This window comes from Meriones unguiculatus, chromosome 8, assembly GCF_030254825.1.
Source record: "Meriones unguiculatus strain TT.TT164.6M chromosome 8, Bangor_MerUng_6.1, whole genome shotgun sequence".
In the NCBI taxonomy this organism is placed as follows: Eukaryota; Metazoa; Chordata; class Mammalia; order Rodentia; family Muridae; genus Meriones; species Meriones unguiculatus.
In genome coordinates this window covers 4,483,375-4,765,338 of record NC_083356.1, presented here as the reverse complement: position 1 = coordinate 4,765,338, position 281,964 = coordinate 4,483,375, and the positions used below count along the sequence as shown (strand labels likewise).

The 281,964-nt window shown below is 47.7% G+C and overlaps 14 protein-coding genes, 2 long non-coding RNA genes, 2 other non-coding genes and 1 pseudogene across 34 annotated transcripts; 8 read left to right on the top strand and 11 right to left on the bottom strand.

Moving 5' to 3' along the window:
* Positions 1–11,303: 11,303 nt before the first annotated feature.
* LOC110562087 (olfactory receptor 8S1-like) lies at positions 11,304–14,373 on the bottom strand. Its single transcript, XM_021658761.2, has one exon. It carries the CDS (start codon positions 14,371–14,373, stop codon positions 13,447–13,449), a length of 927 nt encoding a protein of 308 aa, XP_021514436.1. The 3' UTR covers positions 11,304–13,446.
* A 139-nt stretch (positions 14,374–14,512) lies between these two features.
* LOC132655754 (uncharacterized) lies at positions 14,513–16,953 on the top strand. 2 transcript variants are annotated; one of them, XR_009593561.1, is made up of 3 exons: positions 14,513–14,984; positions 15,454–16,151; positions 16,301–16,953. XR_009593561.1 is itself a non-coding variant. In XM_060388692.1 (2 exons), exons 1-2 carry the CDS (start codon positions 14,513–14,515, stop codon positions 15,843–15,845), a joined length of 864 nt encoding a protein of 287 aa, XP_060244675.1. In that variant the 3' UTR covers positions 15,846–16,953. The 2 variants fall into 2 exon arrangements, 1 of the variants encoding a protein (XP_060244675.1); XM_060388692.1 differs by having other exon boundaries at positions 15,454–16,953.
* Positions 16,954–18,397: 1,444 nt separating this feature from the next.
* LOC110562073 (peptidyl-prolyl cis-trans isomerase A-like) lies at positions 18,398–18,880 on the bottom strand (annotated as a pseudogene).
* A 32,592-nt stretch (positions 18,881–51,472) lies between these two features.
* On the top strand, positions 51,473–52,400 carry LOC110562090 (olfactory receptor 8S1-like). Its single transcript, XM_021658763.1, has one exon. It carries the CDS (start codon positions 51,474–51,476, stop codon positions 52,398–52,400), a length of 927 nt encoding a protein of 308 aa, XP_021514438.1. The 5' UTR covers position 51,473.
* An 11,958-nt stretch (positions 52,401–64,358) lies between these two features.
* Positions 64,359–65,391, top strand: LOC110562088 (olfactory receptor 8S1-like). Its single transcript, XM_021658762.2, has one exon. It carries the CDS (start codon positions 64,366–64,368, stop codon positions 65,299–65,301), a length of 936 nt encoding a protein of 311 aa, XP_021514437.1. The 5' UTR covers positions 64,359–64,365; the 3' UTR covers positions 65,302–65,391.
* Positions 65,392–77,436: 12,045 nt separating this feature from the next.
* On the top strand, positions 77,437–82,687 carry LOC110562080 (olfactory receptor 8S1). The gene is made up of 2 exons (XM_021658752.2): positions 77,437–78,448; positions 80,634–82,687. The coding sequence occupies exons 1-2, from the start codon at positions 77,685–77,687 to the stop codon at positions 80,794–80,796; spliced, it is 927 nt and encodes a 308-aa protein (XP_021514427.1). The 5' UTR covers positions 77,437–77,684; the 3' UTR covers positions 80,797–82,687.
* Positions 82,688–86,442: 3,755 nt separating this feature from the next.
* Lalba (lactalbumin alpha) lies at positions 86,443–88,653 on the bottom strand. The gene is made up of 4 exons (XM_021658748.2): positions 88,491–88,653; positions 88,002–88,160; positions 87,517–87,592; positions 86,443–86,807 (listed from the first exon to the last, which is right to left on the bottom strand). The coding sequence occupies exons 1-4, from the start codon at positions 88,621–88,623 to the stop codon at positions 86,747–86,749; spliced, it is 429 nt and encodes a 142-aa protein (XP_021514423.1). The 5' UTR covers positions 88,624–88,653; the 3' UTR covers positions 86,443–86,746.
* A 15,193-nt stretch (positions 88,654–103,846) lies between these two features.
* On the top strand, positions 103,847–104,779 carry LOC110562076 (olfactory receptor 11A1-like). Its single transcript, XM_021658746.1, has one exon. The coding sequence runs from the start codon at positions 103,847–103,849 to the stop codon at positions 104,777–104,779; it is 933 nt and encodes a 310-aa protein (XP_021514421.1).
* An 8,298-nt stretch (positions 104,780–113,077) lies between these two features.
* Positions 113,078–126,940, top strand: LOC132655753 (uncharacterized). Its single transcript, XR_009593560.1, has 4 exons — positions 113,078–113,399; positions 114,138–114,414; positions 114,725–114,800; positions 126,814–126,940. It is a non-coding gene; the product is annotated as an uncharacterized LOC132655753 (long non-coding RNA).
* Positions 115,206–133,826, bottom strand: Kansl2 (KAT8 regulatory NSL complex subunit 2). 3 transcript variants are annotated; one of them, XM_060388689.1, is made up of 10 exons: positions 133,728–133,825; positions 133,036–133,294; positions 130,670–130,848; positions 130,234–130,348; positions 127,985–128,152; positions 127,600–127,762; positions 125,571–125,667; positions 123,419–123,672; positions 118,256–118,363; positions 115,206–117,147 (listed from the first exon to the last, which is right to left on the bottom strand). In XM_060388689.1, the coding sequence occupies exons 2-10, from the start codon at positions 133,284–133,286 to the stop codon at positions 117,016–117,018; spliced, it is 1,467 nt and encodes a 488-aa protein (XP_060244672.1). In that variant the 5' UTR covers positions 133,287–133,294; positions 133,728–133,825; the 3' UTR covers positions 115,206–117,015. The 3 variants fall into 3 exon arrangements, with proteins under 3 accessions (XP_060244672.1, XP_060244674.1, XP_060244673.1); XM_060388690.1 differs by lacking the exon at positions 115,206–117,147 and adding an exon at positions 117,176–117,420 and having other exon boundaries at positions 133,728–133,826; XM_060388691.1 differs by lacking the exons at positions 130,234–130,348; positions 133,036–133,294; positions 133,728–133,825 and having other exon boundaries at positions 130,670–130,810.
* On the bottom strand, positions 117,336–117,472 carry LOC132656104 (small nucleolar RNA SNORA2/SNORA34 family). Its single transcript, XR_009594045.1, has one exon. It is a non-coding gene; the product is annotated as a small nucleolar RNA SNORA2/SNORA34 family (small nucleolar RNA).
* Positions 125,340–125,476, bottom strand: LOC132656103 (small nucleolar RNA SNORA2/SNORA34 family). The gene has a single exon (XR_009594044.1). It is a non-coding gene; the product is annotated as a small nucleolar RNA SNORA2/SNORA34 family (small nucleolar RNA).
* A 2,376-nt stretch (positions 133,827–136,202) lies between the features above and the next one.
* Ccnt1 (cyclin T1) lies at positions 136,203–162,255 on the bottom strand. Of its 3 annotated transcripts, XM_060388687.1 has the most exons (9): positions 161,970–162,244; positions 159,506–159,587; positions 153,899–154,027; positions 150,239–150,299; positions 148,854–148,916; positions 146,396–146,441; positions 144,555–144,718; positions 144,336–144,406; positions 136,203–142,156 (listed from the first exon to the last, which is right to left on the bottom strand). In XM_060388687.1, the coding sequence occupies exons 1-9, from the start codon at positions 162,128–162,130 to the stop codon at positions 140,762–140,764; spliced, it is 2,172 nt and encodes a 723-aa protein (XP_060244670.1). In that variant the 5' UTR covers positions 162,131–162,244; the 3' UTR covers positions 136,203–140,761. The 3 variants fall into 3 exon arrangements, 2 of the variants coding, with proteins under 2 accessions (XP_060244670.1, XP_060244671.1); XR_009593559.1 differs by lacking the exon at positions 144,555–144,718 and having other exon boundaries at positions 142,018–142,156; positions 161,970–162,255; XM_060388688.1 differs by lacking the exons at positions 144,555–144,718; positions 148,854–148,916; positions 150,239–150,299; ... (1 more) ...; positions 159,506–159,587; positions 161,970–162,244 and having other exon boundaries at positions 146,396–146,437.
* Positions 162,256–162,309: 54 nt separating this feature from the next.
* Positions 162,310–184,553, top strand: Spmip11 (sperm microtubule inner protein 11). The gene is made up of 6 exons (XM_060390497.1): positions 162,310–162,395; positions 162,510–162,630; positions 176,665–176,740; positions 180,060–180,182; positions 183,525–183,669; positions 184,382–184,553. The coding sequence occupies exons 1-6, from the start codon at positions 162,310–162,312 to the stop codon at positions 184,428–184,430; spliced, it is 600 nt and encodes a 199-aa protein (XP_060246480.1). The 3' UTR covers positions 184,431–184,553.
* A 379-nt stretch (positions 184,554–184,932) lies between these two features.
* On the bottom strand, positions 184,933–204,884 carry Adcy6 (adenylate cyclase 6). 10 transcript variants are annotated; one of them, XM_060388680.1, is made up of 22 exons: positions 204,731–204,884; positions 198,739–199,597; positions 195,820–195,969; positions 195,369–195,490; positions 195,160–195,271; positions 194,860–194,987; positions 193,774–193,932; positions 193,556–193,697; positions 193,304–193,432; positions 193,075–193,100; positions 192,713–192,860; positions 192,368–192,465; positions 192,134–192,221; positions 191,888–192,004; positions 191,504–191,662; positions 191,036–191,214; positions 190,051–190,086; positions 189,838–189,967; positions 189,222–189,518; positions 188,439–188,643; positions 187,604–187,728; positions 184,933–187,395 (listed from the first exon to the last, which is right to left on the bottom strand). In XM_060388680.1, exons 2-22 carry the CDS (start codon positions 199,594–199,596, stop codon positions 187,270–187,272), a joined length of 3,534 nt encoding a protein of 1,177 aa, XP_060244663.1. In that variant the 5' UTR covers position 199,597; positions 204,731–204,884; the 3' UTR covers positions 184,933–187,269. The 10 variants fall into 10 exon arrangements, with proteins under 10 accessions (XP_060244663.1, XP_021510542.1, XP_060244664.1 ...); XM_021654867.2 differs by having other exon boundaries at positions 189,255–189,518; positions 204,731–204,883; XM_060388681.1 differs by having other exon boundaries at positions 189,255–189,518; positions 198,739–199,600; positions 204,731–204,856.
* Positions 204,885–223,567: 18,683 nt separating this feature from the next.
* On the top strand, positions 223,568–235,295 carry Cacnb3 (calcium voltage-gated channel auxiliary subunit beta 3). 3 transcript variants are annotated; one of them, XM_060388678.1, is made up of 13 exons: positions 223,568–223,722; positions 230,352–230,474; positions 230,610–230,732; positions 231,166–231,281; positions 231,511–231,575; positions 231,770–231,789; positions 231,974–232,054; positions 232,219–232,277; positions 232,422–232,531; positions 232,779–232,930; positions 233,184–233,279; positions 233,389–233,538; positions 234,017–235,295. In XM_060388678.1, exons 1-13 carry the CDS (start codon positions 223,681–223,683, stop codon positions 234,329–234,331), a joined length of 1,452 nt encoding a protein of 483 aa, XP_060244661.1. In that variant the 5' UTR covers positions 223,568–223,680; the 3' UTR covers positions 234,332–235,295. The 3 variants fall into 3 exon arrangements, with proteins under 3 accessions (XP_060244661.1, XP_060244660.1, XP_060244662.1); XM_060388677.1 differs by lacking the exon at positions 223,568–223,722 and adding an exon at positions 225,921–226,361; XM_060388679.1 differs by lacking the exon at positions 223,568–223,722 and adding an exon at positions 225,952–226,361 and having other exon boundaries at positions 231,169–231,281.
* Positions 235,296–235,998: 703 nt separating this feature from the next.
* Ddx23 (DEAD-box helicase 23) lies at positions 235,999–254,355 on the bottom strand. The gene is made up of 17 exons (XM_021634900.2): positions 254,220–254,355; positions 249,138–249,343; positions 247,515–247,625; positions 243,796–243,889; positions 243,274–243,339; positions 242,689–242,827; positions 242,225–242,358; positions 242,011–242,123; positions 241,645–241,788; positions 241,325–241,550; positions 240,888–241,033; positions 240,491–240,668; positions 239,617–239,859; positions 238,343–238,494; positions 238,018–238,126; positions 237,156–237,330; positions 235,999–236,824 (listed from the first exon to the last, which is right to left on the bottom strand). The coding sequence occupies exons 2-17, from the start codon at positions 249,341–249,343 to the stop codon at positions 236,601–236,603; spliced, it is 2,460 nt and encodes an 819-aa protein (XP_021490575.1). The 5' UTR covers positions 254,220–254,355; the 3' UTR covers positions 235,999–236,600.
* A 4,979-nt stretch (positions 254,356–259,334) lies between these two features.
* Rnd1 (Rho family GTPase 1) lies at positions 259,335–266,502 on the bottom strand. The gene is made up of 5 exons (XM_021634905.2): positions 266,262–266,502; positions 265,561–265,648; positions 263,009–263,118; positions 261,722–261,856; positions 259,335–260,404 (listed from the first exon to the last, which is right to left on the bottom strand). The coding sequence occupies exons 1-5, from the start codon at positions 266,379–266,381 to the stop codon at positions 260,159–260,161; spliced, it is 699 nt and encodes a 232-aa protein (XP_021490580.1). The 5' UTR covers positions 266,382–266,502; the 3' UTR covers positions 259,335–260,158.
* A 10,002-nt stretch (positions 266,503–276,504) lies between these two features.
* Positions 276,505–281,398, bottom strand: LOC132655981 (uncharacterized). The gene is made up of 3 exons (XR_009593935.1): positions 280,631–281,398; positions 279,350–279,418; positions 276,505–277,411 (listed from the first exon to the last, which is right to left on the bottom strand). It is a non-coding gene; the product is annotated as an uncharacterized LOC132655981 (long non-coding RNA).
* Between the last annotated feature and the right edge of the window lie 566 nt (positions 281,399–281,964).

Here is a 281,964-nt window from a genome sequence, read left to right as displayed (position 1 = left end):
GAAAAGTTAAAGGAGATCTGCCACAGGGCCCAGCTGTTCCACTCCTGGGTATGAGAACCCCACGTCAGCACATCACGACAATACTTCACACCAAAGCTTGCCATGGAGCCAACCGAGGTGTCCATCAACAGAGGCCTATGAATATACAGCGAAATTTTTCAGCCATAAAGAAAAAAAAGTGGAAGCCAGTAGTAAGAATCATGTCATGCAAATTAAGGCAGTGTAGGACAATTATCATACATTTTCTCTCACACGTGGTTCCTGGATTTTATGTCAATAAGTCATGTGACTATGTATGTGATACAAAAGCAGACGCAAAGCTGTCTGGAGGAACAAAGAGGATGAGGAAGAGGAGGAAGGCTGGGATGAGCTCAAAGAGTGTAACATGGGTGTACATAGCCCAGTGCCATGCACACTGATTATACACTAATGACCAAAAGTAGACAGCTTCCTTCTCTTCTATTTTCTACAATGAAGTGTGTACAGCATGCATCATTCTCTCTTCAAGGACCAACAGAATTCACCAACAAGACCACCCGGGCCTTAAATGTTTTTGTTAGATTCATTTTATGAAAGATGTTTCAATAAAAAAGATTTGGTGTTTTTCTTTATTGGATGCTTTGGCTCTTTCAAGGAATGTGGCTGCTTCCTCTAAGCTAAGACATTAATAAGCACAGAGTTGTACATAGCACCTGGCTTTTTACCCCTGAAGGTCTGAAGTTCATTTTAGATTTGCTGCTTTGTTATAAGTTTAAGAACATGGCATATCTCAACAGATAATCTGCACTGAGAAACATGTCTTCCTCTGGTGTTGAATCAGGCCTTCTGCATCAATGGTTAGACAGATGGCCTGCACTGCTGCTGACATTCTCCTCGACCGACCGTCTGCAGATGTCTGTCTAGTCATGACAGTGCTTCCGGGTGCACCTACAGCTGTGACTTTTCATGCCTGTGGGGTTTGTCCCACTTAATTTTGAAGCTGCAGCTTTAGGTCATCCACATTTAGATATTTATACACGCTGGAGACAAGATCACCTTATCATCGTGTAATGACCCTCCTTCCCGAAAGCCTTTATTCTGAAGAACACTTTGAAAGTTCTCCCAGATGACACACCTTTCTTTATTCTCCCATGACACACCTTTCTGTATCACTTTCCTTTAATGCATAATAGTCTTAAATTTTTCTTTTTTTTATAGGAAGTATACAGTGGGGTTTTCTTTTTAGTTCACCTTGATCACAGTGACTTTATTCTGTGCTGAGCAGTTGTCTAGAGAGCTGCCATATGCATTTTAAAAATATTCTGATGTCATTTTGATAAGTATACCATAAGTTGCATAAAATCTTTTACCCGTTTTCCACATGTGGTGCAGCTCTTCTCCCTGTCCTCGTGTGCATTTTTGTCACTCGTTGTCTTTATATGTTAGTATTTAGACATACATAATTTCCTTTAATCAGGCTTTGAGGTCCAAACGTCCAAAGGTTTCCTTTACCTGCACTTCCTTCATCTTTGTATTCTTCATTCATTTACATGTGTCCAAGGCTCAAGGCTATATTATATTCTATCTAAGTATGGAGCTTGGGCCCACTGTGTTGGCAGAGCTGGTCTTATGGTGATAGGTTTGCTGTGTTTTGATTGCTGAGAGAATCTGGAGGTTGTTTTATGAGCGCCATTTTTCAGCCATTTGTCGAAGCATTGTAAAGATCCCTCTATTGTCTTCTTGTTTCCACTGTTCTGATGAGATTTGTGTCCACAGGGAAACTTTCTCAGCCTCAGAGGAGAAGAAAAACTGGCGGCAGGCTAAGAGACTCCTCTGTCTACAGTCCCAAGGGCTTTGCATTCTCTCCTTCATCCACATTCAGTCTTTAGGAATTAATCTTTTTTTAATGTGCTTATTTTTCCCATCAATTTAGGTGGTTTGGGGTGGTGTCTGTCTTAGTTAGGCCATCCCTGATGGCTCTGTCTAGATTTTCAGTTAATTATTTGCATTTTAACCTGAGTTATCTTGCTTGCTTAGAGTGTGAATTCGTTTGCTATGTATCTAGCCAGATTCCACTGCAGTGATGGGCGTGAAAACCTTTCCATTTTCAAAACTTCTGGCTGACTTTGAATGCTCCCTTGTCATCATTTCTTTATGATTTCTTCATATCTAAAATAAACTTTACTATTTATTTTATATGCTTAAGAAGTCATGCCTTTGTGATCTTATAAAAATATTATAAGAATTATTTCTTAAGCAGTTACATCTTCAGATTATTTTTTCTTGAGTCTTGTATTATATTCTTCTGTTAGAAGAATGTTAGGGCTTCTGAGAATTAACTCACCTCTATTATAATCCTGCTCCACATGATTTATTATTCCTGGGTTTCTCAGTAAGAGTTTCCTCTTTGGCAACACAATGTAGTCCAACGATTAATATGGTCTGGAGTTCATACCATATAGTCATGTTCATTTCAATGGCCATGATCTTGTTTTTGCTTTTTTTAATTAATTAATTAATCACTTCACATCCTGATCGCAGCTTCCTTCCTCCTCTCCCCAAGTCACACTCTCTTTGTCCCTCTCTCCCCTAATCCCCATCCCCTACTCCTCAGATAAGGGGAGTCCTTCCACCAACCCACACCAGACCATCAAGTCACATCAGGATTGAGGATATCCTCCTCCTCAGCGGCCTGGCGAGGCAGCCAGTCCTACCAGGGGGAAGTGATCAAAAAGCAGGCAACAGAATCCATGTCAGTGACAGCCTCCTCTGCCCTTTCTAGGAGACCCACAGGAAGACCAGGCTACCCATCCACTATGCATGTGTAGGAGGCTAGGTCAAGTCCATTCATGGTCCTTGGTGGTACATCAGTCTTAATAAGCCTGGTTAGTTGGCTCTGGTGTCTTCTGTGGAGCTCCTGCACCACCACCACCCCCAGGTCCACTGTAGAAATGAGCCCTGAAAGCACAGTCTTGAACAATTCCTTTTTTATGTCCCTGTTTCCTGGGTTCATCTCTGTCTGGAAACTTTTTTTTTTTAGATTTATTTTATTATTTTCTATGTGTGAGTTTTGCCTGCCTTATGTATGTGTACCATGTGTGTGCCTGGTGCCCACAGAGGTCAGAACTAGAGTTATGGATGATGGTTGTGAGCCACCACATGGGTGCCAGGAATCAAACCTGGGTCCTCTGTAAGAGCAAGTGCTCTTATCCACTGTGACAACTCTCTATTCCCTCTGTCTGGCAATTTTTTTTTTTCTCTTGTGGATTTCAATTCTCTTTCTTTGTTCTGTATGTTTTGTGTTTTAACTATGATATCCCCTGGGGATTTTCTTTCTGGTCTTGTCTAGTTGGTGTTCTGTGTGCTTCTTACATTTGTACGGACATGTCTTCTTTAGTTTGGGGAAGTTTTCTTCGGTCATCTGGCTGAGGATCTGGCCTCTGCCATCGGCCTGGGATTCTTCTCATCTGGGTTTATAACTGGAAGGTCTGGTCCTTCGATGGCGTCCCGTGTTCTTCGCATGCTCCCCTCCTTTGGTTTAAAAAGTTTTTCCATGCCTTTGCTTATTTGGTCTAGTTCTCTGCTTTTAGTCCTGATGGTCTATCTTCTTCTTGATTCATTCTACCCTTTAGACTTTCCACTAAGTTTTCTAGTTGGGATATTGAGTTTTCTATGTTCTTTTCAGCTTGTGTTCTCTTCAGGGTTTCTATATCACACTGAATTCAGTTTCCATTTCTGACCTATTTGCATCATTCTATTCATCCATGTCTATGTTTTTTCTTGGACATTACTTACATTTATTGTCAACCTTTTAAAATTCAATGGAGTATTTTCCTGTGTCTTCTTTAAATGCCTTGAGTTCTTTTATAAAGTTTATGATTGTTCTTTTAAATTCTGTATCCCGAGTTAATCTAGGTAATTCTTGTTAGCTACAACTTGAGGATTTGATGAGAGACGATCTGTAGCTTATAACCTTAAAATGCACAAGTGGTTTTTAATAGGTTCACAGAGTGGCACAGTAATCTCCACCTTCACCATGAGCCGTTAGCAATCATTACCAGGTTCTCTTCTTTCTCACCCTGTACCTTCTTCCCATCCCGAAGCTCAACAAAGTAATTTATCTACTTCCTACCTGTCTGTATTTGTCTACTCTGGGCTTCTAACATCTGTTACCATCCTATCTGACAGTAATCACATACACTTTGAGCAATAGCTCCTGACCTGACTCAAAGGTTACCTGACCGTTGGTAACCTCCTCCTACTTTGTTCTTCTATGAGAAGTGAATGTACCTGTGTGTGCATGCGTGCGTGCGTGCGTGCGTGTGCGTGTGCGTGTGTGTGTGTGTGTGTGTGTGTGTATACCACATTTTCCTTATCTGTTAATATACTGTTAAATATCTAGATTGATTCCACATCTTACCCATTATGAATAGCACTCCAGTAAATGTAAGGACATCATAGAATATGGTCTGGCCTCCAAAGAGAAGGAAATCCTGTCATTTGTGACAAAACTCAATGAGCTCACAGAATAGTGTGCAGAGATAAAACTGGATACAGAAAAATAGAATAGGCGAAACCTAACAGTCTGATGTCATAAGCGTTTTCACAATGAATGCCCGAGATAACACTACAGAGGTAAATGTTTATTTTAACTCGTGGTTTTAGATGGCTCAGTACCTGAGTGATATGACCCGTTGTTTGGGGTCTGTTGGGAGGCAGCACGTTGTGCTGGAAGCATGCGGTAGAGCAAATCCAGACAACTCATGGCCAGGAGGAAACGAGAAACAAGATGGAGTGAGCGCCGCCTCTCCTTCAAAGGCCTGTCCCTGCAGATGGACTGGAGGACCCCTCATCCAGGCCAACGGGTCTACCGTCTCCAGCAGCAGCGCTCTAGAAAGCAGGAATTCAGGATGTGGACCTGGGAGGACCTTTAGGATTCAAACCACAGGGCTGGAAGTGGTGGAGATTTTACCTAGCGTGCAACAAGGCTTTGGTCCAGGGCTTTAAGAAAACCAACATCCAACAGACAGAGACATTCAGGAAGTAGAAAGGGAGCCGCCAGGGGCAAGGTGATCAGAGGGTGGAGAGGGCTGAAGATGCTGGTCACGGGCTACATGACTGTAGATAAATAAGCTATTGTGGTGCAGCACCGCCTATGCTTAGTTGGGGTAGGTGGTCTTACTTGTCAACTTGACGACAAGGACACAAGGAATTAGCCTGGTCTCGCTGGCTTGAAAGGTGTGTGTCATGCCTTTGAGGTTTGAGTCTTTGTGTTCCTTTAGGTTCATAAGAACCTGAGGCACTCCCTTGGGCAGTGAAGCACACAGGCCACACGTGTGTGTGTGTGTGTGTGTGTGTGTGTGTATGTGTGTGTGTGTGTGTATGTGTGTGTGTGTATCTGGGTTCTGTGAAAGTTGACAAAGCATGCAGAACTTGGCTGAACGATTACTGTTAGGTATTAATCGTACATGCCCTGACTATCTTGCAAACTGCCATTATATCCTGTTTGATAAGTGTATAAAAAGTCTGGTTGCTTGAAATAAACCTGCCTCAGTCTGAGATCCCTCCGACCCACCTGATTCTTTCCCACCACCCATATCAGGAGACCCTGCTTTGGTAGGTAAACACTGGAGCTTACGGCAGGGCACCTGGGAGGTATTTTTCTTAAGTCAACCATTTGACATGGGAAGATCCACCCTAAAACCAGACCTTTTTAAGCAGAAAGACCCATCTTTAATTGGGGACACACCTCCTGGTGGCAGCCCTATGAAAAACAGGGAAGAAGGAAGGTTTTGCTCTTTGCCTGTTTGCTCTCTCTGGAAAGTCCATTCCTTTTATGGCATTTGAGCCTACTTCTTCCAGACCCTGGCATACACTGAAGACCAGCTCAGACATTCAGTCCCATGCACTGAACAACTACCGGATTTTTGGACTCTTCCGTTGGTAGTCAGCCATTGTTGGAATAGCTGGACCACAGCCTGTAAGCCACTCCAATATATTCCATTATGCACACGCTTGTTTTATCTGTTTCGTTCCTCTAGGGAACACTGACTCGTGATGAATTGCTATTTTAAAAAGCAGAGAGTGAATATTAAAGTAGAACTGTGGCCCCTTCCTTGCCACAAAAATAACTATACTTAAGGTCATGCATGTCAATTAATTAGATTTAACTCTTCTCCAATGTGTATATGATACAGATTATCAGGTTGCATGTGATACATAGCATTTCATATTTTAATTTAAAATTTAATTTTAAAGGTCACATGCATGAAAATGATATACATAGGACTTCTTTGGGGGTGACGAAAATCGCAGACTAAGCTGCAGTGATGCTTGCAAAACTTCATGAATATTCTAGAAACCATTGATTTGTTGTTTTGAATGAGAGAATTTTGTACAGTGTAAATTATGGTTTCTTTCTTAAGACAATAGATTTTTATTAAGATGTATAATTAACAAGTTCAGTATGACGTTTTCACACATACACTGATTGCAACCAACCAAACTTTCTTTCCTACTCTATTTGTTATACCTCTAGTTTCCACAGATGAGGGAATGACAGTAGATTTCATGGGGATCCCAAACAGCATGGGGTATGCTGGCTCCTTTTAAAACACCTGCCTCCGTGCTGCAATGTGAATAAAAATCAGGTCTGGAAACCACAGTGTTTTTGCTCTAACTACCTACATGGATGATGAAGATACAATGGCTAGCAGGTAACCATAAAGATCATGGGGGCATCTCTTGATTAGGATAGACAAAGAATTCAAAATGGGGAATGCACAATACTGTCTTGTGATTGATAAATGAATTTCAACAGTCATTGAAAAGAAAATCAAATGAAAAATTATACTAACCCAATTATAGACATAATAAGTAATTTCCAAGTTAAATGTTGATAGAAGTTGCTTAAGTTTGTAATACTTTACAAAAGATGCCAGTGATGTCTGGAGAATTGTTTAAAATTTTGTATTTTAAATAGCTGGAAAATATAGAAGAAATGGAAAAAATTCTAAAGACTCTATAAACAGCTTAAATGGACAACCAAAGAGACAGAGCAGTTTAAGTTTCCACACAAGCAAAGCTCAGACAGAATCACTGCTGGATTCTACAGAACCTTTAAAGAAGAACTAGCATATACACGTCTCAAACTCTATTTCAAAATAAAAAGAAGAAATACTACTAAATTCATTCTATAATACCAGGATGACCCTGGTGCAAAAACTAAATAAAGGAACAACCAAAAAAATTATTGACTAATTCCCCAATGAAAATAGATGACAAAGTTCTCAACAAAATATCTTTAAATGAAATTCAAGAAGAAATTTAAAAGATTATGTGTCAGTACCAAGTTGGTATCATCCCAAGGGTGACAATTTGGTTCAATATATGTAAATCTATAAATATATAAATGGATATAAGAACAGAAATCACATGATCATCTTAATAGACCAAAGAGGCCTTTGAAATGGTTCAGCATTCCTTCACACTAACTTTTTTTTTGAGAATGAAATTTTTATTTTTATTATTTACAGATTATTCACTTTGTATCCCACCTGTAGCTCTCTCCCTCATCCCCTCCCAATCTCGCCCTCCCTCCCTACCTCTTCTCCACCCATGCCCCTCCCCCAGTCCACTGATAGGGGAGGTCTTCCTCCCCTTCCTTCTGACCCTAGTCTATAGGGTCTCACCAGGAGTGGCTGCATTGTATTCCTCTGTGGCCTGGTAAGGCTGCACCCCCTTCAGGGGGAGGTGATCAAAGAGCAGGCCAATCAGTTCATGTCAGAGACAGTCCCTGTTCCCATTACTATGGAACCCACTTGGACACTGAGATGCCATGGGCCACATCTGTGCAGGAGTTCTAGGTAATCTCCATGAATGGTCCTTGGTTGGAGTATCAGTCCCAGGAAAGACCCCTGTGCTCAGACTTTTTAGTTCTGTTGCTCTCCTTGTGGAGCTCTTGTCCTCTCCAGGTCTTACTATTTTCCACTCCTTTCATAAGATTCCCTGCACTCTTCCCAAAGTTTGGCTATGAGTCTCAGCATCTGCTTTGAGACCCTGAAGGGTAGAGTCTTTCAGAGGTCCTCTGTGGTAGGCTCCTGTCCTGTTCCCTCCCTCTTCTGATGTCCATCATCTTTGTCTTTCTGAATGGGGATTGAGCATCTTACCCAGTGTCCTCCTTGATTAGTTTCTTTAGGTGTACAGATTTTAGTATGTTTATCCTATATTCTATGTCTAATATCTACATATGAGTGAGTGAGTATATACCCTGTGTGTCTTTCTGCTTCTGGGATACCTCACTCAGGATTATCTTTTCTAGTTTCCACCATGTGCCCGCAAATTTCATGATTTCCTTGTTTTTAATTGCTGAGTAGTATTCCATTGTGTAAATGTACCACAATTCCTGTATCTATTCCTCAGCTGAGGGGCATCTGGGTTGTTTCCAGTTTCTGGCTATTACTAATAAAGCTGCTACAAACATGGTTGAACAAATGTCCTTGTTGTATACTTGAGGGTCTTTTGGATATATGCCTAGGAGTGGTATAGCTGGATCTTGAGGAAGTGCTATTCCTAGTTGTCTGAAAAAGTGCCAGATTGATTTCCAAAGTGGTTGTACAAGTTCACATACCCACCAGCAGTGGAGGAGGGTTCCCTTTCTCCACATCCTCTCCAGCATGTGTTGTCACTTGAGTTCTTGATCTTAGCCATTCTGATGTGTGTAAGGTGAAATCTCAGGAAAAACTAGTTATCAACATGTAAAAGAATAAAGGTAGATCTATGTCTCAGCCTACACACACACACACACACACACACACACACACACACACACGATCAATTCAAAATCAGTCAAAGACCTTAATAGCAGACTTGAAGCTTTGAAATTGTTGAAGGAAAATAATTGACAACACTTCAAAATGTAGGCATAGACAAAGATGTTCTGAAAAGGGCTCCAACAAGCCACAAAATAATCCCAAGACCTGGTAAACGGAATTGCATGAAATTAAAAAGCTTCTTCATAGCAAAATAAACAATAGCCAGAGTAGAGAAACAGCCTCCAGGAAAGTATGCTAATTAGGCACTGGGCATTAGGTAAATACCTAGAATCTATAAAGAACTACAAAAACTGAATACTAGAAAATGAAATTTTAATTTTGTATTTTAATATACTCTAATCTCTAATCAGTAAGTTCTCAAAGAAGAAATATGAACGGCCAACCAATATTTGAGATAGTATCTCACATACTCAGCCATCAGGAAAATTCAAATTAAAACTTAATTTTCATGCTTTTGCACCCCAGTCAGATGGTTGTCATCAAGAAAATAAATGATGAGGGCAAAAAGAGTTCCTGCTCTTGTTCTTTCAGGAGATGCAAGTTCAGTTCCCAGCATTCACATCAGACCACTCACAGGCATCTTAAGTCTGGCTCCAGGGTATCTGATGCCCGCTCCTAGTTTCCACAGGCACCCGAGTGTACACACATACATACACACACACACACAAAATAAGAAATGCACCTTCTAAGAATTAAATAAGCAGCAAATTGCTGACAAAGATGTGGATACCGAGGAACCTTAAACACTGCTGATGGGATGTAAATCGGGCAGCCTCTTTGGAATTCAGTATAGAGGTTCCTTAAAATGCTCAAGCAGTATTACTCTAAGACCTAAATAGACCGTTCTTGGTATTCAGCCAAAGGACTCTAAGTCCTGACATAGAGATACTTGCACATCCATGCTTATTGCTGCTCTGGTCACAAGAACTAAGAAAAAGAACCGGCCTAGGTATCCATCAACAGGTGCATGGATAGAGAAGGAGTGGTCCATGGGCACAATGAAAGTTTGTGCATCTATAAAGAAATGAAATTATTGCATCTGCAGGAAGACGGATGGAACTGGAATGTTATGGTGAGTGAGATTAACCAGGCTCATGTTTGAATTATTTCATAAAAAAAAAAGACCTCTTAGCTATGATAAACATTTTTAATAAAGTAGCAGGACATAAAATCACCACACAAAAATCAGTAGCCTTTCTGTATACCAACAACTAACTCACCAAGAAACTGGTATGTTCTCACATACACAGAACCTGAATTTAAGTGTATGGATGGTTGTTTGGTGGGTGCAGTTGTTAGGACAAAAAGAAACTAGAAACTGGGTCATGAAAACAGAAGAAGAGATCTTAAAAGGGAGGGCAATAGAATTCAGGGGACTGGGGGAATCATGAAGTTGGCTCGGCGTTGCCGCCCGGAGAGGCACGCTCCCTAAGTGTTTAGAGGCCATGGCCCCTCGGGCTCAGTGTGCCTCCCAGGTCCCGAGAGGGCCTCAGGCGGTGGAGTAGTCAGGCCTCACTCCCTTCTCCTCTCCCTCCCTCTTTCTCTTCCTAACTTTCTCTTTAAGACTGGGTCTTGCCATGTATTCCATGCTGACCTAGACCTTGTGATCCCCCTGCCTCAGCCTCCCGAGAGCTGGAATTATAGGCAGGTACCAAGTTGTCCAGCTCTATATGCGTTTGGAGCATTATTGTCATTGTGGTAAAATACATGATTTTAAAATGTACTAATTGTGATATTTACTCAAGGAAGCATGAAGGCCTGGTAGGACAGTTGGTCTGGGAGATTAAACCTGTGTACCCTGCGTAGCCTGCAAACGTCATTGAGTCCTGGCAACTACAACTGTATTGAGCCTGGCAGTTGCTTTTATATTCTGATTCTGATTAAGGTATATAAAAAAAATCTAATTGCTCTCAATAAAATTGTGACAGCCTCAGTCTTGCTGTGGACCCTCCAACTGGCCACATCAGGTGACCTCGGCGGAATAAGGAAGCACAGGTGCTCACAGTAGAATGTGAAGGCACAGGGAGGGGCTGACCTCACCGGCTCAGACAGTGTTGGTGCTTGCTGGCAAGCCGGACAGCTTGAGTTTGGTCCCAGGAAACCCACAGGGCAGAAGGAGAAAACCAATCTCATGGGTGATCCTCTGCACATGCACACACAAATTAAATAAATAAACACATGTAAGGATTTCTTTTTAAAGAGAGAGCAGAAGGGAAACTATTGGAGGTGAGAGCAGGATCATGGAAGCAAGGGGTGGGGAAGAGCAGGGAACAGGGTGTGTGAGGAGGAACAAACAAGAAAAAAATGTAATTAAATGCCATGAAGAAACATATTACTATGTGGAGTAATTAAAAGAATATATCAAGAAAATATAAATTAAGCTTTTAATACTATAATTAGGGTAAACGCAACAACTGGACAACAGAACTCATACTATGCAATTTATTGTTCATAGGCAAAGAATTCATACTATTATTTCAGTGAATTTACTTTTATTGAATGCATACTTTACTTGCATATATCCTCTGTGATGGTTGCTACACAGCAGGAAAACAGACAAATAATCCTTGATAGAAGCAAAAAGAAAAACAAAAAACAGATAAAGGCCCCTCCCAGTTCTTAGCAAACTAAGATTAGAACAGAATTCCCTTGACGAGGTGTTCATCCAAAGCTAAAGGAAAATCACCTTCTATAACGTTGAAGCAAGAGCAGCATTCTCATCAATCCCAGTACAAGAAAACAATTTTCAAGGTTCTGGCCACTAAATTAACCTAAAAAAAATTAGGTACATAAAATTATATAAAAACTATTGCCCTTCAAGATGAAAGAATTTTAAAATTTCAATACAATCTATGAATAAGACACCAATAAACACCACAACATCAAATACACTAGAAATAACCAAGTGGTAAGAGTGCTTGACCCTTCACCACAAAAGACAGAAGACACACATCTCAGGCCAACGAAGGCCGTGTGTGCTCTTCAGGAAGATCACACGCAGAACTGCCTTGGGGACCTGCCCGGCCATGACCTCGATGCTCCTGAGCTCACGGGCTGGACGGTGACCAGGAAGAGACTGACTGTGAGAGAGACACATGTGAGGAGAACTCACCCTAAGTGAATTCTCAGCTTCTCAACCCATGACTTCCACACTTAAGACATACTTCTTGGACAATAAACAGGGTAAAACATGTTTTTAAAGTTTCCTCTATGTGTGCTGTACCTACATTGTTTCTGCCCTCTCCTCCCCCCTACTCCTCTCCCATCCACAAACTCCCTCTCAAGTTCTTTGTCTGACCACTTGGTATCGGATAGCCGTGTAGAAGCCTCATCCCTGGAGAATCTGGATTCTCCCTCTCTCGGCAGACACCATTTCAGTATTCTTTAAATGGCAGGAGAGAGACTAGATACAAGAAAATGTCCTGTGTCTTCCTCCTGCCCCTCCCTTGTCCTCCTCTCCCTCTCCCCTGCCTCCATCCCTCTCCTTCATTTTCCTCTCCCTCCCCTCTCTTTGTATGTTTTGTGTATGTGTGTTGTTTTCTTTTGTTTGGTTAGAATTTATGTTCTTTGCTGCTGAGGGCTCCAGCATGGGGGTGGGGGGGAGGGAACTGGCAGCTTATAAACAGGTCAAAACAACAACAACAAAAGGCACTCTGAGAAAGAAATCATTTTTACCACAACAACTTATTCTATACTCCTCTCTGAATTCTTATCATTAATCCCACAATTACCTTTCACAATCGAAGGCATGTTTGTTGAAATTCTGTCCTTTTCTTCCTTTTTTTTTTTTAAATGGCCAAGCCTAACCCAGACTTAAAATAATAGAAAACAGTGATGAACACTAAGAACACAATTCATTAATTGAGTCCAGGAGCACAGGAGGGTCCATTATCAATACGGTAATGAAACAGGTTTTGGTCTAAGTCTGACTGGCTCAAAATTCCAACCGTATTACTTTCCTCTCTGTGACCTTTTTTTCTCCCTTCGATGAGGGATAACAAACTTATTTACGCAATGCATTTGCTGCGGTAGCAAATGCATTAGCAAATGGTTTAGCACGATACAAGACATAGCATGAACCTCTAGTGACACGCTCCGACCATGGTTCACGCTTGCACATCTGGCCTTTAAAGAATGAAGTCTTGGCTAACTCCGTGATCTTGGCAGCAGGGGTTCTTGCACAAACTGGCAGAGCGCTGCCAAAGAAAGACTCTCGTCAGAGAGCGAAGGGTCTACGGCTGTGCTCACATCTCTACCAGCAGCAGACGGAAGGACTGAATTCCAACCAGGGCTGAGAAAGGACTTTGAGACACCGTGATGAATGAAGCCACACTGAACAAATGGAGGTCAGCTTCTGGAAGAATGATGGGAGACAGGCTGAACAGAAAGCAACTGTCCACCAGACTGCATACAGTGCCTAAACACAGCGCCTTACAAGAAAAGGCGTTAGGCCACAGGTTTAGCTGATCCTCTGAGTATGGCCAAACGAACATCATCCCAAGAAAGTAACTCTGCGCCTTTAAGAAAAGAAGGAAGATTTGTAGAGACACAGCCAGGAGGGCACCTCAGCCCCCGGGCACTGTTCAACAGAGTTCTACCCACTTCTCCATCTCTTAGTCCATTATTTGAAACACTACAAATATTTCCTCAGCATTCTTCTCAAACCTGCCTTCACCTCTTTGTTCTTCAGGCTGTAGATGAGGGGGTTCAGCATGGGGGTGAGGACACTGTACTGCAAGGAGAAGATGAGCTCTTGGATGCTACCTGAGTTTGGCATGAGATAGCGGAGCAATCCGGAGCCGTAAAAGAAGGTCACGGCCGTGAGGTGGGCAGAGCAGGTAGAAAAGGCCTTGCTCCTCCCTGAGGCGGAGCTGATGGCTAGGATGGTGAGCAAGATGCGAGCGTAGGAGAAGAGGATCAGGAGGAAGTTCCCAAAGAAGTGGATGAAGCTGGAGCAGAGGAGGGTGGTGAAGCTTGCAGACACGTCAGAGCAAGACAGAGCATAGAGAGAGGGCAGCTCGCAGCTGAAGTGGTGGATCTGCTGAGCCTCGCAGAAATCTAAGCTCAGAGCGACGAGGATGTTGATGAGGGCATCCAGAAAAGCCAGGCTCCACGAGCCCCACACCAGCCCGGCGCACACCCGTCTGTTCATCACCTGACCGTAGAGCAGCGGGGAGCTGATGGCCACGTAGCGGTCGTAGGCCATGGCGGCCAGCAGGCAGGACTCCGTGCCTCCGGTGGCGAACACGAAGAAGACCTGGGCCAGGCAGCCCTCCACCGAGATGGTCTTCTTGGCCGACAAGAGGTTCTCCAGCAGCTTGGGCACTGTGACGGAGGAGTGGCAGAGGTCTAGGAAGGACAGTTGCCCCAGAAAGAAGTACATGGGGGTGTGGAGGTGGGGGTCCATCCTGACCAGCAGCAGCAGCAGCAGGTTCCCCGCGAGGGTCAGAAGGTAAACCAGCAGGAAGAGCGCGAAGAGCAGGGCCTGGACCTGCCCGTCACCGGACAGCCCGAGGAGGATGAACTCGCTGACGCTGCGGTTCCTCGTCGCGGACGGCATTCCTTTGGAAGAGTGAGGCAGCGGTCCCTTTGTGCAACAAACATATGCCCGGCCCGCTTCCCTAGTAGAGGATGAACTGGCCTCAGTCGCTAGAGCCAGAGCCGAGCCTCGGGGCGGGGCCCTAAAGATAGCTTTAAGGATGGAAAAGGTTCTGGGAGCACTAGCTGCTCTTCAGAGGAGCCGGGTTCAATCCCCAGCACCCACAGGCACCCACAACTGTCTGCAACCCCAGTTCCAGAAGAGAAATAAATTATTCTTTTCAAAAGAAAAAGACGTAAAGGCCGGAGCGGAAATGTCACCAGGAGATTTTCAGGTGGGTCGGCTTGGAAGGTCAGGAGTCGTGCTCCTTCGGGTGGGGAGCACTGGGTTAGGGCGCCGTGGCATTCAGGGGGTTAAAGCAGTCGCTCTCCTCCGACCTGGGGCTGCGACGTCGCTGCTCCCCACGCTTCAGTTGCTCAGACCCAGTTTTCGGGGAAAGGACTCTGGGATGCCGCTGTGTGCCCGGCTGTTGTCACAGTTGGGTACGGAGAAGGACCGGCCTGGAGAGCATCTTCAGAAGGTTCTCCCAAACCGTGGCGCTCTCGGCGCTGCTCAGAGTGCCTTATCTCAAAGTAAAACCTAACGCGTGGGTGCGTGGGTGCGTGGGTGGGCGATGTGGATGTCTGGGGGAGGGGAGGAGCAGGCTGGCCTGGTGAGGGGCCAACAGGCGAAAGTCGCCGCTGGGGAGCGCTGCGCCCTGCTCCGCCCTGCCGAGGCCTCGGAGGCAGGGGAGTTAGGCGCGGGGCTGCCTTCTGCGCCCAGTGTGTGTGGGCTTCTCTGTGAGCGCGGGTTTCCCTGACCTCCACAGATGTCCCCCGTCTCCCGCACCCCGATGCTCGCGTGGCCTTCTCCGACTAGCCCCCCGCCCCCACCCCGAACTTGCCAGTCTCATCTCAGCGGCTGGAAACGGAAGGGAAGACCTACCTGCCCTGGAAGGCCCTGAGGGTGTGCTGGTTTTAACGGGTGCTAAAGAGGCAGAGGCGCCGGGGAGGCGGCCAGTCTTTTTAACTCACCCCGACCCACATTTAACTTTCTTTAAAGGAAGAAGAGAAATGATCCTGAGGGGCAAAGCAGACTTCTCAGATAACAGAAATGGTGACTTTCCAAACCAGAGCGGAAGGTGCTACTGCTCGCCCAGGAGCCAAACTGCAGGCAAGGGGCAGGGAGAGCGCCGGGCAGGAAGAGGCTGGGATGCTGGGCAGGGGGAAAGCGCTGGGGCGCAGAGGAAAAGCGTTACGGTGCTCCTGTCCTCTCGCTGCAAAGATGTGTCCCGTTTTCCTAAAGTGTTTGGCGTGTCTCTGAAGGCAGGAGAAACTCGAGAGAGACAGGGTACAGTCTCAGGGACGGACCCTGCCGTTCCTACTCAAGATCTCTCGCGCATAAAGACGTGCTCTCGACCCTCAGACGAGCCTCTCTGGACTTTGACAGCCTAAACGGCCCCTCGGCAGGTTTGACTACGAAGAAAAGGAAAACCTTAAGACTCCAAATTCCTGATGAGTTACCACAGCAAAGTTTTCACAACCCTCTGGCGCAATTTCACAGTCTTCTCGCTGTGGCTGTTCATATACTGCGAAAGGAGGCCACTGAGTTTATGGTGGCCAGTGGGACAGACAAGAAATGACCTGAAAGCCCAGGGGACAGCTGCGTCTCCCGGCTGCTGTCAAGTGCCTCCGGGACGAATGTGTGCACTTTGGCTTAAAAGGGTTACTAAGTGATTCCCCTGGGAATTCCCACTGAGGGTAAGTGATTCACGGCTTATTTTCAAACCATCTCTTTAATGCTGTTCTTCTAGATCTACTGCACAGGATGTAATAATATGTTACATAGAACATACTTATGCAGTGGGTGACAATCTGCATTTACCAACACGCTCACTTACCTTACTCAGCTGATCTGCATCCAGAGCTGGAAAGCTCAGTAGCTGAACCACGAGCTCAAGTACACCCAGCTGAAGAGGCTCTGAGGAACCAGGAGCCGGGTTAGAGGAGCAAAACCTCTGTGAACATCTCCTCAGGAGCGTCTCTTCAAGGGTCTGCTGAGGGACAGTCTCCAGCGATGTCTACCCCGTGCTTGAAGTCTCTGTATGAGTCCATCTTTACGTTTTTTTTATCATTTTATTTGTATGTGCTTATGGGTAGTCATGTAGTAATCCTGTATAGGTGATCACACGTGTACACGGTGGGTAACAGTCGGTGGACACAGAGTCCCAGTGGACCGTTGATTTTGAGGGCCAGTCTCACTGCGTGACCCTCACTGACCCGGGACTCCCTCACAGACACCCAGCTGCTTCTGGTTTTCAAGTACTGTGTGCTGCCATGTCTAGCCTAATGGACGCGCGCGCGCGAGCGCACGCGCGTGCGTGCGTGCGTGTGTGTGTGTGTGTGTGTGTGTGTGTGTCAAAAATTCTATCCTGTTATTTCCTTGATTGACTGATATTTCTCTTAAGAAGTCAGTTTGGTGGAGGAAGGTGGATGGGAAGTATGGGGAACAGACTAGAGGAGAGGATGAAGGGAAAACTTTAGTCGGAATGTAATATATGAGTGACGAATAATTTTAATAAAAATTAAAAAATAAAGAAGTCAGTTTGGTAGTTTTGTTTTGCTTTCTCTGGAGTATATATATATTCTCTCACTACCTTCTCAATATCTTCTGACTTGACTTCCAATAGTTGTATCTGACGTGATGAAGTATGGACATTTTTGGAGTTCTCTTACATCATGATTTCTCACCTGAGCGAAAGAATGAGAAATGGGTTTTATTTCTAAAAATAACGAAGGGCTGTGTGTAAACGAGGACCCAGACCCAGATCTGTCACAGCACGGTCTGGTGCTTTGATTGTACTGTTGAAGATTTTGCTCCTCGAGGTCCTGCTCGCTATAACCTTGCCTCCAAATACTCCCTCTTTGATCAATAAAATAACCACACCTGGGTGGGCAGGGCGGATGTGAGGGAGGTGTGGCCAAGGTTCAAGGGCTTGGAGGACAGAGGGATCATGGGAAGAGGAGAGAAAGAGAGCAGGAGGGCAGCAAGAAGAGCCCTGTGGCCGGCAGGGGTTTACTCTGAGGATCAGCGTGGCCGGAGAGAAGCAGTCCAGATGGAAAGCACGTGCTCGTGTTTATATTATTGTAGGTGAGAGGTAGCCCAGATGGGAATGATGAGAGCAAATGGCGTGGGGTGAAGGACCGAAGGTAATGAGGTAGTTCAGGGGGTTAATATCTGCACAGCCCCAGGTGACATAAGGCTTATTAAAACCCTATCAGGCGCCTGTGTCTTTTACAGTAATGCTAGTGGGTTAATACAACAACTGCAATAATTATATGGTTTACTAATAACATTAATGGACAATTTTCTACAGCACAGACCTAAGGAGCATGTTAGACACCTTTACCTAGAGAAATGGGTTCAGACAGAGGTCTTTCATCTTTTCTTTTTTTTTCATCTGTGAGTGCTTGTCTTTGGTCAAAAAGAGCCCTCCCCCCCCAAAAAAAAGGATGTCAATAAGATTTTCCATTTTATAAAAGGAACAACAGACATAACTCAAAATGGCAAGATGGACAGAATGCGAGCTTCAGAACACAGTGTGAAGAATGGACTGATAAGAACACCGTGTTCTTCACAGTACCTATTCTGGCAATTAATTAACTTCTACGTCAAACTGAGAACTTTAGAGAGTGACCTTTCTATGGTTTGTGGCATTGTAAAGATATTTTTCAATGTGGCTTGTTATCACAGATCTTAAGATCTCAAGGGAGCCTTCAAAGGGCTTTCTCTCTCTCTTTTTTTTTTCTTACTTACTTCTTATCCATAATCACAAACTTAACTCTACAATCCAGCTAGACTTGCAGGGGAATGAGGAAAATATGGAACTGAGAGAACTTCAGTGAGAGTAGAGATCACAGGGTACTTTGAGAAGATGGCATGGAGGTGCTCTCCTGAGCTACAGAAGGAATGGTCTGGTGGGTAAGATGCCCGAAAGCCAAAAGGATTAGAGTTGTCCACAGTCAGAAATTGTGATCTTCTTGCTGGACTTGCCATTCCTAGACCAAAATGCTCCATGGCTTCCATGATGTTCGTCCCTTCTTTCACCTTCCGGAAGGCCACATGCTCGCCGTCCAGCCCCTCGGTCTTGACAGTGTAGATAAAAACGAAACCATTTGTGTTTGGCCCAGCATTTGCCATGGACAAGATGCCAGGACCTGTGTGCTTCAGGATGAAGTTCTCATCCTCAAATTTCTCCCGTAGATGGACCTGCACCAGTGCCATTATGGCGTGTGAAGTCACCACCCTGGCACAGGAATCCTGGAATAATTCTGAGAAAGGAGGAACCCTTATATCCAAATCCTTTCTCTCCAGTGCTCAGAGCATGAAAGTTTTCTGCTGTCTTTAGAACTTTGTCTGCAAACAGCTTGAAGGAGATGCAGCCCAAAGGCTGGCCATCAGCCTTGATGTTGACCATGGGGTTGACCATGGCTGCAGCAAAAGGCTAAAGGGGACAGAGACATCTGCCTCAAAGGGCTTTCTAACAGGCAACCCCTCCCCCAACTTTCCTCTCTCTTGCTAAATCATTAGTTTCCATTCCTAAAGCTAGTCCCCTATGTCTGTTTCCTTCTTTGGCCACTGACTCATTTCTGAGACTGATAAAAATTCATTATTTGGCTACACTGGCTAACCTGTCCAACAGGAGTTATCAAGCACAGACGTCCCCCTTTTCTCATTAAAAACCACTTTTGCAGAGACGTCTTCTGCTGTGTTTGTCCAATCCATAGGCAGCACCCTCCCTCCCCACCAAATTGCTTGTCCCTCTGGGGTAACACATCTTGAGTTGAGAACTTGGTGTCTGGATGTGTTCTATAGCTACTCTGAAGGGTGCCCCTACATATCTTGTGTGGATTTGTCACAGTAATGCCTGAGGATAGAAATCTCTGAAAGTGGTTCATACCATGTATTCCTTATGTCCCTGTTGCTGTGATAAACAACAAAAGCAAAAGAAATTTATAGAAGGGAGAGTTTATTTGGGCTTCTGGTTCCTACAAGATAAGAGTCCATTGTGGTCTGGTGTTGCAGAATATTGGTAACTCTGTGAACCCCAAGATTATGTTGCTTAGTGGGAAAACCTGCTTATAGTTGTGGTGTGGCTCAGCCCTTGCATACACCTTTAATCCAAGACCTGTCTGCTCGAATATTGTAAACAGGATTAAATAAAGTCAACCTTAGGTCACAAGGTAAAGCAAGCAACCAGTTGACAGAAAGTGAACATAGGAAAAAAACAAAACAAAAAACAAACAAAAAACAGAAAGAGTAAGAGGAAGTCAGGAGGACGGATAGAGAGACCCACAGGAAGTAGAAGGGAGGGACATTCAGTTTGAGGGTTTTTTGAGACCATGGGGAAGGAGTGTTTCTTCTTTTGGGGACTTGAGCTGAGGAAGAAGGTCAGCTGGGTGCTGTTATCAGCTGCAGTGCCCGCAGGCATCGGTGTCCTTGTTCTGTTACCTTAAGTCTATGACATTGTTCCAACCTCCCTCCCCCCCCCTCCACCGCCAATCAAGAGGAAGACTGTGAAGGTTCAGCCACCATCAGCATTGGGAAGAGTCAGGATTACATTTGATAATAAAAATGATATTGTATTTGTTGCCAGGATAAAACGCCATGACGCAAAGTGAGTTTCGGAAGAGTTTGATTTGGCTTGAGTTCCAGAAGGGTGAGAGGCCATCCCGGTGGAGCAGCATGGCAGCAGGTGGCAGGGCAGCTGGAGCAGGAGGCTAAGGGCACACACTTTTAAAAGCAAGCTCAAAGCGGGGGAAGGAGAGAGAGAGTGGTTGAACGTGAAGTGGCCTGAAGCTTTTGCTCTCAAAGCCCACCCCCAGCGACAAACTTCCTCCATCAAGACTTCCCTTCCTAAGCCTCCTCAACAGCAGCACCAACTTGTGACCAAGTGCTCAGATGCCCAGACTATGGGGCATCCTATTCAAACCACCCCGGATGGAAATGTTGGTGAAACCAACACAGCTGAAGACAAAACATCAGCAGCAGAACAAAGCACAGCCTTGGCACAGACGAGGGAAGTGTTGATGTCTGACTAGCTCATACCCATATGTATATGAAATGTACCTGTGTGTACATACATGTTCTGAGGTTCACAGAAACTAAGTCATTTATCCAAAGTCTTAGATTTACAGACAGTGAAGAGTTAGGGTTCATCCTCAAGTTTATTAACATCTAAAATATGTCTCATGGTACCTGCGTCACACACACATTTTATGTGGGAAAGGTAAGTCCTGTGTTATATGTCTTTATCTATCGACAAATGTGTCTATATGCCAGTACATATATGTATACAGAGAACCATTTGCATATGAGAAAACAAATGAGAATATTTGAGATATTTCTAATAGGAGAAAAACACAGAGCTGTTTTACAGGTGGGCTGAATTCTTTTGATTTGCAGAAGACAGGCTTAGAGGCAGTGAGGTCAGGGACAGGCAATGAACTCCTGTCATTGTTGAGGGGTAGAGCATAGTTCTATGCTACATGACATCTCAGTGAGATGGGAGCCCACTGTGCCTGCCGTGGAGACAGGGTGGCAACTGTCACACTATAGCCAGATCAGGAAGGTTTGGATTGCTGAGGTTCGGCTAAGAAAGTCTGACAGCTGAACCGTTCAGGCTCCCTCTCTCCTCTTCCTTATCCCTTGTTAATGTTAGGTAGGATGAGAGGTACTTAGAACAAGTTCAGGATTAAGAAAAATACAAGTGGTCTCTTGATTTCCTGTTTAGCATTTAAATCATCTCTTTTAACATCAAGTCTGAGCCAGAAGACGAAGGAATTTACTGTGAATGTGTCTCCTAGTACTGTCAGAGGCTATACCCAGACAGTCTCGCCAACATGACTGCCCAATCGTGAGCCGAGTAACGGCACCAACAATAGATTTGAGGGTGGTGGAAATCACACAAAGAACTTCCAGCAGAAGTGGTCTTCCCCAGGGAAGAGCTCGACAGCTGGTTATCTAGTACCGAATGGTCAACCCTGAAAACACACACACAAGTAACATACACGTATATGCATGTAATAACAACAACTGAATTAAGCCATGAATTTGAAAGAGAGCAAGGAGGGGTATAAGGAAGGGATGGGGGGAGGAAAGGGACGGGGAAATGTAACCATATTTTCAAAACTTAAATACAGTGTTGTGTAGCCATTGTCACTGGTTAAAATGTGGCACAACAGGAGAGTAAACGGGCCAGCTAGCTCCCCACTGTCCCCTGGTGGCACATCCTTAGAATGACAACTTCCTTCTTCAAATCAATTTTGACAGGCAGTGAGTGTCCCAGAATCCAGGGCTTAGCACACAGGAAAAACTGTCAAAGATCTTAGAGAGGCATAGAGATGACAGCCAGCACACGGCAGAATATTTTGTTTCAGGTCCCCCAGATCTGTGCACGCAGAAAATAAGGAAGTCACTTAATGAGTGAGGGAAGGTGGGGCTGAGAAGCCCCCAGAAGAATGGTGAGGAGCTCACACTGACGAACATTTGCATCAAGTCTGGACAACAGGCTCTGCTCTTCACGTGCTATAGAAGATTCAGAGAGAGAGAGAGAGAGAGAGAGAGAGTGATTGTCTAGCTGTGTGTAGGTTACTAGACCTTTTATCACTCATCTTCCTTATTTACAGAATAGTCACAATCATAGTGACTCACTGAATTTTACATTTAAATAACATTTTCAGTTCTTTCCCATGTACCACATTCCCAGTGCTTTTTGCTTAGTCTTATTTCAGCCCATAACTGTAAGCACACAGAGCTCTCTGGCACTACTGTTAGAAGCTCATACTCATTAAGTCATCATTTTTGTTTGTTTGTTTGTTTGACTGATTTTTGAGACCTAAATTTTATATGGGCAAGAACTGAAAATATCAGAGGCCGGAGAGATGGCTCAGAGGTTAAGAGCACTGGCTGCTCTTCCAGGGGTCCTGAGTTCCATTCCCAGCAACCACATGGTGGCTCACAACCATCTATAGTGAGATCTGGCGCCCTCTTCTGGTGCGCAGGCACACATGCAGGCAGAACACTGTACTTACTTAATTAATTAATTAATCTTTTTTTAAGAATTGAAAATATCTACATATCTGACAAAGGGCTTATGTGGAGATTATGCAGAGAATTCTCAAAGCACACAAAAAGCAATCCAACTGAAAATGACCCAAAGTCAAGTAAGTACATGAAATGCTCACCACCACCATCACTAGTCACCAAGAAAATGCCAACCAACCCTACAAGGCGGCAACCACTGCACACCTGAAAAGGCAGTCATGCTGGAAAAGGGATGAGAGGGGGCAGAGGAATTGGGCCTCAAGTGCACGGGAATGCAAGGTGATGTTTTTTTTAAAAATGCCCTTGTCCAGCTCACAGTTAGGCAGTCATGCTGGTGAGACTGTGGATGTGGCTGAAGACACGCTCACAGCAAACTCCCTGATCCTCTGGCTCTTACACTCTTTCTCTCCCCTCTTCCTCAGTGTCCCCTGAGCCTTAGGTATGGAAGTGTTTTCCAGATGCATTCCCTGGAACTGGGGTCCACAACTCTGCATTTCGATTGGCTGTGGTTTTCTGTAGTGATCCTCATCTGTTTCAAAGAGAAGTTTCTTTGTTGGAGGGTAAAGATCACACTCTTCTGTGGGCATAAGGGAGAAGGTTTTCGGGGAGAAAAGGGAAGAGAAATTTGTAATTATAATTTCCCAAAATATAATAAAATAAATTATACTCTACACATATTAAATGTGCTGTGTGTGGTGGTGCACACCCTTGATCCCAGTAGTCAGGAGGCAGAAGCAGAGACAGATGGGACACTGTAAGCTCGAGAACAGTATTTTATACACAGTAAGTTCTTATCACTATATATATTCAATATTATACTTAGTGACAAATATAATATTTGACATATATCATATATATATATATATATAAAGATGTTTTCCAACATGATCGGACTAACGTGCAGTAGCCATCGCCCCCTGGTGTCAACCTGAACCTTCCCATTGTAAGTCATGGTTTCTAAGTCCATGAAGTTCTCTCTATATCTCCGTCTAAGGAGGACAAGCACTTAAGCATGCCAGGCCACACACTTGAGCTATAAACGTGAGAGATAAGCTCTGCTTCTAATACATCCGCCCCACTGTGACCAGGGCAAATGCGCTGACAGCTAGGAGGCGGGGTGAGGAGTTGTTCTACACCCGTGTGACAAGACAGCCATCCTTGTCTAAAGCATGGCTCCTACTACTCCACGCCACAGGTCAGTTGTGAAGACGGAGGGACACACAGTTAGCGTACTGGCTGATCTGTGCTATTCTTTCCCTCTAAGTTGCCGACAACGGAAAAAAGTAAACTGTGGGAATGGTTGGTATTTGATCTCTTTTGGGAAGCGGGAATAAATCATGTTCAAAGGACACATCAGTCGTTAGCTACATCTGAATCTCAGACACATGGAACTGAAAAAAATTGTGCATCTTAGGGCCCATGGAAGGATGCTGGTCATTAAGGGGACCAGTCTGCAAAGAGTCGTTAATGGCTGGCTAATGTCTTGATTGTGTTTTTAGATCATGTGCTCATTTGTTTGTAGCAATGTTTATCATGTCCCGGGCACACAATGAACATTCCGCAGACTGACGTTAAATGGAATCTGATCAGCCTCAGAGGCACACGAGAGGTGATGAGTAGGGCCACACAGAACTCAGAGAAATGAGCCTTGAGCTCCGTGCTAACATGGTGCCAAAGAAAAGTCTCTGCCTGGGTCCAGATGCTCCTGCCTCACCCCATACTTGCACTTGGCAATACAAAAACAAAAGAAAATATAGCATCAGAATGATCAGTACTGTCTAATAAGTCATCAGAAAGGCAAATTCTCAGGTCACCCCTGACCTACTAAGCCAAGATTTCCAGGGCTGGAGCTCAGCAATCAGGACTTGACCACGTAATCCAAGACCCGGGCTGGCCTGGGAACCACTGTCAGAAGCATTGAGCTACAGAAGCCGAACTTCCCCGCTGTCAGCCAGGTATGTGAGTCTCTGGTGAAACAGGCAAGTCTGCCTTGGAGCTCTGAGATTATGACCCTTGCTGGCCCTGTGTCTTCTGGCATGAGGCCATCTTTCTGTTTGGCCCTCTCTCCGGCCACAGTGGCACTAACATTCTGTCCTGGTGAGAAACAACTGAGGTCCCACTGAGCATTATTAAGTACGGGGCAGGATGAATCAGGGGTACGGTTCTGTGCCTGCGTCTTGGGGTCTTTTTCCTGCCTCAGCAGCTTCTGCCTTTGCTGGTAGGCCTCAGGGAGGGTAGTTTAAGAGAGAATGTGGACGCTCCTCCCCAGGTCTCAGCCCAGGAACACCCGCCAGGGACAAGGAGGTCCTGAGCATTCCCTCCTTCGTCTACTGGAAAGAGAAGTTGGCCAGATGCCCATGTCCTCTTGAGAGTCTGCCGCTCATCAGAAGTTGCAGGAATGCAGAGAAGTGGAAGATGCCCCAGGGGCTGTGAGTGAGCCTCCACCTGGAAGGACACATCCAATTACCTGCGCAAAAGACCGTTAGCCTCACTCTGAAATTATCCACGCTAACTGGGAGAACAGGCTGGGTTTAGAGAATATTTCCTGGCTGATATGGGAGAGACACACAAACATCAAAATATCTGAGTTAAACATACACAGGACTTTATCGGTAGGGTGATAGAGAGGACTGGCTCTTCTTTTGTGTAAATACTCTCCCACCTTTGTTCTCTTGTAGGCAGCTCAACTCCGTCGCTGCCTCATGCAGGCGCCCACAGCACGACTCATGCAAACATCACTGATGACCACAAAGCAGCTGGTCGTGGTGGGCGCCTTCTCTTCCTGTTACCATTGTCTCAATCAGTGTTATACAGCTGGAGCTCACTAAAGCAGCGTTAACATTAGCCTCCCGGTAGCTACCTGCTATTATCTTACCCCTGAACCTCAGCCCTCATCAAAGAAGCTTCTTGAAAAAGATGGTAATTAACACAGACACCCACATCCTGTGCAGAGCATGAGAAACCCTGGAATGGATGTCTTTATCACATCTCTCCCCTTGAGGGAGAGATACCCTTAGGTATCTACGTAACCAGGCTTTTTGGTATTGGCTACTTTATTAGGAAAAAGGTACTGACTTTCCCAATGGAAAATGAGCAGAACATGGTGAGGAGGAAAAGCCACCTGGAGCCAGCCTGGATGTGGCCAAGCTGTGTCATGAGCATGAAGCAAAAGAAACAAAAAGTCTGGAGGAGGAAGTGATATGGTCTGTATGTTCCCATTCTGACTACTTCAGAAATATAAAAATGGCCCAGTTGAGAGGCCTTGGCAGCAGCTCAGGAGATAAATATGCCTCATCTGGGGGCCATGAGAAGAGACCAGACAGATACACACTTAGAGATGCATCCAGTTAGGAAGAGCTAACGCAAGGCAGAAGAGGGAGGGGATGAGTCTGAGCTCTTGACACGAGCTGTCAGGCACACCATCTCATGTGACCAGAGGGGATGGGTCTCCAGGTGGGTGGAATTAAGGGTTTTATTATGGGTAGAGTGGAAGCATCTGTTGGTTTGCAGGATATGTCTGGCAACAAGGGATAAAAGCCTACAATGTGGGAAGATGGAGGAGGAAACAGAGGTAAATAAGGAGGGCTACTGTGAAGGGAACGGTCCTGGGGCTCTTGGTGGTGGGCTCAGTTCTTCTGGACACTGACCCTGTAAGCGGTTCGCCCTAGTGGGAACACGGTGTTCAGACAGGCCTGTGGTGGTCTCGCTAGTAACAGCAAAAGCTCTAAAAGCAACCAGGCCTCTCCCACAAATCATGTTAGCAAAAGGTGTGGGGATGATCAAATGTCCAAACTGCCGTGGGGGAAGAGGGAGGTCTGTCCTGCCCTCTTGTTGTGACTCCACTTCAGATTCCAGATACGGCATTTCACACTCCACTGAGGCATCTTTACATCTTTCCCACTGCAGCCTAGGCAGATCATGGGCTCTGGAATGTTCTTCTGCCTCAGGCCCTGCCTTCCTGAACACGTGTCAAAGTTCCTGCTTTCCTAGGAACTACACACTGACAAGGTGTGTCTGGAGGCTGCTCTCCTAAGGATTCAGTCACAGAAGCAGCAAGACCCAGGTCCTAATTTGGGTGTAGATTAGCTTTATATTCATTATCATTCACCAATTTCCAAGTAAAAAATATTTGGAAATTCAGAACAAAAATGTATATTTATTACAGAAATCTTGAAGTCATACTTTTTAGGCCCTCTTCTGAAACTCAAAACAGATGGGGCTCACTCTAAAGATTAATGGACAGTTTATAAAGTGCATAGAGGAAAATGAAGGAACCAGAGCCTCCAGATATTAGACTTAAAATTTTATATTGTCTTAATTTCACCACTATCATGTGGGGGTAAGGGAGCCTGAGGTTAGGGAGCTAGTCATGTCTATGACGTCACAGCTGAAGTCACAAACTGTTGGGAGGAAAAGGTTAGCAGGGACTGCTGTGATTTGAGGTTCAATAGGGAAGAAATCTTAGGGGAGGAAGGATGCAGAGCGTGGTCAGGTAAGCTTCTGGGAGGTTGAAGTTTGGGAGGATGAGGATGGGTGCAAGGGGAGAAAAGCAGAATGGAGCCCCGTGGAGGGAGGGATGGTTCCCCATCTGGATGTCTGCTTCAGCCTTGCAGACCCATGTGTGTAGATTGCGGGTCTTCCTCCCCCTTTCCCAAACACTTGCAGGCTGCAGCTGACTGGCCTCCACCCACATCCCCACTCTTAGTAGATACCTGACTTGGAATTCACTATGTACTCCTTTCTATTCTTCCCTTAGATCCCGCCTCAGCTCTAGCCTCTGGCCAGCCCTTCCTACAATCTTAATATGATTGATTTCTTCAGGCTACAAAAGAGAGCTTTCCTGGGGCAAATGCCTCCTTCCTCTCATCTTCATCTTTCTTTACACATACAGTCATGCACACACACACACACACACAAACACTCTGGCTCATCCAAAACAAGGACATTTCCTGAACTACATACTCCATGACACAGCTCCCTGTGCAGAGAACGAGTGCTTTCTTCTCACCGTATGTCTGAGAGCCTCCTCTTACTTATTTCAGGGCCTGAGACTGTCTCCATCTTCAGCTCCCGGGGGGGCTGGCCATACCAAAAACATAAGCAAGAATGACATCTGAGCAGCAAAGAAGGTAGATGCTGACCCAAAAGCACCTTTGATTGGCTTTATCAATGGGAGGAGAACGGCTTCCCTGTTTCCCATCTCCATCTGGCTGCGCCTAGGGCGGGGTAGTGGAGACTTTTTGTGTCCCCTTATCTTCTCGGTAGAAGGAACAACAGCCTTTGCATTCTGCCCAGGAACGTGGGCTTATTTTGCTGTGTCTGCAAAATAAGGTGTAGCTGGGTCCCTCATCCTTTGAAAACTTGACCATTCCAGAGCCAGTGTTCTCTGAAGCCTTTGTGACTCTCAGTGGGGTGAATCAAGGCCAGACGTTCAAAGCCATGCTGCCCTGAGACGAGAAGAGTAAAAACACAAGAAAACAGGCGCTTTTGTTAAATAAAAGAAACCAAACACAAGATCCGGACAATGTTAGTTAAAATGAGAAGGAAAAAAAAAAACAGTTTGGTATGAGCTTATATATCAGGAAAGCTTCTGACTCAAGTCCTTGAGGCACATGACAGAGGTTTTCAAGTAAGGTTTATATGAATTAGAAGAGAGAGGAAGAGTGAGGGGGTCGTTCATGGGTTTGGATTACTTGTCCTAAGTGATGGTTAAAGGGGCCTGAGGCCTGAGGCTGAGCAAGGAACCTAGAAGCTGGATCTCAGTAAGCAGGAAGAGCTGCCTTTCACACAAGTCCTGACCCTAGGAAGGCAATGCTGAGTTTCATGCGGTTTTATATGAACCAGCACATAAGCCACAGTCTTGAGTCCTCTGCTGAAGAACAGGTTTTTTAAAATTTTGTTTCTGTTTTGTTTTTTTTGCAGCAGATGTGGAAAGACACTGAAAAAATAACACAATATTTGGAGTGAGCTTAACCATTGCAACAGCTTTTCTATCTCTGTCTTTTTTTTTTCTTTTCTTTTCTTTTCTTTTCTTTTCTTTTCTTTTTCTAATTCTCCAACCCTCCCCTCCCCAGAACTGTTTTGTAAAGGAAAACTCATCCAGGCAAAGAGGCCTGACAAAAGGCTGGAATTCTGGCCCTAAATTCCACTCTCCCAACTGTACTGTAATCAGCTTTCCAAGAACTCAGCTACAAGATGACCGGGCTGAAGTAACTAACACCCGTTACAGCGATCAAAGCACTGGTGGAACTGAGAAGGCCTGGGTGGGAACCATGCCTTTCCCTGTTAGCAAGCCTGTGTCACAGCCCGAACCTGCTGCTCATCAGAGTAGGCCATTCGCTCCTTCCTCATGGGATGTCGGCAGGTCATGCGTCGGTGCTCGGTTCATGAAGGCTCCATCCTTTTCCCCCTTAAATCAGGGTAATTCTCCATGAGCCTGTCTCTCCTGCTCCCAGTGTCTCCTCTTCTCTTTCTCCGTTCCCATCTCTGTCACCCTAGCTTCATGTCAACACACACAGTGAGACATACACACACAAAGAGACAGACAGACATACAGAGAGTGAGCTGCCTCACTGGCCTTACCAAGTATAGTTGGTCATCATCTCTGTTTAAAAGAATTTGGATTAAAAAATCAGCATGGGATGGGGGGAAAATGGTTCAGTGGTTAAGAGTAGGAACTGTTCTTGGAGAGGACCAAGTTCAATTCCCAGCATCCTTGTCAAACAGCTCATAATCAGTTCCAAAGTAATTTTATGTCTCTGACTTCCAAGAGCCCCCATACTCATGAATACACATGCACACACACACACAGAGATTTACACACACATCTACAATAATAAAAATAAAGTATCTCTAAAAACAAAGCCCCCAGTGGATCCTAGTTTTGTTCTCTATACCCCTGGGACAGATGTAGAGAATCTCAAGGAAAAAGACAAGGGTGTCTTAGGATAAGGCTTGACCTGGAGTGAGGGACAGCTGTGCTCAGGCTCCACAGAGAAATCACACTCTAGCTAGCAGAGGTCACACGAGTCACCTGGTAGGATTCCCAGGGAGAGGTCTACCCTGCTCTATCCTGAAACATGTTCAGCAAGAGTCCTCTTTTAAGCAGAGGCCTCCTGGAGCTCAGCATCCTTTGGGAATCCTTTGCGATCCTCTGTGCTCCCAGATTTCCTGAGATTACAGACATTTATGCTTCCCCTTGGAACAGCTATTTCTGATGACAAGAACAGGTCAAGCAGGACCCCCCAACAAAGACATCAGGGTCCTTGGGTTATTAAACATGGTTTTCCTTCCATCACCTTCCCCCTCTCTTTTAAAATCCTGTCTGAGGAGCTCTATCCAGAGGGGCCTGAACCAGGTCTAGGAGCTAATGGCCTGACTTGCCTCTTTCAGATCAAGCCAATCTCTTGGTTTCCTTTGGGACATCACCCCTACACAAACGCACACATGGCCAGCAGATTCTGAGCTGAGTTTATTCAGGAGCCGATAGAACAGTAGATGACTGATTTCCCGTGTGTCACTCATCTTGGTCCCTCTTCCTTCTGTCCATTTCTTACCTGCTCCATACCGAGACACTCCCTCTCCAGAGGACCCTGGCATTCTCGTAGAACTTAAGAATAAGACCTTATTGGACCTTAGATGTGCTACTGGGTTTTTGCCTATAACTTACTTGATTTTGATACTCTGCCCCTGACTTAAAGAGGTCTCTGTACTGGAACACCCACTTTCCCTTGCATCCTCTTTCTCCGGTATCATATTTCCTAATTAATGATGCTTGGAGAAAACAGGAAAAAGACCTTCAGTTCTGCTGCCAAGGATGAACAAAGTCTTTCAAGCCCGTCCTCAGCACTCCACCATCGTGGAGGAAAAGTAGAACACATTTGTTCACTCAAAGACAGCACTGTTGTGATTGTATGCACTTCCTCTAAGGGAACCTAGAACAATTGAAAGCCAAGAGTGAGAAGTAGCCATGACGAGCAGGAGAATGGTGAAGGGCCACCTTCGCCACTGCTGCTCTGTAGAGTTCTCAAAGCTCTGTATAATAGCCAGGATACCAAGAAGATGTGAGGAAACATGAGAGTGTAGGATTGTTGGAGGACCCTGCTGTTGGGGTTGCAGTCTTCCTGGTCTGGATAGCCTTTCTGAGCTTAGCACTAGATGGAGGACTCCCCCTCCCCAGCAGGGCCTCCTGCTAGTTGCCTGACCTCATCTGGAGAGTGTCTTTAGGAACAGACGACTCTAACCATATCTGGTATATGACCTTTGGCACAGTTCCCTGCTAGCACTCCCTTCCCTGTGCCTACAGGATAATTAGGTACTGTGTTCCCCTCATTTAATAGGACCATGCTGCCAACGCAAATAAAAACATCCCTAAAATTGCTAGCCTTAACCATTTATGTACATCTATCCTGTGAACCCCCCAAGAGCTCCCCCAAGGACTGTATAGCCTTTGTTCACCTACATAAAGTTGAGCTACGGAGATGGAGTGGTTATCAGGGGTCATTCTGTCATGCTTGCAGGCCATCTAAACCCCCTTGTTCCTGAGGACCAGTGGCCAAGGGCCCCAGGAACGAGAGAGCACCGCAAAGGTTAATGACTGTCTCTAAAATTTAAGAATGCTCACTAGTACAATGGAATTAAGAGAAACCTTTGGATTATCTTCCCTGCCTCTCAACACGCTACTTTCTTTTCAGCACATCCGCTAAACAGACAATAAAACCACAGGTGGGTAAGACAGCCAGCTGCATGCTTTGGTTTGGTGAGGAGGGTCCTGGCTTCTGGGGAGAAGAGAGAAGGGGGGTCTCTAGTCAGGAGGCAGAAAGGCTGGGTGGCAAATGTTGTGTCTTGGTGGCACACAGGCTCTGTGGTTTGGGTCTTTGAGAGGCTGATGATAGGTCAACTAGTAACAAGGCCTGGTCATAGTTCCATTGCTAGTCCTATACCTGATGGTTCCAAGGCAGCCATTGGATGTTGAGTCTCTGGGATCCCTGGAAAAATAGAATACTTTTATAATTTCACCTCAGTTTCAAGAACTATCTTCTATTCCACCACTTGCGTGTTGTGTCGGGTCAGATTCTTCAAGAGTTGGGATGATGTTGCCAAGATTTGTCTGTTATTTCAACAGGAACGGGATTTGGCAATCACTGAAACCCTGTGGGACCAGGTAAGGACACAGGATTGCTTTTGACAACAGCGTGGCATGTGGGAAGAAAAGGAGAGAAGCTAATTTCCCTTCCCTTGAGCAGAGTAAGGTGAAGAGTAAGTCCCCTTGAATCCTCCTTTTTTTCTATCACTCTTTTGTCCCCAGATCCTCAAAAGCCCCCCATGACTGCATGCATTCCAACACCCACCGCCCTGCCCCCCCAAGAGTCCTGTTTGTGGTGGTTTTCACAACCTTCGAACCCCTCAGTGCTGACTGCCACAGACTGGTGAGCACAGGTTTGGCTTCTCCCACGCACCGCCCCCATCGGCAAGAATTTAAATAAAAGTGCAGGGTAAGGGAGAACACTGCAGATGAGCCCCCGTTCCGCTCTCTCCCTGCAACACCCCCTGTAATAGATGGCAGGAACACAGGGGAAAAGGATCTGCAAAGGAAGTGTCTTAGGGCAAGGGTCTGGATACAGACAATGAGAATCTTCTGTGCCCGGAACCACAAATAGAAAGCACTCCAGCGAGGAGGGTTCTGTATGACAGTGTTCCGGTACCGCTCTGTGCATGTTGATGGAAATCAACGTAGTTCATTTCCCTGACGGCTACAATTGTTGGCACTGCTTGAAGTGTTTACTGTACATCTTGTTCCTTCTTTTGAGACGTGTCTGTTCAGCTTATGAACCAACTATTGATTGGAAAATCGGGGAGGGTGGGGTGCTTATTTTTGCAGTTCTTTTCTACAGATATTAGCCACCTGTGCTGTGCAGTTGGCGAAGACTTTCTGCCATTCTGTGGCTGTCTCTTCACTCTGGAGAGCCTTTCGTTTGGTGTGCAGATTTTGACTTATGTGAGACCTCTTGTCAGTTCTTGGAGTTATTCTCTGTGTTGCTGAGTTCCTTTCATGAAGTTTTTGCCTTTGGCTATATAATTATTTTGTTTCCAGACAGGCATTGACCCAGGTGATTCTCAAACCAATAACTTCTCATTAGCAATGCTAACAGTCAGAAAATGTGGAACGATACATTTATAGTCCTGAGAGTAAAAAAACTACCAACCAAGATCACTATATATAACAATGCTGTCTTTTGAAATTAACAGAGAAATAAGAACAGATCAAGATTCTTTTTTTATAATCATATTCAACTCACTTTATATGGAAGTTGTGGGTTTTTTTTTGTTTTTGTTTTTTTGTTTTTTTCTTTTCACACAGGGTTTTTCAGTTATACAGCTCTTGATGTCCTGGAACTCTCTTTGTAGATCAGGCTGGCCTCAAACTCACAGAGATCCACCTGCCTCAGCCTCCCAAGTGCTAGGATTGAAGGCGTGTGCCACCACCAGTAGCTTATATAGAAGAATTTAATTGGAGCTATTTTACACAAGGGATAGGTTCTCCAGAGGCCATAGGTTGTTAGATTAAAAACCCAAGGGCAGGTGTGGAATAACTCCTCCCAAGTTGGTCAGAGAGATCTCAGGAGCCACCCCTAAAAAAAATAAAATAAATAAAATAAAATAAAATAATAAAATAAAAATAAAAATAAAAGTTATTGCTGTTGCTCTTGATTGCCCACCAGAACCTAAGGTAAAACCCTATTTCTTGAAGACCACATACTTTGGTCACATGACAGGGGAATATCAAGTTGGAGCTGACCAGGAAACTTCTTAGCTGGCTAGCTTCCATAGTATTGAAAAATGCTCCACAGGCTGCTAGGGGGATAGGCATGAACAATCTTAGCCAACTGTGAACCCTGTAAACTACAATACAACCAACATAGCAAGATAGGTCTACGGGTGCAGCCATGCCAAGTCCAAGCCATCTGTCCACCTGGGTACCCAGCTGGGTGTCATGTTCACACTGCTCAGCCTCTCCCCACCTGATGTTCGTGGCAGTTTGAATGAGAATGCCCCCATAGCTCATCGGTTTGAATACCGGGTCCTGGGCCCTCAGCTGGTGAAACTCTTCAGGACAGAATTAGGAGGCGTGACCTTGTTGGAGAGCTGTGTTGCTGGGGTGAGACAGGCTTTGAGGCTTCAAAAGTATCTCTCTTCTCTCTCTCTCTCTCTCTCTCTCTCTCTCTCTCTCTCCCTCTCCCTCTCTCTCTCCCTCTCTCTCTCCCTCCCTCCCCCTCTCCCTCCCCCTCTCTCTCTCCCTCTCCCTCTCCCTCTCCCTCTCCCTCTCCCTCTCCCCCTTCCTCTCCCTCTCTCCCCCTGTGTGTGTGTGTCTGTCTGTCTCTGTATTTGTCTCTCCTCTCTCTCTTTCTCTCCCCCTGTGTATGTGTCTGTCTGTCTCTATCTGTCTCTCCCTCTCTCTCTCTTTCTCTCTCTGTGTCTCTGTCTCTCTCCCTCTTCCTCTCTCTCTCTGTATCTGTCTCTCCTCTCCCTTTCTCTCTGTGTCTCTATCTCTGCATCTCTCCCTCCCTCTTCCTCCCTCTCTCCCTCTTCCTCTCTCTGTGTCTCTGTATCTCTCTCCCTCTCCCTCTCTCTCCCTCTCTCCCTCTGTGTATGTGTGTGTGTGTCTCTGTATCTGTTTTTCTCTCCCTCTTCCACTCTCTCTGCCTCTTCTCCTCTCTCTCTCTCTCTCTCTCTCTCTCTCTCTCTCTCTCAGCTATGGATCAAGATGTAAGCTCTTGGCTACTGCTCCAGAGCCATGCCTGCATGGTGGGCTCCCTATCATGGACTCTAATTCTCTGAAACCTTAAGAACCTGTACATTCTAGAAGTTGCTTTGGTCATTGTTCTGTAGACATTGCTCATGTCTGGGGATGGGAGTGTCAGATACAGCACCTTCCTGGCGCCTGGCGTGGACCTCCCATGGTGGTTTGAATGAAAACAGTCCCCGCAGGCTCATATATTTGAATGTTTGGTTCTCAGAGAACGTTCTCTTCACACCCAGGCTTCTTAAATACAGTACTACAACTCACCACGTGCCAAACAAAAAGTAGCCTAGAAATCTATATACAGTTGAAGTCTTTGGATATTTGTTGAAAGCCCCTGTTTGTTGACACTCATACTGCACACACTGGAGCAATTAGGTTATAATATAAAATAATATAATATAACCTCGGAGGTTAAGCGACTTAACTCTCTATGTAAGTTCCCTCTGTACTAAGGTTTGTGTTATTAATCTCTGTGTGTGTGTGTGTTTTCTTCTGTCAGGTGCTAACAGCCTTTAAAAGCATACAAAACGAGGTGAGTTAATTCTGATTCTCTACATACCTTCGCTTCTAACATTGTTATTTTTTTCCCACGCCCTGCTGAGATGTGAACTCTCAGCAAGATCTTTTGTTCTGGAGAATATGACTGACTTCTCCCCCATGCAGCTGAGGGAGAAGATGCCGCATATTCATGTCAATCATAGTTTTCTGAGGAACTGTGGTAAAATACCGGGGGAAAGATGGTTTTGCCAGAAATTATTTCAACGGAAATCCTTGACCTGTTTATATGAAATGCTGACCAGAAACTACACTGAAGGGAACCCTCCAGGCAGCATGATAAACTGCCTATTAATCGCAGGACGTGCAAATTATAGCCCAGGTCTAAATCCTACACTCATGTCTTCTATGCAGAACTGTTTCTTTTCTAAACACTGATCAAATAGTCAAGCATTCTGTTGAAGCAAACACCATACTGCCGGCCTTTCTTTCCCAAAAGCTTTTTCAAAATGCTGAGATGCCTCGACTCAGTGAGTCTCCTCAGATCCACCAAGTCCCCTGCTGTGCGTCTCCCTTCCCTTCTTCCCCCTTCCTCTTCCAACCCTTATTCCTACCCCTCTTCTCCCTCTGTATCTGTAACACACACACAGTTACCTATTAACAGTTTACATAGGCCATAATCAGAAGAAGAAAACACATTTGACTTTGGATGTATCATATCATAAATATCATAAAACGAGGGGAAATAAGAAACCTCCCTACACACTCCTTTTGTTCCTCTGAGGAAAGACATGATTTCCTTAAACTTAGACTTAAATGTAAGGGGAGCCCCCTGTAGTCTCAGGAACAATCAGTGGGAAAGGGAAAATGGGCAAGGGGGGGTGAGGAGGCACTAAAAACACTTCCTCTAGTTCACCATCAAAATCACTTTGGCCCTTGGATCCTGGTCCCTTTCTGTGGTCCAAGTAGCTGCCTGGAAATCACTCTCATGAAAGTCACAGTGGCTTTGCTTCTGGCTGAGGTAAAGTGGGCACTCGACAGGGATCAGAAAACTCACAGTCACACCTGTTTGCCTCTTGGGTCAGGACACCTTCTCCTAACCTAGAATTTTAGTGTCCTGAGACCACAGTCTCATGAAGACAGAGCTTTTCCATAGAAGGGAGACTTGGGTGTGTTGACTTGTAACTTCTTAGGGTGGATGTGACGTCCACAGTCCCTCACAGGAGGCCTCCTGGGTGCTTTCACTTGGACTTTCTTAGCTACAGTCTCTTCCCTGATAGATCCTTTATGTCAGTTCAGACCAGGTACCTCACGGTATGAGGGAAATTTTTGAACACAAATACTAATATAAATCGAGCAAGGTGCTGGAGAGAGGGCTCAGCAGATAAGGGCAGCGTTTGCTCTCTGAGAGGGTTCCTCGCACCCTCTAACAAAACTGTAATCCCAGTTCTAGGGGTGCAATGCCCTCTTCTGGCCTCCACAGGCAATGCATGCACGGGGCTCAGCCATACCTGCCGGCAAAACACTCCTACACATGAAATAAAAATCAACCTTTTAAAGAACTCAAGCAAAAGAATATAAAAGGTGGGGATTAGAGCATCCCTTATTTCTGATTAAACAAAGCTGAGATCCACACGAGAGCAACCATCTGGGTGACTTGCATGAGCTCAATAGGACCAAAATAAGTCAGCAACAGCTGTATACTCTGCAGTAAATAGAAAGGCCTTGCAAAAGGCCTTGCCCAAGTCTGCAGAGGACCACTGGGGGAAGAAAAGTCAAAGCAGAAAAGCTACAAGATAGTAATAATAATACTAAAGCTCATTCCATGTGCTGTTAAGTGCTAAGCTGTGTCTCCAATCTCCACTTAATATTTAGCTCCTATTGGCCACGTGTTGCATGTAAGGCATTATTTTAAGCAGTTAGCTTTGAGAGGTACAGAAACAATATACGCTCTGCTTTTAGGGAACGTGGAGGTTCATTCCGATACAACCCAAGTAGACCCCTTTCCACCTGACCAATCTGTAGACAGAAAGCTGAAGATCCAGGGTACCAACTTTCTAAGTCTCTGACCACTGAATCTTTGTTCTCTTTCAGCTTCAGGAAGATGCACGGATTCGAGGTAAATAATAATAATAATACATGAATAGGGGTGGGATTTGAAAGTAAATGGTTTGACCCAAAGTCTCATCTGAAGATATGCTATCTGGATTACAACTGGATTCTGGATTCCTGTCAAATCATGTCGGGAATTTGGTTTCAATATATGATTGCCAAGGGTCCATGGCATTCTGTCTACAGCTAGAGTTAGAAATGGCTGTGAGCCACCCACTGTGGGTACTGGAAACCCAACTCTGGTCCTCTGAAAGAGCAGCAATTGCTTCTAACTGCTGATCTATCTCTCCAGTCCAAAATTTAGTTCCCAAAATATACAAGGGTCTGGACTTATCATCAAAGCCACACTTGAGGTTCCTTCTTCTGCTTATTCAAGAAGAGAAGCCATCAGTCATGGTTCGCTCATTCTTTGTGCTTATTCCAATAATGCAGGCCTCTTGCTAAGAAGCACGATTTTATGCAGGGCTTGAGTTCTGTGGATTCAGATCTGTGTCTCACATGGTGCCAAAGCTGCTGATCGGTCAGGACAAGACGAGATTAATTCAGGGACCTCTGCATGCCAGTAAAGGGTTGAAGAGTCTTTGTTTGTGGGCTCAGGAAGCAAAAGGGCAGCATTCTGAACATTTGGGGGGGTTGTCTCTCCACAAAACAGAACTCATAGAAGTACAAATCTCGGGAAAAAATAAATACAGTTCAGGAAAGACATCCTCTGGTCTTTCGTCAAACCCAATCTATCTCACCCACTCCAACACCAGGAAATATGTTCTGGTAGAATCAATCCATTGTAAGACATTGTCACTGAGGAATGCTTTTCTCAGGTCAAAGGCCAAGGGGCAACACTTACTCCTACTTGAAGGATCTTCTTTATCTCAACAAACCTGCTTTCCAAAGAAGTCAGTATGAACCTTGGGAATCCCCCATAAATGCCCACACTGTAAAAATGCAGATTTGGGGTCTAACCGCTGCTATTGCTGCTCTGTTTCCTAAAAGAGAGTGGGTAATAAATTTGGAGTAATGAAAATATATCTGGATTTGTCACAGCTGGGGTGTAGCTCAGTCACCTATAATCCAAACACTCAAGGGGCAGAGGCAGGAGGGTTGGGGGTCCAAGGCCATCCTGGTTACATCATAACCTGCCCCAAATATAAAATCCACAAGCTTGGGAGAATCCTGTCAGTAAAATATTGCCATGTAAGCATGAGGACCTGAGTTCAATTCTGGAACCACAGAGTGTGGCTGTATGAGTTTGTAACTCCAGCAGGGGGTAGGCAGAGACCAGTAGATCCTTGGGGCTTGCTGATCTAGCCTTACTTGGTGAGTTCTGGGCCAGGAAGAGATCCTGTGTCAAAAAGCAAGATAGACAGTGCCTGAAGAACAACATGTCAGGTTGACATCTAGTGTAGACACACACACACACACACACCCCACTTTCCCATACCAAAACAAACAAACAAAAAAAGGCTACAGGAAGTATGGGACTCCAAAATGTCTCCTCCGTGTGAAACTAAGGCAGCTGACTGTCCAGCACTGGTTGAGCTGAGATTTCCAGTGCCACAACTGACTGTGCTTGGCAGCTATCTGGTGCACATCCTACAGTCCTCTGACAGGATCTTTGTTACCATGAGTCTGGCCCCTCCCACTCTGGCTGGCTAGACCCTTAACTAGAAAGGTGAGTCTGGCAACTGGGGAGACATTTCCAGATCCCTGTAACAGGATGTGTCCTTCTTCAGGCATGAGCAGCTGTTCTGGGACATCCATGGCCCCTGTATCCCCCAGGACTGGGTAAGCGTTCCTGTTCTGATGGTCTGGGAAAGGCATAACATCTGTCTAGATATGGGTGCGGTGGCCAGAAAAGACTCCAGCTCTGACGCTGCCTACGGGATCCTATTGTAAGGCACGCCCTCCTGAAACAGCATGACTCTGTCCTCCCTTGCTCTCGTGAATGGCAAAACCAAGGCTTCCTTCTCCAGCCAGAGCTTCCATCAGGGATGCCTGTAATCTCACGGTCAGACCTGTTCTCCCCAGAACAGACTTTGGAAATTCTCATTGCACCAGGGAAGAGGGCTTGAGTTCTGAGGTTCTCCCTGTCTCATTTGATGCCAAAGCTAAAGATAAGGGCACATAGAAAGACAGTGAGTCAGAAAGAAAAGCCAGAAAGAATGATGGGGATTCAAGGCTTCCTTAGCAGGTTATAAAGAAAATTAATGGATACCAGAGAGTCCTGTGCCCCCAAACTGGGCATGTTTTTTCCACAGAACAGACTGGGTGGGGAGATCAGGTCACTGTGCTAGGGGTTTAATTTAAACATTTGGAATAACAGCAGTGACACCTGAAATTTTAGTGAATAGTGAGGAAAGACTAGAGCATCATAAATGCTTCAGGTAGAGACACTTGTTTAAGGTATCTATTTAACACGCTTTAGGTATGACCCTGCCTAAACCAAGAACTGGAAAAGGTGAGCTCTCTAGACCCCTGTCTGAACACACTTTGTCCCTCTCTGAGGGACCGTCCTTACAAAATAAAGCCATGCTAACTATTATTTATTCACTTTTCATAGCACTAGGTACTGAGTCGACTCTGTAAGTGCTGACCCAGGCAAGTGCTCTACCCCTGAGCTGTATCTCCTCTCTCTCTCTCTCTCTCTCTCTCTCTCTCTCTCTCTCTCTCTCTCTTCCTCTCTGTCTATCTATCTCTCTCCTTTTCATTTTGAGACTTGGCCTCGCTAAGTTTCCCAGGCTGACCTCAGACTCATTCAGCAGCCTGGACAGGCCTTGAACTTGAGATGCTCTGCCTCAGCCTCCTTCATGGCTGCAATTACAGGTCTACACAACCATGACCAGCAAAGGCATGTCTTTGAAACAGTTTGGTAATGATTCTTTTAATTCAATCAGTACTGAACATTTAAGCAGCACTGAAAAGCAGTATGTTTTTACAGAAACTTGAAATTTTATTATCATAAACCTTTGCTATGTGGAACAATTTTGATTGGCCAAAACTCCTCTAAATCTATCGTCTAATCTTAGTATTCCTCTGAAACAAACCAGAGGCATTTTCCTGATGAACATTTGGCTCTGATGACTCTTAATCCTAAAGCCCAACAGGGCTTTTTTATCATGGAATTAGAATCCCAGAGTCAGTGATGCCCGTCTCTGCTGGTATAGATATCCACAGGCAGTAGAGAATGAGAAGGGTCCACAGAGGGTGGGGTCTCTCCTTGATGACCTACCATCCCTCCTGTTTGGTACACATGCTTCAAGCCTCCAGGTTTCTTTACAGCCCCAAGTAAGGATCACAGCTCAAGTCTGGAGAGCAGCCACCAAAAGCCCGAGGATGTGAGCCTGTCGCCAGACACTCTTCACCAAGGAAGGGCCCCTGTGCCCCTTTCAGGTACTCGCTCAAACACCTTCCACTGTCCCTGCCCACCCTTTCAGTGACCCAGACTTCCTTGGTGCTCTTGACAACTTGGCGGAGGAATCCTTAGCAAGCAGGTGTAGTCCAGAGAAAAGGGGTGATGAGGATGAAAGAGCAGACACGGACGGCGGTTCGAGAATCAGAGAAAAATGGCAGATAGAGATGGAATGGTGAAAAGGTTAAAACACTGACAAACACAAAGCCCATAGTTTCTTTTTAGAAATGCATCGTTTGGGGACTTAATTCAGTATCAAGGGTCAAGCTAGATCAACATGTGCCATGGGCTTCATTTTAATGTTTATTAAACTCACTCTTTGACAATTTCACACAACATGTAACTACCCCCTCTCTACTCTTCCTCTCTGAAGTCCCCCTTCCCACATTCACAGCTTTCTGTGGTTGCTGTTGCTGTTGTTTTGTTGAGACCCAGTGAGTTTAAGCGCAATCGTCTGTGTGATGGTAGGTTTGGAATTATCCGGGGGAACCTTGGTAGGCTCTTCAGGGGGTACACAACTGAAGACAATGACTGCCTCTCCCCAAAACCCATCAGTAGTTGGTAGTTCAGTAGGGCGGGCCCCCATCCTCCCAGTCTATGACTGACTGTTAATACAGTCAGTCAGCCCTACAATCAACCTACAGTCCAGTGGAGGTTCACAGCAGGCAGCCACAACTGCCCGTGGACAGACTGGCTGTGTCAAATGGACCCATAAGACGGTGTTTCCCAGTCTTTCTCCCTGTCTTCCAGCCCCTACATTCCTCCCTTTCCTTTTCTGCCATGTGCTGTAAGCCTTAGGAAAGGGAGGCTGAGCACTCAACTGTCACATTCTCTTGGAGCACCTTGAGTGGCCCTGTGTCTCTGTACTCATCACCATTCACTGCAGTGAGGCTTCTCTGATGGCAGTGATAGTAGTTTTGTCTGCGGCACTCATTCGGCTGCCTTCAGATTCTTTTTAATAATACAGTCGGGCGTGGTCCCTCCCACACTGACACTGTCTAGCCAATAATCTGTGTCCTCACCATTCTTAAGGCTCCTTCACCTTAGGCTCATCCTAACCCCAATGCAGAAGAATTCCTCAGATGCTTGCCCTCTCCGTAGCCTCCTCTGGGGGCTCACAGAGAATCTCTCTCAAGACACAGCCTGAGTTACAGGTGATGAAAGAAACTGGCCTCATCTGCCTGAGTCTTAGCGCAGTGACTATACATTTTCTTAAGAGCCCCCGTTCAAATACTTTATCCTGTTTCTCTATAATCAAAATATACTAAGATTCTAATATCCAAAACTAAGATTACATCTTTCTTTAAAAAAAAAAAAAAAAAAAAAAACTTTAATCAGAAAGCTTTTGTTGTCTCTCAAAACCCCACTTCTGATTCGAATACTGAAGCAGAAAGTTCTCCTGTCTGTGCAGCAGGTACATAGCAGCAAGGTGCCGGGGTGGCTCTGCCCAGGCGCTCAGTCTTTTAGAGTAAGAGCTCTCTTCCCTTGGTTCATGCTGAGTGCCCAGATGGAAGCCTGAAGCCAGTCACGTCACTGCGAGCATGCCTGCCAATCACTTTGACCAGTAAATTGTCTTTCAGGGCTCAGCTGCCTAATACACAAAGGCTACGAGGCACACATCACCATTGCCAGAGTCTACCATCAGCGACTGTGAACTTGGAAATCAACTGAGAGCCAGGCACATCCCAACTCCCAAGCAAAGAATCCAGCACATAAGCAATGGGGAAATAAATGTGTTGTAAAACAAACGTCTTCCTGGTTCTCCCTGGGTTGTGGAATGTGATGACAGAGCTGGTAAGTCACAGCCCTGGGCAGCGGGAGAATGCCTGAGTCGCAGCTTATAAACTCAGTCATTGTCTCTTCTTCTTCTTTGTGGGGTTCAGTGACCTTTCGTGTGAAGTAAAAAGGAAAACCTTACAGCCAGTAGCAGAAATAACATCCCCGAATACAATCAGATTGAAGGGTTTATTAGTAAGAGCCATGTGCACTGATACCAAGGTACCCCATGATGATGGCCTAAGTGCCAGCAATCCAGCATCCGTCACCTGTGCCACTGTCTGGGGAAGGCACATCAGCCCTAAGACAAGGAAACCCTCCTTTGCTAGTTCTATGCTGAGCCTCTCTGTGATCTTTTCCAGTTTATCAGGTAGTTTGGGGGCTGATCTTAACACCTGTGTCTCTCACAACTGGTACAATAAACAGCACATTCACACACCATCAAGAAGCGAAGGCTTTGACTTCATGCATGCTCATGCCATTGCTATACCAGATACCTTCCTTGTAGGGCGCACAGCGCTGGCTGTGCTGGACTGCCATAATCTCCGAGGAAGCTTTACCAGAAGGCTGGGGAAGGAGAGGGGAAGTACACAGTTGCAGGTCTTGATGCCACACATCTGGGGTCGCTTCTGCTCCTTGCTCTCCTGGGTCTTCATGACCTCTGCTAGTTTGTCTTCCATGATGCTTGGCACCATGGCAGAAGCGGCATCCACCATGTTTAAGAAGTTGGGGTTCTCTTCATGGCCAGTTGCAGCCTTGCTATAGTGTGGCAGGGCAGTGCCTGCGGGCATTGGATGTTTGGTGGCGCCAGCTATGATCTGTCCATGGGTTCTGCCTATCACCATTGCTTACTCCACCACCTCAGAGGCCCAGAAGGCCCAGAAGGCAGTGTGCGTGGTACAGAGTGGATGCCCAGGAAGAGCGCACACTTAGAGGCCAGAAAAGAGACAGAGCTAGGCAGGAGGCTTAAACATGTTTTATTAACCCTTTTGAGAGTTTCATACAATGTATTTTGATCATTCTCACCCCTAACTACTCCCTTCAAACTCTCCTAGATCTATCCCTGTACACTGACCCCCGATTTTGTGTCCTTTAAATAAACAACCCATCTGGTTATGATGCCCACATACTCCTAGGACATCCACTGGAATTTGTGTGCCAGAAGCCACACATCTTCCTAAGAACTGACTCTTTCCCAGAAGCCATCAGTCGTTCATAGGTCCCAGCTATTGGCGGGGACATGTGAGCCCCCTCCCTTCCATGTTAGAATATCGGCAGGCTTGTTCCTGAGCAGGCCTTGTGCAGGCAGCCACAGCTGCCGAGAATCATGAGAGTACGGGGAGCCCATCACGTCCAGAAAACAGTTCTTCTCCAGTCCTGCTCACTCTCTCCTCTGGCCCTTACAATCTTTCTGTCCCCTCTTTAGAGATGGCGCCTGAGCCTCGGGAAGGGCTGTGATGAGGTCCCGTTTACTGCTTAGTCCTCCACGGTTAATTTATTCTCTGTGCTTTAACCAGTTGTGAGTCTGTGTTCACCACCATACCCTGCACAGAGGAACTTCTCTGATGAGGTCTAAGGGCTGCATGAATCTATAGCTGAAGAGATATGAATTTAGAGAGAAGTTTCTCAAATTATAATATATATATAACTAATCTAGATAGTGGGAGAAATTATAGCATGTATCAGAAAAGAATGTCCCTCATCATATTATCGTTCAACCACAAACATACATAAGAGAGTATGTCACATACAAAGGATCCATTAGAACAACATTTTTCTCAACAGACACTTTAAAAACCAGATTTGATATGATGTGTTTCAAGTTCTTAAAGCAAACTACTTCCAAACCAGACAAATATAACTAGCAAAATTATCTGTCAAAATTCAGGGACAAAGAAAAGCTTCCCACAATCAAATCACAAGGACAGCAGTACCAAGAAGAAACATTATAACAGTCATTGGTCATTAATATCTTTCAATATCAATAGTCACAGTTCCCCAATAAAAAGATACAGACTAATGGAATGGATGAGAAAACAGGACCCATCCTTCTGCTGCATCTAAGAAATTCAGCTTACCATCTAGGATAAATATCACCTCGGGGTAAAATGTTGGAAAAAGATTTTCCAAAAAATGGACCTAGGAAACAAGCTGGTATAGGCATCTTAATATCTGGCAAAATAGACTTCAAACCAATACTATCAGAACAGATAGGAAAGGACACTATATACTTACCAAAGAAAAATACACAAAGAGGACATTGCAATTCTTAACATCTATGCACCAAAGGGAGTACCCAAGCTTGTAATAGAGATATTATTACCTAACACATCACATACTGATCTTCAAATACTAACCATGGGAGACTTTAATATCTACTCTTGCTAACAGGTCATTCAAACAACAATTAAACAGAGAAAAATGGGAGCTAACTGAAGCTATAAACCAAATATATCTAACAGACATTTACAGAACATTTCACCCAAACACAAAAGAATATACCTTCTTCTCAGCACCTAATAGAACTTTCTTCAAAACTGACCACTTACTCAGACACAAAGCAAGCCTCAATAGATTCAAGAATGTTGAAATAACACCCTACATCCTATCTGAACACCAGGGGTTAAAGCTAGATATCAACAACAATAGAAACAACCGAAAGCTTATGAACTCCTGGAAAATGAACAACTCTCCATTGAATGAAAAATGGGTCAAAACAGAAATTAAGAAAGAAATCAAAGACTTTCTAGAATTGAATGAAAATGCACACACAACATACCCAAATTTATGGGACATAAGGCAATCCTAAAAGCCAAGTTCATGGCACTAAGAGCCTATCAAAAAATAAATAAATTGGAGAGAACTCATACTAGCAAATTAACAGCACACCTGAAAGCTCTAACACAAAAAGAATTCATTCATACCCAAAACAAGTAGATGGCAAGAAGTAATCAAACTCAGGACTGAAATCAATAAAATTTTTTAAAAAGCAAAGAATCAGTGAATCAACAATGAAAAATGCAGTGAACCAATGAAACAAAGAGTTGAGTTGCTTCTTTGTAAAAAAATCAATGATTGACAAACCTTTATTAAAATTAACTAAAAGATAGAAAGAGAATATCCAAATTAACAAGATCAGAAATGAACAGGGAACATAACAGACACTGGGGAAATTCAAAGAATCATATGGAGATACTTTTAAAAACCTGTATGCCACCAAATTAGAAAATCTAAAATAAATGGGTAATTTTCTCCGTACATAACACTTACTGAAGTTAAATCAAGTTCAGATATGCGTTTAAAATAGACCTATAACCCCTAGTAAAAACAGATGTAGTCATTAAAGTCTCCCAACAAAAGAAAAGCCCAGGACCGGATGGTTTTAGTGAAGAATTCTATCAGACTTTCAAAATCAGTTAACACTAATACTCCTCAAATTTTTCTCCAAAATAGAAACAGAAGGAACATCGCCCAATCCGGTCTTTTGAGGCCACAGTTACCCTGATACCAAACTACAAAAAGATCCAACAAAGAAGATAATTACAGACCAATTTCCTTTATGAACATATATGCAAAAATACTCAATAAAATGCTTGCAAACTGAATTTAAGAATACATCATAAAGGTCATCCACCATGATCGATTAGGCTACATTCCAGAAACAAGGAGATGGTTCCTTTTACAAAATCCATCACTCCAAGGCTGAGTCTGACACCTTCCTCAAGTACTGTGGCCTGGACCCTGATGTGACGGAGGCTCTGGGGAGGCTTCTTTGGTGGGCCCCGCTGTGTTACACTCAAAACGTGTGGGGTGAGCATGGCTACTTCTGACGGTAGCTTTAAGGTGCTATACATTAAAGCTGATGCTGGCTATGAGCTTGCTGGAAACTGCTTTTTATTACATTGAGGTGTGTCCCTTATATTCCTAATCTCTCCAGGGCTTTTATCATGAAGGAGTGATGGATTTTGTAAAAGGGCCTTTTCTGCATCTAATGAAATGATCACGCGTTTTTGTTTTTGTTTTTGTTTTTTTCCTTTCAGTTTGTTTATATGGTAGATTACATGTATTGATTTACGTATGTTGAACCATCTCCTTGTTTCTGGAATGTAGCCTAATCGACCATGGTGGATGACCTTTATGATGTATTCTTAAATTCAGTTTGCAAGCATTTTATTGAGTATTTTTGCATATATGTTCATAAAGGAAATTGGTCTGTAATTATCTTCTTTGTTGGATCTTTTTGTAGTGTCCAAAGGAGAAAAAGCATGTCTGATACTCATATTCCTACCAACAGGCTTCATGATGAAACATAAATTCTCTAAGCCAATGGACGGGCCCTTTGCTGAGCCCTCATTTCAAATTGCCCTTCATCAGAATAGTTCTGAGCTTCTGTATTTCAGATCCTTTAAGAAAATTCAAGTCTTTTCGAGCGTGTGCTTCACAATTCTTCTGTGTTTAACCATTCAGTACTCAATTCTAATGCTACTAATATAGTTTACATTAGCACCTCTTTTTTTTTCCCCCAGACAGGGTTTCTCTGTGTAGCCTTGGCTGTCCTGCACTCGCTTTGTAGATCAAGTCGGCCTGGAACTAAGAGAAATCGGCCTGCCTCTGCTACCACACCACGGCCAGCATCCCGCTTCTAATACCAAAACTTTCTATATTATTTTCTGTAGCTGCTATAACAATTAACAACATTTTAGCCACTTAAAACAGGGGAAATGTGGTCTCTCGTGGTTCTGGAGTTCAAAAGCCAGGTGCCGGCAGTTTTCCGCGCCCACTGGGAGTTCCAGTGCCTCTTCGGCTCCTAGAAACTCAATATTCCGTAGCTGGCTGCATCCTTCTAGCCTCTGCCTTCATGGTCACATTGTCTTCTCCCCTGCCTTGTATCTTCTCTCTCAGTCTATTCCGAATGTCCCTCTGCCTTCCCTTTGAGAGGGCCCTTGACGTTTTATTTAGGGCTTCAGGGTAATACACATCACAACATCTTTGGTTTAATTTGGTAAAAATTCCCATGACTTTTTCTAATAGGATAAAATTTACAAGTTCTTGGAGTTTGGACTTGGTGTGTTGTCTGGAAGCCACAATTTACCCTCTGCATAGTGAGATATAACATAGCTATTAAAATAGAGAGGATAAAATGATGCCCCATGTTAAAGAGATAAATATGGTTTCAGTTCATCCTCTTTTTCAATAACCACAACTTGCTTTTTATATAAGCCAAACTACAGATTTATTGAAACAAAACAGGAAAGTTTTACTTTCATACAGCTTAACATGCTGCCATTTAATAAAAGTAACTGGCTAATAATGATAATAAGCAAATAACTAAGAAAAGCCTATATGATGGTTATTCATAAGACAATAGCTTAGTAATATGCCACAGCCTAGATCACTTTGAAATCCCTAAAGAGAATTTCAGCTCCCATGTGGTCATGCAGAAAATAAACTTGATTGAGAATAAATTTTCCTAAAAAGATAACTTCTTGTTCCTCCCTAATTCCATGAGTTCTCCTCTAGGCTTTAGACAGTTGTCATAATTCAGAAAGTTCAAATACCCCCATTCTTCCCATTGCGTTCCTTTGTGGGTAATGAGGGACTGTGTAATTAGTGAGTCCAGAGATTGGCTTCAGTCTGAGACTTCAGGGATATTGTCCCAGCATCCCCTGGGTGCCAAACACAGCCTATTGATACAGGAGCACAGGTAGCCTTCTGAACACAGCCTTGCTGGAGAGTTCCTTAACAGCTATTCCTAAAGTAACTGCTTTCAGAATATCACAAAGGAAATAAATACCCAGAATGGCGCAGAGAGACGGCAGCTCCCTTGATCTGAGAGCATGCGGTGGAGTCGTAATGAAATGGACGCCTGTATAAAATACCAGCTCCTTTAGAATTTTTCCTAGTGCTTTGCACTGCAGAATGACGCCCCTCTAGAGCCCACTCCAGGATTCTCTGCTCCAGGAAGGTGTTCTCAATGTTGTAGCATTTCAACGGTTTCCAGCATCATTCTAAACTCACCAATTGTTGACAGAAGGAAAAGAACTGCTTTTCCCAGAACGATGCTCTTGTGACAAGGTTCTTTCTCTCCTCTCTCTCTCTCCCCTTGCAAATCTCTACATTTGGTGCATTGAATGTTATAGCAGTGCCCAGGAGTTAAGAAGCTTTCTCCTGCAGGAGACTCCAGAAGGTGCTAATGTAAGCCAGGTAGCTGATATTCCTCCTAATTTTTCTTTCTGAAAGACAATCATTATTTTCAGCTTTGCTAACCATCTCTTCCTCTATCCCACCAGTGCTAGATACTGAATCTCCTGCTCTCTCCAGCTGACTTCCCTCAGCTAGAGATGGAAACATCCCAGGCCTTGATAGGGCCTCTCCTTCCCTGAATTAGCCCCTGTTGTCTGTTTCTGAACGCATCACAGTTCCAAATGCTGTTGACAGCTTTTTGGGAAGGTCCTCACTGCACGACAAAGGGAAGAAACATCTTAGGGCATACAGGTTCTCCATGCTTCAGGGTACCAAAGGACTGCAGAAAACCTCCGGCTAGGATACAACAAGAATACCAGAAAGCGTTAGAGCTCCTTCTTCCCTGCTTGCAAAGAGCCCGCTGGTAAGTTTTTCTATGATTAAAACTACTGTAGACATAGTAACCACTGAGAGAGTGTGGGTCGGATGGACGAGCAGAGGAGATGGTGGACAGAGCCTCATCCTAAGTAAGTCCTACATTTTGTTCCCAGATCCAAAGTGGCCCCAAGTTACCTTGTCCAGGCTGACCTTCCAAACCTATGCTTCACTCGCGTTCTTATTCCATATACCTCTCCAAACGACCGTTGTGTGCCAGGCTACCAAGGACCCTTCCAAAAGCATCTTTCCCTAATTTTAACTCTTGATCATCTCTTACTGAACACCAGACTTTTGCTCTCACCCATCTGTGTATAAATCTGGCATGAGTCTAAGTGTCACTGTAAAATTAAGCCAAAGTCTTTCACTAAAAAAAAAACTGACTGAAAGCTGAGGTGTTTAGCCAGCTTGGGCTTTATGATCTAGAATTTAGAAGACATTGTATGTTGTCATTTTGAGACCACTAGAATCTGAACTTGGCTGGTCGATCCGTTAGACAACCTGGTACCTCCCTAACAGCCAACCCAAGGTGAGCTCAGTGGTGCGTCTGGAGATGTTTTGTCTCATGCTGCTCTGCTTGGGCTTTTTTTTTTTTTTTTTTTTTTAGCATTACTGGTCTTTTAATTGTATGTTATGGTTGCTGATTATGTGTTCTTATGGGTTTGTATGAGAGTGTGTGTGTGTGTATGTACATATGTGTGTGCTTCTTGTGCATTTCTTTGTTTCTGTTTTTCTCCTTTTGTTTGTTTTATTCTGGTTTGATTATTTATTTACCTGCTTGTTTTCTAGAGAGAGTGAGAAAGAAGGCATGGGGTCTGACAGGTGGGGAGGTGGGGAGGACCTGGGAGGAGATGAGGGAGGAAAAACCATGGTCAGAATATATTGTATGGTAAAATTTATTTAAAAAATTTTGAAATCCCTAGAGTCAAGGGGCTGGGGTAACGTGCTTGATGTGTGAGCATGAGGACAGGTTTGATCCTGAGCACACATTTAAAAAGACCAGACCAGCAGTGTGTGCTGGGGAGGGGAAGACAGGAGGAGAGTGGTCTACCAGCCGCTCTGGCTGAATCAGAGGGTGCTGGGTTCAGGGAGAGGCCCTGTCTCAGAAAATAGAGAGCAGCTGAGGAACACATCCCACGGTGACCTCCGGCTGTCGCACACACACTCACATATGTGCACAAGCGCACACGCGCACACACACAAACATAGTCACAATAAAACAAAGTAACTCTGAAATCATTTTGAGGAGTCCTTGAAGATGAAGAGGAGGATGGGAGCCCTTGTTTGTGATGCTTCTAAAATCATTCGATGCTTATAAGGAAAAATACTCCAGAAAGGCTACGTTATTCGTGAGTGAGACTCCATGCTCCCCAAAGACTCTGTGTTGGCTTCTCCTTGTGACTAAAAGTGAAAGACTAGTTAATCATGAAATACTTTGAAATACTCAAATCCTGGGAAACAATGGAGCAAATTCATCACCTCACATTGCTTACATGAGCCTTCAGAACGGCATCTGCTTTCAACAATGTTCATGAACTGATCCACAGGGTGGTCAGAAGTTGTGACTGGAGAGGTCCACGAATCAGCATCCCTGGGTCCGGCTGAAGCTGCATGCACACGTGCCTCTGCTGGTCCACACTCACAGGTAAGCTTGACTGAGATCTGAGATGCTCTTTATCCTTGCCTGATGGATCTGCTCTTGGGAGCAGAACTTCCGCTACGATTTTGGAAGAAATGACAAGATATGTGTTGGGGCTGAAAGGTGTATGTGAGTTTGGATCCCTAGAATAAAAGAGGCAGGTGGATCTCTGTGAGTTCGAGGCCAGCCTGGTCTATAGAGTGATCTCCAGGACAGCCAGGGCTACACAAAGAAACCCTGACTCAGAAAAAAGAAAAAAACAAACTAACAAAAAACCTGGAAAACCTCGCCCTCTGTGCAGCCAGTCCAGAGCCACCACAAATGTCTGTCTGTCCACCTGCTTTTCAAAGTCCTGAATCCGAAAGGTATAACTTGTTCTTTTTCTCTCTCCTGGCCAGGGACTAAGCAATCTTTCTCTAATATTTGGGGTTTCTACCTGTTCTAAAATTCCTCTTCCTGGCGTGTGGCTGCTTGTCCACCAGGTGGCTGACTTCCACACCTAAGTCAAATAGCTTGTCTTCCTTCATGCCTCTCCTCCAGAGAACCATGGAGATTTGTAGCTTGCTGTCCTAAAGGGTCTTGTGGTGGTGGTAGGGGTGGTTTGTTTTTGCTTTTTTTCAATTCTAATAAATTTTTCCTCAAGCTCAAAAAAAAAAAAAAGGAATAAAAGGGGGGGGATGACTGAAAAAATCAAGCTATGGGGAGTATGGAAAATTCCAGAATATTGTGGTAGGAAAATTGGAAAAAGAAGATTATTCTGGCCCCTCTCTTTGACATCAATACCACTCACTGTGTCACGTTTCTCAGGGGTAGAATAAAAATAACTCTCCAGGACAGAAACACGTCCTAGGATTGCTGTGAGAACAAACAAGAAAAGTAAGAAAGTCCTCTGAATAGAATTTTTTTTAATGTTAATAAAATTTCTCGTGCTAGTAAGTAAGAATCTTTGGCTTCCCCTGAATGGAGGAATCAGGAGAGCGGGGAAGTTTGGGACAATCACTGTCACATGTGGTACAATGTTCTTTAGACACGTGAGAATGATGGTGTCTGAGCTTCTCTGATGTCCTATGTCACAAGAAGAGGAAACCTCACCCCCTTCCCACTTTCTTCCAAGGGAGTGATCGCAAATGGCCTGGAGCAACCACAGCGCCATCACAGAGTTCATTCTCACTGGGCTCTCTGATGACCCCCTGATCGAGGCTCTACTCTTCGCGCTCTTCCTGGGCATCTACGTCCTCACCATGACGGGAAACCTGATGCTGCTGCTGGTCATCAGGGCCGACTCCCACCTCCACACCCCCATGTACTTCTTCCTGAGCAACCTGTCCTTCCTGGATCTCTGCTTCTCGTCCGTCACGGTGCCGAAGCTGCTGAAGGACCTCCTGTCGGTGAAGAAACGCATCTCTGTGGAGGGCTGCCTGGCTCAGGTCTTCTTCGTGTTTTTTTCTTCTGGGACTGAAGCCTGCCTGCTCTCAGTCATGGCTTATGACCGCTACGCTGCCATCTGCCACCCATTGCTCTACGGCCAGGTGATGAGAAACGAGCTGTGCGTGAGGCTCGTGTTGGTCTCATGGGGCCTGGCCTCTCTCAACGCGACCATCATTGTGCTCTTGGCCGTGAGCCTGGACTTCTGTGAGGCTCAAACCATTCACCACTACACCTGTGAGCTGCCTGCCCTCTTCCCCCTGTCCTGTTCGGACATCTCCATCGCTACGGATGTCCTACTGTGCTCCAGCTTACTGCATGGCCTGGGAACTTTCATTCCAATCTTCTTCTCCTATGCCCGCATTGGCTCCACCGTCTTGAGCATCAGTTCCACCACAGGGAGGAGCAAAGCCTTCTCCACCTGCTCCTCCCACCTCGCTGCAGTGACCTTGTTCTTTGGGTCCGGCTTTCTGTGCTATCTCATGCCCCCTTCTGGCTCGTCCCTGGATCTGCTCTTGTCCCTGCAGTATAGCACAGTGACCCCCGTGTTGAATCCCCTCATCTACAGCCTGAAGAACAAGGAGGTGAAGGCAGCCGTGAGAAGGACGCTGAGGAAGTATCTGCTTTAGCTAATAAACTAAGTAAAACTGTGTAACCATAGTCTTTTATCCCACACCCTTCAAACACGCAACTCCAGATTTATTTTATTTTATTTTTTTAAGGGGGTGGAGATCGTCTGTGGCTTGCTTGAGCATCTAATCTCATCATTCCAAGGCATGGTAGGCTCTTCTTGATTTTGCACTTTGATTTGGAAAGTCTATACTCTGTCTGTTGGAAGAGAATATGAAGATAGCGTTCCAGAGAGTATAATAATATTACAACAAAATGCCCAAGGAAGACAGCCAGCCATTGGAAACCTGCGTCTGTACAGCATGCAGCGGTAGACTACTTCGCTGGTAAATAACACAGATCTACGTCCGGAGTTCCCTTGCTCCTACCAAAAAGAAAAAAGAAAGAAAGAAAGACGAAAAGGAAAGATCCAATGATCACTTCAGGATGTTCTGAATCTAGCCATGAAGACTTGGTGAAATCTCTAATGACAACTTTATTATAAAACAAAAGCATCCAAGGTCAACAAAACTCAAAACTATGCAGACTCTTGTGGACATAGGAACGTTGTGTGCTAAGGCCACGAAGACCTTCGATGAAGTCTTCAGGGAAGACAAAGTGTATCATTAAGTGGCTATTAATAAACAAAAATTAACACGCTTGCATGCTCACATTCAAACCTTAAAAGGATAACAGACCTGAGCTCAGGGAACGCTGATAGAGTACCCGCCTGACATTCATGAGGCCTTGGGTCTGATCCCCCACACCTCACATGGTGGTCATGCTGGCATACGCTCCTCATCCCCACCCTCAAGAGCTTGGTTTAGAAGGATTAGAAGCTCAGATCCAGCTCGATTTACAAAGCAAGTTCAAGGCCATTCTCAAAAAAGAAGAGGGAGATGAGATAGCTCCATCTGTAAGGTGCTTGCAAGCACAGAGACCAAATTTCAACACTCACGTAAAAAGCTGGGCATAGCGGTGCACACTTGGAATGCTAGCTCTAGGGAAATAGAGACGGTGGACTTTTGGAGCTCGGTGGCCAATCCTACCAGTCAGTGAGCCCCAATTCATACCGAGAAGACCCTGCCTAAAAAAAGGTGAATAACTCTGACAACCAAAGTCGGACTGTCAGCCCCCCACACACACACATACACAGAAGTGCACATACTGACATACAGGGAAACATTCACTTCCCAGTATACAATAAAAATAGAATAAGAGGACTAATTAAAGGTGAAGCTGATAAAGTATTAAGAAATAAATCCACTCCCCAGTCATTTTTTAAAAATTGTAAATTTTGACATATTAGTAGAGATGACATTCAAGAAAAAAAATGGGGAAACCAATTACAAAGCGCTGAGGTAAACAATAGGCATTAGCTGGGTGCAGAGGTACAAACCTGGAGGACCCCAAGTTGGGAGCTAGCCTGGACTACACAACAAGATCCTACCTTCCTATCTCAAGGTAGGGGAAATGAGATGGAGAGACATAAAGAATGAAACCGAGTCAGTAGATTGGAGTAGAGGCCAAAGAAGCTGGGTGTGGGGGCGCACACCTATAACCTCAATTCAAAGAAAGCTGAGGCAGGAGGATCATTGGGCTTCACAGAAAAGACCTTTCACAAATAAAATGAAATACTCAAAAGAGCAGACACACTGATAATTTTTCAAGTTACTGTGACTAAGTTTTAATACTATTTACATTTTTCTAGATTAGAATGATAAAGAAGATCATACATTTTCAGAGCTACAGTAATTATTGTTCAAGATCTGAAAAAAAATCAGCGTTCTCTAATGACTATATTAAACACAATTCTAAGTAATGTTTTAATGCATTGAAAGAGTACAATCTATCTGTCATCCATGACCAGCTAGAACTTATTACTGATTTGAGTCTCCAAATCTGCAGACTAAATGAAAATAATCATATATTCACCTGATATGTTCTTTCTTAAACTATTTTTCACTTTGTTTTTAATTGTGAGGATGCATATGTGTATGGGGTGGGGATGTGCACACGAATGCAGTTCCGTGGAGGCCACAGGGATCAGGATCCCCTGGAGTTGGAGTTCCGGGAGGCTGTGAGGCAGCTGAATGGTGAAATGGAATCCAGGTCCTCTACAAACACAGTGAGTGTGGGCACCTCTAACTACTGGACCATGTCTCCAGGCCTCCTCATTCTTAGCAAGCATGAAGCCAACAAATATTTTTTACCTCAACTACTCAATATAAATTCAAGTCATTCCTTCTTTCATAAAAATATTTACCTTTAGATGACAAAGTGGATAGGGAAAGACCACGAGGCCTCAACTCTACACAAACAACTACGGCCGACTAAGGAATTCTGGGAGCCAGAGAAACAGTCCTCCCTTGGGAAGAGCATCCAACTGGTTATCAATACCAAACAGTCAGCCCTGAAAATTATGTGCACGCAACATTATACAGACTGAACAGATATATTTAGGAATACATATGTGTATATATACATATGTACATACATACAGACAGACATACATACATGTAACAACAATTCATGAATAAAAGGACCATGAATTTGAAAGAAATCAAGGAAAGGTGTATATGGGATGGTTTGGATAGAGGAAAGGAAAGGGGAAAATGATGTAATTATATTATATTATAAAAAATAAAAGAAATAATTAAAATTTTTACCTGTAAACATAAAGAGCAAAAAGTTTATGATATAAAAATCACGTTGTGAGGAATGATGTGTTTTATTAAAGTCTACTGGCTTAAATCTTAAACACATTGGTGGCCATGGTGGCACACACCCACAATCCCAGCACTCAGGAGGCAGAGGCAGGTGGATCTCTAGGCTTGAAGGCACCCTGCCATACAAAACGAGTCCAGAACAACTAAGGCTCGTTATACAGAAAAACCCTGTCTTGGAAAAAGAAAAATCTTAAACACATTTATAAAGCAGGTTCAGGAAAACTGACAGTCAACAGAACAACTAAACCTTAACCAAACTGACACATAAAATAAGCCACTGTGGCATGTACTCAGTGGAAAATTACTCAGCTATTAAAAATAGAATTATGAAATTTGCTGGCATATAGCTAGACACAGAAAGATCATTCTAAGGTACCCAGATCCAAAAGGACAGATACTGTGTGTATCCTCTTGCATGTGGACATTAGTTTTTAAGCCTTGCATAGGCTTGATACCATCTGTATAACCACAGGAGTTAGGTGCAGAGAGCAGGACCAGGAAGGAGAGCTCTCCCAAGGATGGAGAAATAGAGTGTATAGTTACAAAGAGACAAGGAAGACTCAAATGAAAGAATTAAATAGAGACGGAGAGAAAAGGAGTAAGGAGTGGAATTGCAGGAAGGAAAACTAACATTAGGGGCCATTTGTGGGCTCGTATGGAAAGCTGCTACTCTAGAGGCCTCCTAAGATATGTATACATACAAAATAAATGTGAATGGCACCACCAATCAGGGAGGAGATGGTGTCCCAGCTAGGCATCTTTTGGCACCAAGCAAAACTTCCAGCACCAGGAATGGGTTACATGTAGTTGAACTGCTGGCCAGACAGGTTCATGGAACCCCCAAACAATAGAGGCAATCGCCAAGGTTATCGGTTGTCCTCCACAAATGGATGGTAATGCCCTGTTGCTGAAGACAACACTCTGTACCTCATAGAACGTGGAGAAGTCAAGTTGGTGACTCTTTGGAGCCTTCGACCCTGCTGACCAGCATTTCATAGTGCTGGAAGGTACTCTGCACGCTACCAGAGGAAAAAGGTAACCATCAACCCAGCTGCAAACCCTTTGATCCACAATGGTGAACATGAAGGTGCAATAGGGGCACAAGCATTGTGGAGGAACCAACCACTCTCTGCTTGGATTTAAGGCCCACTCCAGGAGATGGAGCCTGTGTCTGACAATGAATGGACAGACAAGAACCAGATAGGCCATGTGCCTATGAGAAAACCACATATTATTGTTCTGCTAAAGGAACATAGCAAGGAAGTGGCTCCTAATGGCACTCTGCAATACCCATAGATCAGTGCCTCCCTCAGCTACCCCAGAGACGCTTCCTCCTTCCATAGATGGAAACAAATACAGAAACCCATAAATGGACAACGTACAGAGAGTGAAAGACCTTGGGACACCTAGTTCTAAGTGGGATGTCTCCATCAGAACCCTCCCCTCAGGGCTCAGAGAACTAGGAGGAGGAGGAGGCAGAAACATTGTAACAGACAGAGGGAATAGACAACACCAAAGAAACAGTGTCTTCTTGACAGGCAGAGGCTGTGGCAGCTTGCACAGGGTCTGCACAGATCCAAACCAGATGGAGACACAGGGCTAAGAGGGGAGGTGGACACACCCTTCCATCCCAAGCCAAGAAGTTATCTCCAACTGACAACCATTTGCAAAGGCAAAATAGCTTTTCTCCAGTGGAGTCTCACTGATTATACAAACTACACTTAAAGACACGCCCCACCCCCACAGTAGATGGCCAACACACACACGTCAATGGTACTTTTGTAGATTTTTTTCAGGTTTTGCTTTTTGGGGAACTTTTTTATGTTACTGGTCTTCTTCTTGTATATTGTGGTTTCTGATTTTGCATTTGTGTGCATGTGTGTGTTTCTTGTACTTTTTATTGTGGTTGTTTGCTTTTTACCTGTTTGCTTTCTAAAAGAGAGAGAGAGAAGGTGCGGAGTTGGATGGCTGGGGAAGTGGAGTGGATCTGGAAGAGGATAGGAAAGGGGAAACCATGATCAGAATATATTATGTAACAAATTATTTTCAGTGAAAAAAATAGCAAGTGCTACCTAAAAGATAAAGAAAAGGGAGCTCTGAAACACTATTCATGAGGTTATGAATTAATGCAGACACTAATACAAAAAAAAAAAACCCACAGTGCAGAAGGCCCTTTAAAGTAAAATGTGTGGACTTAAGAAATAGCCTAGGACTTAGGACCATTGGCTGCTCTTGCAAAGAACCCAGGTTCAGTGCCCAGCACCTGCATGAAGTTCAGTCAGCTGTTACTCCAGTTCCAGGGGCTCTGACAGCCTCTTCTGGCCTCAGCAATCACTGGATGCATGGGACTCACTAACCTGCACACAGACAAAACACTCAGACACCTACCATAAAAACAAGCTTAAAATAAAAACTACAAGGATTACATAATTCAGTGCCCCCCCCACATCCGGTTACCTACTGAAAGAAATTAAAATAAGTATCTCAAAAATATATCTGTGTGTCTATGTTCATTGCAACATGGTCCACAATAGCCAAAACACAGCAACAACATAAAATGAGTGAATAAAGTGTGGGGGGGGGGAGTCGTGCATTCAGGGGCTTTGTATGGAGAGGCTATCTCCAAAAAGAAAGAAACATTAATCTTCCTTCATGCCTGTCCTCAAAGCCACGCTCATATGTTCACTGCCAGACAGAGAGAGGAGGATCAAGACGCACCATGTGACCTTAAGGAAACTGTGACAGAGTTATAGACGGGAAACTGTGCCCATGCCGCATCACGCGCAGACCGCCCTTCCTTCACTGGTTCACCATTTCACCCTGACTCCTTGCTCTGCTGACACTCACTTGCCAGTGGAGAACATCAGAGAAGACTTCCTTGAACAGCAGACATAACGATGGAGCGGTGCTTCCGGAACCATCCCTCCTTGTCTTCCAAGACTGAGCCACGGGCTCTGCTGGCGTTTTCCTTCCTCCTTACATGCTGCCTTCTGTGCTTCCTGGTGGTCACCCCCAGGCATGAAGACAAGCGCACCCCACTTCTACCATCCGTGACAGCGCTGCTGCCCCCAAAATCCTGTCCTTGGGAACCCTTGCTTTCCATGGCACACGCTTCCCCGGAATCATTCCAGTTACCGCCATGGAATCAACGACCAGCCATCTGCTGCTGAGCTCATGCTCTATAACCTGGCTGGACTGTGGTATCTCGGAGGAAACTTATGGAAAACTTCGAGTGCTTTTCATACAATCACAAAACAAATGTTGGTTAAATTACCTAACAACTGAACACGGAAAACATGTGAATCCCTTGCATCATCCCCTCGCACTCTAATCATTAACAAATTAAACTCTCGAGGTCTTCACGTTTCCACACCTAGAACAGAAGAAGCTCGCCGTGTGAAAATCACGTTGTCACCCTGTCTCATTTTAAATCACATTTGTTCCCTGACTTAGAGTCAATGAAGAATCAAAGTTGATCAAGTATTTTCTAGTGTATTTCAGCCCTGATTAGGATATATTTTTAAATCTTCCATAAGAACATCAAAGATGGAAATGGCAAAAACAGACCTGCTCTGGATTAAACTGCTCCTTTGAGAAGACATGGGCCCTGCCTGCACCCTTTTCCTGGCTGTCTCCCCACCAAGTCTACAGGGTGGCTCTAAGACTCACCGCGAAACATCAAGTCCTAACCTTCCAGAATCTCCAAAGGCGCTGGCTCTGTTTACCCTCAGGCGCTGGGCCTGATGCCAGCTGTCCTAGTCAGGATTTCTGTCGCTGAGACAAAACAGCATAACCAAAAGGCAACTCGGGGAGGAAAAGGTTTATTTCGCTCACACTTCCCACAACACTGTTCATCACTGAGGGAAGTCAGGACAGGAACTCAGACAGGGCAGGAACCTGCAGGCAGGAGCCGATGCAGGGGCCACGGAGGGGGCTGCTGACTGGCTTGCTTCGTGTGGCTTGTTACAGAACCCAGGACCACCAGCCCAGATATGGCACCACCCACAATGGGCTAGGCCCTTTTCAATAAATCACTAATTGAGGAAATGCCTCACAGCCAGATCTTATGGAAACATTTTCTCGCTTGAAATCCCCTCTTCTCAGATCACTCTAGTTTGTGCGTCAAGCTGACATAGGAGCAGCCAGCACACCAGCCAGGAGCGGCACAAAACAAATGCTGCCGGAATTGCACCGCGTGGACCTTCACTACATGCGTGCATCCTGGAACTGAGATAGTTCTCTAACACACAAACAGAAATCAGTCAAGTCTAGATTAAGTTCTCTCAAAGGTGACAGTTGAAAATAATATTGGGGCCAAAGTTGCATGTAGCTCAGTGGTAAAGTGTTTCCCCAGCAAGTGTGAGTCTGTTAACCGGATGCCCAGTACATTTTTTTAAGGAAATAAATATATAAAGCCTATTTACACTTTAAAAAGCATTAAGTTGGGGTTTAAGACCATGACTTGTTCATTCTGGAACCCTCTGTCTCTACTTATGCCCGTTCCTCACCTCTTACTGAAGAAACGATGAGCAAATGAATGTTTTATTGACTTCTGCATCACTTCAGCTCAATTCAGAATAATTCCGTCTCTGTGCTTGTTATTTATATACTAACTACATTAAAATACTACCAAGTCTTCCCTGGTCAAATAATTAAAAGTTTACTTAATGGAGAGATGGCTCAGTGGTTAAGAGCACTGGCTGCTCTTCCAGAGGACCCAGCTTCAAATCCCAGCACCCACACAGCAATTTACAGCTGTCTGTAATTCCAGTTCCAAGGGATCTGACACCCTCTCACAGACATATATAAAGGCAAAAAACAAAATGTAAAAAAAATAAAATAAAATGTTTTTTAAAAGTTTATTTGAGACAGCTTTTCACCCAAGTAAGATTTTATACCAGAATTATTTCTGTTTTGACAAACTGTTAAAAAAATATATTATATGTGAAGCTGGAGAGAAGGCTCAGTGGGTAAGAGATCAAGCTTGGGTTCAATTCCCAGGACCCACATGGCAGCTCGAAACCACCTGTAGCCTCAGGCCCAACACCATCTTTGTCCTTCCTGGGCACCAAGCAACGAAGCAGAGAACAGACATACGTGCAGGCAAAACACCATTCCCATAAACTAAAAAGGGAAAGGATTTAAAGTTTGAAAATATGTGTTCTGTGAGTGTTTCCTTTAATACATATGCTTGAAATGAAATTCAAGGCTCAAATACTTCTTCAGGGCAGAAAAATAAAAAATAAATAAATAAATAAACTTGGGACTAAGGTTCAGTTAGTCGAGTACAGTGCTTGCCCTGGAGCAACTTCAACAAAGCCCTGCGTGCCATCCCCTGCACCACAGAAAGCCAGGCATGGGGGCACATGTCAGTCAGAAGTTCAAGGCCTTCCTCAGCTACAGAGTGAGTTCAAGGCCATCCTGGGATATTTGAGACTCTAGCTCAAGGAAACAAAAATAGTAAATGGTGAAAACTCAGTGTGCACTAGAAAATGGCATGGGGTCTGTAAGATGTCACAGCTCTGCTCCCTGGACAACGACCAGTGGGCACTCTGAGCCCCATGCTGTCATGCGCATGAAGAAAATGCCCATCTTTCTGCCTGAGTCTTTGCTGTAAGTCCACTCCTTTCCTCCTCTTCTCCACCACCCGAGTCTAATAAGACTTGAGTTCTTGGCTTTAAATAATTATCTTAGACCGTAGGTTCAAATATTGTCCTTCAGGCCATCCCCTGTGCCTTCAATCGCAACTTCTCAGAAAACTGATGCCAAGCTCGGCTTCGGGCTGAGACTTCAGGGAGCCTGGCACTGGCCCAGTTTCCCTTGGGTACCTGCCTGAACACAGACAGCCTTCTCATTGGTTCTGTTAGGTGAATTTTTCTTCTCCTTAAATAGCACTTCTCCAAGGATATTCAAACTCATTGAAGAACTGGAGGAGATCAGATGCAGCGCCCAGAATTGCTGGAGGAAGCTTGGAAGTGATGAATGCCTGTTGTTCCAAATACAAGCGGCTCCGCAGAAAAGGCCGGTGTCTTTACCTCCGGGGTCCTGCATCGCAGAACGGCACTCTAGGTTGAGATGCTAAAATAACCGTGGTTCTCCAAGGCAACCAACGGTTTCCAGGTTTATGGTATTCAAGCCTCCTGTGCTCCAATAGAGAGCCTGGGTTCTGCGCAGAGGCACACTCCTAGGCTTGGGATTACTCCATGGAAAGATTTCTTTTTTCTCGTGAAATGTCTATTGGGGTGAGAAAGACAGAACACATACAGCTGCTTCCTCCAAGTGAAGTAAAGAGAATGGTAAGGTGACAGCCTCTGATCTTCCTGGGTCCCCGTGTTTGTCTGTGTGTTTTAAATCTGCTGCTAACTGCCCCCCCCCCTTTTCTGCATCCCTCTCTTACTACTTTACAACTCATTCTGTTCATTCTGCCTTTCTAAGCATCATTCATCCCTAAGCTAGAGATAGCACTTTCTCTCCCCTGGCAGACCATCTCCTCATCGTGGGAACCAAAGGTCCCTGTGTTTCCTAGAGGTCTGTTTATACCGGTTCTTAGACGCCTTTTCAGACAAGTCTTCACTCACTCACTGCTGACCACCAAGGACAGTAATTCCTTAAAGACTCTCTTAAGGACAGTAATGCAGAAGCCCTTTCCCTCCAAAGTGTGCCAAAGATTAAAGGAAGCAGACGCTGGAATGCAGTCTATGTACAGAAATGGGTGCTGTGCTGTTGGGCGTCTCACTTCCCAGTTTGCCCAGACCTCCAGCTGGGGGACTGCACTACCGTTTTGCTGTTACTGAAGCCATCCTCAAGTCCTCTCACCCCAGGCACACTGGAAACAGTGTGAGTGAGAACAGAAGAGGACAATTCGGAAAGCACCCTTTCCTGCTGCCAGCCCTGCTGTCCACCCCCGTGCCCTTCCCCACGTGCCTGCAGTCCCAGGACCCTCCCAACACCTTTCTGTGGCTCAACCCCCCCAACACCTACCCCTCACTCACTTCTTTATTTCAATATTAGCTTCAAGCAACTAGTGTGAGAAAGCCGTTTTTTGCCCCACATCCTTGTAATAACTTGAACATCAAATGAGAGAAGTGGCTTCTAAATTCTCATATGAGATGTGGCTATAGAGATGGACAGGAAAAGGTCCTCCAGAGACAGAGACACCCCAGTGTCCTTAACACAAAAGCCTGAAGCTCCTACCCTACACCAAGGCCCCTTTAAAAAGAAACAGAGCAGAAGAGCTTTTCAGGGAAGCTTATGTACAGACACCTTAAAATATCCAATCTTTGCAGAAAAAAAATGTCTCCCACTTGGCAAGCTTACGTAGATTTCAAAGTATTTGTTTTCAGCGGTGTTTACTGTTTCGTCTGTGCAGAATCCTCAGAAGTGAGTTCTCTGGCTGCGTGTGTTTCCGCATGACTGGATCTGAGCTGTCCACCTCCCCCAAAACAAAGGTCGGTGTTTATCCAGGCGGACAGGTGACCTAGACCTGGACCTGAGACTAGCTGGAGCTTGGGTGCTAGAGCTGCTAATATACCAGAATTTAAGTTTGTCTTAATGAGTTATCACCTGTTTAAAGATTCCTGGCAAGGACAGAAGGCTTGGGATCGCTGTCTGAATAAGCAAGATAAAACACTTTTTTTTTTTTTTAAATACAGAAGACTACCATAGAAGCTGACTGCAGAAACCAAGCAGAGAAGGAATATTGGTGAATTAGATTGCAAGGGGCAAGTGAACAGGATCTTTACCCAGGATGATGACTTACTACACGGCCCTAATGGGGTTTTAATTCTGTCTAGTCTCACCGTTACCATGATTATTGTGCTCTTGGACCTCTAGGACACAAAGTTTAGGTAGGAAATTTTTAAGAGAAAATAATAGGAGTATTATGGAGATGTGATGGAATTAGAGAAGAATACACTGACAACCTGAATGCAAACAGTACTCTGAGCTAATGGCTGTACTGTTTGAAGCCTCTCCAAAACGGAGGGCATCAGAGGAAGCTGCAGCGATTAAAGGCTGCTCTCTGTTGATGAGAGCATGCCTGAAATTCTGCAGCGTTGACAAGATAGGGATACTTGTGCAGGCATCAGTGCTGTCGAGGGGTTCGAGGGTGAGATGACCCTGAAACCAGACAAAGGCTCTTGTCCAAAGCATGCGCAGAGTGGGGGCTTCCACACCAGTGCAAGAGGTGTGGCCTGAGACTGACAGGGAAGGAGCAGCGATGGCACCAAAGGGAAGTGATGTTTGGGGACAGTTGTAATCGCTGTGATCCAAGCTGAGCTGACAGCCAAAGCAAAGTTGTGCCACCAATTAATTGTTCTTTTACCTGTTGCCAAGCTGACATTACAAAATAGCCCTGGCCACCAAAATCTTAACGGGAAAAGCAGGGACAAAACTCTGTATCCTAAGGATAAGAATTGCCTAGCCGTTCTGACAGAGTTCCTTTGAAACCAGCTGGGGCAGTGGTTGAGAAAGCCTTCCGTGTGAGATGCTACTCAAGCGGATTGAGGTCACTTAACTTCCAAGCACACCAGCCGCTCTGGCTTTTGAGGCTCTCTCTTTCTCTCCATAGAACTTTAAATTATATTTTATGATTACATTGTCATAAAAATACCTAAAATTAGTCTCTTTACACCCATTGTTTCCTTCTTTTTTTTTTTTTTGTACCTGATATTATTCTAGTAATGAATGCATATGTAGCCCAGGGTGGCCATGAATTCAAAGCAATCCTCCTGCCTTAGCTTCTAAAGTGCTAAGATCTAAGTCTTCACCATCACACCCAGCTTCTTCTAATCTTGTAGAAATACAGTTTCACCTGCCACCTAAAGGTTGTGACCCCAGGCACCGTGTCCACTGTACTGAATGGAGTCAGCCCTAGTAAGGAGCCATTGAATGACTCTGAACAAAAGATTGAAGGAGAGAAGGAGGGGGAGGCGCTGGTCTCTGCAAGTAAGTGCTATTCAGGTTTCAATTTCCGAACCGTGTAAAGAGTGCAACAGAATCTAAGACAATGAGTAAATGCATGATCGGGACTCACTCATTTTTCCTGTAAATGTCAATGAGGAATGGAGAGAATTCCCTTGAAGCTAACAAAACAGGATTGGAAACATTCACTGAGATACAGGGGAGGGCAGCTCTGAGGTGCCTGGGCAGAGACCAGGCAAAGCAGAGGGACATGCTAGACGGGACCCCTAAGGACACAGTCACAACCATTAGAGATGTCACCTCTTTCTACTTTCTTCCAAGGGAGTGATCGCAAATGGCCTGGAGCAACCACAGCGCCATCACAGAGTTCATTCTCACTGGGCTCTCTGATGACCCCCTGATCGAGGCTCTACTCTTCGCGCTCTTCCTGGGCATCTACGTCCTCACCATGACGGGAAACCTGACGCTGCTGCTGGTCATCAGGGCCGACTCCCACCTCCACACCCCCATGTACTTCTTCCTGAGCAACCTGTCGTTCCTGGATCTCTGCTTCTCATCCGTCACGGTGCCGAAGCTGCTGAAGGACCTCCTGTCGGTGAAGAAACGCATCTCTGTGGAGGGCTGCCTGGCTCAGGTCTTCTTCGTGTTCATCACTGCGGGGACTGAAGCCTTTCTTCTTTCAATGATGGCTTATGACCGCTACGCTGCTGTATGCCACCCACTGCTCTACGGCCAGATAATGAGCAATGAGCTCTGTCTGAAGCTCGTTCTGCTCTCATGGGGCCTGGCCTCTCTCAATTCAGTAGTCATTGTGCTCTTGGCTGTGAACCTGGACTTCTGTGAGGCCTACACCATACACCACTATATCTGTGAGCTGCCTTCTCTCTTTCCTCTGTCTTGCTCTGACATCTCCATCAATGTTGACATCTTGATCTGCTCCACCTTGTTGCATGGGCTCGGAACCTTTCTCCCAATCTTCTTTTCTTATGCCCGAATTGTATCCACCATCCTGAACATGAAATCCACCACAGGGAGGAGCAAGGCATTTAACACTTGCTCTTCTCACATCATAGCAGTGGTCCTGTTTTTTGGGTCAGGCCTGGTTCGTTATCTCATGCCCACGTCTGGTTCCTCCCTTGACATGCTCTCTTCCTTGCAGTACAGCGCAGTCACCCCCATGCTGAATCCTCTCATCTACAGCCTGAAGAACCAGGAGGTGAAGGCAGCTGTGAAAAGGACATTAGGGAAATGCCTGCAGTACTTGGAGTGAGGGCTAAGTCACAGAAGGGTGGGGAAGGAGTCAGCATTGCCAAGCACTTGAACTTCAAGTAGAGTTTTAGACCACTGACTTAAAGGGAGGCCTGTGGCACTCTTTCTGGCTGGACTGGCAATGAAAATATATATATATGACTGTATTTAGATAAAGTTTATACCTAAATGTATGACCTGCCTTAGCTTTGTTCTCTAACATTCTACAACTTTCTTCCTAAGTTACATAGTTAAGAGTCATAACCCCTGAAATGGTATCTTACTTTTTATTGATTTTTCTCTCTTGCATTCTATCCTGACCTCAGTTTCTCCTCCCTTCTCTCCTCTCAGTCCTTCACCCCCACCTCCCTTCTCCCACATTCCAACCTCCCCACCTCTGTCTCTCTTCAGAGAAGAGCGGGCTCCCATACATATCAACTGAGCATGGCTTATCAAGTCACAGGAAGACTAGGCACCTCCCATCAGATTTAGGCTGGAGAAGGCAACCCAGTAGGTGGGAAATGGTCCCAAAAGTAGGTAAAAGAGTCAGAGACAGCCCTTCTTCCCACATACAACATTTTCTGATCATATCCATCCCCTTCTCCTTGGCACTTCTTCAACACCCACACCCACCTTCCCTTCCTCTCCCCAACTTCATCTTCTTTTCTATTTAATATTTTTTCTTTTCTTTATTTATTTTTATATTAATCACAGGTTATTTACTTTGTATCCCAGCCGTAGCCCCCTCCCCCTTCCCTCCCAATCCCACCCTCCCTCCCTCATCTTCTCCCTGCCCCTTTCTAAGTCCACTAATAGGGGAGGACCTTCTCCCCTTCCATCTGACCCTAGCTTATCAGGCCTGGCTGCAATGTCCTCTTCTGTGGCCTAGCAAGGCTGCCCCTCCCTTGGGGGGAGGGGTCAAAGAGCTCACCGTTGAATTCATCTATTTAATATTTGTAAGAATTCCATGCTGAATTTATATCATTCCACCCCTCTTCTCCACCCTCCATCTTCTCACATGTTCCCCATCTAAAATTCATGACCTTATCTTCTATAGTCATGTGTGTGTGCATGCGTGTGTGTTGGGGGATGTGTGTTATAAAACATACTGGCATTTAGTGTTGTTCACGTGTTCATGTGTTTATGGATGACCACTCTTCAGAGGGTTCCTCTCTGGAGAAAACTGATTATCCCTCCTCACCAGCCACTGACTGCTTATAGCGTACCATCTAAGGCCTTGTGAAATGGCCCCATGTGCATTAGTATGTTAACTGACGCTGTCATCGCACAGATCTTGTTTAGGCGACAACGTGGTTGAGATTCCATGAGTATGTCATCTCAGTCGTGTCTAGAGGACCCTATTTCACTGCTGACATCTAGGTCCTCTGCCTCTTTTCCTCTGCCTTCCATGATGCTCCCTGAGCCTTAGGTGTAGAGTTACACTGTAGATGGATTATTTGGGGACAGATGCCCCAAGGTATTCTCCGGCCAGTGTGTGGCTCAGGGACTGACCTAACCGGGGTAACAAGGGAGCGGAGAAACCAAAGACACACAGACACCCTGTGCTGGCTAGTTTTATGTCAACTTGACCCAAGTAACAGTTGTCTGAAAGGAGGGAGCCTCAACTGAGAAATGCCTCCATTATGCACAGAGGTAAGACATTTTCTTAAATTATTGATTGATGTGAGACCTTTGTAGGTGGAGCCCCCTGCTCTGGCCGCCCTGGATGCTATACAGAAGAAGGCTGAGCAAGCCATAATGAGCAAGTGAGTAAGCAGCACCCTCATGGCCTCTGAGTCAGCTCCTGCCTCCAGGTTCCTGCCCTGTTTGTATTTCTGCCCTGACTTCCCTCAGTGATGGACTGTCACCTGGAGGTGTAAACTGAATAAACTTTCTCCCAAGTTTCTTTGGTCACAATGTTTTATCACAGTAATAGTAACCCTAACTAGGACACACAGCTACAGAGAAACATTTTCTTTTATACAGCTGAATCCGAGAGGCAGGTGAAGCTAATCTCCATCCGGTATCTCCTCATGGAGAAGTCTCAGGCTGGAAACAGCCAGGAGGAGGAGCTATGTTTGATAGTTGGTTCCCACACACACTAGTGTCAGCTAAAGGGCAGTCATCGGTAACTTCTGTACCTGAACCGGGGGAAGGCTGTGACTTTTTTCTCAGCCTCACCTGGGGAAGGTGAGTCATTCCCATGGATCTGGGGCACTGGACATGACCATGCCCCTTCATCTGGTCCTCACAGTAGATTTCTGATATTGCCTCTATCTTCTAAAGAAGTTTCTTTGATGAGGGGGGAGACCTGCATGTGTCTGGGTGCAAGGGTGAGAATCTCAAAATTATATTGGCTTAGGAAGATGGCAGGTGGAGGTTCTCCTCTAGGGCCCACGATCCCCCAGCCATGGGTACCATATCCATGTACAGTTCCGGCTCAGATCCTCCAAGTCTTCTGCCCAAAGTATTCAGTGTCGTAGCAATAAGTTCTTACCTTCAAGATCTGGGGGGCAAACAAGGCCAATGGCAGTAGCCCCCACTGCTCTGGGAGTCTCTTAAACACCCACCCCACCCACCCTGCAAGAACAAACAACTTAAAGATGGAAGGATTTCCATGTCAGCCATTGGGACTTTTGTCAGTCAATCTATGGCTCTTTTAGAAAACATTATCACCCAAGTGGCATAATTGCATTTAAACTGTGTATGTAAATGTGTGTATACACATATATGTTATATGTGTATTTCTATAGACACAGAAGAATGAACATACCTTAAATAAGCTTATACAATAGTGTTTCCCTGATGCTTTTTCAAACATCCTTAGTATCATGTATCTCTTCTTCTCTGCTCTCCTTCCATATTGGCCTCCCTTAAAATTCTTTCAGTATCAATTTGTAAACACAAAAGTACCTAGGGATCGAAAATACATATAAGGCTTGGGGTATCAACATGGTCATGACTTTAACCTATGCTACAGAGCCGTCGTAATAAATGCAGCCTGGTGCTGGCACAACCATAGATCGGTAAATAGAATAACAGACCCGTATGTGACCCCAAAGAGTGTAGCCACCTAATTTCTTACAAAGATTCCAGAAATACATACTGGAGAGAAGACAGCCCCTTCATCAAATGGTGCTGAGAGAGCTGGCTCTCCCTGTGTGGAGAATGAAACTGGGTCCCCATATCTCACCCTCCACAAGAATAAACTGCAAATGGATAAAGACCTTAGCATAGGACCTGATACAGGGCTGGGGAGGTAGCTTTGTTGGGAAAGCCTGGAGGCCAGAGTCCAATCCCCATCACCCACATGGAAGTCCTAACATGATGGCAAAGACAGGTGGATCCCTGGGGCTCACTGGACAACCAGCCTAACTTACAGAAACTCCCAGGGCCTACTGGGAAAGCCTAGATGTGGATATAAACATGTTTGTGTTTGGGTCCCAGGTGTGGGATGTGGGACTGATTCAGATGGTCCACAGCAGCAGAACATTTGCCTCATGCGGGCTCTGAGAGGGGCTCTTCACCAGCTGCAGGTAGTTTAACTCTGAGGACTCTGGAGAGAGAATAAATGCCAGAGCCCAGAGAGTGTGGAGGGCTCTGAGAAAGAACAAGGCTGCTCCTGCTTCCCCCTTGCTGCTCCTGGTTGCTGCTGTGAGACAAGAAGATGGAGATCTCCTGAATCAAGGACTGGACTGGCTCCAAGGAACCCAACCCTAACTTAGCTTCAGGAAGCAGCTAAGAGGTCTGCACCCCCTCTTCCACTAACCCTATCTCTCTCTTACCTGGTGTTGGGGTTTTGGAAGGGATTAGGGTGGAGTAGGTAAAAAAGATAAGAAATGTAAATAAAAGAGTTAAAAAAAAAACTAACATTAACAAAGCCTCTTTCAAAAAAAAAAAAACCAGGATGAATAATACACAAGGAGGAATGACATTTAAGATTGTCTGGAGAAGAGGCTTATGTGCAGACACACACATGCACACACATGCACACATAAACACATATACACAAATACACACAGATGCACACATATAAACACAAATACACACATGTACAAATTCACACACAAACATGCACACATTCATACACATACACATATACATACAAAAAAACCACATACACACATGCACATAAACCCATATACACACATACATATACAAACACATCTATGTAGATACACAAATATACACACACATGCACACACACACATACACATGATCTGAACCTTATAAAGGGAAAATTGACCTTAGGACTGTGAGATTTAAAAAAAAAAAAAAATCCAGCCAATCAATAAATATGGCCAACCATTGACAAGTAAGACCTCAGAAGATAAAAGGTTTTCTGTGCAGGAAAGAAAATGGCAAATTGAATAAATAGCCTACAAATGGGAGAGAAATCTTTGGCAGCTCTACATTTAACAGAGGATTAATATCTAAAATATATAAAGAACTCAGAAAACTAAACATCAGACAACCTAAGCAACTAATACGCTAATGAAACGAACAGTTCCAAAGGATGAAACACAAATAGCCGTCGGATAAATCAACTCAAAGCTGTGCTGGCATTCCATCTAATGTCTTCTCTCACCCAGCAGCCTGCATCTTAGCATCTTCTGGTACTAATGGATGCTTTGGAGATGAAGCTTCCAGGTGAGTATAACAGCTTGATTTCTCTAAATCCTGTGACCAAAGTGTCTTCAGCACTAGGGTCTACCCATCCAAGTCTGGTAGGCAACCAATACTCAAGAGCTGCTGAGGCTCACCAGGCTTCTTCAGGGATGAAAGTCTCTGCCCTCTCGTCACACACTGGATCTTTCTGAGCACCAGTTCTCACCCTGAAGCTGTCTAGGGGCTCTAAGCTACATTAGCATAAACTTGGGTAGAGTAGAAAAGGAATTAGCAATGAACAGTAAAAGGTACTCCTATCAGGAAATGCTTACGGTTTTTCGGGGCTCTGTGCTGTGGAGTGGAGTGCCAAAGTGTGAATCCTGCAAACTACAATAACGTGGCATGAAAAGAAATGCCCACAGATGTGACAGCGGCATGATTGTTACAGAGGTGGCTAGACACTTTCTGACTGGTGCTAAGCCCAATCACGGGAGGAAATTCATGTCTGGTACTGCAAATCTAGCCAAGAACACATAGCTGGGGAGCTCATGAGTCTTAGAAGTTAACCTGCTACTGTTATGTTGCTAATTTGGCATAGCATCAAACTGTCTTTTAAATGTGTCTTTATGCCTTCACGTCAATGCAGCACTGGTCCCCACTAGAAAAGCATCGGTAAAGCTGTTAACACAAAGACTCAAAATTTGTGTTATGGTTAAAATACAGAGAATAAGTGTCACTAGAGATTCTTTGCCATCAGGGGACATCTACATCAAATCTCCTCCTCCAAAAACCCAGGGTACACCTATGAAGAGGAAGAGAAAGATTGTAAGAGCCAGAAGTCAGTGAAGATCACGGCAAAACAGAGTCTTCTCGACATAGCAAGACTGTTGTACCCATGAATTCTCAGCAGCTGTGGTTTCCTACCGAAGATCTGTACAACATCAAGCCAGTCTGCCTTCCAGTATGGATGTAGTAAGGGTTCATGACCTTCACCCCTAGCGGAGAAGCTTGACAGCTGATAACCGCTGTGGGAGGAGAGTCAGTTTCCCTTAAAAGCGTGGTAGGCTGACCGAGCTCCAGTGGCCCCACGCCCATGCATATGTGGGTATCGCTGATTGGATTCAGCAAGTTACTTTTGAAAAGAGAATGTCAAGATGGGAGAGGGACATGGAGGAAGGGATCCTGCAGGAGTGGGAGGGGAAGAGGGAGGATAAATATGATATGTCAAAATGCTTTGTATGCACGTATAAAAGCCTCGAAGAGTAAATAAAAATATATGTTGTTAAAAAAAACTCTTGGACAGAGAGCTTCTAGGTGGGTGAACACTTTTCACAGGGGAGGCATGCCCTCCCACTGTTTTCTAGCTACTTCTTAGCATTTGATTATTCCTCTGTTGAATCTTTCACAATAAACTGGTGATGAGCGGGAATCTCTTTGAGAGCCCTGGGTCTAAGGTGAATTCCTTCCCTTCCAGGATTTTTGGTTTGGGTTGGGGTGAAGGGATTTATATTGGTTTTTATTTTGTTTTGAGACAGGATCTCCGTCCATAGCCCTGGCTGTTCTGGAACTATGTGGACGAGCCTGGTCTCAAACCCCCAGAAGTCACCTGCCTCTGCCTCCCAAGTGCTGGGACTAAAAGTGTGTCCCACCCCACCCGGCCCCTCATAGGTTCCTGAACCAAGCGCCCACATCTAGTGGCCGATTCACTGTGGTCGTTGGGCTTCTCCATTTGTGTTTCTCATTTGTAAGTGGCCACACTGAATGTCTGTGGCAGAACTGTCCATCTGGAGCTGCTGAGTAACTTGAAATTACGTTGTTGTGGCTGGAATTGCACTTGGTTGGATCTGCCATTCTTTCTAACGGCTCCCTGCCCTTTGCTTCTCATTCCTTTTAGTTTATCTAAAATCCTTTGAGTCCATAGTGATATGGTTCTGGAAAGGGTTTCAAAGGGGAGCGGATGGGAAACAGTCTTTCACTGAAATGGAACTGGGAAGCAAGTAGGTGTCGTTATTCTAATATCTGACAAAATAGATTTTATACAAAAATTAGAAAAGTCAGATGACATAGAGAAGACAGCCACATACTTCATCAGCCCATGAAACTTTCTTTAAAAATAAACCACATACTAGAAAGCATGTCTCAACAAATACAGGAAAATTTAAACACTTTCTTGTATCTGGTCTGTCCACAATGGACTAAACCAAGAAACTGTGGGGAAAAGAACTACATAAAGTGCAAAATTTCATGGAGATTTTTACGTTTACTGTTAAACAATGAGTGAGCCAATGAAGAAATAAATAAGGGAATAAAATGTTCTGGCATTGAATAGAAATGAAAATGCAACAGTATCGGTAATAATCACTGGCATAACTAGGATAATGCCTTGGCTTGGGGGATTGCTCTGTGCACTGTAAGAAGTTTATCAGTATCCACAGCCTCTACTGAGTAGAAACCAGCAACTAAAGTGTCTCTAGACACTGTCAAATGAGCCTGGGAGACAATAGCACTCAACAGAGAAACACTCTTTCTCTGTACACAGAAAGGTTCTCCAATAGCCCACCTGGCTTTAAATATCAATTTTAAATCATTTCAGTTTGGCTTAAAATTATCTTCCTCAGTGTGTAGGAGGCCTGTTTCCAGGTGCTAACAGCTTGACTATTAGCGTACATTTACGCTTCCTACGTTTTCCTCATCAGTGTTCAGTCACCATCCTCCAACAGTTCCCCTCACCAAACCATCCCATCCCAACTCTGCATCTGTTCTGTAAAACAAACTGCAGTTTTAAAAAAGGTTGAGATGAACGGGAGAGACCGATTACAGGGAGGTCCACAGCTGCAAACAAGGGGTTGACTGACAAGTATTTCATAACTCAGAGTTCTTGAAGATTGATTGATTTTTATTTCATGTGCAGGGGTATTTTGTCTGCTGGCATCTGCCTGCACTGGGGGATGGAGGAGTCATTGGATCCACGGACACTGAACTGACAGCCAGTTATGAGCTGCCATGTGGGTGCTGGGAACTGAACCAGGGTCCTCTGCGAGAGCAACAAGTGCTCTTAATCACTGAGCATCTCTCCAGCCCTCAAACTTACTTTGGAAGATATATCCGTGAGAGAAGATATTGAATTATAGCCTCCTCTTGTGTGCTAGAATTTCAGCTAAACCCCCAAAGTTTAGGACACTTAGAGGCAAGTTCCTGATATCCTAAAGAGAGCACTGCAATGCTGCCACACATAATATTCAGTGTTTAATTAAAGACAGCAAAGAGCCCCGGGTGGCCATTGCCTCAACACTCCGGTGACTTTACATATAAAGAAGGCTAGAAACCAACTGAATTGTTGGCGGAACTCTTTGGAGCATGGAGTTCATCTACAAGAGAACTGTGACGCTTCTCCATGTGGGAAGATCAGGAAGAAAGACCCATGAGAGGGACATCTGCCGAAGCCGAGTAAGAAAAAGATACAAGGCGAGCACACAAATTTGAGGGCGTAATAATGAGGAGCTGGAGAAATGGTTCATTGGTTAAGAACACTCGCCACTCTCCCAGAGGACCCAAGTCAGGTTTCTGGCTCCACGTCAGGCAATTCACAATCACCTGTAACTCCAGCTCCGGGGTATCCGACACGTCCTTCTGGTCTCTGCCACTACCTGTGCCTACATGGCAGCACTCACATAGACAAATACACATAAGGAAATATATACGTATTATTTAAACATAATAAATCAGGTTATTAAAAGAATGATATGCTGAGAATTAGAAACCTAAATAAATACTCGGATGTTTTCAACATCGACCCGAGCCCCAGAAAATACACGTAGCGGTGGACACCTGTAACCCCAAGCACTCAGGAGGCTGAAGACAATATGAATCTACACATCAAATCGCCTCCATAAGAAACATGTGACTAACTTGAATCACGCTTGGTACCTGCTGAGAATCTCGAGTCTAACTTGATTTCTGTCGATGTGGTCATTAGTTTGAGGCCAGCTTGGGCTGCAATAAAAAGAGCCTATCTCAAAAAAGGGGGAAACCTAATAGGCTAGGAAATATTAAATGATAGGAACATAGTTTAAAAATATGCTCCTCGGGCTGGAGAGATGGATCAGTGGTTAAGAGCACTGTCTGCTCTTCCAAAGGACCCGGGTTCAATTCCTAGCACCCACGTGGCAGCTCAAAACTGTCTATACCACCAATTCCAAGGGATCTGACACCTTCACACATAAAAATAAATTAAATTAAATAAATTTAAATATATATATATATGCACCTCGCTAGGTGTGCTGGTGCAGTTCTTTAATCCCAGCACTCAGGAGGCAGAGGCAGGAGGATCTCTGTGAGTTCAAGGAGAGCCTGGTGCATAGAGTGAGTTCCAGGACGGTCAGGGCTACATAGTGAGACCCCACTCAAAAACTAAAAGTTTTTTAAAAAATTATTCTCCCCACGCAAACAAATGCAGGTGCTTTGCAAAGAAAATCAACCAAAAAAATGATTGTTTTTTTATTACCCAAGGTTATTAGAAAAACTAGGAAAGAAAAACTCAGTCTCGTTTTATGACCCCAGAGTACTCCCTGAGTCCCATCTTCTGCTTCCTGAGCGCTGGGGTACGGGACTGCCATGGCCACCCAATGCTGTGCAGACTCTACCTGGGTTCTGGGGAGCCACACTCCCATGCCCACACTTGTTCAGCAAGCACTTTAGCCACTGAGCCATCTCTTCAGCTAAGTGCTGCTTTTTGTTTGCTTTGTTAAGCATTGTTAACACACAGCCTCCCCTTTACCAAAGCTAGAATGGTTTGGGCTTTTTTTCTTTTTTTAATATTTCTTGGGAATTTCATAGTGCATATAATGTGTTTTGATCAAGTCTATCCTCCATCCTCTTCTCTTTAATTCCTTCCCCTATTCCCCCACACAACTATTCCCTTCATTTTTTAAAAGGTGGGTGAGCTGAAGTGATGGCTCAATGGTTAAGAGCATGAGCTGTTCTTCCAGAGAACCTGGATTCAATTCCCAACACCCACATGGCAGCTCATATCTGTCTCTAACTCTAGCTTCAGGGGATCTGACACCCTCACACAGACATAAATGCTGGCAAAATACCAATGCACATAAAATAAAAAATAAATAGATAGATAGATAGACAGACAGACAGACAGACAGACAGACAGATAGATAGATAGATAGATGGTTTTCTGAAACAGGGTCTCTCTGTGTAGCCCTACCTGTCCTGGAACTTGCCATGTAGAGCAGACTGGCTGCCTCTGCCCCCAAGCGCTGGGATTAAAGGCGTGCACCACCAAGTCCAGTTTATTTTTGAGAATTTCATACAAGTGCTGTATTTATGTTTTCTCCATCCCTCTGCTCCCTCCAACCCCTCCCATGCACCCTCTTCATTAGTTGCAGAAATACACTAATGGTCGAAATACCCAGAACACTGGCCATGGGGTACCCAGCACCAACTGGTACTTCACCACCACAACCCCTACACCGAAGACTCAGGAGACAACACGGAAGAAGGGGTGGAGAGAGTGTAAAACCAGAAGACTGAGGCATCTGCTGCAAGAGAGTCTCCGGCATATGACAGGAAGCTGTACCCACGAAATCCCAACAATATGGCCACCTAGACAAACCCCGAAAATCTGCAACAACTGACAGGCTGATGTGGACGGTGGAAACTGAGGCCCCACCCTTAGATGAAGAACCAGAAGCAACGAGTGGCTGCTCAGAGAAGAATAGTCAGTCTGCTCCAGGGATGAGGCCCCCAGTAGGAGATCCAACCCAAACAAATACGTACGTACGAGCATACGTACGAGCAGCCTTAAATAAACCCTGCAGGCCATGTTTATAAGTGTGTGTGTGTGTGTGTGTGTGTGTGTGTGTGTGTGTGTACAAAAATTCAAGAACAAGAGGTCATGCTTTTGGGCTCTTTAAACTTCCTATTGAGTAAGTTAAGTTGCATACGTGTTCAGTGTAAGGAATGTTTAAGTTGAAAAAACTGTAGCAACTTGTCAGAGTTTTGCGTCAGTTAAACATTCAACTAGATTTGTGGAGATATGTGAACAACGCGGTGGCATTATAGTTAGTAAAAGGGCGGTTCTGGGGGAGGGGCCTAAGGGAAGAGGTGCAGCTGAAATAAAGGGAGAGCTGAGTGATCCTGGAGGGAAAAGGAATGTGTGTGGGGGTGTAGGGGTCTGTGGGTGTGTTTTCAGAATTTTGTGCATAGACAATAATATACCTATAACCTACTCATATAACAATGGAACTGAAAACAGATCACTGGCCACCTGGGGGCCCTCTTGAATGATGTAACCCTCTAAAACAAGAGCAACACAAACAAAGAATCAGCCTGGAGAACCCACTCACACTCAGAGAGAACCTGCTTAAGGCTCCCTGGGGCCTTCCTTCATCCTCTACGGTCTAAAGATAACTCAGAGTCCCTCTGGCCATTATTTGTAGAGTGGAATTTTGGGAAACTATCCTTCCCCTTGGACATAAAGGCTATGGAGATGAATCCTTACTCAGAAGTCTCTTGTGGGCTAGAGAGACACTTAGCTGTTAAAAAGGTAAAGTTCGCAGCCAAATGTGAAGAGCTCAGTTCCCAGAAGTCCCTAGCTGCAATCTCCTAGGACTGAGTCAAGGGAAGCCCACAGAAGCCTAGTCAAGCCTGTGGCCTTTGTGTGACAGCGGAAAGGATGCTCTCCATGCATCCTCCTCTAAGCGCATCTGGTTTAGGTCTTGGGATCCAGGTAAGGATAAATCTTCTCGTTCACATCCATCTTCTCCTCAAACTACCTACTCAGGGAACCCGGAAGGGTGGAAGTCATGAGCAGAGAGAGAGATCAGATCCTCATTTGTGAACCCCCTAGCTATCCTTGGAGAAGAAGAGAAGTGACCTCCTTACCTTCCTCTGGTCTCAACTAAACTTTGAAACTGTCCATTCTACCAAGGACCCTTTATCTCTCCTCCTCTGAGGGAGATGATATCTGTAATGTTCAAGAGCTGAGTGGTCTCCGATTAGTGTGGCTTCATCCGTATCAAGTTCAGAGATGCTGGGGTCTCTGTGCATGCTTGTGCTAAGTCCTGGGAGTACAGTGAAAGCCGAGGGCGTTGTAGATTCACAGGACCCTGAAACGGGAAGGCTTTGGGAAGGCTGTTTACAGTCTTCACCTCCAGTGTAAGGGCGCCCTCCATCTACCCTCCCTGAAACTGTGTGCCACGCCTGCTTGGGGCAGCCTACAGGGGGACAAGGGATTTCTATTCGAACCCCCGGTGTCATCATTCTTAGAATGTCTGAGATGGGATAACCATGGAAAGCCATCTAGTTTTCCAGATGTTTTTACACTTCTTGGGGATGGTGCATGTGGACAACTGCATGCCTGGGATCAGCCTTGGCTGCGAGCGCCTTTACTTGACAGCCCAGCTGACCTATCAGTTCGTCAGACACCCTTATGGTCTGCATCCAGATGGCCAGCCAAAAATGTTTCCTGCTGATTCACTGTGCCAGTCAGTCTGCCAGGAGGCTGAGCTTGGCTCCCTTTGCATGGGGAGCCTTCTGTATCCTAATCCTGCTTCTCCCTCCCTGCCTCTCCAGGTCTCTTCCTCTACCTGCCTCCCATCCGCCTTCTCCACTATGGCCAGGAGGCCACTACCCTGCGCTTGAAAGTATTGCGAATCCTACACAGAAGGAATGCCACTGTAGCCAGCCCCTCCTGCGTCGACCGGAAGCTGACTTCATCGTTCTGGGGGCGCATGGCACAGCTGAACCTTCTCTTCAGTTCCCGTCCCTCAGCTTGAATGCTCCATGGAAGTCAGGAACGTCACTGAGTTTGTGCTGCTGGGACTCAGCAGCAACCCTGGGGCCCGGGTGCTGCTCTTTGTGCTGTTCTTGCTGATTTACATCTTGACCCTCGTGGGGAACCTGCTGATGCTGGCGGTGATCAGCTCTGACTCCTACCTTCGCACCCCCATGTACTTCTTCCTGAGACACCTCTCCTTCATGGATGCCTTCTATTCCTCGGTCATTGTGCCTAGGTTGCTGAGGAGCCTTATTTCTGAGTGGAAGACTATATCCTCCCTGGGGTGTTTCATTCAGATCGCCCTGGTCATATTTTCTGGGGCCACTGAAGCCTGCCTCCTTTCCGCCATGGCCTACGACCGGTTCCAGGCTGTGTGCCATCCGCTGCTGTATGGGGTCACTATGAGTGGAAAGGTGTGTTCTGGGATGGTGGCCCTGTCCTGGGCCATGGGAATGAGCGTCAGCCTGACCAACACCCTCCTGCTGGCTCAGGAGCACTTCTGTGGCCCGAACCTCATCCACAGCTTTGCCTGTGAGCTTCCTCCCGTGCTCTCGTTGGTCTGCTCTGACCCCCGCGCTACTGTCGCCTCCATCCTCACCACCTTGGTGGTCTTGGGTCTCGGGACTCTTGTCCTACTGCTGGGATCCTACAGCCGCATCATCACAGCAGCCCTGAGGATCAACTCGGCCACAGGTCGGACCAAGATCTTCTCCACATGTTCTTCTCATTTCCTTGTAGTCACCATCTTTTATGGCTCAGGAGTATTCAGGTGTGTCACACAGCCATAAATGCTGTGTATTCTTCTCCTAACTGCCCTTGATCTACAGAGCAGAGCATTGCAATAGAGCAGGAAAGACTCATCCTGAAATTCCATCCTGGAATTCCCAAAGCTTGAGCTCCAGTCCAGGTCTGCTATAGACTAGCTGTGTGGTTTTCAAAAGGAAGGGATGGGGAATAGAAGGAGGGAGAAGGGGGAGGGGAGAGAGAGAGGAGAAGAATGGAGGGAGGAAGGGAGAGGGGGGAGTAAATGAGGGAAAGAAGGAAGAAAGGAGGGAGAAAGGGAGAGGGGAGAAAAGAGAGAGGGAGAGGGAGAAAGATCCTATAAGCCAGGGGCACACGCCTGTAATTCTCAGCACCAGGAGGATCAGAAGTTCCGAGCCAGCCTTCATGGCACAGTGAGACCCTTTCTCCAAAAGACAAAGAAAAGAAAGGAGTCCATTTCTTTCCAAGGCTCAATTGTCTGTTTAAAAAAAAAAAAAAAACAGAGTAAGTGTTGTTGTGCCCTATTAACCTACGATTCGAGGGTTCTCAGAAGAAAATCTTTGGTAGATTTTTACATAGTGCTAGACAGAGAAAAGGAACACGGCATCCTTGAAGGAGACGCCACCTCTCCTTCCTACTAGAAGCTGATGTCACCAAAGCGTGTTTACATTGTGGTTATTAGACACTGACGGTTCACTAGCTTCTCTGTGTGGTCAGGCCGGATATTGGTGTATGATCTCACTCCCACAGTGAGACAGCCCACTGTCAGGTGAACAGCCTAAGCTTGCAGAGTGGCCAGGTTTTTCATCAGAAACCCCAGAGCAAGGCAGCTGCGGCCCCAGCCGAGCACATTCCATGTTCTTGCCTAACCTTTCTCAAGCATAAGCTTCTCTAACCAGTGAGCTCTTCCCCACGAAGAGCCAGAATAAGTGATGTCTGAGCTTCTGCTCCTGAGCTGGGCGAGGGTTTGAACATACTGCCCATGCTGCGACTGGGAGAGAAATAACAGGGGAAAGGGGGTGCTAAAGGTTTGGGAGAGCTCTCCTGAGCCTGAGGATAAATGTCACACCTCCCTTTGTCTCAGACACCATAGAGCGACAAGAAGATTTCTCGTAGTTACTTCACAGGAATATTAGGAAAATGGATGATTAAAAATTAGTTAGGAGAAAAAAATATAGTTAGGTGAGTATCTTTTCCTTAAAGATTGTGTGTGTATGAATATGTGTGTGTGTGTGTGTACATCTGTATGTATGTGTACATGTCTGCATGTATGTCTGCATGTGTGTGTGCATGTGTATGTACATGTCTGTGTGTGTGTGTGTGTGTGTGTGTGTGTGTGTGTGTGTGTGTGCATATACCACATGAGGACATTGGATCCTCTGGAGCTAGGGCTACCTGGGTCATGTGCTGTCTGAGCTGAACTACGGTTCTTCTTCGCTAAAGCAGCAGGGTTCTTAACCACTGAGCCACCCCCACCCCTCACTCCTGGATATCTTTTTAAATCAAATCCACAGTGTCCACAGAAACAGTTCAATATGTCACATTTGTCCCGGTGAAGATAATACCGTTGACAAAGTGATGATGTTTATTTGGGAAATAACCCCGGGAATACAAAAGATATGCCCAATAATTTAATATTATGGTTTTAAAATCATATGTTCGTCCTGAGACGATCTGGGACTGATCCTCAGAGCCGTGCATGCGGGAAACAGCAGAGCTGGGACTGGACGAAACCGTCATCACTAAATGAGAACACGGTGTGTCTGAATTGTTGTGGATATAGAGAGAGGGCAGCCTTATTGTCACGGCTGTTAGCCAGGAGGCTCTGAAGAGCAGGCAGTGCTATGGAACTGCGTTAGTCCCATCCTAACCTGACCGTCTTAGCACACAGAAGGTGTTCTTGTCCGAGACTCCTTTCCGTGCGTTCACTCTTGCTTGGAGGCAAGAGTGGCCGACTTCCCGGTGAGGTTAATGCTAACTGTGAGGGCGAGATTACATACTAATGTCAAGCCTGACCTCATATAGAAGTCAGTGAACAGTTAGAGTCGGGAGAGCTCGCCTGTTGCTATGGTGACGATCCACTCGACTCCGAGGTACCCTGTGCCCTCAGCGGGAGTGGGAGGCATCATAGCCAGCGGTCTGGTGACCCTCATCCTTAGTTCACTTTGGTCCTCTGTGTCGTTCCTCCCAAGGTACATGACACCAGCGTCCGGCTCAGCCCTGGAGCAAGTGTTATCTCTGCAGTACAGTGTGGTGACCCCGCTGCTAAACCCCCTCATCTACAGCCTGAAAAACAAAGAGGTAAAGGTGGCTCTGAGGAGGATGCTGACCCGGAAGTCCAGACGGACCCTGTAGCCAGACTGCCCTGCTGTAGAGGGACGATGCTGGAGGAGGAGATCTTCCTGCTCAGCCACCTCCGTGGTTCCGCGACAGGGGTACAGTTTCTCTTCCTCCGCTGCCCTGCACCTCATCAAGGGACAGATATTAGGAAACCTCCAGAACAGAGCAGGTGACACCTGGCCCATCCACGAGATCTATTCCGTACATTAGAAAGCCCCCAGGACTTCACTGGCCATTTCCACAGCTATTAAAACCAATATGGACCTGTCAGAACACTGTCGAGGATAGTGTCACATTTGGGAAAGCAGCCTCTTGGCTGAGGAAGACTCAGCTCACCATTTGTTTCCATCACATACCACCACCCAAAAAAAAATCCATTGCAAGATCTAAATCTTCGTAAGCGAACAAGAAATGAAATGAGTGTGCTCTGGAGTCCTGTCTTCACTCATAAAAGTGGTACCCAGAGAAGGGCTTACCAAACCCACAGCAATTACCTGTGAGCGGTTTAAGGAGTGAGGGAAGAAGTGAGGCATCCACCTGAAGATGCCCTTCTCTTGCCTGCTCCTAGGAGGTGGGGAGAGTGAGGCGCGCCACCTAATTGTGTGCGTCCTGAGGGCAGAACTCCTAATAGCTTCTGGGCTACTATATACTGTTACTCAGTTACACTAGATAACGGACAGAAATTAAAGAAAGCTGGAGGAGGGGAAGGGAGGGGACATTTGAAAAGGAACACTGTCTTCACAAGAAATGTGTCAGAAAATATCCTAGAGGCCGGGGGTGGTGGCTCAGGCCTGTAATCCCAGCACTCAGGGAGGCAGAGGCAGGTGTGAGTTTGAGGCCAGCGTGGTCTACAAAGTCCAGGACAGCCAGGGCTACACAGAGAAAGCCTGTCTCCAAAAGAAGAAGGAGGAGGAGGAAGAGAAGGAGGAGGAGACGGAGACAGAGAAGAAGAAGAAAAAGAAAAGAAAGAAAATATCCTAGAGGAGAGATGAAAGAGAGAAAAAGAGATTCCATGCTGTAGCGCTTTCCTGAGGCCTCACCGTGAGCTCGGAGAATGCTCTATGACACGTCTTCCTCCAAGCCTTCCTGCCTCCTCCAGTCTGAACCGGAAGCAGTTCTACTTCCGGTTCAGACCTAGGGGAAAGGAGAGTTGGAGGAGCAGAGCGAACGTCCCGCTGCCATCCTCCTGGACATCCTGCTCACAGGAAGCCCTCCCAGACAGAGCCTCCGTTTCCTATCCTGCTTCTTCACCTACCCCAAAAGTGTGCTTTTGTCAACAGCGCTGCCACCGGGGGATGAAGGGTAGGACACGGGCCTAGGAAAGAACAGCACCCTCCTCATTCCGTGGATATAATCACGCCAGCATGTGAGGTGACAGCATGTGGCTGTCACCTGTCATTTCATAGTGTACACGTCTGCCAGAGTCCGTCTTTCACCTGTACCATCCCATGTGGGAGAAGCAAGAGGGAGAGGAAAGGAGGGCTGGCACGACCTCTGGCCGTCAGACGGGATAATCACGCTTGAATGAATCACAAAGTAGCATCTATTTTTACAAGACATCTCAGAACTCCGAGCATACCATATTAATTCTTGACTAAGGGAAGTGCATAATAAGCTGGAGAGGAAAAGAACAGACTAAGGAACGCGAGTGCCTAAGGGCTGCGAATGCTGACCTCAAATGCCCTCAGCTGCCCCTCAGACGGGAACATTACCAGCTTGCTCTACTTAATGGGTTGTTTTTCCACAGAGAAACTGACCTGAGGGAAAGCACATTTTAAAAACTGGCCTAAAGTACTGATGTGTAATAATAGCACGCTTCCGAATGCTAACCGGTAGCAATAAATGACGGGTTTGTTTTTTTTTTAACTGCCTCCTTGCTGGCTCCCTGTTCTTGCTCCTCCAATCAGCCTGCTCAAAAAAAAAAAAAAAAAAAAAAAAAAAAAATCTCTATTTTCTCTATTTGTGATTTACTGCTAGGGTGCTTCAGACTACGGAAGATACGGTTGAAGATATGGCGCCCTGATGTCCCGGATGAAGGCCAGTGCTGTACTTTGGTGTGGAAAGCCCCCTGTGGCGCTTTGAATGAGAACGGCCCCCTTCGGCTCTTATGTTTGGATACGCGGTTTATTTCCAGTCGGTGGAACTGTGCTAGGATTAAGAGGTGTGGCTTCTGGGGAGGACATATGTCACTGGGGGTGGACTTTGGGGCGTCACTCTCAGTTCTCTCCTTCCCATCCTCCAGCTTGTGTCTCAAGGCCTAAGCTCTCAGCTACTGCTCCAGCACTGCTGTTGCCGTGCTCTCCGCCATGATGGTCAGGGACTCTAACCCTCGCTGGTTCTCAACCTGTGGGTCATGACCTCTTTGGGGTCACATATCGGATATCCTGCATACCAGATAGATACTTACATTAGGTTTCATAACAGTAGCAAAATTCCAGTTATGAAGTAGCAGCAAAGCAATTTTATGGTGGGGGGGTCACCACACACGAGGAACTACGTTAAAGGGTCTCAGCATTAGGAAGGTTGAGGACCACTCACTGTTCCAGACTCTAGGCCCATGAACCCCAAATTAAATGCTTTCTTCCATAAGTTGCCTTGGTCATGATGTTTTTATCACCAAAATAGGAAAATAACCAAGATATTCCCAAAAGGCCCACACGTAAACTTCTACCTTCCTCCGCCCTGAGAGTCTAACACTACTGGACAGTGCTGTGGACCTTTAGAAGGTGGGGCTTCCTGGCAAAAGCCCACCACAGAGTGCAGAAGCGCACAGAGACTCAGCTGTCTGCAACTGGTGGCTGCTGGGAGAGAGGCCTCCGTTTCCTTCCATGACACCCACACTCCAGGGCAGACCTCCTCACGCTGAGTAGCCGGGCAAATCAGACTCCATGGTTTTTTGTGTGTTTGGGGTTTTGTTTGTTTGTTTTGAGAGAACAAACACGACATTGAATGGGTAGGGAGGTGGGGGAGGGTCTCAGAGGAGTTGAGGAATGAGTAAGCATATGCTCGAAGCATATAGTACGAAATTCTCGAAGAATCAATAAAGATTCTTCCGTCTTCCTTGCCCAGTTCCTCGGGTGATCCCACGTGCAGTTCCACTGGGGAGCACCGCCACCCACCATCCTCGCCAGAAGCCACACCAGCAGGAGCCTCAACTCTTGGACCTTGAATCTCCAAGGCTGGAGCTAACAGACTCGCCTCGAGAGCCCACCCGAGAATGCAAACAACTGTAAAAGAAAAACAGCTGTGACTATTCCCATCCTTGAATTGAAGCCAGAGGCAGATGGCTCTCCAAGGGCAGGATGAACTGCTCCGAGACAGCCTTGAATTGAAGCCAGAGGCAGATGGCTCTCCAAGGGCAGGATGAACTGCTCCGAGATAGTTTTTAAAAATATAAGGGCAGGGTGAGTTGTTTTGAGAAACTGCCTTAGCAGTCATCAGCACGGCCTGACTGTCGGAAGCCCCGGAGGGTATTAGGGTAGTGCGATCATTTCCACTGTCGACTTGACTGGACTTAGAATTGCCGTGGAACCGTGTCTCTGGGTGCCTAGGAGGGTGTCCCCGACGCGTGAAGAGGAAAGACCGTGGACGTGGGGTGGCCCCAGCCCATGAACGGGAGCCTCAGACTGACTAAAAGGAGAAAGCAAATGGATTCCAGCACTCACCTCTCGTCTTCTGACTACAGACACACTATGGTCGGCTTTCCTTTGTGGCTCTGCCACCGTGCCTGCCCTACCCTGCCCTGCCCTGGTGCGGCGCACCCTCAAACTGAGAGCCAAAATAAACCTGACCCTGAGTGTTCTCTGGAAGGCTGACACATCTATTGGAGAAGCGACTGATCCAGTGGAGACCTTTCTAAGGTGGAAAGAGGACAAGATTTCATTCCCAGGCAGTTCAGCAAGCAGTAACTCGGACTGTTTTGAAGTTTTGAAATGCAGGAAATGATCTCAGAAAACCAGCTAACCTAAGCACTCTTAAGATGAGGCAGGCCACGCAGATGGACAAGCCAGTGGCACACACTCGGACCAGCAAAGAGCAGCAAGGACAAACGGCAAGAACCTGGATCTGATTTCCCTGCCGTATATCCTATAATCAGAATAAGGAAAGATCTGCAAGCAGCCAGCTTGACAGCAAGCAAGGTTCAGGACGCACAGAAAGTCCAACTCAAAAGGGCCCGTGTGGATAAACTCTTAAGGATTAGTAAGTTTATAAAAACCCTGTACATATGCGATTTCCAGAGAAGAGCTTCTGGTCACAGCTCCTCAGTCATCTGTTGATTCATGACTGGTCTGTCCTTTGCCACCCCACTTCCTGTCAAAATCCCACCCGTGATTCTGAACCCAGATAAGTTCCACCCCCTTACCCTCTCAGTGTGGCTTCACACACCCATAATCCCAGCATTCTAGAGGATAATGGGTCGAAGGTCAGGCCTGAGCTATACAGTGAGAAACTAAGAAAAAAAAAAAATTCACCACTTTCATACGCTTGGAATTGAGCCATAGGTAATGCATGTGTTTGTGGGCAGGGGGACTCATACGTGTGAGTGTGGGGTTCACATGTGTGTGTGTTTGTGTGGGACTCACACGTGTGCATGTGAGTGTGGAAGCCAGGGGTTGACAGGGATTTCATTTCTCAGGAGCCAACTGCATTGTTTTTTGGGACAGAGTCTCTGAACTGCGACCCGGGACTCACAGACTAGGGTAAACTGACTGGCCATCAAATCCCAGGGATCCTCCTGTGTCCACCTCCCCAGAACTGAACCACAGGCACACGTCACTATGTCCAGCTTCTTCTGTAGGTGCCAAGGGTCAAACTCGGGTCCTCATACTTCTTAGGTAGCCCTTTATCCGCCGAGTTAACTCCCCTACCCCAGAACGCTTTCTTCATCTTGGTTTTGTTTTTTCCATTTCCCTTGAAGACAAATTATCTTTCCTCTTTGGAATATTCAATGCTGGAGCCGGGCGCAGTGGCACACACCTATAATCCCAGCACTCAGGGAAGCAGAGACAGGTGGATCTCTGTGAGTTCGAAACTAGCCTGATCTACAAAGCAAGTCCAGAACAGCCATGGCTACACAGAGAAACCCTGTCTCAAAAACAAACAAAAAACAAAACAAAAAACAAAGGAATATTCAGGGCTGGGCTGGAGAGATGGCTCAGTGGTTTTGAACCCTGGCTGTTCTTCCAGTGGACCTGAGTTCAATTCCCAGAACCCACAGGGCAGCTCACAAATGTCTGTAACTCAGGGCTTCTGATGCCCTCACACAGACATACACGTAAGCAAAACACCAATGCACATAAAACAAAAAATAAATGAGTCATTAAAATTTTTAAAGATTACACAGGGCATATTTCTAGCCTCTCCTGTCATTCTTGTAACAGTTCCCCTCGAATTACAACTATCTTGCGTGTCTCTCCTACTTATATTCATAGGATCCACTTCTTTGACAACTCTGGATCCCCTGTGGTTCCTTAAACATACTAAATGACCAATAAGTTGACACAGAAAATGCTCTTCACGAGCCTGAGCCTGTGATAAATTCATTCTCCTTCTTCAATAGCAGGGGCAGTGGCTGTGAATTAGAGCTTCAGCGCCCCGCCCTGCCTCCTCCCTCACCCACCCACCCCCCAAAGGAGGCAAACACAGGCAGACATATCAGGTCAGGCCCTTTATTTGGAACAACGGAGGACTCTCTTGCTTTGATGAAAAAAACACCCTCAAGACCCTCGCTGTCCCTAAGCAAGGGTCTGCGGTCCAGGGCTCCAGCCACACACCCATCGAGAAAAGTCCTCAAGAGTCCAGCAGTGTCGCTACAGGGTACCAGGCTCGGAGACAGATCATCTTCACGGTGATAGAAAGAGCCAGACTGAGGTAGCCTTCGGGAAGAGGAGTTCCAGAGCACAGGGCGGAGCGGTGGGGTCAGGCGGGAGCGGCGGGGTCAGGCGGGAGCGGCGGGGTCAGGCGCTCACACCTTCCTACAGCGCCACTGTTCCAGCTCTTGAGAGCACATGGGCTTGTGGGCCGGCCTGGTGGAGGAGAGACACACAAACCGCGCCTGCTGGCTGGGACTCTCTTTGTCACCTACTATGCCCAATAACGGGTTCCGCTCTGACATTTCCATACATGTACATCATTGTACTTTGCTCACTTGTCAAATGCTAGCACGTGTGTGAAAGATTGCAGAGAAGAAATACAGACATACTGAGAGAGATGGCAAGAAATTCTAAATGGACTTGGGCTTGCTAAAATAATAGTGAATAATAATAATAATAATAATAATAATAATAATAATATGGCCAGGCCATGGTGGTGCATGACTTTAATCCCAGGAGGCAGAGGTAGGTGGATCTGTAGCTTGAGGACTACAGAGCGAGTTCTAGGACAGCCAAGGCTACAAAAAAAAACTGTCTCAAAAAAACATGATAATAATAATAAATCAATACAAGTTCAGATCTCAAAAGATGCGGAATTATAATACCCAGGGCTTGCTTTAAGGCTAGGATTGGCTAGGGGAAGGGAGGCTTGGACGTCTGCCTTCCTACAGGAAACCTCACGCTGGGAAAGTTGTCACACAGGAATGACACAAAAGAACATTATACTATGGACCTCTGGGTCTCCAGGGGAGTTCTGTTTCCGAGACCCTATCCGAGAGTAAGCGGCCCAGAGAGACAAGGAGAGGGACGCGCTAATGTCCCGTCAGGTGGGGGGGGGGGGGTGAGACAGACAGTGACCTACCAGTTGTCGATGCCTTTCAAAGCCAGGATCTTCTTGACACACGCGATGTCATCGGTAAGGTCATCATTCAAGAACTCTAGCAGAGCGCAGGAAGGAACAAGACAGCTAGGAAGTGCGGCTCAGTGGGCTGGTTCCATTGTCCCTGCAGCCAGGGGGCCTGCCTCTAAGCTGAAGCCTAGGCCTAGGTAATCTCTATATGAAAAGGCCGAACTAGTACACCTTCCCTCGGTAGGGACTTCCTCCCTCCCTCTCCCTCTGGAGAAACCAGCAGCTTCACCACATCCTGAAAAGACTGCGAGACTCGCAGACGGCTCGGGTTACCCTTCCCTGAACCTGAGGGGACTCTCTGCACATGTGCAGGCGTTGACCAGCGCGAGAGCAAGGTTCTTAGAGATGTCACCCTGATGTGTGCTGGATGCCAAAAAGGACATTGCCTCCGAGGGAGGCTGCAGGGAGCAGAAGAGCAGGGAGAAGGAGCAACTCACTGTCGCAGGAAATGCCGCAGATGTTCTGCGACTCCGGGATCTCGCTGCTCTTGCACCAGAATTTGTTGCTGATCTGAAACAGTCCGTACTCTGTGGCGTCTTCGTTCTTGAGTACAGCTTCTGTGTCATAGCCACTGGTATGAAATAAAATGCAGATCCCTGAGGAAAAGAGAAGAGAGAAGTCTCATGGGGATGTCCAGGGGAAGCATAATCGAGGAACACGTTTCCAGGCGGGAAAAATAAATAAAGTCTTGCCAACCGATCTCCAAGAGTGGTGAGGCACAGAATAGCTTGATGAGGTGAGAAGGATCGGACAACGGCAGAGAGGACGGACGGGGGAACTAACAGAAGGAAAAAGAGCAGAACAGAAGGAAGGATGGATATAAGACTACAAGGAGATGGTTCATCCGAGGCGGAGGAGACAAAGGGGGATGAAGGAGGGAGAGGCGAGGAGCGGAAGAAAGCAAGGAGGCAGAGTGGTGAACTCACACTCGAGCAGGCTGACGCCTTGATGGCCATCGATGTCTTTGATGGCGTGGGCCACTTCGCATTTTGTGAGTTCTGTGGCTTGAATGGCAGGGAACAAAAGGCACGCCAGGAAGAAAGGAACGAGGCGCGTCATGTTGGCTGCTCCCAGATCTTGAGATGTGGCTTCTACTCCGATTCACCTGCTTTTATTTATGAAGAAAGCACCTAGATCCTGGCACCAGGCCTTCCGTCTAGGAAGATGATGATGCCAGGACAGAAATGCTGAGCCTGCCAGCTTCCTTCCTTCCCTTCACCCCCCTTCTCTCCCCTCCTCCTATAACCACTCAATACCATGTATTGTCTTCTGCCCACAGTTCCACACACAATCCTGTTCCCCACCAGGCCTTGTAAACTTCCGTTTCTTTTAGGGTTGCTTCTAGGAAGCGTGATGTCCCTAACCTACTTTAGAAACAAAGGAGGCTTCAGAGCCAATACAAGTGCCTGGAAAACACAGTTGGGGTTCATTACCAACTCTGGTCTCACCCCAAACAACTACGGAATGGGGGGGTATCACTTCCTAGGATCAAAACTGGCATTTGCCTGGCCAACCTGGCCATGGAGCAACATTCAGGCAGAGTGTCCTGCTTGATACAGAGCCTCACAGCTGAGGGCCTCGGGAAGAAAGGGGTAAAACGTGGAAACATACAGCATGAGACTCAGATACAACCTGGATCCTAAGACTTCCTATAGAGGAAGACAGTGTGAAAAGGGTTGGCTGAAAATATCTAGCTAGCCTATAACCTATAACCTATAAGCCGTCGCCAAGCTCCCTGCCCCCAGTCTCCACTACCACAGACGCTACGCTGGCATTAATGAAGACACTGTGTCAATCCCAGGCTAATTTCATAATGACATTATTCTTAGGAATGTAGCTTGTTGATGGTACCAGAGTTGGACACAGACAGGAAAATGGTGGCCTAAGTCATGAAGATATTTCTGAATCCTGGGTCAGCTGTAATGGTCTTCTCCCCTGAGCAAGCAAGGCCCGGGTACTCGTTCTGAGGCATTCCTGAACCTTGCTGTCGATGAACCCTGCACTCACGGTCAGTAATCCTTGCCTCCTTCCCACCCGTGCCCATTTTATAACCCTGATTTCTTACATCTCTCAGGGCGTCCATCCTAACCAAGCCACGGAAGACTTACAAACTGGAGGTCTTCCCACTGGGCTATGGGCTAAGTACCACAGAGTGAACTGGTGATCCACAGTCTTAGACCTCAGGAGCATCCCATACTCCTCTGTTTGCCTGTAACATGACTGTACCTCCGCCCTTCCCTGTAAGCAGCAAAAAGCAGAATAAGGTCCCGGAATCACAGCTAAGAAATCAAGTGCGCCCCAAGCAAGAGGAACCATTGTTTCCCTAGAAATGTTTGTAAAAGTGGGGCAACCTGAAGACAGACGGAAACAATTGCAAACATTGAGATGTCAGTTCCTGGAGGAGGAACAACAGACAATGGCCACGACACTGAGAGAGGAAGGAATGGAAAGCTGTGAGCCCGCCTAACGCGGAAGGTTCCCACCCAAAGCTCCTTTGGTGGGGTGAGGTTAGCAAGGATCCTTCGAGGAAAGCCGAGAGGTGAAAAGGTATTTGCCACACACTTTTCTGGATTTCTTCGATGATACCCTGGAACCATCTGTTCACTCTCTCAGAAAAACTTAGTGTTTCTAAAACCAGATGTCCTCTTTTGGGGACTTCTGGAATCCAAGCCCGGCCTCTGCCTTAGCCGTCTGAGAGTGTAGTTTGAAAGAGTCCGGGTTGCCATTTAGACTGAGCGCCGATGGCCATAGTAAATGTATCATTGCTTCTTACAGTTCCCATTTTACTCCACTTCATTTCATAATTCGGGAAAATTATGCCAGGTATAATTTGAATGAGACAAAATCTTGGACTTTGCCTTTAAGCTTTTGTTAGTTGCTTGTTTTAGTTTAGTTTTGTTTTGTTTTTGAATACAGGACCTCATATAGTCCAGGCTAGCTTGTAATGCTATCTGTAGCCCAAGCTATCCTTGATCTCACGCTCCTCCTGCCTCTACCTTCTGAGTACTGGGATTACAGATGTGTGTTACCATGCCTGTGTGTTACCATGACAGCATCAAAACTTTATATCCCAACATCAAACATTTAATTTCAAAAGACACACAGATTTCCCTTTGTCTGTATTGTAGTTTATGTATTTCAGTGATATTCTATACTGCTTTTCATATATAGATGTTTTTTATAAATCTATTAAACATGCGCCACTTTTTTACGTGTGTGGCGATGCTTTGCCTGCCTGTGTGCCTGTGCACCACCCGCATGCCTGATGCCTGAGCCAGAAGACAGCAGATCCTCTGGGGTTGAAATTGCGTTTGTTTGTGAGCTGCCATGTGGGTGCTGGGAATCAAATCCAGGTCCTCTGGACGAGCCAGCGCTCCTAACCACTGAGCCATCTTTCCAGCCCCATGTGTCACTTAAGGATAGTTCCCTTGCCACTTCCAGTCACTTATAATAGGAACTTTTTTACAAATGAACATTCTACGTGGCCACCTCAGCCACGTAAAATACTGTATATTCCACACTATATTATAAATTTCAATGTCTGGGGATTTCTATGTACATAGTCAGATTGTCACTAGAGACGATAAGTAAGTGCTTTCTGCTAATTTGGCTTCCAAAGGTGGGGGGGAGGGGAGGAGAGCAAAAAGGGTGCTTGCCATTGGATTAACTATGCATTAAGTAATTACCTATAGTAGGAAATTTTTCCAATGAGACTATACAGCCATCACATCTTGCTCCTACTCAGGTCTGAAGCTCACATTTATATGATTGTATTCCATCAAGGAAATTCCGAGCTAAGAGCATGGAATATAGGAGAAGCTTTATTTAAAAACTCCTTTCCTGGGCTGGGGGTGTAGCCGTGTAATGTAGCACTTGCCTAGCATGCACGAAGCCTGTGTGTTCAACTCCAGTGCCACAAAAATAAATAGATAGATAGATAGATAGATAGATAGATAGATAGATAGATAGATAGATAGATAGATAGATAGATAAATGTCCTCCTTGGCTGTCCTTGAAAGATCTGCAGGTTAAATTAGCAAAACATGAACCAAAAATGTTTCCCAGACACACAAATAAGCCACCGTGAGCTTAAGCAAAGGAAACTAATTTCCCTCTTTTAAAAGTAGCCACCTCAGCGGATCACACCCGCTTTCCAGGAGCAGATCACATCAAAGACCTCCTGACAGAGAAAGGCTGAGGTACAGCATTGGTGGGGGACACCGCTTCAGGGCCAGCTGGCTTGAGAGGCCCTCTCATGGCTCAGCTGAAGCCTTTGGTTTAATTGTGCTGTGACAGCAACACAATTCACCTTCTTCTGGCCAGCCCTGCTTCCGGCAATCCCCCAGCCACCAGTGCTGAGCCCGAGGTCATCTCCAGGAAACTCGCTGCATGCAAATCTCCGTTTAAGATTCCACACCCCAGGAACCTGACCTAGAACAGCTGGTGTCAGATATAAATCAAGAAAGCAGGCTTTAAAGCAGGATTCGGGTGATACCGTTGGAGAAGATTCTGCCCAAAAGGGCAGATGGCCATGACATGGAGCTATCCCAAACAAACAGAACTGGTGGGCCTGGGAACCGAGAAGGAAGTGTAAAAAACTGCCATGCTCACCAGCCCCGCTGCTGACCCCCTTTCCTAATTACTATTTCTTGTCTCTGCAGCTTTTTGTTCATTCCCAGGTCTAGAGACTGTTTAGGCGCTTAATGAAACATCTCTTCAGCTGCAGAGGCTGGAGAGATGAGTCAGTGGTTTATAGCACTTGCTTCTCTTGGAGAAAACCCTGGCTCAGTTACCCACGTGGCAGCCCACAAACCTCTGTGAACTCTAGTTTCAGGAGCTCTGAAGCCCCCTTATGGCTTTCATGGGTTCCTGACATGCAAGCAGTGCGTAGACATATGTACCGACAAAACACCCACCCATACATGTAATAAATAAATACATAATTTGAAACATTAAACTACAGGTTCAGGCCGGCAAAATGGCTCAGAGGGTAAAGATGCTTGACACCAAGACTGAGACCTGTGTTTGGTCATTAAGGCCCATGGAGAAAAGCAACTCCTCTACATTGTTCTACGACCTACACACACACATGTGCAGGCACAAAACAAATAAATATTTTTAAAAATTCAAGCCACGGCTGCTATGACGTCGTTCTATATTCCTCTTGCAAAGAGACTGGCAGACACACAGGAGTCAATGGGGGTCCAAGCCGAGGGGGTGAGAGACTGAGGTGTATCTTGGTGTTTCTTTATGTGATTTTGTGTGTAAATTGAAAACAAAGAAATCACAACTGGAGAAGGGCGAAGTGACCAGAGATTTCAAGGCCTTCATGAACGAGGGAACTCCAAACACCATGTCAACCACTTACGGCAGCGATTCTCAACCTTCCTAACTGTGACCCTTTAACACAATTCCTCATGCTGTGGGGACCCCAGCCGTAACGTTATTTTTCTTGCTACTTCATAGCTGTAAGTTTGGTACCGTTATGAATTACAGCGTAAATGTCTGTGTCTTTGATGATATTAAGTGAGCTGTGAAAGGGTCTTTCGAACTCCTCAAAGGGGTCACACGACTCACAGGGATCACTCAAGAGTGAGAAGAATCTAGAAATCACAGGAAAGAAGGACAATAATAAATGTTAGTTGCAGTCTGCAGACAAGCTTCAGCAGCGGGAGCTGTAAGTCATGCACTGGCTGTCGCTGGAGTTTACCCAGAATCCTAAAGGTGTTGTCCATCCCCAGGTGACCCAGTGGCACCACGAGGCCAGCATACACATGGGATCAGGCAGGTTCTCTCCCCCCTTTCAGGATCAGAATGCTCACTTCCCCAGAGCCAATGCTGGACACCTCTGTGTCTGAGGACCACCCTCTGGGGAAGCCTTTGCTTCAGTGGGGAACAGTCCTCCAGGGCCATCAGAGCAGCTTAGACCTCCTGTGAGGCTTCTCTCTCGGCCCGGATCACTACCTAAACCCTGCAACAGGTGTTGACTCCAACTTTAAATGAGAGTTATGGAGGCCCAGTTCCTTAACCTTCACTACATCGCACAGGCAAGATCAAATCAGGTCAGAAGGACTAGTGGTAAATGTTCCAAAACCCAGCTGAAGCTTTAAGGAAGCAGGTAGATCCCAAAACAGATTAGTTTTCTCCCAACACAAGATTGGAACTGGTCAACAGAAAGAAAGAAAAAAAAAAAAAAACTAGAATGTTAGGACTTTCAGCTTTCAACTTCCAAATGTAGAGAGGGTCCAGAGAGACTCTATGATGGTAACCGCATCCACTTTCTAGAATGGCACACCCCACCTAGGTAGGACAAAAGCTCTTGGGCTGTGAGCCTTCCATGCATCACCTGTTTGCTTACTCGCCTACCTCTGCACTTGGATTCTTTAAAATACTCCTTGTAAGCAGAAGTGATGGTGCACACCTGTAATCCCAGCACTCAGACAGAGGCAGGCGGATCTCTGTGACTTTGAGACCAGCCTGGTCTACAAAGTGAGCCCAGGATAGCCAAGGCTACACGGAGATACCCTGTCTCAAACAACAACAACAAATACACACACACACACAAGAAAAGTGGATAATTTACCTAAGGTAGGAGGATCAGAAGTTCTCAGTCACATAGCAAGTTCAAGGCCAGCCTGACCTATATAACACCTTGTCTCAAAAAAAGACAATGCATGCAAGTATGAAGCATAAAAGTGAGTACAGTGGTTACTGCTAGGCATAGAGTGGGTTGTGGTTAGAAGGGAGGATTCTAAGAACTGCAGAGATGGCTCAGCAGTTAAGGCTGCTCTTCCAGTGAGCCTGGGTTTAATTTTCTGCACCAATATGGAAGTCTGGCTGTGTTTTATTTATTGGCCTGGGAGCTTGCTGCATAGGTGTTTGATTTTTTTAATGTTTACTAAAGGACACATTAACTTTTAACGCTTAATTCTATATTCAGGTTATCTTTCATCCTTGTGCATATATTGCCTCTTCTTTATGATTAGTTTCTAGATATTCATTTGTTCCTTTGATTAGGCATGTTTCTGTCTCTGGGGCAGTTGGTTTTCGTCAGCTTGACACAAAACTAGACGTGTTTGGGAAGAGGAAATCTTACTTGAGAAAATGCTTCCGTAAGCTTGGCCTGTAGGCAAGTCTACAGGAAGTGTCCTGATTGATTACTGATGTGGGAAGGCCCAGCCCACTGCGGGCAGTGCCACCCCTCGGCGAGCGGTCCCGTAGGGCATAAGAAAGCAAACTGAACAAGCCAGGAGGAGCAAGCCAGTCCGCAGCCCTCCTCCACAGCCTCTGCTTTAGTTTTGCCTGTAGGTTCCTGCCTTGAGTTCCTGTCCTGACTTCCCCAGAGAGTGGGCTACCACGCTGTGATATAAAATAAGCCCTTCTCTTCCCTAAGGAAGACCTTGCTTTTAGGTCGAGGTGCTCTATCATGACAATAGAAAAGTAATGGAGACAGTCTCTACAGGTTACTGGGTTGTGTTAGGACCACTGTTTGAAAGACAAATACCACCCCAGTCTCGAATGCCTGGTTCCACAGAGACAGGGCTTTCTCCATGAATCCCAACCCGAGAATCTGCATTTTTTTCAACCTCTTTCTGTGGATTCGTCTTTTCCAGGTTTGTACATGTGAATCTCCTAACTTAAAAGGTTCACTGATTGCTCCTCACATCTGGGTGCGGTAGGCGGCTCCGTTTTCACTGGAGACAGCTGTGGCACGGGGGGTTAGCTCAGGAATGGAGCATTTCGCTGTAGGTAGCACTGATGGACACTGGGTTCACATCAAGCATGGTGGTCTGAATGAAAATGGCCCCCGTGGGCCCAAAGGGAGCCGCTCTACTAGGAGTGCTCTTGTTGGTGTAGGTGTGGCCTTGGTGGGGGAGGGTGTCGCTGAGGGTGGGCTTTGAGGTTTTGGATGCTCACTCTCTCTCCCTGCTGCCTTCAGAGGTAGAACTCTCAGCGGCTTCTCCAGCACCGAGTCTGCCTGCATGCCGACGCGCCTCCCTGCCATGACGACGGTGGACTGAACCTTTGAAAGGTCAACCAGCCCAGCTAAATTCTTTCCAAGAGTCGCCATGGTCCTGGTGTCCCTTCACAGCAATAAAACCCTAAGACAACAAGGGCCGGCTTGTAGTAGCGTAAATGTGATGCTGGGCCTCGGTTCCTGTGCGTGGCACACGAATAAGGGTGTGTCCTCAGCCGTTCCCACCCAGCTCCCGCTCCCGTCGGTGTTCAGGTCAGTCAGACACAAAGCAGGCTACAGCAGCACCCGTGGGTGAGAATGTTGTGTGCTTCACTCCTTTCCCTCCCCAGGAAGAAGTCGGGGTTGGAAGTTTCCTGACCGTGTCGTTCCGTTGGTCAGAGCCCGGGTAAGACGATGCTACAGGTTCCCTGCAGGACTTCAGTAGCGGCAGCTTCGACCCAATGGGAGATGCGCAAACCTCTTCTGCCTGGGTGTCTCACAGTGGAAGCTGCTCTTCGCGCTCTCACATCTTCACGGAAGCGGAGGAAGGGCTTTGTGGTAGCCCCCTCCGCCCTCCTTCTGGTGGCCTGATGTTTTTACTCTCTGGTTAAGGGTCGAATCCGTCCGCTTCTTAGCACTAATCGTTTTACAGGTGTTGTGTGTGATGGGTGTTGTATTGTTGAGAGTCCAGGCTTTGTTGAACAGAAGAGTTCTGGCATTGTGCTCATAGCTGGTAGCTAGTTAACATAACGTCTACTGAAATTTACCTTAATCATTTCAAATGCTGTTTTTAAGTTGTATGAAAACACGTGTTTGGTGGCGTATGCCTTTAATCCCAGCACTCAAGAGGGAGAATCCAGGCCAGGCCAGACAGAGGCGACAGAATGAGGTTCTGTAATTAATTCATTAGTTTACGGAATAAGAAAATCTAGACCACTTTTCTCTGAGAATGATTTATCCCTGTGGACTGTCTGAAGTATTTACCGATAAGTTTTCAGTGACGTTTCTCCACTCTTGTTGGAGAAGGCTCTCCCACTGTCCACAAGTTCCAGTGGATTGACTTACAGCTCTTACTAACAAGTTCGCTTACACAGGTTTCTAGAATTCTCTGTGTATGCCTCCTCTTCTACCCTACAAATCCAAACAGCCCCGGTCCTCCCAAACTTGGTTCTCTGCCTCTTCAGTGTGGCAAGACTGTCATGCTTCGTTCCTCCCACATCTGGAAGGTCCGCGGGCAGAAACCTGGCCTGAAGGCAGTGCTTGCCCTGGGCACTCCCTCTCTGGGGCACTGGAATCCTCTGCCATACCTCACCACGGCTGAGGGCAGATGTTTCGTATCTTTTTGTGCATTTTGTTGCCATTCATATCAGGAGGGCTGGTGTGGGCCTCTCACTTTTCCCAGGTTGAAACTTCAGGGTTGTGTGTGTGTGTGTGTGTGTGTGTGTGTGTTTTAACTTTTAAAGCCTTTATTACCCTCAAATTCTAGCTCATACTTCACATACTCTAATGAAGTCACTTTCTTCTTTTTCTGGAATCTCAGCAAACTATGTAGCTCCCTGGGGACCTATTCCATGACACTGGTACATATTGTACCACAGTGAGTCTGCAGGTAAAGCCTGTCTTAAATGTCCAGGAATGGCTAGTATGTTGTAGAACTCAAAAATATTAATTTCCTGAATAAATAAGATAGTCCAAAAGGTGTTGCCTTCTACTGAATAGAAATAGATAATAACTCATTTAGTGGAAGATTAGAATATAATAATATGGTTTAAGAGCCTTCTCAACTTACAGCTTTAATGAAAAACTATGCAAATTGTATCACATCTACCTAATGAAAGAGGAATAAAAGTGTTTATGATAAAATAATAACTGAAACACCAGGAGTCACCTTATATATATGGTAATTGTGACTATGTAGAAAGCGTGTATATGAAATCCCACAAGGATTTCAAATAATAATTGTTTTGACTTACACATGTTGGTGACATGTTTTTTTTTAATTTGGCACAGATTTTTAATTATTATTCTTATTTGTTTATTTTTTGTTTATTAATTATTCTCTCATACAACACACCCCAACCACAGTTCCCCTCCCTTCTCACCTCCCAGTTCTACACACACACACACACACACACACACACATGTACACACATGCGCGTGCCTTTCCTCTCCCCCAGATCCACTCCTCCTTCACTTTCCTTCAGAGAAGAGCGGGCCTCCCAAGGATACGAACCAAACATGGCTTATCAGATTGGAGTAAGAGTAGGAACCTCCCCTCATACTAAGGCTGGAAGGGGCAACCATTTCCAGCAGGAGAAAAGAGTCAAAGGCAGCCCTGCTCCCACTGTTATGGTCGTCAGCTTGGTGTTTTTGTAGGGCTTCTGACACATGCTTTCTCATCAAGAGCTGAGACTAATGTTGAAAGATGTTTGCCCTGGCTACCTGACTCTTCATAAGGGATAATGTAGGATCATCAATTATTCCACACTGATACTTTATTTTTATTTCATATCTTCCAACCACTTTCTGAATTTAGGTGATAGTACATGGTCTTCTGAAAGCACACTTGTGACTAGAGTGCCTGTAAGAGCTCGCCAGGAAGTTTATGCTCACGGTGACTTGTAGTAAGGGTGCTGGATTGAGACTCCTATGACTGAGACCATTGTTCAATCACATCTAGGTCACACATTTTTCCAGGATGAAATGTTGGCAATCAACCTACAGGACAAGTCGGGTTATGGTCAATGTGATTCTGCTTATGTGTGTGTGTATCCAACAATGCTTAGTAATCAGAAGGTAGCCAACATCTAAAGAGAGTTTCCATGGGCTGACTTTTCCCAGGACAACCCATCATGGCTTTGATCTTTTCCTTTATGTCTTCTGTTTACCTGTCTCTGTTATCTAAAAGCAGAAATCATACCAGAGACATCTGATTTAAGTTCTGCCTCCATCACTTGATAACATGACTCCAGACAAGGGTCTTGACCTCCTACATGTAGCTTCCTAACATATACAAAGTGACAAAAATTATAATAACCATGTCGTGGGAGTCTTGTGAAACCTCTATTAGACCGTACTGTAACAGCATCTAGTGCAAAAGAAAGACAACTCAGCAAAGGATATATTTTAGCATCATTATTTTGCTCTTTGGTTTCACTATATCTTTCTTTTTTTAATATTCTCTCCATCTTTTCCTGAGGTTTTTATCTGTGAGTTGGGGTGAGAGGTAGAAGAAGCTGAACAAACGAGATTGAACCAGATCATGCACCTGTAATCTGAGTGGAAAAGGGCATCTGATGAGAAGATCATGGTCCTGTTATTAAAGAAGAGAAAAGTATGAAGTGGTAAATACACAGTCTACCAAATCCTGTGTCGTTTTTTTGCTCTGTGCTTATAGAATTAGAAAAAAATGCCTGGTAGGTCGTAAGAATTCCATAAACATTTATTGGATTAATTAATGTTGTGATACACATTTGTATAGAAACATAATTTAATGCTTAAAGACAACATAGAGATCATTCATTTATCCTTTAAACTCCCACGTAACGTTTCAGAACAGGTGTTAAAACTAAAAATAAAAAAAACCTTTCAAACACAAGTAGGATATTTTTATCACTATTATCATAAGCTATAAGTCCCTAGCCTGTGTCTCCTTCAGGTTACTCATAATGCAAAGCCTACATCTCTACTTTCTATTCTTAGAGAAAATATGCTAGTTACTATTCCTCCCTGGTCAACTTTTTCTCATCCAGAGCTCTGAACTCTGCCCTTCTGCCAAAGCGAGATACTTGTACAATGCTTCCAGGAAGAGCCTAACCCACTATTAGGAAAACCAGCTCACAGCCCTGCTGACCTCCTTGGCTCTCGCATGGCGGGAGCTCTGTCCCGTGTTTGCAAAGCAGGGCTCACCATTCACAACTCTCATTCGGCAGCACGTTGTTGGCTCTCTGGTTCTGAAGAGAGCTGACTCGGTTTTACATTAATCTACCAAGTTAAACAGGACACGTTATCTTCAGAATTATATAGCCATTTCCTCCGCCCTCCTCCCGGATAAAAGAGCAAAGAAGGGCCAGGGTCCTAACCCATGCCAGACTGTCCACAGAGCCCCTCTGAGCACACCCATGCTGATTCATGCCAGGAATGCAAGAACAAATCATAGAACACGTCATGGTTCCTCTTAAGTTCATTCTGAGAACCAGTCACTAAATAAGTTCATGTTTGCTTTGTGAGGGATAAAGTAGTTGATAAATGCTGGCTTTACTTATAGCTTTTGAATTCACTTACTCTGTGTGTGTATACTGTGTATCTATCTATCTATCCTGTCTGTCTGTCTGTCTATGTGTGTGCCTCTGTGTGTATGTGTCTCTGTGTTTGCGCCTCTGTATCTATTTATATATTTATCTATCTATGTGTATATATCTGTGTCTGTGTGTCTGTGTGTGTATCTATGTGTGTATGTGTGTGTGGACACTCATGCCACAGCACTGGTATGGAGGCCAGAGAATAACCTGTGGGAGTCTGCTCTTCCTTCCACCCTGCAGATTCTGAGGAGTAAACTCAGATTGTCAGGTTTGGGGGCAAGTGCCTTTACCCACTGAGCCATGTCACTGGCCTCTGCATGCTGTTTGCTGGTCTTTCCCGAGCTCAGACACAGCTGACTATCGCAGTCCACAACGGTCCCTTGAGAGCTAACCCATCCCCTCGAGAACCGGGGCATAGCAGCAGCTGGTCCAGCTGCCATGAGGCTCCATGTCTTCTCCGGCCTTCACACGGGAGGGATGCTCTATAAAGGGCAGCAGTGTCTGTAGCAGCACAGAACAGACCTCAGTCTTCCGTGAGTGCACGAGGGCTGCAGGAGGCTGTGACATGGAGGCTTCCTGAGAGAGAAGCAGAGAGCTGTCTGCCGGGCACAAGGACTGAGTCCCAGGGTGAAGATGTCCAGGGAGCAGCAGTTGACTCCCAGCCTGAGAGCAGGTCAGTCCACCCGTGGCTGGGTCTGAATATGGGTTCATCTGGGCCAACACTGCCCTCTGCTCAGAGCAGCCCAGCTCTGATCCAACCTAAGCAGACAAAGTCGGGAGCCCTCTGTATGCCTTCGGGTTCCTGTGTTTTTTCTATGAGAGTCCGGTAGATAAAGCCTGTCTTCGGCTCCGAACTTCTGGGGGCCAGAGACGCCAGAGACGGAAACTTCGTTCCCTCTGCTCTGCTCCTGTGTCCTCTATGCCACACTATTTTCATATTCAAACTAAGTCTGTGAACAGCCATGCTTGCTCCCAGCACAGGTGGGTAGTCAGTCTCCTGTCCCTGCACCCTGCAGCCTCGCTGTACCATCTGAGTGTGTGTAGACTCCACTCTGTCCCGTCTTCACACGAGCTTTCGTCAGTTAAACGATTCTACGTCCGACATACGGTCTTCACCTTTCACAGTTCTCGCATTCTAAATCATGATAATCAGCAGGCAGATCCTAATCACTGTGTGTGTGTGTGTGTGTGTCCGTGTGTGTCCCTTGGAGCTGGAGTTACAGGCAATGATGAGCCACCCAGTCTGAGTGATCACGCCTTAATTCGGGTCCTCTGCAGGAGCAGTTATGCGCTCAACTCCCGAACCATCTCTCCAGCCCCAAATCCTAGTTACTCTACGAAAATCTTCCCACGTCAGATCTTACCTGATCTAGTAACCATGTAGATCTTAAATCTGCTTCTGCTCGTTTCTTTTTTTCATGTTTTGAGTTGCAAGATTCCTTTGGCTTATAATTCTGTCACTTGTGAAATCGGCCCCTCCTTTATTTCATATGACCTGAGCTTTTATGAATCATGCATCTTTATTATGTCCACTGAAGTTATTGATAAACTGTGGGGCATTTTCTATGTGGCACTGCTGAAATTAATATGTCCTTTTCCACAGCTTTCTCCTGATCTGTTTGGCTACTAACTGTCTCCGTACGTGACTTTACATACGGTTTCCCATAGTGAGCATTAAAAACCTCTTGTTGATTCTTTTGGAAGGGATCGAGACAGGGTTTCTCTGTGTAGCCCTGGCTGTTGTCCTGGAACTTGCTCTGTAGACCAGACTGACCTCAAACTCAGAGGACCTCCCCTCTGTAGCTCTCTAGTGCTGGGATCAAAGGTGTGCGCCACCATCACCAGCCTCTTGATGACTCTTTCTGGGACAACTGTTCTGTGAAATGCATATTTAAAAGCTTCACAGGGAGAGACGGGTGTGATGGCACATGCCTTTAACCCTAGCATTCAGGAGGCAAAAGCAAGTGGATCTGTGTGAGTTTCAGGCTACGCTGTGTACATAGTGAGTTTCAGGCCAGCCAGAGTTACGAAGTGAGACCCTGCCTCAAAAGATAAGAAAGGAAACTAGTTTCAGCAGGCTGAGCACTGTGACGCACAGGTGTAATCCACACAGGTGTAATCCCGGCACTTGTGAGCCTGAAACAGGAGGACATGAGTCTGAGGCTAGCCTGCAATAGAGTAAGTTCTGGGTAATCCTGAGCTACAGAACAAGTCCAGGCCTCAAAAAACAGCAACCGCAATCTGGAAAGATGGCTCAGTGGTTAAGAGCAACCATTGTCTTGCAAGAGGACCTGGCTTCAATCCCAAACACCCACATAGTGGCTCATAAGAACCTGTAACTCCAGCTCCAGGGGGCTCTACGCCCCCTTCTCACCTCCATGGGTACTAGGCATGCACAGGGCACACATACACACACGCACACAAAATAACCAGGCACATATGTGGAAAAAAAAAATAAAAAACAGCGACATTAAAAATATAATAACCTTACCAAGGACCAAAAGGACCAACATTCACTAATTGGTAAAGGAATTAGTAATTTTTTGTTTGTTTGTTTTTTGAAACAGGGTTTCTCTGTGTAGCCTTGACTGTTCTGGGCTCTCTTTGTAGACCAGGCTGGCCTCAAACTCACAGAGATCCACCTGCCTCTGCCTCCCTGGGTTCTGGGATTCAAAGCAAATGCCACCACACCTGGCTGGAATTAGGAGCTTGTTTATCTAAAGCAGCGGTTCTCAACCTTCCTAATCCTCGGACCCTTTACAGGGTTCCTCGTGTTGTGCTGACCCCCAAGCATAAAATTATCTTTGCTGCTACTTCATAACTGTAATTTTGCTGCTGTTGTGAATCGCAGTGTAAATACTTGTGTTTTCTGATGGCCTTAGGCGACTCCTGTGGAAAGGCTGTTTGCCCCAATCCCCAAAGAGAGTCCTGAGCCGCAGGTTGAGAACCACTGGTCTAAAGCATTAGTTTGGGACATAGAGCTGAGAAGCTTGAGATCAGTTGTCTGGTTGGCCAGTTTTACTAGTCTCTGGAAAATCCAGCCCCTTCCTGGATCCCTCAGAAGCCATTACTGCATAGAAGGTAAAACATGAAATATGTTCAAGTACCTACAAAAGCACCCGTGGGCTCTGTCTCTTTCCCACTGTGGGATCTGAGTGAGTCTGCACAATGCAAGCCAACAGTGCAAAGATGGGAGCAAGGCAGGCACAGGAAGGCATGTGTTCTTGCTGTGGTCTGTAGATACAGAACGTTCTACTTTTAACCCCAAAATCGTTGCCTCCAAACCAAGTTAGGTTTGCTAATTTCCTCCCCCGTCTCTGTACGTCTGTCTGCCTGCCTGTCTCTCTGTCTCTGTTTGTCTCTCGCCCATGCATACACATATCTCTCTGATCTTTGTCTCTATTCTCAATCTTAACTCCATCTCTGACTTTGAGTGGCAGACTTCCAATATTCCCACCCGTAAGGTGAGGTCCTTTAATACCCATTTAAATGCATGGAGGCTGGTGCCTGTAATCCCAGCATTTGAGAAGCTAAAACGAAAGAATCACCAGAAATCCAGCCTGAGCCACATGGTCAGTTCCGGGCCAGCCTGGGTTACAATGTGATACTTTGTCTCAAGACTGACTCCTCTCTGACCAAAGTGTTAATTGTTGCAGGCTGCCATTTGTGTGTGTGTGTGTGTGTGTGTGTGTGTGTGTGTGTGTGGCAGTTTACCAGAATCTCACTTAGCTAATTCATTTGTGTATACACTTATTATTCCTGCCCCCAGTGCTTATCAAACGTCCTCCTGTATTTAGTGTTTGCCCTGCAATAAGAGAACAAGCCTACAGTTCCTCAGAGATGGGTGAGAGAAATTTGGCACCTGACCAGCATGTGGAATTTAAAGCAGAGGAATCAAGAAAAATAGAGACTCTTGCCCTCCGGTCCTTGCTATGATGTAACAGTAAGCCGAGCCTCCAGGGTGGGCCCTGCTAGACTATTGCTCAAGAATGCCTGTCTTCCTCTCTTCTGGGCTCAGATCTCCATGAGTGGTGGCAGTGAGAACCAGACCACCTGGCTGATCCTGGTGGGCTTTGGGGAGCTGCAGGGCCTGGGCTTCCTCCCTTTCGCCCTCTTTCTAGCCATCTATGTGGTAACGGTTGGTGGCAATCTCCTCATCGTGCTTGCTGTGGCCTCCAGTCGGGCCCTCCACACACCCATGTACCTCTTCCTCTGCCACTTCTCGCTGCTAGAGATCGGCTATACATCCAACATCACGCCTCGCCTGCTGCGGGGCCTCCTGGCAGGCGGGGCCGTCGTCTCATTGGTCAGCTGCCTACTCCAGTTCTACGTGTTCGCCTCGCTGGCTGCTGCCGAGTGTCTCCTGCTCTCTGCCATGTCCTATGACCGTTACTTGGCCATCTGCCAGCCCCTTCGTTACCCTGTTCTCATGAGCACCTGGTCCTGTAGCTGCCTGGCCACCGGCGCTTGGCTGGGTGGCTTTCTCTTCTCCGCCTTCACCCTGGCCCTGGCAGCCCCTCTGTCCCTCTGTCCCGGCAGCAGGGTGATTGATCACTACTTCTGTGACTTCGCTCCCGTTGTGGGACTGTTCTGTGGGGAGGTGTGGGTCATGTGGGGAGCTGGAGTCAGCATCTCGGGCTGCCTTACGCTCGGCCCCTTCTTGTTGATTGTCACATCCTACGCGCTCATCCTGAGGGCTGTGCTGAGAATACCTGCAGGCCATGGGAGGCAGAAAGCCTTCTCCACCTGCTCCTCCCACCTCAGCGTGGTTGGAGTGTTTTATGGCACGCTCATCGTGGTCTATGTGGCCCCAACAGACCACATGCCGCCCTTGCTCCGGAAGGCCTTCTCTGTCCTTTACACTGTGCTCACCCCCTTGGTCAACCCCATCATCTACAGTCTCAAGAATCAGGAAGTAAAATGGGCTCTGCACAGGCTCTGGACTCAGCTCATCTGAGGACATTCCCCGCTGAGGTGCACAGGACAGCCATTAACTTCTCCCTCGAACTTAGCTCAGCCCCTTCCTCAAAGGCAGACGGAGAAGGTCATTGTGTTAAAAAGATGGAGATCAATGGGCCTGAAAGCAAACACCTGACAAAATGAGGTAACGCCAGCGTTCCAGTTGCGATTGAGTAGAGATTAAAATTGCCTGCCTCAAACGGGCCTAGGCACCATGGACATTTCACGAACATTCATTTTGAAAGAATACGAGAAGGAGAACTGAGAAGTAACACCAGATAGTGACAGGTTCTTTTGTTTCATTATTTTGTTCTACGTGTTGCTGTTCTGCCTGCATGTATGTCTGTGCGATCATGTGTGTGCCTCTTGCCTGGCACCGTGGAGGCCGGAAGAGGGTTCCTTGGAACTAGATTTACATGGTCTCACTGCCATTGTGAGACCATAACAGGAACTTTGCAAGTTAATGGGGGATCAAAACAGCGAACTATAGCCTGCAGGTTCTGTCTGCAGTTAAGACAGACAAAAAGTAAGTTCTTAACTGGGTGGTGGTGGCACAGGCCTGTAATCCCAGTACTCAGGAGGCAGAGGCAGGCAGATCTCATGAGTTCGAGGCCAGGCTGGTCTACAGAGTGAGTTCCAGAACTCACAGAAAAACCCTGTCTCAAAAAAGGGAGGAAAAATAATCTCCAAGTAGTAGCTGGAGAGATGGCTCGCTGGTTAGGAGCACTAACTGGTTAAACCTGAGAATCGTGAGAGAAATGCCAGCTTCACAATTCTTGAGCCAAAGTTGCAGCAAGCTTTAATGAAATGCTGGCCAGGTGGATGGGCTCTGGCAAGGACCATTCCAGGGTTTCCAGGAAATGGTGATGAGTCACATTTTGCTGAGACCTCCACTTACAGATTAATACAAGGTTGCCAGGTCTAAGGTTGGAAGCAAAGGAAAGGGGGGTTAGAGGGATTGTATTGTAAACCAGAATTAAGATAGGACTTCCTGTGGGCCTTCAGGCGCTGTCTCAGAAATGAAGGAATAAAATTCTTGGCCTTAAGGTCCCTAGGGGATGCTAGCCAGAGGGGTTGTATACAGAGCTTGCCCTGGGAAAGAAAGGTCAGGTAGGGGAGTCAGAAGCTAGAACTTCTGGAGCCTGAAGGGCCCAGGAGACCCATTAGGCCACTGCCCTGTGGGGTCCAATTAGTCCCTGTCATTGATGTTAGAACAATAAATAGTAAAGGAAAGGAAGGAGGCAATTAAATGAAAAAAAAAAAAGATAAACTAAACAGACGTTCAGAAATATCTCTGCCTCTGTCAGAGACTCTTTGAAGACTTTAAAAATGGCAAAAGCTAAGAGTAGTGACATGTGTCCTCAGCCCCAGAGGCTTGGGGAGACTGGACAACAGAGTAAAACCCCACCTCTTAAACAAAAGAAAAGAGTCTCCCAGCACTGGTGGTGCAAGCCTTTGATCCCCACACTTAGGAGGCAGAGGCAGGTGGATCTCTGAGTTCCAGGACAGCCAGGGCTACACAGAGAAAAACCCTGTCTATAAAGAAAGAAAAAAAAAAAACAAAACAAGACAGTCTGAAGTGTGTCTCATGATAGAGCAGGGCTGAACATGTATGAACCCCTCAGTTGAGCCTCCAACATGAAAACAAATTTTTAATTTTTTGCTTGAACTATATCAGTGTGTCTTTCACGGTATGATATATGATCCACCGGTGCTGGACTGATATGAAGTAATTGTTGTTTTCATGGGGTTGGGGCTATCCAGCAAGAGTTGTGCCTATAAGGCCCTGGGTTCAATCCTCAGCACCGAAAGGGTCATCATTTACAACTAAAGACTTCTGAGCAATCAGACCCACAGAATCTGGCTGACCAGAAAAAGAGCCAGGCCCAGAGGAGTGTCCGTAGTTAATACCACGATGGATTTTCGCTGCAGGAAGAGAGCTCGGTGTCCAACGGTGAGGAGGAATTCAGCAGTAAAGCCAGACGGGGAAGTGGGGAACACAGATGCCAAGGGATATAGACACGCAGAAAGGAAGGAGGAGGAGGAGGAAGAAGAAGAGAGCCGAGGAAATGTATGAGAAAGGGCAAACAAGGAAATCTGAGGGCATGGATAATCTAGGACAGACAACTTCCCTGCCAGGAGATAGATAATGGAAATCCCTCCAACTAGGTTATTGTTTGGGAAGGGGGTGAGGCCTGAGCTGTGTAGAAGTCTATAGAACACCTCTGTTAGGGCTGGAAGTGTTGTCCAATGGTAGAGCTTAGCACACATAGTGTACTGAGTTCAATCCTTAGCGGGCATGTGCGTGCGCGCACACGCACACACACACACACACACATTCTGTGGTATGTATTCTTTGCATTAAAGTCAGAAGGAAAATCCAGTTGAGCGAGTGTGGTGGCACTCACCTGCAATCCCAGCACTCAGCTGGCAGAGACAGGCCGATCTCTGTGAGTTCTGGGCCAGCCTGGTCTACAGAGTGAATTCCAGGACATCCAGGGCCACGCAGAGAAACCCCGTCTCAAAAATGGTAAAACCTGAATTGAATGTGAGTGTCCTAGACAGGAGACCAGGACGGTGTACAAGGAGCAGAGTGAGGCCAGGGGACAAAGGGCTCGGTGTCCTCCTCAGGGCACACCCCTCACTCTATGCCCGGGACTCTGGGTCTACCCCTGCAGATGCCATTGAGAGAGGCCAGGAGACTCAGGACACACAGACATGCACAGCCCGAGAAGCCTGGATCCCAGGATCCGCACAAAGGGCACAGCTGCTGTCAGCCACGTAAGAGATGCACACTTAACTCCCCCTCGCCTGCTTCGCATGGGAAGATTGTTTAGTCCTGACTTCCTCCCTCCCTCAGCCTCTTTCCAGAATACCTGAGGCTCCATCAGAGCATCACTGAGGCCGTTCCTCGAGTGCGTCCTTGTAGCAGGGGAACATGGTGAAGAGCCTTTCCCTCCCGTCACTTGGAATGAGCTGTGTTAGACGACACCAGGAGAACGACAGAGCACCAGAACCCGGACCTGACCAGAGGTCAAATCCGAGAACCAAGGAACAGAAAAGTGAAGTAAAGGTGTGAAAAGAAGGCGTAAGAGAGACAGAGAGAGAAGGAGTCTGTCCACTGCAACAGGACCCTAACTGAGCCAGAAGCAAAGGGTTTGTTTGAGCTCACAATTCCAGACCGCAGCCCTCCCCAGCAGCTTACCTCGGCACTCATGTGCCCTGCTAAAATGTTATGCCGGTGTTAGAGAGTGGATTTGGGTGGCAACTGACAGTCTGATGCAGAAATTGATGCATACCCTGAAGTGAATCGTCATCACATTCCTGTTCGTGTTTCACTGACCAAACACAAACTGTGAGACAGCTGTGACAGTGGTTTCGCGTCTCACCGCCCCCGTAGACTGTGGGGAAGGTTTTCTCACCTTTGTACCGTAGCCAGTGCAGTACAGAATCTGGTCACAAGAGGGCGTGAAAGCTGACTCTGTCCAAAGAGTCCTCTCTTCTCTGCCGCTCTCCTTGGAAGACTGATGGAAAGGTCAATTCAAACGCAAAACTTGGAACTGGAGATGTGGCTCAGCAGTCCAGGGCACTGGATGCTGTTTTGTCCTTGTGTTTTGTGTTGTTTTGTGTTGTTTTGTTTTGTTTTGTTTTGTTTCATCCAGACCGGGTTTCTCTGTGTAGCCTTGGCTCTCCTGGAACTCACTCTGTAGACCAGGCTGGCCTTGAACTCACAGAGATGCACCTGCCTCTGCCTACCAAGTGCTGGGATTAAAGGTGTGCGCTGCCATCACTACCACCACCACCCTGGATGGGGACCTGCTTTCAGTTTCCAGCACCCACAACCATTTGTGACTCCAGTTCCAGAAGCTCAGACACTCTCTTCTGGCCTCTGAGGGCAGTAGGCACATTTGCAGTACACACACACACACACACACACACACACACACCACTCACACACAAGACACTCACACCCATAAAATTTAGAAAAATATTTTCAAAAGGAAAAAAATGCAAAGCAAGTTCACAGAATCTCTCTTGTAAGTATGTACAGCCTTGCGTTTCACTTTGGAAAATGGCCTTTGTTGTCAGAGGACTCATATGAAGTGAAAATGAAAAGATTTTCCTGTTTAACCCCCTGGAACATCCTTTCAACATTTGACAAAGCACTTTCAAAACCAGATCTTGCAAGGTGTGGGGGTACACACCCACAATCCCAGGGCTCAGAGGCTGGAGCGAGAGAATGGACAATCCAAAGCCCCTTTGTCTTTTCCAGGGATGGAGCAAGTTACTATTCCTAATTCCTTACCTCCTCCCTCTGCCACGTGACCTTCCCATCACCACAGCAGGCAGTATGTTTTCTGCATTAGGTGAGGGCTCAGCTCTGGCCATGTGGCCAGTAGATATGATACCAGAAGAAACTAGAAATGTGTTTACCTCGTGTCGTCTGAGTTTCTGTGCCCGTATGATTACAGAAAAGAACAGGCCACAGAAAAAGAGGTGGGCCCCCATACACAGCCCCACACTCCGGTATTAAGCCTGGGGCACAGACCTGGCCTCAGCCCACATCCTCCTGAAACCGTGAGCAAGCTCCAATTAAGTGCTCTCCTTTATAAGAGTTGCCTTGGCGTCTCCTCAGTGCAGTAGAACACTGACTAAGACAAGGGTGTGTATGAGTCCCTTTCCTGTGGGGCTTGGTTCTAGGGCATCTATCTCTTAGGAGCCATGCCTTGTATTGTCATTTAGGTTTTATTGGTCTCAAGGCTCTTACACTTTTATTTGAAGAGGACTGTTGCCTTTCTTTGGAACACACAAACCAGACCTTTACACCTCGGAGTTTATCTGTCTCTATGACTCTCAGACTCACAATCACGGATTTCAAATAGGTGGGAGAATCGGGATAGCGTGAAGATGGATGGATAGATAGACAGACAGACAGATGACAGACAGACAGAGAGATGATAGGCAGAGATGTACAATTATATAGTTACCCAGTATAATGGTGCAAAGTGACCACTTGGGCCATTCCCAGGACTCCCAAGTCCTGCGTCCCCAAAACAGCAAAAAGTGGGGCTGCATAAATATCCCTGAGCTAACACAACACAGCACATTTTTACCGCCGATCTTTTCAAGAAAACTCATTTGCTCTGGGTGCACCGCATAACGGTAACTGACCCAAAGTCAGACGTAATTGGCCCCAGGCTGGATGACAAGAGCAGGGCGCAGACTCTCGGCAATTGAAGCCCTTTGCCGAGTGCCGCGGAGACCACACGGGGGCGCCGTCGGGCCGAGTTTTGCCCGTACTGTTACCAGTTTATCTCCCAAGTAACCAATGCTAGCACGGACAGACCACCTCTGTGGGGTCTGCAGCTCCCGTGGGAAGAGGTGTAAACACAGAAAGTTAGATGTGTCTGAGCAGCCAGCCTCAAGCGGCATCTGCACGTGCAGTGCGGCAGCGGCAGGGCTGGGGTTCGGGGCGCACCCCGCTGCTCGGCCCACAGAGCCAAGCGTTTCCAGCCCCGGCAGGCCGTCTGCGTGCTGCCCATCAGGCGTAGTCCTGGGGGAACTGTTCACGGTGGGAAGCCTGGAGCACTGTTAACTCTCAGGCTCTCCGCTCTGTACAGCTGTGTTTACTAACCGTCTCTGACGTTTCGCCAGCGTCCGCCCCTTAGCAGACCCGGCTGTTACCTGGCTCTGTGGCCCCAGGACCTGTAGGCTCTGCTCTAAAGAATAGGTTATAACGGAAGCTAATTTTTCTGCCTTCTCCGCAGTCAAGAAAACACTGCCCGTCCCAGAGGCTCGGTAACCAGGTAGGGAGCTTTTGCTTTTGCTTTGCTTTCAAGCTCTTGCAAAGCCAATACTGCAGGGACCCTAGCCGGTTTGTTCGGTGGCTGTTTCCTGCTCCAGGGCCAGACAACTTTTGCTCAGGCGGCATTTTCCCTATTTCTCTGGCCAGGAACACAGCACTGGGTGAGACTTGCCCATAGCGTAAGCTTATTGTGTAATTTGAATGCTGATCTCTGTATGCCCCGTGTCCGGCTGCAAGCCTTGTTCTGAGACTCTCCTAACCTCTGCTCCTCAATGGTCTCCTGATATGTCAATAAAGCAGCATACAGCCAATCGCTGAGCAGGACAGAGAATAAGGCTGGACTTCCTGCCAGCCAGGAAAGGAGGAGTTTGAAGAAGTAGGGGATTCAGCTGAGGGTTTCAGAAGGATGTCCAAGAGGGACCTGGAGAGAGAGTCAGCAAGAAAAGCTACAAAGTGCAAGTGTCCCTGGGATGCATGCTGGGAGGAAGCCAGATTAGTTTAGAGGGTTAAAATTGGGGTCATAACTGCTCAATTCTTATGCTGTAAAGCTTTTTATTAAACAGACCTAAAAGAATCATTTATTTATATGATAGCCGGATTAAGAGAAACGAACACAGCTTAATAAAAATAACTGTAACAGTAGTCAGTTTTATTTTTTATTGTTATTATTAAAAGGGGTCTTAATGAGATCGTTCCCTAGATCGCAGACCGAAGCTTTTCGCTTCCCTCTCGGTTCTCACTCTATGTGCTTTGGCTTCTCAGCGTGTTGTCATGAGAATGCGGATTCTGTACTTCTGTGGGTGGCTTTGCATTGCTCTACGCCAGCACTTCCTACACCCTTACCTTGTGATTATTTATCCAAATTGGGGGCTGACTCCCTGACTTTTGTTTGTTTTAAGACAGTTTTTCTCTGTGGCCCTGGCAGTCCTAGAACTCAATCTGTGGACAAGGCTGGTCTCGAACTCAGACATCTGCCTGCCTCTGCCTCCTGAGCTCTGGGATTAAAAGTGTGCACCACCACCACCCATGATGAAAGGAATTTAACGTCCACACATGGTGGAAGAATCCAACCATTAACTGATAGAACTGGATTCTTATTCAAAATTTAATCTAATTCCTTTCTTCCCCCTTGTATAAATCCCCCAGTGTTAAGTTTGGATACATAATACTGTAGGTGTTATTTCTGAATTTATAAAATGCAACTATTATGGTTGGCTTTAATGTCAACTTGCCACAAACTGGGCTCACCTGATTAAGGAGCTGCACATGAAGACTATCCCGAAAAGGCTGATCTGATTGACGTGAGGAGGCCCACCCTGACTGTCGGCCTGCTAGCAGCTCAGATAAAAACATTATTTCGGTAGGAAGTTGTCTCGCCTTTTGTTCCCGTGGCCTTCCCTCTTGCCACAGAGTTTATTTGCCCTGTTGCTGATTATTCCTTCTCTGATATCAGAGTCAGTATTTCCAAGTTGTCATCAAGACTGGGTACCAACGGCTTTCTAGGAACCTTCTGAACTTCCAGGGACAGATCAGGACGGAGCCATTCAGCTTTGGGGGACTGGGCAAACAGGAACTGTTGGGCTGCCCCTCTGTGAGAGACCTTTACGGAGGAACTGTGGAGAGGCATTCAGCCTCAAGGGCCAAACAACTCTGGGGTCTCAGCTCTCGGGTGCACTGCTGCTGTTGTTAGGATCTAAAAAGTGGAGAGGCATGTGCAAAAGTCTGAAGCACAGGGGACTTTGCCACGTTTGTGAAAAGGGAGCAGGTCAGGAGAGATGAGGCTAGGGACAGTGGTTGGCCACCATCATCCGCAGCAAAAACTCACCCTCTGCAGACTTGGCAGAAGCACAGGTGTGGCGCCCACGTGTTCTCTTCCGCTTCTTCCAGTTTTCTAAGTGTCAAAAGATGTAGACAGAAAATTTGAAGGCATAGCCAAGACAGGGAAGGCCCTTTGTGAAAGAGAAGGGAGAACCTAATTCCTCAAGAGAAAACAGAAATGCAGTTCGTGCCAGGGCTCAGGAGGCCAAGGCAAGAGGACAGACAGGCGTTCAAGGATCACCCAGGCCTTAGTCAAGCACCGGACCAGAAGGGTTACAGAGCAAGAGCTTGTCTAGAAAACAGCCAGAGCAGTGGTTCTCAACCCTCCTGATGCTGAGGCCCTTTAACAGTTCCTCATGTTGTGGTGACCCCCAACCATAAAATTACTTTGTTGCTACTTCGTAACTGTAATTTTGCTCCTGTCATGAATCCAATGGATGAGTGCGGGTGTTTCACCTTCAAGCGTGTCTGTGCAACACATGTGTGCTCGGTGATCTCAGGTCAGAGGAGGCACTGAGCTTCCTGGAACTGGAGTTGCCAACAGTTGGAAGTTGCCATGTGGGTGCTGGGAACCGAACCTAGGACCCTTTGGAAAAGCAGTTAAGTGCTTTTAACCGCTGAGCCATCTCTCCAGCTCTGGGATGGTTAATCTCAATTTTTAACCTGATTGGCTTGAGAAAAAGCTGAGAGATTGGCAAAGTGTACCTGTGGGGGTGTGACGTGAAAACATCTCCAAGATGATTAGAGCACAAGGGTTCTGACCAAAAATGGCCAAAGGAAGGGTGATGGGACCTATCTGAAGAAGTTAGGCCCCTGGGGGTGTGGCCTTAGGGCTCTGTCTTGGCTGGATCCTTCTTATATTTCCTTTTGTGTGGTTCCTGGACACCAGGAGAGAGAGGAAGCAGGAAGGAGGAGCAGAGAATCCACAGGAGAGGTCTTGGAACCATGAGGAGGGATGAACCGGACTTAAGATGACTAAAAGCAAGTATAATAGGTAAAAACTGAAAGGTAGGAAACTATGCGGGCTTGGAGGTTTAGGATGGAGTAACTATTGCCCAGCATTGTGCTCTAGGTTAATTAAATAAATCCCAGTCTCTGTGTGGTGATTTGGGTATACAGCTGGTTTAGAATTAACCGCTCTGCTTAACTAAAAGATAAATCAATAGTAAATATTAATATCAACAAGTGTGCCAACACAGATCCTTTCTCCCTGAGGCTGTTCCTGCCAAAGCAGTGTACAAGTAAGCAATACAGGCTCCTCCAGCCTTCTCTTTGCCCATCGCCCCAGAACCTAGGGAATTCACCCCAACCTACCCAACAGCTGTAATCCAAGGAGACTGGGGAGGTGTGCAGGAGCACTGCTGCAGATGGTAATTTAATTGGCCTGACTGGCAGAAGCTTGATTATCCGGGAAAATAAGACATTGCTAAAACAGAGCTAAAGGCCCAAGGCAGCCCTGAGAAAAATGGGTGTGTGGGGCGGTGCATAGCATTATTGAGGCTGGAAAAGAAAAAAGATTATGAGGAAAATGAGGACAAGAGCACCAGGGATGAAAATGAAGATAATGGCTGAGCAGAGGTGCCACAGCCCTTGAATCCCAGCACTTGGGAGGTAGAGGCAGGTGGATCTCTTAAGTGTGGGATCGCAAGCTAACTTTTGTCAAAGGTTTGTTTTATTTTGTGTTACAAGCATTTTGCCTGTATATACGTTTGTGCACCCTCTGTATGTCTAGTGCCCTCCAAGAGCAGTAGGTGTCAGATGTCCTGGAACTGAATTACAGACATACGTGAGCTGGAAACCAAACCTGGGTCCTCTGAAGAGCAGCCCGTGCTTTTGACTACTAGGCCATCTCAACAACCCCAACAAAATAACCTACTTAAGGAAGAAAAAAAAAAAGCCAGATGTGGTAACACACATCTTTCAGTAGAAGGATCTCTTGGAATTTTGAACTCTGGTCTGGTCTACAGAGTTCCAGGCTAACCAGGGCTACATGATAAAACTCAGTCAAGGTAAGGGGGAGGGATGGAAGAAAAAGATTGGTAAGACTGTGTAGGACTTACTTGTATATTTTATATGTGTGGTGGGGGGGTCTTTTCTTGCATGGCCAACTAAATATCAAACGGTGCTTAGACAGACCTGCTCTGGTGACAGCCAAAGCCACCAGCCTTGCTAATACGGAACAGCAGTTATAAATTACATGGAACATTACAGCGCTTTCTTGCCTGTGCACAGTAGGAATAAGCAGCCCCTGGGGCCAGCACGTCTCTCTCCTCCCGGTGTGAGGCAGCTTGCTGAAGTAACTGTTCTGTTGGTTCACAGCCCTCTCCAGCTACTGTGTTGGCGGTAGGAATGCCTCTAAACACTATTTACGACGAAGCAGGCTTTTGAAATGAAGGTATGTGACCAAAGTGCTTCCCTGTCTTCTAGTTTTTTATTTTGTTCTTTTTGTTTTGTTTTCTTAGTTATTTGCCTTCGCTCAGTAGGGTTTTAGGTCTGCTCTGGGCTGACCAGTCCTTTACAGTATATCCTTTATCTTGGGTTCTGTTCCCTCACTAGCCTTCCACCCTGCTTCTGGTCCATCGTTTTCTCCTCTTTCCGTCTTTCCCTTGCTTTCTCACCTGTCTCCTATTTCTCCCACTTCACCTGGTTTAGATTTCCCTAATCTTAGAGGCTGGCTGGAACTCTGTATCGAAGGTATGTGCGTGTCTCCCTTGCTCCCTCTTGTGATCAGTACTACCCACTGCAGTCATGTTGCGTTTCCTGGGGAGACCTGACCAAAGAAATTATTCCATCCAAGTAGTTCAGTCAACTGCTGTTTATTGGTTTACTCACAGGAGCATGGATGACTAAAGGCAGGCACAGCACTGAAAACAGGTACACCTTCCCCACCCCCCAAAATGGTGACAATTCACAAACATCGCATTCCTGGAGTTCCCAGCTCTGAGTTCCATGCCAGAGCTGGTTTGCAGTTCGCTGGTTCGCAGGTTTAGAGTCAACTCTCCCCCAGAAATTACTGCTTATGTATCTTTGGGATGGTGGGACTTGTGAACCTTACAGGTTTCAGGAACTTGCTGAGATCTCTAAGTTTCATTTACTTCCTGATTCCTTGGGCAGCTCAGAGGATACTAATAAAGGAATACTAGCAAGGTCCAATACAGCACAAAGACCTTGGCACTTGTATCTGGCTGTCAAAAAGGCAGCGCTGGGTACAGCCAACACCTAATCCTCTGTATCTACATGCCCCAGGAGCCATCCAACCGTGCCATCCAGGGGCACTGCTCTGGGGCCTCCGTTTGTCTCCGTGAGGTGGGATTACAGTTTGGCCTGGCTCTAACAGGTGCCCCCTAGCCTGCTATCACTGCTGTTTTCGTCAGCTCCCCTTCTAAGAATCTCTGGTCCAGTCCTGTGGTTCTGGGCTTTCCACTAGCCAAACCTAATGTGACTGAGAAATGCCCACCAGTCTCTGGCACTTGGTGCCCAGCTGGTAGCAGTTTGGGGAGTTTTAGGAGACGTAGACTTACTGACGGGGGCTGAGATTAAAACCTGTACTACTTACAGTTTGCGGTTTCACATGCTTGTACTTAAGGATGTGAGCTCCCAGCTTCCTGACCAGCAGGCCTTCCTACCCCGATGCACTGACTCTTACCCTCTGGAACCGTAAGCCTTAGCCATAATCAACAGAGAAGTAACTAAAGCACCTGAAAGGGGCCTGGGCTGTAGACATTCTTGCAGGGAAGAACGTCATGCCCAGACAGTGAAGCGACAATTGTCTACCTCAAGGACAGGCTTAAATCTTTCTCTTTAATAGGCTCCGTGCCAATCTTGAGCCCCCTACTGAACTAACTCTTCAATGAACACAAGTTTATGTGGCCCTGGAACTAAGTACTGAGTGCGGCCTCTCCAGGAATGCCTGTCCTGAGCTATAGTCTGTTCCCTTCCCATTTCCTCTTCCCATCAGATTGCACTAGAAGTCCCAGAAAATATAAACTCAAATGCAAAGAAAACACGATCAATTCAGACTACTTTACATTTCCATAACATTTTAACATTTAATAGAAACTATATACAATAATTTTACTATATTTTACATGGAGGATCCACCACAGAAATGTACATAAATTAAAAGCAAGAATAATTAAGGAGAGCCAGATCTGTGAGCTGCTTTTCTCAGTCAGGGTTTTATATTGCCCAAGTATGTGGAGCGGAGGAAAGGCTTAAACAAAGGCCTTTAGATACAGCTAGCCTGACACTAACAGCCAACACCTCAAGAACACCATTCCTGACATAGCCCCACCTACACATCCATGTGGATTTCTGTCCAGGGCTCTGGAGATCCCGTTACAAAAGTGTTTCTTTCCCAGGCAGTCTCCAATATGCAATTCATCCTGACGGCAGAAATTACCTCTCTTCCTTGCAAAGAATCCCTTAAACTTTTAAATACTAGAGATCCGTTCCGCACAAGTTTGGTTTATATTTGTCTATAGCACTCTACAGCCCCGAAGAAAACAATGTAGTCTGGGTTGTCCCTGTTCAGTGAGAGATGATCAGAGAGATGTGTCTGAAGAATGGGAAGTTCACATCCAAAGGCAAACAATTCCTAGAATGCACTGTCAACTGGTAGAACTAGGCTCTGGTTCTCCATTTGCAGCAGCCAGTCCTCGCTGAGGGAATGGTGCACAGGCTCTGTCTACATTTCGAGATCCCTGGGACCTACACCCATCTCCAGCCACCTGCACGTGTCCCTATTGAGAGAAATAAAGGCACTGTGGTTAGAGACTCCTCCAATGGGCCTGCAGCATGATTCTTGACTTAGCAATACCTACTTACAGTGGCTACAAGAACATGAGAAACACAGTAGTAGGTGGCTGCTTTCCTGTGTTCTGCTGTCCCCGAGAATCAGGAACATTATGAAGCTATCCAGAGAACAAGGGGTTGTTTCTTCCAAATGAAATAATTGTTCTCTACTGAGGTTCCAGAACAGTTGATACTCCATAGGAAGAGAGTTCTTTAGGCATCTGCTTGAAACCAACAGCTATGGTATAACTGCTAGTCTTCAGTAAGAGCCATTAGTAACCTACCCACCTTTACTCTGTAAGAACTGGAACAACGGACAGTTTACCCACCCTCTCACTCAAATAAATGTGTGCCCTACTCTTGAGGATCAGGAACCATTAAGAGTTCTACGGCTCATCTGGAAAATTAGTGCAAGACAGGTCTGCAGAAACAAAAGTAGTTGTGGCAACGCTGTGCATTAAAACCAGGGATTCACACACTGCAAGCATAAGGTCTGTGCTGGATGGCTTAACGTCAACTTGACACAGGCTAGACTTAGGAGAGAGGACTTCAATGGAGAAACTGGCCCACCAAACCAGCCTATCAACAAGCTTGTGGTGCATTTTTTTCAGTTGACGTGGGAGGGCTGGACTCATTGTGAGCAGTGATACCCCAGGCAGTAGTTCTAGGCCTTTTAAGAGAACCGGCTGAGGAAGCCAGTACACAGTGTTTCTCCACAGCCTCTGTGTGAAGCAGCTCCTGTCTCCAGGTTCCTGAGCTGACTTCCCTCGGTGATGGAATGTCACCTGAGGGGTGAAACCAGTCCTTTTCCACCCAAGCTGCTTTTGGTTGTGGTGTTTTATTGCAGCAACAGAAGTTCTAGCTACATTTCCAGCTCAAAAGGGGTCTTCATTTGATGGTATTCAGGGAGAAAACCACCAGCCTGGACCCTTTCACACACTATTTGGCACTATACCCCACTCCCTGAATTCATGCGAGCCAACAGAGAAAACCCCTGCCCGGCAGCTCACCGTATGAGGGAGCCTAGCTGAAAAATTCAACTGTCAAGATACTCACGGGGCCTCCGGCAACTTCTCTGACTGAAGGATCTTCAAGAGTTAGTGAAGGATCAAAAAGCAAGGGCGACGGAGGGCATGGCATGCCATCACCTACAACATCCAAGTCCTAGGAAAGAGAAAACTGTCTGTCAGCAATAGTTAGGAAATCAATAAGCTAAAACTGGTAATTTTCAACAAAGCTTAAAGTAATTTCAGATCCTTCCCTCTCCCCTTTCTTAGAAGGCTAGACCAAGATCCAAAAATAGTAAAAACTTTCTCTTAGCTGATAACACAATATAAACCAAAAAGCAAATTTCTAGGGGGAAAAAAAACCCACACAGAAAGCAAAACAGTGGGGGTAGAGAAATCGCTCGGAGGGTAAGAGCACTGCTTGCTCTTCCAGAAGTCATGAGTTCAATTCCCAGCAACAACATGGTGGCTATAAACATCGATAATGTCTGGTGCCCCTTTCTGGCATGTATGTGTACATGCAGGAAGAATACTGTATTGCTAAATCTTTTTTTAAAAATAAGTAAAACAGGGACTACCATGAAAGGAGGGAAAGAGAGCGGTTTAACAGGTACAGACTTTGTTTGAACCCATGGAAGAATTCAAGAAAAAGATACTAGTAACAACTGCAAAACACAATGAATGTCAATACCAATGAACTGTAAATTTCAAAGTGGTTATAATGATAATCATTACACACGTTCTATTATAATAAAAAGCATTTAAGAAAAAAAGAAAGGAAAAAAAAACTCCCCAGGGCAAAAAAGATGTCTCAATGGGCAACAGCATTTGCTAAGTGTGATAAACTGAGTCTGACCCTGAATCCGCATGGTGGAAGAGAACAGACCTCTACAACTGTCCTCTTATACACACAGACATAATTATAGGATAGCAAGACGGCTAGTTACCAAGACTAATGACTTATTTAGTCCACCAGCACGCATGCACACACACGCAAACCCACACACACAAAGTAAGTGCAATGAATGACATTCCCTCAGGCTAATACGTTCAACATCTTAAGCTCCTCACTGAAGCATCTAATAAGAACAATCAGCAACAATATGGGCAAAACAACATGACATCCTGCTGGAAACATTGGGCAGTACAAGACAGACCAACATTCACAAAGCAAACAACTAAAGACAGGAAAGGAAGGTTGGGAGAGAAAGGACCACAAACTCAAATGTCTCTGAATGGCAAAGATATGACATTTTGATTAATTCCCTATCCCTAGCATAAGGAACACTGAGAACTGAAGTCAGGGACTCTCTCACAGCAGGTAAACAGTCTACACTGAACTATATTCCCAGCCCTCTCTTCTTCACTTTCCACTTTGAGATGGATCTTATTAAATTGACCAGGCTAGCCTTGAACTCACCCTGAAGCCCAGGCAAGACTTGAACTTATGATGCTCCTGCTTCAGCCTCCCAATAGCTGGGATTATGGGCCTGTGCCACCTTGCCCAGCTAAGCCTCTGAGTCTTAAACTTAACATAGTTCAAGTATTCTGTTTAAAAAAAAAAAAAAAAAAAAGACATGTTCTAGATTATATTTTTTCCATAGCAATTAGCCATTCCCAGAGATACTTAGTAGTAGCAGGCCAGTGGCATCATTCTTGGCTCCTCTCTAGAACCTACACTGATTTAGGGCACCCACTCACTACAATGATTCAAATACTATGGCAACCCCTGCACAGATGTTGCCCATGGCAACTCAGTGTCCAAATGGGTTCCCTAGTAAGGGAACAGGGACTGTCTCTGACATGAACTCAGTGGCCTGCTCTTTGACCACCTCCTCCTAATTGGGGAACAGCTTTACCAGGCCACAGAGGAGGACAATGCAGCCAGTTCTGATGAGATCGGATAAGCTAGGTCAGATGGAAGGGGAGGAGGACCCCCCTTTCTGTAGACTTGGAGAGGGGCATGGGAGGAGATGAGGGAGGGAGGAAAGGTAGGATTGGGACGGGAGGAGGGGGCTACAGCTGGGATATGAAAGGAATAAACTAATTAATATAAAAAATAAAAATTTAATTAAAAAAAACCTTAAGTCTAAAAGTTGATACTGGTGTGGTAGTTCACAACTTTAATCCCAGCACTAAGGAAGCAAAGGTAGGTGGATCTGTAGTTTGAAATCAGCCTGGTCTACAGGGCAAGACCTGATCTAAAATAAGTAAAACAAACAAAAAGCTGATAATTTTAACTTGGAGACAGGCTGCTCTTCCAGAGGACCCAGATTCAGTACCTAACATCCACACAGAACTCTAACTCCAGCTCCAGGGTATCTGACTCTTCTTTTGCCCTCTCAGGGGACCAGGCACAAACATGGTGAACATACACACAAACACCCAAACACATAAAACAAAAGTAAATAGATCTTAAAAAGAAAAATCCCTGAAGTCTAAAGCCAAGCATGGGGACACATACCTTTAATCCCAGCACATGTGGGAGGTAGGTAGAGGCAGGCAGATCTCTGTGAGAAATCAAGATCAGCCTGGGATATACATAATGCATCCTTTTTTAAAAAATGCCTTAGCTGGGTGGTGACCCATGAGCTTGGGAGGCATAGGCAGGCAGATCTCGGAGTTCGAGGCCGGGCTGGTCTACAGATAGAGTTCCAGAACAGCCAGAGCTACACAGAGAAAGCCTGTCTCAAAACAAAAAAATAAAAAATAAAGTAATGCCTTGAAAACAGCAGCAATTGGGCTGGAGAGATGATTCAAAGTTCTTCCAAAGGTCCTGAGTTCAATTCCCAGCAACCACATGGTGGCTCGCAACCATCTATAGTGAGATCTGGTGCCCTCTTCTGGTGTGGAGGCACACATGCGGGCAGAACACTGTCTACATAATAATAAATTGAAACCAATGCTCTCTCCCACCACTGTGACTGTGGACACCTTGTTTCCACGTTTTTTAAAAAAGCTTCAGATCATTTGCAGCTCTTTCCACCCAAGTCTGTCTGAGAACAGTTATTTCCCTGAGAATGCCAGGTCAAGAGATTCTTCTCCATCAGGCAACTAGAAGAAAACATCTCTTTGCAGTGGGCAGGAAAAGCAGAGGCAAACTCAAGGAGGAAGCCCGCTCTGGACACTACACCATAAACTGGAAAAGGAATCCCTAATCCCCAGCGATACTCTATGAAGGGAAAAGAGGACCTTCAACTCTTAAGTTTCCCCGTCACTGAGTATTTTAATTCACTAATTCTGGAACCTGAGGGAATTAGACATCTGTTGGGTCTCTAGATCACAGTAGCAGCAAAAGTGAAAGATTTATTTATGACAGGGACAAGCACTCCCAAGGACTTCATTTCCTAAGAGCTTTACAGGGAGGTGCTTAAAATGTAACCCCATTTTCCCCTTAAAATAAGTACAGACTATATCCTAAACTGCCAAACTTGGAGAGCAAAAAGGAACTGACATCATCTCTCTCCAAACCACAGAGGAAAAGAGAACGCAACCCTTCCCGGGAACCTCATCCCCTGGAACCCCTGAAGACTCAAGGCTTTAAAATTGCAAGGCCACTTCTCAAGAAGGGTTTTCTATTACACCAGTTGCTCATCAAGTACCTCCCAAAAACTGTGAGAGTAGAAGAAACAAGCAGGTGCAGTGGTTAGGAACACTGAAGAGCTCTTGAAGGGCATGCAGGCTCAATTCCCAGCATCCACACTGTGGCTCACAATCAGCTTTGACTTCAGCCCCAGGGGATCTAACCTTTTCTGGCCTCTGGTGCCAAGCATGAACAAGGTATACACACACACACATACATACACACATACATACATACAGGCAAAACACACACATAAAATCTTTTTGAAAAGAAAAACAGTATCACTTGTCAGCCTAAGTCGTGGTACAAAGCTGGATTTAAACTGGCAACATGGTAAAAATGTTCAAACCGCATTAGAATTGCACCTCTGTACAGTGAATAAACTTTGTAACAAAATCTGTCAATTAAAAATCAAACTGTTGAAGCCAGGTGTGGTGGCCCACGCCTATATCTCAGCACTCAGGAGGCAGAAGTGTGTGCATCCCTGTGAACTATAGGCCACCCTGGTCTAAAAAGCGAGTTCCAGGACAGCCACGGCTACGCAGAGAAGCCGGTCTTGAACAGAGACCCTGACTTTAAAAACAGTTGCTTTCTCATCTCTCCAGCCCTTACTTTTTTAGAGGATCTCACTGTTAACCCAGGCTGGCCTCAAACTCAGAGATCTGCATGCCTCTGCCTCCAGAGCTACAAGGTGACAAAACCTCTGAGTTTCAGGCCAGTCAGGTGATGCACAGTGAGACTCTGACCCCTGGCCTACCTGCCCCCCCAAGCTCCAGATCATGCTAAGCTCAAAAACTGTAAGCCTGCAGGTCAGTGGTGGTACAGGCCTTTGATCCCAGCACTAGGAAGGCAAAAGTAGGCTGATCTCTAAGTTCAAGGACAGCCTGGAATGAGCTCCAGGAGAGCCAGAAAGAGCTACACAAAGAAATCCTGTCTTCAGAAATCAGAAATGTCCAGAAGTGGCAAATCCATGAGCAGAAAGAACACTTAGGAGTCAGGCCCATACCTATAGTTCTTGCACTTGAGGCTAATACAGAGTAGTTCAAGGTCATTGTGAGACAATGCCTCAATTAAAGGAGAAAAAAAGTTCTTTTGTTGGCAGGCCTTTTAGGGAGTAAGGGCTTAGGAAGGTAAGAAAAAGTGACATTAATAGGTATTGTGTTTCCTTTTAAGGTGCTACAAACATCTTCAGATAGCTGTCTGTCTGCACATAAATACCTTTAAAAAATAAAATCACTGAATCACATACTTCCAAAGGGTAAAATTTATGCTATATAAATCGCATCCCAAAGTAATAAAGGAAGCCAGGCATACATAGGTGGTACATGCCTCAATACCAACACTTAGGAGACAGACATAAGGGTCATGAATTCGAGATCAGCTCAGGCTATGTAGAGTTTTAAGCTACATAGTGAGGCCCTATCTCAAACATTAAAAAAATATCTGGGGAGAAGAAAAGGTAGAGCAGAAAAGTATCTAATAAATACATTAACAACCATATTCAACCACATTTGTACCATGTCAAAAACTCTATCCTTTCTCTTGGTGAAAAACCACTAACTATTCTCGCCACTAGTAACCAGGGGCCTTCTCTCAAGGGCCAATCAGAGCAGAGCTTCTCTAACTTACATCACTGAACTCCAGAGGTAAACTCTCAGTGGGCTGAAGCTCAGCAGCACTCAAGTACAGATCCATGGGGCCGGCTTCCAGACCGTCTGGCACAGACAGTACCTGCTCGGGCTTATACATCTGAGGAGGCAACTGGAAATGCAGTGGGCAGCAGGGGTCCTCAGAAAGGCTTACAGGAACTGCTTTGTTGCAAGGTACCTCTTCAGACCCCTGGCAGCATTTGAAGAGAACCTGGTTTGTATCCTGACAGATATCTGCAGGAACAGTTAAGGAAAACGAACCCAGAAGAACACAATACAGGAGTCTGCTGGGCCAAACACAAGTCTGACTACACGGGGAACTACTAAATTTTTACTGAAAGCCAAATGCAATGAGTAATTTTTAGTTACTTTTCTAAATACGCCATTTTGTGTGCATAATTTTAGCACTTCCAATAATTTATAATTCATCTTCTTTTCCAGGATTCCAGCCATCTACACAAAACATAAGGGCAGTGCCACATAGTGAAAGCTTGCCAAGGAATATACACAAAGACGACACATATGGCAACAAATGCAGGCAGCTTGTTACAGAAACAAGTACCAGCCTCTTCCAAGAGTCAAGAGATAATCTTGACTCTTATTTCTGCTCTTAATGTCTGCAGAAACTTTGTTCCTCATAACATAAGCTCACTAGAAACCCAAGAACTATGCAGCTAAGTGTAATTTTTAACACCTGATCATCCTGTTACCTCTGAAGTGTTGTTTTTCTAATTAGCTTAGAAAACAATACGTTTCCTTATGTATCCTTTATACCCCTCAGGCACTCTCTCCACTTCAGTAGCTCATGTCCTATTAGTATCCATCTCACTCCAGTATTATTTCCACATTAGTATTTTCTGTGTCTACAGTCTCCTCTTAAAGTCCCTTCTCCCTCCATGCCACATCAGGGCCCTTTGTAGTTCCCTGGCCTTTATGTAGCTCAATTATGTTTTTAAGCATTCATCTTTAGATCACATTACTTGACATAAACATTTATATATTAAAAGCAGTAATTCTACACAAGGCATGGTAGTGTACATCTATAATCCCAGTACTAAGAAACTAAAAAGGCAAGCCGTTCAGGCATTAGTTTAAAACTTAACTTCCAATATTTCAATAAATGGGAGTAAACAAAAACAACCCTTTCCTTTCCTATTAAAGGCCAAAGGAGTCTTTCCTCTGCTTCCTTTTGGGGAGCAGGGGGAGCTGGGAGGGAAGGCTATCTTCACTACATTATCCAGACAGGCCTAGAACTTCTGAACTCAAGTAATCCTCCTGCCTCAATACCCCAATTGCCTAGGACTACATTAATAAAATACCACACTAAACTAAAAAAAATATTTTATAAATATCTGGCAAATAAAATACAAAATCCATACATGTCATATAAGAACTCAATAAACATTACAAGTTTTGTAGCCCATCAGTAAATGTAGTTCTATACCAGAAAGGAAATTGTTTAAATTCACAAATTAGAAAGAATGGGAAAAATACCTTTTTCCCCCCTCAAAGTTTCTACTTTGAGTAAGTTTAAAGCATGTAAGTTAAGGTCCTAACCATACAAAAGGACACTACTGCACAGAAATTCACAGCACAGAATCCTGTTCTGGGTGGAAAACCCACATTAATCTTTTCCTTGATAACAGACTTAACATACAACTGAATGAACAGCAGCTAAACCACTAAGGTATCAACACCATACGTCAGCTGTGGAATGTCATGTCATTGCGACTATCAGTCCTACGTCTGTCACCAATGGCTCCGCTGCTTCTTTGGCTCCCTGCCCCCACTTCACCTGCCCCAGACAGGATTTTGCTGTGGCCTAGGCAGGCCTCGAACTCTCAACTTCTTGCCTTAGCCTCCCAAGTGCCTCAACTACAGAGAGGGGACCATATTCAGGTAGATGTTTCTTTCTAATGAACTGACCATTACATTTTTAAATTTCTGAAATGGCCAACAGACCATAGAAAGACATTTATTTAGGCACCTGCTTGAAACCAACAGTTTCAGCAAACTGCTGGCCTTGATTCAGGGCCAAAGTAATCAAAACCTTCAATGAAACTGACGGAGATCACCACTAGCCTCTGTATTAACTAGACAATCAGAACCTAAACAAGCAGTTTTAAAGATACGGGTAAGGCAGTGCCTGGTCATTGGAAGAGACTGATTGGAGCAGCGAACATCATCCACAAAGGCTAAGCACCTCTGACTGGAACGAGTGGTGTGAGCCTAAAATTGAGAAAACAAACACAAGTAAACCCCACAAAAAACATACAACTAGATCGTTCAGTTATAAAACATAAGTCAATTCATTCAATTAAAAAACCCACTCAGAAACTCTAACAGTGAAACCTCATGTATAAATGGAGTTAATCCTAAAACAACACACCTCCCCACAATGTAGAAATAATGGAGTCTGTCCCCCCTTAACTAGGTTAACCTGCAGTCAACCTAGGCCTAAAAATATTAAATACAAATTACAGAATTAATTCCTAAGTTTTAAGTAGTTTATGTTACCTTTATATTGCCATAATTGGCCTAGTTTGTGATTAACTAATCTTAAGTTTCAGCACAGGTCCAGGTAGGAAATAACACGGTACACCTGCTCCACCAGGGAACATAGAAACTTTCCTCAAAGGTAAAGAAGACCTGTACCCTAAACACTCATGCCTTAGCCTGGCACAATGGTCAATGTCTCAGTCCCAGCATGGCAGAGGCACATCTGTGAGAGGCCAACCAGGAATTACATAGTGGGACCCTGATGCAAACACCAAGTTTTTTGGTAATATTAGGGAATAAACGCAGAATCATACACATAGGCTCTAAAACCAAGCTAAATCCCCAATCCAATTAACTTATCTTTTAATAAAACGTTTTTGGGGTGGTGGGGGCCTCAAGCATGCTAGGCAAATAAAATAAGAAGGCCCTGAGCTTATGATCCTCCTACCTCAGTGGCCACAGCTGTGATTAGACCTGTACCACACCCAGCAAACAAAATCTCTTTAAAAAATGGTCTGCACCATCACACAGACTAAAAAGGAATCAAGAGAAAGTTAGCTAGACAAAATAAAAACCTTTATGTTCTTAGCCACCAAAATGGGAACTCCTCTGTTCTGTCACGTTCTCAGCCATGTTGGGCTAAAGCTCTAACAAAATTCAACCCTTCAGCCCTTAGGCTGTTCACATTGGCCATTCTTTCTCAGCCACACAAACTAACATGTAAACATATGTGAGGCCTCAACAAATACAACAAAAAGAACAGTCAAATTATTCTTTGTCAACCGTACTTTCTTGACATTTAACTGCTATTCCTTCAATTTTTTTTTTTTTAACCTTTACTTAATCTTTTTTCCTTCTTCTTTTTTTGTTTTTCAGGACAAGATTTCTGTGTAAGAGCCAAGGCTGACCTGAACTCACTATCTAGAGCAGGCTAGCCTTGAACTCAGAGATCCTCCTGTGTCTGCCTCCAGAGTGCTGGAATTAAAGGTGTGCTTCCATGCCCAACTATATTTAATTTCATGTGTGAGTGTTTTGCCTGAATGTTGACTACAATGTGTGCAGTACTGAGAAGCCACAGAGGGCTCTGGGTTCCTGGAATTGTAGTCACAGCTATTTGGAGTGGTTGGTATTGATTAAGAGTGTGGGTGCAGGAACTCAAACCTGAGTCCTCTGGAGAAGATATGACTCTTAACCACTGAGCCATCTTCTCAGCCCATAACTATTCTTTTAAAATGATAAACTAGGGCAGGCTGGGTTCAAGCTTGTTGATTCTTTGCCTCATCCTCCCAGAAACGGATAAGATTACAGACACGCCTACAGCACCACAACTAGCTTTTTTTTTTTTAATATTCCCAAACTGCTTGACAATTTTCTGACCTAAGGACTTCCTGAACCAAAGAACTTGGGAATTAGCCCCTAAATCTGACTACTGAGTTCCAAGAAGCTAAGCTATCTGGGCAGGCACAGGGCTGACTGACAGAGACATCAGGTAAATGCTTTCAGCAGAAGTCAGGCTTCAAAGCCAGGCCTGGATGCATATTTTGATGGTGATTCTATCAATACAGTGAACATACACAGCCAGAGTACACAGCACTGCCTGCTGTGTTCACACCAGCATGTCTGGAATACAACAGTAAATTCAGCTAGTTATCAGGAAATTACCTGTTGAGCAGCCCCATCCGTGACCAACATTCTGCGTTCCTTCAGCTGCCTGTGTAGTAAGGCTTCTACACCATAGCGTTGACGGTATCGCCTAAGACATTTCAGTCGCTTTAAATTTTCTCTTTCTTTGGCCAAAAGTCCCTCTGGGCCAGTCAGGAGACTACTACCTAGAGAATCACAAAAAAATTACCTTTTCTGAAACAGAGCCTCCATCTACCTGGCCTTGAACCCACAGCAAACTCTCTACCCTCAGCTTACTGAGGATACTATACATTCACCACTAAAAGGGCTACAAAAGTCAAGGTGAAACTTGTAATCAGATGCTTTTGCAGTTTCAGTAAACAGGGAATCATCAGTTACAAGATGGACAGCTTCAACTACAAACTCGCCTAAAGTTTCATGCTCCACTTTCCGATTATGTAAATAGCGGCGCTTCTTCTCTTTGAGCAGGTGCTGTAGTCGTTTAAACTGATCGATGTACAAAGACTGCAAACGAATCAGCTTTTCTCTCATAATAAGAGCCACTTCTTCAGCTGTGTAGACACCAGCATGTCTGGAATAAAAGGATCAATTCAACAAAGCTTGCAAAGCGAGTAATAAAGATAAGCATGGTGATGTGTGCCTGCGATCCCAGCATTTACAAGTCCACGGCCTGCCTGGACTAGAGCAAACTCAAGGTACGCCTCGACATGAATCTCAAAAACAACTGAAAACCAACAGTGAAAGCCTGAAAATACACTCAATTTGTATTTAACCAAGTCAACCCTAACTGACACATTTTCTTACTAAACAGGAATATTTTCAGGTAGTATTTCACTAAGGTATCATAAAAACAAAGGACTTGAATTATAGCAGAGCTCACTACTAGCATGTATAAGCCCCTTGGTTCCATCTTTAGCACTAACAAAAAAACAACCAGCAAAAACCCCACAGTGATCAGTCTTTTCCCCCCAATTCTGTGTATGGTGTCTGCCTGTGAGTGCAGATGAGGCTGTCAGACAGCCTGCAGCTGCCATTTCAAGGGATTGTGAGTGTTCCCAAGTGGGTGCTGAGAACTGACAGATTCTTTTTAAGAGAGGAGGGAGGGATGAAGGGAAGGAGGGACGAAGGGGAGGACAATCTCTCTACAAAATACCAATTTACTATCTCACAAAATGGAATGGGAAGGGAGATCTCTCATTTATATATTTAAAGTGAGTAAAAATGTGCAATATGAAAGTTTTACTAATTAATTTACATTCTACTTTTATATAGTAATTTAAGAGAATCTTAGTGTTTTTAACTACAAACTTTATCAGGGCTGGTGAGAATGGCTCAGCAGTGAAGAACAGAAGATTGGGTCTGATTCCCGGCACTCACTGCTCACAACTCTTAACTCCATTTCCAGGGGTTCTAGCACCCTCTCTGGGCCTGCACGTGCACAGACATACATTCAGGCAAACACACACACACACAAAATTATCAAATGACTATGACTTCTAATTCCCTGAAACTACAACCTCACATTGAGACTTTTGGCCTTCAAAGGCTAACCATGGTCCAGGGTATATCGCTCAAAGGCAGCGATGGTACAGTGGGCACACACAGCTCATACAAGGTCCTGGTTCTGACCACTACCATCACCAAAACCAACCTACACACACACACACACACACTCACTCACAAATAGGCCCATTTTCTTCACAATATTCTCAAAATTCAGTGCTCTGTATTAACCCTTTAGTGCAAAAATGTTAGTTTTGCTGCTCATTACAAACTTTAAAGAAATTCTGGAATTTAATATAAAGATTGTTTCCTGCTTTTAAGATTAACTTTGGGCAGAGGCAGGTGGATCTCTGAGTTCAAGGCTAGCTGGCACTACAGAGTGAGTTCCATAAAAGCCAGAGTACATAGAAAAACCATGTCTAAAAAAAAAAGTGTATAATGTGTGTGATATACATACTGTTCTATAATATATAAATGAAGACAAAGGCTGTCTAACTGCTAAGATGATTCAAAAATTAGTAACAGAGACACTAAAGGCTGAATTTGACCAGCCTGACCTACACACCAAGTTTCAGGCCAGTCAGGGCTACATAATGAGACACTGCCTCAAAAAGTATTAAGGGATTTCGGAGAGGTATATATTTTGTTTTTTTCTAAACTCTTAAGATGACCAAGGGTTAGAGTACACCTTAAAATGTAATTAAAATTTGGGTTTCTCATCATTTTTCCTTTCCTTTGGACATGGAACCAAAGTCAACTACTGAACACTTTTATTTCCCATTTTAAAAGTTAGAACCAGAGAATTTTACAGCAAGTGTCCAAGTATAATTGGCTCATTATTTCTGAGATTTGGGACAAGAACCTATTTAAATTCATTTTCTCTCCTCAAGCTAGCTAGCACTTTTCTGCTTCCTTCCCATTCTTATGTCAAGAAATCTCTGTTCTTCCCCTAGAACATCTCAAGGGCACAAATAACTCAGTTCCAAGTTACTTCTGTAAAAGAAATAAGAAATCTTGCCTTGAAGCAAGGCAGCGCTGAACCATGCCACTTAAACCCACCTATGTGCATTAATGAACCACATGCCAAACTACATTCTACATACTAACTACATAAAATACATAAAAGCCTTATGTGGAGTTACAACTTACTTTAGGGGATCTTCTTGATCACTGTCTATGCTATCAGCTTCACTGTCAGGGTCACCTCTCCATGTCTGATCCACAGTAATGGGTTCCTGGTCCCCATCACTCCAGCTGTCTTCATCTGAGGCAAGGAAGGGAGAGCAGCCATTAAGACTTCCCACCTCTGTAACTCCACACATGAAGCTACATTACTTAAGAGATCAACCTGAAACCTTAAAATTCAAAGTTTTTAACTTTTTAAAAATTTAACAAAAAGAAAAAAAAAAGGTCACCAGGTTGGGAGAGTATATCTGAACAAACTCTAAATGTAAAACAAACTAGCAACCAGCAAGAGCAGTCTCACCAAATTCCCAGTCACTAGCCAACAGTGGTCAAAGCGCTGAGGTTAAGCCAAGGTCACTCAAGCCTTTTCATTTTTCATTCCAGCAGAGAAGACCCTTACCCAGTATCCGGCTTGCTTCACTGCGGCTGCTCTCTGGGGTCTGAGAGCCTAGCTCCGTTTTAGCATATGAGCTCAACTGGCACAAGAGGGCTTCACCCACAGGGCCTGGGCTGCTCTTCTTCATTTGGGCATGAAGTGCCAGGGCATTCCTTCGGGCATGTTCAGCACAAAAAGACACCCTAAGGAGGCAAAAAGTAAATATTTAATAGGTTCTCTTCTCAAAGAATCCAGCAATACACTCCGTCACCAGTCTTTAGGACATGTCAGCCGACTTTTATACTCAAACTCTGAAGACCAGTGTGAAAGCCAGACGTAGCAGCCCACACCTTCAGACGCAGAGGTACAGAGGGGCAGTGAGGCAGAGGCAGATGGGTCTGTGATTTCAAGGTCAGCCTGGTCTACAAAAGTTCCAGGACAGCCAGGCCTAAATAGTAAAACCCTGTTTCAAAAGAGAGAGAGAGAGAGAGAGAGAGAACGAGCAATGTGATTCAGAAACCTAACTGTCCTCAAGATAAGCCATTTTGGGTTTTTGTGTGGTCTGGTCTGGTATGTGTGCAGCTCAAATTCAAATGCAGAACTCCATGCATGGAAGGGCCCTAACATGCTACCTGGCCCACACTAGCTGTTACTAGAGGCAAGCACATAGCTTAGCCAGGGTTCGAGTCACCAAGCAAAACATTCTCACCATAAAAATGCCAGCAGTATCTCACAGAAAACCAGAGATGTTTGTATTTTTCAAAATAAATTCTGGAAACACATCTTACTATCAATCCACTGTAGACAGACCTAGCTCAATTCTAAAATTAGAAGATGCATACAAAATTACCTAGTAAAGTCACATTCTTGCACAGATAAATACATGCATGATAAAAACTATGACATTCCTTCCCAAACCGCACATACACTGTGCCTATTACTTGAAAAGAAACAAAGCTGGGCAAGTGAGTCAGCATTAAGAATTACTCAAGGGCCAGTTCGGCAAACAAAAGCACCTAACTGCCAAGGCCCAACCTGACCACCCACATGGCAGAAGGAAAACCAACTCCTCAGGCCACACGTGTGCACTAGCACGTGAATGCAAGTAGTCAATGTTTAGAAAGAATTTACAGCTGAGAATGGCAGTAACTGCAGAACTCCAGAGGCTGAGGCAGAATCAGGGGTTGAAAAATTAGTCTCACCATGGTCAGAACTCAAAAATAAATAAGGAGGGGGGGCTGAATTTACAAGTTAAGTAATTAAATGACCCTGCTTCAGGTGTCCTTCCAGTTCTCATCATCAGGGAGGGGGTTTAAGACAGGGTTTGTCTGTGTGGCCAAAACTCAGACATGGGCCTGCCTCTGCCTCCCACGTGGCAGGATTATAGGTGTGCACCATCACCGCCCTGCATTCTGATCATTTTGGTATTTTGATACCCCTCCCAATTAATATATTCTTAATGGCAATTTCACAAACACACGACCTGAAACTCCACAGATATGACCAAGCCTACATATTATGTTCCTCTTTTCACTTTAAAATTGAAGGTAGGGGACAGGCATGATGGTGCGCCCTAACATTCTGGAGACAGATCTCGAGCCCAAAGACGTCCTCGTGAGACCTATGTCAGCCAGGGCTATGAACACTGACTCCGACAAAACAACAGAAAAACAACTGAAGGCAGGGGAGCAGGGCTTAGCCCACACCTGTAACACCAGCACTCTTAGGAAAGGTGCCAAAATGGAGCCAGAGAAGGTTCAGCGTTAAGAGCAACGGCTGCTCGTCCTAGAGGACCCAGATTTGATTCCCAACAACCAAACGGAGGCTCACAGTAAACACTAACTCCAGTTCCAGGGGACCAAACGGCCCTCTGGCCATCAAGCATGAACGTGGCGCACAAACATACATGCATGCAAAACACCTACACACAGAAATTAAGAAAGAAAAAAAAAAGGTTGCCAAAAGTGTTCCAAGGTCACTCTTGTCCTAACAGGGAATAGAGTTCGAGACAGTCTCCAGAAAAATGAAAAAAAAAAAAAATCACCAATAAAGGGAACGGCCCAGTGGCTCTACGGGCCGAGCCCAATGTCTTCTATCCTCGGTACCCACGCGGTATTAGCATCGTCTTCAGCACACTGGCCTCTGACCTCCACACATTCGCTGAAACACGAGCGGGCGCCCCACCCCACACACAAAACAGTACAAAATGGAAAGAAATGCCTCAACACGTGGTAAAAACGAAACCCTGAAGGCAGGAGGCTTCGGCGTTTAACTCGGCAGGGCGATACAAGCTACGTTTCGCGTGCTCGAGGCCCGGGGTTCGAGCCTCGGCATCGAGAAGGACGGACTCCCGAAGACCGAGGGCACCATCCACGCGCATGTACACGTACCCATCTTTCTTCTCGGGCTTTGGGGCAGCGCTGGGGCACCTCTTCCCGTTCTTGGTGGATATGTAACTACACTGTTTGAAGGGCGCATTCTTGTCTTCCAGAATATGCTTGATGCAGAACTCCTGGCCCTCCAGGCGCGGCTGGGAGCATGGGCGGTGAGCGAACGAACAGGAAAGGGGCTCCTGGGACCTGGGCACTGGGGTGAGCCTCCCCCGATTCGTTGGCAAGACGTGAATCCGAATCCTGTTCATACCAAAACCTGCGGGGGAGGGGGCCCGGAGAGGTCACAGGGAAAGATCAAAACGGCCTCGCCCCGCCAGAGCCCTCGCCCACGCCCGCCCGCGGGCCGGGGTCGCGCCGCCACGCCCGCCGCCCGGCGGCTCCCAACCCGGCCACCGCCCCTCGCCCGTCCGCGCCCGCCGAGCCTCCGCCCCCACGGCCCGCCACGCCGCCTTTGTCCCCCGCCGCCTCGGCGCTCACGGCCCCGGCCCGCAGCGCCCAGGCCGTCGTCCCGCCAGCGCCATCTTGTCCCAGGGCTGCCGGCGCCAGAGACCCCGCTTGCTCCCTGAAAGCCTAGCGATCAGAGCGCTCGCCGGCGCCGCAGGGGACGAGGGACGGCGCCGGGCGGACGGAAAGGGCGAGCGGCAGCCTTTAACAGCAAAGGCGAAGCCACGGGCGCACCGCCATCTTACCTCCCCGCCGCGCTGCGCCGCGCAGCAAGCCCTCTGGCCGCTCCGGCCGCTCGGAACGCGGCCCCGCGGCTCCTCAACGCCGATTGGTCGCTGACCTGACGGTCCTGTGCCGCTATTGGTCAAAGCCACTACGTCAGCCCGAGGAGGCGGGACAGTGGGAAACTACGCAGCGGGAATGGCCGAGGTGAACTGTCTGTCGGAGGCTCGGCCCGTGAGTGGGCCGCCGGAAAGGCGGGCCACAGGGATAGTGTTCCGTCTCGGTGTGGTCGCGTTTCCGAGGGCCTTGGACGCCAGTCGTGCCAGGCCGCTCGCTCTTTCCGGCCCCTGCACAGCAGAAAATTGGACCGAGGCCGACCCTGCTTACTGTTTACACGTGGAAAGGTTTCATTAGTTTTCCGCTGTGAACGGTTCAGCTCACTTTTCGAAGGTTTTTGGTTTTGGGGGGATCTGTCACGAGGACCATACGTGCTCATTATTTTCTGTAGAGCAGCCCTAAGCGGGAGACGTTCTACGGATACGGTGACGGAAAGTCAAATTGAGATCTGGCGCAGGCCATGCTTCCCCCAAATCCTCTGTGACTGCCTGAGTCACAGTGCGTTCTCGACTTCCAGCAGTGGGTTATGAGAACGCAATAGGTCGTCGGGCCTGGCTGCAAGAGCCCTCTATCCACTGAGCAGTTTTGCCCGTTTCTGTTTGTTGTTTCAGGCTATGCCGGTGGCTAGCCAGCTCCCTTCTCCTGCCACCCCCGCCCCCCCCCCCCACACACACAGTGTTGGAGGTACAGGCACAGGTAACCACGCCTGGCCTTTTTCACAAGCGCTGATTAGAACTCAGCTCCCAACTTGCTCTGTTACACAGCAAACTATCTCCACAGCTCCCTACATCGAAATTCTGAGCATTGAGCATCCCAAGCTCTTTCCACCAACTCTAGCCTACTTCTTGGTGCTTTTTGCCGCCCTAGGCTGCTACCTCCCAGATGTGGGCTGCAAGCCTGGTCCCTTCCTTTGAACTTTTATTAGCTCTTACCATGTTCACTCAAGAGCTGCAGTTGAGTCTTTTTTTTTTTTCTCAGACCACTGTGATTTAACTGTTTTTGGTCCCGTTGGATGCAAAATCCTCCATTTGTGCACTCAGTTCCGCTGTCATCTACTCAAGGACATCACTCCACTGTTTTCTGAATCTTCCAAAAGCATATTGTGGTGGTTAGAATAGGGATGGCCCCCACAGACTCGTGTGTGAACGCTTGGCCCATAGGGAGTGGCACTATTAGGAGGTGTGGCCTTGTAGGACACTTCGGAGGTCTCAAGTTCGAGTTAGGCCCAGTGTGTCTCAGCCTCCTGACATGCTTTTAAGGCGCAGGCAGAAGCCCAGGCTTGGTTAGTTACTGGCCAGTCTGCTACAGTGACACTGTCCTCTCCTGCCCCTCCTCCACCCCAAAATAAGGGAAACAGAAGGGATGACCAGAACACACTGAATTTTTTCAGTAAGTGTCTTTTCCCCATAGGGCTAGAGAGGTGGCTTAGCCACTAAGAGCACTGGCTGCTCTTCCAGAGGACCTGGGTTAGAGTCCCAGCACTCATATGGCAGCTCACAACTGTGTGTAACTCTTTTCAGGGAGTCTGACACCCTTACAGAGACACACATGCAGGTAAAACAGCAATGCACATGAAACAAAAATAAATCCTTTTTTTAAAGGTCTCTTTTTTTTATTGTATTTTCCTGGGCATGGGGAAGCATAAGTGCAGAGATTAAAGGGTTAGCCAGTGGGAGTCAGTCCTCTCCAACTGACCATGTGAATCCCGGGGATTGTGAGGGTTGGCATTGAAGACCTTTACCCACTGAGCTATCTCACCAGCCCTCCTTTGAAAGTACTACTGTAGCCAAGTTTGAAGCCCTTGTGCACGGAGGCTCTTTTCCTGTGTGTAATCTGTAAGGTCTACCTTATGTAGTATTCAGTTTTCCCATGTTATCCAGAAATGTAACTTTTCTTCAAAACATACTTCTGCCAGGCATGGCAGTAGTACATGGCAGCAATCTATCTCGTCACTGAAGAGCTTGGATGTAGCAAGAGGATGCAATCTGAGGCCAGCTGGACTACATAGTGCAACAGTCTTGAAGAAAAACATACTGTCCACCAAAGAATGGGATGGCTGTCCTAAAGCTTTTCAAAGATTATAGCTTGTATCTTGGTGCTTGCTAAGAGTGGTTAAGTACTGCTGTCACAGTAAAGCTGTATCTCTTTACTCTTCCAGGTACTCATGTGAGGGTATAGCGCGAAAACTTCCCCTCTGCCTACAACAAACTTTGTACTACCAAGTTCACTGTTAGAGTTAAATCCTAACTCGTCCCAATGGACTCAATATCCACAGGACATTGTGATAGGAACACAATACTATTAAAATTAAAGCAAAGTGGTAATGATTCAACGAAATAATAAAGACTAAGGACATGGCACAGAGAAACAACAATCAGGTGTTTATCGTTTAACGTTTATTGATGGGATGGATAAATACAGATTGAGAAACATACTTGACAGCAAGGTATCAAACTGATAGCCAGACTATAAAATGTATACAACATCCTTCTTTAAAATTTTTTTTTGAGTTTTTGAAGTTTTTTACAAAGAGCCCTTATGATAACGGTCACTTACATCCTGTCGTCATTCACCTAACAGCAGTAGAGATCCCAGGAGTAGCAGCACCCAGAACTGAGGTGCCCCGCGGAGAACAGAGGCAACAGCAGAACAATATGCTGAGCAGTACAAAAAATCAGACGAAAACAAAGAAGAGAAACAACTCACCACAAAATTGTACCTGAGTGACAAAAACCGGTAAAGTGTAACTTCGCTTTTTCATTTTTTCTTTTTGCTCTTTGGTCTGATAAGAAAATGGACAGTTTTATGTGTGGAAAGTCAGGTAATACAGGTCAGTTTCCAGTTCAGATCCCTAAATACATCTACATGAGCCTGCTGCACTGTTTTCTTCAGGTTCACAGGCCAGACAGCCCTTCTGGCTTTACAAGTGATTTCAGTAAGGTCATCAGCTAATCACCTCTCTGCACTGTCCACTAGCATTTCCAGATTACCTGATGGCAGACACACTTGCTCTGGCTTCAGTGAACATGCTGTCAAGCATCCCTCTCCACAGCTCACATGGCAACACAAAGCCCAGGAGTTTCTCCTCACACAAACAGGAATCCACACTCGAAGGAACAGCGCAGACACTGATCTTTATTAAACATTCATTGCCCTCCTCTTTCCATTGCCAAGTTCATATTAAAAACTTTAGAAATACTAAAACGGAGAGCTCACCCACTTGGAAAACAATTCTGAATTAGACCACTCCATCAACTAAGAGTACAGTACCATTAATCTTTCAAACTTACACCCACTGAGGGATGAGAAATAAATGACAGTGTGGTACAACAAGAGTGTTTCCTAAACCATCAAGGCCAAGACCCTTGGGGAGGTGTGCAAGTGGCTGAACACTCAGTGGGATGGTGGAGAGCTATTTCTCACTGCCTGGTGGCTTGCATAGACTGCTTCAATTCTCCCAAACTGAGAGAATAAAATAGGCATTCCAATCTCAAGATGTTTCTCCCTTTCCTAGCATGAGTATCAAAATAACTCACCAACAAAAGAAAAAAATCTTTAAAAAAATAAATCAGTTCCCAAAATAATGGAAACGCACATATTTAGATTCCAACCATACTAGGATAGATAGGACCCTCCAATTGCCTTTATCTAGAAGCAAGTGTGAAAGGTTATAAGGAATTAGGCTGCAAAGGCTTCAGGAAACCCAGCAGTGATCTTACCATGATTGTTTCAATACTCAAATCTACTGCTGTTTGCAATTGGAGATTTTTTCATTTTTCTATCACCACTGGTGAACCTAATAATATAGAAATATGTGGGATACACTAAACGAAAACACTAGAGTCATTTACAAGAAAGAAAAGATGCTGAGTCTCAGATACAAAAACACAATGATTCATGAATAAGAAAAGTAGACTAATACTTAGGTATTTTCTAAACCCAAAAGGCCTAACTGGATACTTCAGAAGCCACAGTGGCTTTAGGTTAATGATTCACCAGAGTTTAGCCAACAACACAGGTATATGATTAAAAGCCCTAAAGACAATCCACAGGTATTTATTTCTGCCAACACAAAAGTCAAACAATTTTAGGAATGAGATTTACAGAAGTTTAGGCTCCAAGCCTGCTTACCACTGTCATTTATTCTTGACAGTTTAGAGTAAAAGTAAAAGACAAAAAGCCATGTTTACAAGGCTGATTTTAAATATACAAATACTACTTCTCACCCTTTGAAGGTATGAAGGTAGGAGAGACAGACATGGCTTAGAAGCCTTATTTATACAGAAATTGGACAAGATGCATGCTAGCCAGCAGGTGTATCTGCTAACCCAAAAATAATGTAGCAGTTCATGCAGAGCCCATAAGGAAGGCCCAGGGCCTATGCACAGACCTAAAAGCAGACGCAGCAGATAGCTATAGACAGTACCAGAAGGAACTAATATAGCAAAGTCTCTAAACTAACCAAATTCACTGTTGATCTACGTACAAAGACCAGACTACAGCACGGAGGAGCTCTTTAGGCTCTAGGAAGCAGTTTTTTTCTAGTCTACTACTGACAGTTCTGAGAAACTTAACTACAGTATTACTATGAAGAACTGCTATGAGAGCAAATAAGACAGCCTTTGTAGTAAGGGAGTGCATGTGATTAGAAAATATGTGACATTAATGAGAGTAATTAAAAGAACAGCCATTTTCCCAAATCAAATCGCCAATTCCACACACAGACACAGATGCAAACTAAATGGCACATTCCCTTTTGGGAAGGTCAGGATGGAAAACAAAATCTCAACAAATACTAAGCCTAAATTTAGTAATCGTGATGACACATCTATCTTGCACACACAGGAAATACCAAGGAGAAATAAAATGTCACTTTAAAAGTTGCATACCAAGAAAAATCACTGGTTTATAGATCAGCAAGGAGCTCCTTTTTTTGCACAGCAACACAGGCACTCCAGACAGTTCAAACATGCAGATTAAGAACCACAAAGTCACCCAAAGATAAATTCCTTCCTCTACAGTCTTTCCTCTATTGCCAGTACATCAATAGTAACTGCCTCAGTGTTTTGCTTAGTCTTGTTCTTGGCAAGCAGCACCCATACAACTTCTGTTTCCCTATGACTTTTCAATGAAAAGAACCTGACTTCTCCCTAAAGACTACTTGGCATGACAGAAGCTTCATTAAAACGAGACTAATTCTTTTTATAGCACCATGTTTTCCATAGCAAAAACAAAAAACAAAACAAACAAACAAACAAAACCCACACACACGTGTGTGCATATATATACATATGCATATGTATATTTTTTTTCACGCAATGAACCAAAGAATAGCAATGATCTGTGGCTAGGTAGCATTCTTAGTTTACACAGCCTGGCATAGAATTTTCATCTGGCCAGTATTTCTTCAAAGATCTCCTTCATCAAAACTCTTCATTCCTTGTATCTAGAATAATCAAGCCATAACAGGAGATCCCTGATCCACTTTTTTAAAAGGACTATGAAGAATCTCTGCCTAGAATCAAAAGCCACCCAAAAGAAACCATCTAAACACAACAGCGTCTGTTGGCTAGGCCTGCTCACTCATTACACCAATGCTGTTAAATTCAAACTCATCTCTGAAGTCATAGAGGCTGCAGGTGCAAGTATGCAGTTGTTTCCCATTAGATATACAGATAAAAAGCAAAGTCTTACATTCATAATGTAACTTAAATACAAAAGCTTCAGAACCCCAAATCACAATTTCATTGTCTTTAGTATCATTAACTCCCTGGCTTCTCCCAAACCTATTCTCACATATGGTCTGGTCTTTGTCAAACAGCAGGCAAAGCACAGCCTTCCTCCCTTCAGAGACCTGGGTCTTCCCAAAGTCCAACCTGAAAAGGCCCAATTCTGCAGGGCAGAAGCTGGCCTTGCTCTACAGCTTCCTCCTCCATCCACCTCCATTCTGCATAGAAAACACAAAAAAGAGTTTAAAATGAAGTTTCCAAAATGGTGCTAGAGTCAGGTCATTGGCTACACTTGTCCAAACTAAAACCTAGAAGGCTACTACTCAGCTACAACATAAACGTGATGCGGGATGGGGATGATTTACGACGTCAATACACGCCTCTGTGTTTTCAAGGCCGACTGCTCTCTAGTAGAATGCCGAGATGTGAAAATGGCTAAGAGTGGGAGAAAAGAAGATAACATGATTTTAAACACACACACACACACACACACACACACACACACACACGCACACACACGCACGCACGCACACGCACACACACGCGCGGTCTCAATACTTCAAGTGGCCTGAGCCTATTTCACTCTTGGCCAAAAGCCTCCCTCCCACCCTCCCTGCACACACTCCCACCCTCCAACCCCTACCCTCATCGGTCATTGCTGTGCTCCTCATAAACACAGCAAATACCTTTCCCTTCCCGATTATATAAAAAAACTAAACAGATAACTTACTTTCTTTAAATTATTTTTAAAAGTCTCTTAAAGATTTGACGTTTAAATACTTCCTCTCTTCTGATATGTTAAACACCAAAAGACTCCACAACTGCTTAATTATACCCTCCACATTTCAGTTCTGGCAAGAAGAGGGAAGATAGCTACTCCAACCAACCTACTCAGGATGAGGAGAGGCCGAGAACAGACAAAGTGTTCTTAATCCTTCACAGCTTCAACATTAATCTTACCTCTGACACCAGTACAAGCTATAATAAAATAGATGTATGAGGCAGCAGATATAATAACCGAGGCCCTCCACCACCCTCCCACCTGTCTCAATAGCAATTTATTCCTTAGTCCAAGGGTGACATATTTCATAAGGGATGTAATTTTCGTAGTCCAGTATCAGTAGTCAAAACAAAAAAACAGAAAGGTGTTTTTTGTTTAAGTTTTTGCCTCTTTTTTTTTTTTCTTTTTTTTTCTTTTTTTTTTTTTTTTTTCACTTAGGAAGAGGTGGAAGAGGTGGAGGTGGTTCTGACGGGAGGGGTGGTGGTCGAGGTTTGTCTGTATTGCCAGATCTGGAGATGCCACCAGCTCTCGGATTCATATATTCACCATAAGAATGGACAAATTCAAACGCAGGGGGCTGAGTGGGCTGAACACCTTGGGCACTGAGCAGGGAGTGGAGCATATTCACAGTATCTTGATAATCTATTGACTGAGTTGTGTTGTGACCATTAGCCCCAGGAGGGCCTTTATCCAGTTTCATATGAGGAACTCGAGTTTTACAGCTAGGCTGTGAGAAGGGCAAGCCACTTGTATCTGAGCTATGCCCAGGCAACTGGGTCATTGTAGGAAGAGGAGGAAAGGGAAAATTCAAGGAAGAAGATTTAGTACTCTTGGCAATCTTGGCTGGATGATCAAACACTGCAGCCCCCGGCTCCTCCGGGGGACCCCTTTTCCGAGCAGAGCTCGAAGAAGACAAAGTACTGGACAAGCTGTAGCTTTTGTGTGCTAAGGTGCTTGTCTGGCTGCTGTGTTTGGGATCACCTGGGCGCTTATTCACAGTCCCGACCGGCAGCTGTAAGTGAGAGTGCTTATGTGGGTGGTGGTTGTGATGGTGGTGATGATTAGATGGGTGAGTCCTGTGCTTCTCTCTGTGCTCCCGGCTCTTGGCAACACTGTCGTCTACAGAATTGTGCTTATCACCTGCAGAGTGCACTTTAATGCGCATTTTTATCTCCTCTGGTTTCGAAGAGGCTGCTTTATCTCCACTAGCCACTGGGAGTCTCATTTTCAGAGCTGATTTGTCAGCCTTTTCCAGAAAAGAACGTTCAGGGTTTTCTGAGCCCTCAATGGGCATTTTCAGAATAACTGAAGAATGGCTGTCATGAGACAGGAGGTTCTGGGCAGCATATGCGTATTGTGACTTCACATTGGCCTCCATATTCTCCAGCTGCCTCTTCTGAGCAGCCAGCTCTTCGGCGTGCTTTGCACGGTATTCCTTAAGTGAAACTTTAGCTGATGGCACGCTCTTGCTAGTCTGCTTCTGGGAAACAAATGCATTTGAACCATCATGTTGCAAGGAATGCTCACTAAGTGCCAAGTTCTCACTAGTCCGATGCCCCTGAGAAGACTCTGCTTTAAAAGGAGGCTGGGAAGACAGCCATCGCTCGCCTTGTAACATCTCCACACTCGCTAGACTGCTGGATGACTCTTCAGACCCAGGAAGGGAAGGCACTGCACTTGTGGTAGACGTAGTTGACATGCTCATTAAGCCAGCAATAGTTGTGTCTGAAGAGCTCTGAGAAATCATATTGAGGATTGTCTGTTCTGACGTGTTTTCATCTGCTCCTCGGTCATCTGGTTTGGTTTTCATGGCAGCCTGGTAAGCCTAGAATGAAGCAAATCCAAGCAACTTACTAAGTGCCAGTATGCTGAAACAACAACCAAGAAGAACTTTTTGAAGGCTTTTTGTTCGTTGTGTGTCCTGGAGATGAGGGTTTTGTTTTTGTTTAGAGACAGGGTCTATGTAGGCCCTGGTTGGTCTGGAACTCCCTATAGAAACCAGGCAAGTCTCAAACTCACACATTATCTGTCTCTACTTCTACCTTAGACTAAAAGCATGCACCATCACACCAGAAAAAGGCAATTCTTAAATATGCATTGTAACTACTTATGACTATAGTTGTTAGCTTTTAGCTAAATTCTAGATAATTTGGTGAGGTTTGATATGAAAACTAAAAAGAAGTCCATTTCTAACCATAAGCAAACATTATCTACAATTCACTAGACTCAGGAAAATTAGTCTAGACTAGTAAGAAATGAGGGAAGTAGGGAAGTTTCCAGACATGGTGATCATGCTTGTAATCCCAGGACTTAAAAGGTAGAGGCAAAGGCAAGAGGATCAGGAGTCCAAGGCCAGCTTCTTTAACAGCAAAACTCAAGGCCAGCTGGAGCTACATACATGAGACCTTGTTTCAAAAGGTAAGGGGAAGGCTTTATTCCTTATATTTTTTTTGGGAGGGGGGGATGCTAGTGATTGAGTACAGAGCCTGTGCATGCAGAGTATTTATTCTACCACTGAGCTGTACCCCAAGTTCATCTATCTGATGCTGTAGGAAAAGGAAATGACTCTATTATTCCTAAGACTAAAAATATCTGGATTACAACTCTAGACTGCAACCCATATAAAAAGAAAACCTTGACCAAAAAATTAATTAATGAAAAAAAGCTGGGCTGTTGGTGCACACCTTTAATCCCAACACTTGGGAGGCAGAGGCAGGCAGATCTCTGAGTTTGAGGCCAGCCTGGTCTTCCAGGGCAGCCAGGGCTACACAGAGAGACCCTGTATTGAAAAACCAAAAAGGAAAAAGAGAAAAGGAAAACCCTGGACTGAAGAGATGGCTCAGCAATTAAGAGAACTTGCTGCTCTTGCAGAGGACCTGAATTCAGTTCTGAGCACCGTTAGCAGCTCAGAAGCCACCTGTAACTCCAATTCCAGAGAATGTGACAACCTCTTCTGGCCTCCACAGGCACTGCAATCACATAATTGCAGGCAAACACTACTCCTCACCCCTCCCCACCAGGTCTCACTATATGCAGCCCCAGCTAGTCTGAAGTGCGGAGATCTGCTTGTCTCTGTCTCCCAAGTGCTGGTATTAAAGGTGTACAGCACCATGCCCAACTGTAATGATAAATCTTTTTAAAAGGAAGAAAGGAAGGGAGGGATGGAAGAAGAAAAACAGAGAAGAAAACATTTTTTAAGTAGCTAATATCAAAGATGAAAACTACACACAACCCTTCTAATTCCATACATACCTTTCCCCTCTACTAGAAGTCAATGCTATAGAGAAAATGCACAATCAGAGGTGAGATGACAGCCCAGTGAGTAAAGGGCTTGCCTTGCAAGCTTAAGGAGCTGAGATCAGGTCCTCAGAACACATGTGAAAGCCCAGTGCAGCGGCATTTACCTGTGGCTCCAGAGTGAGGTGGGTAGAGGGAGGAGGCGGAAAGACCTCTCCCATGGCTGATTCCCCTTCCTCCTCTCACTCTTCTTACCCTGGCTGGCAGAAAGTCCAGCCCTATTCTTTCGCCTGCTGGCGACTGACTGTAAGCTGCTTTACTGACATACCAGGAGACAGTTAGAAAGCAGTGTTTATACAACACTGAGACAGGAGATACTCAGAAAAAGCACTGCAGCCAGATATGGTGGATGGGGGGTGTACAGAATCAGCATTTGAATTACACAATAACCTTAGGCCGACAACCTCTGGCTTCCATATGTATGCTCACAGCCATGTACTCCTACATGTGAATGCGTATGTGCAAACTAACGAAATAAATAAAACACTCAACCAATGCCACTGACCAAGAATCACACAAAAAGCACTACAAAACACAAAGCAGTCTTCTGTCTCCACAGACTGAAATCTTAGCTCGTATCCATGCTATAAAGTCACAATTACTGTTAAGTAAGAAAAGGGAAATTCTAAACCTACAGCACACATCCAATTCTGGTGTAATGACTGACTGGTGCAGTTAAAAGAAAGAGTAGTTTGTCTAATTCTTACCCTCCAATTCCGAATGCGTTTCAACCTGCTGGGAGTTTTCTCCAGAATCTGTAGAAATTCATGTGTCAGTTCTACAAATGAAACATTCACAAAATGTTCAGAGACAAGAAGGTAATGAACCAACAATAACCTCAACTAACTCACTGTTTTTAAGTCACGTTTGGCCAGATATGTGACAAATCAGAAGTGCGTTTCAAGGTCCCTTGCGCTAAAACTTACCATCTAAAAGTTCCAAGGTCACGGTGGCGTCAACATACTCCCACCAGTGCTTCCCGTCAGTTGAGACTGGGATCTCCCAGTTGGACCACTTGCAAGCCAGATGGATGCAGACACAGGCCACCACAGGAGGTGTGTACTGCAGGCTAAATGTGGTCAAATGCAGGCTGACGTCAAAGGGAAGGAAACAGAGAGTATCATGAGCCCTCAGTTCTCAACCCTAAATTAAAACTCTCCATTATTTAAAAAAACAAAAACAAAAACAAAAAGCACAGGAGAGTGAGAAGGGCAAGAAATATGTGCTCTGATTCAGCATTCAATATGATTTTTCTTCTTTCCTTTTAAAGATTTACTTCCAACTATGTGTACATGTCTGTGTGGAAGCAAACGCACTTGTGTGAAAGAGTTCAGGTAGCAGAGCTGTCAGACCTCCCAGAGCTGGAGCTACGGAGGTGGTGCGCCAGCCCACAATGCATGCAAGGAACTGAATGCAGGAAGACTATATGAGCTGCCTTTAACCTCTGACTCCTCTCTAGCACCTCAGGATGATTTTCTATTAAAATACTGCTCAGGTTAATTATTCTAAATTTCCTATGATCATATAGTCTATACATTGACTAGTGACCAGAAAACAAAAACAAAAAAAAAATAATAATAATAATAAAGGAAAAAGAAGCAGGCAGCCAACCATGGTGAGGCCTGCCTTTAATCCCAGCAATTGAGAGGCACAGGCTGGCAGATCTGTGAGTTTGAGGCCGTCCTGTTCTTCACAGCAAATTCGAAGACTGCCAGAGTTATTTAGTGAGACGTTGTCTCAAACCAAAACCAAACAAACCAAAGAGCCAACACAGCAGCAGATGCCTATAATTCCAACACAAGGGAAGTGAGACCCTGTTTCAAAAAAAAAAAAAAAAGAAAAAGAAAAAGAAAATGGATCTCTCAAGTACAAACATAGCTGATTGGTTTTTACAAGATTTTGTTTTTTCAGACAGGTCTCATTCTTTTGCTGGCCTCAAACTCACAGCAACCCTACCTCCCAATCACCACAATGCCTGACTCTTCAAAAAGTGTTCACTTCTCCTCCTCCCGTGTGTGTGTGTGTGGCTGGCTGCCCGACTGCCTGTGTTTGTAAGGTGAGGTCTCACATAGTACAGAATGGCATGAACTTGCTGTCTTCCAGAGGATGACCTCGAACTAATTCTCCTGCCTCTGCATCCTGAGTGCTGGGATCACAGCAGTGGGCCACCACTTTGTATGCAAAGCGGAGAATTAAACTCAGGAGTTGGGCATGCTGGGAAAGTGCTCTAGAAACTGAGTTACACTACAGCCTCTTCGTCAGCTTACTAAAACTGAACTTCTTGCATTGATGACTGAAAGAGTTTCAGTTTCTCTACACAAACAATATGGGAATCAGACATGAGAACAAGTAAGTCACTTAGCAGAACAACTTATGTGTTGATAATTTAAAATATATATATTGCAAATCCTTATAGACTAAGTGCCCATTACTTGGACAAAGAAGAAAATCAACAACCCCCAAAATTACATGAATTTTCAGAATTACCCTCTGGACATTTTATAGAAAAGTTAATAAAGAATTAGATATGCTAAATAAATATAAAACCCTAGCAAATTAAAAGATATAAAGTAAATGCACGGGACAAAGAGTGTGCAGAAAAATCATCATTTGCTAGAGCATGGTCTACAGTACATTACATTAAAGATCATTTCATGATCTTCTGGCTCTAGTTCACTGAGTGATCCCAAAAACTCCTCAAAAGGTGACCTCAGCCCAACCAAATTCCAAACCCAAAAACAGAAGAGAAAAAAATTAAAATATAAACCTGTTGGTTGCCATGAAGTAAGATGTCTGTGCTAAATCCTTGCTTGCTAACAAAAACAAAGAAAAAGAAGTCATTAGTTCCATTCTTTCTCAACAAATACTTAGCAAACATGTATCATTTATAAGATACTGCAGATAGTGATAAATTGGGCAGAAATAATGCCTGGTTGTCTTGTGTTTACATCCTCAGGGTGAAGTGAGATGTGGGCAATTGAATACAGAACTTTTCAGACTAAACACATGTTCCACTACTGATTGCTAATCTTTTTTGTTTGTTTTTTTCCCCAAGACAGGGTTTCTCTGTATAGCCCTGGCTGTCCTGGACTCACTTTATAGACCAGGCTGGCATCGAACTCACAGAGATCTGCCTGCTTCTGCCTCCCTGAGTGCTGGGTTTTATAGGTGTCTGATTTTTAATCTTAATAGTTAAGATAGCTGCTTCCAGATTTAGGGACTCAAGCCTTATCCTGAATGCCAGTTATTGGGGGTACTTGTTTAAAATGTAATTCCTTGAGTCAATGTTTAGGGAAGGACAGAGATTCTGATTCAATAGATTACTAAGAAACAGGAAGCTAAGAGAGGAACCAATGGGACTGGGCCTCAAAATCAGAATCCAGAAGGCCTTGATATATTTGGAGAAAGGAACTTTCATTATTAAAAAGAACAAATTTCAACTGAGGAGACTGTGATTAATCCCTTAAACATCAAATAACACCTGTTTCACACACTACAATGAAAAATAAAACATTCCATATTCCCTCCAAAAATCACAATCAAACAAAATAGCCAATTTATAACTTTAGAACATAGGTTGTCTTTTCTATGTAAGCATATATGCATGTCTCCTCAGCCCTAGTCTTGCTAACGCAAACCCTTTAACACTTTTACTCACAGAACTGGGGCAGCTGGGATGTGATAGACCTCTCGCCACCAGCACTGACAACCTGAGCTCAGTCACCAAGATTGTAGAAGAGAACCGACTTCCAAAATGTTAGCCTCTGGCCTTCTCCACATATGCCAAGTGGCACAGGAAAATCACCCCACATACCCCTCCCCACACATAGTAAATGAGTTTATTTGAGGAAACTGGGAACTTTTTTGAAATTTCAACTTTCATAAAACATTATTAAAGTAAAAATAAAGCTAGTTATCAACTCAGCATGTAAAGCTATAAAAGGCATCCATATGCACAGGCTATCCAGACTTTTTTTTTTTTTTTAAATTTCATTTCAGTTCTCAAAATAAAACTCAGGGCTAAACATGCATTAAACAAATGGTCTACCACTGAGCACTCACGATCCCACATACCCCTGCATTTGCTATTTGTGTTATTGGCTAGGTCGCACTGTGGAGCACAGGCTTGCCTTGAAATCACAGGCTAACTTAGAATTTGCAATCATCTTCCAGCCTCAGCCTCCCAAGTACTGGGAATGTGGGTATGTGGCGCCACATTGGCACCCAGAGATAACTGGCGCATTTAAATAAGAGGAACCCTTAAGGGTCAGGGATGTAACTCAATAGTAGAGCACTTGCTCAACATACAAGGCCTTAGGCTTAACTTCTATATCAAAAACAAAACGTGCTTTTCACAAATATACCCAGGAAAGACAACCATACACAAAACAAATAAATAAATAAAATTTTAAAGTCCTACCCCATGGATTATCAGTAATAAAAGTAAATTCAAATGAATTCCATATCATCATTGGGGTCTCCTTTAATTAGACATGAACTAAAATAAAACCACTGCTTTAAAAATAAACTGTACTTATATACAAGTATACATATGAGATGGGCATAGCATATGTAGAAGTCAGAGGACAAATTTTGGACATCAGTTCTCTCCTCCCACTGTGGGATCCAGAGTCCAAACTCAGGTCATCAGGCTTGTGAGGCAAGTGATTTTACCTACTGGGCCAAAACCAACCAACTTGCAAGATTTTCTGAAAACAATGCCTTAGATACATGTGACTCACAGACTTGTCCAAATCTGCTCCTACACTTTGACAGGAATTAACTCTCTTAACTTCTCTTCTTGTTGGCTCCCAGGCCCTCCTGATGGGGAACCACAGCAAGAGCAGCCAGGAAACAGAGGGACATGACTGCGCACCGCTGCTCTGCCTGCCCACTGAGAAGCCCTAGAGCCACGGCAGGAAGTGGAGCCACCCACCACCACCAACCGAGGCTCTTCCCGCCTCAATTAGGATCATCAAAACACTCCCCCACTGGAAAACCCAGGGTCTGTCTCCCAAGCAATTCTGTCAAAATGACAATGGCGACCTCACTGTCTTGTTTGGGGAAAAAAAAAAAAAAGAGCATCTAAAATAGTTCCCAATAGGTCAGAACCAAGTGGTTGACTCCAGCCAAGCAGGTCACTCAGTCCAAATCTGGGACCAAGCAGCTGTGCTGTGAGCCAAGCCCAGGCCTCAAATAACTAAGCAATTCATGCAGCTACTTACCCCGAACAAGCTGGGTGCACTTTACCACATGTGTATGTGGGTGATCAATTGTTAGTTCAAACCCTTTAAAAAAAAAAAAAAATTGGTTAAGATGCTAAAAACATTCATTTTATATCTCTTTTATCTGAATTGTTCATGGCCTGTTTATTTTTCTCTCCCAAAAACACTGTGCAGAGAGACCGAGAGACTCAAACTATTCATCACATTCTTCTCTGAGATTACTATCTCCAAGAGCTATCAAGGGCACCAGTAAGACCCAAAGACCACTTAAGAAGCAAAACCTCTAAATGCAGTCTTTTCAGGTGGCTAGAGAGATGGCTCCGTGGGTTATAGCATGTGTTGCAGAGGGCTGAGTTTAACTCCCAGCACCCACAAGGTGGTTCACTATAATTCTAATTCACTTTCTTCTGACCTCTGTGGGCACCAAGCACACACATGGTGCACAGACATACATGCAGACAAAACACTTATACACACAAAATAATGTTTTAATTTTTCCTATTTATTTATTTATTCATTCATTCATTCATTCATTCATTCATTTGGGGGGGTGGGCAGGGTTTCTCTCTATAGCCTTGGCTGTCCTGGACCAGACCAGGCTGGCCTTGAACTCAGAGCTCCACCTGCCTCTGCCTCCCTGAGTATTGGGATTATAGGTACATGCTACCTCAACCAGCTTGTTTTAATCCTTTTTAAACAAAAGGATATAGCATAAGGTTGAAAGAAGCAGTCACACAAATAATGACGCCTTCTAAAGCTTAATCGTTTTCACTTGGGGAAGAAAAGATTAGGAAGAGATGGTACCCTGTAGCCCAGGCTAGCCTCAAACTGAATTTCTGATCCTCCTTCCTCCAGCTCCTGCTCTCCAAATGTACCACACCCAATCTGTGAGGAGCTGAGGACCTAGATATCAAATCTAGGGTTTACAAATGCTAAGCATTCTATTAACTGAGCTATCCTCATCCCTTTACAGCTTAACCTTGAAAAGAAAAAGGGTGACAGGACCTTACTCTACAGCTGAGGCTGGCTGCAGCTCTTGGCAATCCTTCTGCCTATGTCAGCAAAAAACTAGATCAGAGATCTTAGAATTCATTCCTCTCACCTCACCTTGTTCCTTTCATCAGCTCCATTATGATGTGTACTGGTTGTTTGATCCAATTTCAAAAGGTCATTACAAAATATACTAGAAAAAATAAAATCCCAACTAATGGCTGCATCAAGGATCACCATGTACCTAACACTGTGAAACAGGCCACGGTTAAACTACTATTACAACAAACGCTCCTAATTCTTTCAAAAGATTTTCTCCTGGTCTCACAAATTTTAACATGAAATCACTATATCCCATACCTAATTTTTCATGCTCTTAAGGAAAATTAACTTACCTAAGGTCTGCAAAATTATGCTCTCTAAAATCACCAGATCTTGAACTTGTTGTAGGTAGGCCTAAGGGAGAGAAAACAGAAGTTACCTCCCACAAAAGAATGAACAATTTTAAAAACAGAACAATGAACGGTGCAAACGGAAGCCCCTGAGAGATGGCTCTGCAGTTAATAGCACTTGCTGTTCTTGCAGAGGACCTAGGTTTGGTTCCCAGCACCCACATGGCAGCTCACAGCCACCTGTAACCCCAGCTCCACAAAACGCAACACCCTCTTCTGGCCTTCATAGTCACTATATACATGCGGTGTACTTACATGTAGGAAAACACTCACACACATAAAATTTCTAAAACCTCAAAAGTAGCCAGGCAGTGCACACACCTGTAATCCTAGCACTCAGAGACAAAGGCAATCGTATCTCTATGAGTTCAAGACCAGCCTGGTCTACAAAGCAAGTCCAGGACAGCCAAGGCTACAGAGAAACCCTGTCTCCAAACAAAACAAAAAATTAAAAGAGGGGTGGTATGGAAGACAAGAGGTAGGGTCGGAACTGGAAAATAATCTTTATCTCTATCCCTTTCCGGCCACGAAACAGCACAATCTTATTTATTTTCAGACTGATACTTTAAATCTTAGGTCAGATGATTCAGACATGAGAAATTAATGATACATCTTTTTAAAAAAAAATCATATGTTATCTGCAGACCTTTTAGCAGCACTGTAAGCATCTAACTGGCAAATGTCTGACACACACTAAATCTCTCTTTTGAGCTGACTAGATCTCTAAAAATAAGTACAAGAAGAGTTCAAAGGGGCTAGTCATGGCGGTGCACGCCTTTAGTGCTGCACTTGGGAGACAGGCAAGTGAGGCGGACACCCGTGCGTCTACGGCCAGCCTGCACAGACAGGGTTCCATGCCAGCCAGAGCTATACAGTGAGACCTTGTCTCAAAGCAAAAAACAACAACAACAAACAAAACACCCTCTTAAAAAAACAGAAACACCACCAGAAAATAAAGGTAGGGGATTTTTAAAATGTTTTCTCAAAGCCAGCCCAAATAGGCAAATTTTTAGTCCTAGCACTCAGAAGGCAGAGGCAGGTGGGGATCTCTGAGTTCAAGCACAGCCAGGGCTATGTAGAGAGACAATGTTTCCAAACAAAAGTTCTCTCAGATTTCTGTCAACTAAAACTACAGCCATCAGCCACATATGGCTGGCTGAAACAGTGCTAGTGAAAATTAAAACATAATTGTCAAATGAAAGCTAAATTTAACATTTTTACATTTGTTAACGGTACATGGGAAAAAACACGTGCACACTTCAGCCTGTATGTGCAGGTTAGAGGACAACTTACAGGAGTCGGTTCTCTCTCCACGTGGGTCCAGGTATCAATCTTTGGTTGTCAGCCCTGGCAGCAAGTACCCTGCCCAGTGAGCCAGCTTGCTAGCCGTACACTGAGCTTTAAAGAGTTAATTAAATCAAGGCCAGGACCTCATATAGCTAGTGAAGTGCTCTACCACTGAAGAAGACCTCATTTTAAGGATTCTAATAAAGTTTAATAAAATAATTTTTTTTTCAAATTTTACAAATATGGCTCTTATATTTCTGTTGGAAAGAACTGGTCTTTAAGAAGATGAAATGTGGGTAAGGCATCAAGAGACCATACTGGGCTCTAGAGATGGCTCAGCAGTTAAAAACACTACCTGTTTTCCCAGAAGACCCAGATTTAACTTCCCAGCTCCACATGGTGGCTCCCAACTGTCTGTAATTCAGGTCTGGGAATCTGAGTCACACATCTATGCGCACACACATGATAAAAGCTTGCTGGGCAGGGCGGTGCACACCTTTACTCCTGGCACTCTGGAGCGAGGCAGGCAGACCACTGCTGAGTTTGAGGACAGCCTGCTCTATACAATGAGTTGTTTGCTCAGGTGTTTCATCAGTGATAAAAGGTAGCTACCAGGGCTTGCTTCAGTAGTACATACACTAAAATTTGGATACAGAAAATTTCTAAAAATGAAAGAAAAATACACACACAAATCCATACACCTTTTTCATAATGCATGATTCACACACCCAAAAGAGACTTAAATAACTTAAAAAATTCCTGGTAACAGCAATCTACAATTTCCCCTCAATTATAAGTGTTAGAATTCTCAGCATTTCCAATCACTGACCCCTTTGTTTGTTTTGGGACAGGGTTTCTCTGTATAACTCCCCTGGCTGTCCTGGAGCTCACTCTGTAGACCAGACTGGCCTAGAACTCAGAGATCCACCTGCCTCTGCCTCCCAAGTGCTGGGATTAAAGGCGTGAGCCACCACGGCCTGAGAGGGTCACACCCTGACCACTACTGCTTAGCTATGCACACCTCTGTCTTTTAATAGTTAAGAGCACATGTTGCTCTTGCAGAAGATCAGAGTTCAACTCTAACACTCACACTCATCAGCTCACTACCTACACCTTCAGCTTCAGGGGAATCCAAGCAAGACCTCTGGCCTCCAAGGACACTTACATTCACATATAAACATATTTAATTAAATACATAATACATCATTTTTTTTAAAAACAATAAAGAAAACCAAAAGTGTCACCCTTCTTTACAAAAGCCAAAGACTATGAGTGTGGCTTTTCTTTTTTTTTTTTTTTAAAGACACAGGCTCTCACCATGCAGCCCTGGCTGCTCTAAGACTCACAAGACTCACTATATATAGACCAGGTTGGCCTCAGAGATCCACCTGCCTCTGCTTCCTGAGTGAAAAGATTAAAGGTGTACACAACCACATCCATCTTGGGGGAGTGACTTTGCAATAGAATGTGTGCCTAGAATTTTCTGAGGTCTCAGACTCAATACCTAAACACACAGCAAGGAAGCACGGAAGAAGAAGACAAAAGAAATGCACACACACAGGACAGTAAAGTATCTATGAACACTATACTCAAGAGCATTCTCACAGGAGAGAAGAGAAACTTCAATGTGAAAAGATTTTTAATAAGAGTTTGGACCCTGTCTCGAAAAAATATGTAAATAATTTGAACTCTTTAACAATTATCATAACACTTCTTGGTCTTTTTGGTGGAGTCAAATGTAATAATAAATACATAAATTTTGTTATCTCTAGGCATGTGCTCCTTTTCAAATGATAAAGTTAAGTCAGGCAGTGACCCTTTCTCAGACTTAAAAAATCCCCCCAAAACTTTACCTTTAAGAATGCTTATAGCAAGCAGGGTACGGTCACGTATGCCTTTAATCCTAGCACTCAGGAGACAGAGGCAGTCAGGATCTCGATGTCAAAGCCAGCCTGGTATGGGTGAGTTCCAGGACATCCAATTAAAAAAAAACATAAAAGAGAAAAGAAGAAGGGGAGGGGAGGAGAGGAGAGGGAAAGGAAAGGAAAAAAAAGAAAGGAAGACACAAACAACATCAATAAAAAGTTGGAAACAGTCAGGTAGTGATGGTAAACATTTTTAATCCCAACACTCAGGGAGTGGAAGGCAGGAGAATCCCTGTGAGTTCAAGGATGGCCTGGTCTTCAGAATGAATGTTAGGACAGACAAGGCTACACAGAGGGGAAAAAATGTAAACACTGAAAAGTTTAGTAGTCCCAGGTTCAAAGTTACAAAATGAAGTTATGATTTTTTTTAAAGGTGTGAATAATCACTTACCTCACTCCTCGTGTCAGGGAGTGACTCCTGCGGATGCAGGCAGGTATGTGCTACTTTGATGACATGTTCCAACTTTTTTGGCTGTTCTTCCACTTTCGCTGCTAGAAACAAGGCTGCTGGAGCCATAGACTTCACAGAGAAAAAAGAAATCACACTTGTTATTTATTTCTAAATGATAATTGACCTAAGAGGAGCTAAATCTCAAATCAAATCTCCACCATAATCTCACAACTCTTATTTATATCACATCGTAACAGCAATCTTCAGCAAACCCTCAGGTACGTGTGGGAGAAGGCTGCAGATGTTAGCTGCTTTCCACTGAAAAGTTTATCACTCATGTTTACCATTTGCTTTGGGTTTTTTTTTCCCCCTTTAGACAGGGTTTCTCTGTGTAGCCTTGGCTGTCCTGGACTCACTTTGTAGACCTCTGGCCTTGAGCTCACAGATCCACCGGCCTCCCTCTCTCCAGGTGCTGGGATTACAGGTGAGTGCCGGCGTGCCCAGCTTTGCTTCAGCGAGGCTTTGCTTTAGCATTTTAGTTGAGATCTGTGTAGCCCAGGCTGGTTTGGCACCCACTATCACACTCTTTACACAACCCACGGCAGCCTCCAACGGTTAACATCCAGCCTGGGATGTCTGACTGTGAGTGTGAGCCACCATGCCAAGGCTCGCTCCTTTTTTTACATGGTAAACTGGAATCCTTTGGATGAGTAAATCGAGAGGCAAACTAGGCTATTGGCAGGGGCTGCTGGGCCAGATCAGGGGGCACTGCTAAAGAGAAAGAACTGATACAAGCACTGTTGAAAACAAGCACTGTTGATGGCGGCCTAATGTTTTGAACATGGAGGGGAAGAAGATGTCAGTGAATTGCAGAATTAAAAAAAAAAAAAAAAAATCGGGCTCAGCACATGACGGGGTGTCCTATGTCCGAAACTCCAGCACACATAATTGCAGCAGCACATCGGTAATATCAGGGTGAAGGGGTAAAATAGGTCGATCCTACGGGCTCAGTGCCCACCCAGTCTAGCCAAAATGGCAGGATTCTGGTTCAGTGAGAGACCTTATTTTCAAAAATACATAAAGTAGAGAGCATAAAGACTTGAGCTCCACCTAACACAGGCAAGCACACAAGCCCATACAGTACACACACTAGCATGCTTCTGTTGGATGTGGTAGACCACACCTGCAATCCCAGCACCCTGGAGACAGAAGGCGTCTCTCTCTGAGTTCAAGGCCAGCCTGGTCTACATGGTGAGTCTCAGATCAGCCACAGTACATAGTATGAGCCTGTCTAAAAGAATAAAATAAAATAAATTCATAAACCAATCTTTAAATAAAGATTACAGGTACTTGGAATGTGGCTCAGTTCCTAGAGTGTTTACCTTTCATTCACAAAGCCCTGGTTCCATGCTCAAGCCACATAAAAAAAAGAGGGGGGGAAAGAAATAGAGATAGTGGTACACCCCTATAATCCCAGCACTGGAATGCAGAAGGAAGAAGATCTGTAAATTTACACAGTGAGTTCAAGGCGGGCCTAGGCTACACATATTTAACCAGGAGGTGGTAGTGCACTCAGGAGTAGAGGTGGAGGATCGGGGTTCAAGGCCAGCCTGGTCTACAGAGTGAGTTCCAGGACAGCCAAGAACCCCCATCAGAAACCCTGTCTAGTAAGTGGTCTGGGGGAACGACAAGACAGAAAATAATTCAAGCCAATATACAAACAGATCTCAGAAACCAACCATAAAAAATGACCCGGCAACTGAAACATTGTAATACTTATTTGCAACACTATTGCCACCTAAGTCACAATTTCCTAGCCTACAGGCTGGCAGCTACAAAGATAACTGCCTAACCTTCCTCGCCCTTCCACTATTCTCAAAAGCTAAACTGGAACCAGTCTAGTTGTCCATTAACAGAGGATGAGCAAAAAAAGAAAGGCACTTGGAGTGTAGCTCAATCGGCAGTGCTTGCCCTGGATTGATCCCAGGCAGCTCTAAGGCCTCCCATGTTGTCTAATGCTAGCTTCAAACTGGCAACCCTCTGCCTCAGTCTCCCCAATACCTAAGATTACAGGTAGTTGCACCCAACCCTAAGAGGCATTTTATAAGTTTAAAGTACAAATTCTATTTAAAAAAAAAAAAAATCACACAGATAATATTTACCAATTGCTTGCTTTGGACAAGAACTCTGAAAATTAATTTAAATCCCACAAACAGATCAGAAATCTGAGGCATATAGTCACTACCACAAGCCACACTGCTGGTGAGCAGATCAGCAAGATTCCAAATGTAGACATGTCTGATCCCAGTATACACGTTTATAACCACTAAACTTTTAAGTCAATAATGAGAGTAAAACATATCCAAATCTGTTACTATTAAAATATGAATCTTTTTTCATTTGGTGTTATGGATTGAACCCAAAACCTCTAACATGCTAAATACACACTGTACCGAGTCACATAGATAGCCCCAAGGATTCTTAAATGTATAAAAGACAACATAATTTTAAAAATATTTTTCAGGTATTTGTATGTGAGGACAGGGTTGTCCAATGGTCTTCATCAATCCCTCTATATCTTCTCTCTTTTATTTTTTAAACAATTTCTTTATAGGCACTGCTTCACACATGTATGTCTGTGTGAAGAGTTACAGAGAGTTTGAGCTGCCAGGTGGGTGCTGGGAATTGAACCCAGGTCCTCCGGAAGAGCAGTCAGTGCTCCTAACCAGTTGCTGAGCCATCTCTTCAGCACCCATCTTTCTGTTTTTAAACAGGGTCTTCCACTGAACCTGGAACTCCAGAACCCCACTAAGCGCTGGCTAGCAAGCCCAAGAGTCCTGTGTGCACCTCCCCAGTGCCGCAATCACACCTATGCACAACATGCCATGATTTTTCAAAGAATTGTTTTTCTATTTTCATATATGTGTGTGCATATATATATAATATATATACACATATATATACATACATACATATATGTGTATATATATTTCATATATATTTTCTATTTTCAGATACGTGCGACCGAATCTGAACCAGCACCTCAACGGGCCCCGCCCACCACAGCCAGCTTTCTTCCCTGGAGTTTGAGGTCTAACCCAGGTCTCCGTGCTTTACTAAGTGACACACCTCCCAGCCCCTTGAGGCTCTGTTGGTCCACGACCAGTTCGGAGGGCCTCCAACTCTTTGGATCCTCCTGCCTTGGTCCTCAAGATCTGAAATTACAGGCGTGCACTACCATCCCTGTCTCCTTGCAGCCACCTAAATTATGAGAAACAGCATGAAGAGACTGTTCCGGAAAGTTGTACAATAGGGGTATGGTGAGACATGACCTTTGCAACAAAAACTGTAAGTACTAGTTCACATACAGAAAGAGGCCTGGGATACTGCCTGTCTGGTCAGGGATTGCTCTACAGGGCACAGGGGATCATTCTGCATTGTTAATTTTTACCTCGTGAATTCATTATATTTGTAATAAATAAATCAAAATTTGCAAGGCAGCTAGCAAGATGTCTCAGCAAAGCTCCTGACGTGCAAATGCTGGAACGTGACAACCCAAGTTTGATCCCCAGAATCCATGGCAAAAGAAGAGAACCTCCATATGTGCACCAAAGCCAAGTGTGAGCTACACTCACATACAAACATGGTGTACATTATATATGTACACACATACATACAAATCCACAAGGACTGGCCTGACAGGCTTAACATGGATGCCATGATGTTTTAAGCCCTCTCAAATCTAATTTTTAACTGATCACAACTAAATTCAACTTATAAAATTAATGTTATAAGAGGATAATATTTTTGATGTGCTAATTCCAGAATATACCTAAAAACCAACACCCTAGAAAAGACCAACTACTTTGCAATCAGGAGACAAAGACAGGTCAATCTCTGTGAGTTCCGGCCAGCTAGGGCCGCATAGTTGAGGCCCTGTCTCAAAACAAGAGACAAATAAAAACAAAGGATATGATATCCAAAAGAACACCTCTATAACGAAATAATTATCAGATCATTTACTCAACCAGCTTAGTGCAGGTACTTTAAAAATAAACAGATAAATGTCTATCTTAACCAAGGTTAACACAAAGGCATAAGAAAACACCATTTAAATAAGAGGGAAATACATGCTAACACAATAATGCAGACTAAACAACTAGATTTAAGATTTTACCCTAGATTTCAAATCTTTTTAATGTACTTACTTTTATTTTTATATACATTGATGTTTGACTGCATGTATGCTATGTGAGGGTGCGGATCCCCTGGAACCAGAGTTACAGACAGTTGGGAGCTGCCATGTGGGTGCTGGGAATTGAACCTGGGTCCTCTGGAAGAGCAGTCAGTGCTCTTAACTGCTGAGCCATCTCTCCAGCCCCCTACATTTCAAATCTTTATTACAATAAAAAAGAAGGCTTGGCAGGCATTGTGCCTCCTGCTCATAATGCCAGTGTTTGAAAATTCAAGCCAGTCAGGACTAAATAATTCAAGCCAGCCATGACTACAGAGTGAGACCCTAAAAAAAAAATAAAGACAGAAGAAAAAGGATAAAAAGAAAAAAAGGGGAAGGCTGAGAGTAGACAGCTTCAAAATTACCAGGACAACGATGGAATTCCTCTTTAATTTCATTCTTCATTCGCTACTTCTGTTTCAGTGCTGTGAGAGCCTCAATAAAGGCTCATTGGAAATATGGAAGCCAACGGCAAGAAAGAGTCAAACTGACTAAATCACCCAAAATTAGGAATACTTTATTATCAATAGATCCCTAGAGTTTCCTGCTCCTCCTAAATCTGACCCTGACGATTTCTTACATTACAGGAATTATATTTAGCTTCATAAAGTTTCTTCTCAGTGTATCAAAACAAAACAACTCAAAATGTATTATCTGGACTGGAGATAGTTTCCTTCCACAGATCCACCTAGGTGGCTCACAGTAGCCTGTAACTCCAGCTCCAGGGAAGCCCAATGCCCTCAGCTAGCCTCTGTGGAAACTTAGACACTTATACCATTCATTAACACAAACACACACAAAAACAAAACTAAATCATTTTAGGAAACACCCTAAATTTGAAACATGCTTCCTCAAAAACTTTAAAAAATAATAGGATATTTGACCCACAAATCCACAATGATCTGTTCAAATTTATCCTTATTACCTTGGGATTTTTAATTAAGTACATACAGACTTACTGCAACTAAAATATCACTATGCATTCACCTCCAGATTAGCAACTGTTAAAACAGACCATTTCAGGTAACAAAACTGAAAACAACATTTATATTTACAACTTTGCCCAAGAAAATAATATCCTTTTATTCCTATTTTCCCCATTTTTAAAAGTCATTTCCCAGGCATTACCACATAATACATCTTTCCCTTCAGCTAACCACTGAATTTTATGAAAGGTTTTACAAAATCTAACATTTGTCTTCTATGGCCATAAAATTATTTACCACTTTGAAAGCTATACTTAAATCAGTTTTTCTCTAAATTTAAAATGACCAGCCCTAACTTCTAAAATTTAAATCCTAGTTCAGAAACAACAACCAATCATAAAATAAGCAGCTAGACTCAAACCCAAAGAGACTCCACACAATACTTACGTATCGATGAAACTGTGTAAATGACTGAATCATGTAGAATCGGTGCATGTATACTATAGCAGTGTTGATGGTCAGTTGTGAGCTGAAGTGCTCAAGTTAAGGTTCAAAACAGACAATATAATCTCCTTTCCCAAAAAAACAAATGGCCAGGCACAGTAAGTGACCCCACATGAAACCAACACTTAACTCTTCAAATCAAATAGCAGACTTGTTTTCCTTCACTAACTAAATTATTAGCTGACAACTGACAACATGTCCTCTACCTAACATGTACTTGTATGAACGCACTGACTGCACAAGTGGCAAGGTGGAAATCAATATGCAATATATATAATCTTATGCTTTTCTGTCATGTCACTTGCCTTCTGCAAAGATGATCCATTAGCTCAGGACAACTTTTTTTTATTACATTTACTTTTGGGAGGAGGTGTGGGGGTCAGAGGGCAATTTGCAGGAGTCAGTTATCTTTCCACCCTATGAGTCTCAGAGATAGAATTCAGAGTATCAGGCTTGGTGACAGTGCCTTCATCTGCTGGGACATCTTGCCTGCTCAAAGATGCCTTCAAAAAGGTTCTTTTTAAGCGTATCAGCATGTGCCTGCACGTACACGCGCCATGTGCATGTCGTGTCCCCAGAGGCCAGAAGAGGGCATGGGCTACCCAAGAACTAGAGTTTCAGATGACTGTCGGCTGCCAGGCAGGTACTGAGAACAGAGGCCTGGTCATTTGCATGAGCAGTATGTGCTCTTGACTGCTCAGCCATCTCTCTAGCCCCACAATAACTTAAGAATATCTACAAGGCCTTCCCTTACTAGCCCCTGGGAATCTATTATCTCTCCCACCTTCAGTAGTTTTCAAGCTCTATTTTCTTTTCTTTTTTGGGGGGTGGGGCGGGGTGGGGTGGGGTGGGGTGGGGCATTTCAAGACAGGATTTTTCTACATATGCTTGGCTGGTCAGAAACTAGCTCTGTAGATCAGGCTGCCATCAAATTCAAAAATCTGCCTGCTTCCCGAGCACTGGAATTAAAGGCAAGTGAAGGAACAAGGGTGTGTACCACCACACCCGGCTTTGATTAGTTCAAGAAATATCACACGACCTCTGACCTACAAAACCTTTGAAGTGTTTGATGGTCAACCACTGAAAGGAAACTCCTGCCATCCTCCAATCCAATCCAGTCTTTGATTTGTAGGTGTCTCCCTCCAAGTCCCAAGGAAAAATTGAATATCTTATTCCCACAGACCTCAGCAACAATCTGTATAAAGATGACAATATGGCAACAATCTTTTAAACACACTTTTAAAAGGTGCCTTAAACATATATAGGAACTTAAGTTTAATTGTGCACTGACTGGATACTTGGGAAAATGAGCCTGATTTCAATAAGAAACTGGCAATAAAGAGATCACCTATTTGAAAGCAACAGACAACCTTCAGATCTAAACATTATAGTACAAACTCAGAATTTTTATAGACCTAAACTCAGAATTTTTTTTTTTTTTTTTTTGAGACAGGGTCTTACCAGGTAGCTTTGGCCTGCCTTTACCTCCCCAGTGCTGGAATCAAAAAGGATTACAACACTGCCTACCCCTTAGCATCACTCTTAAATAAATGCTATATAAGGGGAAGCTGCAACCAGAGGATAAAAGAAAACATGGAAAATGGAAAGAACTTTAAAACGTTTAGTTTTGCCACAAAAGACTATGTTTTCCGAAGGGGGGGGGGGGAATGGGCGGGAGGAATCACTAAACTACATTACCTTTTAAATCTGAAAACTAATGAAGCCTCACTATTGCCCTGAGAAGCAAGGACTTAATACCCTACAAACTGCTTAAAACATAGCAACACTTACACCTCCCTACAAACCAAAGCTGACATCTTTCCTTCCTCTTAAAAGTCTATGAACCTGCTACTAGAACGTCTGAACACCTAGCGTTGTGGTGAACGTCGGTAGAAAAAGGAATTTGACAGGTTAGCCAACTAGTAAGCGAGAGAAAAACGGATTTGGAACCAAACCTGGGGCACTAATTCTAGACCACCAAGTCCTTCGGGTACAGAATTTCCCGAACCCCCCCCCCCCCCTTTTTAATACAGTTTGGGAGGTAGCGTCGGCAGTGAAACCTCTCAAACGTTTCCTTCGCTTACAGAAGAAAGGAGACTCTCAAAAGCCACTAAAACAGGACAGAATCCAGTGGGCAGGGGCTGGGACGGGGCGGCGAAACACAAAGACGGGAAAGGTACGAATTCCCAGCCAGGCTGGTGGCACCGGTGAGCGAGCGGGAAATTGACTCCGCCTCATTTCCCTCGCGCGAACCACTGTTCGGCCAGCGCCATTGTGGGCTCTCCCCACTAGACGTCCAGCTCCTGCCACCACCTTACCCACTCCTGTCCCCGCCGGCGTCCCCAGCCTGGACGCCGAAGCGTGGCCGGCCGCGCTCCAAGGCCGAAGGCCTAGGCCGCAAGGATACACGTTAAGACGTTGTCCCATGTCCTGGAGTAGATTGGCCGCCTGCTGGCGGTAAGAGAGTTCTTTATCTGAGTCCACGCCGAAACGACGCGAAGGGCTATTCTCCAGCTGTTCTCGAGTGAAATACCACCGTTTGTTGTTATTCTTCCTCTCTCCCTCCATAGTGCTTCCACCGAAAGGCAGCGGCGGGGGCTGCGAGCACTTCCCAGCGTCACCTAAGCGGCGACACACATCCGCTGTGCGAGACAACCGCGACGTGACGAACTTCCTCCAGGAGCCGACCACCGGGTTGTGACACACTTCCGCCCGGGAAGCCGGAGGCGCAAGAACTTACTTCCGCGATGACCCCTGCGACATCCCGTAGCCGCATCAACAGCCAGTCCACGACCAGGAAAGACGCTGCCGCCGGGACGCAGGCGCAGGTCATGTGACCCCCCGTGGTGGGCGGGGCCGCCTTAGACGTTGTTCTTTAAAAATCTCGTCTCTCCTCGCGAGAACTGCGTGGGTCGCCTTGCGGGTTTCCGCGTTCTCCTCTCACTAGGCTGCGTTGGGAGGTTTTCGAGGACGTTCGTGATGGCGGTGCCTTCCCTAGAACTGGGCTAACGGAGCCCGTGTCAGGGAAAATAGGCGAGACCGTCAGAAAACCGAGAAAAGACGAGACAGTGAGTGGCCCCGCCCTATGTCGAACCGTTAAAGCCGCGAAAAGGCTTCTGGGTTCTTAGCAGCAGTGTCAAGAACCGCAGCCGGTTGGAAAAGCAGCTCTGCTGTTTGTAGCAGCCTTCCCTCCGCTTTGCTACCGATCACCAACTTGAAGAAATAAAGTTTATGTTACTAATTTCATGCTTCCATGTCCAGAGGACACGACATGTTTTGCTGTTGTTTGTCTGGGTTTAGTTTTGTTGGTGGGGGGGGGGGTATTTCTCTTTCTTAAGCGGGCCTCACTGTAGCCTTGGCAGGCCTGAAACTCAGAAATCCGCCTGGTTTTGCCTGCGTGCCGGGATTAAAGGCGTGTGACACCACGCCAGGCTCAAGAACATTGCTGACTTAAATATAATTTCATTTAGGTGATGAGGCCTTTTTCTCTTGCTTTCCTCTTACCGGTGAAAGTGATATGCTTCCCGGCATAGATTCCAAATGACCAGCAGGTCCCAAGGGCATGCAAGCGTTAGTGTTGCCCAGGTCAATAATTCTAGGAAAACGTAACCGTAGGGAAAGATCACCAAGGAACGGAGATCAAGAGATACAATGTTTGCGCCCACTCACTCCCAGGTCCACTTTGTGTAAAAATCAAGCTGGTCCCCTTCACTCTCCTGTCCACTCCATGGTGCCTCTATTCCCAGGCTTCTGTCGCAGCGTTCAACTCATGCTGGTGTTCACACAATCCCAGACCACAGATCTGTGAGTGGCCTCACTCTCTGTGTGCCCAGAGCCCACTGTACCCACCCCTGGCGTGGGAATTGGCAATCCCTCTTGAAGATCAGGTGCTCAGAATTTTACCCCAGAAGTCCTGTGGGACTTGTACGTCTGTATGTGAATGAGGGGCCTCTGGAGGTAGCTTAGCAGGTAGAGACTGCTGCCAGCCCTGAATTCGATCCTGGGACGCCTCCCGCCCCATGGAAAGAGAGAACTGACTCCTGCAAGTTGTCCTCTGACTGCCCCAAATGCACCAAGGCACGTGCACAAAACACTAGAAGCAGTGAGCTATCCCAGGATCTGCTAACGGATGAACTAAAACTGCCAGTACAGTGTGGAAAGTTCCACCAGCTCCACGTGGAAATTTTCTTAGTTCAAGACCTCTATTAAGTCATAGCCCAGCTCCAGCATCCAATAGCTTTTTTTAATTTTTTTATATTAGTTACAGTTTATCTACTTTGTATCCCTGCTGTAGCCCCCTCCCTCATTCCCTCCCAGTCCCACCCCTAATAGCTTTTCAACCTGAGCAAAGTGTTTTTTTACCACTCTCTGAAGTGAAGCCAACACCTCTCAGTCTGCCCTCTCTCCCACTCTGGTGGAGGCTGAACTTAGATCCTTGTGCTTATGCTAGACAGTGCGCTGCCTCCCAGCTGTATCCTCCTCAGCCCTCTTTTGCCTTGCTGTAAGGCTAGAGGTCAGAGGACAACTTTAGGGTGCTCTTTCTACCATGTGATCCAAAGACTGAACACAGGGTCATCCAGCTTAGAGGCAAGCCCCTTTACCACTGAGCTATCTCGCTCTTAAAGGAAACTTTGTTTTGTTTTGTTTTTTTGGTTTGGGGGGTTTTTTTGTTTGATATAGGATTTTTCACTGTTACCATGGCTATCTTGGAACTGGCTCTGTAGACCAAGCTGGCCTAGAACTCACAAAAATCCCCATCTCTGCCTTCCAAGTGCTGGGATTAAAGATATGCACCACTATGCCTGGAACCAGGAAACTCTTTAAATCAAAACCTGATTTAAAAAGCCTAACAGGTATGGAAAGCCCACTTTGGACCCCTCTAGCCTTCCTCTATTGTCTAAAGTGACAAAAATATTAGACACTTTAAGGTCACTGTCCAGTGATTACAAGGTCAACAGGAAACTGGGAAGTCCAGCTAAGGAGATGGTCAGTCAATATTGTTCTTGTGCATAAGGCTAAGGGCCTTAGTCCCGATCTCCAGCACCGATGCAGAGCACTGGGCTCCACACCAGTAATCCCAGAATTGGGGAGGCAGGGACAGAAGAACCCATGATTTGCTGCTCAGATAGCTAAGTCGATGAACCTTCAGATTAAGTGAGAGACCCTGTCTCAATGGGGTTGGGGGAAGGGGCAGTGGGGGTAGAATAGGGGGGCAGATCTCTCAGAGTTCAAGGCCAACCTGGTCTACAAAGTGAGTTCCAGGACAGCCAAGGTTATATAGAGAGACCTAATGTTAACCTCTGGCTTTCCCATGCATGTGCACACAAACAAAATGGGCAGCAACCTAATAATAATTACAAAATAGTTCTCCCCTGCCGTCCAGTCTTACCGACAAACCATAAAATTTCTGTGTAATAACAGGATTACAACTGAAAAAATTGAAAGGTTCCAACCATGTGTAAGGAGTGTCAAGACAGGCTTGTTGCTCTCACGCGCACAGCTCTTTGCAGAATAGTAAATAAACCTGAAGAAAGTGTGGAAAAACAAAGCTGGAAGGGGTGACCCAAATCACGGACCTCAGAAGAGACACCGGCGGTGGACGTCTCTGATGCCTCACCATAGAGAGAGAACCTGAGCCTTAAGTGGTCTGTTCAAGTTCGAAAACCAACAAGAGAAGAAACTATGGCATCAGATACAGGTATTCATGGTGGAATTTTGAGACTTCAAATTGAGAATTTAAAATAACTGATAAGTAGGCCAAGCATAGGGGCATACCTTTAATCCCAGCACTTGGGAGACAGAGGCAGGTGGATCTCTGTGAGTTCGAGGCCAGCGTGGTCTACTAAGTGAATTCCAGGACAGCTGGGGCAACACAGAGAAACCCCGTCTCAAAACAGACAAACAAGATTACAGAAATAAAGATGCTTTCATTGGGCTCATCAGTAGAATCAGCATGACTAAGGAAAGAACCAGTTAGCTTGCTAATATATTCACAGAAATTCCCAAACTGAAGGGGAAAAATGAAAAAACAGAATATCCACACAGAATTAAACCAAATCCATGCTGTAAGTAATAACAAAATAACTAGGAAGTGACAAATTTTTAATACTATCTTTATTCTTAATATAAGAGTTTCTGAGTTTAGAAAACTTCATTCCATTTTTGGTTCTAGGATTGAGCCCAAGGCCTTGTACATTGCTAGGAAAACATTCTCCCACTGAGCTATATTCTCAGCTCTCAATAATTTAAATTTAATTATGACTTAGCCAGCTTGAAAAATTAATGAAAAAGAAATTTTGGTGTTTTGAGACTGGGCCTCAGTACATAGCCCTAGCTGTCCTGGAACTCACTATGTAAACCAGGCTGGCCTCTAACTCAGAGAGAGCCTTCTGCCTCTGCATCAGGTGCTGGGATTAAAGGCGTGGGGCCACCATAAGGGGTCGAAATTAATGTAAAATTAGCACATCACCGATGAAACAATCACTGGAAGAATTCTATTGAGACTCAAGTTCTGTTTGTTAGCTGGACATGATGAGTCATGCCTCTAAGCACAGCACTCAGGAGACTGAGGCAGAAGAATGAAGTGTTTGAAGCTAAGCCTGGCATAAAATTCATTCCTTTAATCCCAGCACTCGGGAGACGGGGGCAGGTGGATCTCTATGAGTTTGAGGCCAGCCTGGTCTAAAGAGTGAGTCCAGGACAGCCAGGGCTACACAGAGAAACCCTGTCTGGAATCACCCACCCACACACACACCCCAAAAAAAACAAGGTAATAATACTTGATACCTCAAGCTTCCTGGAATTATTTAGCCTCTCAATTCCAATTCCCTGGTGAACCCATAAATCTTGTGCCTCACTGGACAAAGGAAATGTCAGTCATGGTAATTCACAGCATTACCATGGTTACTAGAACCTAGCACTCCAGTGTAAACATCCTGAGGAGAAGGAGGTGCTGAGATGGCTTTCTTCAGCTTATATCTACTAGGATATCAATATCCCTTTCAGTGTAAGAAAAGAACCACAACTGAAGAAACAAGTAAGGAGAATTTCACACAGTGGGTCAGAGGGCCATGCCTTTCCTAGATACATCTTAGCCAGTTGCTATTGTTTCCTTTCCTAGCGGAGTTACAGATGGATATTTCATTATCAGCTATTATCATAGTTAAATTTACTTAGCAGGGACCCTAGCCTTCCATCTTCACTTTCTGTATTTGAGATACATAGTTTGAGCCAGGCAGTGGTGGTGCACACCTTTAATCCCCGCACTCCTTCAGACAGGCAAGGTCTCCAGAGCCAGGCAGGAAATGACAACTGAAGTGCGCATCAGGCAAACAAGCCAGGAATTAGCTCTGAAAATTAAGTAAATTCCAAGACCTTAAACATTTGGGAAGCACGCCTTGAAAACAAGGCCAAGGCCAACTAAGTGGGCATGCTGCCCACCTCAAGAAACATTTCATTTCATTGGGAAATGTTGAAGAGTCTGAGCATATATTTGATCTGTATTATATTAATACAGGCCCAGCCATGCCTTATACGCTTAATATTTCTAGGATGAATGAATGAATAAATGGTTTTGAATGACTACAAAATCTGAAGTCAGGGCCAGTTCATAGGAGATTACATTTGATTTGGGTCTTAATAATTGAAAGCATTGAAATGGAGGAGATATTCTGACAGAATGGAAATGCGGGTGAAGGAAATTATGAAATTTTGGGGTTGTGGAAGAGGTGAGGACTGAGAGACTCCACTGGGTACTCACCCAGTCTCTTCTTTCTAATTCCACCAAAGTTTCTGTTTCTCTATCCAGCTTCTGGGTCAGATGAAGAGTTCCCAGCGGGCCCCGGGAACCCTTTCATAGTCTTCCAACATCCCTGGCCCCAATACCGCACTGCACCAGGTTTCAGCATTATGTGGTGAAACTAGTCTTGTTTTCAAATAAAGGAGTCTTCTGTGCCCTCTCATAGAAAGCACGTCCTCTAGAAAACCTACAAATTACCCTCATTCCAGGCCAGTAGAAACTTCTCCTGGCTACTTCAACCTACTTGCCCCTGTTCTATGGACTACCTCACCAGAAACAAAAATGCTCCTGGCCTGGGATTTTCCTACCCAGTTCATATCTCACAAATTCTGCTGAGGGCTGGAAATGCAGCTCAGTGGTGAAGGAGTTACCAGAATGTGCAAGGCCCTCTATTCCATCCCTAATGCCCACCCAAAAATGAAATAAAATACAAGCAAAACTGGTGAACAAAGGCTTGGAGTCAACTCAGAGGCACAACATTGATTTCTCATTAATATTTTTGTGGCATAACCATAGATTTTACTTTATAAAAACCAGAGTTCTTGTGCTGCCTAGTTTTATATCAACTTGACACAAACTATAGAGTTTTCTAAAAGGAAAAAAATCTCAATTGAGAAAATGCCTTCATAAGATCCAGCTGTAAGGTACTTTCATAATTAGTGATAGATGGACAAGAGCCCAGCCCATTGTGGGCGGTACCATCCCTGGGCTGGAGAAATGGCTCAGCAGTTAAGAGCACTGGTTGCTCTTCCAAGAGACCTGGGTTCAATTCCCAGCACCCACATGGCAGCTCACAACTGTCTGTAACTCCAGATACAAGGGATTTGGCACCTTCACACAGACACACATGCAGACAGAACACCAATGTACACACACACACACACACACACACACACACACACACAATCAGGCTGAGTAAGCCATGAGGAGCAAGCATGTAAGCAGCATCCCTCTGTGGTCCCTCTATGGCCTCTGCATCAGCTCCTGCCTCCAGATTCCTGCTCTGAATAACTGCCCTGACTTCCTCCAATAATGAACTAGGATGTGGAAGTGTAATCCAAATAAACCCTTTCCTCTCCAAGTTGCCTTGGTCATGGTGTTTCATCACAGACTGACTAAGACAGTCCATGAGAGAGCACACAGAAGTGTCCTGCTAGCATCTGCTCACTCCAGTTTATTCATTCTGGAACTCTAGGCTAAAGACTGGACTTGAAACGTATCACTCCGGCCCCCTGCTTTCTTGCCCCAGCTCCAACTTTATGCATTCCAGGGCCCCCCTTAAGGTATGGACAGCCTGGGGTGGGGAGGTGACTAACTGTACTAAAATATCTGCTGCAAAAGCATGTGGACCTGAGTTTGCACCTCAGCATCTCTGTAATAAGATGAGGCAGAGCATGACTGTAAACCCAACGCCGGGGCATATGGAGTCAGCCAGATCTGCAGGGCTCACCAGCCAGCCCTAACTGAAATGCTGGTGTCCAGGCTCACTGAGAGACAGGGTCTCAAAAAAATTCCAAGGTGGAGGGGCTGGAGAGATGGTTCAGTGGATGCCCTTCCAGAGGACCCAAGTTCAATTCCCAGCTCCCACATGTCAGATCAACCATCTGAAACTCCAGTTCCAGTGGATCCAACACCCTCTTCCAGTCTCTTCAGATGCCAGACACACAAAAGCTGAACAAACATACATGCAAGTACAGCATTGATACACATAAAGAATAAAATTATATTTAAAAAAATTAAGGTGGAGAACAATAAAAGAAGATACCTAAAGCTGACCTCTGGCTTTCACACACACACACACATATATACAAATACACAAATTGCACACCTATGCATAAAACACATACAACAGAGAGATGGACCTATGAAACCAGGTGTCGTGGCTCAAACCTGTAATCCCAGAACATAGAGTCTAGGCTGAGGGATTGCTATAAATTCAAGGCCAGTCTGGGCTACAAAGTGAGACTTGGCAAACAGACTGACCCTATCTCAAACAAAAGATAAACAAATTATTCTTCATTTTTTTTAGTTCTTACTTTATGTATATGAGTGTTTTGTTTATTTATGGGTCTGTGTACTCAGAGGTCAGAAAGCAGCACTGGATCCTCTAAAACAGGAGCTAGACAGTTGGTAGTTACTAGGTAGGTGCTAGGAAGTGAAGCCAGATCCTCTGCAAGAGCATCTAAGGAGCACTTAATAAGTGTTTTATGAGCATGAGTTATATGTGTGAGCCTAGAATCACTTTCTACATACAGCTTCTCCAGATGTAGCATTCTAGGTTGGGAATTTTGCAGGGGTAACTTTACTGTACTCTAGTGTTTAGTTAGAAGCCTTTCTGAAACTTTAATTTCTGTTCCCTAGCGTTCTGAAATACTGATGTGCTGTAGTGCAGCTCTGTTTTCATGCCCTGGGACGGACACCCATGGTTCTCCCATCCTAAAAATCCATGCCCCTCCCTCCCGAGAAATTTTGTTTCTTTTTTATCAATTGTTTCCTCACTCCTATCTTTTTCAAGTTCTCATTTATGAGCTATAAAACCTTCTGAGTTGATCATCTAACTCATTAAATCTTTCTATATTTTTTATTATTACTCATTGTCAGGCTTTCTAAATATTGTCACTCAACTGTCAATGTTTACTCTATTACTGTGTAACAACTTACCTAAAACATACAGACTTAAACCTACAAATACATCTTTCCACAGTTTCAGAGTCTGGATCCAGGGACAGGATCTGGATCTAGGATCAGGGTGTCTCTTATGGCTGCAGGCAGGATATCAGGAACTGCAGTCATGTGCATGTTGGGGCCAGGCAGCAGGAGCTATTTCTAAGATGTCTAGAGGACAAAGCCTCTCTAGCAATTAACAAGACAACTCAGTTTCTCTTCATATGGGCCTCTCCATAGGCTGCCTAAGTATTTCTACACAGCAGGTAACTTTCCTTCTATATGTGAGTGGGCAAGAAGGAGGGAGAGGGAGCTGAGATAGATAGATGAGAGATATAGATAGATGATAGATAGATAGATAGATAGATAGATAGATATGTGATAGATGATCAGTATAGGTAGATAGACAGATATAGGTAGATAGATGAGAGATAGATAATGAATAGATGATAGATGGATAGATAGATAGATAGATAGATAGATAGATAGATAGATGAGAGGTAGATGAGAGAGAGGTATAGGTACATAGGTAGATAGATGATACATACATACATACATACATATACATACAGGTAGATAGATGAAAGATAGATAATAGGTTGGTGGATAGATAGAAGAAAGAAAGATAGAAAGACAGATGATAGCAAGCACACAAATGACTTTTTATGACCTAGTCTCAGAAATAACAATCGCTTTTATCTTTTCTATTGCAGAGTAGTTTGAGTCTTAAATGTCTCTCAAAAGCTCCATGTGCTTAAAGGCTTAGTTTCCCGGGTGGAACTATGAGAGATGACTGAACTTTGGGGGTAACACAAAGGTCTTTAGGTTATTATGGGCTCCCTGCCTCTTCCTCTGTTGTTCTTTAACGGGTAAGTGGTTTTGCTCCGCCATGCACCCCTACCGTAATGCATTGCCTCACCACAGAGAGAGAGCCAAGTAACCATGGACCAGAACCGCCAAAACTGTGAGTCAAAATAAAATTAAAAAAAAACTTTTTATGAGCTGATTATCTCAGGCATTTTATTACAGTAGCAGGAAGTTAATTAACCTCCTTGAAGAGTCACTAAACCAAGCCTCAAGGGAAGAAGAAGTAAACTCAGCTTTTGAAGGGAAGGCTATGAGAAGGTGTTGGAGTATCCTGACTTGGTTTCTATTTATCTGAGGAGGTTGTGTCCCATAGCTCCTGTGCAAACCTGAAACTGGACAATGTCAAATTCTACATGTGCTGCTTTTTCCTATACGTAAAATTCACCTGTTATAAATATCACAGTTAATAATAATAATAACTCATCAATAATATTAACTATTAATATTAAAGTTAAGTTCAATAATTAATTGTTGCTATTAAAACTATAGTTGTTAATTATAATAATAACCAAATTATAATCTTAATAATTATATCAAGATGCTATAGTAAAAGTTGTGTAAAACCTTTTCCGAGGGCCATGAAATAGCTCAGACAGTAAACTGCTTGCTTTGTAAACACACAGACCTGCAGTAACAACTTTTTTTGTTGTTTTGCTTTTTGACACAAGGTTTTTCTGTGTAGGGCTGGCTGGAATTCTATAGAGCAGGCTGGCCTTGGACTCAGAGATCCGCCTGCCTCTGCCTCCTGAGTGCTGAGATTAAAGGGTGGACCACCACTGCCCAGCATCATGATGGTAGTCTCTGTGCTCAGGGGGCTGAGGCAGGAGGGCCATCACAAGTTCAACCCTAGACTGGGCTACATGCTGAGTTCTACTCCACCTTAGACTAGAAATTTTCTTGGGGCTGAAGAGATGGCTCAGCATTAAGAGCAGTGGCTGCTCTTGCAAAGGACGCAGGTTTGATTCCCAGCACCCACATGGTGGTCCACAAAACTTGTAATTCCAGTCCTAGGGGAATCTGACACCCTGGCCTCAAGTACTGGACATACAGTGTGCCCAGACACACATATGCAAACCACCCCCCACACACAAAATAAAAATAAATAAATCTTAAAAAAAAAAAAAAAAGACTCTTAACAGGCACGGTGGCTCACATCTTTAATCCTACCACTGGGAAGGCAGAAGCAGGCAGATCTGAGAGTTTGAGCCCTGCCTGGTCTACATAGTGAATTTCAGTACAGCCAGGACTGTATAGAAAGACCCTGTCTCACACGACTGTAATAATCCCAGCACTCAGGGAGGCAGAGGCAGGTGGATATCTGTGAGTTCCAGGCCAGCCTGGTCTACAAAGCGAGTCCAGGACAGCCAGGGCTACACAGAGGAACCCTGAATTGCCAAAAAGAAAACCAAAATAGGGCTAGAGATGGCTCAGTGGTTAAGAGCACAGGGTTCTCTTCCAGGGGACACAGATTCAAGTCCCAGAACCCATGTGGCAATTCACAACTGTCTGTAACTCTAGTTTCACTGGATTTGACACTATCATACAAATATACATGCAGGCCAAACACCAATGCACGTAAAGTAAAAATAAGTAATTTAAAAAGAAGGCAGAAGAGGAGAAGGAGGAGGAAGAAGAGCTGACTCAAATGCCCCGGCAGGAGCTGTGAGCCAAGAAGAGGGTGTGAAGATCAGAGGACAGCCTGTGGAGGTCATGGGACTCCACGTGTGTGTGGCACCCACGGGCTGGAAGAGGGCTCTTCTGAAGCTCTGCCCCATCTGAGGTCTCAGGGCCGAGCTCTGTGGCACTGCGACGAAGGCAGGAGAAGGAAAATTAAGAACCCCACTTCGAGGACCTCAGCTCTTATTTAACTGTCGGCTTTTCAGCCCTGGACAGCGCAGCCATCCTCAGTGACTACTATCCAAGAGCGGCATCCCCGAGGGAACCTCCGAACTCGTGAACAGAGCAGGAAGTTCCCCTTCCTGTTCTCAGACCTATTTCACACACTGGAGCCGTCACAGTCGGAGTTTGGAACGTTTGGATGAATTAGCTCAGATCTGGGTGAGTCCCCCACTTCAGAATCTTAGGTTAGAATCACAGCCTCGCAGTGTGTGGTGGTGCACGCCCTTAATGCTAGTGCTTGAGAGGCAGAGGCAGGCAGATCTCTGGGAGTTCGAGACCAGCCTGGTCTACACAGTGAGTTCAGGACAGGGCTGCACCGTGCCTGAATTAGTTAGTTCTTAGTTATACATCCTGTGCTACGTCAGATGGTCTTCACATTTTTGGCTTTCTTTTCTTTTTTTATTCTGTTGTATTTTATTTGAGGCAGGTTCTTACTATGTAGCCCTCACTTGCTGTGTAGACCTGGCTTGCCTGCCTCCACCTCCCAGTGCTGGGATTAACAGTATAGGCCAGCACACCTCCTTATTTTAGCAAATTGAGGAAAAAAACAACTTCAAAATTAAAGAAAAAAGGTAAAAATGTATGAGGGAATTATCCATATCTTTATCCAAATGAACCACCTGTTATTTCTGCCACTCTTTGCTTTGTCTCTAACCTATCTATTTTTTAGTTAGTTAGAAATAAGTTTCTCGTACTCTGTCTCTTTACCCTAAACATTTGTTCGCCTTTCTTTTCTTTTTTCTTTTTGAGACACAGTCTCAATCTATACTCCTGGCTTTCCTAGAACTGGCTCTGTAAACCAGGCTGGCCTCAGACTCACAGAGATCCTCCTGCCTCTGCCTCAGAAGTGCTAGGATCAAAGGTGTGGGCCACTACATCCTGCCCATTTACATTTCTTAAGAACAACTTGGCAAATTTTAGCACTCCTGTATCATGTAATTGTCCATGGTCTAATGTTCCCGCCTTGCCAGTTATCGTGTTAATGTCCTTTACGGCAAAATGTTTCCCTCTAAGGATCTAATTAAGGATTGAGCTCTGCATTCAGCAAGCATGTCCCTTTGGCCTCCTTTAACATGAAATGGTTCCGCTGCCTTTGTTCCATGCCTCTGACATTCTGTGGCAAACGGGTGGGACATTTTGCAGAATGTTCCTTAATTTGAGTTTGTCTGATGTTTCTCATAATTAGACCTAGTCTAAGCAACTGGGGGTGATAAGTGACATCAGTACATCCAATTGTTAAGTGACTCCTCAGGGCCTGATGTGGACACAACGCCCACATCGCTCACTTCCTCCCATCACACAGGCTCGCTAGCACCTCAGAGCTCACCCGACGGGTGGGAACAGTACAATGGGTTTTAAGAGACACACAATTTACAGGACTTTTCTTTTAGTCTGTCTGTTGCTAACTGTTTCGTTGCTCCTTATTAATTCCCTACTGCACACACTTTAGGTTAGACTTTCTCACAGATGTGCATACTCAGGGAAAGCACCGTGCAGAGTGCAGTGCTGGCCACGGTTTCAGACACTTACTGAGGGTCTGAGCGCATTCTTCCTGAAGAGAGAGGGACACTGTACTTCCACCCGAGCGGCCTGGCTCTCGTTCTGACCGCCTGCACTAGCTCTTTAACCTGTTCTTCAGGCTCAGGTCAGCCGCATTCTGACGCGGCTGTCAGCAGCAACTCTGAGTGTGAACCTTTCAGCAGTCACTCTGTTCTCCTAACTCTTACTACCACAGTGTATTTTTATCACAATTTGTCTTTGAAGGATGGTTTTTCCTTTCCTAGTGGGTGTGAGTGTATTAAACATTCAGCTCAAGAGAGCTTCCCCGATGTTCCCTTACTACATATCTTCATAATGAAAATCACAGAGGTGAGTCAACGCATAGAGTCAGATATTTCCCGGATGCTTGCCTTCTCCTCCTCCCGACACACACGCACGCACGCACGCACGCACGCGCGCGCGCACACACAGACACACACACACACACACACACACACACGCACGCACGCACGCACATGCGCACACATACTGGGGCCTGGAGAGGTGGCTGGTGGTTTAGAACACTGGCTGCTCTCCCTGAGGACCTGGGTCCGGTTGCCAGCACCCCCATGGCAGGCAGCTCACTATCCTCTGTAACTCTATTCCAGGGAATCCCGATGTCCTCCGGTCTCCATGGACACCGAATGCAAGTGGCGTACATACACTCAGACACACATGTACACATCAAGCGAAACCTTTTCTTTAATATGCAAACCAAAGAGGAAAGGGAGAGAGGGCATGCTTCAATGTCTCCTTAACGCCAGAGCCCTGGTTTCATCAGGTACCCAGAGCTGTGCGGTGTGAAAGCGCTAACACTGCAAGATCACAGCGCTTCCGTTCCCTCCTTCCCTTCCCTGTAAATGAAGATGCCTACCTGACAACGCTACCTTTCTGTGGTAGAGATTAAGCAGTGTGAGCCCTGTATGACAGCTCATGCCCCTCATCCCAGCACTTGGGAGGCTGAGGCAGGAAGAGTAACGCAAGTGCAAGGGCAATCCAGGCTATGCAGTGAGTCCTAGAGCTTACTTGCATGTACAATATAAGCGGACCGGGGCAGTGGCTCAGTGGATAAAGCGCATGCAAGGAGAACCCAATGACCTGAGATCTCATCCCCAGAACACATGTGAAAGTCTGGTGCAGGAGTGCACACGCCTGTCACAACCTGTGGTGAGACAGGAGTTTGCGGTGGCATGTGGTTCAGTCAGCCTGGAACATGCAGAGGTGAGCAAAAGGAGAGACTAGTCCTTAACAGGGTATAAGGCAAGAACTGGCATCCAAGGTTGTCCTTTGGCCACACACAAACACACCACACACACACACGGAGGAAAACACTTTTCTACTTCTGCCTGCCATAGACTCTGCTCAATCTTCTAGGCTCTTGTAGGCTTCTTGATCTCTCTGAGCTGCCTGGCCGGTGACCCACTTCCTGGGAGACAAGCAATGGCACTTGTAACCTCCAGCAGAGGGCGCTGTAGTTCCAGCTTCTCAACAGGAGGCTGTGCAGCACAGTTCAGTCCATGAAGTTGGCTACAGACCCCCTGCCTTTGTGATGTATAGAATGACCCTATGGAACTGGAATCTTGAAATCCTATATATGCTTATAACTGCTGCAGGCCACCCAATCTCATCCCCATGAGACTGGACGGGAGCTGCTCATGCTGTTCACAGCCAGGGTGGAGGCTTCCAGAGGGGGCCCACTTCCACGCTGGTGACGTCACAGGCCGTGGAGGGGCCACTTTACCTACAGGGGCTCAGCCTTTCCTCGTTGCTCTTCCCCAGCCCTGGGACTGGTCCAACTCACGGGGAGAGCGACCTACCAAGTCCCAGTCTTTTCCGCTCCAAGCACTGACTTTGGGGAATTACACCCCTACGTTCAGAAAAGCTGAGAGAGCTTGGGCTCTCCCTCCGTATCAAGACAACGATGTCATATTCCCTACCGAACTCAAGGCTGTTCCAGGTGAGCAGACACACTCGCTGAAACCACTCCCCACCCCCAACCATCTGTGCACATCTGTAAGGGGACTGATGATTTTAGTCCAAGTTCCTCTATCTCTCCTGGGCACTTCAATGTTGCTACTTCAGGAAGAGTTTCTCTGGAGCCGAGTCCCTCTGGTTGTACTGATGTTTTTGGCACATGTGAGTTTGTGGCCTCCAGGCACTTGACCAAACCTCTCCGTATCCCCAGCTCCTTTTGTAAAATAATGGCCCCTACTTTGCAGAGGAGCGCACGTTAGTATTAAGCATCTTTATCTGTGGAAAATCCACTTTACCTAAGTAGTCTGAAACACTAAGTCCCTCGGCTGCTCATGCTCCATCTGCTCTCCCTATGTTCAAGATGTGCGGGCATGCCACTAACGGAAGACGCAAAAGCAAAGAACTGGCCCTAGATGAGGGTCTGGGCTCCTGCGCTCGTGCCCCTGTCCGATTCCCCGCAAAGCACAGATAATTACCTCTGTCAGGAAAGAAGACAGTCAGTACAAGATGGCTCTCTGAACATACTTTAGCAAATCACCTTACTATCCCCAGGCCAATTTCAAGGATTAAAACTACCATTTGATAGGGGTCACTTTTGAAATAAAAGATATTTGCGTGTGTATGTGTGGTCCATATGTGTATGGTGTGGGCACATGTATGTGGGAATGAGTACGCCTTGTGCTCACATGCAAGCCACAGGACGGCACCGATGTCCTACCTCTCACTACCTTGTTCCTCTGAGGCAGGGTCTCCTGATGAAGTTGGAGCTCCCACTTTTTGACTAGAATTGTATCAGTGATCAGTTTATATCTCTGCCGCTCTAGAGTCACAGGCCAGCCTGCATGGGGCATACCCAGCTTCTGTGGCTGTTAAGACGTGAACCCTGGTTCTCAAGTTAGCACAGCAAGCTAACAGTCCTACTGCTGGGCCGGCCAGCCAGCCAGGGGTCATTGTATTCTTACGTACAACACCATCACATTTTCTCTCATCCTGACAGAGTACGAATTCCAAGTGGTGTTACCATTTGTAAGCCAGCAATACCAAGACAATCACCAATGAAGTGTGTTGGATTCTTGTCACCCTTATAAACCAAGAACCTGAAACCAACCCTTAATCAAGAAATCAGAAAAAAAAAAAAAAAAAAGAAATCAGACTTAAGAGTCACTGAGTCTGTATTCAACTGAAAATCCTGGAGCCAACCAGCCTCAGTTCCAACAGAGGCACTGAGTCAAGCAGGCAGTGACTAGATTCTCGCACCATCCCTGGCTCACAGGACAGCCTATAATACTCAAAACTCTGCATCGTTAATTATGATGAGTACAAGATCTACCCAGGGTGTCTTCAAAGAGCAGGCAAAGCATTCGGTGTAGTTTTATGGCAATCTGCAACTTATGGCCCAATTCTAGAGGAAGCTATTCCAGGTCCTTACTATCTGTGTCCCCACAAAGACTGTTGGGGACAGAGCATCACTAGCTGTGTGAAGAGCCTCTGTGGCACCACCTGCCAAGGAGACGTTGATTCGGCAGGTTCTTTACGGAGAGCATCCCTCAGCAGCCATGACGGCTTCTCATCTGCCCTTCATCTCAGCACCCTGCAAACCCGGGCAGTTTGGGAAAGTGGCACGTTATCAAAAGTATCTCCCAGTTTGGCAAAAAGAAAAATGAGAAACAAAATGAAGCCAACCCTAGGAGCAAGGTGAAGGCCTGACTCAAGTGGCAGGCATCCAAGTGGGTGAGAGCGGAGAGCAGACTCCAGACCTAGCTCCCATCCCTGTGGGAAGCCAGGAGCCTGCTGCTCAGACACTTTGAAATAACAGACAGCATCATCAGTTGTGTCTTAAGAACAGTCTGCCGCCTAAGGACCAGAAGGCGCTCTTGCTGTCAACTGCATTTAGAACCATAATTTACTCCCAACCCAGACCCCAACACCCCCTAGAAACCTGCCCGCTATTACTCCTCAATCCACAGCTATTTGCCCATGGACATATTGCTACTCTCACCTTGCCTGAACCACTTCCAGAAAATGACCCCTCATTGCTAGAACCTTGGCTTAAGTAGCGATGAGCCCCTGCTTTCAGGCCCAGATCCCAGAACGACATTCTCCCAGAGCTTTAAGGACTGCCATCCCCTCTCACATCATCAGCCTCGGAGGGGACCAGCATACTTGGGTGGCATTGCCTTGGCTATTAAACACCAAAGATTTCCTTTGGAGGACAGAAAGGAGAGGGGAGGGAAACAAGCAGGAAACATCATCCTCGCCCGCAGCAAATGAGTGAGCGATCTTCAGGTTTCCAGTGAGAATGGTAAATAATGACCTAGCTCCTGCCCAGCACTCATAAGAAGGAAAAATAAAAGAATGGGTCAGAGCCAGGGCTCTGTGAAACAGAACGGAGACCCTGAGAACATAAGATGAAGAGCTGAGTCGTCTTAGGGGCCTGGCTAGGTGAGAAGGGGAAAGGGGCCTCTTAATGGCCTGGGTGACAAAATAGGTGGGACAGCCAAAAGAAATCTTGGAGCAACCCTAGACAGTGCCCTTCTTTTCACCCCTGACCAGGCCCTGCTGTTCACACCTTAAAGTGTCACAACCCACTTCAGGGTTCTGAGATGCCAGCAGACATAACTGCACTTCGGACGTTACGGTGGGCACTGCTGCCCCAGGACACAGCTCTGTGTGCTGCCAGGAGAGGCAGGGCGCCATGATGTGCTGCCACCGCTGCCAGGGCCCTAACGAAAGCTCTGTATGGACACTGCCTCCTTGCAGCCTCGTCTTCAGCTCAAAATCTAGACCACACCTTAAATCCCAGCACTCAGGAGGCAGAGGCAGGCAGGTCTCTGTGAGATCAAGGCCAGCCTGGTCTACACAGCAAGTTCCAACTCAGCCAGGGCTACATAGTGAGATGCTGTCTCACAAAGACTGAATAAATGGACGAGTGAATAGAATCTGGATGTATTGGACTAAACCTAGCCTGTTTCCTTCATCTTGAGAAGCCAGGTGGGGGAGAGCTGGTCCTTTGTGAGATGCATGCTCTGTTTTATAAGAGCAGGCCAAGCAGTAGAGCATGATTTTAATCCTAGCACTCAGGAGGCAGCAGCAGGTGGATCTCAGAGTTCCAGGCCAGCCTGGTCTACAAAACAAGCTCCAGTACAGTCAGGATTACACAGAAAAACCCTGTATCAAAAAGCTAAGGAGAAAGAGAAAGACCGGGAGGGGGGGGATGAATTCCTGAACACGATGAACACTATGTACCTACTACACAATTTTCCCAGATCCCTCCAACCCTCTCCACCTCACCCAGCACTCCAGGTTCCGGTCAGCAGAAAGCCCCACATCTGCACACTTCCAAGGCACCTCCCATCCTGCTGCCTAAAGAGCCTTCCCGATTCTGCTCTGGCCTGGCTGCTGCTTATCTTCCAGGACTTAACACCATAAATTTTCCTGGTCAGACCATTTGAAGTTCTATAGCCATGTCACTCCCAGGAAAATGTAAGCCACTTTTTCATCCTAAATATCTGTCCAGCATCCTGAGCCCAGTGGAAAGACGCTCAGAGTCTTGGCGTCAGGAGTGCTGAGCAATGATGAGTTTCTCCCTCCCTCCTCTCTACACAGCTTTGATGATTTGACTCCCGGGATCCTGAGAATTGGATGTCAGGGCTAGGGAAGATCCCTGCTATGTACCTAGTTGGCATGGAGACCAGGAAATCAGAGAATAAAGTATCCCTGTTTGCCAACTATTCAAAACGAAACTTCTCATTTCAGACCAGAAGGATGCGGTGTCCACTAGGCTCCCCCCAATTGCCTCCGAGGATGGTAATTATTCCGTCCACCAGAACAGCCATGAGCGGTATCACGAAGCCGTGCGGAAGGTGCTGCTAAAAACCTGTAAGTACCTTGGAGTGTAAAACAAGTGAGTCTGAGCTCGCAGAGAATGGCTATGACGCCGTTCGGCATGGCTATGGGGAAAGGGGGTGCTGTGCTCTTCTGTACTGTTGTATGTGTCTCCCAGAACTGTGAGGACCACAACACAAAGCTGAAACAGCAATGGAAGCACTTAGAATTTTGTCACACTGCACCGCTGAGGAAGAAGAGTGCCGGCACCAGTTTTGTAATCTGAACTGAGCTTAAACTCAAAAAAAGTTAGGTGACCTTGGGGAAGCTCCTTTGACCATTCCTTTGACCATTTAACTCTCCCAACCATTTGAAAATGGGAGGTCTTTAGCTTCATCCAGAAAAGCATGTAAGACAGACTCTCAATGAATACAATATGTGATAGGAACCTTCAGGGAAGTGTGTTCTCTAAAGAAAACCGTTCCTGGCTGGTCGAAGTGGCGCAGGCCTTTAATCCCAGCACTCAGGAGGCAGAGGTGGGAGAAACTCTGGAAATTCAAGGCCAGCCTGGTCTCCAACTAAGTCCAGGACAGCCAGGGCTAGACAGAGAAACCTTGTCTCAAAAAAAAAAACCAAAAAACTAAACTAAAGGAAGGTAGGAAGGTGGGAAGTCGGGAAGAAGGAAGGAAGGAAGGAAGGAAGGAGGGAGGGAGGGAGGGAGGGAGGGAGGGAGGGAGGGAGGAAGGGAAGCAAGGAAGGAAGCAAGGAAGGAAGGAAGGAAGGAAGGAAGGAAGGAAGGAAGGAAGGAAGGAAGGGAAGGAAGGAAGGAAAGGAAGGGAGAGAAAAAGAAAAAGAAAGAAAGAGAGAGAGAGAGAGAGAGAAAGAAAGAAAGAAAGAAAGAAAGAAAGAAAGAAAGAGAGAGAGAGAGAGAGAGAGAGAGAGAGAAGGAAATCAAGCAAGCTGTTCCTAGCTAGGCTGTGGTGGCACACGCCTTTAATCCCTGAACTTGTGAGGCATAGGCAGGTGAATCTCTGAGTTTGAGGCCAGCCTTCTCTACAGAGTAAGTTCCAGGACAGCCAGAACTACACAGAGAAACCCTGTCTCAAAGAAAAGAAAGAGAGACAGAGAGAAAGAGAAGGAGGGAGGGAAAGAAGGAGGGAGAGAGGGAGGGAGAGCCATTAAGCTATTCTTGGGGCTGGAAAGATGACTCTAAGAGCGCTTACTGCTCTTCCACAGGACAGGAGTTCAGTTCCCAGCACCCACATGACAGCTCACTGCCCACAAAGCCATTCCCAGGGGATCTGACATGCTCTTCTGGCTTCCACAGGCACCAGAATGTGGCAAACACTCAAGAGACACAAGCACATACACAAATAAAAATGATAATACACAAGAAAGCTGTTCCTCGCTCTGCTCCACCCTCCTTCCCTCATGTCTCCCTCTGTAAATTCCAACTCCGGTTCTTTAAAAAGTCCAACCCCTCCAAGTTCACAATCTGTTCTCCATTCGTGTATTACTCTTTCAGTGACAAAGGTGTAGGAAGAAACAGACCACCGTACCAGAGGGCACAGATGGCAACTCTGGATGTTTGGGATTATCTCTAGAATTCCAAGACAGCTGGGAATTGTCTGGATGGTTTTATATGTCAACGTGCCAATGTGGCGGGGTACTATGGTCTTGTAAAATGTCACCACCGAGGATCAGAGAATCTCCCAGCAGTGCTTCTTAGAACTCCACTACTCCATAATTATTTCAAATGAAGGTTGTTGTTTGTGTGTGTTTGTTTGTTTGTTTCTTTTTTTCCCCAAAACAGGGGGCTTGAACCCAAGGTCTTTCAATCCATTTCACTCTACCACGGGGCTCTCTCATCAGTCCTTTTTTATATTTTTATCTTCAGATGTGTTTTCATTAAATTGTTCAGGCTTGAACTTGTGGTCCTCCTGCTTCAGCCTTCCTGAGATTATGGGCCTGCATCACAGTAAGGCCAAAATTAAATAAAAACGTATAGACACTAAAACAGGCAAATATAAGAAAAGAGGGTATTTAAGTTATCCACCCCCCCTTTGCCAAGACACAGGGTTTCTCGGTATTAATAGTCCTGGCTGCCCTGGGACTGGCTTTGTAGACCAGGCTGGCCTTGAACTCTTAGAGATCCACCTGCCTCTGCCTCCTCAGTGTTGGGACTAAAAACATGCACCATCATCTCCTGGCCTTAAGTTATTTCTAATAGAAAAAAAAATTGGAAAACTTATTAATTAATAGGAAAACAACTAGGTAAAACTGTAACATCTAGTCAATGAATTAGGGATTTAAAAAAATTTTGAGATTACAAAGAAAACCAGAAAACATTAGGCCATAATTTGATCTTAAAAATACGGAATTCTGCATGGCACAGTGGCCCACATCTTTAATCCCAGCACTTGGAAGGCAGAGGCAGGCAGATCCCTGTGAGTTTGAAGCCAGCCTGGTCCACATAGTAAGTTCCAGGACAGCCAAGGCCATGTAAAGAGACCATGTCTCAAAACCCAAAATTAATTAATTAATTAAAAACACTAGATTAAAAACAAAGCAATTGAGGAAGACAGCATCAACCCTGGCCTCCACGAATGCACACAGAAATGTGAATACGTGCATACTCATGTGCATCTCTCTCTCTCTCTCTCTCTCTCTCTCTCTCTCTCTCTCTCTCTCACACACACACACACACACACACACACGGAGATGGCTCGGTCGTTAAGGTGTTTACATTGCACACTCATAACCCTTGGGCTGCAGAGGGGACAGGTTTGTCTCTGGGGCTGGTTGGCTGCAGAGCCAGCTGACCTAAATGCTGAGCTCAAGGTCCTAGTGACAGACTTTTTTGATGGCTCCTTGGGACTCTCTGGCCTCCGAGTGTCACTGCACACCTGCATAACTGTACCTGTCCAGAGGTACACCCCCACACAAGCACCTTATTCGGTATTTTGAGCAACGGTTACTTGATAACATCTGCATTCGGTATCGCAAGTGGGGTGGCATCATTGTTTAGTTTGAGCGACTTCCCTAGGATGAGCAAAGGGAAGCATTATTTCAGCCAGAAGATGATTAAGAACAGACACTGACTCAGTAGATGCCATCTTGTTTGCTTCCCAAGTTACTTTCCATCTATTTCTCCACCTTCTTGGCCCGTCCTAGAGATGGGCTTACTTAACAACAGGAAAACCCAAGGCTACTAACCCATCTGACCGTGAAGGGTGTGAGACTGGAATCCGGAAGTGAGGTAGGGGGTGGTGAGCACCTCCCCAGGGCCTCTCTGCACCTGGCTGAAAGTTACTGGCCTGTGCTTTCTCTCGGGAGACGGAAGGAGAAGCGAATCTGGAGAAAATCAATAACCTGCCTTTCTTCTAACCCATTCAGTCCCCAATCAGGTCTTCAAAGTCCCTGTGACCGACGCTCAGAACTTCAGCTTCTGGTGGCCTCACAGCACGAACGTGCGCCCAGAGAAGGTCATTCCATGGATGCAGGGTCCACGCCACTGTCTCATCAAAAGCCCAATGACCAGGTTAGGCTGAGAAGAATCGGGCTGGGAGACCAGGGAAGTTCTCTGTCCCTTCACTAAAGCCCCTAGCAGGCTTCAGCCCCACTGAAGGGTTGAGAATAACAGCCAGGCCTGGTGGCGCTTTCGGGAGGTGGAGGCAGGTGAACTCTGTGTTCAAGGCCAGCCTAGTCTACAGAGCGAGTTTTAGGACAGCCAGGGCTACGTAGAGAAACCTTGACTTGAAAAACAAAAATGAAAAAGTGAGCTGAGAATAAGCCAGGCGTAGTGACCCACACTTTGAACCCCAACACTCAGGAAGCAAAGGCAAATGGATCCCCGTGACCTGTGAGTTTAAAGTGAGACGCTACATAGAGTTCCTGGACAGCCAGAGCTACATAGAATCTGTCTGTCTCAAAAAAGAGTGGGATCGGTGTGTGAAGAGGTTTGAGCCTTAGGAGGGAGGTGGGCTGCAGACGCTGGGCAGTGTGTCCTCCCTCTACAAAGTCTGCGATCGGCAGCTTTGTTTGACGACCGAGGCTTCTGAGCAGGCACAAAACCAATGTGTCCAGGATCCTATAGGGCCCTGAGGGTGTTTCTACCCTCACCAGCATCCTGTATCAGTAGCCCTACTTCCTCACCCCTGCCCATCCTGCCCACAGGCGTTCATGAGCATCATTTTTAAGGATGCTCCCTACAGCCTGGCCTGGCTGAATCTGAGACATTTTCTCTCTTCCAGATTTATGGATCATTCAATTCTCAATGACAGGACCTTCAGTCTATACTGAGGACGATGTGCTCACAGGACAAAATGAAAACCGGAAGGAGGGCAGGGAGGGGAGAAGAGTCATCAAGCCCAGCTGAGGAGGGAGAGGGGAGGAGGTAAAGAAAGAAGAATAAACCAACTAAACCAGAAGGCACTTGTGTGTGCTGGGTGTGGAGACAGGGGAGTCATCCCAACGCCCTGACTCCTATGAGAGCAAGTGTGTAAGAGTCCTGATGAGGCTAGAGAGGTGAAGGGCTATAATATAAGGACAGCCACGGAGGCCTTGACCTAATGCATGACAGGGGTCAGAGTCAACATCTGGGAAGACACATCTGTCCTCACAGTGCAGTCATGGTCTCTGAAGACAGCGCAGCTCTACCTCAGCAGGCAGAAATCCACAGGGTGCTGTTAGGTCACATATGAGAGAGGCCCACAGATCCCAGGGACAAGCGCCTTGCCCGCTTTACCGTGCTGTGTCACTCTGACCCCAACCCAGAGCCCAAGCAGCTGCAGAGAACGGGGCATTTTTACAAAGAATTTGATTTTATTGGTATTTAAATATATTAAATATTTCACTGAAATACATGGTACGCCACCCTCCCCCACTCCCACAGTGGTTACATTATAAAACCAGAGCCCATGACCTCCAGAACCCTGACTCTTCCACCAACTGGTGAGGAAAGGGCCAACGGTAACTCAGGGAAGGACATGGCTGGCACTGTGGTACAGGGAGTTAGGGTGTGGACAAGCCCCTCCCACCTGGCAAGAAGCAGACAGACCCAGAGCCGAGGTCTTCCCACTTTGGCTTTCATACACATCTTGCTCCCACCCCAACGGCATCGAGTGGTCCCTTCCTTTCCAGGGGTATGGCCGGAGCTGACGTAGTCAGTTTTCTGTCTAGACCAGCTAGGCTTCCTCTCCTCTGCTGGGTCAACCAGGCCTGGTGGCCCATCGGCTGGTACCCAGAGATTCCCAGGACAGCACTACCAGGCCATACTCCAGGCCTGTGTAGAGGACTTGTGGCAAAAGCATGAGGAAGGGCGACAGTATTGCCTGCCCCCCGGAGCCACCAGAACTCACTCTCCACCTCTCTTGTCAGCCTCTAAGACAAAATGATCTTCAAAACTAAGGCGTGAAGCCTCTGGCTTAAATGGGTACAGACAGATAGACCAAGGCACCAACTAATTCAGGGCAGAGTCTAGGAGGTTGCGGGGGTGACAGGAAGGCGAGGACAGAAGGGAAGGGAGCCCAACCCTGGTGGGCTTCGTGAGGATTGGGAGCCAGGACTGAGTCTAGCCATGCTAGATCCAGGCGGAAGGCTTGAGAAAGCCAAGTTTAAAGTTCCCAGGCTCTACCCCCTAGTACCAAAATCGGGGTCCTCAGAGGGATCCCACACTATCCCAGTCACAAAGCATACCACACCCCAAGACACAAGCTGAGGAAGCCGGGATCGCCTGGGCCTCTACCCGACGAACCTCGATCAGTTCAAGTGCAAGGAACTCTAAGCAGGTGCTTGGGTCCTGCCCTTGGCCGAGAGACAGTCAGACTGCACACGTGGCCCCCTAATGGCACTTAGGGATTTGGCACAAAAAGGACTCTTCTCCCCAGAGCACTGTCATTTCACTACCAAACCCCATATCCCACTCCTGTGCAACCTGGGCACTTCTCTCCATCCCGTGACACCAGAGGACAGAAGCCCATGGGAGAGAGGCAGCCCCGAGTGGAGGGCTGAGGAGCTGGAGCATAAAGACACACAGAGACCTCGAAAACACTTACACACACACACACACACACATATACACACATACACACACACACACACAAAGGCAACATGCACACAGTTACACAAACACACAGGTCCTCCCTCGTGCCAGACTTAGGAGGCCAGGTTTGAGGTCAGGGTTTTCTTTCTTGGAACCCTGACTCTTTCCTATTTGGCAATGCAAGGGGTAGAGACTCTCCATGCCCCCTTGCCAGCAGACAGCAAGTGAGCGGGCATTTGGGCCAAGGAAGCTGACCCTGGCCACACTGGGGCCTCAGATCAGTGTAGCCTCCTCCTCCTCTTCCTCATCCCCTCTAGCCGCCTGCACTCGTATGCACTGCGGGTCAACATCCAGTCCCCGTTGATCTGATGTACCCACTCACAGGCTTGCTCTCTGGCTGGTCATTTTCACAGTACCAGTGAGGCCAGATACCCCTTTCCCTGGAGCGTGCAGGAATTGGGGCTGAGTCTGCGCTGTCAGAGGTCCCTTTGTTCCCCTTTGGGGACAGATCACGGGACTAGAATTTGGCAAATGGAAACATTCCCCTGAAATGTGGTCAGAGCTAGGTCCCGCAGCATCTCCTTCCCTGCCTTGTGCTTAGGAAGGAGCCTTGGCTAGTACTGGGAACTCCCAAGCCCAGTGCTGAGGACGCAGACAAGCAAAGGCAGGCATGAAATCGGCATTCCTCATGCCCACCCCAGTCTTTGTACAAAATAGTCCCAGGAAAAATAGGCAAAGGAAGGATCCAGCCCTGAGCCTGTTGCCCAGGACGGGGAAACAGTAGGCAGAGTGAGCTGCCATTTCACTCTCTCAGACAGGAGGGCTCCCGGCCTCTTCTGCCACCTTCTCTTCTGCTTCCAAAGACAGCGAGGAGAAGGAACAGCCCTACCCCAATGAAAGTCACTTGGATAGTCCTCTCGGTGCCCCCTCCTTCGCCACTCTGAAGGAGACGAACATGGTCCAGGCACAGCCTGCAAGATCCCTTTGGCTGTCAGCAAGATCTGGAGGCTCGGTGCCCCCGCCACAGCTCACCCAGCGGGCAGAAAGTCCACTCAGTGCCCATCTTGGTCCCTTCTGCTGAATCTCAGCTGTTTTCTGCTAACTGCTGGGCCCCCCATTGAGGAAGTAGGTGGTCATCTCCCCCTTGCCCTTCACCTTGACCACCCCTCGACACTCCAGTTGGTAGCCCTTGGCAGCTAGAACCTGGTACAGGTCCGTGGTCACCTGGGGAAGTGGGAGGGGAGCCTGCTTAGCCTGGAATCCTTGATGATGTACCAGCAAAAAGCCCAGGATTTCTGTACCAGGCTAGCTCCCTCCCCGCAGCCCCTATCCCAGCAACCAGAGAAGACTGCCACCCTGTCCCTGTCCTGATGACAGACCGGGAAAGCCCCTGGACCTAGCCTTCCCCCAGCTCTGCTCACATCGCCCTCACCTGTATTCGGTCAGGAACCCCAGTGCTGTCCATGCGACTGGAGACATTCACCGTATTTCCCCAGATGTCATACTGTGGCTTCCGGGCCCCAATGACCCCTGCTACAACTGGACCCATGTTCAACCCTAAAGGAGAGACAATAGCAAGAGACTGAGGCTGGGGTGCTGCAGCCTCTCTCCAAGGATTCAACTCCCCTTGCACCCTGAGCAAGGCCCCAGGGGAAGAGGGACAATTCTCCTGGTGGTTTAGAAAAAGGTGGCGGGGGAAGCGGGGCAGTCTGAGCACGATGGCTGAGGTAGCTGCCCAAGTCCAGACGGCTACTGCTGTACCACAGCTCGTGTACTGAATGCTCCTCTGTGCATTTGTTGCTCACAAGGCGGCCACCCCCGGCCCTGTGAGTTACTGGGGTGACTTACTGAGCCAGTAAACAGAGCTGTGGGGAGTCGAGCCAGGCTTCAGACCTTGTGCTATTAACCGCTGCCTTCCACCATGTCTTTGAGGAAGTGACTCCTTAGGCCAGCCACACACACAGACAGCAGGCAGCGGCCTTTAGACAAACCTGCCTTCTAAGTCCTCTGACCTTCGCTGAGTTATTTAACCTGAGTGTTATGAGAATTAAAATGCACTCAAAACCCCTACGACAAAGACCCCACCCAACACACGGAAGACTCAAAATAAATGCCCTTTGTCCTTACTGTAAAACTTGACATGAAGGTAGGAGGTAAAAAACACCAGAGTCCTGACGGAGACCTCGTCCTCCTACCCACCCCAATACCTTCATCTCTACCCACAAACTGTCCCGGAAAAAAAAAAGTGCCAAGACCCAGGCCCTCACCAATCTTCATCTGGAAATTGTTGAAAGAATGTTCGTTGATGTGTTTCATCTGCTCCATGAGCCTCATGGCATAGTCCGCCAGGGCGGTGATGTGGGAGCGGCCCACCTGATCATAGGTGCTGGCATTCAGCCCAGAGGCTGCCATGTAGGTACTGCCAATCGTCTTGATCTTCTCCAGCTGCCGGAACCTCTCCTCACTGATGATCTGGACAGCATGGGGGAGGGGGAGAGGAACAGACAAAGCTCACTCTCTGTCATGCCTTGTCACCCCCTCCCCTCAATAGCCCCATTGTTTGAATGGGTGAGCCCCCTGCCAGTTACTATTCTCAGTGTAGTAAGCAGCCCAGGACCCCAGGCAAGGACCTGAGGATATTGCCTCAGAAGGGCAACTACAATGGTCCCCTCAAACAGAAACACTCTGACCGTGTTTTAGGGAACTGTGTCTCAGAGTGAGGCAGGGGACTTTCCCCCAGAATAGTGGGGACAGCCCATCCCTGACCTGGGACGGACCAAGCGTCCTGCCCAAGACACTTCCATTTTCTCCCATTCTCGCTATCCGGGAAGCCAGCCATCTTGTTTGGTCTCCATTGGATTCAGTCACATCACCCAGTGCCTAACCTGTACCTAGGCCTCATGTTGTCCTCTGCTCCTCAGCAAGGAATGACCCTGGCCCATTGAGGCTGACCGCCCTGCTATCTCTGACTGGGCAAGGGACACTCAGCCTGTCCGTGGCTTTCCCCTCCAAAGTCTGCCCCGTTTCCCTGTTCCCCAGACTGTCCCTACTCTGCCAGTCAGCGCTGGCCAGGGAGCGAGCACCTCGTCGAAGTCGGCAATGATCTCATTGAGCAGCCGCAGGCACTCCACGCCCTCGTTGTTCGCCTCCAGCTCCACGTAGAACTCGGAGAAGTTGGCGATGGAGGCGAACATGACGGCCACGCACTCGCACGACTGGTAGTACAGCTCGTCATTGCGGCGCTCCCGGGCCAGGAAGTGCGCGGCCACGTCCTTGGGCAGAATGTTGTGCAGCAGCCGCCGGTTGTAGGCCTGCAGCTCCTCCATCTCCTCCTTCTCCCCTGTGGCCTGCGGGCACCACATCCATCACCCACTGCCCCAACACTCACAGGGGCGGACGCAGTGGCCGAGGCCTGACGGTGGGCATCAGGGGGAACCGGGTGGAGGAAGAAAGGCTCAGGCAGAGGAGGCCTAAACGACAGGCAAAGGGGTGAAGGGGGCAGGTACAGATGGGACAGGGGACAGGAGATGGACGCGGAGAAGGCATGGAACCAGGGTGGGCTGGGGCAGCCTCCGCCTGAGCCAGTTAGCAGGAAATGCATTTCCGGATTGGCCCAGGATCTGCCCCTAGAAGCCCCTCCCTCCCACAAAGGTCCATCCAAGTCACCTGTAGCTTCCACAGGAAGTCCAGGCGGGCGGTTGATTCCACCTGCTGTGCGTGTAGATACAGTGCCAGGGCAAAAACCAGCAGAATCACAGGGGTCATATATTTGAGTGCCACCCTCCCTACAGCTGGGCTGAAAGTAGTCAGAGACATGCTTGGTGTCTGAAGGAGACCTCTGCCAGCCTCATCCTTCGCTGCCCCAGAGCCCTCACTTACCAGAGCAGCCCATCAAAGGTCTCATTGGAGGAAGGCCTGGCGGGAAGACACAGAAGTCATTGGATGCTGGAGGAACACTAGAGGGGAGATAGAGGCTACATTGCTGAGCTCGATCGCTAAGCAAGCCTGCGGGTAGAGCCTTTGCTCACACAAATTAGCTCAGCACAGGTAAGGCTTAAACCTTTCCTGAGTCAGAGCTCCTCACTTAGCAGCTGAAACAGTACAGGACACGGGGCTTAGAACACTGGAAGCCTCAGTTTCCCCCTCAGTAAGGTAGGGCTCAGGTCCAAGAACCACATCTGAAAGGTGTAGCATATGCTCGAGGTGCCATAAGGCTTCAGGACTGTTGGTTCCTGTGACAGTTAACCGCTGCCCTGAGACACAGGTAGTACTGACCGATGAGAAGTTAGTTTGGCCAAGGTTACAAGGCTAATGAGAAGCAGGCCAAGGACTCAAACCCAGCAGACTCTCAGCTCTTCATACCATGAGCTATGGCCACATATCACAAAGGGCTACAAGGGCTGGCTTCTAGTCAGAACTCTGCTACCACCAAACTTGACATGTTTTAAGATAGTGGGCAGGGCTGGGCAGTGGTGGTCCATGCCTGTAATCCCAGCCCTTGTGAGACAGAGGCAGGCAGATCTCTGTGAGTTCAAGGCCAGCCTGGTCTACAGAGTGAATTCCAGGACAGCCAGGGCCACACAGTAAAAACCCTGTCTTTAAAAAAAAAAGGAAAATGGGTAGGAAAGCCCCAGTGGGGGAATTTTGTTTTCTATTTTTTTTAGCTAGCCTAAAGACACAGGAATTTGTCACAACTGGAATTTCTCTGGGGTAACTACCTGAGGTCACATGCCAGGAACTTTCTTCCCCTTTCCTTTCTCCCACAAGTGAGCCGTACATTCCAAGGGCCCAGGTACCAGAGACTCTCAGCCCAGGAGGACCAGAGAGACCTCAGAGGCATAAAAGGGGCTGAGAATTAACTTACAAGCCATGGACACCAAGCAGGAGATCGTAGTTGTCGAAGACGGTGGCTGGGGGACCCAGCAGAAGCAGCACCAAATAGATGAACCCCAACACAAAGGTCATAGCCAGCTTGCCGATGCTGCTGATGTGAAGGAACACAGAGCTGGCCAAGAGACTGAGAAGCGTGCTCCCGATGAAGTACTGAGGGGAGAGGGTGACAGCGGAGGCAGCGCTGGGTGACAGCGAAGACCGTGGACGCCCAGAGCAGGAAGACCCCTGCTGCCCTACCTGACTAACCTCCCTTCCGCCACCTTCCAGCCCCAACTCCTTTCACAATCCATGCCCAGCTACAGAGGAGGGGCCCGAGTTGCTCCTACAGTTGGGGGGATGCTTTGAGTTCCTGGCTCCCTGGTGCCCGTCACTAGGCCTGGCACGGAGGAGCCAGTAACTGTGCCAGAACAACCCCTCTGCCTGAATGCAGCTCGGACACCTCAGGGAAGCTGCAGGTGCGTGCGGTGCCCTCACACAGGGGAACATCCAGTCCCAGAGAGTAATTGAGCTGTTGTAGGTGGCAGGCGGTGACATCGGCTGGTGTCAAGTTCAGCATCCGGGCCGCACACGTCCTTATCGGGGTGTGATTACAGGTGAACTGCAAAGGTTGGGGATGGATCAGGATCACCAGTGTGGGAGAGGGTCACAAGAGCCTCACCCAGGGGCCTAGTGCTTTTGGGACTGAAATCTTCAGGGATGGCAAAGAAAGGGGAAATGAAGAGTGAGAATGAGAGTTACCGCCCACCCACGGGGGCGGCAGGCCCCCGGAAGGCCGCTTTCACAGTTCTCAGAAAGCGTCTGGCACAGGGCATGGGAGAATTACCATGTTGGCGATGGCAGAGATGAACACAAGCAGAACTGAAAAGATGCCAACTGCTGTACTATGTGCCCGCGAGTGGACGATACTCCGGGACAGACGCTGGAGGGCCTTGGGGAAGACCTGAGGGAGCAAGAGACCAAGGGTTAGACGTGACCTTCAGTAGGAAGGAGGGCCAGCCAAGAACACGGTCTAACGAGACCTGCGGAACCCCCTCTCTCACCAACAGTCTCAGGGAAGCCCCCCACTTACGGAACCACAGGAGCACACAGTACAGATGAGCACAGTCACCAGCAACAGCAGAAAGATTCCAGCGTAGATCCCCAGCATCAGGGAGGAGCTGGAGCAGGATAAGGCCAGGGGAAATATCAGCAAAAAAAACCAATCTGGCTATTCTTGTCCCGTGCCCAGGAACAGATCTCAGAGACCAGCGGCTTGCGTGGGAGTTGGGAATGTTTGGGGTGTAGTGAAAGGGACAGGACTCACTGTGGGAATATGAGGAGCTGGATGAAACAGATGAAGCAAAAAACCAACAGGGCACAGGCGACGTAGGCTCCGAAGCGAGGATCTACTTTCCGTGAATACTGAGGGAAGAAAAGAAATGGAGCTGGCTGCTGGTCCTGCCCTGGCAGGGATAGCGTGGACAGCGAGAGCAGGGCAATGCTAGGGTCTCGGGAAGAACAGTTGGCCCAATTTACATGAATTTCCACCCTGAGCGGTGGGCTCTTCCCACCCCCCAAAGGTCCTCCTGCTCCTTCCACTTATGTTCAGTCTCCCAGCAAGCCCTCCCTCCCTCCAGCCATCATTCTTTTGCCCTTGCATCCCCCAGACCTTCTTCTCAAGATCGTCTCTCTGGAAGGTGAGCAGGAACCGGCGCACGTGGTCCTTACGCAGCTGGTCGATGCTACGGGCATCGATGGCACGGCCCAGGAACTCATCCACCTCATCTTCAGGGTTCAGAGCATCCTGGGCGCCCCGACTGATAATGGGACATGCATGAATAACACCACAAGACAAGCAGTGAGGGGGCGGGGCTTGGGCAGCAGCAAGGGAGGGCTGTGAGCGGGGTGTGCGGTACCCGGCCGCATATATCACAAGAAACGGGAGGTCTCTGCTCCCACGCCCATCCCAGGCTGCGAATGCTGGGTCCCTCCCTCAGGGACCCGTCCCGCAGACCCATCCCATAGACTCACTTGTCCTTGCTTGAGTCATCAATGCCCTGAAGAAAGAAACGGAAGGTGTGAGGCGGAGAGGAGCTGACCTCCCCTATCCGCTACTAGGTTGAGAGTGTCCCCACACACTTGGGTGAAACTATTCTCTCCACTCCCAATTTCAGAGCACATACACGGAGATTGGCAGCTATGGGAAGAAAGGGAGACCAAAACGTGGAGGCCCCGGGTCACGGTGCAGAGAGCCCCTCACCATCTGGCGGAATGCCTTAGAGTCCTTGGTCCGGGAGAAGGCGCGGTCCGGAACCCAGCGTGGCACCAGCCCTTCCATGGAGTTGGCCCGTGTCCGCTGCAGCTTGGCCAGCATGGCCTTCTCCTCTTTCTGTGTGGGCAGCACGAGTGCAGGCTCGGAAGTGGGAACCCCAAGAAGGCCTCTGCTAGCACCTCCCTGTCTGTTCCTTCCCCCGCCCCCCACCCGTCCCACCAGCCCTGCCCTGGCCCTGACCCGTTTCTGGCTGGCGCCTAGTATGAGGAAGGTCTCGATGCACTGCTCCTTGAGGTAGGCGTTGCGCTCACCGCCCCGGCCTGGCTCCACCTCATAGTCCCCATTCAGGTACTGCAGCGTGGCCCGGGTGATGTGGATGCGGCTGTGTGGGTCCAGGAAGTAAGACCCTGGCTCTCCCCCGCACCCACCCCCGCCACCGGCTGGACCCGTCCACTCACCCAGCCCGGCCCCCAGCCTCCATATGGTTGGCCAGGGTCACGTCGTTGGACCATACATCAAACTGCCATTTCCGCAGGCCGAGGACGCCGCAATGCACGCGCCCGCTGTGGATACCCACACGCATGTTCACATTTACGCCTGTTACCTCGCGGACCAGCCTGGGGAGAGGCAGCGCCACGTCAGCCCCACCTGTCTGCTCTTCTTCAACACGGGGTCTCTCTGTGTAGCCCTGGCTGTCCTGGAACTCGCTCTGTAGACCAGGTCCGCCTGCCTCTGCCTCCTGGGTTCCCCCAGCTGTCTTTTTATCCTCTAGTCAAGAATCCAAGCTAGGCCCAGAGGTGGTAGTACACGCCTTCGATCCCAGCGCTCAGGGGGCAGAGGCAGGTGGATCTTCGTGAGTTCGAGACCAACCCGGTCTACAGAGTAAGTTCCAGGACAGCCAGGGCTACACAGAGAAACCCTACCTCGAAAAACCAAAACAAACAAAGAACCCAAGTTAAGGCCAGCAAGACAGCTCAGCAGTAAGGGCCCCTGCTATCAAACCTGGCCACCTAAGTTTGACCCCTGGGACGCATACAGTAGGAGAAAACCAACTCCAAGTTATCCGTACATGCACCAGACATACATATATACAGACACAGAGTAAGTGAATAAATGTAACTTAAGAAAACCCAAGCAACCCAGGCAAAGACAGACGCAGACGTGGCGAGAGAAGCAAAGCACGGCTTTGACTAGACATGGCAGGAGGATCCCTGGGACTCAAGGCCAAAGGTCCAAGAACCATGTCCGACAGGGGCTACCAGCATCTCACAGGCCCGAGCTGTTGCCAGCTCCAGCCCGCTCAGTGGGCATTCTCTGCAGCCACAGACCCCCGCTGTTCCAGCTCCCTGCACCCTGTCCCCCAGAAGGCTGGAGTTGGAAGAGTCTTCCCACAGACTGGGGAGAGATCCTTTCTCCTCCCCAGTGAGAAATACACCTCAAAGATAAAGCGCTACTAAGACTCGGGAAACTCCTGAAGACAGGTCAGAGTAGGAGCGGCCAGGGTACCCACAGTTCCAGTGGGCCTGGGAAGGGGCACTGCTTACGAGATGGCCTCGATCATGTCCACCCCCATCTCCACACAGCAGTGGGCGTGGTCTGCCCGCGCCTCAGGCAGCCCTGACACACAGTAGTAACAGTCTCCTAAGATCTTGATCCTCAGGCAGTGATTCTCCTACGGGGGAAGGAGATGCAGAGTCACCCTCACTCCCCGCCACCATCACCCATCACCTGGCCCGTCAGCTTCAATGGAACCCCTGCCTCCATACACACACCCCCAACTGCCACTGGCAACACTTGCACGCTCATCTCGGTTGGCACCATCTCTTAAGCCCCAGCACCCTCACCGCGGCCAGCTTGTCAAAGCGGGCAAAGAGCTCATTCAAGGTCATGACCAGTTCCTGCGCGGTGCACTGGGAGGCCAGGCTGGTGAAGCCCTCGATGTCGGCAAAGAGGATACTGTGGGCAACAGCAGAAAAGAGATGGGCCTTGCCGCCCTCCAGGGCTCTGGGACACCCTGCGCCCACCTCGGCCTCGTGCCCTGTCCCCATTCTACCTGACGTTATCGTGCTTCTGGATGTAGATCTTATGGAACATCATGTCTTCTTTTTTTGTGTTGATGTCTTCTTTCATCTCCATGGCAACGTGCTGGGGCAACACCGACAGCAGCAGCCGTTCCTAGACCGGTGGTTCCAAGCACTATCCTCTCTGCTTTCCACTTTGATCCTTCTTGCTCCTTTCGCACTCCCGGGGCCCTCCTGGATCTCTGTGACCTGAGTTTCCCTTTTGGACCTCGGCTTGACACCCGCCTCACTGTGCCCTCAGCAGCCATCCATCCTAGCCGTCTCTAACCCCCTACACGCACTCCTACACTCTCCTCCGTGATGCACAGTCCTTGGGGACCGTTCACCCTGCATTCCACGCCACGGGCTGGACTAATCTACAAGGTACTGGGGAGCGGGGGTGTGAAGAGAAGGAATGCCCTAGCCCAGGGAAGCGGCCCCCACCTGCTGGCGATTCTCCTGCTGCAGGTGCAGCCGAGCCTGGATGTAGCCTCGGGTCTCCTGAAAGGCTTGGCGCTGAGACACTTCGGCAGGGTAGTGTGTGCAGGCACCGATGACATTGGTGCAGAGGAAGAGGACCGCGTTAGCACCGAGCTGCAGGAGGGTGGGTGGCAGAGGTAGGTCAGTGACCGCCTCCCCGGCACACGGCCGCACACGCAGACACACATGCACAGACACACACACACACACACTAGCTCTCTCAGGACATACTCTGAGCAGGAAATAAGATCCCGCACCCTGTTTGTCCCCACACTGCGCCATCCCTCTGATGCACGGCTCCTCCCTACAGATCCCAGCCTGCCTAGATTGTTCTGTGACCAGAGAGATGAGCTTTTCACAGCTTCAGGAGCAGAAACACGAACCACAGCCACCTAGGTCATGGGCCCAACCCTGGCACCCTATAATCTCCTGCCCCACAAACACCTCTAACAAAAGACAAATGTTCCTTCTGTGTGTGGTCTTCCTTACAGAGCGGCACCACGGACATCTGCAGACACATCACTCCCCTCTCTCTAGGCTTCCATTTACTCATCTAAAACCCAAATGGGGGGGGGCAGAGAATATCTCTAACCACCCCCCACCTTGCAGACCAAATAGCAAAATTGGCCATTATCAGGTTGTGATGTTATTATTTTCTGGTTGGTTGAATTTTTGAGACAGGGTCTCACTATGTAACCCAAGCTGGCCTCACACTCACAGTGACCCTCCTGCTTCAGATTCCCAAGTGGCAGGGTTACAGGCATAAGCCAGTATTACTGCTACTACAGTAGCCACCTTGCTGGCCACCGGGCAATGCCTGGGGCTCGAAGGATGCATTCCATATATTACCTGCTGGCTTTCCTACATGTCTATGAATCAGGTAACAGAATCCCACTTCACAACTGAGTGAGTCAAGCACAAAGGAGCACAGTAGCTTGCCCGAGATCACAGAGTCGGTTGTGGCTGACATGAGTCTTAGAATCCTGAACAATCAGACTCCAAAGCCTTTGTCCGAAGCCTGCTGTCTAATAGAGTCCAGATCTCTGAGAGCTTTTTCTACACTGACTCTAGCTCTTGAAGGCCAGACTCAGAGCCCAGGCTTGGCAGCCATCAATTCTCCTAATAGAAAGAAGGCAAGGCCACCTCTACTACAAAGCATGATTCTCCTCCTCTCCTCTCCCCTCTTCCTCCTCCTCCTTCCTCTCTCTCTCCTCTCCCACCAGCTCTTACACACAAACCTCTGCGGGGACCTCATGCTCCCACCCTCAGCAGAGCCAGTCCCAAATCACTGTGGGCAGAACTGACTAGAGAGCAAGGCCAAGGGAAGCCACCTCAGTGTTGCTGGAAACTCAGGGGTTAACGTGGCACTGGGACTCCACCCAAGCTGCTTGGGGCAGGGCTATGGTTAGGGAGAAGGGAGGGAATGCTCACCAACTGCCCTGATCCAGAACTAGGCCTGCAGACTTGGACAGGACGTTTAATCTTTGATTCCTCTGTGCAAAGCTGAGGTCTGGCTGCCTCCTAGCCCCGACCCTCTAGGACTGGCCTTCAGCTGCCCTTCCCAGTCCATGCAGCTTCGAGAGCTTCCCTCTCTGCGGCAGGGGTGAAGAAGGGGCACGCTATCTCCCTTGGGGGCTTCTAAGAATAGCCCCCAGTGGGGGAGTCGGAGGGGGGCTATCCAGGCAACTTCCCTTCCTGGCCCCAGGAGCCCAAGAGGAAAATGTGAGTCACAGTGGAGGGAAGGGGAAGAGGGACGAAGGACTGAAATAGCCCTCGACACACATCCCTGTCTACCGTGAGGAAAAAATGGATGCCCAGGCTCCAGAGGCGAGCCCAGCCTGACCAGTGTCCCTGTCTGACTGAGTGGATCAGGAAAAAAAAGAGTTCTTCCCACGGACACAGGTGGGGCTGGATCTGAGAAGGGGTTGCCCAGGGAGGCTACAAGCCCCTGCTCCATGCAGAAACACACAGGCCCCAACTGGCACATGAGATCAGGCTCAGTTTTGAGATGCTGAATGGGCAGTCACAGCCCCACAGATGGGCACAGGTAGCACGATTCTCTCTACCATCCCAGGAACGCATCAGGGAGACCCCAGGGGGTGAAACTGAAGCTGGGCACCCTGGAGAGGTAGGAGGCTGGCAGTTCCGGCCTCCCAGGCTCAGCCTCCCTGTCAGGCACAGGGCTGGGCCCTGGGCAGCCCGCCAGCTGAAGGCAGGGAAGAGTCACACACCCACCTTCTGGCAAGTCTGACCGAAGGGGGGGAAGGGAGGCACCACTCCTGAGCAGTTTACCCCAAACCCCCACCTCACAGGCAGCCTGAAGAGAACCTAGGAACCAGTTTGGAAGGGATCTGGCCCTTTAAGAGGTCTGATTGGCCTCCTGGGCACTTGCTTCACAACATACTAGCTATAAAGTTACTTTTAAAAGGTGTGTTCCCGTTCAGGGCTGGAAAGGGCGTCCTGCCAGGGCACCCAGCTTCTCACCCCAGGAGCCCCAGGCAGCTTTCTGTTTGTGAGGCCATGATAGGCTACAGCCCACAGCCTCCAGCAAGGAGTAGGGCCCTTGCTTGTGGAAGCTTCACACAACTACACGCAAATGTTTCTCAGGGGCTAACAACAGGCCTTGAGACTCAGGGGTCAACAAGAGGTCAGAGAGGCCAGGTCTGCGCATGGCTTGTCTGCACACTGCACGCTGCTGCAGTCTCCTGGCCTAGGCCAAAGAGCTGAACACTGTGACGGACCACAGACCTGGCCCTGGCACCATCCTTCTCCTCAGCCCACTAAAACAAGCCGGGACACCAATATCCCTAGCCATCCCCACAGCGTGACCCTCCCCAGCCAGTCCCCCTCCCACTCCCACCGGGCGCACTCCATCGCACCTACCTGCTTCCAAAGGAAGGGATCGCCACGGTTGAGCTGCCAGGCCAGAATCAAATGCAAGGTGGAAAGGCCCAGGCCACTGAGCACGGCGGCTCTCATGCGGATGGGAAGAAGCGTGTAGGTGATGTAGACGAAGAACACGGGGCACCAAAGGCCTGCTGAGGGGCTGTGGGGGTTGGCCGCCAGGGCACCCCCGACTTGCACAGCAGCCAGGATGCCCAGAACCACATAGCTCACCACCCACATGGAGTCCTGGCGGAAGCTATGCCGGTTACACACCACCATGAGCGCCACAAACAGGGTGGCGGCACAGGTCAGCAGGGCCACATAAGCAGGCTGGGGCCGGGCAGGCGCGGCGTGGAAGGCCAACAGTACAGCCGTGAGGAGCACAAGCACCGCCATGAGCAGGGTGAGGCTGCTCTGGTTCATCTGGAAGAAGTACCGCTGGTACAGACGCTCCAGCTTGGCGGAGCGGAACTGTTTAGACCGGAAAACCTGCGCCACACGGTGCCAGCAGGACGGACCGCTCCGCGTGGATGTGTCAGGCGCCACTTCAGCTGTCCCCATCGGGGTGGTCACCTCGCTGTCGTCAAAGCCCAAGGCCACTGAGCGCAGCCCCAGCTCCATGCCCCGGCCTGGGCCAGGCCTCCGGATGAAGGCCTCATCCTGCCAGGGGCAGCGAGTCTGAGCCGCAGGCGTGGGGCTGGGCGGCTCCGGGTTCTTGAGGCAGCTCATGTAGCGCGGTGCGCAGAAGCCACCGGCCCGACTCCCATGACGCAGGCGCTTCTGCCCGTTGCGCTCGCCCCAAGCTGTCTTCCGTTCATCCACTTTGGGAACCAGGAGGCCACTGAACCATGACATGCTGCTGGGAAGAAAGGCATGGGATGGTATTAATGTCACCGTTGTGGCCACAGCCACCACAGTAGCTTAGGGTGAGCATTTCCCACAGCTCTGTTTCTTATTCCTGCCATCCTGATAGAACGACCCCGTGGGAGGCGGAGGCATCTCCAACTCAACAGGTAAGGAACCGGGACACAGCAACCCCACAGGTAAAAGAACCAAGATTCTCGGAACCCACCAAAGGACCTAGCTTCAATTCCCAGCACCAAGACAGAAGCTCAAAACTGTTTGTGAATCCAGTTCCAAAGGATCTGACATCCTCACGCAAGCATACATGCACGCAAAACACCAATGCATGTAAAACAAAAGTAAATTTAAAAAACAAACAAACATTTTTTTAAATAAACCAAGACTCTCAGTTTGACTTGTCTGACCCTTTCGCTAAAGTGACTACTGACTTCTTGATCACCACAAACTCAGTCAAGGCCACTGGGATGAACACACTCTGCAGACTTGGGGGGAGGGGACAAGGACCCCTCACACCGGTTGGCTTGTGTCACTGGTGAACTACCTTTTTTTTTCCCCTTCTTCTGCAAAAGCCAAAGAAAACCTAGGATTTCAATGTGATAACTCCCAATGTTGAAATGTGGATAGTTAATATACATTTTATAATACTACATACAAGAGCTAGGCAGTGGTGTCGCACACTTTTAGTCCCAGCGCCCAAGAGGCAGAGAGGCAGGCAGATCTCCGAGTTCAAGGCCAGCCTGATCTACACAGAGAGCGTTCCAGGACAGCCATGGCTACACACAGAAACCCTGTCTCGGAAAACAAAACAAACAAACAAAATGCTCCCCAGAAGTCAAATAAATTCCGTCCATGGAATGAGCTGTGCCATGAACTGTCAATCGGTGACCTCTATACAAAAGGGACCCTTTCCACATCCTTCCTACACACACGCGCACACACACCAGCAAGCTAAATTCAATTTCTCCCACAGGTCACAGTTGAAGTGTTACTTCCTCTCGGAAGATTTCCCAGCCCCACCCATAGACTAAGTTTGGTCTAGTTTAACCTCTGTTCATTTCCTCCATCATACTTATTGCCATTTAAATCATTCCTTGTTTAATGTATGCCTCTGTCCCTAGGACTCTAAGCTTTGTGAGGGTAGAAATTATACATATTGTTGCTAGCACTTTGTCTCTAGAGGCATGGAGTCTGGCAAACAGTGGGTGCTCAATAACTGTATAACAAAAAGATAAAAGGACGGGAGTGTGGCTCAGTAGTGGATCGCTTGTCTACGATGCGCACGGCCTTGAGTTCCACCTTCACCACCACAGACAAAGAGATGGGGAGCAGACAAGGAAGCTCAAGGGCATGGGTGCTATGGAGCAGTCAACGCCAAATAATTGCCAACAATGACAGCCCCCGATTCTTCCTCATTGCACCTGTCACGTCAGTGTGCCTGTTGTTCCCCTAGGACACGGGGCTCGGCCCAGGCCAGTACCCTGGTACTTGCTGTTACCATCTGGTACAAGAGTTCCCTTAGGTCACAGCCCAAGTCCCTTATCAGTGCTACTCTTAACACCCTTTTAAAATAGCAACTCCCTTTCCTGGGGCACCGTATCTCTCGTCCCAGCTTTATAATTTTTCTCTCTCCACAGCTCTTATCAGCAACTGCCGTTCTATAATTTTTCTTACTTGTTCATTGTCTGTCCCCCCTAACTGGGATGCCAACCCTGTGAAGGCAGGCAAGGGTTTCGCTCTTTTCTGGGTACCGTGGGGTCTACCACACCTAGATGTTTGCTGAGTGGACGGATGGCCATTAGCTATGTTGTATTTTCTCCCTGTCATGAGCTTTTGAGATCTTTTTCACTTGTCTAATTCCACCTGCTCCTCGCCAAGGGCCTGCGAAGCTGGGGAACAGGACAGATTTGAAGAAGCAAAACGAAAGCTGATACCTGGGGCATTTTCCACGACTCACCCTGGACAACCAAATTAGTCTTAGAGCCTAGATTCCTACCCCAGCCCAGGGCATGTCTCCGGCTGAGCGCGGGGCAGGAGATGAGCATGGAAGCCATGTCACCCAAGGGGGACGTCATCACCAGGGCCAAATCCCTTCCCTCTGTGCCTGCAGGGCACCCTGAGGGGCCCCTTGTATGTTCACCTGCCGAGCTGGCAGCACTGACATTTGTACTCACCGGGGAACTAGATAGAGCGAAGCTTACAGGGCACCTGCCCCGGGTGGCCGCAGAGCCACCTGGAAGGGCACTCTGATCAGCTACCAGAGGGACCAAAGCAGGAGGAAAGCCGGGGGCTTTCTGCTCCACCTCTGGGTCTTCCCCAGCCACTGTCCCTTCTACCTCCACAAGGTGGCACGCCCTTGAACCTCCTACCACCAACAGCTCCATCTTGAAGGACAGGTCAGAAGTACAAGACTTCTGGTCAGGCTGGCATTTGGAAAAGGTCACCAAAGAAAGCCTAGCTCTTCAAAACACTTCGCTGGAAGCATGATATTTGGCACAAGACCAGGTTTCAAAACTCTAAGCGATTTGCTATCTCCCTGCCTCCGCCGCACCTCAGTTTCTTCACCTGAAAAGTGGGTGTGCACGAGACAATCTACTACCCCGGCCGTGCTGTGCGCTGTAAGCACCAGTTACTCCCACCTCACGAACCTTCGAACGCAAACCTCTGTCAGTGTCCCAGAGATGGAGAGACAACAGTCATGAGCAAGGAGAACATGATTCCGTCCCGCCGGTCAGATGCCTGCCTATCAGCCCTATGTCCCCTGCCGCCAGTCTCCAGAGCTGCTGGGGACAGAACACAGAGTGCACAGTTCCCCACTTTGTCACAGCTCCCCCCCCCCCCAAGCCATGACATTCTGTTTCCGCCTCCTCCCATTCTCCAGTCCCCTTCTCCGTTCTTATCTCCCCACCACCACCACTGGCTCAGGTCTCTGTTCCCAAAGGACCTGTGTCTGGCCGTGTTCCCAGCCCCTGGAAGCACATCCTCGCATCTGGCTCATACCCACAGAGGAAGGGGCCGACACTCTCAGGGAAGCATATGACCCTTCGAGAACACTGACTTCCCAAGGGGATCACTTTGAGCCCTGTAACTGTTCAGCCAACTGCAACCATCCCAGCCTGGGCCCTGCTCAGGGGCTGCCCAGAAAGAGGACTTGCAGGGCTCCTGGTGCTCCCCTATGCCAGGCTAGTATAGCAGGGTACCGGAAGGCATTGTTCCAAGCCACGAAACTTCTATCTGTTCACCCAAACCTCTGCGCTCAGGAACCCCTCACCATGAATTCCAAAATCACACACCACATCCCTTTTCTGCCTTCAGGCTCTTGAGCCTCTTGACCTCCTCCTTCCCTGAGCCTTTTCGATCTTCCATACACAACCCCTTCCCACAGCGAAATTCACACCCATTTAGCCCCAAGTCCCACAGTCCCAAGCCCAGTGTCTGTCTCCCAGACCTCAAGTCCCTCCCAAATCCCCGATCCTTCAGACCGAAGTCTGGAAGCCAAGGCTTGGCCTCAAGAACGGTTCTGCCCACTGCTTTGCCCAACTCTCTTCCTGGCCACTCCTTAGCCACCTCATCCCCCAGGGTCTATCTGCCTCTGCCCTTGTTGGCAAAATGATTTAAAAGTCTCTGGAAAGTTCACGGACCCGGGGGAAGGCCCAGCAGGCACGCTGCTCAGACCCAGCCCTCTTGATTTCCAGGCCTTTCCAGATGTAGAAGAACTTCCCCAGGGCCTGTATCTGTAGGTTCAGCACAGCCTTCCTCAGCCCTGGTTCTCCCTAAGGACCAAAAAGGGCTCCCATAGCCAGCTCCAACCACACAGCACCTTATCGGGCCCTCTAGCTACGCAGACTCTCTGGAAAGACTCAGGTAGAGGAAAGGCACCACCTAACCCCACCTCTGGTTTTCAGTCAGGCCGCTGCTGGGCCTCCTCTGAATAAAGTCAGCCCACACCCCACCCCATCCCTGCCCACCCCGCAACAGGCCTTGGGGAAGCAGGCACTGACACTACCCTTTCATTGCAAAGGTTCACGGTGAGGGCAGGGAAGGGGCCTCCCTCTCCCCTCAGCACTCCAAACTCACCCCCACATCCCCGACGCCAACCTCTGGGGGCATCCCCTCCCCTCGTGCATGCCTTCTCCCCTTCTCCGGGCAAGCCTGGAAACTCTGGCGAGTGCAGGAAAGGAAGCTCGTGGCGTGGGGCGAGGGTGGAAGCTTCCAGCCCAGCCCGTGGGGCTCCGGGTGCCCACCTCCTCCGGCACTTCCCAGGCGCCCCGCAAACTGCCGAGAGTCCCCTGTCCCCGCCCCGCGGGAGCCCGCTCCCCCGCGCTCACCTGCCGGGGGTCGGCGCCTGCCCGGGGCCGCCGCCCCGCCGCGCCCGCGGGCTCCGGGCGGGCGGGCCGGCCGTCCCGCCGTCCTGCTCCGTGCCCGCGCGTCCCCGCTGTCCCGCCCGCCGCGCGGCAGAGCCTCCGGCCCTCGCCCCCTCCCTTGTTGTCCAGCGCAGCCGCCCTCTACCCCGGATCCAGAAGTCCCCTCCCCGCCGGCTCCCGGACTCCCCGCCTTAAAGGCACAAGCTCCTTTTGTCTGGGCACCCCCTCCCCCTCCCAGAGGCGGGGGCACAGCTGCCCACTCCCCTCCACGGGACCCCGGCCGGGTGAGCGGGGCCAGCGTCCCGCGCGCCCCCTCCCCTGCCCTCCGCGTCCTCCCCGGGTCCCCGCGGAACAAGCGGCCACTGTTCTGGGCTTCGGAGCCCGCGGGAGGGTCGGCGCGCCCGCCTCCACCCAGGGCGGCATCCTGCAGGGCGCCCTCCGCCCTCACCCGGGGGTCCGCAGAGGCCGGCCAAGCCACCCGCCGGCGGCGAAGGTGCCCGCCCCGCCCGGAGGGTCGGCTTCCTTCCTGTCGGGGTGCCCCGCGCCCCCTCCCCACCCCACCTTCCTCCGGGCCCCAGCCCCCACCGCGCCCGCTCGCCCTCCCTCTCCACCGCGGCCCCGCTCCCTCCGGCGGGAGCCGAGTTTAATAATTAATTAAGATTTCATTCCACAAGGCGCCAGGTGTGTGCGCCTGGCACCCGCTCGCCCGCACCCCACTTCTTTCCGCTTCCCCAACCCTCCGGGGCGCTGGCCCCGACGCAAACCTGCGGCGCCCAGAACCGGATCGGGCCGCGGCCAGGGGCTTCCTCGGTGCCGCCTCCGGCCCCGCGCTCTCTGGGGCAGCCCTTCCGCCGCACCTGCCAACCGGCAGAGTCCCTCCCCCGGCACCTTTTACCCAAAGGGTTGTGCTTCTTTGATGTGGGGGGCTGGGGTGCATTGCCAGGTTCATGAACTGAAAAATTGTTCCGGGATGTTTATTTATTTCCCTCGTAAGCAGCTGCCCAAGTTACCTGGGAGATGCGAAAATCATGTGAAAGCTGGTTTAACCCTTTGAGGGGTGGAGTGGTGGAACCAGAAAGGAGAGCCGGGCTCAGGGCTCGTTCCGGGGCTGGCGTAGGTGAGTTGGCTGAAGTTTGCCTTTGAGTCCCCAGTCCCTCAGCCAGACCGGTAGCTGCACCCTTCTCCTGCTGTGCCCTAGGCTCAGGCGAGCTCTCTTACATTTCCTTCAGGGCCCAACTGCCTACCAGTCCAGATCACCTCTAGGGTTCCTAAACTCAGGACAAAATTTGTAGTAAGGAAGAGGTACCTGAACTAACTAACCCCTAATCCCACATCTATCAGAACGGCTGTGGATGCCTGGCACAGTGGAGCGTGACTTGGTGGATCTGTGAGTTCGAGGCCAGCCTGGTCTACATAGAGAGTTCCAGGACAGCCATGGCTACACAGAGAAACCCTGTCTCGAAAAAAGAAAACAAAAGCTACCATGAGCGAAAACATCCCTTACTGTCTCAGAGCCTCTCCGGTAAAATGAGTGTAACCCTCCCGCTCTCTGACACAGGAGTCTCAGGTTCAGAGAGGGGAGCTTGAAAACGAGAAAGTAGCCTGTGATCCCAGCACTCTGGGAGGCAGAGGCAGGCCCATCTCTGGGAGCTGGAGGCCAGCCTGGTCTAAGAGCGAGTGCAGCACAGCCAGGGCTCTGGAGATGGGTCAGTCCTGAGAGCCCTTTGCTCCTCTTCCCGAGAACCTGAGTCTGACTCCCAGTACTTACTCCAGCTCCCTGGGACCCAGCACCTTCTTCTGGCCCCCAAGGCACTGGAATGCTCATACAAGCGAATTAAAACAAATATTTCTTTTTAATGAGGAAGTGGTCATCTGTGGCTGCCATGTGTGGTTCTCAATCGGTCCGACTGGCCAGCGACTTAGCTTTCCGGATCCCTGCCTGACTTCTCTCCACCACTATCTAGATTTCCTTCCCACCCGAACCAGAAAGAACCCCGCCGCTCCCCGCCCCTCGCCGATTTGAAATAATGTAGTTTGGAATCGAGGGGGAAATGCAGCAAGCCCCTGAGATAGAGAAAGATGGTCTGGGGGCCGGAGAGTTGGCCCCGCAACTGTAAGCAACTACTGCTCTCCCAAAGGTTCGGGGCTCCATTCCCAGCCCCCACATAGCAGCTCACAACCAACCGGGACCCTCTTCCAGGGGATCTGAGGAGTTACACCAGGAACACCTGTGCCTGCAGGCAAAACACCCATACACATAAATCAAACTTTATCTTTCTGAGATGGGGGCTCTCTATACAGCCTGGGCTCTCTTGAAGCTTACTATGCAGCCAGGCTAACCTTGAACTCACAGAGATCCTCCTGACTCTGCCTCCCAAGTGCTGGAATTAAAGGTGCGTGTCACCGCATCTGGCCATTTTTTTTTTCTTAATTTTTAAAAAAAAAAAAAAAAGCCGGGGCTAAAGAGATGGCTCAGGGGCTAAGAGGACCAGTTGCTCTTGAAGAGGACCCAGGTTTGATTCCCAACATCCACATGGCGGCTCACAACCATCCAGTCCTGGGGCTCCAGTGCCCTCTTCTGACCTTGGCAGGCAGTAGGCACCCGTGTGTAAACACACAGGCAGGCAAAATGCTCATATACATAAAATATTTAAAAAGTGAGCTAGTGTTATTTCTATAGAAAGAAAGGTAGGTGATCTGGCATGGTGGTTCATTCCTGTAATCTGAGCTCTCTGGAGGCAGAGGCAGGGGGATTACCTCAAGATAGAGTCAAGCTGGTCTACAGAGCAGGACCCAAGCCAGCCGGACCTATATCCTGAAACCGTCTCAAAGGAGCAGCGGGGAGCAGAGATGGGCAAAGGCTAAAGGCTCTGCCCGAGGCTTGGGGTCAGTCCTCAGGGCACACAGTGGCGGGAGCCAGCCAACTCCTGCCAAGAGTCCTCTGACACCTACACACCATGTGCTGTGCTGTGCTGTACATGCGCACACACACACACACACACACAGACTCATACACACTCAAACACATACACATGCATCCACACACTCAGATACACAGAGACTCAGACTAATTCATGTATATACACAGACACAGACACACACACACATATTCATACATTCACACAGAGAGACTCACAGACACAGACTCGCTCATACACACTCGCATACAGACACATGCATTCACACACACAGACACACACTCCTAGACACACAAAGACTCACACACACAGACTCACTCCTACATTCACACACACACACACTCAGACACACAGAGACTCACACACAGGCTAATGCATGTATATATACAGACACTCACACACACACAAACAGACTCACACACACACACACACACACACAGATTCTCTCTCTCTTTCTCACACACACACACACACACACTCACTGTAAGACAAGTAAAGTGTGTACACTGGGCCTGGTGGTGCACCTACCGTCCAGGCTACTCAGGAGGCTGGGGTGGGAATGTTGCATGTTCAAGCCTTGGCTTGGGGACTTAGTGGGCCCCTGTCTCTAAATAAAGAGTAAATAAATAAATGGAGGAAGAAGACGCCGAGAAGAAAGGAAGGAAGGCAGACAAGACCGGCTCACCAGGTAAGGCGCTGGCTGCCAAGCCTGAGGACCTGCGCTCCACCCCCAGGCCCCACTTCGTGGAAGAAAAGAACCAGCTCCTTCAGGTTGTCCCTGGGTGCCCACAGGAGGTCACACGTAAGAAATAAATGAATATAATGTAATGGATTTTTTGTTTTTGTTTTTGTTTTCAAGTCAGGGTTTATCTGTGTAGCCCTGGTTGCCCTGGAACTCACTCTGTAGACCAGGCTGGCCTCAAACCCAGATCCTCTTGCCTCTGCCTCCCGAGTGCTGGGACTAAAGCTGTGAGTCGTCACCACTGGTCAAGATTTTTTTTTTTTAAGAGAGAAAGAAAATTGTGTGATTATAAAAGGAAATCTTATATTCGAAACGAGAGGCCTTGTTTATCTTTTTGTTTTTGAGTGAGAAAGAATTTGGACACCTGTCAGGAAACTGAAGAAATAACACAGGGTTCTTTCTGTGCTGAGTCCCACAGGCTTCTCTTCCTAGCAGAACTATGCATGGTCAGAGGTGACCCCCAACACCAAGTCTGTTCCTAGAATTCTACAATTCTGGGGCCCTCAGAATGAAGCCCTTATTTCATAGATGAGAAATATAAGCTAGGACTAGGGGACATGGGAAACGCTCAGACACTAAGTTTGAAAATTATAGGATATTTGAGCAGGGAGGTGTCTTTTCTTTAAGATTTATTTATTATTTGTATGCATTCACAAGGGCACCATATCTCACTATAGATGGCGCAGGCCTGTAATCCCTACACTCAGGGAGGCAGAGGCAGGTGGATCGCTGTGAGTTCTGAGGCCAGCCTGGTTTAAGAAGCGAGTCGAGGACAGTCAAGGCTACTCAAAAAACAAAAACCAAGCCAATCAAACAGAAAAAGACCCAGCTAATCGGAGAAGGTGAAGGCTGTGGCGTGTAAGGTGGCTTGCACAGACACAGACCAATCGTGGGTGGGAGGAGGAGCAGAACTCAGAGCTACTAGGCCCAATTCATTGCTGTTTTTGATGGTTTTTAAATTTTCGTATTAGTCTGTGTATCTGAATAGGGTATGCACACTTGCCTCAGCACTGTATGAATGCCAGAGGCCAACTTTTGGGAGTCAGTTCTCATCACGTTGGCACCAGGGAGTGAGCCCAGGCCATCAAGCTTGGCACCAGGCACCTTCACCCCTGAGTCCTGTCATGGCCCTTCCCGATGGCTTTTTCTTCCCTCTTGTGATTATGCTCAACAGCCAAGGATTATTCCGATCCTTTCCTGAGGTTTTCTCGGAGGGCGGGTGGGCGTTGGCTCTTTTGGCCGCGGGGAATAGGCTGAGCTGCACCGCAGAAGGCCCTTGCTGACCGCAGCCTCCCTGACCAGAACAGTGTGGGAACTGCTGTTAGCCAGCGGCAGAAACCAGGGAATCCTCAGACCAGCAGGTTGGAGTCTGGGCCCTCTGCCAAGTTCTTCCACGACCGAGGAGGACTGTCTGCTGCAGACATGTTTCAGTCAAATTATCTGTCTCTGAAATGCCTGTTTATAAAGGTTTGCAGGAGGGTGCTGGTAGAGCACTCTCTCGAAGACCGCCTCCCAGGCTTGCCCTGAGCCCTTCTGAGAAGCAGGACTCTTGGGCAGACTGTGACAGCACAGTAACTTACTGAAATCACAGTGTGTGCTGCAGCAGGTAACGGTCTAGAACCACGAGTTCCAAAGCGCTAGGAGAGGACGGGCAAAACTTAAAACAGGGAGCGTTCTCTTCTTTTCCCGCTGAACTGGGACCCATCCATTGCTACAGGAAATAGAATATATTATGTATATTATACGTATTAACATATATGTAATATATATGTAATTTGCAGCAGAGCCCCGTGACTCAGCTTGTGGATCATGGGCCCTGCTGAGCCTTGTAAGAAAAACCGCCCCAGTAACTGCAGTGTTTGGGAAGCGTTAGCCTTGACAGAAGGGAAAGGAGGGAGAATGCTCCCAAGTTCAGTTCGGCTTAGTCTCAGTGATCTTTGGGGTTTTGTAACATGGATGGGTCATAAGAGGGAGCTATGCTCTAGACCTCCTCTTCTGGAGGAGGAAACTCCTACTTGGAGAGTAGAGTGTATGCAAATGCACGGCTGTGGGTGTGTCTGGGCAACACACGGCTGAAAACGCTGCAGCAAAACGCTGCAGCGTGACACAGAGAAGCGGGGTTCCTCTGCACCTTCCCTGGCTTTTCTGACAACAGCTAAGCCCTGGCATTGTAAACAGCCATGCCCTATCGTCTCTGGCTTGAAGCTGAGGTTTCCACACACTTTTCTTTTTCTTTTAAGTTTTATTTATTTATCATGTATACGTGTTTTGCCTGCATGTACACCTGCAGGCCAGAAGAAGGTATAGATCATTATAGGTGGTTGTGAGCCACCATGTGGTGGCTGGGAATTGAACTCAGGACCTCTGGAAGAGCAGCCAGTGCTCTTAACCTCTGAGCCATCTCTCTAGCTCCCACTTTTCTTTTTTTTTTTTTTTTCAAGACAGGGTTTCTCTGGATAGCCCTGACTGTCACACTCTGAGATCTGCCTGCTTTGCCTCCCGAGTGCTGCGGTCACAGGAGTGCGCCACCACCACCAGGCTCTTGGCACTGTTCTAGTAATAGGTGTTGAGGAAATAGTAATTGAACTAAGCAAACAGGGTCCCTATTGTTGGAAGGTTTCTCTTCTGGAAACAAATGCAAACTGGGCTTACTGACAAGCTCCCGTCATCCCAGGACTCAAGAGGCGAAGGCAAACAGACAGGGAGTTGAAGATCAGTCTGGCCTCTACAGCAAGGCCCTGTCAAAAACAAACAAGCAAAAAATACAACAAAGGGGTCAGGAGAGGTGGCTCAGAGCTTACTACTGTGGGCTGTGTGTACAGATCTTTTGGAGGACTCCAGTTCAGATCTCAGCACACCAGGAGGCACAACCACCTGTAACTCCAGGGCCAGGAGATCTGAAGCCTTTGAGCATCAGGGGTGCCTGTATTCACATGCAACGCCCCCCCCCCCCACGCACACAGAGACACATAATTAGAAATAAAAATCTTAGCAGGGCACAGTGGTGCACACCTGAGATCCCAGCACTCAGGAAAGCAGGGGCAGGCCTATCTCTGTGAGTTCGAGGCCTTGCTGGTCTACAAAGTGAGTCCAGGACAGTCAAGGCTACACAGAAAAACCCTGCCTCAATAAATAAATAAATAAATAAATAAATGCACGAATGAAAATCTTAAAAATAAACGACGAATAGACAAGAAGCCACGACCAGCGCTTTGATCACTGTTAAACGAAGAATGGATTTGATGAAGCGACTGGGGGCAGAGACCTACACTGCACTTCAAGAGCCATGGCGGAAGTGACATTTACATGGGGGCCTAAGAGACCAGGAGTCCTCCGTGCCAAGACTCAGGGTAGAGAGCATTCCAGGCAGAAGGAACAGTTAATGCGAGAGCCCTCCGGCAAGAGCCTGCTCACTGCGCTCTGGACAAACAAAGAAAGCCAGCAGCGAGGCTGAAGCCGGACATGAGGTCAGAGTGGCAGGCATGCCCCGGCTGGCACAGAAGCACCCAGGGCCGAGGCAAGGGGTTGGATCTCAGTCAGAGTGAAGAACGAACTGTGGGATGAAGGGGTTGGAGGGGAACCAGGGAGCTACGGTAAGTGGTCCTGCAGCAAGAACCCCAGCACAGGCCAGGACAGCGGTAGTAGCTGGGACAGAGTACAAAGACCCAAGCAACGTGGAACTGCAGCAGCCTATGCTGCGGTTCTTTTGGTCACATTTATCCCTGCCAAATAATTATCAACTGCCAACAAATATTTGTCCGGCACATAGTCTGTGCCAGGCACCATACTGGGTACTGAAATGACTGCCCAGAGGAGAAGCCACACTCCACTTCCTGCTGCCCAAGGGCTAGAAGAACATGCCTCACCCTGCTGTCCTTGCCCTGTACTCCCGAGCTAAACTGGAGTTGATGGGCAGAGATGGGGAGTGGGGTGTTTACAGTTGGAATATTGATGCCATAAAAAAGAAGAGTTCAAAGTCCTTTCAAGTTCTCAGAACAAAGACCAGGAGAAGCCCACAGTTAGGAGCAAGGGCAGCCAGTGTCCGGAGAACAGAGAGGCCTCTTGCTGCTCACTGCTGTTTATCAGGAGGGTCCTCCCACCCCCCTCAAGCCCGATCTTCCCCACAGGGTTCTGTTGTCCAAAGCCCCGGCCCACTTAAATTTGTTAGTCTCTTGTTTAAATTTGTTAGTCTCTTGTTCCCTCTGGTGGTACCTTCCAGGTACTGCTGCCGCTAGTTGCACTGTTCGCGTTATTTTGAATGGCAGTATGGAAAATTCTGAAAGAGCTGCAGTGTCACCCGGTAGTAGGGCAGGTCACGCTATCAGTGTCCCAGAACTGGAGGCAGGGTCTAGCCCTCCCTCTTCTCTGTGTGATGTCAGAATCACCTTTCATCTACGAGCTGAATGAACCATTTTGAGCACTAGCCAGCTAGTCTCAGTCACCATCATGTCTGGAGCCCACCCCAGCTCTGAGCTTTGGACATTTCCACCCAGGGCTTCAAGTCTGGAGCTAATAACATCAAACAGGGCAGTTAGAGTGTACTGTGTCATTGGTCATGGGGACAGAGACCCCAAACCACTCTTCCATTGCTCTGTTCCTGGTTGGTTTTCCAGCCCGACACTCTGGCCTTTCCAAACTCTGAGTAAGTTTCTCACTATCCTTCTGACAAACGCCTCTCACACTCCCATTAGTTGGAATCTGCTTCTATTTTTGCAGCCAAGATGATGCCTGGGACGTTGGGCAATTCGGCATGCCTCTTTGAGCCTTGGTTCTTCCTCTGTAGAGGGGGAGTCCTCCGACTTCCACACGCCTGCGGGTGCATTGTGGCTATCTTGGGCTGCGTACCACCATGAAAGAACTGTGGTCATTGGTCGCAGCCTGCTCGGAACCCCATTTCCCAGGACATGCCTGCAATCCAAGTACTTGGGAAGCTAAGAAGGAGGAGCTCTGTGGGTTGGAGGGCAGCCTAGACAAAATAGGAGGAGGAGGAGGAGGAGGAGGAGGAGGAGGAGGAGGAGGAGGAGGAGGAGGAGGAGGAGGAGGAGGAGGAGGAGGAGAGGAGGAAACACAGAAGAAAGGAAAAACATCACACTTCTTCCTTGAAGGCTTTTAAAGTTCTTTCCTGACCAGGGCGACTTCTAACAGGAAGCTGTTAACTGGGAGCTTACTTACAGTTTCAAAGGGCGAGTCCATGATCATTATGACAGGAAGCAAACAGGCATGGCAAGAGAGCAGTAGCTGAGAGCTTTACATCCTGATCCAAAGGCAGACAGACAGACACTGGGCCTGGCATGCACTTTTGAAACCTCAAAGCCCACCCCCAGTGACACACCTCCTTCAGCAAGGCCACACCTCCTAATCCTTCCCAAACAGTTCCACCAACTGGGACCAAGCATTTAAATATATGACCCCATGGTGGCCATTTTTGTTCACACCATCACAAAACCTATCAAAATTAACTCCTTTTACAAATGGGAAAAGTTGAAGATACAGTGTGTAGTTTTTTTGTTTGTTTGTTTTTACCATTCTAGGGACAGAGCCCAGGGCCATGTGCAAGGCAGGCGAGCAAGCGATAAAGCATTCACCACTGGGACACACATCAAGCCTTGAAAGTGATCTTTCTGAGCTGGGTGGTAGGGGCACACACCTTTAGTTCCAGCACTCAGGAGGCAGAGGCAGGCAGATCTCTGTGAGTTTGAGGCCAGCCTGGTCTACAGAGTGGGTTCTGCAACAGCCAGGGCTACACAGAGAAACCCTGTCTCAAAAAAAGAAAGAAAGAAAGAAAGAGAGAGAGAAAGAAAGAAAGAAAGAAAGAAAGAAAGAAAGAAAGAAAGAAAGAGAAAGAGAAAGTGATTATTTTGGAAAGTGCCCCATAGCTGAATACAGTGGTGCCTGCCTCTAGCACTCTAGGAACTGGGTGCTTGACCAAGGGATCCAATCCAAACAGCACCAAAACTGGGCATTCTGACAACCAAATAACCCCAAACAGATTCAGGAGGAAAGATACAATGTCACTGGGTGGTATTTGTACCAGAAATGTTCAGCCGGAATCTAATCACGGGCAACAGATGGGGGGGGGGGTGTACTCTCTAAAAATATCAATGTTAGGGAATAAAAAAGGACGAGGATAAATAGTTTCAGTGAAAGTGGAAGAGTATAAGGAATCCATCCAACCCAGGCTGTTGTAGCTGCTACTGCTGTTGTTGTTTTGGGGATTATGTATGCGTTTGTGTGAATGAATGTTCTGCCTGAGTGTGTCTGTGTGCCGTGAGCACACCTGTTGTCGCTCTGGAGAGGATGTTTGCATCCTTGGAACTAGAGTTGTGAGCCACCATGTGGGTGCTGGGAACTGAATCCAGACCCATCTTTTAGGGGACCAAGGCTCACTAGGCCAAGGACAGCTTGGGCTACTTACTGAGACTGTCTCAAAACAGATTTAAATTTAAAAAGGAAAAGAATAGGAAAAGGAATGTTCAGTGTTCAGTAGTGCCATATGTTTCCTAGCAGCATATGCGGCTCTGAATTCAACCCCGGGGAAGGGAAGGTAGGGTATGGTAGAGTAGAGAAGGGAAAAATGGGAAAGAGACAGAAGGAAGGGAAGGGGCCTCTCGCTGGAAGGCATGGTGACGATTCAGGAACTCAGCTGGCATCTGCTCACACCCTCGTGTGGTTCAGCAGAACCGCACATCTGAAAGAGAGTCAGCAAATGTGAGAAATCTAGACAAGATGTGCAGACTCTCACTGTATTGCTCTGGCCATTTCTCTGTAGGTTTAAAAAAATATCAAGACAGGAAAATGCCAAGTTTCCAAGTTTGGGTAGCAGCATGAAAACTCTCCCAGTGAGGGAGGTAACAGAGGACCATGATCTCCCTAAACTTCCTACTTCCCATGGGAATGTAATCGAAAGTGTAGGTGAGCTTTGGGCACCAGGTGCTGAAGAATGTTTATTTAGAAATGATCCCATATCTGACATTTCCCCCCAAACATCAACTTGTTATGGAAATCTGCACAATTTTGCTTGCCTCCCTAATGTTTCTACGATTGAATTGAGTGTTTTGTTGTTTTTCTTTTTGTTGTATTGTTTTGTTTTGAGACAGGGTCAAATCAGGCTGGCTTCAAACTGGCTATGTTTGATGATCTTGAACTCATGGCCCCCCACCTCCCAGAGTTGAAATTATAGGCCTGTGTGCCCAGCACTGCCCAGCAGGTACAGTTGAATTGGTTTTCCCTGCATGGGGCCACCAGAATATTTCTAGTATTTAGTGTATTTCTAAGTTCCAACGTGTCCCCACACCACCACCAAGCAAGTAGGCAGGAAGTGCTGGGAGGCAGGGAAACCAGAAGGCCACACAAGGGGACAGCAAAACTGGAGAAGCCCTTTGGAACTGGGGGCAGCAGTGTGGCAGGCCGGAGGGGGGCGCCCAGGAGAAAGGGCGTGTGGGGGGACAGAAGTTACATCCCAGTCTTTTCTGGGCTGGCTTGTTACCATTGTCACTGCTTTTTTTTTTTTTTTATTCCAGTGTTTGTTTGTCTGTTTGTTCATTCCTTTGCTGCAGGGGGTTAAATACCTCAAGCCAGGTCAGAGTTCCTGAATTTCATTGTTTATTTTCATTCTGAAAATCTGTTGGCAAAGCTATTTAGTTATTTATTTCCTGCGTGTTTCAGTAGACATTCAGGGCACAAAACAAACAAACAAACAAACAAACAAATACAATGGATCTGGGAGAAGAAAGGGGCGAGCAGGAAGACCCAGCTCCCGTTTCCAGCGGAACCTCATGTGCACGGTCTCCCAGGAGTGGAAGGCTCATCGTGTTGCTGGGAGCTGAGGAGGCTGCCCCTCCCCAACAAAAATAGTTTCTCCTCAGTGTGGCTTTGAACTTTGTTGAGTTTCGAGGTGTGTGTCGGGGTACATGCATATACATGCCTGTGTGTGCAGGGTCCCGTTGCAGGCAGGGAGCTAGAGAAACCTGAGGCTGTTAAGTCCAGGTAAAGATGGAAGTGAAGGGATTCGCTCTCACAGCACTGCTGGATTTTTGGTTTTGTTCTTTGTGCTGCGGCTGAACTCAGGGCCTCAGAACATGCTGGGCAAGCAAGCGCTATACCACTGAACAACACCCCAGCACCGCACAGCTCTTTCCAAGTTGACTAACATACCCATGGAAGTGCCTCTCCCTTTTCTCGTGCCCTCCCATGCTGGGCGGCTGGAACAGCAGCCATGGAACCTGCAGGCACCTTTCCAAGGGACACCCCTGCAACAGCAAGCTCTGCCTCCCTGGATTCAGGCCTGGGTGTCACCCCATGCTCTCTGTGTGACTCTGGACCTAAGGAGTATAATGCAGCAAAGGATGGGTTATCACTTTCAAAATTAGGTCACAAAAAGTATGTGGCTTCTACTCCCATCACCCCAAACTTCCCCTTTGCCCCACCCCCTAGAAGTAAATTGCCATGTTACGGTAGGAACTACGAAGAGACTCAGATAGCAAGGAACAAATGTATCCAGCCAACAGCATGCCAAAACCCAAGGAAGGCTTGCCAACGATGGATAGGCCAGTCCACCCTGTGTGAGGGTACAGGACACACGGTCTTTGACTGGACACTGTGTGGAATTTATCAGCAGCTGTAAAAGAAAGTTTGGGGTGAATTAGGTATTGACTAAGAATAGACAAAATAAAAGTTAACAAGACGAAAAGGTAAAAGATCACTGAACGGAAAAAGGCAAATTCCAAATTTCATTATGATCTCATTTTTCTAAAAAGCAAACACATTAGTGTATGTGTATGAAAAGAGATAAATTTTATCCCGAAATTCCATTTCTAATTATATAGCCAAAAGAAATGAGTCATGTGAATACCAAAAGACATATTCAGAATGATACAGGAATTGTGTTTATTATAGACCACATTGGAATCATCCTTAACATGAGAATGCAGAGATTAAAGTGTGGTATAGTCTATGAAGAGTCTACCGTAGAGCAGTGGAAAACTCCAAGATGCTGAGGAGGACCAGGCTGTAGGGGGTGGATCGGGGACACAGCAGGTGGGAGCACTTCCCTCTTGCAGAGGACCCAATACCCCTCGGGTGCCCAGTGCCCCTTGGGTGGCTCGCAACCTACAACTCCAGCTCCAGGAGATGTGACACGGATATCTGTACATCAACACCATGTGCACAAGCTGACGTGTAAATTCAGAAAATTAAACCTTAAAACACAAAGCTCAAATATAGGTAAGTGTACATTTTCGAGAAAGAGTAGGTGCTAGCCAGGAAGGAGACGGAGGGAAGCCTTCAGCGTGAGCTTAATGCCTATATATTGGCTTGGTTATGGTTACACAAAGGTAGATTCATACACATGAATGCAAAGAGACATCAAAGTATATAATTAATATTCATGGTTTAGGCAGTTCCACATCTCACTCCATACATTTTTTTTAATTTAAAATAAAATTTAAAAAGAAAATGCAGGGGCAGGAGGTGTAGGTCAGAGGCAGAGAGAAAGAGAAGGCGAAAAGAATCTAGCCAGATTGCAGAAGGGTTAGCAGCTGTCATTCTAGGTGGTGGAAGTATGTTTTGATTTGTTTTATTCCTGATCTGTATTTTCTTTTGATGTGTGTGTGTGAAACAAGATCCCATTTTCTAGCCCAGGCTGACCCAGAGAAACCCATTATGTAGACCAGGCTGGACTTGCCGGCAGCCATTTAGCTGGCCCCCAGTTGTCAATCTGGATGGCAGCTGTAAACTACCTGGCCCAGCTTCTAATCTTCATTTTCCTTTTTCTTTTTGCAACATATAGGCAACACTTCTATAACAATCAAAGGTTATTTTGAGAACTACATTCCAAATGTTTGATTCATGCTGCCTGGGGGAGGCACTGGGAGAGAGGGTGTGGCCTCATGTAATAGGAACGAAGGCTAATGGCCTGGCATTTGGCTGGGGGTGGGGGTGGGCGGTAGGAGGGGTTAGGACACTTTTCAGTGAAGTCCCAGTGGACGAAGTATCCGGCCATGCGCAGTAATGGAAAGTAACCAGGAACTTGAACTGAGAAGATCTGGGTCTGAATCTAGATCCAACTGCTGATTAGCGGTGGATTTGAAAAGTCGTTTAATCTCCGAAGTCCCCCCCACCCCGGAGGCTTAGTTCTGGGGCAGGGGCTAAGGGTCCCAACTCTGAGCCTGCACAGGTTTTTCCCACTGTCCGCTTCTCTGGTTTCTGGAATCCCTGGCCCTGGCTCTGACCGAACAGTTTACACTCAGTGAGCCACAGACCTTCGTGCTTAGTTCTCACAGAGCTTCGTATGGGCGGAACTGATCCTCCCTGGGTTTCCTCCTTGTGTCTTGTTGGGTTTTGAGATATGGTCTTTCTGTTGCCCAGCTTGGCCGCACATGCTCAAGCCTCCTGATCGGGCTTTCTAAAATGCCCAATCAGTTACAGGTGTCCACCATCGTGCCCAATTTTGTTCTTTTCCTTTAATTCCCCTCTCCCAATTTTTTTCTCCAGAGACAGGGTTTCTCTGTGTAGCTCTGGCTGTCCTGGACTCACTTTGTAGACCAGGCGGGCCTCAAACTCACATCAATCTGCCTGCCTCTCCTTCCCAGGAGCTGGGATCAAAGGTGTGCGCCACCATGTCCAGCTCCCCCCATCCCAATTTTAATTTCATTTTGTGTGTATGCGTGTTTTGCCTACATGTATGTCTGTGTAGTACTTGCGTGCTTTGTGGTTACGGAGGCCAGGAGAGGGAGTCGGGACTGACTTACAGTTTGAGAGCCACCGTGTAGGTGCTGAAAACCAAACCTGAGTCCCCCAGAAGACCAGTCAGTTCTCTTAACTGCTAAGCCATCTCTCCAGCCCCCTTTTTTCCTTTTTTGGATAGGGTCTGGTGTGGACCAGATTGACCTCCATCTCCATGCACAGTGATGATCTTGACCTTCTGATTCTCCTGCCTCCACCTCCAGGGCACTGGGGTTATAGGCGTGTGCCCTCCGTGCTTGGATTATTCAGGGCTGAGAATTTAACCCAGGGCTTCAGGCTTTGTGTGTACTAGGCAAACACTTTTCCAGGTGAACCACATTCTCAGCCCTTTTGGGAAAAAAAAAAATATATATATATATATATATTTATTTATTTATTTATTTTTATGTGTATGTGTGCTTTGCCTGAATATATATCTGTCTATCATGTGCACACCGGGTGTCCAAAGGAAATCAAAAGAGGGCATCACATCCCCTGAAACTGGAGTTACAGACAGTTGTGAGCTGCCATTTGGAGGCCAAGACTCAAAGCCAGATCTCTTGGGAGAGCAAGCAATGCTCTTAACTCCCGAGTCATTTCTCCTCTCAGCTGTCCCGCCTCTGCCTCCAGAGTGCTGGGACTAAAGGTGCGCACCACCAGCGCCTGGCCCTTCTTTCCCTGTTTAAAGAGAAGTTCCCGAGGCAACAAATACTTACACACAAGTAGTAACTGGTAGAATTAGGCCCTCCCTCTGCTCTTCAGACTCCAAATGCCGCCTTCTTTCCACAGTTTTCTGGGCAGCCTTTCAGAAACATGGTGCTTAATTGCCCACCTTCCAGCCCACTCCTGCCCCACTCCTACCCCACCTCCCCACAGAAGCCTGTGTGTAGACAGGCACAAAGCCACACTCAACGACCTCTCGCTGTGCTGATTTCACGTTATGCAGAAACCGAGACTCCCGGCTCTATAACCCCAGAGGCCTATAGGAATCCAAACCTGCAACTCCCAGTGGCCACTTGGCACGAGCAAGAGTCTTCCATTCCTAGTCTGAAGCCTGGTTCAAAGGTCAGCGTCAGAACTGCATCCTGAGAGCAGCCTTGTCACCACTCTCTGTACCGGTCCTCCTCCATCCTTCGCAGGAGGGTCACCCCAGCCCCAGCGCTCCAGCACCCCACACCTCACCCCGATCCAGGCCCTGCTCTCCCCAGTATCCTTCCTCAGACCTCAAGTTCCTCACAGCAGTGAGAAGCAGAGTGAGAGGCTTCACGGGGGCCCAAGAGGTAGCAGCTGTGAGCAGCTAACACTACACCCTCTTCAATAATTCATTCTCCAGCAGGCTGCAGGCACCATGCCCTCATTCTGAGCCAGAGATGGCTGCCACAGCACAGAGCCTTCTGTGAGGTGGGAGAGGGAGGCTGAGAGGAACAGAGAGCTGGGAGAACAAGTAAAAGGTGCCCAGCCTCCAAGCCTAAGCTGCACAGAGCTCCTATTCCTTGTGAAAAGGGTTTCAATCTGGGCTGACACCAGGGGTCTAGAGAGGGAAAAAAACCACGTTACAGTGGGGGGTAGGGGACCAGAGAGTGCTTTGCTTGCATCCAGCTCCCTGGAGTGTGAGTACCAGGATCAACCCCATGCCCTGGCCAAGCCTCTGCAGGCTGCTTTCTAATGATGCCCACCCCCCTCTGTCCCCTGACTTGTCTCAGCTGTCCCCACTTCAGGAGTCCTGCTCTGCTGGAACTCAGGCCACTTAAGACATGCCTGAGCCTTTTCTCGGCTTTGCCTGTCCACCCCCATCTCTCGGCCTCTCAGCTGATGTTTATGGCGCTTGTAGAGTGTGGGGGTGGAGGACCTGAACTGACCCCATTTGGCAAGGGAATGGATCCAGAATCCCAAATCTTAGGAGTGCGCCAAGCGGTTCTGTAGCGAGAAGGAATGGCGGTGAGGTCTAAGTGGTTCCCAGCGTCCTCCCTCCACCGGGGACAGCCTGAATTCTGTTCATGTGTGTGCTACCCCTGTTTCAACGGCAAGCCACTCTGAACCTAATGCAAGCAATGGCACTAGAGGGGAAACTGAGATCGAAGGTTAAAACAAACATTTACAGAGCTCCTAGTATGCACCAGGCTCAGCCAGGCTGACCCACAGAAGCCTGAGAGCCCAGCATCTCTAGCTACTCACTTTCCTCTTCCAAGAGAAGAGGGATCCCCAAATGTTCAAAGCAGACCCACTGACTGCCCCAAAGTGAGCAAGTGTTGGGTCTGGAAGACAGCTTATCCTCATTCATTCTAGGGCCCTGGCTTCAGGAGAGAAGGTGCGATTCCTGGGCACTGTCAGCAAGAAACTCTACAGACATATTTATAGCAAATGCTGCATCAGGGTTTGGAGCCTGAGAGGGCCTTGAAGCATCAGATAACTCTATAGGCCCAGGGGTGGAGCCTGGGAAAATAATACTGACTGCAGCAGGAGAGACAGAGGCTTGCTGTCAGAGGAACTTCCCAGAGGAATATTTGGAGCTGACCACGGGAATTCCCTGTAGGAATTACTTGGGCAGAATTTTTGCAGAGGGATTAGGCACCGTTTTTGGTCTAGTAATACAAAAGAATGGGTACGGTGGGCGGCAGGCTCTGTCCTGGTAGGTAAGGCCCGGACTTCCCACTACCAGGGCCTCTAAGCAGAGTTTTCCAGACTTTGCCATTCCAGAAGGCAAGTGGAGACTGAAAACCATCTCTACATCTGCAGGGCAGCCTAGCCAGGATGATTGGCAGTACCCTGAGGCCTGACAGGGTGAGCTGATAAGCCGGGGGTGGGTGTGGGTGGGTAATCTGTGCAGGAACCTAGGGTTTGCACAGGTCTACACAGGCCAAGCAGGGCAGAAGCCCCAGAAAGGTATTGCTAGGGGCTGCCTCTTAGGTAACCTGCTCCAAGACTCAAGGTGCAGGTGCGGAGCAGAAACTAAAAGACCTGAAGTGGGGAGCGTTCATGACCTGCTAATCACCTCCCTGGGAGAAGGGCCTTGGACGGGGAGTCCTGGAGATGGGGCTCTGAGTCCAGTTCTGATGCCTGGTAGTGTGTGTGTGTGTGTGTGTGTGTGTGTGTGTGTGTGTGTGTGTGTTTGTTTGTTTGTTTTTGGCATAGCAGAGACCTGGTGTGTGGTCCAGTCCCACCCACAGCTTGGGTGAAAATGAACAGAGGGGGATGTGGGCATTCCCTGTGCTTCTCAGATTCTGAACTGGTGTTTGTGTTTTAAAGACGTGGCGATGGCTTCAGGGGTGTAGGCTCTGGCAGAGGGGAGGGAAGCCAGGGACAATTGCTTCTCCTGTGAAAACTGAAGCGCCCCAAGGCCCAGAGGACCTAGTCCATTAGCTGTGGTCAGCAGGGGAGGCGGGAAGGGAGGGGGATGAGCGGTTTGTGTGGGAGTTGGGGGAAGACACTTCTCTCCCTCCAGGTCCTATTGCCTAGGCAAAACTTTAGTTCCCTTCATTACAACCCCCAACAAAAACAAAACGAAAGGAATGATTACCCTCCCTACCCCGCCCCCAAACCTGTGTCTTCTCGGCAAGGTTGAAGCTGAGCAAGTTGGGGCAGCAAGGAAACCGTATCTGTGGCAGGAACGGACCACAGAGGAAGGGAGATGCCCTCCCCAGGCATTTTCCAGGTTAACGCCAGCCCGCCCGAGGGGAACCTGGAATGGAGTGTTCTGAGGACGGACGCTCTTTCACCTTAGCGCTCTCTGGAATGGGACCAGCGGAGGAGTCAGTTGATCCTGAGCAGAGAGGGGAAATCACTCTCCGAAGATCTTCAGGAAATAGGGAGGTGGAGGGGAGGGGTCCTGAGCCCCCTTCACCCCGAGAAGATGGGCTCGGAGGAGGGCTGCTGAGAAAGGGGGTCTTCCAGTTGAAAGACCCTGAGGTGAAATTGAAGCCTCACTCAGGTCATTAGGTCTCTCAGCTCTGTCTCCACGAGGGGGTCTGCTCCCGCCCGCCCCTGGCCCAGGCGCAGCCACTGTTCTGAAGAACAGGGAAGGGTCCGGTCAGGAAGCACCAATGAGAGGTTGGTCCGCTCAGAAGGGCGCAGGAAGCGATCGGACTAGGATTCCACCCTCGCTCCCCCCCTCCCACGCCAGAACTTGGGCTTGTCCGCTTTGACGTGCCCGCCAGAGGGGACGAGAAGGGGTACTGACCCGAGAAGCGGTCCTGCGACTCTGTGCTCTCTGCTGCCCAGACGGAGCGGGGATGCTGCGCCCGGGCTCCCCCTGAGACGAGGATGGAGGTAGGAGCGGACTGGGGCCGTGGAGGGGGCAAGAATGTCTCAAAGAACCCCACGGGGGTGGCGACAGGGCGCAGCCTGGGGTTCTCTCCTGGGGGTCTGGAGATAGGTCCTGGAGGGGCGTGGGGGTGGGAAAGGCTTCCAGCAGGGTCTAGATCCAGCGGCGCCCTTCCGGGCAGCGCCTCCTGCTGGCAGGAGACGGCACGTGCGGCGGGTGCCGCCCCCTGGAGGGCGGGTGCGGACTCCGGGCCGAGGAATCTAGGGGGCGCTACAGCGGGTAGGGAAGCGGCCGCCTCACCTCGCCCTGACCTCCCCTTTGGCGGATCTGAGACCTGCAGCTCCCTAACTGACACGGGAGGCGTCCCTGCAGGGCCGTCTCCCAAGGGATTCTGCAGAAGCCACAGGGTCAGGACCTGGACAGGGTGGGTGGACAAGGCTCCCCCAGAACTCAGAGGGGCGTCTTGAGGCTTGGGCAAGCGGACTGGACACCAGCACTCTTCCTTCTCCGTCTGTTACCCGGCAGAGGTGGGGACACGGCAGGGCCTTTCTTCCCGGGGCGCTGGGGGTGCGACACCAGCTGCACCGTGCTGGGGCCTGGAGGCAGCCGAACCGGACCTCCCCGCTAGAGCCGGGATGGCGTGCCCGCCTTTGAACCTTTCCCGCCCTCTGCCTCCGGTGGCAGAACTCCACAGACCCTGTCTTGTCTGGAGACCTGGGGGAGGGGAAGCCTGAGAGGGAAAGCGAGGTGGGGATGGACGGACAGTGGGAGACACCAGATGAATAGGGAACTGGGGTGGTAGAGAGGGAGGACTGAAGTGGGGAAGAGACTGGACTGAAAGGCGAGGGGAGTGCGAGAGATTGAAGGAGGAGGCTAGAAGGGCGGGGGGAGGAAGGAGGAGAAAAAGGGGTGGAACCAGGCGCGAGGAGAGGGAGCGGGCGGCAGGAGCTGGGCGGGCGTGGGGCGAGGCCGGGCGTGCAGGCTGGAGCAGTGTGCAGAGCCGCGGCTGGGTCCTGCTCCCGCCTCGGAGCCCCTGGCCCGGGGGAGGGGGAGAGGCCGCTGACCCGGTCTATGTCTTTTTCTGACTCCAGTGCAACCTTCCTGCTGAACGAGGTAACCGCTGGGGTCCCCTCCCCAGAGGGGTGGGAGGAAAGCTATCGCGTGTGGGGAATCTGCAGCAGGGTGAGGGAGGGAAAACAGGAGGCGAGACCTCTGGGTAACAGAGGAAGGGAAGGCTGGAACTGGCGGCTCCTCCAAAATGTGCAGTGAGGTCTGACTGGGGAGCCGGGCAAGGGGCGAGATGGGAGGGAAGGCCGAGCTAGGCTCCTTCTGGGACCCTCTCTTGAGTTCCCTGGGGGTGGGGGCAACCTGAGAGCTGGAATACTGGGGGCCTCCACCTGGAATAGAATTGCTAGTTCCTGCCTCAGTTTCCCCACTTAGTGCCCAGGGATTGGGATCTGCCCAGCTTCCTGGCACACTTAGTAAGAGCTTTCTGGCGGTTCTCAGCTCTCTTCCTTGACCCTGCCTCCGTAGCTAGATTAGCAGCCCTGGAGTAGGCCGGTGTGGCCACAGGGATCGAGTGCTGGGGAGTAACCCAGAGGACTAGCAGGAGGGAGGAAAGATGGAGTGCCTGCCTGCAGGACCCAGGGGATGCCTGTAGGTATGAGGAACTTGAACCCTGGGGAGGTGGTTGGCATGGCAACGAATTTCTCCGAGGAAGACTTAGCATTGTCCCAGCTGGGGATGAAGACAAGGTGTGAGGAAGGGGTGTTGCAGAGAGCAAGTCCACCGCTCCCCGCAGTCAGGGACCCCCGAGGGTGGAGAGCCCCGAAACTGAGCGCCCAGGAGAGCGGATTCCAGATGGGTACCCTCTTCGAGGGGAAGGGAGCTCTGGAAGGAGAGAGGGGACTAGAGAGACAACAACAAAAAAGGACAAGGCAGTACTTGGGAACACAGAATACACTTCAGCCCTGAGCACACGGGATTCCAGCGGTGAAAGCCGTCTCCCCCAATGGCGGCTGGCGCCCTCAGGGCTCAATAAAGTTGCCTGTCAATCCTTCTATCAGGAGACAGACTAGGGTGTCGCAAGAAGCCCCTCCCCTTTTTCTTGTCAAGGGAACCAGAGGGCGAGACAGAGGTGGGAAGCCAGTTGGCCTGGGTGGTCTTCCGCTGTGCCGGGCGCTACCTCCTGTCTCTCACTAACCCTTCCAGACTGTGGCTCTGGGATTAGGCAGTCCAGCCCAGGAAGGGAACGGGACAGGCAGAGTCCAGAGCTTACCCCTCCCGGGTCTGAGGACCTAAGAGTGGAAAAAGGACTGAGCTGGGAAGGCAAGACACCAGGCATGGCTGACGTCTGTCTCAGTCCTCTTGGGGTGTCCCGGCAGGTGGTCAAAATTCAAAAGGAAATTTTTGGTCAGGGGATGAAAACGGGGGGGGGGGACCTCAAATGAGGGAGAGCTTTGGGAAGATCTCTTCCAAGACAGGAACTGTGCTCTTCCTCAAATCCCAACAGTCCTTTAAAGGGAGGCTAGAACCACCATCCTGCCCACCCCACTCCTGGGCTTAACCCTTTTTCCTTCCCAACCTCGGTGTCAGGATCCCACCTTCCGCTCCGCCCACAGCCATCCTCTGCTTCCATTCTCTGGTTTCACCTCTCCCTTTAGGCTCACCTAAAACAGCCCCTTTCTGGCCCAGTTCCCACGCATGCCTTGGCAATGTCTGGCACAATCCTTGGCAGGAAAGTGAGGAAGAGATTCTCCATCCTGACTTAACTTGGATGAAATCTGCCCCGTGCAACAGGTGTGGGGTGGCCGAGGCGGCATTCCCGTCCCGGAACTTCCCCCTTCTGGAGGGTCGGCCCTCTGCTGCAGCCCGGAACAGAGAGGGCCGGGCACCTGTTGGGGCAGAGCTGCCTTCATGGCACGGGTCTGGGATCTCCAGACCACTCCTCAGCACCACTGCGGTGTTTGCTTCGGGAGTCTCCCGGACTGGCAGGGAGCCGACCCTCCCCTATCACCTGAGCCCTCTCCCCATCCGCTGCTGGTCCCTCTCCAGATCTCCATTTTCCCGTCTTCCCCGTCCTCCCTGCCTCCAGCCCTCCTCTCTCTGCAGCCAGCCTCCCCGCCTCCCGCACCGTCTCGATTCTCCGCTGGGGTCGCGTCTCGTGGCAGCGTCTCGCCCCCTCCCCTCCCCCCCGCCAGCCCTTTGTTCCCCGGCGGAGCAGTTCCTGGGTTGCGAGAGTCCCTGTCTCCGCATCTCTCCTCGCCCCGCCTCCTCCCCGCCGGGATCCGCCCCGCCGGCAGCGTCTCAGCCCTTCTTCCCCGCCGCCCCGGCCCCAGAGGTGCCGGGGACCCACCTTCCCGGCTCGCGTGCGCCCAGTTCCGCGGCCCCGGCGGGTCCCCGGGCCGCGGCGCCCCCGCCGCCCGCGTCTCCCCGGGAGGGGTCAGGTGGGCGGGCACTATTGTTGTGGGAGCCCGCGGCAGATTCCTCAGCCGCGCTGGCGCGCTCGGGGTGGGACCGGCTGGGCTGGGGGGTGGGGAGGGGAGCGGTGATCTGAGCGGCGAGCAGCTGGTCTTCGCGGCTCGCTCCTTCCTTCGCGCTCTCCGCCGCCGCCCGCAGGGCTGCGCGGCTCGGTGGCATCTCGGGCGCGGCCCGCCGTCCTCGCCCCCGGCGCCGCTCGCTTTCCCCCCCACACCCCGGACTCCCCCATGTATGACGACTCCTACGTGCCCGGGTTTGAGGACTCGGAGGCGGTGAGTGGCCACGGGGGAGGGTGGGGGTGGGGGAGTTAGGATGACACCTCTCTCTCTCTCTCTCTCTCTCTCTCTCTCTCTCTCTCTCTCTCTCGTCGCTCGCTCTCGCTCTCTCGCTCGCTCTCGTCAACCCTTCCCCCAGTTCAGGACTTTGAAAAACGCCTTGGCAGCGGGGCAGGGCGCATAAGAGCGGGGTAGGGGGGCTCTCTAGGAAAGCGGGGAGATGGGTTATCCGAGCCAGGTCCCCCAGGTGTGTGCACAGAGGGACGCTGTAGGTAGAAGGCTCGAGCAGGTGGCCCCAAAGCTCAGGACATAAGGACGGAGGAAGGAAGGACAGAAGGCCTTGACACCGAGGTTTTAGAGGGAACTCAATGCCTGGAGTTCCAAAGTCTGGGTTTATAGGGTCTGAACGCCACGGGAAAAGCTGAGCTCCGGGGGAGATACTCCGGACCTGTGCCTCAACTAAATGACAAATTAAGGAGCTGAAAGAACATTAGAGAGTAGGGTACCAGCCTCCGCAGACAGGAATTCTAGAACTTGAGGTCTATTATTCCTCTCTGCCCATCACCCCTTCGCACGGCCTTGACTCCTCACTCCTGCTCATGGCCCAGCCTCTTCGAAAGGCCACCAGCCACATGGGTGGGCCATCAGTCTTAGTTCAGTCCAGCCCCCTGCTGAGGTTTCCTCTGCGCTCCTGCTCAGCATGGGGCCCTGGAGGTGAGGCCACCGGAGCTCAGGGCATGGGGATGGAGAGGAAGCTCTTTGCTCAGAGAACCAGGCAACCAATAAATATTTAATTCTCCTCTTTGCTTTTATCTCCTGACCCACTGAGACAAATCAGCTCATTAGGCAGTGATTCCCGGAGCTCAGAGAGCAAAAAGAATGCCTGGAAAGATGGGGCAGGAGCGGGGGACCAGCTTCAGAGCCCCCTGGAGTCGCCAGTCTTACCCCAGGCATCCCACACCAAGGCCTTCTTGGGAAAGGACCACTAACATGGCTTGAAAGGGTCCTCTGATAGGATTAGGTCAAGTCTTCTGTCTCAGGCCCAGGACAGATGAGTAGTGAGGCTCAGAGCAGGCATATGGCAGTGGATTCTGGGACCAGGCTCCTTCCGGGCCCAATTTTCCACGGGGCTCTGGGGCTAATTACATTGCAGTGAGAACAGATAGATGATTCTCAAGGCTCTGGTGGGCACCTCTTTCTGACAGTTGAAGGGACAGCTGGTGTAGCCCAGGGAGCCAGGATGAGCTTGAAAAGAGGCCTCTCTGTGGAGCTGGGCAGCCTGAGGAGTTCCCATCTCATCCCTGGTGAGAAGCCAGGGCCTTTGCAAGAACACTGACACGTGTGTGTTATTTGAGGGCAGCCTGATGACCCACTGCTCCCTCCTGACCCTCTCCGGTTCTTGGATCTCTTCCCCACCGCCACCACTTTCCTTCCTCCTGCTAGCTCTTTGCTCTCCCTGAGGCCCCCTCTGAAGCAGTAGGAGGGAGATCAGGCTCTAAATAAATCCACTGGGCTCATCTCCCTCCTCTCCTTCCCCCGTGCCAGGCAAGAGAGGAGCTGCAGCCTGCCCACACACTCACCAGGCAAGGGGGGCACCACCAGGGCACTGCGCCAACTCCAGCAGCCCCAGGGTACTGAGACTCTGGCTGCTTGGGCATGACGGGGTGGAGAAATAAGACCCTAACATCTCCGGGTGTTCCTACCTTCCTAATTGATACCAGACCACCTCAGGTACCACCTAAGGACATGGGGATGGTGGAAAGTGGCTTCCATTCTGATCACCACTCATTAAAGGATTTTGGGAGAGGCTCTGTCATTCTCTAGGGTTAAGAGGTCATCTATCCTGGATAACCCCAGATAAAGGCGTTGAGGACTAAATTAGGCTGAGAGCCTGGACCAGAAGAGGTCAAAGCCCCACTTTCCCCAACACCTGCTACACACACAGTGAGTGGCCATCCTGCTCTGCCAGGCAGCCTTTCTTACCTGCTGCTCTCTAGCCCTTCAGCCAGCCACACCCCACAGCCAGTGCTCTTGGGAGTGACATCCCTCACCCCTTGTCAAGGCTTTTTCAGGAGCTCAACCTTGTTTTGCCTTGGCTGGAGAGATGGGGCCAGGAGGCAGCCTCCACTTCTGCAAGACAGATTTTTCCCCACTCTGGTGCTGCCTGGGGCCCTTTGGCGTATAGCCAGCAGCAGCCTTCAGCTCGGACTCCAGGGCTGCCGGACACCAAGCTGACCAGCCCTCTTGCACAGGCAGGGCTGGGCCCGAGACATGGTTGATGGCAGGTGTGTGAGTCTGCCGCTTCTGAGAGTCTGCTCTGCTGCCTTGTGGGCTGTCACAGCCAGCAGGTTTGAGGGACTGTTCTTCAACCTGACCATTCTGAAACCTCTCACCCGCACACACTCTTTTACCTCTTAGCCCTTCTGCACTGCTGGCATCTCAGAATTGAGGGAAGAACTCTTCCAGGCTCCTGCACGTAAGGAGAAACTGAGTCAGAAAAGACTCCTTTTTCCCTAACCCAGTTATCTTAACTTTCAGCTGCTTGTCTCAAAGCTGAATTTCCTTTATTTGTTCAGCTTCTTCCTCCTGGAACTCTACAACCCTCCAAATGTACACTCCTTGCCCCAAGACCCTACTATGGGCAGGACTCAATGACTATCCTCATTCACATTGCCAAAGGTACCCGATCCCCAAGGTCCTGTATCTCAGCTGGGTTGCCTGGCGCCAGCAGAGCCTCCCTCCAGGCCCTGCTGTCCCTTGGGCCCAGGGAAAGGATGAGAGAGACAGGCCAGGTGGAAGGTGCGAGGGCCCCACTGTACCAGGGAGATAGCTTTGTGTTGCTCCTTCCCTGTCTCCTTGGTGCTTGCCCCTGGCCAGTTTCCTGCCCCAGCAGGTGTGGGAGGGAAAGAAAGTAGAGGGTAGGGAGAGCCAAGGAGAGCTAACTTCCAGGAGCCTGCGGTTTTGGGCCCAGTCTTCAAACTGCAAGGCAAGTCTTCATCCCTCCAGCAGCTTTCAAAACCTTCTCAGAAGCCTGCCGTGGGGGCAGAGCAGCCCCGGGGAGGGAGGGACAGGCACATGAGTCTGGTCCATGTAAAAAGTTCTAGGCTAACCCATGCTACATAGTGACCCAGACCCAAACAAGGACAACATCAAAAACCACCCTAGAGTCTTGGTGGTCAGATGGCTGTATCCTGACAGGACTGACCATGGTCCCTCTTACTGATTGATTGATTGTGTGTTCTGTGTATGCATGTTTTAGTTTGGGTTTCGAGACAGGGTTTCTCTGTGTAGCTCTTGCTGTCCTGAGACTCACTTTGTAGACCAGGTGCCACCACTACCTGGTTCTGTGTGTGTGTGTGTGTGTGTGTGTTTTCTCTACTTCTACTGCTGGCTCCGTGGCTTGACCTCAGGTCATCCTGTCCGAACAGCAAATGCCTCCACTTGCTGAGCAATCTCATCACCCCCTCTCCCTGACCCCATCCCGACTTTTTTTTTTTTTTTTTTTTTGAGGGCGGATCTCATGTGCCCAGGATAGCCCTTAACTCTCTGCCACGGAACTTGTTCTCCTGATCCTCTACCTCCCAAGCGCTGGAACTGTCTCTTGGCCAGCTATACTCTTGTCAGTCATCTTAAAGGGATAATGTCCAGGCTGCTTCAGGCTAGTGTGGATAGGAAGGCCTGGTCCCCTGGAGTCAACACCGTTTAGAGTATATTGTCTTTAGTACATGTCCCTCCCCTCTGCCTCAGAGGACATGGCAGAGGGGAGAAACGGTATGACTCTTCTCGGGGCTCCGGTATTAATAGGTGTGGGGCAGAGGGACCCTAATCTTCGCACATGTGGGTTGGTCCAGGGTCCCTGGAGCCTCAGAGACCCTGGGAGGCACACAGGAGGCAGCTTAGGTGGCCAAGCCATCGAGAAGATGGAGAAGTGGCCTCAGGGTTGAGAAGGGGCCTATGTGGTCTCCTACACACACTCTCCCGTCCCAGGGTTCAGCCGACTCCTACACCAGCCGCCCCTCTCTGGACTCTGACGTCTCCCTGGAAGAGGACCGGGAGAGTGCCCGGAGAGAAGTGGAGAGCCAGGCTCAGCAGCAGCTAGAGAGAGCCAAGGTACACCTACCCCAGGCTGTGGAAAAGCGGTGTGGCGGCGGGAGGCTTCTCATCTTGGGCCGCTGCCTCCCCTCCCCTGACCCCTATGAGATGCCCTGAAGTGTCTCTCATTGCCCCAATGGTCAAATTCCCCAGCACAAGCCTGTGGCGTTTGCCGTGAGGACCAATGTCAGCTACTGCGGGGTCCTGGATGAGGAATGCCCGGTCCAGGGCTCTGGAGTCAACTTTGAGGCCAAAGATTTTCTGCACATTAAAGAGGTAATCAGCCTTACTCAGTCCAGAAGCCTGTTTCAGCACTTAACTCCATTTGCTCTCCCAGGCCCCAATGTCTGTTTGGTTCTGTATCTAAATAATTCCCCAAAGCCTCCAGTTTCATCTGTATGCACTCCTGTATACCCCTCACACAGAGACCTGATTCCAAGGGTCCCCACCATTCTCAGACCTGGCTTGGTTCTCACTTCTGTGTCTAAGCGGGAGGTTAGGGTAACCAACCAATGCGCTGTGATATCCTTGATGCCTCTTGAAGCCTCGAGGCTTGAGCCCCTGCCATGCGATGGCATCACACTCGCCTTGGCCCTCCCTCTGCCTTCCTCGTGCCAGCTTCCCAAAGTCCTCCCTGGCGCTGAAGCCTGGCCGAATGCCTCTCACAGCTCCTTCCTGCTCTCCCCCCCCCCCCCCCCCCCCGCCCCAGAAGTACAGCAATGATTGGTGGATCGGGAGGCTAGTGAAAGAGGGCGGAGATATCGCCTTCATCCCCAGCCCCCAACGCCTGGAGAGCATCCGGCTGAAGCAGGAACAGAAGGCCAGGTGAGAACAGCGCTGAGACCTAGTAAACACACACACACACTCCACCCACAGAACACGGCTACGCATGTGCGTGTACACCACACAAGTCTACACACACACATACACACACACACACACACACACACACACACACACACATGCTCAGCTGTCATAAAAGTAGTTTCGAATTTGTAAAACATTAATATATAGAAGTGTATAGATGTTTTACCATTCCCCCCCTCTCTGTCAGGAGATCTGGGAACCCTTCCAGCCTGAGTGACATTGGCAACCGGCGCTCTCCTCCTCCGTCACTAGGTAGCCTCCCATCAGCTCACCCCAAGCTTAGCCGCCTTGGGCAAGATAGGCAGATAAGACATAGTGGAAGGGGAACCTCCCCAGTGAACTCTATGGGGAGGGGCTGGTGGGGGGGTCAGCAGGGAGAGCCCGTTATGTCCCCTGGGGCCTTTTCCCTCCACCAACTTTAATCTTTTATTTCCTTTTCCAAAAAGCCAAGCAGAAGCAAAAGCAGGTGAGTCAGAAAGGGGCCTGGGCAGGGCGGTCATGGAGTTTGGCTCTGGGGGACCCTTCTGGTCAGTCATTACTACATCAACACAACAGAGGGGAGGGTGCCCAGAACTCTGTCCCCAGAGAAGACAGGCGGAAAGTGGCCGCCAAGACCGACATTCCGTCTGACCCCCTTGGCCATTCTGCAGGCGGAACATGTTCCTCCGTACGATGTGGTGCCCTCCATGCGGCCTGTGGTGCTGGTTGGACCTTCTCTGAAAGGTTACGAGGTGAGGAGATTCCCGGCCCCAGGTCTACCCCTCCCTGGAAGCTGCCACAGGGAGGCTTCAGGGACTGCGGGTGGGAGTGTCTGTGTGCAGGGTGTGCGTTCTTTGGGCGCACACCGCCTCTTTCCTGGAACCCTCCGTCAACGCCACTACCCCCTCCCCTCCAGGTCACAGACATGATGCAGAAGGCTCTCTTCGACTTCCTCAAACACAGGTTTGATGGCAGGTAAGCTGCCCTGGTCTGGAATGAAAGGAGTCGTCGGGAAGAAAATTTCTTCCTCCCACTGAGTCTCCTCTCGAGAGGCATTAGAGGGCTGGGTAAGGAAGGCCCTAAGGTGGCTTAGGGGTCACCTTCAACTGTCTGCTCCAGGATCTCCATCACCCGCGTCACGGCTGACCTCTCACTGGCCAAGCGCTCTGTGCTCAACAACCCTGGCAAGAGGACCATCATCGAGCGATCCTCTGCCCGCTCCAGCATTGGTGAGGACTCCCGAGTTCCTGGCTCTCTGCCTCCTTGATGCTAGTGAGAACTTTCCCCAACTCCTTGTCTTTTTGCCTGTGTCCCACCACCTGCCGGCCCCCCCCCCCCGGCCCCCAGCACTGCCTTCGTCACCACCCACTGCCTACCCAGGCTTCCAGGCCCTTCCTGTCCACCACATAGTAGCTCTCAAGGCCCTGGAAGCGAGCAGTGGCCAGAGCCCCTAGTGAGCTGCGCCCCCTTCCTTAGCTGAAGTGCAGAGCGAGATTGAGCGGATATTCGAGCTGGCCAAATCCCTGCAGCTGGTAGTGCTGGACGCTGATACCATCAACCACCCAGCACAGCTCACCAAGACCTCGCTGGCCCCCATCATCGTGTTTGTCAAAGTATCCTCACCGAAGGTAAGTGAGCTGGGGTGCCTGGGGTCCCACGGAAGCCGTCCCCTAAAATACAGAGTGCACCTCTGCTGGGGCCCTGCCTGGCGTGACTGCCTCCTTTTCCTCCATCCCTATCCCCGCTCCAAGCCATCCTTACCTGGTTCTTATTGATGCCACGTCACAAGCTGAGAATGTGCCTGATCCTTCGAGGCTCCATTTCTGACCACAACCCCAAGACAGACAAGTCTCTCTGCCTGTCTCTACCCTTCTGCTTTAGGTTCTCCAGCGACTCATCCGCTCCAGGGGGAAGTCGCAGATGAAACACCTGACCGTACAAATGATGGCATACGATAAGCTGGTTCAGTGCCCACCAGTGAGTGCTCCGGTCAGCCCGTAACCGTGCCCTCTTCCGGGATGCAAGAGCAGTAGAGCTATGGCGTTGCTGTGGAGATGCCAAGCTCCCTGTGTCCTCTCTTCTCCAGGAGTCATTTGATGTGATCCTTGATGAGAACCAGTTAGAGGATGCCTGTGAGCACCTGGCTGAATACTTAGAGGTTTACTGGCGAGCAACCCATCATCCAGCACCTGGCCCGGGACTTCTGGGTCCTCCTAGTGCCATCCCTGGACTTCAGGTAACTGCTTCCAGTGATCACAAGTGTGCAGGCTTACACAGTCAAAACAAAGTTCCTTCCCTGACCAAAGGATTGTCCGTGCAGAACAGGTGAAGCCAAGGGACAGCTGAGCTGTCAGCTCTGCTCGCTCTGCAGACCCAGGACAGACAGTTCGAGGGACTTCTGATAGGAGGGCCCAGTGAATGAGATAGGGACTCAGAGATGGGCCTTCCAGGTCTCCAAGGAAACATTCTTTCCACACCTTCTCCCGGTCGCTTTTTAAGGGAGAGCCTAAATTTGCAGGAGCCAGATCTCCTGCTTCTGTGTCTGGCCTAGAAGAACGCCCTGGCTTACTTCTTCCTTGCACTATTAAACAAAAGCAAAACAAAAACAGCTGGGATTTGAGACCAGAGGAGGAAGAATCCCACCTCCCCGCCAGGGAGGAACAAAGGCCAGGTTTCCCTTTCCTTATACTTAGAGCTTTTGTTTGGCCCCCCAGACCCAGCAGCTGCTGGGGGAGCGAGGTGAGGAACGTTCGCCCCTGGAGCAGGACAGCTTGATGCCCTCAGATGAGGCCAGCGAGAGCTCCCGCCAGGCCTGGACTGGATCCTCACAACGCAGCTCCCGTCACCTGGAAGAGGACTATGCAGATGTCTACCAGGACCTGTACCAGCCCCACCGCCAACACACCTCGGGGCTGCCCAGTGCTAACGGGCACGACCCCCAAGACCGGCTCCTAGCCCAGGACTCGGAGCACGACCACAATGACCGGAACTGGCAGCGCAACCGGCCTTGGCCTAAGGACAGCTACTGACCACCTCCTGCCCTACCCCGGCAGGCGCAGGCACAGCGGCTGGGGTGCCTACCTCAGGCCGGTTGGAGTTAGACTGGCATTAGGCTGCCACTAGGTTCAGCTCCCACAACCCTCTGCCCAGCCCCAGGTCCAGGGCTGACTGTGGTCCCAAGGTTCTGGGAGAAGCAAGGGGCCCCCTCACCTCCTGGGCACAGTGACCCCGTAGGTTCTCATCCCAGGTACTAGCCGTGTTCTGCATCTCTGGCCCCTTCCTCACCTGCACAAGAAGCTGCCCCAGAGGGCAACGACCTCAGGCCAGGATCACTTAGCAAGGGGACTTCCAGCCAGAACAGATGCCCCTCTAAGTAGCTAGAGGGCGGGAGTTGGTAATACAGCCTGGGGGAGAAACACAGTCCTAAGCAAGGGGACTCGGTTGTACTTTGGGGTCCAAGGGCCTCCACTCACCTCACTGCCACACATCAGAAATGATACAGTCAGAGCTCAACGTGGTGGCACGTGTGTCTCACGAGCTGGGGTGGGCGCTTACACCAAAGGCAGGAACAGTTTGAGTGAGGCTGGACAGAAAACTCACAGCTGAAGCTCTGGTAGAAAAGGGCCCTCCTCACCAAACCAGGAAGCTTAGCATCTGACGAGACTAGGGAACGAGGGGCCAGTCAGGCCAGAGCCAGCCTGCACTGCGGAGGGCAGAACAGCTTCTGGCCCCCCTTGCCTTTCTCATTCTTTTGCCCTTGCACCTGTCATTTCTGTTCTTTCCCTCCATGCCTCCTGCAAGATAGGGGCTCCCTGACTCATAGCTGCCGCTTGTTAAGTTAGGGTTAGAGGAGAACAGGACCCGGTGGACAGCCCGGAGGCCGTCCACCTGGCTACCCCTGCCGTATGGCTCTAGCGTGTGACCCACAGAGCATGCTCCATTAAGAACCTGCCACACCTCATTGTCATCTCCAATAAAACACCATGCACAGTCCCTCAGTGTCTCCGGTCTGCTGGCCCCTACGGCTCTGTTACTGTGTGGCCTAAGTCTGCAGGGGGAAGTGCTCTGGCACCTTTCTCTCCAAAGACCCCAGTGAGCGGGAAGGGGAAACAGCAGCTGTATTTTTGGGCACACTGCAGCCCAGGCCCGGTGTCTGGAGGGAGTTGGCCGTCCAACAGGAACTTCCTCTAAGAGAGGAAGCTACAGTCAAATCTTCCCACTGCCCCTGCCTCGGGCCAGAGGGCCCCATAAGTAGCTGCAACCCCAATTCACAAGCTTCCCTACCTTGGGCAAAGGAGAGCATTGCGTGAAACAGAGGCCAGAGATCTGTGGTTCTCCTAAGTCCTGAGTCAGCTGAGCCCGCCCCTGGAGACCTCCAGTGCTGACTCCTCCCTCACCACCTTCTTCCCATGAGCAGGGGAAGCCAGATGCGGCACATGCTGGCTGCAGTGGTCCAGCTGCTTCTCTCACCCTGGGCAAAGCTGGAAGCTAAGCTGCACAGAGGCCCCTCGTCCCACGGGAGAGCAGGAGCCATGCTCTCCGCCTGCCTTCCTACAGATAACTGCACTAGTTGAGAAGCTAGGCTTTCCTCTCAGTGTCACTGCCTTCCACTTTCTCAGCTGAGCCCTGCTTGGCCAATGCTGCTTTCGCGGACTGTTTCCCAGAAAGGGCAGTTTAGCCAGAACTAGATACAACCTTAATATTCATGTATTTATTCTCAGAACATACAAACTTATCTTCTCAGAGAATAGAAAACAGAAATTTCACTCAGTGACTTAATGATGAACACAGCCAGCCCACCCTGTCCCCCTATCTAAAAAAAAAAAAAAAAAAAAAAAAAAAAAAAAAATCCCCGGGGGGAGGGACGCCTAGAGTGCACAGCACCCTGTGGCCTGGGCTGTGCACAGCTCTAAAGGCTCTCAACCTGTTTTAACTCCAAATGAGAACACAGTTGTCAGAGTGACAGAGTCCAAGGTCCACAATCGTCATGATGCCAGCTCCCCTGGGCCACTTAGGGCGACAAGATACTGCAGTACACAGTCGCACACGTGCTGAAGAAGTCCCCTCCAGGTGGCCAGGTGTTTGCTCAGGCTAGGCAGCTGCCCATTACCAGGACAACGGCGAGGTTGTAAGGGGCAGAGCCGGGCCAACCCTGACGGAGTCTGCTCCTCCTGCCGCCCACATCTTCCTGTCCCTCTGGAGCCCACTTCACAGGCTTCTAGACCAGGGACTCTGACTTTCCTGAGCCCCAGAAGCCAAGCATAAGCGCAGGGACAGGGGCACGAGCTCCGGGGCGTGTCAGGCGAAGATGGTCTCCTCCCTGCGCTTCTTGGTGAGGATGGTGCCTGGCTTGTGCTGGGCGTCCGGGTGGTTTGCTAGCTCTGGAGGGCAAGACGACACCGGGCTCTCCAGGATGGCTTGCTTCAGTTCATAGAACACAGCTGAGTCCTCTTTGGTGAGGAAGGTGATGGCTACGCCACTCTTGCCCGCTCTTCCCGTGCGGCCAATTCGGTGAATGTAATCTGGGGAGCAGAAGGGTGTCACTCCAGACCAAAGCACTGTCCAAGGCACCCTCCACCCCACTGGCCTCCATGGGCAAGCAACCCACCTCCTGCTGTCTACACTGGTGAACCACCATACTCTCCCCTCTGCCTGCCTCCCATCTCCACTGCTGACTGGTCGCACGGCAACACTAAGGCTCTCCAGCCCCACTCCTGACACAGCTCAAAGTCTCACCCTACACACTGTGATGTCACCCAGACTAGAGCAGCTTTCAGCGCACCCTGTCTCTGGGAGGGAGAGGACAAGTAGTCTCTCCTGAGCCTGAACTGAAGCCCCTTTGCTGGCACTCACCTTCGATATTTTTGGCCATATCATAGTTGACAACCATAGACACATCCTGGATATCAATACCACGACCAGCCACATCTGTAGCCACCAAAATATCCTTGGCTCCAGCCTTGAGGTTGGACAATGCAAATTCTCGCTGCTCCTGGCCTTTTCCACCATGCAGTGTACAGGCATTGTACTGTTGGGAGAGCAGTGAGGTAGAAAACAATGGTCTCAGGGAGAGAAAAGAGAGGGTGGGACTAAGGAGGGCTGGAGAGGGCAGAAGGTAGGAGGGGCCCAGGAAGTAAAGAGATCAAATTCAAGTGAAGTGAGGAGAGAACATGTGAGCCCAAGCAAGAACGAAGGAAAATATGAGGGCTGTGGAGGAGCAGGCAGGGCAGGGTCACAGACAGAGCAATGTCATGAGAGAAGAGTCAGGCAGATGACAGGCTTTGCAGGAGAATTAGGGCAAGGGACTTGGGCAGAAGCAGGGACTGGGAAGGTGAGGGACATCAGGCGCTGAGTGGTGAGGACACCCTCTTGCCTTCTTAGTACGCTGATCATCAGCACTGCCTCCCCTCGCCATACCAGCTGGCAGTGTAGGCCCACTCCTCCACAGCCTTGCACTCCGCCAGGACCTGCCTCTCCACTCTCACCCCTGTTAGAATGAGACCCGCAGCGGCTCTGGCTGCTGGTGAGGGAATGGATGGGATTCCTAGTAACTGACCAGTTTTTCTTCCTTCCTCAAAGCACGCTGCTCTCTTGGCCCTGATCTGTTATAGCTGCACAGACTAAACAGAGAGCGGGAGCTGACACCCTCCACTCCATCCCTAGCTTCAGGGAGCAGCAGCACTAGTGTTAGCTTTGCTCTGCCTGTCAGACATACCCCCATCTTCTCAAGAGACTTGGCCAACACGTCACAACCCTTCTTCTGGTTGACAAAAATGATGATGGGTGGATCAAAACCTTGTTCCAAGATTGCCAGCAGCTTTTTCCTGGGGGGGGGGGGGGTTGGAGGGAGAAAAATGAGATACACAATACCCCCCAGACATAGTGAAACATTCAACCCCAGTAATGAACAAACTCCAAGCTCCTCAACAGAGAAATTGCGAAGATGTAAACAGCAACGCAACTAGCCCACGGCCACCTCACAAGGAAACTGTCAGACTAAAGCCCTCTCCCCAGGTTTCCTAGCAAAGCTGCCCCCATACCTCTTTTCTGATTCTGACATGAGGAAGACTTTCTGTTCCACCCGCTCGTGGGGCTTGCCTGCAGAGCCAATGTACACCACAGCAGGTCTCCGAAGATAGCTCCTGGCTAGACGCTCCACCGCTGGGGGCATAGTAGCCGTGAACATGACTGTCTATAAAACAGGAGGGTCAGCCCCAGGCCCAGGCCATGGAACTACATACCCCATTGTCACTACAAGCAGCTCAACTCGGGCTAAAACACTAAGTGAGTCCTTCGATACAGATCTAACACTTGTCACCCCCAAAACAGGAGACCGTATTCTTCACCATTTCCTCTCATGCCAGGAAAGACCGGGAGCATTTGCTGCCAACTATGATCCAGGTAGCATCATTATTCCTTTTTTGTTTGTTTCTTTTTCAAGATAAGGTTTCTCTGTGTAACCCTGGCTGTCCTGGAACTCACTCTATAGATCAGGCTGGCCTTGAACTTACAGAGATTCATCTGCCTATGCCTCCTCAGTGTTGGGATTAAAGGCAAGTACCACCACCATCCAGCTTTTCTATTTCTTTATCTTTAATTAATTTTTTAAAATGTATGAATGCGGGCTGGAGAGATGGCTCAGGGGTTAAGAGCACTGCCTGCTCTTCCAGAAGTCCTGAGTTCAATTCCCAGCAACCACATGGTGGCTCACAACCATCTATAATAAGATCTAGTGTCTTCTTCTGGCATGTAAGTGTATATGCAGATAGAACATTGTATACATAATAAATAAACAAAATATATATTTTTAAAAAAATGTATGAACGCTCTCTCTGCATGTACACCTCTATGCCAGAAGAGGGCATCAGATCCCTTTATAGCAACCACATGGTGCTGGGAATTGAACCCAGGTCCTCTGGAAGGGCAGCAGTGCTCTTAACCACTGTGCCATCTCTCCAGTCCCTGATTCTTCACTTTTGTTTAGCTTTTTGGGGCAAGATTTTGCTTTGTAACTCACATGTAAGACAAGTCTCAATCTCAGGAAATCCTTTTGCCTCTGCCTCCTGAATGTTGGGATTTTAGGCATGAGCCACATAAGTGGCACTTTTTTCTTCTTCTTCTTCTTTCAGCAGCATCATTCTTTAGAATCAGCTTTCCAGGCTAAACTAAAGGGTTCCACCCCTTGGACTGTCAGAGGACTACACACAGGCATTGCTAGCATGCCAGGAGCATGTGCACTAGGGTCCTTCCTAGACAAGGAGGGTCTAAAAACAGACGGGAACTGGCCCAACTTCTCCCAAGAAAGTTGCCTTACTTGGCGGTATTTATGTTTTCCTGACTCAAAGTTGGCCAGCATCTTCTCTGGGTCCTCAGCCTCATCAGTGTCCGGCTTCTGGTTGCTCACAGGCATGTGTTCTAGGATCTTCTGCACATCTGGCTCAAAGCCCATGTCAATCATCCTGTCTGCCTCATCCAGAACCACATAGGTACAGCGGCTCAGCACCAGGTAGCGGTTCTCCAGCACATCGATCAGACGTCCTGGGGTGGCGATCACAATCTGGGGGTAGAGCGTAGTCATGTGTATGGCCTTAGCAGGCAACTCCCTTCTTTTTCTCTCTGCTGTGAACTACCCACCCACTCCGGCAACAGACTGTCAATGCTAAGGAACTTGGACCTTAAACTCCAGTCAGATTTGGTACTTAAGGTCCCCAAGAAGCGCCATGAAACCACCTGCTACCTTCAGTTTCCTTCAGGAATGAACGGGGCTTCTGAGCAACACCCAGGGGTTCCACAGTAGCAGAATTAGGAGGAACTCCCTTTGATGGAAAGAGGCTATGGACTATGTGGAAGGAGCCACATGCAGGAATTACACTGACAAGTCCGCACGAGAACCAATCTCTTAGGCCCCTAGATCCCAAGACCTCTTGGACCCCTGAAGGATCTCTCCATCTACCTAAAGAGTGCAGGCCAGCAACACGGTTTAACAAGAACACAGGCCTCGGATACAAACCAGCCCCTCCTCCACGAGGCCCACGGGCAGCTGAGGCACTGCAGACCGGTTATTAACCTCACCCTCATCTATAAACAGTGTGCATTCTCTGCCACTACCATGTGGTGGTTGTAATGCCCGCTGATTACTAGCATTGGTAATTACTATCTATTAATATAATTAATTAAAGTTCACAAACCTCACAGCCCATGCGTAGCCTGAAGCCCTGGTCTTCTCTGGAGATGCCACCGATGACAGCCACAGTGCGGATACCGAGTGGCTTCCCAAATTTTATGGTCTCCTCCTCAATCTGCTGAGCCAACTCACGGGTGGGGGCCAGAATGATGGCGTAAGGGCCCTGGTCTGACTCTTCGATCCTGTGGTAAATGGGGTGTCCCACAGCTTCATAAGCTTTGGTCTTGTCCAACCACAAGCGGGAGCATGACAAAGCCACTCTTAAGGGCAGCTATGGGAATGGGCAAGTTGGTGATCCCATGTAAAAATCAGACTACAAGGTAACAACACAGCTATGGATTCTTGTTTGCCTCATCTTTCCTACCCGCCAATCCACCCAAATGACAACTAGCTGGCCCTACCTGTCAATTTTGGGAAGTGTGGTGATCCAGACCAGTAAGGGGATGAGAAAGGCTGCCGTCTTGCCACTGCCAGTCTCAGCCACACCAATGATGTCACGATTCTGTAGCCCAATGGGAATGGCTTGCCGCTGGATAGGTGTTGGCTCCTACAGTGGCCCAGAACAAAAGTAATGGGTAGAAAATCCCATGTCTGGGATCATGCTAATGTAAAGCACGCTGCTGCCGTATGCCTGGGACATATAGGAAAGGAGGCCCAATGAAAAACAACCCCTAAAGGCCCACAGTTCCGCCAGAGAGTGACGCAAAGTTGGTTTGGCGCATGGCCAGAGAAGACACCAAATAGTGAAAGAACAAAGTTCTCCAGTCCCAACTACATTTACAGTCCTGGAATATAAGAGAGGAAGTGGCAGGTGTCCTGGGCCAATCTGCCCCTTTACCTTGTAGCCACACTTATCAATGACTTCCAAGATATGTGGGGGCAGAGACGAATCTTTCCAAGACCGGATGGGGTTGGGGATCTTGCCACCTTTGGTGGTGATGCTATAGTCTTCACGGAAGATCCGCCAGTCCCTGTCTGTCATCTCATCTAACTTCTTCTGGGACCAATGGCGGTCATCCCAGCGTTGCTTGGCTTCCTTCTTACGGAGTTTGCGGAGTCTTGCCCTGAAGCAAGGCATGATGGAGGTTAAGCAAAATCAGTACACTCCTTCCCATAGACTCTGGGTTCTGCTCAACCACCCTAAGCCCAACTACTCACTCCTCCTGCTCCTTTTCCTCCAGGGTCCGCCTCTTTTCCATCAGGTCTCCATAGAAACGTGACTGTTCTCGTTTCTGCTGCTTTAGGTCGATGCCTGCGATGAAGCCTCGCCCCAACAACTGCACCTGGTGTCGTTCTTTGTACCTGGGATGACACAGAGGTAGAAAGAGAAGCATCAGGAGCCGCGGGCAGACTGCCGACATGCACCACCTCTCCTCCCCAGCTGGCGTCTTCCCATGCTCAGAAAGCTGGGGGACTCCTAGTCTACCAACTCCTCATTCCAGCCCATCTCACTGTTCCTGTCGCCAGCTCTGCCTAGAAGCACCTGGTGTCCATGTCCCAGTATGTGGGCACAAAGCTACTCACAGGGGGTTGTAGTCAATGGAGGTATCTTCAGATGCGTCCCACTCAAAGACAAACTTTCGGTCATTGAGATGCCTTGTTCGGCGCCGTTTTTTGATGCCACCGAGGTAGCGCTCCTACTCAGGGAGAGAGCACAAAGCTTGTCAGTGTCAAGGCCCAGATCAGAGACAACGTAGGCAAATACCCAATCCTCGTTTGTGAGGGACAAGGCTGGCACCTTAATAGCATGCAGTTCCTTGCTCTTGTCTTTTTCCTCCCGGATCTTCTGCCGGCCCTCCTCATCCTCCGTTCCATTGGTCTCACGTTCCATCCTCTCCCTCCGTTCCCGGCGCTCCCGCTCCTGAGGATCTTCTGCAAAGAAGGAAAGTTGCAGGAACTCAGTGGGCAGAAGAGGTCTTGAAAGGAATCCAGTCAATAGGTGTAAATGAGGAAACCAAGTGGACACATGGCAGAAAGAAGACCTAATATATTCCCACAAACTTCCACCACTTTTCCTCTTCCAAACTCTGGAACAAACAAGTTCCTATCCTCCACCCTCCCCTATCTCTTTGCAACAGTTGAGGATCAAGCCCAGGGCCTTCTGCGTGGAAGGCAAGTTCTACCATGGAGCTCCAGCTCCATCTAGGTTTCTCTCTGTCCATAATCTCACTCCATCCTTTGTATACAGAACAGAAAACAAACCCAGCATCTTCCTGCCCAGATCCTGGAACTGTTTCCTTTTCCTCCTTTCTTCCTCAAGCATCTTCTGGCGCTCTTCCACCTCCTGCTGCCGCCGCTTCAGAGCCTCAGCCTCCCGCTCTGCTTTGGAGAGGAACTTGGGCTTCAAGACAGAAGGGAATGTTAAGAGTCTAGGGCACATCACTGCCAGGGAGACAGCAGGAAGCCCCTAAACACTCGCTTAGATAATCAATAGTCTGATAAAACACACAGAGGCCTAGGATTCTGCTATGCACTAAAGCTTTCCCTCATCATCATAAGGAAAAAGAGGGCTGCAGGTACATTTGGGTGGCATGGCCATAACCCAGCAGCTGCCTAGTATGGCAGGTCATGAGAAAATAACAACAGAGAACTCACACTATGGGACACAAGCGCTCACAGAAGTGACCGTGTAAGGAAAGAAAAGGCATCTTCATCTAGGAGCAGGGGATAACTAATGACACTGCAGCTGAGACTCCTAACTTCTAGAACTCCGACGGTGAAACTATCCAGTTTGTGGCATTTTGTTATGGCGCCCAGAATGTATTAGTGCAGACCCCACATTCCTACCTTAGCTTCAGCTTCTTCCTCAGCCTTTTTCTTGGCCAGAAGTTCCTCCAGGGACAGTGGCTGGATCTGAACATAAAACATTGGAACTTGGTTTATAAAGATTCTCCCTCATGGGGCTGGAGAGGTCTCACAGGTTAAGAGCACTGGCTGCTCTTCCAGAGGACTGTGATTCAATTTTCAGCACCTAAGAGGCAGCTCACAACTGTCTATAACTCCAGTTCCCAGGGGATCTGACACCCCCATGCACACATATATGCAACCACAACACCAATGCACATATAAAATATAAAGAAATCATTAAAAAAAAAAAATTCTTCCTTAACTGGGCATTGGTAGTAGTGGCAGCGGCACACACCTTTAAATCCAGCACTGAGGAGTCAGAGGCAGGTGGATGTCTGTGAGTTCAAGGCCAGCCTGGACTACAGAGAGAGTAAGTTCAAGGATGGCCAGGACTACACAGAGACCCTGTCTTAAGGGGGTAAAAAGATTCTGTCCCTTCACTGAGTCATCAGCCTTCTTTACCTTAGGTTTCTTGTCACCATGCTCATCCTCATCGCCCTTCTTAGAGTCTTTGTCCTTCCGTGACTTGAAATCCTTCCCTCGACCAGGAGACAAGCTTTAAGGAGAAAGGAGAAAGTCCACAGCTCTTTTACCCCAGCCCCAGAGAGAGGTTCAGGCTGAGGCTCCATAGAAAACAGAAGAAGTTCTCCTATTGCTCAAGACTGGCCATGGTCGTCCACCACGACCTAAAGCTCTCTTAGGCGAGGCCTAGTCCCTCTGCTGCTCTGAAGCCCAATCCTGCCCTACCCTGGCCACACTCTACCTGAGTCTCTTTCCCCATAGTGGACCTTCACTTTCATCAAAAGTTCCAAACAAGTCAGGGTATGGTGGCTCAAGCCTTTAATCCTAGTGCCCAGGAAGCAGATGTAAGCAGACAGCTCTGTGAGTTTGAGGCCAGCCTGTCTACATAGAGTTTCAGGACTGCCAGGGCTACATAGAGAGACTTTGTCTTAGGAAAGGAAAATCACACCCACGAAGTCTCACCAACATGACTGCCTAACATGAGCTGAACAAGGACAACAACATGGACAGGGAAAGCCCACCTCAACTCTACACAAAGAACTAGAGGCAACTCAGGAATGCTGAGATCAAGAGAAAGTGTTCTCTCCAGGAACAAGCAACCAGTAATCTAGTACCAAGTGGCTAGCCCTAAAAACACACACTCAAGTAATACTGTACATCGTGAGCAGATTGTACTTACGTATTTTAGAACACACACACATACACATATGAAACAATTACATGACAATAAAAAATGAATTTGAAAGAGCACAGAGGGGTATATGGAAGGGTATAGAGAGGGGGAGGAAAAAAGGAAATGATATAAATATAATCTTAAGATATAAAAGAAAAAATTTTAATGTAAAATAAAGCCAGGCAGTGGTGGCAAACACCTTTATTCCCACTGTGCGTGTATGTGCCCTGTGGTACCGGAGATCAAACTCAGATCATTACACTTGTTGGTCAGCAAGTGCTGTAACCTGCTGAACCATCTTGCCAGTCTTCCTCACTTTATCCTTAATAATCAATATCTGTTCAGCTTTAAAGAAAGGGAAAACCCTGCATATTAAATTTCCAGAGAAAAGACATCATCGGTAAAGAGCTCTTGCTGGGAACTGGAGAACTGGCTCAGAGGTTAAGAGCACTGGTTGCTCTTCCAGAGGGCCTGAGTTCAACTCCTAGCAACCATGATGGCTCAGAACCATCTATAATGTGATCTGGTGCCCTCTTCCTGTGTGCAGGTGTACATGCAGGCAGAACACTGTATACATAAAATAACTAAATCCTTAAAAAAAACAGTGCTTGCTGATCTTGCAGAGGCCGCAGGTTCAGTTCCCAGCACCCACATGACAGATCACAAACTCAGAACCTCTTGTAACTCCGGTCCTAGGGCATCCAATGCCCTCTTCCAACTTCAGAGGGGACCACACATACAGATGGGGCACATGTACACATGCAGCAACACACACACACACACACACACACACACACACACACACAATTTTTTTTTTTTAAAGATTCCTTTATTTACACACATGAACACTCTATTTGGACGTATGCCTGCATGACAGAAGAGCGCATCAGATCTCAGTATAGATGGCTGTGAGCCACCATGTGGTTGCTGGGAATTGAACTCAGGACCTCTGGGAGAGCAAACAGTGCTCTTAACCGCTGAGCCATCTCTCCAGCCCCACAATTTTTTTTTTTTTAAATTAAGAATATATTTTTAGCCAGGTGGTAGTGGTACACCCCTTTAATCTCAGGATTAAAGGACAGAGGCAGAAAGATCTGAGTTTGAGGACAGCCTGGTCTACAGAATGAGTTCTAGGACAGCCAGGGATATACAGAGAAACCCTGTCTCAAACAAATAAAATAAATTTATTTTTAATTCTGTGTGTCTGTGGTATGTGCAGGAGAGTGCAGGTGCTCTAGAAACCGAGGCTGCGTGTACCTGTAGCTGTGCAGCTATGGAGCTGTGGCTACGGGCAGTTTGAAAGCCCTGACTGAGGGCTCAGCACTGAACAAGGGTCTTCTGCAAGAGCAGCAAGTGCTCTTAACCAGAGGGGTCTCTCCAGTCCAAATCAAAAGTTTTAAAAGACATTCTGTTAAATTTATTTTGTGTAGCCTGGGTAAGAAATCAAATGGTATAATGGAGCTACAGGAATGTCTGATTAACTAGTAAGTTTTTCAAATTAATTTCTTAGTTCCAAGAATAACCTGAACCTCAAAATGTAGTCTTAATTATTTTACTTTCTGGATCGTGTGTGTGTGTGTGTGTGTGTACACATATGTATCACAGAGGCCACAGGAAGGTTTCCGTGTCTTGCTCGATCATTTCCTTCCTTGCTTCTTTGAGACAGGGTTTCTCAATGAACCTGGAGCTAGGCTGGTGGCCTGCAAGCCTCAGCAATCCTCCTGCCTCTGCCCATCAGAGCAGTGAGGTCAGGTGGGAGACAGAGGCAGCACTGACCTTCACTGTGGATGCTGAGATCAGAACTCAAGTCCTTGTGCTCTAACCACTAAACCCTCTACCCCCACCTTACTTTATTTTTATTTATTTTTTACTTTTATTTGCATCTATTTTATGCTGAATTAACCCCTGTGCCGTAAGTTTCCTTTCTTTTCCTTTTGCTGAGCATCTTCTGGCTTGGGAAGGAGCCTGTTCCTTCTCTATGAGGATCATCTAAGTGTGGATGGCTCATACGGAGTTGATCCCAGCACAAGCTGTGTAGGGTAACAGAGCATCTTAGATATCTGCCACCTGGCTGTTCAATGGCTGGAGAATCAACACCTAAACCCTCAGGCTCAGTATCACTCTGCATTTCTAAGCGTGAGCAGCGTGAATTCAGCACTGTTTGGGGAGCACTGACCCTGTGTCTGGCCCCACTACTTGGCCTGGGCACACCTGCGGACTCCATCATCTCACTGCTAGGATGGTGCACTCTACTTCTTTAAAGGGACATCTTTCAAATACCTGGTGGCTTTTCAATACCTTTGGTAGCCGGGACAGTTACACAGGTGGTCTTAAAGTGAGCATAAAGATTTCAACTTCTTGATTTACTTGACTCTGTAGGGTTTTCTGGGTCAAGTAGTAGTTAACCATTTTCACAGGTCATAGGCTGCTTTAAGGAAGAGCCACTTTACTTTCTTTCTTTCTTTTTAAGATTTATTTATTTATCCAATGTTCATCCTGCATGTATGCCTGTATTCCAGAAGAGGGCACCAGATCTCACTATAGATGGTTGTGAGCCACCATACGGTTGCTGGGAACTGAACTCAGGACCTTTGGAAGAGCAGCCAGTACTCCTAAGCCCTGAGCCATCTCTCCAGCCCACCACTTTACTTTCTAAAGAACATATATACTGAGCTGAGCACAGTGGTTCACATCTGCAATCCTAGCACTTCTGAGGCAGAGGCAGAAGGAGTGAGAGTTCAAGGCCATCCATAACGAGATAATAAGTTCAAAGCAGGCCTGGTCTACCTGGGAAATTGCAGGCCACCCAGGGCAATGTAAGAAGACATTGTTTAATCAAACAAAAAAATGGAAAAAGACACATCCTTTCTGAGGAAAACCATTCAGTAGACACTACCAACGGGATCTACTAATTTTTCCCATGAAGCTGAGCTGCAGAGCGGGAGAGCTGGAAGCATCCCCTTAAAGCCCACTGTCATTCTGTTACCTGGATCTTTTGCGGTCCTTGTCCCGTCTGTGCCCATCCTTGTCCCGGTCCCGCTCCTTCTTGCTCCGCTCTCGTTCCTTATCTCGCTCTCGTTCCTTGTGCCGTCGTTCTCTGGGAGACAGAAAATGAAGAACTCACTCGACATTCCTCGAGTTCTTACTTCACTCAGGGGAATTATGAGGAAATTCTAGTAAGATCTGTGCATGTGCGTGCAGTGTTCAGTTGTGCAGACACCCTTGTGTACATGCGTGACGGCGAGGGTTGACATCAAATGTCTCCTATCACCCTCCGTTCTTGTGCACGCGCACGCAATGAGCTCGTGTGTGCACACGTGTGTGGTGTGTATGTGCACAGTGAATGCATGGTAGTGTGCAGGTGCAAGCAGGACATCAGGCGCCTTCCTCTAGCTCTCAGTCTTACAGACAAGGTCTCTGTGATGGCTATACTTGGCTGTCAGCTTGACTACATCTGGAACTAAAACCCAAAAATGGAGGGCACATCTGTAAGGCATTTTTGCTTAATTTGAAGTAGGAAGATCTACTTCTAATCCAAATCTCTGAGGTAAGAAGACACACCTTTAAGATAGGTCTAATCCGGGCCACACCGTCTGCTGGAAATTTACAGAAGGACAAGGAAGAAGGAAGCTTTTGCTCTTTGCCTGCTCACCCTCACCATGCTAGCCAGTCCTTCCTTTCAAGGAGGCCAGAAAACCCTAACTAATAGTCTCTCACTCAACTGGAAGCTTACCATTTTGGCTGTGCCGCCTGGCTAATGAGCTCATGGCACCTGCCTGTTTCCAGGGATTACAGGCAATCGTAGCTTTTCACTCGGGTTCTGGGGATTTGAACTTAGGTCCTTATGCTTACTACTGAGAGATCTACCCAGATCTTCCACTTAAAATAATAAAATAGATTTATGTGTTTTCCTTCATATATGTTCAAGTATCACATGTGTGCCTGTTGCCCAAAGAGGCCGCACCATGTTCCCTTGAACTGGAGTTACAGACAGTTGTGAGCCACTGTGTGGATGTTAGGAATCTCAGAAACTCACCCTAGGTCCTCTGGAAGAGCAGTCAGTGCTCCTGGCTGCTGAGCCGTCTCCCTGGTCTTTTTTTTTTAAACAGGATTTCTCACTGAGCCTGTAGTATACCAACTGGCTAGGAAGGCTGGCTGACTAGGCAAGCCCTGCCACAGCTGGGAGCAGAGCACACGTGTCTTCCTACCTGTGTGCTCCGGATCCCCATTCAGGGACCATGCTTGCACAGCAAGCACCGTACTGCTGAGCCCAGGCTGCAGCCACACTAGCACACAGTTCCTGCTCTTAGGAGGATCTTCCAGGGCACTGTCAAAGGGCTACTTATTACGATGAAGGACAGACCATGGACGGTGACCAACAGAAGAGCCTGACCACCTGGAACTTTCACCTTACAAGCTCATTTTCTGTCTTCAGGAACTGGTCACTGGTGTCATGGAAACACTATAACCAGCCTCAGGAGGCTGGGGTGAGGAACACCGGACGTTCCAGTCCACCTGGGACAAGGGGAGGTGTATGACAAGCAGCTGCAAATACTGAGGCATCAAGCGTGCCCCCCTTCTCCTGTAACAGAAGGAAAAGCCGCGCTACCTCTCTGTAGACTTGGACCTGGACCGAGAGCGAGAACGGCTACCTCCCCGACGCCGGTCCCGCGACCGATGCCGCTTCCTATCTTTAGATGGGGAGGACTTTCGGTCCCGGTCTCTATCTCGCTCTCTATCAGGAGTCCGCGATCGCTTCCTCTCGTCCTTGGGTGATGCATCTCGGTCCTTTTTGTCAGCCAGTTCTCCTGCCATCTGTGTGTGAAAGACAAATACACATCACGTATAGCTCAGCAAATCTCCCAACAGTCAATACGTGGGTTAGTATAACCCCTTCACAGATAAGGAAACTGAGGCACGGGTACATACCCTAACTCGCCTGAGGTAACACAGATTCTAAACAGCAAAGACCTGGTGGTCTAGCTTGAAAAGCTCATTCTTATTCATTACACTATATTGTCTCCTTATGATTTCTCCTTATATATTCAGTATGAGATGTCGAGACAGGGCCTCACTCTGTAGCACAGGCTGGGCTTCAACCCACCGTGATCTTCTTGCCCCAGCCTCTCAAGTGCTAGATTAGAGGCTTCCACACCTGAGTGGACTCACTTCTAAACATACACAATGAGAATACTACCGTGTTTTGTAATTAAACTACAAAAACATTATTAAAAAGATGTGTTATAAGTCAAATGCATTGACGTACACCTGTAATCCCAGCAGCTGGGAAGGTGATGCAGGAGAAAAATGACACATTCAAGACCAGCCTGGGTTAAGCAGTGAGCTTTAGGACAGCCTGGGCAACAGACTAAGACTCTTCTGGGGGTGGGGAGAATGTAAGCAAACGCCACACAATTCTATTTCTAGGTATCCATTGGGTGCACCAGCCCACCGTGATCAGCCATCACCTAATAGGCATAAATTTTCCTGGGTTAGCAAATTGGTTCAGGGGGTAACGCTGCCCACTGCCAAGTCTGATGACTTGAGTTTGCTGCCTGGGACCCACATGGTAGGAGAACCAACACCTGGCAAGTTGTCCTCTTACACACACACGGGTACTCTTTTGGGAACAGATTCTCATTATGTAGCCCCAGCCGGCCTGGAACTCACTACGTAGACCATGATAACCTCAAAATAAAAAATCTGCCTGCCTCCTGAGTGTTAGGATTAAAGGTGTGTACCAACATGCCCAGCCAAGATAAAAGATTCTAGAAGATTCTCTTGAGCTCGTAAGAAAAACTCAAAGAGAGAAAAATTTTAGCAGGAGGTTTGCAGTCTAACAACACAGAGCTAGATGTGGGGCCACACACCTGCAGCCGATAACCACAGCACTCAAAATGCAGCAGTCAGGGGCAGCTGTGGTTCAAGACCAGACCAGCTAGGCTAGCCAGGACTACTGTTTCAAACAAAACAAAACAAAACAAAACAAAACAAAAAACAATCAACACCATTTAAAAAAGAAAACAAGGGGCTGGAAAGATGGCTCAGCAATTAAGGGCACTGACTGCTCTTCCAGAGGACCCAGGTTCAAATCCCAACACCCACACGGCAGCTCACAACTGTCTGTAACTCCAAGATCTGACACCGTCACATAGACATACATGCATGCCAAACACCAATGCACACAAAAATAAAGGTAAATTTTAAAAACAATAAAACAAACCACCAGAGGAGAAACAAACCACTTCCCTCCGATTTAAAGAACTGCACCTCCAGGGGCTGGGGAAACGGCTCATCTATACGGTGCCTACTAAACAAGCATAAAGACCAGACATGGGCCCAGTGGCCATGTGAAGAGCCAGGTATGGTGCATGCACTCGTAACCCGGCGGCACTCCGGCAGATAGATGGTCCCTACTGCCCAGCAGCCAGCCTAAGCAAGTCCATAGGTTCAGCGAGACTTTTGTTTCAAGGAATTGTGCCAGTGAGGTGGTTCTGGGAAAAGGTGCTCGCTGGCACGTCTGATAAATTGAGTCTGATCCCCAGAACCTACACAGTAGAAGGAAAGAACTGACCCCTGACCTCCACACGTGCACTATGGCAAGTGAGTGTACACACACACACACACACACACACACACAATAAATAAATGTGAAATGTCAAGGATTTTTAAATAAAGTAAAATAAGGTAGAAAGTGACAACTGATGTCAACCTCTGACCAACACATACACACAGACACATTCACAGACTCAGACACACACACGGCACTATATCTCTAGTTAAGCAATGAGAAAGTGTGGTGAAGGATGCACAGGAGCTCCAAGCACATTTTTTTCTAACTTCCTGGGAAACTAGAATTATGTCGATAGAAAACATTAAGCAACAGAAAGTGTCCCAACTAGAAGTCCTGACTTACCTCTCTCCTGAGATCCTCTCAGCCTGACACTCTGCTCAGTAGTAGACAGGCCTAACTACTCTCATCCTGAGAGGCTTGGGCAGGAATCTGATCTATTCCCCTCCTCTCTGGGGTATACTGCTGCCAACTGCTCAACAACTTTGCTAGGGGTTAAGGGGACACAAGTCAGAAACTGCCTCTATCCATCACTGTCCCTATGACTTGGAGCACATTATCCTATGATTTTTTTTTTTTTAATTCCAAATGACTCAGCTGGAGTCTCAGCGTCTTAAGCATTTTCTTACAATCCTCCTTTCCTGTGCCAGTAACTGCCATATGCTTAAGAAGGGAAAATTTAAGGATGAGAAAACCAAAATGAACAAATAACACTTTCTAAAGGTGAAGACAACTATTTTTATCCCATAATTAACTAAAAAAAAATATGACAGACTATTCCATATCAGGACATCATGCATTTCACAATATGTCTATCCTACTTATAGCCCTTAGAAAATAACCAAGAGAAAAGTTGTTTTTTCTATAAGGCATGCTGGACCTTGTTCACTCTTTTGTTTGGTTTTTGTTGTTACTGTTGTTTTGCTTTGTTTTTTTGGTTTGGGGACAGCGTCTTTCAACATGGCCCTTGGCTGGCCTAGAACTCACTATGTAGGCCAGATGGCCTCAAAGTCACAGAGATCTGCCTGCCTCTGCTCTTAGTCCCAAATGCTGAAATTAAAGCTCACACCACCTCGTCTGGCCTCATTCTTTCAACAAGAATGTACTGAGCACCTGTTAGGACCAGAAGCTTTTCTGGTCCTGGAGATGAGACAGTAAACAAAGTCTCTGACTTCATCGAGCGTGAATTCAGTGTAGCACATTATTTCAGACTCTCAGAACAAACACCGAAAAAGATAACCAAACAGGGTAACATGATATGGAGATACAAACAAGAGAATTCTCAGGGAAGAATTTTTAGGTTGACATTTACACTGAGATCCAATGAAGAAACAGCCATGGAAGGATCAGGAAAAAGAGCCCACAGATAGACAGCAAGCACCAGGGCACTGGGGCAACAACCAGCTTAGCATGACATTCTCTAGAGACTGCAGCTGAATGGGGACTGACTCAAAGGGAAGCTAATTCCAGATAAGGTCAGTTTGAGGGCCACAGGATGGCTCAGTGGGAAAACATGGCTGCTACCAAACCTGACCATCTGAGCTTGATCGCTGGGACCAGCATGATAGAGACAGAGCTGATTTCCACAAATTGTGCTCTGGCCTCTACATATGGCAATGTTGCACACATGTCTCCTACAACCACGAAAGAAAGAAAAAAGAAAGAAAGAAAGATAGGTAGGTAGGTGGATAGATAGAGAAACATTTTTTTAAAAAAAGATAAGGTTGGGGGCTGGCGAGATGAGTCAGTGTTAAGAGCACTGGCTGCTCCCCTAGAGGACCTGGATTTGGTTCCCAGCACCCACATGATGGCTCATAACCACCTGCAGCTCCAGGCGATCAATAACTTGTTTTGACCTCCTCAGGCACCAGGCACATGAAAACCATTTACACTTATACAAACACACACAAATCATGAAACTGTCAGAAACCAGGGCGAAGGCACTTAACTTTCAACGTAAAACCAAGAAGAGGAACCAGAGATTTGGAGGCAGTGGAGATTGCTGATGGCTTTCACTACAGCTATTTCAATGGCAGCAAAAAAGAATACAAACTTGAGTGGAGTGTCCGGAAGACAATGACAACAAAAAGCCAAATGCTCTGGTAGGGGCAAAGGCATCGGAATTTCAACTTAATCTCAGTAAGAACATTTGAAGAGCTGTAAGTGGAGTATGTTACAACCAAAAATTACATTAGAAAAGAAGTCACTCTGGTGATTTACAACGAAGTACTTATGTGTGTGTATACATACATATATGAGCCACTGAAAATGCTTAGCAGTTCACGACTGTAATCTTGGCACTAGAAAGGTAAAGGCAGTACTGAGAGTTCAGAGACAGAACAGACTAAGCTTCATACCAAGTTCAGGGCAGCTTGAACTACGAGAGACCCTATCTGCAAAACCAAAAACTGTAAGCACAGGCAATACTGTTTTAGAGGACCCTGGCCGTGCTCCCCAACTGTGTTGAAGGGCAAAGGCAGATTACTTTCATTTAACTGTTAAAACAAGCGCTACTATGTGCAAGGCTCAGTTCTAGGCCCTGTGGAGGTTACAAAATGAAATTCTGTCCAAAGAAGCAGCAGAAGGCCTGAGACGCGCCAAGATGAAGAGAGCTCAGATGAAGTGTTGCGAGTATCCAAAGTAGCCGTGTGTCTTTCCATTCGTAAAAGAGGAAGCGGCTCCTGAGATATTTAAAGTATAAGCACAATTTGAAGATGTGCAATTGTGGGTGAGGGTTAGAACTAGTTTCCGACAAAAGCAATAATACTGCCGAAGCCGAGGCGAGATGTCAGGGACTGGCTTCTGGGAGTACATCTGAGTTCCGGTCTGGCCGAAGTAAGGGAACAAGAATAAGGTCAGGCTGACGTATAGCAAGAGCGGTGTCCATGGGCCAAAGTCTGGGCTCATACCATAGTCCTGGAGGTGGCATGTGCCCCAGGCAGCCAACACTTCCCGGGGCCCGCGCCCCTTGGCTCCTGCCTGCCAGAGCTTCCCCGGCTCGTGCCCCTTCCCTGAGGCGTTCTTCCCTGTCCGGCCCCAGAGGCTGAGGCCACGGCTATCTCCCCGCTCCTCACCCACTCTGCAAACTCGTGGGATCCGCCTCCACCGCCCAAGACTCACCACCCCGCGCTTGAACCGCCTAACGCGGCCTCAACGTCGCCGAGCAGTCGCCATCTTTCGCGTTTCCTGATCGCGAAGGAGCAGCCTGGCCGCGCGGGGAGCCGGGAAGGCGAGTTCCTGGGTCTGCACTGCGCGATTTGACGAATTAGCTCCGAAAACTACCAATCCCGGAATGCACGGCGCGAGGGCCGGTCGGGCCGCGAGGTCTTCTGGGTAGTGTGGTTCGGCGTCTGTGAAAGAGACTATTACCCAAGTGTTGACTTCCCACCTACAAAGTTCTCCTGCGGTGCAGTCTTTCTGGAGTCTTCTAGTAGATACTGCAGTTTAACCGCAGTCCTAGCGGGCAGCTTACAGCGAGGGAATTTTTACGGTAACAAATAATGTACTGTTTTTGAAAAATTGTTTTTTATAAAAATCATGAGAGACATTATTGCCTCTGTTTTATTAAAGACTAGTTAACTTGAGTAGCATAGTATTTCACAATGAAGGTAGTACAGTTTTCACGGTAGAGCTACTCCAATCGAAGGAAGGTATCTTAGCAACCTTCAGCCCTCGGTGGGTGAATTCCTTAATACTCCCCAAACCGCCCCCCCCCAACACACACAATAAATACTAAGCCAGCATTCCAAAGGCTTCCCTGGAAGGACTTTCTCCTAAACTGGCTTACTGTTTACTCAACATTCCGAATGGGGCCCTGGCTTCCTGTTTTCTTGCTCTTCAGAATCTGCCTGCCTGGGCTACTTGTTGTCAATTTCTTCCTTTAGGTTCTCCCTATATCAGTCTGCTGAATTTTTCTTCTAGTCACATACCTACTTCCTTTATCTTCGGTTCAAATGCCACCATCAGCACCGGCCAAAACAACCCAGTATTTCCTTTTACAATATTTTCCCATCATAAGTTTTGTTTGAATTCTACATAGTTGTTGGTTTTATTTTTTTAATTTATTCTATTTTAATTTTACGTGCATTGGTGTTTTGCCTGCATGTATGTCGGTGTGAGGGTGTCAGATCCCCTGGAACTGGAGTTGCAGACAGTTGTGAGCTGGGGATGGAGCGCAGGTTCTCTAGAGGAAAAGCCAGTGCTCTTAGCCGCAGAGCCTTCTTACCTCTCCAGCGTCCATTCTGGGTTTTCACTCTGTGCATTCTTTCACAGAGTTTCAGAGTACACCCTAATCCACAAACACAACTTCACAGGGCCTCTGTGCAGTTTAGGAGACTTGAGGGGAGCTCTCGCAGCCTTTGACATTGCCATTCTAGTGCAGGAAGGACTCAATCCTTCTGAGGTCTACTGGGTATAATGAACACTAGAGGGCTCCCCACTCACAGACTGAAACCCTAACCAAACCAAACCTAGCCAAGCAAACCATAACAAAAAACCAACAGACCAGTGGTGGCTAGGAACTTTAAAAACCTTCAACTATTGATTGACAGTCTTCCAATGTTTCTTGTCTTACTTAATTGTCATAAGAGCATAAGATGGGCATTCTTTGATTTTATTGATAAAGTGTGGCCTCGTAACCATCTGTCCACAAAGCTAAAAAAAAAAAAAAAGGGAATCTGAATTCTTCAGGTTGACTTGATTTCAGAATCCTTACCTTTCCCTATTTCAGAATACTATCCTGTGTACGTACACACAGTAATGGTGATGCATCTAGAATTATTTATTTTAAATTTAGGTGTATGGAGGTTCTGCCTGTATGCATATGTGTACCTCATGGTACCTGCAGCATAACGAAGCCCCAGGGTGTCAAAGCCCCTGAAAACGGAGTCATACAGGGTTGAGAGCTGCCGTGGGTGCTGGGAATCAAACCCAGATCCTTTGGAAGAGTAACCAGTGTTCTTAACTGCTGGGCCATCCCTGCAAGCCTGAAACGAATACTTAGAGAGAGAGAGAGAGAGAGAGTAAATTGAGACTAAGAAAGATGAAAAAGCTTATCTAAATTCTCAGTAACAGTCCCCTGGTGCTTTGTAATTCCCACAACACATGTAAGAAAGACACCAATCTTCAAAATACTTGTCGATTCAACTCTTCTAGCTCTCTTACAAATATGTATTCTTGTAATTAAGGCCATAAAGACTGTTGCTGGTATGTTTGTGTTCGGTGTGTGTGTGATGTGTGTTCATGTGTACAGGCGCAGGCTGGGCACTCACATGGAGGTCACGCAGCCACCTAGTCTCAGTCCTTGCCCTTCACCCTGTCTCACTGTAGAAGCACCACGATTACAGACATGTAGCACATGCAGCTTTATGTGGGTTCAGGGAATTGAACTCAGACCCTCATGTTTGCAAGGCAAGCACTTTAACCAGTGAGCCGCTCTCCAGCCCCCAGATTATACTTAGGAAGATCAAAGCATCTCCTGTTTAGCAACATAGCTAACAATAAGGGTTACATGTAGTATAGTTAAGAGTGAAACTTGGTTTGAATCCTGCCTCAGTCACTATCAGTATGACTTTCTACATGTTATATAGAATACATATATAATATGTATATTATATAATATATAAAATTACATAATACATTATGCTCTATAACTAAATTATATATTGTATATTATATAATATGTGATTACATAATACATATTGTGTACACTATATAATATTCATAGTATATAGTATATAGGCTTTTCTCTTTCTTCACTTATAAAATGAAAATAATAATACTCCTTGCCTTACAGGATGGACTAGCAAGGCAGTCAAAAGTTAATATTCTTGCCAGGTGTGATGATGCATGCCTGTAACACCAGCACTTGTTAAGTGAAGGGACAAGTATCAGGGTTCAGACTATCCTTAGCTACATAGTAACTTCAAGACCAACCTAAACTGCATAAGACCCAGGCAGTGGTGAGTAGTGTACCCCTTTAGTCCCTGCAATGGAGGGAGGGAGAGGCAGGCAGATCTCTGTTAGTTCCAGGCCAGCCTGATCTACAGAGCGAGTTCCAGGACATCCAGAGCTACCCAGAGAAACCCTGTCCAAAAAACCAAGAAAACAAACAAACAGAAACAAATAAATAAGAACAAACAAACAAAGACCCAGTCTCAACTCCTACCCTCCCCACAGAACAAACAAATAAATAAGAAGAAAGCCTCTCATGTTGCCAAACACAGAGTGAGGAGTGCCAGCTACTCAGGAGGCTGACATGAAAGTAACCCTTAAAGCCAGAGTTTGAGCCCATTCTGGGCAATTCAACAAAGCACTTTCTTAAAAAAAGAGCTCTAGAGAACAAGACTGAAAGTGGGATAGGTGGGAAGAAGGAGAAAAGACAGACAAGAAGAGAAGCAAAGGAAAACACATTCTAAGTGCACATTTAAAAGCTAGGCTTGGGACCCAGACATGATGGCACAGCCCTGTAATACCAGCACTTGGGAGGCAGAGGCAGGAGGATCAGACCATTCTGGGCTGCAGCAGCTGGGCTTGGTGGTGCACAACTTTGATAGCAGACCTCAGGAGGCAGAAGTAGGCAGATCTTTGTAACTTCTAGGTCGCCTGTGGTTATACAGTGAGACCCTGTCTCAAAACAAAACAAAACAAAACAAACAAACAAACAAACAGAGTTCTAGACTTCCTGGATTTGTATCCATTTTTTATACTCCTAGCTGCGTGGTTTGGGCACATTGATCTCTCTGGACCTCCTTGCCTATATAATGAAACAGCTAATGCCGCAAAAGGTTCTCACAGAAATATAAAGGGCTCTGACACATAGCCAACATATAACAATATTTGATGATTTAAAGGAGATGCATAAAATGTTGAGGTGGTTCAGGAGTTGAGAGCACCTACTGCTCCTGCAGAGGATCTTAGTTCAACTCCTAGCACTCACATAGTAGGGCAGTTCATAATTGCCTGTTAACTCCAGCTCCAGGGAATTCTGTGCCTCTGGTCTCTGAGGACACCCGCATTCACATGAACACACCACTTTATAGACACACATACACACAAAATTAAAAAATAAATAAATACAATGAAATTTTTAAAAGCAGATACACAAACTTTTCTTGCTACACCATAGCCCAGACTGGCCTGGAATTCAGTTCTCCTGCCTCAACCTCCCCAATGCTGGGATTCCAAGTCTACACCACCACACCTAGTCATAGTAACTTTTTAAAACTGTGTTTTAATTTTATGCATATGGGTGTCTTATCTGCATGGGCACCACATGCATGGCCAGAAGAGGGCATAAGGTTCTCTGGAACTGTACGTTACAGACCGTGGTCAGCCACTGTGTGGGTGCAGGAAACAGAACTTGAGTCCTCCGAAAGAATAAGAAGTGCTCTTAATCCCTGGCCCGCCTGTCCAGTCCCCGTAATAACCTTTAATTTCTGTTACTATTCTGTGAGTGTTGGAAAAGAGGGCTCTGAGTCACTAGGGGAGAGCTGCTAAAACTTCAGGGCCATGTCAGTGGACACTAGAATTGGAAAATCAGTAACAAAGGTCAGCTCAGGGACTCAGGGAATAGGAATCCCAGCTTTCCCCGTGCTTTGTGCTAGTCTGTGCAGCACCTACCGGGGGTGAAACTTAGCAGCTTGATCCTCTATTTGAGGTGAACTTTCTCCCTCAGTCTATGTAGTACAATAGTTCTCAACCTGTGGGTCATGACTCCTTTGTGGCTGCATATCAGATACCTGCATTATGATTTGTAACAGTAGCAAAATTACAGTTAGGAAGTAACAACAAAATTAATTTTATGGTGGGGGGTCATCACAGCATGAGGGTCGCAGTGCTAGGAAGGTTGAGGACGGCTGCTCTAGGGCAGTGTTCCTCACCAAGAAGCAGTTTTATCCAGAGGACATTCAGCAAGATCTAGAGACATTTTTGGCTGTGACAACTGGAGCATACTGCTCTCATCCGGAAGCAGGGGTACCAGGGATGCCACTGAACATCACACACTAACTGCATAGGACAGCCCCTCACAAAAAAAAACAAAACATTTTCCCACCCAGTGTCAGCATTCCGGAGTAAGCCCTGCTCCAGGGATGAGTAGCCCTTTCTTGGCTTAACAGGATGTATGTAGAATTTGAGGACGTGGGACAAGGTGCCAAGGGACCATGGAGACGGCCACTCTAACTCATAGAAAGGGAGCTTCCCCTCAGCTACCAAAACACAAAGAACAAAAACCAGTCAACTTCTTCATATGCTATATTTCATTAATAAATAGGTTTTCTTCTTTAAACACAGAACATATAACAGATTGAAGCATCTCCCCCCCTCCCCCCAATTCCAAAGACAAGAGTCTATAAAACAAATGCCAACTGTACCGCCCTGAGGGCAGGAAAGTCTGGTGACCCCCATCAGTCCTGCCCCTGCAGCACCACCACCCCCACATTCTGCAAGAGAAGGGGGTCTGGGGCTTCTCCCTTGGGCCCTGGGGACTTCAATGAGAAGCATGTGAATGTGTGATGTCACCTCTCCATGACTCATGGGCTATGCAAAGATGAGGCTTCCTTGTTCACTCTGATCAGCCCTGGCCTTCCTGGTTTCCTTTATGAAGCACCTGGGCTAAGCCCCCAAGGGAGCTCCTCTGGGCTTTCCAATTCTCAGGTCCACTGCCACTTCTTAAAGGGGAAGAGAAGGGCTCAAGGACCCCTCCTATCTCAGCCTGCATGGGAACGCTGTGTGGACAGGCATGATGCTGAAGGTGAGGCCAGCATGTCCCCATCTCCCCAGCATCCTTCCCTCCTCTGGAGTGGGGGGACACTGGGGCGGCTACCCCCTCCACAGCCTTACGCCTGGCTTGGGTGTGATGGTTCTTGCTGAGTGTCAGGCCCTCCTGCCGGGCCTGGCATCCTCTCCAGTCCCATTCCTGTCTCCTGATAAAGCCCTCACTGTGGCCATCTGAAAAAGTCATATCCAATGTCTTAGACTGTCTCATCCTCCCTCTCCCCGTGCCTCTGCACCCCAAGGGAGGAAGTGGGGGCAGCCTCCCCCCGCCTCCGGCTCCAACTTCACATGATGGAACAGCTTTTGGCCTTTTCTTTCTTGAACGTAGAAGAGATGAGTTCAGAGCGACTGGGGAGGTGGAGCAGTCGCTTCGAGAGGCTGCGGGCAGGGCTCTTGGGAGGCACTGGGCTGGGCTTATTCAGACACAGCATGGACGCCATCCGGAAGATGCTGTGGATGCTCTTCTCAGAAGTGAAAGCCGAGCCCTCCAGGTAGATCTCTGCGCCCAGCTGCTTGGCTATCGCACAGCCCTGTGGGAAGGGTGCTGTCATTAATGCAGGGGCCTAAAAGGCCAAGGAAACACCCAGGCATTCCTCAGGGCTGTCCCACTGCCAGCTTTCGACCACCAGCCTTTGCCAGTATTCCTAAACGTGAAGCCTGGCTGTCCTCTAGAATCACCTGCAACATTTTTAAACAGCGAACTGATGCCAAGCCAGGTACGGCAGGGTGTCTGGGAAGGCACAGGTGTTAGGTCTTAGGTTTTGGTGTCAGCCCAGGGCTGCATGAACACTAACCATGAGCTGAGCTACACCCCAGCCTCAAAATTAGCATTTAAACACTTTTAAAAATATATTTACTTCATGTGCGTGTCCTTATGACTATGCATGTGCCCAGGCCACAGCAGCCATGTGGAAGTCAGAGGACAATTTGTAGAAATTAGTTCTCTCCTCCCATGTGGGTCTCAGGGATCAAACTCAAGTTATCAGGCCTCATGGCAAGGGCCCTCACCCCCTAAGCCATTCCACCAGCTCCCCAATGTTAGTGTTTTTAGGAGTCTCCCAGGTGATTCTAATAAGAAACATTAGCAAACAGTCTTACGCTCCCGTGTACATTAAAATTTACCCCTGGGGCTGGTGAGACAGCTCAGCAAAGAAAAGCACTTGCCACCAAGTTTGACAGCCTGAGTTCAATCCCAGAAACCCCTGTGGTAGAAGGAAAGAACCAACTCCTGAAACTCCACATGTTGGCATGGCGTAATCACATATCACCCTTGTTATAAAACGCAGATTTCCATATCTTTCTCCCAGAGTTATTTTATAGGCATGAAACCCGGAATTCAAAATTCTAACAATTGCTTCTTTTTGTTTGTTCATTTTAATTTGGTTTTGGTTTTTTGAGACTGAGCCTTATTATGTAGCCAGGAGGGCCTCAAACTTGGAATCCTTCTGCCACCACCTCCTGAGTTCTGGGAGTTCAGACTACATCCAGCTCTAACAAGCATCTTTAATGTGTTTGGTGCATATGGTTTACAAAAAAAAAAAAAAAAGTTCAAAATGCTGGCACGCACACAGGAGACGCTCTCAGGCTAAAGTACAGCAGGACTCTAAGTGGACAAGTTCCTGCTACCCCAGCCTCGTTTGCTGTTTATAGCTAGCCCCCCAAGACTGGGTCTATCTTGTCACATAGAAAGAGTTTAATCAAGAGCCATATCTCAAGCCCTCAGCCACAGCCTTCTCTACCCCACCCTCCATCGTACCCTGCACTCGTACACACTCATACACACACACACACACACACACACACACACACACACACGCACACACGCACGTGAATGTGCACACACATACCTGCTCATAGGAGATGGGTGCCTGCTTCTGGTGGGACAGTTCCATTAGAGTGCTCAGGTCTGTTCGAAGATCTGTCTTGCAGCCAATAAGCAAAACCCGTGTGCTGGGACAATAGTCTAGGATTTCTGTTCTCCACTGAGTGTTGGAGCGAAGGGAAATGAAGGGGAAATGAAGGGAAAAGGAAGGGAAGTCAGTGGCAGACAGATACAGGAGAGTCCAGCTGGCAACACCCAGCACACCGCTCAGATCCTCAGCTCTCAGCCCTCCCTGTGAGTCACAGCATCTCTGCTGCACTAATTACATCATCTTCCTGCCCAGGAGGCCTTTGGTAGCACCAGTGTGATAACCCAGAGCCTATCCCTTCAGTCACCAAAGAGAGCACAGGGCGCATCTCCCACTCCCTGCCACACAGAGCAGGCATGGGTCTGCCTTCTTTCCCCAGGTAGAGAGCAAACAAGCCCTGAATGCCAGTTGAGGGGAGTGAGGCAATCTCTCCCTGAGGAGCTGGGAAAGACCACAGTGTTTCCTGTAGGCAGACTGCTGCTTCTACCAGCTGTTGAGCCCTGACAGGCCTGACTCAGTGGGCCCAGGATCACTGTCCACAGAAGCTGCTCCCAAGAGCAGCTTCTCCATTCCTCAGGCTACCAGAAGCTTCTCTGAGCCTTCAGCATACCCTCTGCCCCCAAGCTGGGCCTCTGGGAAAGTAGTGTAGGGTAAATGAAAACAGAAAGCTAAAGGGAAGGAGACCCAGGGTCTCCTAATGGTGAGGCCTCAAGCAAACAATTCTTTCCTGGCTGGTAGACAGGAGGATTGTGGGACAAGGCTCCTTCTTATTCTTTTGTTTTGTGTTTTGTTTGTTTGTTTTTGAGACAGAGTTTCTCTGTGTAGCCCTGGCTGTCCTGTAAGTCACTCTGTAGACCAGGCTAGCCCCACCTGCCTCTGCCTCCTAAGCACTGACATTAAAGGTATGCATCACCACCACCCATTTGATCCTCTTGTTCTTCTGGGTAGAAACTATATATTCCTCTCTCTCCCCCATTCTGGGTGTTGAACCCAAGGCCTAGCTTATGCTAGGGAAGCACTCTCTATCAACTAAAATTCATCCTTGGCCCTATTTTATTTTTATTTGGAGACAGGGTCTCACTAAGTTGCCTGGTCTTGAACTGGCTCCATAGCCCAAGCTGAACTTGAACTTAAGATCCTCCTGCTTCAGCACACACGCACACATGCATGCACACACACACAGAGAGCTAAGATTCCAAGCATGTGCCTCTAGCCTAGCCTTACCTTCTTGAGTGCGCTATCCATCGTCTCTGGACGGCTGATGTCAAAGCACAGTAATACAGCATCAGAGTCGCTGTAGCAGAGTGGACGGACGTTGTCATAGTAAGGAGAGCCTGGCATAAGGGGAGAAGAGCTGAGAGTGAGCCACGCCATCTTCCCTTCTCTGTAGGCCTAAGCCCAGGGATTCCTGGGGAATGTAATTCCTGATCCGCTAGCATCCAGCATGTCCAGGGCCCAGTGCTACTGTACAGAAGCTCTGGGTATGCCCACATGCCAGAACACGAGTCAGAAACACCATTTCCCTTGCCCCTAAAAAAGGGGAAAGCAAAGGAGGCAGCTCTCACTCTGAACATGTCTGAGTTCCCTCCAGTGGGTCTAACTTAAGATCGACTCATATCCAGAGTCCCAGGAGAGGCTGCCAGAACCTATGAGGAGACAAGCATTCGTTTCGGGTTTCTTTTACTCGAGCCTGCCTGCTGCCCAGCCTCTGTTCCATCCTTCTTCTCTAGGGTCTCCAACGAAGAACCAGCCCTGCCTGTTACATAACTGGCTGCCCTGATTCTTTACCTCCAGGTCAGAACTCCAGGAGGTTGATGGGGGAGGGAAAACACCCTCCCAGGATTTGGTATTTTACTCTGTTACCCTCTCCCAAGTAGGCTTACACTGAAGAGGGCAAAGGGAATACTGTGGCCCCCACCCCTCAGCTCTCAGGAGGCAATCTCAAAGACAGGGAACACCAATAGCTGTGGAGTTGGAAGCTAGAGCAAGGATCCTCCGTGGAAGGGAAGAAGGCAGTTCAGGCCCAGGGTCTGATGGGGTGAAAGCTAGGAGCTGAGCCTGGCCCCCTCCACCCTGAGGAAGGAACAGTAGCAGATTTGGAATCCAGACAATCCGTGCTTAGAATAGCAAGCAGCCCCTCTCCCTGTACTGCAATCACCATGGAAACTGGGGGGAATCCAAGCTGAGGTGGGGGTGTCCGTCATAAAAAAGAAGTAAGGGGGAGTTGGGATAGCTGGTGCTCCTTCAGCAATCCACCCCCATCTCTTACTGAGGTGAGGTGGGGGTTGGACCACAACAGCACTGAGGCAGGGGAGCTCTGCCGGCACTAGGGGAGGGGGAGGGGAGGAGGTCTCCATTTTGGCTCCAAGCAATCCCCCTCCCCTAAGAGCAGCAAGTGAATAACAGAAACAGATTTAACCCTGGCCCCAAGGTAGAGAAGCTCCATCCTGCACATCACTGTCATTTCTCTGTCCTTACAGGAACCGGACTTTATAGAAAAGAATAACTGATTCCCTCCATCATTTTGAAACAAGGGGTAGTGGTGACCTGGGGTAGGAAGACCACACTTGCTGATTTTCCATTATGTGGCTGGGGATTCAAGGGCTGTGCGGGGAGGGGGAGCAGGGAGGGTGGTAATGAAAAGAGATGAGCCGCAGCAAGGTTCAGGGACGACTGGAAGGTGGGAGGGTACAGCAGGGGAAAACCATACATCATCCAGCCGCTGCATTCTATGTCCGGCCAGCGTAGCACAGTCTAGAAGAACCAGAACCCTGTCTCCCCTCTCCTGAACTGCCACAGGAACCAGCCTGAGGAATTTTGGTTCTGGGGAGAGCGCAAGAAGTATCTATCATTTTCTGCCTACCATTCCCTACCCCCAGTCTTCCCAAAATTGGAGAAGAGAACAAGATTCCTTCGGAGAAGTGGGGTGGCATATTTACCAGACATGCAGGAAAGCCTTAGTGATTTACGGTTTCTCTTTAAACTCAGCTTAAGCATATAGAAAAAAAAATTGGTAAAGCATGGATTTTCTTTTCTTTCTCATATTGCTGGCTCTTACTCTTTATGTCTGAGACAGACTGTTAAGAGGAGTGATTGGGGTACAGAGGGTGGGAAGGGCTCAGAAGCAAACGTTAGCTGAGCTCTAAGGGCTTGGAGGCGGAGAGTGGGAAAGACATTTCCGAGAGACAGGACATCCCCACCTCAGCCCAGCACAGGGAGACATGATAGGAACTAAACCCCATGCCCTCTGCTGGACACTAACCCAGCGTGGCCATGCCCTACATTCCCAGTCTCCCCCACCCTCCAAAACACGGATGATGCATCGCTTCATCTCGGAGCCGCAGCCTCTGACTGAGTTGCGGCAAGCAGACAGCAGTGGCCTGAGAGGGAATGAATGCGGGAGAGTGATATTCCCTCCAAAGCCGCGGGCGTCTCTGCCCCACCACCGCTGCCTGAAGCAGCTCCTCCTGCCTCTCCTTTAGGATATGGGGGGCGGGAGGGGGGAGAGGACCTGTCTGGTGCTCCCTGGGAGTACTCCGGGGCCCCTTTACCCGGCATCCCAGCCCTCTGAAAAATGGAACTAGACCAGACTCCCGCGTGGCTCCCAGGTCTGTCTCCTGGGTCACCTCAGAGCATGGATGGCCTAACCAAAGGGTCTTTCCATGGTTTCCTGGCGAGCACCTCTATCCTCAAGGGCGGATTTCCTCCATCTAAAAAAGCAGCAACTGCAGCTAGGCAGTGGAGGCGGGATGGAGCCTTTCGGGATGCACTCTTACCTGAGGTGTCCCAGAGACTAAGCTCCACTCTCTGCTCCTCCGTCTCCAAACAGGCTGTGTAATTCTCAAACACGGTAGGCACGTAGGTCTGCGAGCAGAGAGGGAACGTTCACACCTGGGCCCACGTGCCCTCAGAACCCTACCCCTAGTGCTGGCTACACAAGAGGCCGCTCACACATGCGCTGAAACCCTGAGGTGTCAGATGATGAGGAGCCAGAGCAGAGGATACGTGCGGGACTGAAGAGGTACTGGCCTTCGCGCCCCATCCGGGCTGGTCTGAGACACGTACATCCACCTTTTCCTCCCATCCCTAGACTCGTGTCCCATTTCTCGGAGCCACAAGCCCATTCTAACCTCTGCCTCCTGCCCTCTAGTCCCTCGGCACAGGTGATGAGCCGAAGCGGTAGAAGCTGGCGGGGCCACCCTCCCAGAACCTTACAGGAGGGGCAGGCAGGTACTGCGTCAGGGATACAGCCCGGGCTCTCCGGAGCCTCCGGGTCTCGGGGATGAAGGCAAGTGGGAGGGGATGCGATGGGGAAGGAGGTGAGGAGGAGCCGGCCGGGCGGCAGAAGTGGGTCAGGTCTCGGGGGAAGCTCGGCGGGGCAGTCCTCCAGCCCCAGGCGAGGCGGGGAGGGGCGGCCGGGGCGGCGGAGCCCGCGCTCCGGGCAGGCGGGAGCCGACCGGGCCGGCGGCCAGCTCACCTCGGGATAGCAGTCTTTCGCTAGCACCTGTAACATCGCCGTCTTCCCACACTGCACGTCGCCCACCAGCACGAGCTTACATCTGACCACCACCGGCTGCGGCGCCCGTCTCTCCTTCATAGCTGCAGCCCCGGAGGGACGTGGACTCGGCTTCAGCGAGGGGGGCGGGCTCGCGAGGGTGTGCACGGGCGACCGGCTCCCGCTTCCCCGCCTGCCTCCGACTGAGGCGGAGGCCGGCAAGGCCCCCTTATATGTTCCAGACAGAGCCAATCACAAGAGGAGGCGGACTCTGCCGGAGCCAATCGCTGAGGTGGGATCCCCTGCGGCAGCCAATAGCAGGCGGCTCTGAGTCAGCGCCCTCGGCCTCCCTCCCCTCTGTTAAAGCTGCACCGCTGCCTCCTTCTGGAGGGGGATCCCCATGCTTTCCCAGCTGCTGGTAGGAGGTCGGGAGCAGACTGGAAGTAAAGCTAAGCGATCTCTGAGTGTCCACGCCTTAGTGTCGACACTAAAGGGCTATGGAATCAGAGAGCGATGGCTGCTGGGTCCGTGCCAGGAAGACAGCAGGACCCGCCTACACTATGGACCGGTGGCATCTCTGGGGCGAAGGTGGCCCCAGAGACCCCTGGCTCCTTAATTCTGTATAGTTCCTATCCACGCCGGTTCCACTTCTGGCGTCCCCTCCCAACAGAAGCTCCGACTGCCGCTCTTTTACAGCCCAACTTCCTCCCTCAGGGGTCACCTCCACCAAAACAAATGAAGAAAACAGAACACAGCCCCTGCCCCAGAGCTAGGAGGACGGAACAGATGAGGGAGTCCCACAAGGCAGGGATAGGGGAGGGAAAGGCAGAACAAGCTGCTCTCTGCTCTCGGGGGAGGCTCCTCAGCCCAGGCCCGGCGGGAGCCACGTGAAGGTGTTTTGTTCTGCGGCCTGACTTCAGCTTCCTGGATGAATCGGGTGCAGGTCTACCTCCAAGCTGACGCCACCCGATCTGACGCACTAACGTGTGTTACCTGGTGAAAGTCCAGCCGGGCGCCAGGGCCCGGGCCTCAGGAATGAGAAACCGGAAGACAATCTAAAATAGGGACACGCTACAAACTGCATCCTGGCTGTAGCCCTCAGAGCCTCCACGGCCTCTGCGGACCCCTCTATTGGACAGAAATATGAAGCCACAGAGCTCATGTAAGCCACTGGCTACCTGGCAACCGAAGAAGTCCCATAATGCCTCCAGGGAACTGGGGACCAGTTTGGGGCAAACCTGGAAGAGCCTGGGTGACGTCTGTCTCCCGCCTTTCTTGTTGTGTTGTTTTGGTTTATTTTTGAGATGGGGCCTCACACTGGAACTCACTGGAACAGCCCAGGATGCAGCCTTCCTGCTTCAGCCCTCTGTCCTGCAGTTACAGCCGGGACACCAGCCCGGCTCAGCTTGTCTCGCACTTCCTTCATGATGACAGGCCTCACTTCTGGAATAAGACTGAGTCTCTGTCTCCCTGCCCCACCCCCCCAGGCTTTACCCATAAGTCACAGTCATTGCTTCCCAGCCAAGGACATTTGTCCTAAATAAAGAGCCTTTCAAAGGATTTCCAGGCCCTATGGACATATGTCTCTAAGAGTAAAACACCCAAGGTAGATGCAGTGATGCACGACTTTAATCTCAGCGCTTAGGGAGGCAGAGGCAGGCAGATCTCTATGAGTTCGAAGCCAGCCTAGTCTACAAAGCAAGTCTGGGACAGCCAAGGCTACACAGAGAAACTCTATCTGGAAAAACCAAAGAAAAAAAAAAGTAAAACCTTCACAGTAACAGAGAATGGAGGTTATCTGGGAAGTGCAGTAGGCTCACAGGCCATCTGTCCTCTGTCTATCTCCTGCCCATCCCTCCCAGGGATGGAGTCAGAGAGAGCACCTCCAGGGCAGAAGGGGTCATCCAGGGCTACCTTTGGTGCTCATCCCCTTCCCAAGGCCCTCTGGGAGTTTCTTCATCTTACCTTTCTCCACTCCTTGTCCTCAGTCTTCATAGACATTTTCATCTACGGAATCCGTCCTCTTTTGCCCTTGCAGCATCCTGGCAGCTCCTGAACTGCCCATAAGCGTGGTTTGGAAGAGTTCCAGAGCAGCTGGAGACTGTCTCCACCCGGTGTCCTTGCCCTCAGCTTGACCACCCCTGGCTCACCTGGACAAAGTGTCCGCAGGCTCCTGTGTGAACTCTTAACCCTTAACCAGGTTTCCTCCAGCTACAACATAAAAGGTTTTCCATGTTCTTTCCCAGCCTCTACACACACACACACACACACACACACACACACATACACACACACACACACACACTCACTCACCCACCTCTGCACACACCCATCAGCCACTCATATAAATATTCAGTACAGGTAACCCTGCTCATGCTCTGCAGATGGCTGCCTCTGGCTTCTAACAGGGTTGCCGTTCTGAGCTGCTCTGGCACTGAGCTGTCCTGGGAGTGGGGGCCAACCCTGATTCTTTCTGCCTGACCACATCTCAGAGCCAGCAGCAAGATCTGCGATAGAGCAAGTTTCCACCGTGGCTGTCTCCAGAGGTGTCTCCAAGCCTGCCAGCTTTAATCCCAGCACTCTGGAGGCAGAAGGAGGTGGATCTCTGTGAGTCTGAGGCCAGCCTGGTCGACATACATAGTAGGTTGAAGGACAGCCAGAGGTACATAGTGAGACCCTTTCTCAAAGCAAAACAAAGGAACAGAAGTTGTGTTTCTAAAGGTGTCCTGTGTGTGTTCAGCAGGCCTAAGTTATGGTCCGAGCTCTGTGCGTAATTTAATTAGAAAAGGGGATTTTGGACCTTTGCTTTGCAGCTAGCTTTCCTTCCCAACTTTCATTTTTGTTTGTTTGTCTGTTTGTGGGTTGTTTTTAGACATTTTCTCGCCATGTAACTGGCTGGACTGGAACTGCATATGTAGACCAGGCTGCTTTTGTTGGGTTTGGAACCAGGGTCTCACTGTAGCTCAAAGTGGCCTCAAATTCATAGCAGTTCTCCTACCTCTGTCTCCTGTAACTTGGATTACGGGTGTTCTATACCATGCCCAGATCTAATTTTATATATATATATATATATATATATATTACAATTTACTTATTTAGCATGCTTGGGGGAGAAGCAGGGCTAACTCATGCCACCACGAGGAGGTTACAGGGCCAATTGCAGACGTTAGCTCCACCGAGCTTGCCCTAGGGACAAATGATTCGACAGCAGCCGAGTTTACTCCCTGAGCCGTTTACCACCCTTCAGCTCCTATCTTTGCTTAAACCTCTTCAAAATGTCTTTATTTAAAACTCTGTAGCCAGAAAAACATGTTTAGAAGATGGACGTCCTCTGTCGAGACTAGGGACATTTAAAACAAGGTAAAAAGTGAAACCCTTAAACCAGAGGCGGACATGGGGACCCACCCCTTTAATCCAGCACTCAGGAGGAAGAGGCAGGCACGAAAGAAACCACTTTAAAAATACAATATATTATGATATATTTACATGAAATCTTCAAAACAGGTGAATCAGTGAGACAGAGAGGGGAGCGGGGCAGTGAGAGGACTCAGGGAGTCAAGGCTCTTGCCAAGAGTCTAACTTGGGTTTGATGCCCCAGACCCACATGGTGGAGAGAGAGAAGAGACCCCGACCTTGGACCCACATAGCGCACAAACGTGCACACGATCGCAATAGATATATACGTTGTGATAAAAATGTTAGAGGAAAGTGTAAGAAAGCAGATTAGAAGTTGCTGGGGTGACCGGGTGGAGGGAAAGTGGAGGGTGATCACAAACCGGCCAAATCACACAGCCTAAACGGGCGCACTCTTGTATCATGTCTATTACAGCTTGAGGGAGCATGGTTGTACGTAACGGAAGTTTCGGTTTCCTTAAAAATTCAGCTTCCTTACGTAACCATGTTTTTGTTATACTATCGAGTGTGGGTTTTTTGGTTTGCCACAGCCGATAATTTCCTAGTGCAAGGGCCTGGTTTTTGCATTTGTTGCATTTGCTGCGTTTGCTGGTTTGCTGGTTACCTGGACTTTTGGATACCCTGACGACCAAGATTGGTATTGCCCCCAAAAGAATCCTACTACCCTACCCCCAGCAGCCCTCTTCTGACTTAGGCGGGGACCAGACACACGCATAGTGCACATACATACATGCAGGCAAAATACTCATACACATAAAACTTAAAAAATTAGCCAGGCCCAAAGTCTTTACATCTCAGTGAACTTCTAAGCAGTTAGAGTAGCATTTGGTGCAGAAGCTGTGGAGCTTCATATCGGATTTTACACTTTCACTATGGAATGTATTTTTAGCTAGTCACCACTCTAAAATGAAAAATCCACGGCAGAGTCAGAACTAGGAAAACAATCTAGCGTTATATCCTTTTCGTAACTCATGCCATTATCTGTGTTCCATCCTGTCACCTCCTAATGGTTATACTTAGCCTTTCTCCTTCTCTTTTCTGCAGGTTACACTGCACGCACACACGCACCTTTGTTTATATATATATACATATATATATTATATTATATTTTGCTACACTCTGCATATGAAGGAGAACATAACATTATTTTTCTTTCTGAGATCAAGTGGCCTCGCTTACATACCAATTCCATCCATTTTCCTCCAAATTTTGTGATTACATTTTTCTTTAGAGCTAAATAGTAGTATTTTGTGTGTTTGGGCAGTGGGGGAGGGGACGCTGCAGCTACCTGTGGGGGTGAGAGGGTAGCTTGTGGGAGCTGGTCCTCTCTTTCCACTGTGGGTCCTGGGTATGGAAAGCAAGTTGTCAGGCTTGGCAGTGTGTTCCTTTATCTGCTGAGCCGCCGCAGCAGCCTGCAACTTGTTTTCTTTTCTTTTGTTTTAAGAAACCAGGTTGATTGTTCCCCAGCATTTGGAATTTTGCTGATTGTATCTCCGATGGTGTCGTCATTTACAAGTTAAGGAAATTTTACCACTTGAACTCACAAGCTAATTCTTTAAAATGAATCTCATAAAGAGTCTTAACACATAAAACTAGAGATGAAACTTCTCTTAGCTGAGTGAGAATTGGGGTGCTCTGTGGGGCTCATTCTGCCCCTACTCTCTTCAAAAGGACAAACCCCAGGGAGCACAGTTTGAAATCACTAATCATGAATAATATTAGAGGGAGGGGTGAGAGAGAGAGAGAGAGAGAGAACGTGGAGACACCATGTGCTCAAAGCTTAGAACTGTCTTTATCTTTTTTCCGGGTCTGATTACTCTGATAAGTTCCCATTCTGGGACAGAGGCATAACACACAGAGCTGTGCTGTTCAGGGCAGTAGCAAATTACAGTTCACCCTGACTTTCCCAGAGAGTGCGCAAGCACAGCCCCTTCTCAGCCCTAGGGTCTCTTGCAAAGAGCCTCCAGGCCCCTAGCCACCCTTGTCTTCCAGGTGCCTGCAGAGCCATGTCCATTCTCCCCTGTCTCTGAATATGACTCAGGAGCTTCACTCCACCGAGGGGAGTGTAACTTGTCCTGATCCCTTTCAAAGAACACGCATGCGAGGAGCCGGGGGGGGGGGGGGCTGCAGTCAGACCACAGGAAAGGTGAGTGGGAGGGATCTGGTTAGGGCATCACCCAAGGCAGGGGCTTTACCTGGACCTCAGTTCTGACACAGGACAGGCTAGAGAGGATATGGGATGACAGAGATTCTTGAGCATGGCCAAGACTAAAGAATCCTGTCAGGAACAGATAATGCAGGGTAAGGAGTAGAGAAGTTTGCCTGGGAACATAATTCAGAAGGAAAATCTGCTGCTTAAATTCCATAAAATGCATTTCAAAGGTATGGGAGCTTGCTCCCCAGAGAAATATATAGAAATATACCTGTTATGATATATTTAAAACTAGGCCATGCAGAGGCTGGAGAGATGGCTCAGAGGTTAAGATCACTGGCTATTCTTCCAGAGGACCAGAGTTCAATTCCCAGCACCTACATGGTAGCTTTTAACGGTCTGTAATAGAATCTGATTCCTTCTTTAAAAAAAAAAATAGGTCATGCATATGACAGATCTAGTATGAAAGATATTTATTGGGGGGGAAAGAAAGAAGAAAAGAGTTAGGGCCTGAGTGAGCCATTAGGGCAGAGACAGAGACAGGGAGACAGAGATGGGGGAGGGAGTGCCCTGACAGAAAAACAAAAGCAGAGAGAGCAAGAGAGAGAAGGAAAAGACGGGAGTCCTTTTCTCCCAGGCCTCTTTTATCCTGGTGACCAATGATGACATCACAGGTGCCTGAGCAAGCTGGGAGTGGGCTAGTGCATCAGGACTTATGAACTAACGTTACCCAATCTTTGCCTTCTCCTTTCCTTCTTTAAAAAAACTGTGCATAGGTGTTTCACCTTCGTGTATGCCTGTGTGCCACATGTGTGCCTAGTGACCACAGAGGCCAGAAGAGGCCACCAGAAACCCTGGAGTTAGACAGCTGTGAGCTGCCGTGTGGGTGCTGTAAACTAAACCAATGTTCTAAGCACCGAGTGCTCTCTCCAGCCTTTTTACTGATTTAGGCAAAGCTCATTTCTGTAGACCAGGCTAGCCTTGAACTCACAGAGACGTGGCTGGTGGACTGCTGGGGTTAAAGGTGAGCACTACCTTGCCTGGGTACCACTCACTGTTCCATATTGGGAATGCCCTCTAGCTAAAGGCAGCGGGCAGACACCTGCAAAGTGAACAAAAACAGATTTATTGATCCATTTCCACAAGGACACACACCATGGCAGAATGTGGCGTCAGGAGCTTGAGGAGGGACTTGGGGTTTGGTCTTTCTTGTTACTGTCTGGGAGTGAAATCAGGGCAGTGGGGCTTCACTCTGACCAGACTCTGTCGGAAAGTGAAAACTTGTATTGAGAAGGTGGCCAGGCGAAGCAAGGCCGAAGTGGAGAAGTAGCAGCCATGCTCACCAGGGCAGGCGAATGTTTTCTTATTCTTATGGCTTGAGAATGTTCTTATTTTTGCTCCTATTCAGTTCTATTTTTCTGACATTCTTCCGTCTTCATCCATCATGGTCATAGAATGGCTTTGCCACATAACGGTCTCGTATGAAAGGCTTATGTTCAACAGAAGGAAAGCAAAGCATTGAGTGCCCGCTCAGTGCCCAGCTGCCAGGGGCTGCGCTTTCCCCCTGGGCCATTCTCCTGCTGCTTTTCCTGGGAGTGGGCCTGTGGTGACATCTGCTGAGTCAGCAGAAGGGAAAACCAACCCTGAGGATAGATCTCCCAAGAAAACACCCTGAGAGAAACTGCGCGGAGCTGTGATGCAGATCACTGATAGCATGCTGGGAGCTGGGCAGAGTACAGGGAATGTTCTAGACAAACGCTCTTAGCCACTGAGCCATCTCTCCAGCCTCTCTGTCTACCTCTCAGCCATAGTTGCTAGAGGTGTGGCTCAGGTGGAACACTTGCCCAGCATGCATCTGGGTCCTAATCCCAGCACTGCCAATAATAATAATAATAATAATAATAATAATAATAATAATAATAAAGTACCCTATTTGAGGCAGTGTTAGACAGTAAAGGGGTAAAGAGAGGTCAGCCTCTTCCTTTGTTTGTTTGTTTTTCAAGACAGGGTTTCCCTGTGTAACAGCCTTGGCTGTCCTGGACTCTCTTTGTAGATAAGGCTGTCCTCAAACTCACAGAGATCCGCCTGCCTCTACCTCCCCAAGTGTTGGGGTTAAAGGTGTGTGCCACCATGGCCAGCTCTGCCTCTTTTTATAGTCATGGAATTGGAGTATAAGACAGTTAAGCAACGTGGCAAGGCCAGACAGCAAGGGGATGTCATCTATGTTGGCATACACTGTAATTTCAGCCTTTGGAAGGCAGAGGCAGGAGGATACAAATTTGAGGTCAGCCTGGACTATGAAGTCTCTCTTTCAATCTCTCTCTCACACACACAAACAGGCCTATCAAAAAGAGGTAAAATTGGAACTGAGCCTCCAACATAAGACCTGTGAGAATTCTAACACCCTCCCCTGCTACGGTAAAAGGACATGGTGCTCCTACAGGGGTGTCAGTCAACCTCGGGGACCGCTGGAGACGGACAAAGAGCTACGGACTAAGGTCAGGGCACGGGGCACCGTGGCACCTCTTCCAGTGGTCTTTGAGGTCTGTCCCTTCTGCTTTGCCAGTGTAATCTCCTGATGCTCTCTCTCTCTCTCTCTCTTTTCCCACTCATCCTGGGCTACATAATGAATCCAGGGCTAGCCTGGACTATACCCTGTTTCAAAAAATTGTTTCCTCTTTTGGAATTTCCCCCCCACAGTTCTTTACCATGTCAGGTACTGTTCTGTCACTGTAATGAGACACCCTCACAGGGCAGCCTGTGGGAGAAGGGCCTTGCTCTGTGCACTTTCAGGTTGGGATGGCTGGAGGCAGCATTCCTCATTCTAGCCACCACTTATGAAAGAGAAATCTGCTGCTGCTGCCCTCTCTGGCCTGTCCAGCATGGCTTGTCCTGGAATCCAGACTGCGGTGATGAGGGGATGAAGAAAGACATGGAAACAGGACCGAAAAGCTGGGGGGTCAGGTGGCTGGCTCGTTGCTCTCTCTGATGGAGTGGCACCAACTATAACACCTCCGATCCCCTCCAACACCCCAGTGTGGTGGTTCTGTACAGCTAGTTTCCGTGGGAGGCCTCTTTGGGGGGCTGTCTCAGGCTGCAATAATACTGGGAGGAGAAAACTGCAGGAGATGCTTCTGTCAGTGTTCATAGCATGACCCGGAAGAGGAAGGTTTTCCCAGTTCCTGTGGGTCTGAGGCACTGGACCCTGTCTGTCTTGGTGTTCTGTGGCTGTGAAGAGACACTGTGACCATGGTAATACTTATAAAAGGAAGCATTTAATTAGGGCTTGCTTACAGTGTTAGAGGTTTAGTCCATTGTCAACATGGCGACGCAAATGCAGACATAGGGACGGAGAGTTCTACATCCTGATCTGAGGGCAAGGGGGAGAGGGAACCACTGGGCCTGGACTGAGCATTTGAAACTCCTAAGCCCTTCCTCAGTGAAGCTTCCTCCAACAAGGCCACGCCTCCTAATCCCTCTCAAGTAGTGACACTCTCTAATGAGCAAGCATTCAAATATCTGCAGCTCATGGTCCATGATACACATTTATTCAGTCTTCATCGCCCCTTACTCCTCGCTCAAGGCTTCCTCCACGCCTGCCTCTGCCCTTTTTGTTGTTGTTTGGGCATCTGCAGCCTTTCCCCTAACAGTGCAGACAGCTACCATGCTTGCCCAACCCCGACCAGGTTTTGGCAAGCCTGTCTACCAATTCTTTCAGCTCTAGAACCTTAGTTTCTTAACCCTTTGGTTCCCCTGGTCCCTTCTTAAATATTCCTTGAGGTCAGGATCCACATTTACGTTGTTTTCACATCCTTACAAAGCACTCTCCTGGGTGGAAAGCAGGTCCCTGGAATGGGGAGGAGAGTAGGCTTCTGTCACCACACGACCAGATACGTTTCTCTAGGCATCATCATTCGAGGTTCCGGCCAGTCCTGGACTAGATGTTCTACTGCCAGTTGTGTTCTGGGTCAAGTGGCCTTTCTGGGTCCATTTAACATTTCTCCCCCTCTGAGAAAAAAATGTGTTTTCCTTCCAAACAGTCAAGTTCTACATAAACTCTTTAAATAACCAGCTTAGAACTGGGAAGTGCTTCTGTGGAAGTATTTAGGTAACACTGAGTGGGAGAGCGAAGGCATCAGAACAGAGTGGGCCAGCTCACAAGTTCCCAAGAAGCTTTTGAAGCAAAGAAAGAAAAATGACCAGAGTCAGGCAAACCTGAGTTTAAATTCCAGCTTTGCCACTTCCTGCTTGAGTGCCAGCTTGACATACCTAACATTCTCCCAGGCTCCTCTTTCTCATAATAACAATAAAAGCAAGAATGTAATTTGGGAGCTGCAGATGTAGCTCAGTCGATAGAGTGCTTGCCTGGCAAACATGGAGCCCTGGGCTCTCATCTCAGGAGATGTGGTGGTTCATACCTATAACCTCTGCACGCAGGGGTCAGAGGCAGGAGGATCACAAGTTCAATGTCATCCTCAGCTGCATAGAGAGTTTGGGGCCAACCTGGGCCACATGAGCCCCTGGGTATAAGGGCAGGAGATAATGATTCAACATAGCCTTGTTAGAAAGGCTTAGGGACTGTCTCAGGGTTCCTATTGCTGCAACAGAATGCTTAGACCAGAAGGCAAGATGAGGACGGAATGGTTTATTCAGCTTACATTTCCACATTGCTCTTCATCACCAAAGGAAGTCAGAACAGGAACTCAAGCAGGGTTGGAAACTGGAGGCAGGAGCTGGTGCAGAGGCCATGGAGGAGGGCAGCTTACTGGCTTATTCCCCATGGCTTGCTCAGCCCGCTTTCTTATAGACCCCAAGACCACCAGCCCAGAGGTGGCACCACTCCCAATGGGCTGGGCCCTCCCCCAGTAATTGAGAAAATGCCTTACAGCCGGATCTCATGGAGGCGTTTCTTCAGCTGAGGCTCCTTCCTCTCTGATGACTGTAGCTTGTGTCAAGTTGACAGAAAACCAGCTAGTACAGGGGCTCCTAAGAAATGTGCATGTAAGTTCATTATTAAACAAAACCAAAAACCAAAAATCCATGCACTGCAACCTCACAGAGCTGCCGGGGCATGGGGTTAAAAGGTCGGCTTCTGTGGGCACTGTCCTAGCACAAAGGCACCATAACGTTCTAATGTGTCCAAAACGAGATCTTTCCTCTCCGACTGAGGTAGAAGCTCCATGGCCCAGTGAAGTCCCCGAAGGTCGGTCTGATGTTCCCAATGTCAAGAGCTAAGTGATGACAGGACCCCTCACTCAGCCTTTAGAAACTCAAGAAGAGAGAGCGCAAAGAGGAATCCCAAGGAGTAGAGGTGGGGAGAAAGGGGGAGCCTGAGTGTCCCAAGGAGTATGGCCCCTGTAGAGGAGGGTGTCTGTCACCCATGGGTGCCTCGGCTGACAGTGTGTGCGGCAGTGCTGTGGAGTGGCTGTCACTGGGACTCCTCTCTCTCTCTCTCTCTCTCTCTCTCTCCTGCATTACTCAGCTCTTTGCAGTCCCAGGCATTATCGCTTAGCCTGCTGCCCTCTGGCCTCTTCTCTTTGTTTACCAAGTTGGCTGGCTTTCTCCTCTAGAAACAAAAAAGGTGTTCAGTTCTGAGTGGCACTGGGCTGCAGCTCCCAGCCCCCACCCTCCTTCCCTTCCCAGGAGGATTATGCCTCAGACCCCTTCTTGGTTCTCAAAGGCCTCTTCCCACACTTCCAGGTAGAGAGAAGAATGTTTTGTTTTGTTAAGTTGGCACCCCTTTTTCCCCCCTCACCATTTCGCCCCCACCTCTGCCGCCAATAAGGCCCCCCCCCCGAAGCTTCACTTGTCTAGGCCTGAGACAGCTCCTCTCCCCATTGTCTGACCAGGATTTGGAAGCTGTGGTTTCCATAGCAACCCCTGGGCATTTAATTAAGGGAGGAGGCCTCCATCTCTTCTAGGCCGGGCAATTCCAAATCTCAGCCGGGAAAAGGCTACCCTGAGGGGGCGAGGGAAGAGCGCAGTCCTCCAGAATAGCACCGCCCAGGCTTCTCCCCAGAGCCCACGCTGGCTTTCCTGGCCCACTCCCTCCCACCCGCCACGCCTATCCCTGTATCACCCCAGCTGGGAGACCTCTCAACCCGACTTTCAAAGCCTTGTCCCAGGGTGGCAGAGGTTACGAGGGGCCACAGGCAAACTGGAAGACCCCTGCGCAACGATACCGTTGCTTGTTTCCTTGGGCTATGGCATGAGGTAAGGGCGGGAGATAATTCGACATGACCTTTCCATGACGGATAGCCTTAAGGACTCTTGAAAAAGCCCCAAGTAAAATATAAAATGTCTATAAATTCATTATCTTTCCCCTGGGCACTGGGTACCTAGCTCTCATTTGACCCTCGAAATGGATTGCCACCTCAGGAAGGCACCCAGCACTGCTGTTTGCCGGAACTTAGGCACGTTTTTTAAAACCTCACTGAGCCCCTGTGCCAACGGTAAAGCCGAGATAGCATTTCTTCTTAAGTCTCTGATGAGTGTGTGGCAAGGGGCTGTGGTGGTACCAGCATTTCTGGTACCAGCTCTCTGCACCCCAGAGCCCTCCCCACTAGCCAGGGTGACAGGGCTGGCGGGGGGTCACCTCTCCCACCTCCTTGTTCCCTCTCTGCCCTGCCCAGCTGCTGGAAAGTGCCTCTGATGGGAAACCTTCCACGTCACAGAGTGGAATTTCCAGGCTCAGGTCACCGAGTTCCTGAAATTCCTGAATTTCCGTCTCCTTTCTCAGCTGTTGTGGTAGCTACTTCTCCCTGCTTCTGGCGGTGTGTGTGTGTGTGTGTGTGTGTGTGTGTGTGTGTTTCCTTTTCTGTAATTTTAGACTTTGGAAAGAATGAACACAGCTCACACAGTAGCACCTTCCTGATTTCTACTTCTCAGGCGTGGGTGTTGGGGCATTTCTCCTCCTGGCCAGTCTTCATGCTGCCCCCATGACACATTATTACATTCTGTTGAAAATTCCTGTTTATATGGGTGTGGTGACACAGGCCTGCAATCCCAGCACTCAGAAGGTGAGGAGGCAGGGGATCAGAAGTTTAAGGTCATCTTCAGGCCAGCCTGATCTACAAAGTGAGTCCAGGACAGCCAAGGCTACACAGGGAAACCCTGTCTCAAAAAAACAAAGAAACAAACAAACAAAAAATAGTAGAAAGAGGGAGAGAGAGAAATTAAGTTCCCGGGGTTCAAGAGATGGCTCAGTGATTAAGGACACTGATGCTCTTTCAGAAGACCTGAGTTTGGTTCCCTGCACCCACACGGTTGCTCACAACTGTGTGTAACTCTAGTTTCAGGGACCCAACACCCTTTTCTAGCCTCCACAGGTGACAGGCGGGCCAGTGGTGCACACAACACAGGTGGACAAGATACTCAGACGCATGAAATAAATAAATCTAAAACCAGAAAATGTCTGGGTTGATTCCCGATTCCCACTTCCTAAGCCTCGGCATCTCCCATGTCAGCAGCGCTGGTACTCTGCTGGCTTGCCTCGGGGTCTTACCTCTCATGTCGCTCTACTGTTAGCTTCTTTCACTCCTAAAGACTCCCCACATTGTGGCGTTTGTCCTCCCTTCAAAAAAAAACAACTCAGTAACAACTCAGTCTCTAATAGCTCGTGGCTTGCCTACTGTACCATTTCCCTATCCACAGCCAGTGCTGTGGAATAGGACAGAGGATCCCACACCTATCAGCTGAATTCAGCTGTCATCATCCATAAAACACTGTCCAAGACACGGAGTTAAAAAGGAGGCTGGGCTGGACAGTGCTGGCGCACACCTCTGATCCTAGCACAAAGGGGGCAGAGACAGGCAGATCTCTGAGTTCAAGGCCAGCCTGGTATATAGATAGAGTGAGTTCCAGGACAGCCAGGGCTACGCAGAGAAACCCTGTCTTGGAAAACCAAAGGAAAAAAAAAAGGTCTTCATAAAGTCACCCCAGGAGAACACCTAGCCCAGGCTTGCAGGGGTCAAAGGACTTGAACATGAACCACTATCATCCAGTCTAAGGGTCGTGAGGACAAGGGTTGTTTCTTGGCTTTGTTGTTCATTTCAGGCTAGTCAGGTCACGGAACACAGTAGCACCACGTTGGGGAAAGCGGTGGGTGGACCGAGCACCGTGAGGACCGAGCACTGTGAGGGAGCACCACTGGAGATTTCTGCTATGCTGTCTGACACGGAGGAAGCTGGCTGAAGGGAAAAAGCTCTCTGCGACTGAGGATGTAGCTCAAATGGCAGTGTGGTGGTCTGGCATGTGCTGTGCCCTGGCTGGATCCCTGTGCACCGTAACCCGGGTAACCCGGATAAATAGCTGCCAGTGGTGGCGATTCCAGCAGAGGCAGAAGCAGGTGGATCTCTGTGAGGTCGAGGCCAGACTGGTTTACAGAGCAAGGTCCAGGACGGCCAGGGCTACACAGAGAAAATCTGTCTCAAAACAAACAAACAAACAAACAAAAACAAACAAACAAACAAAAAACATCCAGAGAGTTCTGCTGGGGAAACGGATGAGCCCAAACTGTGGCTTGTCTAAGGTCACAGGTTAGCAAGGCCTGGCCCTCAGCCTGCTGACAGCGAAGCCTTCCACCTCTATGCTGACTTAGGTCAGGGCCCTCAGGGTCATGAGGAAAGGGAGCCAACTGGAGAGTCCCAGTTTGCTTCCGATTCCCAGTCCCCAGGAAGGCTTCCTGGAGTCCTACAGGGAAAACATGCGGTGATTCAGGTAATGCCTTCCTCATCAGAGACATCACAACACAACACAAAAACCCAGGAGCGGGTGAGCAACTTACCCAATCAGTGCCTGAGAAGGACGGGATTCCAAGCAGACACAGGCTGGCATGGGTCCTCAGCCTGCTTCTCTGCAAGGGTCACAGGCGGGTGTCGAATCTAATCTGGGTGCCTCTGGACTGAAATTTGTCATCGTGCTCTATAACATCACTTCTCATCTCCCAGAGGACTGAGGAGCAGTGGACAATATGGGCAGAGTACACAGCCTTCAGGAAGGCTGGAAGCGTGGTTGTCTTCAGTGTGTGGCTGGACCCCGTCAGCCAGTCCATCCTCTCTCTACCCTTCCCCAGTATCTGCTGCATGGGACTGTGGGTAACTAGATGGACCTCTGGTCCCTCCCACATGCTGACCCCAGGAGTCTGGAGCACCTGCCTTGGTGTCCAGAGAAACTGGGCTGGCCATGTTGTTGGAGGGGCTCCAGTCTTGCACACTGTAGACGGAATGCTGAAGCCAAAGAGAGGAAGAGTCTGAAGCCCCCTTCTTCGCCTGCTGTGTTCTGAGCACTCTTCTAGACAGGGCACTGATGGGTCTCTGTCCCCGAGGGCTTCATCTAATCAGAGTGGGGTGGAAAGACAGTAGATAGGGCAGCCAGGATGGCTCAGCTGGTGAAGCTGCCAAGTCCGAACCTGCTTCTGAACTCTACAGTCTACTTAGTGGAAGGAAAGAATTGACATTGGAAAGTTGTCTTCAGAACAGACGAGCGCTGAGGCATGTATGTGCGCCCCACATACGTTCGTGCATCCATGTGTATGTACATACAGTGTCATAAAGCACTTTTAAAACAGAAAAACAATGACAGAAAAATTTGTTAAAAAAAAAAAGACATGAACCAGGAAAAACAATGGCAAAGGCTATCTCAAGGAAATGGAGGAGAAGAATCAGCCTTTCAGTCTGGATGACCTCTCTGGGTGATGCTAACCTGAGATCTAAAGGTTGTAAAGGCATCAACTGGTGCCATCAAGGAAAAGGACATTCCTGATGGAAGGGACAGCCCATAACAATCTCCCAAGTATGTGCTTCGTGTGTCAGAGTACACTGGACAGGAAAATCTATTTGGTGTATCATAATATTTTTTTAATTTAAATTTTATTTTATTTTATTTGAATGGTTGTTTTGCATAGCCTGACAATTTTTAAAAATGATATATGTATTTTGCCTGCCTGTGTGTACCTCATGTCCATAGAGACCAGAAGGGGGCTCTGGATCCCCAGGGGCGGGTGTTACAGATGGTTGTGAGCTGCCATATGGGTACTGGAATTTAATCTGCAAGAGTACCAAGTACTCTTAGCTGCTGAGCCATCTCTCTAGTCCCTGAAAGTTTAAAACAAGAGTGCAT

Bases quoted from the DNA above. Each gene is read 5' to 3' on its own strand.
- LOC110562087 (XM_021658761.2), bottom strand. From the start codon at position 14,373: ATGCCGTCCGCGACGAGGAACCGCAGCGTCAGCGAGTTCATCCTCCTC.
- LOC132655754 (XM_060388692.1), top strand. From the start codon at position 14,513: ATGGAAAAGGTTCTGGGAGCACTAGCTGCTCTTCAGAGGAGCCGGGTT. The intron at 14,985-15,453 runs GTAAAACCTAAC...CTTTCTTTAAAG, and splicing joins TCAGAGTGCCTTATCTCAAA to GAAGAAGAGAAATGATCCTG.
- LOC110562090 (XM_021658763.1), top strand. From the start codon at position 51,474: ATGGCCTGGAGCAACCACAGCGCCATCACAGAGTTCATTCTCACTGGG.
- LOC110562088 (XM_021658762.2), top strand. From the start codon at position 64,366: ATGGCCTGGAGCAACCACAGCGCCATCACAGAGTTCATTCTCACTGGG.
- LOC110562080 (XM_021658752.2), top strand. From the start codon at position 77,685: ATGGAAGTCAGGAACGTCACTGAGTTTGTGCTGCTGGGACTCAGCAGC. The intron at 78,449-80,633 runs GTGTGTCACACA...GTTCCTCCCAAG, and splicing joins TATGGCTCAGGAGTATTCAG to GTACATGACACCAGCGTCCG.
- Lalba (XM_021658748.2), bottom strand. From the start codon at position 88,623: ATGACGCGCCTCGTTCCTTTCTTCCTGGCGTGCCTTTTGTTCCCTGCC. The intron at 88,161-88,490 runs GTGAGTTCACCA...TCTTTTCCTCAG, and splicing joins AGGCGTCAGCCTGCTCGAGT to GGATCTGCATTTTATTTCAT. The intron at 87,593-88,001 runs GTGAGTTGCTCC...GCGCTCTGCTAG, and splicing joins CTGCGGCATTTCCTGCGACA to AGTTCTTGAATGATGACCTT.
- LOC110562076 (XM_021658746.1), top strand. From the start codon at position 103,847: ATGAGTGGTGGCAGTGAGAACCAGACCACCTGGCTGATCCTGGTGGGC.
- Kansl2 (XM_060388689.1), bottom strand. From the start codon at position 133,286: ATGAACAGGATTCGGATTCACGTCTTGCCAACGAATCGGGGGAGGCTC. The intron at 130,849-133,035 runs GTACGTGTACAT...TTGCCTCCTTAG, and splicing joins AAGCCCGAGAAGAAAGATGG to GGTGTCTTTTTGTGCTGAAC. The intron at 117,148-118,255 runs GTGAGTATCTTG...TTCTCTCAATAG, and splicing joins GAGAAGTTGCCGGAGGCCCC to GGACACGTGCAGGTGGCTGG.
- Ccnt1 (XM_060388687.1), bottom strand. From the start codon at position 162,130: ATGGAGGGAGAGAGGAAGAATAACAACAAACGGTGGTATTTCACTCGA. The intron at 148,917-150,238 runs GTAAGTTAATTT...TTTTTTTTAAAG, and splicing joins CATAATTTTGCAGACCTTAG to GGTTTGAACTAACAATTGAT. The intron at 146,442-148,853 runs GTAAGTAGCTGC...TGTTTTTGTTAG, and splicing joins GTGCACCCAGCTTGTTCGGG to CAAGCAAGGATTTAGCACAG.
- Spmip11 (XM_060390497.1), top strand. From the start codon at position 162,310: ATGACCCCTGCGACATCCCGTAGCCGCATCAACAGCCAGTCCACGACC. The intron at 162,631-176,664 runs GTGAGTGGCCCC...CCTATGTTCAAG, and splicing joins AACCGAGAAAAGACGAGACA to ATGTGCGGGCATGCCACTAA. The intron at 183,670-184,381 runs GTTAGGCTGAGA...TCTCTCTTCCAG, and splicing joins ATCAAAAGCCCAATGACCAG to ATTTATGGATCATTCAATTC.
- Adcy6 (XM_060388683.1), bottom strand. From the start codon at position 203,729: ATGCACGAGGGGAGGGGATGCCCCCAGAGGTTGGCGTCGGGGATGTGG. The intron at 193,698-193,773 runs GTGAGTGGACGG...GGACCCACACAG, and splicing joins GAGGCTGGGGGCCGGGCTGG to CCGCATCCACATCACCCGGG. The intron at 192,222-192,367 runs GTGAGTCCTGTC...ATCCTGCTCCAG, and splicing joins CAGCTCCTCATATTCCCACA to CTCCTCCCTGATGCTGGGGA.
- Cacnb3 (XM_060388677.1), top strand. From the start codon at position 226,317: ATGTATGACGACTCCTACGTGCCCGGGTTTGAGGACTCGGAGGCG. The intron at 230,475-230,609 runs GTACACCTACCC...CAAATTCCCCAG, and splicing joins AGCAGCTAGAGAGAGCCAAG to CACAAGCCTGTGGCGTTTGC. The intron at 232,532-232,778 runs GTGAGGACTCCC...CCCCTTCCTTAG, and splicing joins CTCTGCCCGCTCCAGCATTG to CTGAAGTGCAGAGCGAGATT.
- Ddx23 (XM_021634900.2), bottom strand. From the start codon at position 249,343: ATGGCAGGAGAACTGGCTGACAAAAAGGACCGAGATGCATCACCCAAG. The intron at 242,359-242,688 runs GTTTGTTTTCTG...CCTTCTTTGCAG, and splicing joins TCTGGGCAGGAAGATGCTGG to AAGATCCTCAGGAGCGGGAG. The intron at 242,124-242,224 runs GTGCCAGCCTTG...CTCCCTGAGTAG, and splicing joins AGGAACTGCATGCTATTAAG to GAGCGCTACCTCGGTGGCAT.
- Rnd1 (XM_021634905.2), bottom strand. From the start codon at position 266,381: ATGAAGGAGAGACGGGCGCCGCAGCCGGTGGTGGTCAGATGTAAGCTC. The intron at 261,857-263,008 runs GTAAGGCTAGGC...TCCAACACTCAG, and splicing joins TGGATAGCGCACTCAAGAAG to TGGAGAACAGAAATCCTAGA. The intron at 260,405-261,721 runs GTATGTGTGTGC...CCCTTCCCACAG, and splicing joins CACCCATCTCCTATGAGCAG to GGCTGTGCGATAGCCAAGCA.